At 39.6% G+C, this 251,903-nt stretch overlaps 9 protein-coding genes across 23 annotated transcripts; 6 read left to right on the plus strand and 3 right to left on the minus strand.

Annotated features, from left to right (window-relative positions):
* Window positions 1-10,104: 10,104 nt before the first annotated feature.
* Window positions 10,105-15,558, minus strand: itpa (inosine triphosphatase (nucleoside triphosphate pyrophosphatase)). 2 transcript variants are annotated; one of them, XM_053489351.1, is made up of 9 exons: window positions 15,414-15,557; window positions 15,187-15,244; window positions 14,614-14,678; window positions 14,453-14,526; window positions 14,324-14,355; window positions 14,131-14,243; window positions 12,187-12,263; window positions 11,733-11,868; window positions 10,105-11,127 (listed from the first exon to the last, which is right to left on the minus strand). In XM_053489351.1, exons 1-8 carry the CDS (start codon window positions 15,474-15,476, stop codon window positions 11,739-11,741), a joined length of 612 nt encoding a protein of 203 aa, XP_053345326.1. In that variant the 5' UTR covers window positions 15,477-15,557; the 3' UTR covers window positions 10,105-11,127; window positions 11,733-11,738. The 2 variants fall into 2 exon arrangements, with proteins under 2 accessions (XP_053345326.1, XP_053345327.1); XM_053489352.1 differs by lacking the exon at window positions 10,105-11,127 and having other exon boundaries at window positions 11,187-11,868; window positions 15,414-15,558.
* Window positions 15,559-15,663: 105 nt separating this feature from the next.
* mettl13 (methyltransferase 13, eEF1A lysine and N-terminal methyltransferase) lies at window positions 15,664-20,907 on the plus strand. Of its 2 annotated transcripts, none has more exons than XM_053489349.1 (8): window positions 15,664-16,041; window positions 16,625-17,369; window positions 17,443-17,642; window positions 18,090-18,279; window positions 18,373-18,555; window positions 19,626-19,838; window positions 20,170-20,301; window positions 20,461-20,907. In XM_053489349.1, the coding sequence occupies exons 1-8, from the start codon at window positions 15,889-15,891 to the stop codon at window positions 20,751-20,753; spliced, it is 2,109 nt and encodes a 702-aa protein (XP_053345324.1). In that variant the 5' UTR covers window positions 15,664-15,888; the 3' UTR covers window positions 20,754-20,907. The 2 variants fall into 2 exon arrangements, with proteins under 2 accessions (XP_053345324.1, XP_053345325.1); XM_053489350.1 differs by having other exon boundaries at window positions 19,626-19,832.
* Window positions 20,908-22,991: 2,084 nt separating this feature from the next.
* On the plus strand, window positions 22,992-71,829 carry dnm3a (dynamin 3a). Of its 5 annotated transcripts, none has more exons than XR_008356557.1 (23): window positions 22,992-23,230; window positions 23,379-23,588; window positions 27,973-28,046; window positions 28,319-28,468; window positions 28,557-28,760; window positions 28,858-28,956; window positions 31,468-31,628; window positions 32,494-32,636; window positions 34,022-34,157; window positions 39,932-39,999; window positions 40,132-40,270; window positions 40,354-40,440; window positions 40,521-40,591; window positions 40,688-40,739; window positions 42,650-42,679; window positions 44,523-44,636; window positions 50,857-50,966; window positions 54,124-54,235; window positions 57,501-57,665; window positions 60,470-60,705; window positions 60,990-61,193; window positions 64,361-64,531; window positions 71,235-71,829. XR_008356557.1 is itself a non-coding variant. In XM_053488457.1 (23 exons), the coding sequence occupies exons 3-23, from the start codon at window positions 23,404-23,406 to the stop codon at window positions 71,317-71,319; spliced, it is 2,625 nt and encodes an 874-aa protein (XP_053344432.1). In that variant the 5' UTR covers window positions 23,014-23,080; window positions 23,162-23,230; window positions 23,379-23,403; the 3' UTR covers window positions 71,320-71,828. The 5 variants fall into 5 exon arrangements, 3 of the variants coding, with proteins under 3 accessions (XP_053344433.1, XP_053344434.1, XP_053344432.1); XR_008356558.1 differs by lacking the exon at window positions 71,235-71,829 and adding an exon at window positions 64,869-64,887; XM_053488457.1 differs by lacking the exon at window positions 64,361-64,531 and having other exon boundaries at window positions 23,014-23,080; window positions 23,162-23,230; window positions 71,235-71,828.
* Window positions 71,830-74,707: 2,878 nt separating this feature from the next.
* Window positions 74,708-76,821, minus strand: pigc (phosphatidylinositol glycan anchor biosynthesis, class C). 2 transcript variants are annotated; one of them, XM_053489195.1, is made up of 3 exons: window positions 76,752-76,792; window positions 76,498-76,562; window positions 74,711-76,165 (listed from the first exon to the last, which is right to left on the minus strand). In XM_053489195.1, exon 3 carries the CDS (start codon window positions 76,160-76,162, stop codon window positions 75,281-75,283), a length of 882 nt encoding a protein of 293 aa, XP_053345170.1. In that variant the 5' UTR covers window positions 76,163-76,165; window positions 76,498-76,562; window positions 76,752-76,792; the 3' UTR covers window positions 74,711-75,280. The 2 variants fall into 2 exon arrangements, with proteins under 2 accessions (XP_053345171.1, XP_053345170.1); XM_053489196.1 differs by lacking the exon at window positions 76,498-76,562 and having other exon boundaries at window positions 74,708-76,165; window positions 76,752-76,821.
* A 1,733-nt stretch (window positions 76,822-78,554) lies between these two features.
* On the minus strand, window positions 78,555-86,397 carry tmed5 (transmembrane p24 trafficking protein 5). The gene is made up of 4 exons (XM_053488423.1): window positions 86,088-86,397; window positions 84,497-84,594; window positions 84,211-84,391; window positions 78,555-80,239 (listed from the first exon to the last, which is right to left on the minus strand). Exons 1-4 carry the CDS (start codon window positions 86,271-86,273, stop codon window positions 80,021-80,023), a joined length of 684 nt encoding a protein of 227 aa, XP_053344398.1. The 5' UTR covers window positions 86,274-86,397; the 3' UTR covers window positions 78,555-80,020.
* Window positions 86,398-91,440: 5,043 nt separating this feature from the next.
* suco (SUN domain containing ossification factor) lies at window positions 91,441-140,695 on the plus strand. Of its 8 annotated transcripts, none has more exons than XM_053488800.1 (24): window positions 91,441-91,687; window positions 114,655-114,763; window positions 117,227-117,346; window positions 117,798-118,156; window positions 118,732-118,848; window positions 119,123-119,261; window positions 120,350-120,455; window positions 122,503-122,630; window positions 122,825-122,892; window positions 123,491-123,598; window positions 125,436-125,541; window positions 126,419-126,439; window positions 126,691-126,746; window positions 127,629-127,720; window positions 127,843-127,923; window positions 129,070-129,153; window positions 130,084-130,171; window positions 130,349-131,488; window positions 132,682-132,769; window positions 132,883-132,987; window positions 133,093-133,238; window positions 134,132-134,223; window positions 135,506-135,561; window positions 137,519-140,695. In XM_053488800.1, the coding sequence occupies exons 1-24, from the start codon at window positions 91,635-91,637 to the stop codon at window positions 138,020-138,022; spliced, it is 3,966 nt and encodes a 1,321-aa protein (XP_053344775.1). In that variant the 5' UTR covers window positions 91,441-91,634; the 3' UTR covers window positions 138,023-140,695. The 8 variants fall into 8 exon arrangements, with proteins under 8 accessions (XP_053344775.1, XP_053344776.1, XP_053344777.1 ...); XM_053488801.1 differs by having other exon boundaries at window positions 135,509-135,561; XM_053488802.1 differs by having other exon boundaries at window positions 127,858-127,923.
* Window positions 140,696-145,080: 4,385 nt separating this feature from the next.
* scrn2 (secernin 2) lies at window positions 145,081-153,688 on the plus strand. Its single transcript, XM_053488537.1, has 9 exons — window positions 145,081-145,314; window positions 148,224-148,386; window positions 148,735-148,916; window positions 150,020-150,219; window positions 151,178-151,393; window positions 151,620-151,785; window positions 152,528-152,699; window positions 152,883-153,045; window positions 153,293-153,688. The coding sequence occupies exons 2-8, from the start codon at window positions 148,225-148,227 to the stop codon at window positions 153,033-153,035; spliced, it is 1,251 nt and encodes a 416-aa protein (XP_053344512.1). The 5' UTR covers window positions 145,081-145,314; window position 148,224; the 3' UTR covers window positions 153,036-153,045; window positions 153,293-153,688.
* Window positions 153,689-155,063: 1,375 nt separating this feature from the next.
* mysm1 (Myb-like, SWIRM and MPN domains 1) lies at window positions 155,064-168,960 on the plus strand. Its single transcript, XM_053489120.1, has 20 exons — window positions 155,064-155,130; window positions 155,537-155,609; window positions 156,451-156,521; window positions 156,613-156,678; window positions 156,788-156,860; window positions 156,945-157,043; window positions 158,335-158,779; window positions 158,886-159,081; window positions 159,168-159,298; window positions 159,701-159,804; window positions 159,972-160,049; window positions 160,255-160,337; window positions 160,420-160,474; window positions 160,562-160,612; window positions 163,226-163,300; window positions 163,728-163,916; window positions 166,084-166,216; window positions 166,395-166,500; window positions 168,239-168,296; window positions 168,385-168,960. The coding sequence occupies exons 1-20, from the start codon at window positions 155,072-155,074 to the stop codon at window positions 168,763-168,765; spliced, it is 2,526 nt and encodes an 841-aa protein (XP_053345095.1). The 5' UTR covers window positions 155,064-155,071; the 3' UTR covers window positions 168,766-168,960.
* A 2,274-nt stretch (window positions 168,961-171,234) lies between these two features.
* On the plus strand, window positions 171,235-193,537 carry oma1 (OMA1 zinc metallopeptidase). Its single transcript, XM_053489121.1, has 8 exons — window positions 171,235-171,922; window positions 174,456-174,684; window positions 177,976-178,149; window positions 179,584-179,691; window positions 182,513-182,641; window positions 183,515-183,589; window positions 185,807-185,956; window positions 191,677-193,537. Exons 1-8 carry the CDS (start codon window positions 171,570-171,572, stop codon window positions 191,944-191,946), a joined length of 1,488 nt encoding a protein of 495 aa, XP_053345096.1. The 5' UTR covers window positions 171,235-171,569; the 3' UTR covers window positions 191,947-193,537.
* Window positions 193,538-251,903: the final 58,366 nt, after the last annotated feature.

The raw sequence follows: 251,903 nt of genomic DNA on the forward strand, positions 1-251,903 counted from the left end.
GACTAAATCTTTAACAGGAATGTACATACGGGAATGTACATACGAATGTACATACGGGTGTGGTGTTCAGGTGACAACAACCTTTTAACCATATAGTGTGTCTAATAATAGATAAACCTATAAGGGTTGGGTGATGTGTCATCGCTGGCATAATAAGAAGGATGTGGCAGCAGCTATTGTAATTACCCCACTAATGGTACTGTTCTATTTTTTGTCCCTTTGTGTCATTTGTACACACGCTATCTCCTTTTAGTTCATTAATCTTTAGTAGCTGCTTTATTCTGGTCAGGGTTGTGGTGGATCCAGATTACTGGGCACAAGATGGGAGAATTCTCCTCAGACTCCTAGACACCAGACTACTGAATTGAACCATATGTGCACACAGACCTAGAGCAAATTAGCTTAAAAGTTCTTAACATAGGGGTTGCAACATAGTAGAGGCTCATAGGAGTGGAACTAAAATAGATAAACAATGTAATAGTGTTCCCAAGGTCTGAAAGAAGATTAATGACGGAAGGTTAATGACGTCTATGTTGATCATCAGCAGCAGTTGTACCACATTAAAGTATGAGGCCGTTCACGGTAACATACTGAGTCACATTTATACCAATCAGCCATAGCATTAAAACCATTTACATTAAAATCACCTAGGTTTTGGATTCCCTTTGTGCTGGCTGGGTATCTCTGGCCCCTAAGGACATGAGTCCCTAAGACCTTTGAGGTGTCCTGGGACACCAGGACGTTCACAGAGGATTCATTGGGAGCAGTGGATTGCTGGGTGGGACTTCAGTAAATTTGATTTGATTATCTAGTGCATCCCATTGATTGGGATCTACGAAGTTTGGAGACAGAGTTGGCGGCTTTTGGCTCTTTGCCTGCACGGTGGGCAGTGGGTGATCTGAAGCCTTTCGATTGTAGAAAACAGATAAATAGAAAACCTTTTCAGCAATTTGTGCTGCATCAAATTTTCTGTAAAATCAGACCAGATAGGCTTGGGGGCCCATGATCCTGTAACCAGTTTGCTGGTGTATAGTTGATAATCAGTGTTAATGTGCTAATGTTATGGGTGATCAGGTTGGTTATACTGGAAAAAGCGTAAGTAGCCAATTAGCTCCCCTGCATGTCTGTTGTAAGAACTGGATAACCCAGAGGAAACCCATATTATCACTCAAGGGCTTCAAACCAGGAACTCTGGAACTATAGGACAGCACCGTTACCTGCTAACCAAAACACTTTGGTTTCAAAGTTTGATCATCATCAAACACAGGATGGTGTACATAACCTTACCTCACTTGTACCTCCTCTGTCACTGCTGCTGACTTACGAATTAAAAGTACAATTACAATTTTATAATTTTATACTTGTGAAATAGATCTGCAATGCCTGGATAAATCTCAGAATTTTGACTTTTTCTTAGGATAATTTTTTTCCCTGGATTAATTCTCAAAAGTAAGCTGCAAAAATATTAGAGAACCTCGTCTTTTGAAGAATTATGTCATAAAGAAGCAAATGTGTGGGATGTGAACCAGTCCAAAGTATCATGTCTCTGTTTCCTCCAATCAGAGACCGGTTTGAGTGATGATTCTAAATTTGTGCTCACTTTCAAAATAATCTGGTAAATCATTAAAGGAACCTACCTGAATTAAATTCCATTTTCATGAAACAAAAATGTCAATGATAATATCATGTCAAGAAAACAACCCAAGAAGTGACGAAGCAGCTCTTTGTGGGTGTGGTTACTGAGCAAGCATGGAGTAGTTTTCATATCCTACATGGTGATTACTTCAGCAGATGAGACTGAGTGTCTCTCCTGAGAGGGTAAAGCGCTCAGCCAAGTGCAATGATGAGGTTCTGATTTCTCAAAAATCAACTGGACGAAGCTGGGGAACTGTTCACTTCTACCAGTAAACTCTTTCAAGGGGGATGTGTTTTAAAATAAAAATGTATTGTAAGTAACTGGTAGTCATATAATACATTATCAGCTTTTAGTCATTTTAAAACCCAGCCTTATAACTAGTACCAGTTACTCAATATTATTGTATACTGTTCATAAAAGATTCACACAAATTGTCATTTAATTTACTTGTTTAATGTCCTTGGAAGTACAAAGCTGGAGAGAGTAAAGCTTTTTAAAATGTGTCCTGAAATGTCTCCTTTGTGTATACACAGTTGGCTTGGAATGTTTTGAGAGAGAGAGAGAGAGAGAGAGAGAGAGATTTCCCCTATGGGAACATTTTATGGAAATTCAACCACATTTTAATCAACTCTAAGCCTTTGTTTCATAGCCATTTTTAAATTATTGCTTATTTGTGATTTCCAAGTTGCAGGCAGAAGGACACAAAATTAGAGACTCAAGGAGGCATCAAAAAAAGTTTTATATTGATCGATATAATGAAAAGAACGTCTTGCTTTAGTGGCTGGGTGCTTTAATGTGTGCAGCACTACACATGCCAATACAAGTCCTATATCCATTCGTTTCTTTCAGAATTCCCTAAAAGTTAATGTCACTCACAATTTCTTTCATTATAATAAATGTTCTGGCTTCATAGGCAAAAATTAATTTCATGCATACTTATCAGGAAATGCTCAAATTGACAGCCTCTGACTCAAAAAAAAAAACTTTGAACATTTCTAAATGTATCGGAACAGATGATGTTTCATGCAGAGATGATTTCCTTTTTTTAGTGCAGCAATTTTACAATTTCCCTTTGGGATCTATAAAGTACTCTGTCTATCTGTCTGTCTATCTGTTTTTCTGTTTGTGGTTTTGGGATTCTTATCACTGACTGCAGAATTCAGGTAAGCCTAAAGAAATGAGTTAAGTGATGTTACAGTAGGTCTGGATGTATTTGAGCTCCAATCCCATCTTGGGTCTGAAATTTAAAGACATGTATAAAAATCCATATATGCATTGGTGGCTCGGTTTTAGGCTTTTCATCTAACATGCAGTAATTGGATCGCCAACCAATGTCCATAAACCCAACCACTGCCTTAATAATCATAATATTCAGTTATTTGTCACTTGTACTTTACAGTATAATAAAAAATATTTTTTCGCATATCCCAGTCCAAGCTGCCAGGATACAGCGCCCCTAGAGCAGATAGGGTTAAGGCCCTTGCTTAACAGTGGCAACTTCCGATCAGTAACCCAATAACTCACCGCCTTATCCGATTGAGCCACCACTGCCCAGTCCTAGTCCATGGACAGAAAGCACCTTAAAAAGAACATCATGGGACTAAAACATCATGAACAGATTTTTAAGAAAAGCTTGTGAGAGTCAGAACTGGCCTTTAAATGCACACTTTATTCATATAAATTCATCAGACAATTTTTCAAAGTTTAATTCGTTGCTGAATTTGTGCTGCATGTTTTTTTTTTTTGATTGGCTAAATGCATGAATGTGCATGTGTTTCTAATAAAGTGGCCATCAACCTTATAATGTAGTAGATTTTTAATGATTATCTAAGCAGAGCTCCTAAGATAACAGCACTCTAAACAAAGGGAACGTGGAATGTAGAAGAAAGGATGTGACTGAATGATTGACGTCTTTTCTCAGTTCCCCAAGGCTAAGAGTATTTTCTTCACGGAAATGAGAGCATAAGGGAGTAGGAGATGGCTGGTGGTGAGAGAAAAGAAAAAATTACAGGTTAAGTATAAAATAACAAAGTGAGTGGTCGTAGGGAGGCGTGTGTGTGTGTGTGTGTGTGTGTCCAGGTTTGTGTCAGACAAAAAACATACAAACTGATGAGTGATAAATTTTGGATGCACCAATTCTTATAATCCCAAGAGCATCTGGAGGAGGGAAGGTCATCCATCACACATACACAAACACACACATTACACACACAGTGAATCTGTCAGGAACTCTGGGAGTGAATACACACTGGATGTGACACAGACCCAGATGAATATAAAGTTGCCAATTCACCTTCCAGCATGTTTTAGGAGGTGGGAGGCAGCAAAAAGAAAAACGTCAACTCAACAACAGACAGCAGGACAAGCTTTGGATCAGCCTGGGATGATCGAGCTGTGAAGCAGCAACACTGTCTGCTTTAAAGTTATATATATAAAATAATATAAAAAATTTAAACACCAAAAATGCCAAATATATCAACATTTGGATTTAAACATCCTTTGGTTGGATAATTACTGCAGTGATTAATATGGTTCAGTCCAACAATGCAACAATGCTGTTAACCCTAACTGATGCAGTGAGTACCTTCTTATTATATAAGAATTATTATATTATTAATCATAATAAAAATAATAATCATATAATCATGTCAGAAAACATATCCTGTGGTCATGGTATAGATGTTACTCTGTTTGAGAAGAGTCAAATTATTGGCCTGCATTAAGCAAAGAAAACCAGGGAGAATGTTGAAACTGAAATTGCATTAAGAACTGTAAAACTCATTATTAAAATCTGGAAGGACAGTGATCATCATCATCATCATCATCATCATAGGAGATTACTTAAATGTTTGTTGAAATTAGATCATAGAAAAACAACAGTAGAAGTCAAGGCCACATTTAATAATGAAAGTAAAAACATTTTTACACTCTCTTTGTGAAGATAACTTGAGAGATTGGGACTAAACAGCTGTGTGGCCTTAGGAAAACCACTTATCATCTTGTGGTTTTCGTAAGGCTTTTATCATTCAGGCTTATCAGAAAAAGGCATCAGTTTGAGATTTAAAGATTGGACTGATTGCAAAGATTGGAGCATTGGAAAAAGTGATGATGTGGTGTTGCTTGTGTTAGTCAGGTCTATGTTCAGCAATGCTACTGTATGTGGCCAAAAAATTAGGTCATCCGATGTACTGAATGACCAATTACAGTGTACCAGGGTAACAAACCTAATGCTGAACCCCTGAAGCTTCATATTCTTTATTATGTTACTAAAAGAAAAAACGGAAATATTTAAATTAGGCAAAATCTGCAACTACTTGTTAAAAAAAATAAGGGCTTTAGATCAATATTTTGAAAATATATAAACTACTGTAAAATGTTTCGGGCCAAGTAAAAACTCACATAGCATTTCTTTAGAGATTTCTATTTAGGTGAGAATTTTACTCTCTAGAACAGTATTTTTGGCACAGATTTGCCATTGAGGGAATATAAAAGAATATCAGTAGTCAGATGTAATTTCTTCTCATCCCTTTTTCAAATCAGAATTCAGCTGTCGAATCATCTATCTGTGGAACCTGATTTTTTAATGGAATTAGTCCACAAGAACGCTTTCATGATCGCTACGGGAAAATATAGTCAGACTATTAAATCAAGCTAAACTAAAAAAGGATTTTGAATGCTGGTTTATTTTGTTTAAAGCAATCAATTTATCCCTGATTGTTTCATTTTATTTATTTATTGTCATACAGACTTCACTTGTCACGTTAGCGCTTTCAACTGTTGATGACTCATTTGAAAAAGTGTTGAGTTTGTGTATAGAGAAGAGAGCAAATGAGAGGAAAAAGAGATTTTGTTCCAGTCAGAACAGGCAGATAATGAAGCTGTTTATGCCTTTTGACCTGAGTTCATCAAAGATTGGAGTGGAAAGTAATGAAGTAAATGTATCATCCTGAGAGGATTTGAGTAATTGGTTCATTGTAACAGTACAGTTATGTAATTAAGTATAATTAAATCATAGAAACTTGATTTTCTTCCTGCAATGTCTTAGATAAGCATCTCTCTTCCAATTTCTCATTTATCATCTGTTTAATTGCTTCAAACGGAAACGGCATAATAATGATCTGCAAATTATGCAACCCTATGTTGACGCATTTCTGTGGAAACCAAAGACAGTTGGAGAAAACGTTTATGATTTCACCTTCTACTATGACTTCTGAGGAGAGATTTTAAAACTTAACTGTGAGAGGTCTGATTGTCCCCATCTTTGCTTTAGCTTAGCTAAAATGCTAAGGTGGCTAACTATGGATTTACATTTACGTGACATTCGGCAGACTGATTTGATTCAACTCAGTCATTCAAACCCTACACATCATCCCATCCCAACAATACCAGTTAGCTCATTAGATAAAGTGATGCACAGCTGACAAATAATGATTTGACACCTGCATTGCAACTGTCACTCAAATCAGCCACGCCTATAATTTTGTTCTCTAATATGGTTTTAACTGACGAGTAACCTAAAAACTCACCTCTGTATAAATTGGAACCTAGCTAATGTTTACTTCTGTTGCAAAGTTGGATATTTTAACATGGGGCTCTATTGGGATTGTCTCACTTTTAAAGCCTAGTGGTCATTCGAGGAACTGCAGGGTTAGGGTTAGGGTTAGGTACAGTACTGTATATGTAAGCCATTTGCTAGCTCAGTTAGGTAGATAAGCTTACCAGTGTGTTTTCACAGTACAAAAACTCTGTGTTAAAGTTAAGAAGTTACTACTACGAGGGTCAAAAATTATCTGCACTCTGGCTGTAAAATTTTATTTTAATTAACTTTTACAAAAGACAATTTAAAAAAAAAAAATAATCTTACTTTTTCAATCTGTAAACAAGCTTTCATATTCCCTCATAAAAAAATGTTTAGGATCACAATGCCCTTGGATAGCGATCTTCTTTGACGAACACTGTTGATTGGTGAACTGGGGAGACACTAGGGAGACTTAAAGAGAAACACTGATAAGACGGTGTGACCAGCAGAATTTTTTATTCGGATCATTTTTGATTCGCCCTCGCATTTTTCCTCAATTGAGATACTCATACATTAGCAGGAGTTTTAAGCATCAGTGTGTTTTATACATCTTCCACCACAGAACCCAGCTCAATACGACTTGTCCATGTCGCCTAATATACTCTCACAGATGCTTTAGTGGAAGGGCTCAAAGGCTGAGTAAATGCATTAAATAAAGAACTAGAGCAAACCACAGGATCTAACTGCCTGGATAGTTCATCATTTTGTATTTATATTGGCATGACATTTTGCATCATAAAAAACGGGCAGGAGATTTTACTAGGGGCAGTCACGATTTAAGATTTGGTCACGGGTTAAGAAACCGAGGTGGGGAGAACCAGCCAGACACATGTTGACCACCTGTTTAAAAGGATGCACCACTTCTTACATTGCTTAACCAAAGAGGAAAGCCTTCAAAGCAACTTGCCATTATGATAAATAATAGATCATGAGCACAGGAAATGGCTGAATGACCAAGAAGATTTATTCCAGTGGATCTTCAAAGAACCATAAGAGTTTAATGAGTCTTTTTGCTAGACAACGTGGCAATTAACAATCTGCAAGGTTTGAAATGTCCACTAATACACCAACAGAAGGTCATAATCAATATGTCTGACTGGCAGATAAAAGTATGCTTTTTACATTACATGAAAGACGATGCCAATCCTTTTCAAAAATCTGATTCAACTGATTAGATTTAATATTGGAATCATAGCAGACTATGTAATTGTGTTTACATTGAGGTAAAAGCTGGCAGGTATTCAATAAATAGCATGCGAGCGAATGATACATCATGCTGTGTATCCAGGTATACTGTCTGAAAACATTGTTTGGGACAACCAACATGCAGACATGCAACATATCATGAGTTCCCTTCAGGCCGAGGAATGTTGTTGTATTTAATTAAATCTTGAAGGAAAGAACAATCATTATAAGCTAAGGCTCATAAGCCCAGCAGGAACCGGGACAGAGACGCGACTTTAGGTTTTGATGTGGCTCTGATAGGGACAGTCAACAGGAGCTCTTAAATGCCAAGAATGTATTGCCCGGGCATTTGCCCCTGTGCTTTGTCTAATTATTATTGTTGTTAGTGTGCCAGGCCTCATAGATTTCATGCCAAGCATGCAAGCCTGAGGCATTTCTTTTCACATTCTCTTCCATACCCATCTAGAAGACATTTTACCACTTTATAGGTACTGTGTTAGCCCAATGAAATCTGTACCATGATACTTTTGGTACTGTACTGTACTGTAGTATGGTACATGGTTCTACCAAGTGTGATAAATATGATTTGCAAGTTGTGTCTAGAATGGTAATATTTATATATTAGGGTACCATTGTATTTACAGTATGTAGGCTAATATTGATGAAATAACACAGTGAATGTTGATACTCTTAATCTTGCATACAATAAATTCAAATTTATATTTTTTCACATACACAGTCATACACAGTACTGTATGATATGCAGTAAACAACTTATACAACCGCTGATGACCTAATTTAACAATACTGTAGAGTTTTCAAATACAGAATATAAATACTGTAAGCTGCAAAAATTTACATTATCTACAAATAATAAAATAGAATTGAAATGGAATGGAATTGGGATATAGAAAACATGTCCAGTCATGAAAAAAGACAATGCGCAGGATAATGTGCAAAATCAAAGTTCAAAGTTTCATGGTGTTTAAAATTTGCAAATGTGTGTTAATGTGTAATGCGCATCGTGGCAAGTAGTTCTCCTTAGTCTCTCTCTGTGTTGGCCTTCAGGGAGCGGAATTGCTTTCCTGACCACAACAGAAAGAACAGTCCATTGTTGAAGTCCTCCAACATTTTCCTAGCCTCTTTCTCCTGCATGATGTGAACACCAAGTTATCTGAAGCTGTCCACACTGGGCTCTTGTTGATCACAGGGGTAGTACTGTATCTTGTCTGCTTTGTACTGACGTCCACTATCAGCTCCCTTGTCTTGCTGAAGTTAAGGAGGAGGTTATTCCTCTGGCATCAGTTCTCCATATTTCTAATCTCTTCCAGGTGGGCCATCTCATCGTTTGTCGGATATAAGGCCCACCACGACAGTGTTGTTAGCAAACTTGATGATGGTGGAGGGATTGGTAGTGGCCACGCAGTCATAGGTGTATAGAGAGTACAGCAGGGGGCTCAGAAAACCACTCTGAGAGGTTCAGTGCTGAGGATAAGGGATTTTGAGCCCATCCTTACTGCTTGTGTTCAGCAAGTTGTGGTACTGTCTGTACTATACCATATCAAAAGTAGGCCTATGTACTAACATATCTAATATGGTACAGTATGTACTAACATAGCTTATTAAATACATGTTGCACTTCAGTGGCCACTGTGATACCTAATAAAAGGTCCCCAATGTACAGTAGATACATACACTTATACCACCAGGGTACTCACTAAAGTGCCATAGTACTTCACCTGATAAGTCCTATTGTGCTTACCATGTTAATGCCTAAAGTACCACAGTAATACTAAAGTATATTATGGTATAATACTTTTAGTATCTGCCATTTCTTTGACAATTATTTACAGGGTTGGGTTGCCAGCGCCCGATTGTATCTGAGCACTTAGGAGTGAAGGACCTTGCTCAACCGTCCAACAGTGGCAACCCGACAGTGTCTGGGCTCGAACCAGTGACCTTAACCACTGAGCCCCCCCACCATATTACATACTGTAGTAAAATTTCTCTTGGTGTGAACTCTTGGAGCATTCAATAAACAATTTTGTATTTAAATTAGAAATTTTTATGTTTCAGATAGTGTTATGTTTGACTCATAAAACCACAGTTTGAACTCAAGACATCCAATATTTAAATGATTAGAGTAGAATTTACCTAAAGAAACTGTGACCTTCAGCAGCAAGCTAACAGAGCTAGTATTCATGATAGAGAATAAAGTAACTGTTTTGTCAATTTTGACAGACATGGCCACTGATCAATAAATCAGTAAGATGAATGTACAACCCTTTATAGTCGCATTAACTATTGCAGCTGTGTAACAGCTGTGTTTCCATATATACTGTATGTCTTCTGAATCTGTCCCAAGGAGAGATGACGTACATTACTAATTTTAACGCAAGGACATTATATGCAGACCAGACTCTTTTAACCCTGATAGTAAATGTTCACAGAAATTTGGTGTACCATCTTGTCAATGGATTCATCATAGTTTTGCATCAAAGTACACGAATCTTTGTGGGAAACATTACAATATTATTATACACTCACTCATACTAAATTTCTTGGGAACACTTGTACACCTGCACATTTATGCACATTGATTATCCAATCATCCAAACACATGGGAACAAAGCAATCAGAAAAAAAATCATGCAGATAAAGGTCAAAAGCTTTATATGAACCATCAGGAACTCACTTTTTAAAACAGCAGAAAAGCATATCAGAAGAGCACAACCCTGTGTAGGACCAGGGATCTGAGGATACAGTGGAGACTAACTCACCAAAGGTGCAAATTTTTAACACAAGTAATTACTTTACTTCCTAAACTTCAGGAATTTCCTGAAAAGGGTGGCAAGGAAACGCAGAAGAGGTATGCATCCCAGAACCAGAAGTGATAAAACAGTTTCCAAATGGTTACCGTAATGACCAACATAAGTAGCGAATGCTTTGAGTGCAATAACACGTCTGGCTAGAGTCGTCTGAGCAAACAAGGACTGCCGCAGTAACACAATGAAGATTCATGGCCAATGCTGATTATCTAAGCAGGGTTGGCTGCTGGTTAGTTTTATGGGAAGGGACACATAGGTAGCAAAGGTAATATATTAATACGAGGGCTGTATAAAAAATTATGCAATAAATGGTTGGTGGTGTGCTCATGTTATTTACTGACACGTATTTCAATAAATCCATGAAAGACCATAAAACCTTGGATTGAGAGTAACTTGGTCAGTGAGTGTTTTGCAAGACAAGCAAAAACTTTGAATACAATTTTTGTATGATAAATGAGCGAAGTCATGCAATATGAACACTAAGTCTTAACTTTTCACCATCACTGTGCCACATTGACTTCCTAAAAAATATAGGAAGACAAATTTTTATTTTATATATATTTAAAAAATAAATATTTTATAATTAAATAGATAACTTTTGTGGTTTCATTCACTTATTTCTTTAATCAAAAAACAAATCTCAAATCTAATTAAAAGGCAAAAATAGAAACAAAAGGCAGCATGGTGGGTAATACTGTAGCCTCGCACCACCTTTTCATGTTTTCCCCGTGCTTGGTGGGTCTCATCCAAAAGTCCAAAGACATGCAGGCAATTGGCGTTCCCAAATTGCCCATCGTGTGTGTGTGTGGGGATTTTCTGCGATGGATTGGCACCATGGCCTGGGTGTACCCAGCCTTTCGCCCAAATTCTCCTGAGATATGCTCCAGGCCCCTGCAACCCTGTACAGAATAGGCAGTATAGAAGGTGAAATGAAAAAAAAAAAAAAGTACAGTAACTTGAAACTTTATTTCAATTATTCAAAAATCTCCCTCAACAAATTATTGACAGATTAATCCGATGTGATATCCAGTACATTTTGTAATAATAATCTAAGTTAAATAGTTTTAGCTCTTGCTGATCAACAGAACATCGCAAAAGTCTCTATACATAAGGGAAAACAATTTAAGAGTAATACTTCTTAAATTTATATACAGATCACCAGGATGCAAGGAGAAAAATAAGGTTTTTCTTACAAAACGGCAGCCCCCAGACCCCAATTTGGAATGGGAAAATCTGTTTTTGAGCTCTAAAGGTTGGCACATATGAAATGATTCCCGGGACATCCATATATTTAAAATGTTCTTAAGAATGAAACTGCTGATAATTTTAAAGAGAAGCACACCAAAAACAGACAAATATCAAAGTAGAACTATACACAATGTTTGTTTTATTGATTTATTGTAAAACCGTTTTAGCACTCTCCTGTTAATAGATGTAACACATCACGCTGGCCGAATGCCCCGATATTGACGAGAGAAGCCGTCTTCTGATTGGTCAGACCTACTTGTGATTAGTCACCGGCTTTGATGCGTTTGGTCTCTGGACCGTCATTCGGTTTGGAGAAGTGTTCCGACATGGCTGCCAGGGCGCGGTACCGGTGAGAGATGGTGTTCTTGACTTCTTTAGGGAGTTCTGCATAACTGATCAGACAAAGCAAAGACAACAGGATTTGAGAGACAGACCAGCTCAATGTCACGATCATGAAACACTTAGAACTAATCATTCAAATTAATCACGATGATGGCACCTGGTCGACTTTTGGAAAGTTTTTAAATTCTGCATGGACACTTTATAGTGTGGATGTTCCATAAAGTCTCATATTATAGTTTTGGACAGACTTGAAATAAGGCTGTATTGCATCTCTATAATCCACAAGATTCTTAGGGTTAGGGACGAGTTGTGAAACGCCGCCATCTTTTGGTGAAATGCCGAAGTTTCTCCATAGGAGATTGACTCACGTTTTATCGTAGCCATCAGGCTGGAAACAGGGATCCCATCCAAAGTCTCTTGGGCCTCTGGGCTCGACAATCCTGCCCTGTGTAACAGGAAAACATGTTTAATTGTTTTGAATAATTATTTAACATTTACACACCCTTTGGTGAAGAGCGAATGAAGCCTTTTTCAGATTTGCATCCAAAATGATTCAAAGCCTTGAAGCGTTAATCTCAAGGAGACACAGAGACATCTGATGAGTTGCGGAAATGTAAGTACCATCATGCTTCACTCATTTAATATGAGGAGAGTTTAAGTCAAACTAGAACTTGTGATGAATTTCTCCTAAAACCGATTGACACTTACAGAAGACTTCAAGCACAGTACGGTGTTGAGACTCTTAGTCGTGGTAAAAAAAGTTTAATGGTGCAAATATTTTAAAGCTGGCTGTACGTCAGGGAATGATGATCCTGGCCGAAGCGACTTGGACTTCCCTTGAACATTCAGCAACTGGAACACCTGTCCTTAAAAAGTGACAAATAACTTGTCGGCAAGTTGCAGTAGAGACACATCTGTCTGTGGGAACTTTACACACAATCATTCATCCCATGACTTGGCTAGGAGTTATTGCCACATCCCCCGTACAGTCCTGTCCTCGCTCCAAGCCATTTCCACATGTTTGGGCTATTAAAAGAGTTCCTGGGAGGCCAGCGTTTCAGCCGTCAAGAAGGAAGTCTGATCATGGCTCTGGCACACTGAGAAACCTTTATAACGTGACGATATCCAAGCACTAGTGAAACGCTGGGATAAGTGTGTTAATGTAGCAGGGGATTACATAAATAAAGGGAGCTTTTAGTCTCAAACTGTTTTCTGTTATGCTGCATGATCAAAAGTCCTGGTTTGACTTGAACAACTTTCATTGTTTACATTACTTAAATGACTACAGTAAAATGCATAAAAAACATTTAGTTTGTGTTTATATAAAAATATTTGTCATTTACACTTGCGCAGTAAAAACCAGAGCTGTGTTTAATAAAGAAAGTAAGAGCACAATGTGATGAGAAGTCACAGGATTATGACTAAACCCTCTGATGAACTCATTCTTGATCCTATCTATCCTTGTCACTCCCAAGGAGAACCTCAACATCTTCAGCTCTGCCTCCTGTCTTTTCTTTAGTGCCACTGTCTCTAAGCTGTAGAGCATCGCTGGTCTCACCACTGTCCTGAACACCTTTTCTTTGACTCGCGCTGATAATCTTTTGTCACGTAACACACCCAACACTTCTCTCCACCCATTCCAACCTGCCTGTACCCGCCTCTTCACCTCCTTTCCCAGACTGAGGTGGTTTGGACATGTTTAGAGAAGAGACTGTGAATATATCGGTAGAAGGATGCTGAGGTTGGAACTGCCAGGCAGGAGGTCTAGAGGAAGACCAAAGAGGAGATTTATGGATGCAGTGAGAGAGGACATGAAGTTAGTTGGTGTGAGAGAAGAGCATGCAGAGGATAGGGTTAGATGGAGGCAGATGATTCGCTGTTGCGACCCCTGAAAGGGAACAGCCGAAAGACAGAGAAGATGATGACTAAACAGCTGTGTGGCTATAAGAAAACTTCACTAACAACAACAAAACTTTACTAATGCATGTGCCATCTTCCCTGATGGCACAGGCATATCCCAGGACTAAAATAACCACTCTTCTGCAAATCAACAGTTGGTGGTAGCTTATGGGTGCAATGTAGTGATGGCCAGATGAAGTCTCATATAGATGTCATATACAGCCAATAGTTTCACCAAAAGGTTTATTCAAGAGCTCATTGTACTGCTTTATGAGTAGCAACTAGATCGTAACATTGCAAGCAGCACAATTAATATGTACATGCAGCTGCACTGGTCAAGGAAATGTTTATGCACATAATCAACATGTATAGTATAAGTTTTACTGTTTTGTGTCTGTGGAACATGTACTAACCTCAATGATTCCTCTGAAGAGTTCAACATTCTCACCTTTGCCAGGAGAATAAGCAAACGTGCATAAAGCCCAGGCTGATTTATCTTCAAAACCTGCTAAAAGCTTGTACAGTCCTGAAAACAGCGAAACCAAAAATCAATGCTTACTCCTAAAAGGATGAATTCATATACCAATAACAACAACACACTCTTACCCTCTGGCTTCAGTTTATCCAGAAACCATTTTCTATAAGAAACACCAAGAAAAAGTGTTGCTTATTTAAAGACTGGTCTAATATCACGACGTCTACTGATAAACACGTGAAAGTCATGCCTTGGCTTACATGTATGGTCCTGGTAGACCTCCTAGTGCCTTAAAACACAGGCAGGTGTCCTCTACGATCACTGGCCCGTCCACCTTTACAAGAGCACAAAGTTAAGCCAACATCTGCAAGTATTCTACAGCTACAGTACCATTGAAATAGCTACAGTTTCGTTCTCAAACCTCTCTCGCTGCCTCCTTGCATTTCTGTATTGAGATCTCATCAGGTTCTCCTTGGTATTCAGGCACTGTAAATCAAAACATACACTCAGAACACATTATATGGAAAATAATCTGCAGGCACCTGACCATCACACACAAGAATAAGGCTTCTTGTCAAATTGGTAGAAGCAGAGGAATTATGATACGATAAAAGGCGTGGCCAAAGCCATGTTGTCTTGGGTGGGTGTGATGGTCTTTTTTTTTGGGGGGGGGGGGGGGGGGTTTCCCCGATTTTCTCCCTAATTTAGTCGTGGCCGATTCCTCCCCGTTAATAAACTTTTTTCATACTCATCGCCGTGAACTTTCAGAATCATGTCAAACATCTCTGTGGCAGGTTTGTCCAGTTTAACACAGAAATTCAGGTGAATGCCTTTTGGCACACTGACTTATGAAGGTCGGGGCTCTGTGACTGTGCGTGCAGCCTTATGCTGCCATCTGGTGGTGAGTCACAAAACTCTCGCCAACTAGTAAACTTTTAATACCACCTCGTACTGACACAGATTGCTGCATTAGTGCATTTCAGTGCATACTTACGATCGATCTTTTTAGAGATGAGTTTGTAGGGGAATTTGTCACCAAGGATTTGAACAACCTGAACACACACACAATAATAATAATAATAATAAGAAGAAGCATGAATAGAGTCTGAATCTGGACAGATCACATTTTAAATTCACAGAGCTTTAAAAAACCAAAGTGAATGCACTGCATATAGTATACATGCACATAACAAATATAATTGTTGATTTTTCATTTCCCACCTCTTCTAATTTTTTCACGTTTCCCGTTACAAATACCACGGATCTTCCAGCCTGTACCGCCATGTTTATTAAACCGGCTCTCCTAGCTGCACCGCCATCTGCCTCATTGACACACGATTAACCAATCAGGATCACTCGATTCAACTTTTCTCCAATAAAACGCTTCAACCGCTCAGCATTCTGTCCCGCCTTCTCAAACCGCCCAATCAGTGCCCAGCATTCTCGCGCGTGCGTCAATGAAATGTATCCGGGTTGTTGAAGCGAAATTCTAAACCACGTGGGTTACGACTTGTTTCAGCGTTATACTTAAAAAATATATTTTTTCAATTGTTGTAATTTTCTATCACGTGCATCACGTGTAGAGTGCGGTATCTTGTGCAATGCAGGTTAAAGGGTATTTGTAATCAGCATTCAAAAAAAACAAAGAAGACTTGATATATATATTTTTTTTATCTAGTAACGACTTAAACGAGACATGAGTTTGTTACCGAGGACAGCGGAGGAGTTCAGCTCTGCGGAATACTGGGAACGATTTTTCCGCAAACGAGGAGAAAAAGCTTTTGAGTGGTATGGGGATTACACGTCTCTATGTGGAGTGCTGCACAAGTACATTAAACCACGTGACAAGGTAATGACAGGATTAGGACCAGAAGTTTGTGGACACCTGAACATCACATCCTTATGAGATCCTTCCCTAAACTGTTGCCGTGGAGTTGTCTCCATTGTATGTCCGCATCCTCGGTATGAACTGGAAGACTGACGTCACCTCAGAGCTCCTCATACCCTCACTCAGTGACGCACGTGAACACAAATCCCCACAGAGACACCTCGGATTTGAGTGATAAGCCTTCCCAGATGTATGGAAGGTATTATAACAGCAAGGTGGTGTGAATAAATCTGTGAAGTTAAGATGTTCAGAAAGCACATATGGCTGGCTGTAATGGTCAGGTGTCCACAAACCTTTGATCATTAATCATCCATCTAGGAATCTCTGTTGTCCAACTAGGGACTGTGGAGTCCAGTGGTGATTACCATCATTTAAAACCTTTATTTTGTATTTACTTGGGTTATCTTTTTGTAATATTGAAGTTTGACAAGTATGTAAATTATTACTATTCCATAAATATGTACTATACAGTATAATAGTGCTAACACCAATGGTGTTGCCATCATGAGTCTTGAATTCCGACGCATGTCTTTTTCTGTATCAGGTTCTAGTTGTAGGTTGTGGGAACTCCGAGCTAAGTGAGCAGCTTTACGATGTCGGCTACCGCAACTTAACCAACATTGACATCAGCGAGACAGTCGTTGCGCACATGAACCAGCGAAACGTGCAGCGCCGTCCCGACCTCCTCTTCCGTCAGGTAGATGCCACACAGACAGGATATGAATACGGCAGCTTCCATGCTGTTCTAGATAAGGGAACATTAGATGCCATGGCTTCGGAGGAGGAGGGTGTTGTGGCGAGCAAAATGCTCGCTGAGGCGGCCCGGGTTCTGGCTGTTGGCGGCCGCTACGTCTGTGTGACCCTCGCCCAGGAGCATGTGATAAAGCTGGCAGTGGAGCATTTTGCTGAAGCCGGCTTTGCTATACGTATCCACTGCCTGAGCCAGCAGGACACGGACTCGGAGTCCTCCTCGTTCGCTCTTCCTGTGTTTGTTCTGGTCTGCACCAAGTTCCGCCAGCCACCGCCATTCAAACTACTGGAGATGTGCCAGGGGGAGGACGGTGCCCCGTGTAGACTGGTGTCGGTTCCGGAGCTATTAGCTGCGGTAAAGGAAAGCCAGGCGTATGCAGTCATGCTACAGAAACTTAGAAGTGCCACGGACTCTGCTAGCACGCCTTCCCTCACGCTGTGCCACGCTGCCACCGGCCGTCCCCGATACACGCTTACGGTGCAGGACAGCCCACCTTCTGTCAAAGTACCCCGTACCAACCACTTTGCCATCTTTATTGGTAGGAGACATTTCTCAAGTTAATGTGTGCGCTTTTCTTTTATAAATGCATTGCTGATTGTTTATTTGTAAAGTTCCTCAGGGTCGAGAGTCCGATTGGTTATACGGTTCTGCCGAAGGTCGCACTCAGCTCGCCGCCAGCGCAAACTTCCGCCGGTTGATCGTTGTCGCAATGCATCGAGAACAGGAATATAAAGACATGCAAGCGGTCCAGTCCGAGCTGTCTCCCATGGTGATGGAACTAGCTCCTCCTGGAATGCCAGCCAATCAACAGGTTAAAAAGGAGACCATTTTAAAAAATGTATTTATTATGATAATTATAAATAGAGATTGTGGGGAAAATGGATTTAGTAAAGTATCGACCCATTGACTCAAATCAATTTATTTAATTATTATTTTTTATTTATACATAAATGCGTTTGAGGTGGTGATACTGTATGTTGCAGTTCCTCTTGAATCCTACAGGTGGTTCATTCTGAACTATTCACACATTGGCAAGCAGCACAGCAAATTGTTCGCTGAGTTTGTATGGAATTGGACCAAAATTAAAAATATATTTATAAATCTGGATACTTGCGGAGTCAAAATCGAATCAGCACCTAGGTATCATTAAAATATCGTATTGGCTGGTCCCTGGTGATTCCCATCCCTAATAATTTGTAATATCAGAACTGTGTTTTCTTTGTTAGCTTGACTCTTGTCTCTCACGCTTCTGGTTTAGGTGCCATTCCTTTCTGTAGGAGGTGACCTGGGCTGGAGGGAGGTGGTGGGCCGGGGCATCAGTGGCCTGACAGGCGAGTATTCAGTTGAAGATGTTCGAGGAGAGGACGGTCATCTCTACCGTAGGTTAATCTTCATGAGCAACACTCAGTTGGTGCAATCTGAAAGCCGCCTGCGATCCACCGCTACAAGTTAGTGACTTATTCCCAGAGAAAATGTTCATTATTCCAGTATAACCTGATGCTTTTTTTTTTTAATATCCTGTCATTATACTGGTTTTTTAGCTGGTCCAGCTGGATCTGCTCAAAAAAAGAAAAGCAGGAAGAAATCGAAAGCCCCTGCTGCTGAAACTCCAGCTTCTGCTCACAAAAACCACACTGTAGATCGAGGGTTCCTTTGTTGTACTCATCATGAGGTGATGATCGCAGGCCTTGCCATGCTTGGAAAGGAGGCCATCAGTAATAAAGGTATGCATATATAAAGGAACCCCTCTGTAAGGCTTTGAGTTTCAGCAGCAGGAAGCCGTACAGGAACTAAACTGTGACGCATATGCATTATAACAAGATGATTAACGGGAATTCATCTTAAAGGGCTAAATGTGTTATCTGATTTTACACAGCAAAGAGAATCATGAACGGAATGAAAGATGTAAGGTCAATGAAGTTAAGGACTAGGAAGCAAACCAGAGGTCACAGTGTCAAACGTCCTGAGGCGACTTGAGGAAAAGACCACATTTCTCTAGCTGTACGCTCTAGTCAACAAGTGCATTTGTGTCAACAGGAGCTTATGATCATCTCATGAGGATGAGCATCATAGTAATTTCTATTACATAGTTATTACAGTTTTAACTTAAAGGCCATCAAAGCAAACTGAAGTTTAGTGACTGTTTAATGATGCTTAAGTGCAAAACTGTTCCTACTTATCGTTATCCTAAGGCTGTTCAATGAAGAACATCTGGAGCCATGATTATGGTTTTATGTCGAACCATGCACAGTAATCTCAAGATGATCTTTTGGGTGTCCATGTGGGGCCATTCTCAACAGCAGCAAGTACTGTTCTAGTGATAAAAACTCCAAAATGAAGTAGGGCATTAAGAGTCGGGATAAATTGGTAACTTGAAATGTTTAAAGGCAAAAGTAAGCGATGCACCCATCATGCATAGTGGCCATTGTACAAGCCTCTGGAGGCGTGTTAGGATCTGGAGTTGCTTCAGTCTAGGCTCTGCATTGTTATGCAGCAATAAAATGAAATCACCTGATGACCTGAATGAACTAAATGATTAGGTTATCACATCTATGGAATGTTTTCCCCTGATGGCACAAGCACATTCTAGCACTCGGACTGTGAAAGAGTGGTACTAAGAGCATGAGGAATCATTTTCACACATAAACTACCCTCCAGTTTGTGTGCTGTAATCAAAGCTAAAGGTGACCGAATGAATCTTAGAATCTGACTTTTTATGGCCTGACATTTTTTTTTGTTTGTTTTCAAGTTTGTTTTAAATTGCTTGATATTTTCTGTCTGCTCTGTTGCACAGATGGTCAGGTGTCGGTGTTAGTGGTGGGGCTGGGCGGTGGAGGGCTGCCTCAGTTCATACGCGATTTTGTGCCAGGTGTGCACGTGAAGGTTGTGGAACTCGACCCGGCTGTACTGGAGGTTGCAAAGACCTGGTTTGGGTTCCAGCCTGATGACAGACTGGAGGTGATCCTGGGAGATGGTCTAGAGCACATCAGCACGCTGGAGAGTAAGGGTAAGATTTTTTACACTGTATATGGTAACATGCTCTTAAACGTTTTTGGAAATATTTTAAATATGTATGTTCTTAAAAAAAATTCACAAATGTATTATGTTGATTCTTTAAGCTAATATGTTCAGAGCACTATGAGCTATGAAAACTGTTGATTTAAATTCTAAGAATGTGAATCAGATTAAATGTTCCTAAAATAATAGATATTTACATGACAAAAGTGATGTAGATGCATTTTCCGTTTTTGTTGTACTCTTATGAAATGCCTGGTACTGGTTGCCAGGCAAACCACCCAACTCTGAATTCACACTCCTCATTCTTTCCCTATTTATAGGGGGACATTCCTATGATGTCATCATGTTCGATGTTGACAGCAAGGACCGCTCCCTGGGTATGAGTTGCCCTCCTCCCGCTTTTGTAGAAAAATCCTTACTGGGGAAAGTCTGCAAGTTGTTAACTCCTCGAGGTAACTTTACCTTACATGACTTCCTTGTTTTTTGTCATTACAAGGCTAATGTAGTTGACTGATGAGTTGTGTTGCATGGTGATTACACATTATTATATGCTATCATTATACTAAAAATCTCCTCTTTCTCTGTCTCTCTCTCTCCCCCCTCCCACTCAGGACTGTTTATGTTAAACTTGGTGTGTCGTGACTCAGCTCTAAGACAGTCAGTGTTGGAGCGTTTGCAGGCCGTGTTCCCAACCGTGCTCTCTCGCCCTATCGAGGGCGAAGTGAACGAGGTGCTGCTGTGTTCCCAAGGTGGAGGTGAACAGGATAAACCAAACCCCATCCCAAAAGAGCTGCAGCAAGCTGCCAAAATCCTACAGGGGGCGATGCAGAGCAACAATCAGAAGACTCAATTTAACCCTCAAATAGACATTAGTGCAATGCTGAGAGACCTGCGAGTAGCTTGAACTTACTGTCTGGACATGGTTCAGAAGGAAAAACAGTATATTATAGTATTAAAGTATAATATGTAATATAATCTTTTTAAATGTTATTGAAAGGCTTGCTGTAAATCCAGAGCCGTATGATATTTGGTTGTCATAAACAACATTGACTTCATCTGGCTTTGCTCCATGATTTGTTTCCATTCTTTATTCATCAGTGCAGTTTGTCATGTTTAGTTTGAACATGTTAAAACCTATAATTGTGTTATAAATGCGCTTCTTCTATAATATTAAAAGAAATCTCAAGCACTGCACCAGATAAAATATCTGCTCAGTGCCTACCCCCCTTTTCGCTTTGCAAAGTAGTTCATGAATTGTTTGCTGTTTCAGAGGAAAAGACCATTTAGGAAAAGATCCTGGATTTTTTTTTTGTGCAGTTTTCATCAAAACTGTCATTATCATTTGACATGGTTTAAAGCCTAAGCTTTTATGTTATTGCTGTGCTTAACACAGGGCTCATGCCTAAGTTTAGTGTTACATTTACAGCATTTAGCAGATGCCCTTATCTGACCAGGGTATCTTCCAGAAGCGCATTGTTTACTATTACTGCTGAAAAAATGGCATCCAGCTGACTTACAGGAATAAGGCATTAAGCGGCAATTGTGGCTTAGCGGCTACAGCTTTGTCCAGTAATCTTATTGAGTTTTGCGTTTGAACCCAGGATTGTTGTAAGTGAAATAAGGGTACTATGTACTATTTAAATTAGTTTATGTAATATTGTAAGAATTTTCATAACCTCATTAAACCCCAACAGGAATTAGTGCTTTAAACTGAAACGTTATTTGTGACTGAATGTAAATGTGAGTATAGGCCTGCATTACACCTTTTTTAATTTAAATTTCTTCCTCTGACCGATGCCTTTATTGGAATACTATGTACAGTTGAGCTGTACCGATGGGGGATTTGCTGAAAGCCCCAACAGAAAAAAAGCATTTCTGAAAGTCTGAAATCAGACTTTTCCTCCATTCTGAACTTTGATGTGAACATTTACTGAACAGCTTGACCTTTATCTTTATGACCTGCTCTCCCATGATATACCTGGAAGGGTCATTCAAGTCAATCTGGGACTGTTAATTGTGCAGAATAAGATTATATACGCTTATTAGGATAAAGACTCCCTTTTTTTTCTTTATATAATTCCCTGCTACACTAATATACTTACCCCAGCATTTCACTAGTGCTTGAATAATGCCAAAAAATTTTCAGTATGCCGGAGCCATGATCAGATTGCATGCCTCATGTCTGAAACACTGGCCTCCCAGGAACTCCTTTAATGACCCAAACCTGTGTAATGGCTTGTAGCGAGGCCAGGACTGTATGAGGCATGTTCCTGTAGACAGACATTTCTCTTCTGCAAAGAATATTGCGACAAAATATCTGACGACTATTATAGATCAGGTGTTCCACTCGCTGAATGTTAAGGGGAACCAATACAGTGGGCTCCAAGCCACCCTCTCATTTATGGATGTATTGTTTAATTTTTTGGGGGGTGGGGTGGTATCCCACATGCCGTCTGGGACATTGGGCAATAGATGCTTACCACCCGTCATTTCTTTGGCGGTTATGTAAGCGGTCAGGTTGCCAACTTGACGCCGGATTGTCATTCACACACTGGCCAAGTTTGCAATGCCAATTAGCCTAATCTGCTCATTGTCTTTGGACTGTGGGAGGAAACCGGTGCACTCAGAGGAAACCCACCAAGCACGGGGAGAACATGCAAACTCCATGCACACAGACCTGAGGCGGGAATCAAACCTGGACCCTGGAGGTATGAGGCCACAGGGTTACGGATGTATGACCTTTCAAACTTTTGCACTAGTCAAATGTTTACTCATTCGCAAGTCCCAGTATGTTCATTTGTAAAAAAAAAAAAAAAAAAAAAAAATGAAGGGAAACATGACAAAATTCACAGCATCCCTCAGAGTCTAGTCTTATTATTGTCACTGTAAGCACTCAGCCTATTGTATCCTGCACAATGTCACTGAAGGGAAGGCGGTCTCCTGCTTGTGTGCCTCATTTTCATGTTATAAAAATATATTTAAGAGTTTTAATCACCCACCCGAAACATTAAAGCTTATAAATGGTGTATAAAGGTTTATAAAACAGGTCAGAAAGAGAGTGTTTTACGTGTAGTAGTAGTGAATTAGCGCGTGTCTATTGGAAGAGGGTTGACGTGATCTGCGCATGCGCGAGAACGGACGGTTAACTGTCAACCTTCCAGCTGAGACCGAGAGAAGGCAGAGAAACGAGCCGAGCCGAACCGAGTTGTGCCGAACGTTGGAGTTTTACCGGTGTTGAATTTATTTTAACTTCTTCATGGAGTAAAAAATAAAGTCAAAGAGCTGAAGGATAGCTAACTTTTTCCGTTTAAGCGTGTAGAACCGGATCCGGAGCCTGAACAGTCAGTGACAGCAGGCAGGACAAGACAAAACGAGGACCTGGTAAGCTAACAAGTCTTTGAAATAAATATAACCAAAGCTGTGATATTGTAATAAACCTACTAACTTTGTAAGTGTAAGATTTACCACTCATCCATGATCAGCTAGCCTGCACACCCCTTTTAACCTCTAAGTGACAAACTTTCCCCAGATTTCCACTTCCACTCTCTGCCTGGATGAGAGGTAGTTGCTGTGGAATTATGGGAAACCAGGGTATGGAGGAGCTCATCCCGCTGGTCAACAGACTGCATGAGGCGTTCAGTGTCCTGGGGCAGACCTGCAGTCTGGACCTACCCCAGATCGCTGTGGTGGGAGGACAGAGTGCGGGCAAGTCCTCTGTCCTGGAGAATTTCGTAGGCAGGTAGGTTATCACATGTCTCACTGTACAAAACTGGATGTCTCGGGGATGAGGAACATCTTTGGTGTGGAAGAGCATGGTGCAGGATGCGCTGTCTGGTAGCAACAGGTGCAGAGGGTCCTGCGCTCATCTGTAGTCCGCAGACGTGCCGTCCTCTTTTGCTCCTGCCAAGGGCCACGATCAGGAGCCAAGAACATGTTCGTGCAAAGCGATCAAGACTCTTATTAATACTGACGTTTAGGATGTAGTTGCAGGGATTTTATATTTTATAAAATTTTTAAAAAATGATATCTGGTAGGCATTATACATGACATGCATTAAATAGACATTTCTGACAAACACACAAACGGATGGGAAACAACAATGAGGTATTATTCTGCAAGATGTTGTCATAATGGATTGTGTCATCATAATTAATTTATAGTAAATAATTTCTACTATACTGTAGATAATTTCTACTATACTGTACACCTGAGTATAACATTCATATGTTGTCTGAACATACAGTTTCCTTTCACTGGAACATTAGTGCAGGAGTTTACTAAAGCTCGTGTGATCACAAATCCCCAGAGCCATGCTTTAAAATTTAGAGGAAACCCTTCCCAGAAGACTGGAAGGGCTAATTCTGGATGAGGATGTCTAACAAGGACATAAGTACAGTATATGTGTGATGTATTTATATAATGCAGTCTACTAGACATTAAATGATCTGTTTGTATACATTTTAACAAAGGTTATCTATATGTTGCTTGCATATCACTGGACTTCACTTTTGAGTCCAGCCGCTCTACGGAAGATGCTCTCTTGCCAAGACAGTTTCCTTGACGATGTTTTGGGCCTGTCCACAGGAAACGGGAATTGTTTCTGAGAACCAGCCCATTGTTTGTCCTGTTTGATTTGAACTAGTAGGGAAGCGAGGTGAAGGTTAGCTGTTTGAGATGACTCTTTCTGACACGGAGCAGGAGCTAAAGTCTTATCTCTGACTCGAGTAGGTCCTGAAATGTGTGTGCATGTGCGTGCCATATCAGTGATACTCATCACCTCTGACCACGTCTAAAAGCTAAGTGTGAGCCTGGGCTGACCCATATACAGTAAGAAATAAGGACACTCAAAGCTTTCTTTTATGGCAGCAAAATGGGGTTAAGTTTTTCATTAATCATTTTACAGATTGCGCTTCTTCGTCCTTTCAGATTCTTTGTCTGTAGGATTATTGCGCTGACATCAGCAATGCTACAAACCTTTTCCAGTTTTTCTGTAAATTACTTATAGGTCTGGAGTGAGTGTATGTCCCATCCTTAAAGCCGGTGTTCCTGAACAGGCTAAGAAACCACTAATCATCCAAATGGATTGAATATTAGATGATTTTTTTTTCATGATTATATATATATATATATACAGGAGAAAACCACAGGCTAAATATATAGACCTATAGCCTATAGCCTGTGGTTTTCTCCTGCATTACTCACACTGTTTTATGAGCGTTTGTTTGTTAAGAGTATATTATTTCAAGATGTAGCCATGGCGATGGAAAAAATCATTGTGCATCAGCACCATAAGCCATCTGTCCTTGCGTACTGTTCATCAAGGCCTGCGGATATGAGCGTCGCCTACAACCTCGCTAAAGGAGATGAGGAGAGAGGGACAGCAGAGAAGGAACAAATTGCTCAGGGGAACATGCGAGTAAGCAACAAGCAGAAAGCTTTAGTAGCTCGAACTTCGCCAGCTTTAAGATTTTAGATTGGGTATGGACGCTGGGAGAGGGAGTAGAGAGAGATAGGAAGAAAAAGAGAGTTGCAGCAGTCTGAATGAAAGCATTGTTACGGACCGAACGTGGAGGTCAGGGCCAAGTGGTAAGAATGAATGGAGTTTAGGGTAATTATATGATTATGGAGGAGGAATGCGTCTGAATCGGATTTGCGTCCTGACTAAAGGGGGAAAGGAGTCCAAAAGTGTTTTAGACTCTCTCTCTTGACTGTTACAATTTTAGGTTGTAACGACAAAATGCTGTGTTGTATTCACTGTATGTTTCACAGTGAATGAGTAATCTAACAAGGAAGCTTTTACCTGCTTTCTCTCTCCCTCTATCTCTCTCTGTCACGTCTATAACTGGGTCTGCCGCTGAGGGACGTCCCTCACTATTTCGGATTGTGTTTCTGATTTAACTTCACACACCCTGATCCCTGCCGTATCGCCTTATTTTTGCAGCAGAGCCATACATCTCTTTCTTTGTGCTTCCATACACTTACAGACTACAGTACCTACTTATGAAAAATAAATACATAAATAGTCAAAAAGTCTGGTGTTTGTTTGCTTCTGATGGAGCAACATAAAACAAATTCATGCCAAGGGCATTTTCTTTTTTTAAACAAAGCTCAGAAATAGTTTGCATATTTTTTATTTTTTTATTTTTTATTTTTTTTTCCATTTTAAATGTCTTACTGCTAGTTTCAGGAGCAACACAATGCATGAGTTAACAATTTGTCCAAACTGTAGATGTTGTTTCATTTGAAAACTGGAGTTTTCCCTAAGACATTGAAAGCAGAGCTTGATGCCATCTTAGGTCAATGCAATATGTCATGGAAAATAAATAAATAAATAAATAAATAAATAAATAATAATATATATATATATATATATATATACATATACACGTATGTGTATATATAGATCAAGCCGCTAAAGCTGTGATGTCATGACCAATTCACCTGCATTAATTAGACTGAAATTAACATGCATTTATTTTTTGCGTTTACGCAAATGCTACGATGTGTCAGCACACCCACAGAAAACATGTCTAAAACCTATAAACCTGTATAAGATTAGTCAAATGCTCATAAAACACCCACCTTGGGTTTGTTTCAGAGATTGTTTTTTGTATCACAGGCTTTTGTGATACCATAATTCCCAAGGCCGGTTAAGTAATAACCATAAACCAATCACGTACTGTGTATTGAATGGCGTAGTCATTCGCCCCACTTCGCCCCATTTTGTCATAAGAAAATGCAATGAATATGTTTATTTTTTGTAATACTTAGTTGTTGTTGTTTTTTTTACTAGATTAGTGATGTTGTTGCTAATTTTAGTTATTTTTTAATTGTTTAATTAATTTAAGGTTGTCTTTATTAATTCTTTTTTTTCCCTACCTCTCCCAGTGCCTTGATGGTTAAAAATACACAGCAGAGACACCCTCTAGGATGATCTTACTAAAGATAAAATTGCCCCTATGTATGAGAAAAATAATTCCCTTTTGGGTCGCTCTGTCAGTGAAGAATTCATGAAGCAGTGCCCTGTAGGTTTGCCATACAGGAAACATGGCAGTGTGCTCTTTAGGCTCTTCTCCCAGTTGAAGAACATGCCCCAAGGTGCCGTAGTACTTATAAGAGTTGCCTTTCTTAATTTTTTCACCCCCCATCCCTCAGACAACCCGTATCCAACCTTGTCTTTGTGTGTGATCAGAGTGGAGAATGTTAGCTGTATTCTGCCACCAGTCATTCCCTTTTTCACTGTTACTCCAGCATTCACTCTTGGATGTGTTCTACTTTTGTCCCTATTATATAATTAGTAGAGGATAAAAGCGTGTATTATTATTATTGCACTTTTTAGCCCCAAATCTTTTACCAGTGGAATCATTGGGCCACAAAGCTCGCTCGCTCCTCCCCCGGCAATGTCTTGCCCTTAATTTTCTAAGGAATGAGTCCAACCGTTTTCCCTAAATTCCAGTTTTCTCAGTTCGGACTAGACAGCTATATCGACTCTTGATATTCCATGCATACCCTTTACCTACACTCACTGGACTGACAGCCAATATAAATGCTTATATCTGGAAAACCGTGCGGGATACAAATGAGCTGTTTTCACTGGTGTGCGGTGCACCAGCATTTGGCCCCTACTTCAGAATTCCTCCAGGAATTGTCTATAGTTTTGTTTCTGATTTTGCTGAATTTCCTCTTTCAATAAAGATGGTAGTAGTAACAACTTTCAGCTTGGATTACAAAAATAGTTTGTCCTGTATTTTACACACACACACACACACACACACTCTCTCTCTCTCTCTCTCTCTCTCTCTCTCTCTCTCTCTCTCTATCACACACTCTGTATGCTAATAAATGTTACATTATTATTTCTCTCAAATTGTGTTTCCTGCTGCACTGCTCTATCTTCACCACTGCACCCTGTACTAATGCTTTACACCCTGTCCTATATATGGAGTCAGGAGGGTAATAAGAGAGGAGTGAGAATTATTGGGGTTACAGTTTCACCACATCCCTCACTCATTGCTGGGGTTGTCTGGGAATGTTTTTTTTTCTGGATCCATTCCAGAGGTATGTATGGTTAAAATTACTCTCATTTCATTTATTATTATTTTTATCTTTGTTTGTTCTTAAAGGGATTTCTTACCACGAGGCTCAGGGATCGTCACTCGAAGACCACTTGTATTACAGCTAATCAGCTCCAGCACAGGTAGACACACAGATACTGTATGTTTCAGATTACATAGTCAATAAAAGTAGATGAGAACCGTGTGCATTTGTTTGATTACATGCATGATTTATTTTTAACCACTGGAGGTCAGTGTGTTCACATCATCAACTGTCTTTTAATGGCTAAGTTTAAAAAGTTAAATTATCATCAAAATTTTTGTCCCATGTACTTTTTTTGTACAATTTTGTCAATTTTGTTCACCTTTTCCATCTTTTTTTTCACCTTACCATCTCCCTTCTTTCTTCTTCCAGAGTATGCTGAATTTCTGCACTGTAAAGGGAAGAAGTTTAGAAACTTCGATGAAGTTCGGCAAGAGATTGAATCAGAGACTGACAGAGTTACAGGAGCAAATAAAAGAATTTCCCCCATTCCCATCAACCTACGTGTTTACTCACCAAACGGTACAATTGTCACCTTGACGCTAATCATTCACTTTACATACAGTAATACGTATGTAATGTGTGTGTTCTAATTGTCTTTTTCACTCAGTGCTTGACCTGACTCTAGTAGACTTGCCTGGCATCACTAAGGTTCCAGTAGGAGATCAGCCTCCAGACATCGAATACCAGATCAGAGATATGATCATGCAATACATTTGTCGAGAAAACTGCCTCATCCTGGCTGTTACACCTGCGAACATGGACCTGGCCAACTCAGACGCCCTTAAACTGGCCAAAGATGTCGACCCACAGGGTGATGATAAACAGAGCATTACTGAATTAACAACGCTGATCTCAGATATCTCTAGAACTTTGTTTCTTGTCTTGTATTTCTTTCCTTCGGTTCTCAGGCCAGAGGACTATCGGCGTCATCACTAAACTGGATTTGATGGACGAGGGAACAGATGCCAGAGATGTGCTGGAGAACAGGGTACTGCCCTTACGCAGAGGTATACTGGTCTTGATTGGTCTGTAGTTCGGTGTAGAATAATCTTTTACTAAAGCTATTAGTGCTAGAATACAATCAGTGTGGCTTCCAGTTAAGGTTACTGGCACTATCGATGTACAGCCACCATGTTTAGAGGAAGTTCAACCAGGTTTTTTAACTTTCGCAAATAAACAAATCACCGATATGACACAACATTTTTGTATGCATTTTTAATGAACCGAATCTACTTCAGTCTAATTAAGTAAAAATATTTAATTAATATTTTTACAGGCAAATTAGGGGGAAAATATGGAATTTAATGTTAAAGGAATATATAAAACAATGATCAGATTTGTTTGCAGTTCATGTTTAAAGATGGTGCTTACAGACCTTAACAAGTTTAATGGACTCATTCTGGTTAATTACATGGAGGTATAGATCCAACAAGAGAGTTATCAATCGAAACAGTGGAAACTATTAGAAAACTTGGAAATCCAACATGGAGTTTGGGAAATTGTGTAGGCTGTTCCCAGTTGGCTATGTTTAAACCTTTGTGCAGGTTAAAAAAAATGAAATCATGGACTGTATGTCACCTGTAGGTCTTTCGAAGAAGCTGTGGAAGCTCCGCTTGTTGTCAGCCTTGCAGGAGATGACTCCACCTGATCTCCAGGTTAATCCAAAATGGGCAAATGGGCGAAACAAACAGATCCTGGCTGTTGGTTGAAACACGCCTACTTACCTCAGTTACCACAAACTAGCTAGCTTAGCTTTAGGTAATCGAAAATGCCAGACGGCTTAGGTTAATTTACATGCTAACATTACTTTGCATCCATACCCTAGCCGTGTCAACTCCTACATTTCTTGTGGGAAGTTAAACTACAACTGGTACACAATAAAGCTGTCACTCAAATCAGCCACGGACTCTAATTGTACAAATTTCTGTGTTTTTTAACTGGTGACTTACAGTCATAAAGTTTACCTCTTGCTTTGAACTATGAAATAATACTATGTATTGTTTTAACTAATCTAGCTATGAAGACCAAAACTGTTTTCTGTAACAGGCTGTACACATGTTTATTTCTGCTGGGCATTTTAAAACATGGGGATTGGCCCACTTGTGGAGCCCGCTACCTAGTGATCCTTTAAGGAACTGTACATTTTGGCATCATTTTTTCAAAACCGGAGCTCAAAAAGCATCAGTGTGGCTTGAAACTAGAAAGAGCACAACAGTACAAAAAAGGACAATAAAAATGATGGAAAAAAGGAATCAATGTTGGTGATAAGTGTAAGAAATCAGTGGAATGAAATGGGATTTACTGTACATAGGGGAAAAAAGCCTCATGAAAAACAAGACGAATACCTAAACAAAAGTATTCATAAGAGATTAAAGAGAAGTGATCACAGATATTCAGTGATTAATCATGAATCCGCTCAGGCATCAGTAAGGATTTGATTTGAGAATTTGGTCTAAATAATCAGATTTCTTCACTAATTTATGATCTAAGGTTACAGCTCAGGTAGAAGATCTAGGGACGTGGTAGTCATTACCTCAACATCAGTGCACAGGTGTACAGTAAAAATTTGGAAATCTTTTTCATTCTGTTGAAAATATGTTTGATTTTCAGGATGGTAAGATTTACTTGAGAGAAGAAGGATCAATGTGTGGTGGAATTTTCAGAAATTGTTTTTTTCCTCTCTACTTTATCTGTTAAAGGATGACATTAATTACAGATACAGAATGTTCAGCTCCTCACTTACTCATTCTCCATAGCACTTTAGGGTGGCGGGAAGCCTGGAGCCTATCCCAGGGAACTCGAGGCACAAGGCAGGATACACCCTGAATGGGATGCCAATCCATCACAGGGAACACAAGCACACACTTGTTCACAGACTATGGGCGATTTTGGAAACAGGATTTAGCCTAATCTGCAGGTCTTTGCACTGTGGGAGGAACCTGCACCGGGAGAACATGCAAACTTAATGCAAGAATACCTGAGGCAGGAATCGAACCCGGACCATGGAGGTCATGTCTATAAATTTGTTTATTTGCTGTGAAGTAGAAAAAAAAAAACCTGGGTGAACATCTTCTCAATGTAGTTCTCTTTTTACTTTTTCCAGAAGTCCTATGGACATGTGTGGACATATGCTGTGTGTGTAAAGCTTTTTAACTGCAAGCAAATATGTATGAGGTCATTGTGTTGATATGAGACAAGTTTCCCAAGTTCCCTTCCTGTAGTCTCACTGCCACAGGGTTTCAGTTACAGCCAGAGCTGAGCTATAAGATCTGCAACAGCTAAAGCAAGGCCAGGTGCTGGGCCTTCATGCTTCATGCTTGCACTTTAATGCATTAGACACACACACACACTATTCATTCTTTTTTTATTATTTATTTTTTTATTTCCCATGCAGATTACTGTAGAACACTGTCGTTAAACACACTTCAGTTTTACAACATTGTATTGACATTTAATACATCATGCAAAACTATTTTATTATCTCTTGCTTTGTACGCTTGTATCTGAAATTGGTGTAGGTTACATTGGGGTGGTGAATCGCAGTCAGAAGGATATCGAGGGGAAGAAGGACATCAGCGCGGCTATCGCTGCAGAGCGAGTATTTTTCCTGTCCCATCCAGCTTACAAGCATATGGCCGACAACATGGGCACACCGTACCTGCAGCGGGTCCTCAACCAAGTAAGCCACAGTGAAAGAGAGTGATGTATAGCATGAGACTGGGATAGGGTATGAGTAGCATAAACAAATGAGCACACAGACAACAGAGGGTCTCTAAACGATTTGCCATAACATTATAACCATCTGCTTAATATTGGGAAGCTCCCCATTTTGCAGCCAAAACAGCTCTGAACTCATCGAGCCGGGGACTCCACTAGACCTCTGAAGGTGTGCTGTTGTATCTCTTACCAAGTCATCAGTAGCAGATCCTTTAAGTCTTTTAAGTAAATTGTGAGGCCTTCATGGATTGGAAATGTTTGGTTTTTCCAGAATATTCACAGATACTTTAGAGGCACCACCTAGAACTTGTTTCTGTGCTCCTTAAACAATTCTTGAATCTATGCAGAGCTCATTTACCCCACTGCCATCAGGGAATATTGGTTTCGTGAAGGGGTGTACTTGGTCAGCAATAACGTTTAGGTGGGTAGTACGATTAAAATTCACAATTCATAATGGTTATGCGGCAGGACTTTGGGTTTCCCAGCAGAACATTGCCCACACACGCACACACGCACACACACAGCCATCCATATGTGGTAAAACAGAACATGATTCCACAGACCAGGCCACCTTCTTCAATTGATTTTTGATCCAGTTCTCATGTACACATGCCCATTGTAGGTGCTTTTGGTGGTGGACAAGGGTCAGCACCCTGATCGGTCTGAGGCTACGCAGTTCCATACGCAACAAACTATGATGTGATTTGTTCAAGTTAGAGTGCAAGATTATCGGTTTTGTTTACTTCACCTATCAGTGGTCATAATGAGAAATGATAAGTGTAAAATCCTCATAGCACTAAATTGTATGGTCTCTCTTGTGTCCATAGCAACTGACCAATCACATCCGTGACACTCTTCCAACGTTCCGTCACTCTCTACAGTCTCAGCTGTTTTCTCTGGATAAAGAGGCTGAGGAATACAGGCACATGAACCCGAACGACCAGTCACGCAAGACCAAAGCACTGATGCAGTAAGTCACTACATGCAGACAGAATTTGATATGATACACACAAGTCCAACACAAGTCCAACACAAGTCTAAACAGAATTATAGTCAGAGGGGAAAGTCATAAACTAGGCAGGCCAAGTGCAACAAGTTTAAAACTAGGGAAGCAACCAGCGACTTTTTTGATCATTATTAATTTATAGATAAATAAATGATTATTTGACTAATCAGATTTTAAATGGAAGTATTACTCAATAGCTCTTATTAAGTGATCAGCTTTTACATTTGGCTTGAGGTTGTTTTGTGCCAGCGATAACTAACAATTTAAGATTATTAAGATGAAAATTTACTTAAAAATGTCTTTTAATAAACTTTTCTGATGAAACAAAATCTAAAGCCGAAGAAAAGAAAATGAGCTGCAATAAAATCTAAGTTGATTAAAGTTTAAAAATGACAGGTGCCAATTATGGGAGTTAAGTTAAAATGTTAGAAAAACAGATTAAATGTGTGGTCAAGCAAAGGGAAGTGTGAAGGACTCGAAAGTAAAGTATGTGGGAAAAGGACACACACCTGAGGAGAATATGGCTAATTAGGGTGTGTTTCTGTGAGTTGAAAAAAAGTGAAAAGTGTAAGAATGTGAGAGAGTGCAAGTACACATTCAGAGCTCATAGACTAGCAATATGCCATGTGTTCAGTTAAAAAGGTTCATTGACGAGAACCGGAAATTAACACTCCCAGCAACAGCAACACCCAGTCATTAATTATCCACGTTCACGTTCGGTGTGAATCCTTTCCCACTTACCCGGCTCTCACGTCCTTCACAAAGAGGCGCTTGGCCACGCCCTCACCAGAACACAGTCTTTCCCTTCGATTCTAGCGGCTGTTTTGCTTGACTTAAGAGTGAAATGCTCCCACACTTAGGAGATTTTTGGCTTGTGATTGTGTTTTTCCACACGCTATTACTCACTTCACTCCAGGAACACTTACACGTCAGAGCGTTCAGATTTCACGTGAGAATCAAGCGCAATCACGTCATTTAATGAATCGAGAATCAAATTATTATTTATTTTATTAGACAACATTATTACAATTATTTGTTGCACCCCTAATCAAAACCATGAGATAACGTGACTGTGGAACCAATAGTCCATTTATACTGTGAGTGTGAGTGCATGTGAGTGCGATTAGAACCAGGTGTTCTCAATCAGCTGTCGGGTGTACGTGAACGTGAGTCAGTCAGTGATGGCGGCCAAGTCTGTAGGCCTTGCTATATTCTGGGAAATCTAGACTAACGGTTTCTAATGTAGACCTGACAACCCACATATTCCACAAAATCAATCGTTTAGGATTGCTCCCTAATAAAGTCTCCTCTTGTCTTTCCCGCCAAATTTTTGTCTTTCTGTCATCCAGGCTAATCCAGCATTTTGGACTTGACTTTGAGAAGATGATTGAGGGCTCTGGAGACCAAGTCGACACGGTTAGGCTCTCAGGAGGCGCCAAAATCAATCGCATCTTTCATGAGCGGTTTCCCTTGGAGCTAGTCAAGGTGTGTGTTGGTCACCACTGATTAAACCGAATGGTTATGACTATAACCTCTGTTCCCTGAAGGAGAGGAACGAGGTACAACACATATAGTATGGGATATCACGCCCTCTCGTGTCCTGGCTGAAGCCACCTTTATTCACGCCGTAAAGGCAGGCAAACCTGTGGTGACGTAGGTGTAGCCCCGCCTACACCTATAAACCCTCGTCGCCACGGTTGACCCTCAGTTCGATAGCCGCTCTTCGCCGAGCGTAACTATGAGGCGGGGCAGCAATGTGTTGTACCTCGTTCCTCTCCTTCAGGGAACAGAGGTTATAGTCATAACCATTCGTTCCCTTTCAGTCGATTCACTCGGTACAACACATATAGTATGGGACATATATTCACGCCCCGCCGAGTATCTATCAAAGTTAGTCACAAGAACCCTGACAGCTACTCTACTGCATTATGGACCCCGCAGAGAGGACACAATGAGCCACCGAGGGGGCCGTTATATCAAGTCGGTAGAACCGGACAAAAGTGTGTGGTGAGGACCAACTGGCTGCCGCGCAAATCTCGCCCACAGACATTCCTTTGAACAGAGCCCATGATGTTGCCATAGCTCTCGTTGAATGTGCTTTCACACCCAGAGGCAATGGGACACTCTTGCTACTATAAGCTAGTGTAATAGCCTCCACAATCCAATGGGAAAGCCGCTGTTTAGACAGCGCTTTACCCTTTACTGGACTGGCAAAGCAGATAAACAGTTGATCACATAAGCGGATATCTACTGTACGGTCCATGTACACTCGTAGTGCACGTACGGGGCACAAATTATGCAATTTTCTCTGCTCATCAGAAGCAAAAGGAGGAGGAAAAAAGCTATAAAGGTCAAAGACCATAGAGCTATAATCAGTGGAGACGACCTTCGGTACATAGGCCGCGTTCGGCCGTAGAGTAACCTTTAACCCATTAGCAGCAAACTGCGTACAGGATGGATGCACGGACAAAGCGTGGAGATCGCCCACTCGTTTAGCAGATGCTAAAGCAAGAAGAAGTGCCGTCTTATATGAAAGAATTTTCATATCTATAGACTCAACTGGCTCAAAAGGAGGACCACAGAGGGCCTCAAGCACTAACAATAAATCCCAAGACGGAACACTGGACCTCGTAGTGGGTCGCAGACGTCGCACTCCCTTTAAAAACCGTACTGCCAGCGGATGAGCCCCTGGTGACACTCCGTCAAAACCAACATGACAGGCTGATATAGCCGCCAAGTACACTTTAATAGTAGAGAAGGAAAGGCCTTTCTCTAATAGTTCTTGTAGAAAAGACAAAATCTCCACCATGGAGCACTGAAATGGAAGAACATTATGTTCTTGACACCATTGCTCAAATGCTCGCCACTTGTAAGCATATAAACCTCTAGTAGACGAGGCCCGAGCACTTTGGATTGTCTCAATCACATTCGGGGGAAGCCCTTTTGCTAACAAATTGGACCTTTCAACAGGTAAGCGTGCAAGTTCCACAGCTCGGGACGCGGGTGCACTACCTCTCCCCCTGCCTGAGACAGAAGGTCCCTGAGGAGAGGAAGTTTCCATGGTTCTGCTGCTAGCAGGCTGACTATCTCTGCGTACCACAACTTCGCCGGCCAATGAGGTGCCACCAGGATTAGTGACAGGCCCTGCTGACGTACCCTCTCTGTGACAGGCAGAATCAGTTCTACCGGAGGGAAAGCATACAATAGAGCTGGGGGCCATGAGTGTGCCAGCGCATCGATCCCCAGTGGGGCATTGCGATCCGTTATGGAGAAGAATAGTGGGCAGTGAGCATTTTCTTTGGATGCAAAAAGATCCACTGCTGCCCTGCCGAAGCGCTCCCAGATCTGAGCTACCACCCATGGGTGTAATCTCCATTCCCTCACAAGCGGGCCCCCTCTGGATAGAAGGTCCGCCCCCAAATTCAGGTGCCCTGGAATGTGAGTGGCCCTGAGTGACAGAAGATGAACACTGGACCATAGCAATAGAGAATGAGATAGTTTCAGCAGGGGAAGTGAACGAGTCCCCCCTTGTCTGTTTATATACGACACCACTGTTGTATTGTCTGTCCTGATCAGAACATGATGGCCTGTTAAAGCCAGACGAAAATGTCTCAGGGCTAAGAACACTGCTAACAGCTCCAAATAGTTGATGTGAAGCCTGCGTTGTTCCTGTGACCACGCCCCCCTGATCGCGGAGCCGTCGCACAGAGCGCCCCAGCCGCTGAGGGAGGCATCTGTTGACACCACTTTGCGAAACGATACCCTGCCTATCGGAGAGCCCTGACGTAATAGCCTGGGTTCCCTCCAGGGCAGAAGGGCTGACATGCATGACGGTGTCACCGTCAGCCTCCTGTTGAGGTGGCGCGCCGCACATAGGCGGTGAGAGCGCACCCAGCGCTGAAACGCACGCATGTTCAACAGCCCGAGAGGCACCACAGTGATCATAGACGCCATCATTCCCATTAGTTGTAAAAACACCCGGAAACGAAGTTTGTGTTGCAACTGAAACAGAGCAAGGCAGCGCTGAAACGCGGCTATTCTGTGCTCTGAGAGACGTGCTCGGCTGGTAACGGAGCATATCTCCAGACCCAGGAATGAACACTGTTGACTCGGAATCAGTGAGCTTTTCTGCATATTTACTGAGAACCCTAAAGTCTGAATGTGAGACAGAACTAGTGCTGTCTGTTTCTCTGCCTGCTCGCTTGAGCTCGCTATCAGTGCCCAGTCGTCTAAATAGGCTAATATGCGAATGCCTTTCTCCCGAAGAGGAGACAGCGCCGCCTCGGCGCACTTCGTGAACGTTCGGGGAGCTAGTGACAGGCCGAACGGCAGCACTAGGTACTCGTAGGCCACGCCCTCGAATGCAAACCTCAGAAACTTTCTGTGGCGCGGAAAGATCGCTATATGAAAATAAGCATCTGTGAGATCGATCGTAGTGAACCAATCTCCCGGGCCTATTGCATTTAGCAGTTGCCTCAGAGTAAGCATTTTGAACTTGTACGTTCTTAGAAACGTGTTCAATATTCTCAGATCCAAAATAGGACGCAGTCCTCCCCCCCTCTTCGGAACGACAAAATACCGGCTGTACCAACCTGAGTTCGCTTCCGAAGGAGGCACCACGTGAATCGCCCTTTTGCTCAGAAGAGAATTTATCTCTTCCCGAAGCACCGCTGCGGCATCGTCCGACACCTCGGTGTTGATTATGGAAGAGAAGCGCGGTGGCTTTACGCGAAACTGTAGTCGGTATCCCATAGCGACTGTGTTTTGCACCCATGTCGAGACTGCGCATGCGCGCCACTCGAGAACGTGGGACGCCAACCGGCCCGCATTGGTTTCTGAAAGGGGTCTGCTGCCCCCTGGCGTTTCGCCAGAGTGCAGCCTCATCGATGGCACTGGGCTTTTTTGTTTTGCAACATTGTAAACAGGAAAATTCTTTATTGGTTTTAATAATGTAACATTCACATGATTTACAAAATGCACCATTTTTGGGGCAATCACACTGCAAACATCGAGGGTACTTGCTGTAAGTCCCTGAGAACTTTTTAACACGCCCCAACTGGGGTTCATAACTCGAACATAAGCACTTGTGTGTGAGGGGGGGGGATTGTGCTTGGGAGACTGTGTTAGGGAAGTGCAGCGCCGTTTGGGACTGATTTCCTGAACATAACGTAGCGGCCTCTTGGGCGGCATTGAGAGAGGAGAAACAGTGTCTCCCTGCTGCCAGAGCTCCTCTCTCTTTAAAATCCGAGCTAGGAGGAGTGAGGATTCTTCCTCCTAGTCGCTGAATCCTTTCGGACGCCCGGTGGGGGGCCCATACCCCAGGCCGACTGCCGTGGGTTTTGCCTGGGAGGCTGTTGTTTCACCGGTCGAGAGCTCGAGCTAGCTGCCGGCGGTGGTCTCTTATGAGGTGGTCGCGGAGTGTTCATACTTCGAGCCTGTTTGGGCTTCACCTCTCGTCGCGGAATAATGTCTCGCAACGCTTCGGCCTGTTTCCTTCTGAAGTCAAACTTTGCCTGAATGGCATCGAGTGACTGGCCGAACAAACCCTCAGCAGACAGCGGTTCGTCCAAGTAGACAGCCCTGTCTCTATCAGGAATGTCAGAGAGCGTGAGCCATAAATGCCTCTGTGCTACCACTGCGCTCGCCATCCCTCTCCCGAGGGAAAGAGCCGCACAACGAGACATGCGCAAAATGTAGTCTGTCGCTGTCCTGACCTCGTTAAGCAGCGCACAGAACGGGCTCTCCTGAGGCACCAGTGAGCCGAGCTCTGCCAAACACATTGCCTGATATGTTTGAAGCAGCGTAGCGGAGTTGAGCGCACGAGCAGTGCCCGCTTGAGCGCGGTAAATCTTCTCCAGCTGGGCAGAGGAGAATCTACAATGTTTAGACGGAAGGAGAGTAGGTCCAGACACTCCATGATTGTGCGAGGGTGCCAAATAAGCAGCCAAAGATGGCTCCATTGGCGGTGGGCTAACTAGCCCTGCCTTCTCAGCTCCGTCTAATTCCAAATATTGTCCGTAACCGGGCACTGATACACGGGTCGACAGCGGCTTGCTCCATGACGACGTTAACTCGCCGACAAAGTCGGGAAACATGGGCAAGCAGTTCTTAACTGTTGTCGGTTCCGGAGGAAGAAAAAATCCCGCGAACCTTGACGGTTTTTGAGCCGGCTGCGGGGAGGGCCACTCCACCTCCAGCTTCTCGGCCGCTCGGCGGTAGAGAGCAAAAAATGAAGTGTCGTCCCGAGCGGTTAACGCAGTAGCAGCGGAGCTCTGAGCAGGCGGCACAATTTCATGCTCGTCCTCCGACAAGCCATGCATTTCTAGGCCGATGTCGAGCACGTCATCGTCCTCGAAAGCATGCTGCTCGGTGCCTGGCTGCTGGCCAGCGCTGTAGGAGAGCCCACGGTTCTCCGAACCCTCGAGATACTCCATCTGGTCCGCCCAGCTAGGTGCGGGGACTTCTGACGAAAATTCCTCGTCAGCAGACACAGGCGAAGCTGGGACTGCTGATTCGGAAAGGAGGGGGTCCTGCTGAGCGACTGTATTTCTCCCCAGGGTCCTTTCCACGAACGTGACCCGTCTTTCCAGCGTTGAACGCCGGAGCTGGCGACAGAGCTCACATGACTCTGGCTCAGCTAGAGCTCTCCTAGCATGGAGAATCCCCAGACAGACGGGGCACGCTTCGTGCTGGTCCTTTTCGTGCAAGGAGAAACCGCACTCCTGAGGACAGGGGCGAACAGCGGACCTCTTCTTAACTACATTAGCTTGCATGCTCATCTTAGCCAGCGCTGTTAGCACAGCTAAACAGAAGCCAACTAACTGAGATGTCGCTAATGTTCTGACTGTCAGAGAACTTAAAAGTCAGCGCCCCGCGGGTAGACGACTCACCAAAATGAGGCTGTTGTCGCTAACGCCAACAAGAGCAGTTAAGCTGATTTTAAGCGCAGTCTTTCAACGTAAAACGTAGAGTTTACTAGCAGCACCTAGAAAACTTCTACGGAAAAGGTGTTCACAGCGAGGTGAAGAGCGTAAGAACTGAGGGTCAACCGTGGCGACGAGGGTTTATAGGTGTAGGCGGGGCTACACCTACGTCACCACAGGTTTGCCTGCCTTTACGGCGTGAATAAAGGTGGCTTCAGCCAGGACACGAGAGGGCGTGATATCCCATACTATATGTGTTGTACCGAGTGAATCGACTGAAAGGGAACACACCTCGTAACACCTCACACTCACCCTCGTTTTACGTTCGCTCCTTAGATGGAGTTTGACGAAAAAGAGCTGCGGCGTGAGATAAGCTACGCCATCAAGAACATTCATGGGATCAGGTCTGGCTTTTGAACACCACACTTGTATTCCACCTTTAGTCTGAGTGGGTATTCTTTTCTCAGCTCATAGATGCATATGCCATCTGTTGTTGGTGGTCTGTTGTTTTTCTGTTTGTTTGTTTGTTTGTCTAGGACAGGCTTGTTCACTCCTGATCTGGCATTTGAAGCTATCGTTAAGAAGGAGATAGTGAAGCTGAAAGGCCCGTGTATTAAATGTGTCGATATGGTCATCCAGGAGCTCTTAGCCGCAGTGAGGCAGTGCATGAACAAGGTATTATTTGTGTATAGTACTAGTAATAACACTGAAATTAAGCATGCATAAAGCTAAACGTGCGACTGCGGGTCTTTTTCCAGTTAGGGACCTTTCCGAAGCTGCAGGAAGAGGCCGAGAGAATAGTGACCATACACATTCGGGAGCAAGAGAGTCAAACCAAGGACCAGGTGAGAAATAAAATTTATTCTTCAGCATGAGTTCATGTCTTATGTCATCTCAATTAAAATTCCATTATCTCTTTTGACAGATTTGCCTTTCCATAGATATTCAGCTTTCCTACATCAACACTAATCATGAAGACTTCATCGGTTTCGCCAAGTGAGTTCTCGTACCCGCACCCAAGCACGAACGCTTATTCAGCAAAGGTTATGATGTATGATGAAAAGGCATGCTGTTCTCTTTCTGTATTTCAAGTGCACAACAGAGAAATATTCAGATTACTAGGAAGGCTTCCACATGGAATCAGGTGAGTCGGTGTCGGGTAAATACGAGTCTGAGGGTGTGATATAGAGCTGTGCACAGGACTGCGGTTTTAAAAATGGCTTCTCCAGATCGCATCTCATCACGATTAATCCAGATCACCTTGCAGTTTATTTAGTTTGTTGACTGTGTCTTCACTATACAGTATTAGCTATTATGTTAGTTTCTTTTTCCTCAATATGTAGAGGAGAATTTCCTGTCCTGACCTATACATTTTTATTTCTGTAGGCAGAACTGTTGTCTTGTTGCAAGATTATATTTTTTAAAAGTAAAACTTTTAGAAAGGACAAATACAAGATTTTTTTATACAATCTTCTTACTTTGTCTGTCTGTTAACAAACTTATTCCGTCTTTTAAAAATGTTTTAACCTGAGCTGCTGTCCATGAATGCACTGCTGTCTTCACTTCTTCATCAGAAGTGCATCCTCATCCTCATAGGACTGCTTTCAGGGAAGCAAACAGCTTCAGGACTTTAGTTAGGATACTTTAACACAACAGAAAAAAGTTTTTGCAGAGTTTTGACAGTGAAACGTGTGCGGACGTGCATCGTCATGCAAGATCACAGCGCCCTCGCAATGCTCCGTGTTTAATCCGAAGTTCAGCTCTTCAATAAGTATCTTGTTGTAAAAAGCAACCTTTTTTCCTGATAATGTTCCAATACTTGGTCCACGATTGAGCATGTTTCTGTTTCATACTCTACCGTTTACTCTCAGGTTCATAGTGATGAATCCATGTCTCATCACCAGCCCTACGAGGATAAAGATTCACTTCTGCTGAAGAAGTGAAGACAGCGGTGCATTCGTGGCTCACAGCTCAGGCTAAAGACACATGCATCTATTGTAATATATAACTTACTGTATTAGTTAATTAAACCTGATGTGTTGATTCTAGCTGTTACAAAGAGAATCTGAGAACAGATATATACTGTATATAAAATATATATATTTTTGATTATTTATTTTTTCAATTGACAAGTCGGGAGCATTCAAAGCAAACACAAATGTCGAGGAATTTGCCTGGAGAAAAACAATTGATTCAGTTCAGAAGCACAGAAAACAAAATAACAGATGGTACAGTAAATTGGTACCGTTTGCTTGCTTTGAATTTCCCCTGTGATCTTCCTTTCTGAGCCGCACAAGAGGAAAAACATGCGAGCGTTTCTAAAATCTTAGTCCTGATGCACATCCCTAGTGTGAAGCCATAACTGTAGAGCTGGACTAGTCAAAGACCTGAAAAGTCATGAAACATTTTTGTTATATTGTTCCTAACATGCTATTTCTGTCTTGTCTGTGCTTTGTGTTTCTTTCATTTTGTTATCTTATAGATTTGCACTTATTCATCACTAACGTCTAACACATTGAGCTTAGTTTGCATGTGCTGTTTGTTTCCTGCTAATAAATAAATAGTTTGTTTATTCTTTGCCCCTACCTGCTTCTATATATTCTCTTGTCACTCTTATTCATTTCTATTATCAAAAAAACATAAAAGGGAATGAGAGCACTATTTCAAACTCATCCTTCACCTGTCTTCCATTTTAATTCCATCTTAATTGGGTCCATGCATACTTCCCCTCCCTTCCGTTCCCTGCTCGTCCCTTCCACTTTCCATGTTGCATTTATGCACTACTCAGCCTGTTCTGCAGGGGGCATGGTGAGTAACTTATGCACACACTGCATGAAGCCTCTGTGCTTTCATGATCACTTATTAACCATCCAGAAAAGGCATTTTATTTTATTGCAGAATGTATCCATGTAAAGGTTTATGTTTGTGTACTATTTTTTTTTATTGATGCAAGAGCTAAGATGTTATAATGATGTACTGTATTGTGTAAAGTAAAGGATGCCCGCAAGTCCTATTGTAATTGCGTTATTCTTTCTGCTGATTTTTTTTTTTTAGGGTTCTGCACCTTCACCTCCCAGTCAAATTGTACGAGTCCTACGTGTCTGTAAGCTTTAGTGTCTGCCGTCTGTCGCCTATCTACCGACTGGCTTCCACTTCCTTCTCGTTCGGCAATTTAATGAACCGTCTTTAAATCCGCACAGCTTATTAGGGTTATGTTTGAACCTGAACACGTTTCTTTCATCCTGAAACCTTGATTTCTTTGACACGCTGTAAATCCCAACAAACACGCTCCTGTTTGTCTTCGAACAATCCACTAACACCTTCAACCTGCTTTTGCTTAATCTTGTTTAATCCTCGAAAAGCACATGTATGCTTCGTCACTTTGTGTCTTGTGGATATTATACATTATGTGTGTGTGAGAGCTGCTCCTGTGGAATCTCCAGACGTGTAGGTTTATAGCGTCTGATCTCAGTCCATCCAGTGTGTATATGTGTGAGTGTGTGTGTTTGTGTTTATACAATGTAGTGTATTGAAATCACACATTGTTGGTAGGTGAGTTTTTCTCTCTCTATTCAGAGCACTGGCAAAATGTGAGTGTATTGTATTGGAATGTGACCACTGGTATTATACTGTACTATGACATGACCTTGGTGTACCCAATCCACACAGATCTTTTTTTTTTTTTTTTTTTTGATTTCCACAGACTGAAATTAGCGTTTGGAAAGGTTTTTTTAAGGTTTTTTTTAATGAACCTAGTGGAAATGCTTTTTGGCTTTGTGCACGTTATAATTCACTTTTGCTCAATTCTGATTACTTTGGTGTGATTGGATTTAAAGGTCATAACAATTTACATTCATAATTACAATCTAACCATTGCTCACATTGTCTGGGGTAAATACCCCAGTATGAGCACTCATTCATTTCAAACAATGGTTGGGATTTTAGCAAAAAGTATGCTTGGGGTTTTGCTCTGGAGGACGGCAAGCAGTTAGAAAGGAAGAAAGTCAGACACCTCTTTTTATCTTTAGCAGCTGGTACTATCACTGCTATGAAATGACTCTGATGTCGTTAGCGTGGGACCCACATATGCGCAGAGACATCCCCATTCTCATTAAAGTCGCATGAGCGCGTATTAGATATTTATATTCGATCTAGGACCACATATGGAAGTGACTCAGATCTGATGTGAAAAACATCAGATTTTTGCATTCAGACAGAACTAAAAAACAATCTGGTCTGTGTCACGAGTTGAGTCACTTCAGGTTGGTAATGTGAACTGAGAACTGAACCCTTTTTTTTTGTGCATTTTTCCCCCAAAAAAACTATTACATACTATAGAAGTATGACGTAGAACCTGTTACTTATACTGTATGTACTTGATGTAGGTGTATTCTGTTTACTCTCCATAATTGAGAGAACCCCAGTGGTCACATTTTGTACATGAGCTACACTTGAACAGAAGGTCTGCCTCCTCTTCCGGTCTCTTTTTTTTCTTTGTCTCGCTCTCTCTCTACGTGTGTGTGTCTTGCTTCACTTTCTATTCGCCAGCTGGACTTTGAGCTTCCCTTCCTTTCATCACCCCGACCGCCTCATCCCTCCGTTCTTTAGCTCATTCCCTGCCTGCATCACTCTTATTTTAGTCTCCCCTTCCTTTACGTTCTTCCACCAGTCTTTTCCTTTTCCTCTGCCGCTCAGTGCGCATCCTCCAGCCACACTGCCTGTTCTGTGGCTTAAATAATAAAAAAACAACACTTTTTAATGCAGACACGTATTCAGTCACAAAGCCATTTTTATTTAATTAACACCTCTCTTCCTCTTTTATTCGTTTATTTTTTTGTTGTTGTTCCCAAGGACTGGTGAACTCTTCTTTCCGGCTCTCCGTGGATCACGTGAACATTTGAGTCCTGACCTCTGCCTTGCTTTGCAGGTGATCCAGAAAGGCTGGCTGACCATCAACAACCTGAGTTTGATGAAGGGAGGTGCCAGAGAATACTGGTTCCTGCTGACGGCAGACAGCCTCTCCTGGTTTAAAGATGATGAGGTGAGGGCTGGCCTGCTCTCTCACTTTCTAACATGTCTTGTTTCCTCCGTTCAAATCAGGTTTTTTTCATGGATCGGTCTAGAAAGCGATCGCACTACCACCGGGATTCGGGCGAGCCGAGATGGGCCGTCCGACGTGTCCCTCGTGCCGTGTGGCCTGCCAGGTGGGCTGCCATCTGTCTGCCTGTCTGTGCCTGCTGTACAGGTGCAGGAAGTTCTGCACAGCAAGTGTAGACAGGCAGACAGACAACGCTCTCAGCCAATGGCAGCACGCTGTGGCGCTGGGAAAGGAGGAATTGATCGACACACATCATGTAACACAAGTTTGCTCTTTTGGTAAAACAGTGTGAAGGAATAACATCAGGATAACTACACCTGGCTCTGAACGTGACATAACCGGGATCTTAATGAGTTTAGATATGGGAACACCAGACCCGAACAAAATATGTTGTATTTTATTTATTGTTTTTTTTTTTTTTTTGCACTTTTTATTTTTCTTCCTATCTTACTCTCTCTAACTTCCTTTTCTCTTTCGCACTTATACTTTCTTTCTCGCTCTTTCTCTCTCTCTCTCTCTGCTGGGAATTGAGGCATTTGGATCAGATCACCCTGACACAGCTGGATTCCCCCCAAGCCAAACACACACACACACTCACACAAACACGGCCCAAATACAAATGGTCTGATGAATAAACACGCAGTAACACAAACAGTCGATGATATAAAAGCATACACAGGACACATCATGTAATCAGAGGCACACACGCACAAAAGTTCTGTAGAAATACATCTACGCTTAAAGACTTCCCCGCATGACGACACAGACACTAGTGCAACAGTCAAAATGACAGCCGTATTAACATACACGGGTTCGCACAGATTAAACTAATGCATTGCATGCGGTTAATAGACAAATTTGCTGATGGTCTCATGTGTTTGTGGTAAAATAGCAAATGTAGTAAAAGATAGATAGAATTGTGAGCTGTTTTTTAAATCAGTTTGACCTACCGCACTAAAGCTAATTATAATTTAGAAACCATCACTGTGAAATATTCATAAATATAGCAAAATGTTACAAAGAAATGTAAAAAAGAGAGAATAAATGAATTAATAATTGGGATATGTCTGCAGAACATATTCCTAAAATTCTGCTTTGTCCATTATCCTGTGTGTGGCAGAGAATAACCTGCTTTTCCAAATCTTAAGTTTATCTCCAAAACTGGATTTTTGTTATTGTTGTTATTATTATTATTATTATTATTATTTTATTTTGTTTTATCAATTTTCAGAAAATATTTTCATCAGATCCATCAGAAAACATCCTCAGATCCCTCTTTACTCTGCAGTTATTCTAAAGCTACACAAATAATGTCTTTTTGGAACGTTGTCTCTTCGTTAACGACTGTTCCTTTAAGTCTGTTCCTCTTTTTCTTTCTTTCTTTTTTTCTCAATGTGACTTATTGTTTTTTTTTTATACATTCATTTTTATTTCACACTTCATTCGTCTTGTGCCTTAAATCTCGCTCTCTCTCTCTCGCGCTCTTTTTCTCCCTCTCTGTGGCTGGCAGTCTCTCGGGGAACATACACATTCCTGGCTGGAAAATTGTAAGGCTTTGTTCAAACACCAGCCTCCAAGGAAGAAGGCGAGAGAGAGAGAGAGAGATTTAAGGCACAAGACGTCTTCACTCCTGCAACCCTTCACCTCACACAGCCCATCACATAGCCCGAGTTTTCTCTTTCTCTCTCTCTCTCTCGTTCCTTCTCTTTCTATCACATTCTCACTATCCTTTCTTTTGTCATTAGCTTAATAATTCAGCTACATGCAGCCGCCGTTATTCTTCCTGGTATTTCTGGTGTTGCTGCTTAGGGTAAACCGTCCCAACATTAAACAGACACACATTCCTTCAGTCTCTCTCTCTCTCTCTCACACATAGACACACACCACACACACTTGCACTTCAGCTCTGCGTCTCACACTTATGCTGCATGAAGGAAAACAGATGACTCTTACTTACTAAGTCTCTCCTACATCGCCACGCTCGCTCTAAATGTGTGTGTGTGTGTGTGTGTGTGTGTTTAAGAGAACAATCAGGTTGTACCAGCAGACCGGTTTTTCATGCATGCAGTGGTGAGTTCATTGAGAGCTCATTAAACACCTAAACAGGAAACAGCTGAAACTAAAAGCTTTTTTAAAGCTAGCATTGACGAGGTGAAGTCAGAGTTACACCACATCTGCTCACATCTGCATGAGCGATTTAATCTATAAACACTAAAACACATCAAAATTTACACCAGCAAGTCCAACATAACTCTTGGCCATTAATGTGCCAGTGACATTCAACAGTACACGTCTTAATTTTCAACAGAACGGAAATGTAAAAAAGCGCAAGTTGATGCTTTGCATTTCTTGGATCATCTGTCTGAGCAGGCGTCTAGCGCAGATGATCGCAGCCAATCCATGCACAGTCTAACCAATGTGCAGACTACTGTACACCAGTATGATCCTGAACAGGTAGTCTGAACACTGGGATGACGGAGCAGGAGATCAGAGTTCCATCCCTTCCTGTGACTTTCTCTCTCTCTCTCTACCTCATTTCTCTCTATCTACTCTATCGCTCAGCCCATCCTTGCTGGCTCAGGCTTTCTCAGGAGGAGGTGGAAGATAAAAAATAAACAAGATAGAAATAGTCTCCTTCTTCTCTTTCTCTCTCACTCTCTCCCCATCTCTCAGTGGCTTTCCGGCGTGAGGGGAAACAGACAGGGCAGAGAGAGAGAGACGCGCTCCGGAGCTCCGTCTGCAGTTTTGTCCCGTTCCCGGAGATGCCTCAGTCGGTCGTGGAGTTGCGGCGCTTTTTCCTCGTCGCTTGGGTCGAGCATCTAGTCTTGACGTGGCACATTTCACTCCTGTAGCCGGCAGTCTGGCAGCAAGTTAAGGGAAGGCATGGTGAAGAAAGAGGAAGAGAAGAACGAGGGAGAGCGGGCGGAGAGAGAGGGAGAGAGAGAGAGAGAGAGGGAGGAACCGACTGGCCATATAAGGGTTGATAGGACCCATTGGGGAATTGATTTTTTGGATCGTCTCTTGCTATCAGTTTTTTTTTTTTTTTTTTTTTCGGAGCTTGAATTCTGCGCTGCGATGCTCTACTGTCCACACCTCCGTCAGCAGTTCTCTGGTTCTTTCCTCTCCTCCCATATCTATCTTCTTTCTGTACTATAAGTACTTTTCTGCACTTTTCCTGCTCTATCTCTTTCTCTCTCCCTCCCCCCTTTCTCCCTCTCTCTCTCTCTGTTTCTATTCCTCTCTCTCTCTTTCTCTCTCTCTCTCTCTTTCTCTCTCTCTCTCTCTCTCACTCTAAAGCGGTACCAGATGTTGTAGTCTTAACGCCAGCCTGTCATTTTTGACCTTTTTTTTTTTTCAACCTCTAAAAAACTCCGACAGGAAGTGGGCCTCAGAAAGGGAAAAAAGAGAAAGTTAAAAAAAAAGAGAGAGAGGAATACAGACTAGGAGGGGTGCAGGGAGTGAGTGAAAGTGGAAAAGAGCATGCAAAAAGAAGATGAGTATAAGGGGTTACAAGGAAAAGGGAACAGGATGTGACTAATTCTTAGATGATGTCTTTTTTTCTTCCTTTAATCTATATGATGTATATGTCACCATCTTTGGTCCTTGTCGTTCTGTCCATCTCTGCAACTCCTCCGCGTCGCCGGTATGCACAGTGTAACCCAAGACGTTTCCTGAGACCCCAGCCCCTCCTGGACTGAAGGGGGGGGCGGGGGGCAAGAGAGAGGGAAAAGCTGCCCCCACTTTTTTTTTTGGAGAAATGTTGTGTTTTAGAGGCTCATGCCGAATAATGACTTCCACATGTGGGCCTTCTCGCTCTATCTTTCAATCCCCCTTTCATACTTGTTTCTCTTCTTCCTAAGCCTTTTGCCACTCACTGAAAATCTTCCCTATGTTATGTGCTCAGTTTTTCACTAAACTCCCCTCTGGCTGTGCTAACTCTGATTACACAGATATAGATCACACTAGCTCTGGGACTCTTTAGGAGCAGCACGGCACAGTGTCAGGGCTGTTAATAGAGCCGATTGGTGTTAAACATAAAATTGCGGCATCTGTTAAACGATCTCACATAATTCCCCTGGATTCAGGTTGTGTTATTCGGGCGTTTCGGGGTTCTGGTTTACAAAAGCAGAAATAATCAAAGAGAATTCCATTGACAAATTCCAGTGGCTGTGTGACCTCGACCTCCATGGTCGTACACGACTTCTCTCGTTTAAAAACCTCTGGCAGCAATTATAGTCAGTGAGATTTTTTCTTGACTGAACTCTTTATATTTTAATCTTTTTTTTGTACGCTTTTGATTATACTGTCAGTTTCATTTCTTTAATGAAAACCCTACTTTTTGCGACATGATTATTTCCAGATTTTAAGGGGGGAAAAACATCTCGTTTGCACACAAAAAAATGTACAAAGACGTAGTTTTCTTAAAATGAATATAATCAAATATTTTATAGCTTTTTTTAAAGTAAAGATTGTAAAGTATTTGTTGTGGAAACAAAAAGAAAGAACTTTTTTTTCACATTAAGGTCCTTCACAGCTTTATTCAGACACACCCACAATTTTTGTCAATCTGTTCACAAGCTTTTCTTGGGCTAGTCGTACTTCCCATCTTTTTTTTTTTTTTTTCATTTTCGGACTAATCCTATCTTTTGTCTTAATTCAGTTTCATCTGATTGGAAAGATCGTCGCTGACCACAAAATAAGAGCCAAAAAAGCAGGAATTAAACTAGCTTGGGAGTAGGTTACAGTAGGGGTTGCCAGATCACATTGACCAAATCCTCTGTTGCAATCCCTAAACCGAGGCATGTTTTGTGTGTTTTTACATAAATAAATTGGGGACATTTTTTTTACCGTGACAGGCTGCAAAGTGCCTAACGATACAATTGGTTGTTTTTGTAACGACCTCAACATCAACCTCATTTCCCTTCTCGTCTGTTCCAGCCACTTAGCATTCAGCATTGCCAGTACACTAATCACCAACTTTATCATCTGTCATCATCTGCACCTGTTTCTTACTGGTTCATGCCTTAGGTTAGATGCTTTTTTAATGCGTGAATGATTCATAGGTCACTGTGTGGCTTAACAAACAAAAACATTTCTCTGAAACTGCTCAGGTACAGGGAGTGGACTGAAAATTAGAGAGTCCTTTAAGAAGCTTGGGGAACTATTTCTCAAGACGACATTAAAAAAATACAAGAAAGTCTGGTTCTTTGAAAGCAAAATATAATAAAATGAGGACTGGCTCAAGACTTTTGCACAGTGCCTGCACACGACACAATTTTCCATCCCTAGATGACAAGAACTAGCGCAACTGGTTGGAAAACTGCACAATCTGGCAACACTGACTCACAGCTTTTTAAACCATCACCTCCTAGATCAACGTGATTCATAGACCCACTGACTTCAAAATCAACTTTCTCGAATATTTGATTTAATTTATATGTTTGCATTTGAGTTTTAAAATATTGCAGTCCTGCTATTATCCTGCAGATGGCACACTCCAAAGTATTCACACATTGGAAGGCAGCACAGTCATGTGTGGTAGGAGCAAATTATTTGCTAAGTTTGTTTAGAAGTGTAAAAAAGTCTAATATTTATATATGGAAAACGGATATCAAGTCTTGATACGAACAGAATCGCAAGACATATCATGATATTGTATCGGACATCCCCTGGTGATTCTCCATATTCTCCATCTCTATTATTTAGACATAAAGTGTCCAAATGCTGTCGGGTCGTTTATGTCAAAGCTACCAATTCACATGACCAACAATATCTAAACTTCTGTTAGGAAAAAGCACCTTTTAAAAAGGAGAAAGACATTACGATGCTAATATAACCACGACCACAGAGGTTAACCACTGACGCGTTAGCTTAGTGAGTAAGCATAGCTGCTGAATAAATGTTCACGCATCATATTTTCAATCTTTAGACCCGGAAGACACTTTGTTATCAATAATATCAAGGAGGAACTACTCACATCTGATTTTCTTTTCATATCAAATGATGGATTTTTTCACCGAGCACCTCTGGACACATACATCAGTTATAGTTAAACAGTTTAACAAGTTCAGGTGGCCTCCTGTTTGGGGAAAAAGGGGCTTCGCGTATGACTTCTGCCCTTTGTCTGACCCCCTCTCTACTTGCCCCCTCACCCTTTCCTCAGGAGAAGGAAAAGAAGTACATGCTGCCTCTGGACAACCTGAGAGTGCGCTATGTGGAGAAGACCTTCATGTCCAGCAAGCATGCCTTTTCCATCTTTAACACAGAGCAGAGGTCAGTTGTGTATACACGCACACGCACGAACGCACACACACATACACATCAAGGGGCGTGGTTTGTGTAGGGGGGGGTGGGGTTTACATTTGTGTGGTTGTCAGAAATGATCAGGGTGCAGACTGGGAAATGGAGACACAGCTAGTTACAGGCAAACCACATTTTAGTGACTCACAGCTCAGGACTGACTTACAGACCAGCATGTGTGTGTGTGTGTGTGTGTGTGTGTGTTGCCACTAATAAGAGGTCATGACACTCGCTCACAGCTGTTGATTTATCACAGGCGGTTATAAAACAGATTCTAATGCATAGGAAGGCTCGTAAAACACGCTTTGACAAACGCTCCACCCCGTTCCGAAACGCCTCGATTGTTACCAGTCGCCTTAGTCTGTCTGTCTGTCTGTCTCTCTCGCTCTTGTTCTCTTTCTTTCTCTCTCCATCTCTCCCTTTCTCTCTCTGAGTGTGTCTGCGGTCCTGCGCTCACTGCCACGCTCTCTGCTCTTGCTGGTGGAATTTGTGCTCCGTCCTCCTGGCTGCTCTCTGCTTGGGAGTTTCCCAGACATTTATTACGCTAGACACAAACTGGGAACGCAGTAGATTTAAAAGTGATGGACACAGCAATATAAATATATAAATACACACACATACACATTTAAACACACTCGCACACACACTCATGTCACCATTCACATAGGCCAAATAGTCTGCTTTTAGCTTCACATTAACATGTGGGAATTACACAAGTGCAAAAGCAAAGCGCTCGCATGCTACACACTTCCTCTCACACACATGCATGCACTCACGCACACACGCGTTCACATTCACACATGGGCAGTGCTGTAGGACCCGCTGACGCATTCCTGGCTAGCGTCAATCCCCCTTTTCCCTCTCCCTCTCCGAGATTCTTTCCTAAGAAGCGCGGCACGGTTTTCTGATTGTGGGTGTGGCTGGGAATAATTAGGGACTTAATTAGAAGGGGTTGCTGTGTAAGCAAATGAGGGAAAAAAAAAAAGTTTGACTCTTAGGAACGACGCTGATCTCTTTCTGTCAATGAAACGTGATGCCTGGACTCCCCAGAACACCCCTGTGTGTACCCCTGAGCCAAAGGTGAAGTCTGGGGGGTGCGGACGCCACTCCGCAAGGAGGTCTTTTGAAATTTTGGGACACAGAAAAGCACAATAGGATACATAGTGACTTCCACAGCCACAGTCTCACATTGAAACAATGTAATAATGTTTTGACAAGGAATAAACATAAGCTATATTTGAAATGTTCAGTATTAAGCTCTATTATTACACCACTGATGTGAGAGAGAGAGAGAGTGTGTATGGTGAGTGCTGCATGTCAGAAACGGCTCGGCTTCAGAGCAATCAGCGCGCTCTGCAAATGGTGCAGAACATTTTCTTTGGCTAATCAAGGGTGGTTTTGTTTGATTTTGTCCACATTTTTGGACGCATTCTGAACTCAACCCCAGCAGTGTGTGACAATACGGTGTGTAACCGTGCACAGCTATCTCAGTCACAGTCAAATGCGTATGATAAAGACTGTTGTTGAAGCCATACAACTTAAGTAATAGCCAATTACATGTAATAGCACTTGTGCTTGCCAGAACAATGGTTTGTAGCGAACATCATGAGTTATGAGAAAATGTGGCTTTCTGATGTGCGGGTTTTTTTTGTTGTTTTTTGTTTTTTGCAGAATACTTTTTGTTGGAAAAAAAGACAGAATTGTGTTGTATGTTGGGATACAAGTATTGACTAGAGAACATGGAGGAGGAGGAGGAGGCAGTGGTGGCTTAAACCAGAGTGGTGGTTAAGGTTCGGGGTTGCTGATTGAGGGTCATGGGTTTGTGCCCTACCACTGTTCATTCCTTGAGCAAGAGCATTAATTCTACACCCCATACAACCCAGCACTGCCGATCCCAGGACGGGCTAGGAAGGGCATCTGGCATAAAAACCTGTGCCAGATCAATTCATTACTTAATCTAAAATTCAGGTTTGAAATTTCAACACATGTCAGGGACCTTCCTTCATCTTTTTCATAGTCAAGTTACATTTATAGTTTACTCTTACCTTTTATTTGATCATGGGTATGGAATTTTTCCCTTTTTTCCCCACTTTTTACTCTTTTTTTTCCGTTTCCAAGCAGACTTTGATCTGATTGTTTTTCTTGTTTCTTTCTATCCTTTTTCTTTGTCCTCTTCTTTTTTTCCCCTTCTTTAATTATACCTGGTGTCTAGCCGTGTACATTGTACAGATACCATTTCTTAGATATTTCTTTGGCTAGAAGTGGGGGAAGGGTGGGATGGGATCATTGGTAGGGGTGTGTGTAAAGGGTTTATAAGTTAAGATTGTGAAGTGTGCCTATTCTGTATTGGTACCGATATATGAAATTTAAAATGCACACTACATGTGCATAATATAATAAAATGATATAATTGAAAAGAAACATGCGTTGGGTTCTCATGACTCTAAGGAAGCGCGTGTTCGTTATCATTCTCCGCTGTTGGGATTTGAGCTAAAAGATGGAAATGTGGAAATTCTCAGGTAACGAAAAGATAACACGAATGCATGGTTTGATGCATGATAGGATGTGAGAGACGTGTGCGCGCGCATGTGTGTGGTAGCTCATGCCCAGGCTTTGTGTGTTTTGTGATACTGGTTTGAGGTGCAGTCACAAACAGACTCATGTTGCCGGAGCGGCCTGACAGCCTCTCACACCACAGGCACAACAAAGCTGTACAACAGGCTGTGCAAACAGGGAGTTCTGGTGAGGGGATGAGGAGGGGGCTGAAGAGGGGGGTGGGGGTTTTAGGGTTCACAAAAGAGGAAGAAACAACACAGTTATTAGGTGGAATGTGAAACACATGGAGGGACCTGGACTCCAGATTACTGCCTTTTTGCCTTAGCTATGCCTTAAGAGAGAGGGGGAGAGAGAGAGAGAGAGAGTCTCAGGAGGTGATGGAGTGTAAGGAGCGTAGATGGGAAAAGGGTACTGCCAAAAGGAATTTCAAATTATCATCATGAAGACGGGTCAGATAAATTCTTAAAACATGACAGTCCTTCTAAGTTGGATGTGTGTTTGAAAGGGCATAGTTATGACCATTTTGTGTGTGTTTGTGTGTGTGTGCGTGCGTGCATGATTGTTGCTGCCATAGGAACATATATAAAGACTACCGGCACCTGGAGCTCGCCTGTGATACGCAGGAGGAGGCAGAAAGCTGGAAGGCCTCACTGCTGCGTGCTGGAGTCTATCCTGAGAAAACAAGAGTAAGACAACAGTACTCTCAAACTGTACTGCATTACCACACTCACCTGTAAGTGTAATACACTCTGCTGCCCAGATGGAAAACAGAATTATTTGGTTTTAGGTTTGTGACACTGCCTTTATGCCAGAAAATAAATACAGTGCAGAATATTTATCCTTGTATATTCAGCACATCTACAGTACACCATACCGATTAGTCGACCACAAAACCACAGACAGGTGAAGTGACTATACAGTACTGATTCTCTCGTCACAATGACACTTATCTTTTTCTTGCTCCAAGAAATGACTGTTAACTTGCTGCCTAATATATCCAACAGTATATTAGGTAGCAAGTTAAGTGATTTCTTGAAGAAAGAAAAATGGGCAAGCGTAACGACCTGAGAATCTTCGACAAAGGCTAAATTGTGATGGCTAGACAACTAGGTCAGAGCAACCACAAATCAGCAGGTCTTGTGGGATGTTCCTGGTCTGGGGTCGTCAGAATCTACCAAAACTGGTCCAAGGAAGGACAACCAGTGAACTAGCAACAGGGTCATGGGCATCAAAGGCTTATTGATATGCAATCAGAGCAAGGGCTAGCAGCCTGTCTGGTCTGATCCCACACAAGAGTGACTGAAATACAAACTGTTAAAAAATGTAATGTTTGCACTGATAAAAAGTCTGCACAGACACTTGCAGACTGGTCAGGGTGTCCATACAGCCCGCTCTCTATAGCGGCAAAAAGCTCCAGAAAGCACCTAGAATGGGTATATGAGCATCAGAACTGGAACATGGAGCTGGCCTGGTGTGATAAATCACGTTTTCTTATACACCATGTGGACGACTCAGTATGTGTGCATCACTTGTCAGGATGCACTATTGGTTAAAGTGAATGTTTTGCTGGGAAACCTCGGGTCCTGGCATTCATGTGGATGTTAATTTGACACGTACCACCTACCTAAACATTGCTGCAGACCAAGTACAGCCCTTCAAGGGAGCGGTATTCCCTGATGGAAGCCGACTCATTCAGCAATATAATGAATCCTGACACATTGCAAACATGGTTCAAGAATGTTTGAGGAACACGACAACGAGTTCAAGGTGTTGACATGTCCTCTAAATTCTTTAGGTCTAAATGCGACTGAGCTTCCATGGGGTGTGCTGGACAAACAAATCTAATCCATGCTGGCCCCCACATCACAACTTACAGGACGTAAAGAATCTTGATGCCAGATATCACAGCACACTTTCAGTGGTCTTGTGGAGACCTTGCTTTAATGTGTTAGAACAGGCTTTTTTTGCTTTTTCTTTTTTTTTTAAAGCAGAAGGCGGATATACTCAATATTAGGCAGGTGGTTTTACGACCTAATGGTGCATGAGGGTGAGTCAGAAATGATCCGCACACTGGCTGTAGAATTTAATTTAATGAACTTTGAGAAAAGACAAATACAAATTTTTTTTACATATTTTTCTTGGTTTTCGAATACACTTTGTCAAGCTTTCGTATTCCCCCTTAAAAATGTTTTGGACTGAGCTGCAAGCCACAAATGCACAATTACGGCTGGTTTCAAGAGACCAAACAGGTGAAAGTCTGATGGAGCAAGATTAGGACTACAGAGAGGAGACCCTAAATCCTTTCTGCAGAGTGTCGACAGTGAGGGTGGAGGTGTGCAGGATGTGCATCGTTGTGCAAGACCTCAATGCCCTTTAATCTAAAGTTTAGGCTTCAGCTCTTCAATAAGCATTTTAATTTAACGAGCCCTTTTGGTTGTTGAACCTTTTTCCTGATAATGTTCCATTACTGGCTCTTAAGAATCCAGAAAACATTAACTTTTCAGCTGATGGTTGACTTTTTTAACTTTTTCTTGATCGGCGATTGAGGATGTTTCCGTTCTATACTCTGCCGTTTGCTCTCGGGCTTGTAGTGATGAATCCATGTCTCATCACCAATAACGAATCTCTTTAGGAAACGTTCACCTTCCTAAGAGTATCTGTCCAAATTTAGTTTGCAGATATCAAAATGCTTCTGTTCATGCATTTCCATGAATTGTTTCAGCCAGAGGTAACCTCAGCCCACAAAAAAATTGATCACTGCACACTGCTTTTTTCGTGCAAATCACAAGTGGGGCATCCGTTTTTTCTCACATCGCAGTTACAAATTAATCGATGTAACACGTTCACACCTGCACAGCAATGACTAGGAAGACACTAGCCTCGAACAGAAAGCACTGGTAAGGCAGTGGTCAGAGGAAGTTTTAAAAGAACTGAAGTGTGGATAATTTTTGACTCACCCTCGTATATATATCCACTACTAACCTGATTGCCTTCAGCTACACTTTTAAAGCATGTGACTTAACCCTTGATACCAAATATTCATCAAAGCAGTGATGCAATTTATTTTTGAATTCAAGTTTTATTATTTTCGATTAACAGTATGTATCTGAGCACAGTTGAGCAACTCGAATGTTTTTTTGCATTGAGATTTGACAGGATCCAGTAAGGCCTCTAGTTTGGGACTTAACTGTTTTCCCAGAGTGTTTCTGAGCATGTGTTTTCTTTCAGAGCATTCCCCCCACCCCCCAGAACATTTGTACTTTTTCACTTTCTCAGTCCTCTCTCCGAATCTGTGTATAAGTCTGTCACCTGTCTGAGATTGGTCATGTCTCAGGGCACGAGTCATTTTCCCTAAATGTGACCTACCTGAATGTGCATGAGACTCTTCAAAAGTATGTCTATGTGTCCTGTTTGTGAGCGTGTAGTGCTTGCTCTGCCACTTGGCCAGCAGTCTTCAGGCTCTGTACCGGCTGCTCCACCATCAGCAGGCCGCCTGCATTCCTCAGCTCTTGTGTCACTGTGTTGAGGAGAAGAGAGGGGAAAGAGGGGCGTTAATGTCTGTTTCTAATCAACCCCCTCTTTTTTTGTACCCTTTTTCTCCATCTCGGTCTCCATCTCCACGTCTCTCCAGTTCTTATTAGAACTCTTTCTCCTCTGATATGGAACTTGCTGAATGACATTAGAGTTCTGTCAAAGTTCTGCATAACATGTTTTGACACAAATCTATAGAACGAACCCCTCCCTGTCCCTGGATGTATTATTTCCTTCTGTATTCTTTTCCTTCATTCCTCTACTCTCGCTTTCTCTCTGTCTTTCTCTCTCTCATAATCTCCAACAACCTTGTGGATAATGTCTTGTACCCTGTATTATAACTATGATTCATTCATTTTTTACATCTTTTCAACATCTCTCTCTCTCTCTCTGCCTCTCTGTCTTCCACTTGTTTATCAGGCGGATGGTGACAGCTCAGTGGTGGACGAGAACTTATCCATGGACCCGCAGCTGGAGAGGCAGGTGGAGACCATCCGCAACCTGGTGGACTCTTACATGAGCATTGTTTACAAGACCATCCGAGACCTGATACCCAAAACCATCATGCACCTGATGATCAACAATGTCAGTCCCGGTCATACGTTTTCCTCCTCTCAATCCAAAAACAACCATTTGCTGTTAAACTAACTAGGACAAGCAAATCACTGAACTCTACAGTGTAAATCGTATTCACTGATGTCTATGAAGGAGCGTTCTAAGGCAATGATTCTTATACTGCGCAAGTGTGTTCAAATTCTTTCTTTGCCTATGTCAGCTTGAGGGCTGGGGTTAGCCATGATACAGGGCACCTGGAGCAGACAGGATTAACAGCCCACAATGGCACCCTGATAGACTGGAAGTTTGACCTCAGCATGAAACTAATGGAAAATGCACTATTCTGTTTTAGCCCGATATATACACTGCATTACAGAGCGCCAAAAATCATATTACCACCACAAAAGTAATATAAATTTGGTGCTTGTAGGACCATGTTTTGACTCACAGCAGCACTCTAGGTTTAGAATAGAATCTGATAGCATGTCAAGTGAACATTTCTGATATTTCTGGAACATTCTCTGCAAAAAATGTTGAGAATTTTTGAAGGACAAATACATTTCTAAAGGATTCTGTAGAAACAAATAGATATACAGTAATTAAAAGGTAATACTGTACTATATTTCTTACAGTGCTACCACCATTTAAAACTAGAGGTAAGGGATATTAAGAAACTAGTACGGACTGGTGTAATTATAAAATTTTGTTAACGGTAAAAAATTCTGATGGGGTAGAAAAAAAATTATAGAACACTATCACTAAGAGAGCAGCGACTTCCTTGACATGAACTCGAACCCAGGCTACAGTATCAAAAGCTTTAAATGCTAACCCCTTGTGCACCAGGGAACCTATTTTGTCCTCGCTAATCCACACCATTAAATATGTATTGACTTTTGCTGGTTCTTCTGCTCAAACTTTGCTTTTAATTTTATAATCTCTAATTTATAATGATTTTTATAATCCCTTAATGATCCAGAATGTCCACAAAACAACTTACAACTGCTATAAAGAGTCAGTTCCTTTGCAGCCACTTATTTTCCAACATGAAAAGCTACAACTTCTAAAGAGAAGATTATAAAGCATTGACACTGGAGACTCCTATTCACTCCAAAATTCTAAATATACAGCTCTTCTCCTTGGAGAAAAAAAATCACCAAATTAACCATATCTTTGATTACAGATTATACATTATTTATGTAAATATAATATATAGTATAATGAGCACAGTTAACAATTAAATACATACACTCACCGGCCACTTCATTAGGTACACCTTGTTAATACTTGGTTGAGTTCAGAACTGCCTTAATTCTTCATAATATAGATTTAACAGGCGCTGAAAACATTCCTCACATATTTTGGTCCATATTAACATATGCAGTTGGTGCAGATTTGTTGGCTGCACATCCATCCTGCAAATCTCCCATTCCACACCTTCCAAAGCTGGTCTATTGGATTGAGATCTGGGGACTGTGGAGGTCATTTGAGTACAGTGAACTCATTGTCATGTTTAAAAACCAGTTTGAGATGATTTTAGCTTTGTGACATGGTCATAACGAGATGGACATGATCAGCAACAGTTCTTAGGTAGGACCAAATGTGCCCAAATTGTGGCAGGAAAATCCCCCCACACCATTACACCACCAGCAGCAGCCTGAACTGTTAATACATATAAACTAATATCCCAAATAATAATTTGGGAATTTTGGAATTGTAGCCTCAGTTTCTTAACTGACAGGAGTGGCACTTGGTGTGGTCTTCTGTGTTCAAAAATGTGCTTCAGCATACCTTGGTTGTAACAAAAAAAATTTACAGTGTGAACAAAGTAAAAAAATTATTAATTGGCTTTTTATTGTTAACAAATTCATATTAATTTCATGTTAAAAAAAAGTCCACATAAGTTACAGCGTGTTTCTACGTTAGCGGTGATAGATAAATTACAGCTGCAGTCAAACGTGTCTTTATTAGTGGAAAACCCCAAGAATCAGGTGCAAAAGGTTTAATTTTTCGCTGATATTCTGGAAAAATTACCTAAACCTCCATGGACAGGAACACAAGACTTATTTCATCGCTACTGACGATTCTTGAAATCAACTGATTCCTCCTTATTTCATTCTGCTTCCTCCTTATTTCATTCTAAAACGAGCGTTTAAATATTTGAATGATTACACAGATAAGCCGTAACCTCACAACTCAAAACATTAAGCATAGTATTGTGTCAGTTCACCTTGTCGTGGCTCCACAAGAACTCAGGAGGTGGACACTGGATTTGGACACTGGGTGCTGTGGGTTGCAGGGTGGAGCCTCCCTGGAGCTTGGACATGTTTGTCCAGCACATTGCATGTGTGTATGACTCAGAAGCTGCGTCAGTAACCTTAAACTCTTTACCTGCTGGTCTGGGTGTGCGCTAGGATATGGTGCACCGATTATTCTGGTGGCTTTCTATTGTCGCTCGTTTTTTTTGTTTTTTTTTGCCGAATTTTGCTGCATTGGCTTTTCTGTGAAGGATTGGACTGGACAGACTGGCTTTTGGTCCTCACAGACATAAAAGGGCCTTGGGTGCCTAGATCCTGTCACTAGTTTACTGGTATACAATTGATACTGTGTTACTTTTTATGTGGTATTAATGTTATATGGATTGAAATATGTGGAATTATCATTGTTGCAGATTAGCTGATTAGACAGTGGATTAAAGGGTCATCATCAGGATCAAAAAATTGTTTATCTTCAATAGCTTACATCAAATTTGAAGAATAATTGAAGGGTAAATCTGCTTTACAGATTAGTAACAAATATGATTAGACATGTTGTTTATCTCTTTTTTTCCTCCACAGTTAAAGGAGTTTATTCACTCAGACCTGCTGGCTCAGCTCTACTCTGCAGGAGACCACGGGACCCTAATGAGCGAGTCTCCTGAGCAGGTTGCACACAGAGAGCATGTGTTGCGGACTCATTCAGCTCTGAAGGAGGCCTTGTCCATCCTCAGTGAGATCTCTACCTCTACTCTGTCCACCTTGCTCTCAGCTCCTGTAGAAGGTTCCAGAATAAAATCCAGCATCATTAAACACAGGTAAGAGATCAAGAGGTTTAGGCGGTTTGTTTAAATCATTCAATTCTATTAAATTTTATTTATATAGCGCTTTTAACAATAGTCATTGTCTCAAAGCAGCTTCACAAAAATGAAATAATTTGGTAGATTAGAGTCTACCTAAAGTGGACAGTGTGGGTGATTACTGTCAGTCGGAATGGTGAAGCTTGGTCGAGATAACAAAACAAAACTTCATGGACATTCCCAAGTTAAGACATCTTATGCACTCGGTTTTGAAGCATCCCTTTTATTTATTTCTCTCTTAGATCTCCATCAAACCCCTGCTCTTCTAAGGAGAATTCATCTTGTTCTGGTGCTAAGACTCGTGGTCCAGCCCCTCCTGCCACACCTGCCCCTCCTGCTCTGCTTATCCCATCCCGTTCTGCTCCTTCTGTCCCCAAAGGCCTAAAGAAAAAGGACTCTCCTAAGACACTCACGCGCCCTACCCGATCTGCTCCCAGCATTCCCAGGTAACGAATCAGGACAATCACTTTTTACATTTTTAAAGCTAGGTTTTGACTGTAGTAAACGAAAAGCCCCTCTGCTCTAGACTTTTTGCATCTTGCATAATTCTGGTCCTGCCTAATTCTGGACAGTAAAAAGGACCTTGCTTGCCGGAAGCCAGTGCAAAACAAATACGTCCACGAATTCCCCAAAGTCGTTTCTGTGATCTAGGTTTGTATTCATACATGGTTATCTTCTATTGTGCATTGCAGTGTATTAACAGGCAAAGCATGGATAATATAACCTTCTATCATACATCAAAAGACATGGAAAGAAGGCAGATATACCACATAATGATATAAACCATATGGTATAAAATTTAGTAGGCTTTAACATAAACATACCTGGAGGCATGGCTTGGATTTTTACAATTCTGTTTTAAATCAAAATTGAAGTGCATGTACCTTGCCTGATCAAAACGGTCACTGTTTCAGAAGAGGCAAATTATTGGGCTACATCAAGCAAAGAAATCGACTAAGGAGATTTTAGATTACTGGGCCTGGGTTAAGAACCCTTTATCAAAATTTAATCTAAACCTGTAAGGATAGTGCTGAACTGCCACTTTTGTGGAAGAAATGTGGTCGGAAGAAAATCAAGACATCAAAACAGCTGTGTGTCCATATAAAAACCACTTGTTAGTAAGACTCATAAAAAAAGTCTTCTATTTAGAGCATAAAGATTGTGTTGGAGCAATTGAAAAAGGTCATGTGGTCTGGCGAGTCCAGAATGACCCTATTCCAGAGCAATTGGTATGTCAGGGTAAGAAGAGAAGCACTTGAAACGATGCACCCATCATGCATAGTGGCCCTTGTACAAGTCTCTGGAGGCAGTGTTATGATCTGGGGTTGCTTCAGTTGGTCAGGTCTAGGCTCAGCAATGTTATGTGGCAATAAAATTAAGTCAGCTGACGACCTAAATTCTTCCCTGTTAACACGGGCGTATTTCATGACTCAGATTGTTAAAGGGTGGTTGGTAAGGAATCATTTTTAAACATGAACTGGCCACCATATTGTATTCCGTAATCAAAGCTAAAGATGATTGAACAAAATCTTGTTTTTTAGTTTTGGTTTTTGGTCCAGGCAGTGTAATTAGATTACAATACCAATTGTGAAGTTTGCAGTGTGAAAAATCAATTTCAAATTCCACAACCTTCGTTCTGTGCAGAAATGCATTCCAAAGTTCAGCTGAGACTCAAGTCAAGCTTCTGCAATCCTACTCAGGCTAAACCAAAGTTGGTATCTTTTAAAGTTACGGTGTATTTAGTACAAATTTAATTATTTTCTTTGACTGCAAAATACTTCTGTGGTGTTGTGCCAAAAAGTGTATTGTGCCAAAATCTGATTAGCCTCTGCGGGAGTCCAATCAGACCAAGCTCACAATCAGATTTTGGCACACATTAAACCGCGCACTTTAAAAATACTTCAGCATAACAAATTAATGTACAACAATTCCCACAGTTAAGCAATTGTTTTAAAACTACAGCTATTAAGGCAGTGGTGTAGGAGATGCCCAGGTGCAAGACAGTCTCTGGAGTTAACATAAATGAATGTAGTTATTGAAGACAGTTCGTCAGGAATGGGAAGATGGCTTTATACTTGACATAACATGGCTTGTTAATAAAAGGAGGCAATAAAATCTGATTAAAAACTAATGGTTGAAAGATGACCGCACAAAGAAGGATGCGCGTAAAGTTCGAAACACAGAGTTTGTTGTGCGGGAATTTGTTATGTTGAAAGAAAGCCACATCTTTATTAGAGATTTGTAAAAATCTATTCAGTTTTTTTCATGATTATCATGATTCCTTTGTGCTGTGTACTGCCACGCTGACAAAAATCGATTTGACACATTGGCAGGCAGAACAGCATCCAAATTAGTTGGCAAGTTTGTTTAAAATTCTAACAACTGAAACTTAAAAGAATGTTAATATAGAATTGGATATTTATAAAATCGAGATACTTACAGAATTGCAATTCAAATAGAATCGGTGCCGAGGTATTGTAATAATATCGTATCAGGTAGCCCGTGGTGATTTTTATACTTGATATTTATAGTTGTGTAATGGTTAAGTATTAAAAGGTAACTATCGGACACAATTTCACAGTGTTAAAGCCCAGGTTTAACTGACGATTTTTGACACAGATCATTGCGATTTCAAAACGCTGGACTACCTTGACTCTGACACGGTCATACATTATTAGCTACGGCATAGCAACCAAGTGCTTTATAATGGCACAGAAAAGCTATGGATTTGTTACAGTAAGGCCAATTATAATGACAATTATAAAAAAAAAAAGATCTACGTTGTGAGTCTCCTACAGTAATCAATATAGTGCTACAGGTGGTATTATATACTGTACATACATATTACATGAAACTCTTTCACTTAATTTACATTAACCCTACGGTTCTTTAACTTTTGAATGACACTGATTTGATTTTGACATGCACTGTTTCTCACAGTATACCATCCTCATTGGTAAATTCCTTGCTTTTATATGACACGTGTCTCCCCATCATGTAACACGCCACCATTGATTACAGAAGTACACAAATGATCATGGAGAGTCCTGCAGAATATACAGAGGATCGACAGCAGACCTACAGGTCGTTAAAAAGCCATAGGGTCACTCTGACATGCCCCCAGTAAGCCAGGCTCTCGATTACCCTCTGCTCATCCTAATTCATGAATCATAGCGCAGGGGTGGTTACGATGTTGCACTACTGATAGAAAGGTCACACGTTCTAACTCAATCATCAACACGTAGTAGATCATGTTTCTACTACACATTATGTGTATAAATATAAGTTGCTGAATAAGGGAGTCTGTCACATGCTGTAAATGCAATTATATGATACTGTAGTTAATTTTGTAGTTAACAGACCTGGACGTCTATTGGTAGCACTGGGAGGATTCCCCATGGCCTGGCGACTGATTTGGCCTCGTATCAGTTAAACATATTGTTTTTTTCTATACAAATTTATATAGTATATCATTTTTTTATTATTGCTTACCCAATGTACTAAAGGTATGATTTCCGGCGTTCAATTAGTTGGTGTTCAAATAATAATAATAACAATTAATTTGTTCATTAATCCGATTTGATTAGCTTTGACTTTATTGGTCGTTACACAGTGTTAGCTCCACACCTCCACAAAGCGGCAAAGTGTTTAAACAGACATGCTAGGATGGAGAGAAAGCGGCCAAGAGGAGCAGAAAGGCAAAGGGCATGCAAGAAGAAAGCACTTCAAGGAGAAGCAGCGAAATGTCGCAAAATTTCCGATCTATTCAGGGCTTCAAGTGCAGGTCAGTTTCTTCTGTATATTACTGTCGTTTTTTTTCTCTTAAAGTAGTTAAATATTAAATGTAGCACCCTACATCGTCACTTAAAATACTAAAAATTAAAAGACATTAATATTATTTATTATAAAGTTACATGAGTATTTTAGCTGACAAAAGAATTCACATGCTTTTACATACGTAGTAAGGGACATGTACAAAGATGAGTCATAAAGCCTGATATTCCTCTCTGATTTTTATACAAATATTTTGTCATAATGTCAAATTTTTAATTTTAGAAACTCATATCTGCCCATTTGTGAGGTTTAAAACTTTTTTTTCTTCTTCTTTTTCTTAAATGAAGGTGGAGACATCACCCTATCACTAGCTCTGGTGCAGTGATCACAGACTGAGACAGGTGGAGGGAAAATAAGAAAAAAATATTTTAACAGAATTGAACAAAGACATTTTAAGATTTATTTATTTATTTATTTATCAGATTTATTTAGATTCTGAACAATCTAATTACAATGAGGTGGTTGTCTTGCACCAAGCTCGAGACAGTTCTGTTTTTAACATGAGAGAAGCAGAAGTTTATTTCACTTATTTTCACAAGACACTGACAGGACTAGAACAATAAGGCCTCACTCCGCGTCCCAGGTGTTTTAATAATTGTTAATATTACTTATTATGGTTTACAGCTTTGATAAAAACAGGTTGCAGTACAGAGCAGAGAGCAGCTGCTTGCCAAAACCGACTTTCATAACCAGTCACAGAAGCAGTTTGAGGAAGAAAACACACCTGTCACCACACACGTCATCTTAAATAACCCTGTCTCCTTAGTAACTGCTTCTAAGTCTGTCGAGATTGCCTCCGAGTTTTATTATTTACACCTAAGGCTATCTACAATGCTCACTAGCTTCTAACACAAGGCTGAATTCAAAATCCCTCTCTAACCCCTAATCAAGGGCTCTATTTGGTGTGTAACAGATGGATTGTATACCCTACATAGCACACTAGCTTTGTATTCAACGCTATTTGAGATTCAACTTCAGAACCTGGAGGTCAATTGAGCTGATATTCTATAGTGTTTGAGGAAAAATATAAAGAGAAACCTAAGGACTGTTCACCACCTCCATGATTTATTCTCCCCACTTTTTGGCTACATGGTACCAGTAAGAATTCAAAGCAACATTCACCCCTGTTAATTACACTGAATGTCGGTTGCCAGTTCCGCCAGGCATAGAAGAATATGTGTTGGCAGAGCAAAATAACTGGTTAAGTAAAGAAACAAATCATAATCTGTTAATAATAAATGTTGTTTAAAGGAAATGTTGTATAAAAGCAATATCACACCTGAGGCCGTGCTGTGGAGTTGTATATCAGCACAGCCGTGATGCTGTTGTTGGCTGATATTCATCACAACACCACAACCTTGAGTGAGATATTGCTTAAATTAATTTCTAGAGGGTGGCATGGTGATATAGTGGTTAGCACTGTCGCCGTGCACCTCCAGGGTCTGTGTTCAATTCCCGTCTCTGTGTGCATGGAGTCTGCATGTTCTCCCCCTGCTTGGTGGGTTTCCTCCAGGTACTCTGGTGTTCTCCCACTGAATACAGGATAAAGTGGTATAGAGGATGAGTGAGTGATTTGTAGGGATCCATAGAAAAGCATGTACTGGGGAACTGGGCTTTAGTTCCCTGGACCTTTACAAGCTGGGAATTTTATATAGCATTTTCTTTATTTGTTTATTTTTATTATGAGTGTACTCAGTACTCCACTTGACTTAAAATGATTAACGTTCCTCTGCACAGACACTTGGTTACGGGTCTTACTCTCAACTTCAAAACATGGACATAAAAATTATATAGTCCAAGCAAATGTTTGAGAACTCTTTATGCTCACTCTTTCTTCCCATCTGCAGTCTGAAATAATATCCATCATCTATGATGGCTAGCTCTTTGGGATATGTTTGTGTTTTCTGAGAACCAGCTCCAGCCAACAGCACATGGACTCCATCCTTCTGCACTACACCTGAATAAACTAATCAAGGTCTGATGGCAGTCTACACGGTAACGGCAAGGGCCCCATAACTAAACCCTGGCAGAGTCCCAAACTGCCCCCTGTACGATACACATTCATTCTACACGATCATTCTACAAAGCACAAGCTACCGACTTTTAGAGCGATGGAGGTGCATGCATGAGAGCTGTGCTTCAGAAGTCGGTAATATTTAACGTCCCTGCCAAGCGTTCAAATAAAAATGGCGGCATGGACAAATTGTTGCTTCTTTTCCATATTTTGAGAAAAGCAGAGCACAGTGTTTCTTGGATGAAGGTTCAGAATTATGCTCAGAGGACAACGAGAGTGAAACATGAGGCTAGATGTCTGCACGTTTAAAAAGTTCTACCGTACAGTTAGCTGTAACACTGACTCTAAGACATGGGTTGCGCCGTAAAAACTCTTTAGGTCTGTATCAGAAAAAAAAACAAAGATAAAGAATGCACACCCACAGTAATATTATTATCTTATTATCCTTGTGAGACTCTCTTATTGACAGCTTACTACTCCTCCTATCCGAGTACAAAAAAAAGGAAAAAAAAAATTGGGTCTTTTAGGAATATCTGGTCTCCATAAAGATATAAAAAAGCGCGCGAACACACACGCACACGAATTAAGATGCCGGCACAGTGAGGACAGAGGTTACTTGAGCTGGGTGGGGGTCTACTGGAAAATGTGTTTTTCATATTTTCTTTCTTTTTCCTTTTTATTTTTTCCTCCAACATTCAGTACAGACTGCATCCATCCCCTTCCCCCTCTCACATTCGCTGGATGGCTGAGTCCACTCAGCACCCGCTGTAAATAAACACCTCTCATGTTTCACATACTCATTAAACCCTATTATGTGGCTTTTTGAAGTGTTTTGCGATTAGTTAAGAAGCCAGTAAAGTTGTGTAGTCGTGGCTCGTTCACACATTCGAGTGTAAGGAATGCTCGCTGCCGTCTACATGGCAGTGATGTCCGCTCTCCAGTTTGGGTGTCGCCTGGTTGCGTTCACTTGCTCTCTCTTTCTGCTACCCCGTTTCCCTTTTTTACTTTTCTCAGTTTCTTTTTTGCATTAATTACCTCCATGTTCCGAAAAAGGTCGATTTTGGACCTCCACCCTTTTTCAAACTGCTTTTTTTTTCAGCCACCCTAATCCCCTTTTTCGTTCTCTCTTCTCAGTTTTTCCTTACTCCATCATACATTCCAGCTCTCAAAATTCTCGCTCTCTCTCACCCCCACCCTTATGTGCCCTCATTTTGCTCTCTTGATTCTTGTTTTTTTTGCAGCAGTTCTAGGGTATATACAAATCACACACTCTGTGCACTGTGGCTCCTCGGCACTTTACTGCTTGATGAGGTTTTTAATGGCGTTCTCAGTTGAGAACGTAAGTTAAGATGTATTTAAGTAGGAACAATCAAATTAGCTGAGCCTACAGTATATAAGACTATTGTATAAGGTTCATTCATATGCACAGACTTGAATCTTATTTCGTGTGTACCATTAAACAAAATTCCAATCTTTAATGTTGCCTGTAATCAAATTCCAGTTTACACAATTACCTCGACTCCACTATATAATACGCATAAGTGTAATGAATTTATAATCACACTAGCACGTCGGTGTTCCCCAAATGAGAACAGGTTTTCTTTTGAGGCTGGTTTCACTTATGTTTTTTTTTCCTCTCATGTCATCTCAAGGAGTTTTTCCTCTCCATCACCACTTCTGGCGTATACAGAGCCCTAAAAGGGACATAAAAAATACATAGGAAAAAAAAAAGAAAATAAAACGTTCCTTAAAAATTTAGTAGAAAATAGAATGGTACTTTTATTGCAAGATCTCACAAAACCCAGAGTGACTCATATACTTATATGTCATATACAAGCATGAACTCTTGAAACCAATCAGAAAGCTGGAGGTGGGATTTCTTAAGCTCACGCAAGCTTGCTTACGGAAACTGTCTAAAAGTTTTGCAATCGTTCTTTTCTATTATTTCAATAATCATCATCATTTAGAATGACACTGATATTTAATTATTAACAAATATTATGCTAAACTGGGATAAAAACACAAGAATTTAAGTCCTGCTTTCATGCTTCAGGTTTCTAATCAATCATAGGTGGGACAGAATTCTCAATCAGAACTCAGGCAGGGGGATTTCAGAAGGTGGGATTTCTTAACCAGACACAGAGGCTTTTTTATTTCAATGATTCTTTACATATTTGAATAAAAAGAACTAAGCTTTCTTATTTAGCACTGCCTATTCTTACATTGACCCCCTATTCTTAAATACTCCCACCCATCTCAGTTTTTGTTTCTTCACTATACATCACCCATTACATTATGAACACCTGGTTAATATTGATAAGGTCCCCCCTTTATCACCAAAACTGCAATACAATGTGTTTTCTGACCACTTTTTCACTATGAGAACCAGCATCAACCTTTTCAGCAATTTGTGCCCTCCTATTGGATCAGACTAAACGCATCAGCCTTCACTCCGCATGTTCATCAGTGAGCGTTGGCCACCCATCACTCTGTCACCGGTTCATAGGCTTGAATCACGTTTCGTAAAACCTAACCACTGCAGTCCAGGAACATCCCACAAGAGCTGCAGTTTTGGAGTTGCTCTGTTCTAGTTGTCTAGACATCACAATTTGGCACTTGTAAAAGTTGCTCAAATCCTTACGCTTGCCCATTTTTTCTGCTTCCAAGACATCAACGTCTGGAAAAAAGGTTCACTTGCTACCTAATATATCACACCTACTTCCAGGCGCCAAGATTATTGTAACTGTAGCTACTGTGACAAGTGGCAACTGTGCATTACTGTTTTGGTGGCAAAAAGGGGACATGACTCAATATTAAACTGACCAGAGTATATTATGTCTTCTGTTACGTCTCCTTCATATTTTTTTTCCTTCAATGTCCACCAAGACTCTCAGTATGCCTCGCTCTACACGGCGAACTAAAAAAATATCAGTCTGCTTTATGGATTTCTGTAAAGCTGCTTTGCGACAACGTCTGCAGTTAAACTGAATTGAATAACACAATAAGAGATACTATATAATAACCCTTGTATCATATCTCCCTTCCAAAATAAACCTCTGGTATTTCCAGGCTGTTAAATCTGTTTGCTCAGTTTAAACCTTGTTTTGCTTTCTTTTTTCAATCATCTCCATCTTTTTTCTCGATTGTCCTGGGCTCGCTGCAAATTCGGGAAAAAAAAAAAAACAAAAGCCACTCGCTCTTCATTCCCATCTCGAAAAAACATCTCCCTCTGCCAGCTCCATTAGAGAGTGAGATTCCTGAACCTCCACAGGGATTTTTCCTGGATTTGCCGTGCAAGAATGCTGCACACACACATATACATACACAGCTTCTCTCTCGCACCCTCACTGACATCCTCAGACACTTACAGCAGCTCGTGCCAGTTTAGTGTCACGGCCCTGACTGAGAAATTATTAAGGGTTACCATATTATTTAAACAGTCCTTTTTTTGTTTCCATACACTTCGTACATACCAAAAGCATCCACAGAAGGAAAGAATTGAGGAACAGCAAATATATAAGCATTGGTAGTCAAATTATATGTTTTTCCACTAATAATAGGAATTCTCAGTGGACAGATTTGTCATTAGCTACTTCCATGTTGAGCAGCTAATCAGAAGTCAGTATCTAATAATACCTCAGCTCTTACAGAGAGAATCTGTTCATGTTAACATATCAGATTTGGATTTGGCATTCATTTGTTATTTTGTAACTTGTGTACGAGGGGCGTTCAAGTCAAACCAGGACTTGTGATTTAATTTCTCATGATTGAAGCCGTAAAAGCGATACAGAAGATTTCAAGCACAGTACGTTGATGAGAGTCTTAGCTGCAGTAAAATATTTTAATGGTGCAAATGTTTTAAAGGACGGACGTCCGAGAATGATTATCCCAGGCGAGGTGGTTTCGAGTCTACTGAAGTCTTCCTGTGAGCATTCAGCGAGTGGAAGTTACTTGTCACTAACTTGCAGAAAAGATGCATCTGTCTGTGAGAACTGTACACACCATCATTCACCAACACCACTTGCACATCATAGGAACTTGGCTGGGAGTTATTGCATACAGTCCTGACTTCGCTTCGAGCCATTTACACACGTTAGAGCAATTAGGCAGTTCGATCATGGCTCCGGCATACTGAGGAAACTTCCTAGCTTGATGGTTTTAGGCTCTAGTGAATAAGTGCATTAGTGTCGCAGGGGATTATATAGTCTCGTTAGTCAGCATAATCAAAACTCCCAGTGTGACTTGAATGGCCCTTGTTAATCTTATAGCAGTTATTTTATCTTTGGGAATTTAACAAAGATTATCAAACAAGAATCATTCAGAATCATTTTGGCAGATATGCTTTGAAAACTTCAGTCAAATAAAAACGCGTTTACTGAGAACGCCTTCATGTTTGTGTAATAACAGGAACATGATTGACAGGCTAGTGGAGACGCCTCCCTGTCCTGATTGGTCAGTGCATGGAGCAGGCGATTTATTGTTTTGTTTTATTTTTTTTCATTCCACAATGAAATATTATAATCTAAATAAAAAAGGAGCTATTATTATTATTATCATTATTAATTTTAATATTATTATTATAAAATGTTACACTGAGCCCAATAACAATAATTTCTGTCGCTGTGTTTGTATGTTTCAGGAGACAGCCACCGGCAGTGCCTTCCCAAAAGTCACACGAGCCACACGAGAGAATCCCCAACCCAAAAGGGACAAGGACTGAGTGAGAACCGAATCACTTCTGCCAAGAAAAGTTCTGAGCCTTTGGTCCAAATTGTTCTCGGCTTACTTTTAACAAGGGTTTAGAGGTGGTCTGCTTGGGCTGTATCCCACAAACCACTTTCTTATGAAATTAATATTCTGTAAAAATAGCAGTAATGGCGCACAGCTGGGTTTCACAACACTAGTCGTATGTCAGGATGCGTTTTTCTGCTGTAGCCTGAATTCCACCACCTCTAACTCCACACACTTACACTAGAAGCTAGCACGCTTCTTATACGAGCTGACATGAACTACAGACGAACCGAACACTGCACACTCAGACCAGTAACTCTGACGCCTCACTGGTGAGAAATACTCTGCAATATGTTTTATTCACTACGTTGTTAAATATTCTGTACTTGCAATCAGATTTGATCCTGTTCTACATAAAAGTCTTCATCTGTTTGCTTTTGTGTGTTGAACAACAGAGAGAGAGAGTGTGTGTGTGTGTGTGTGTAAGAGCGCTCTTTTTTTTTTGTAAATAGTTCCAGAGTTTATCTTATTAAAACAGAACAAATTATACATACACGTTGATCGATTTTTTATTTCTGAAAAAGTTTTTACATCTTTAGTGAATGCTTGATCCTGGTCAGAGTTTTGCTGAACCTGGCGGCGATCCTGGTAACACTGTATTCGAATATGCTTATGAGATGCCAGTTCATCACAGGACCTTGGGTTAACATGTGACCCTGGACCCTTTTATCCATCAACGGGAAGATCAGGACCTCCTTACAGGTCCACCAGGAAAGCCATACCTAAAGGCCCCACATAAGCATCTTAATGACTGATCGTTCTCTCTCTCTCTCTTTCTTCCCACTACTGGTCTTTTTAACAACTCTCTCCCTCCTATTTTTACCAGGGGAAACCTAGAGGATACAAATATGTAAAATCCTACTAACTTCCCTCAGACTGAAGAAGCAAATTGGATGAGTAGTGAATCGTTTCATCCTAAAAAAAAAGAAGTCCATGTGGGAACTGACACGCTGCACAACCAGAATGGTTCCTCCCGAATTAACCGCAACACAATTTATCATTGTTAATATTTATGTTGTTTGACTGACTCTTTTTCTTCTTTGTCTCCTGAGTGATGGTTTGATATGACATTGTAGAAATTATTGTGTTAAATAGCACCACAGCACACCTGAAGGTGCTACTGCCCTCTAGTGGGCTTTAGAACCAAGGACAAGTTCATTAAGTTCACTTCTGTCCAGCTAAAAACAACTATATTATTAAGATGAAAACTTTATATACACAGGCTCTCCCTTATGCAGTCTATCATAAAACAGCTATTGATAAAGAAGGCTGAAGTACACACATATTGATGTTTGAGTGATTTAGCATTGCCAATGTGCTACCTGCATGTTTTGTTGGACAATAGGTGGAAAAAGGTTAACCCTAAAAACAAATGCATCTGTACAAAGAAAGAACAGGACAGCACAACCCCGGATAAAACTCAGCATCAACAGTGCTGTGATGATATAAGTTTAAATGCATTAAAAAAAAATAATAATAATTGTTCATTATAGTAGACAAATAACTTTTCAGTTATTTAGCTATTTTTTCACAAACCCAGAAAAAAACAAAATACTAGGTGTAAATTTTATTAAGTGAGTTATTGTAATCACATTTATGTTATGATGACATTGCTTTCCTGATGTCAGATGGACAAACCACAAGACGAGTGCTCCCTTTCATCTCAGTCACGTTCTTTGGCATTTGAGGTCACCAGAGCTCAGTTGAATTGAATACCTGTGGGTGATTTCGGATCGAGGTATTAAGACGGCACCACCAGACATCTCCAGACAGTTAGATAACAGTCACTTGCCCACCCTAATATTCCATTCAACTGCTTTTAGCTTTGATTATGTGGTAGCCGATTCATGTGCAATGATTTCTTGGTCTAGTCCTGACCAACTGAAGTGACCCCCGTTTATAACGCTGTTTCCAGAGGCTTGTACAGTAGACACTATTCATGCGCTTCCCTTCTTACCTTTTAAGGCACCCACCGTTCTCAAACAGTGCCAATCTGGCCTCATCAGACCACATGACCTTTCTCGAGTACTCCAAAGTTCAATATTTATGCTCCCTCGGAAACTAAAGCCTTTTGGACCGATTAGTCTAACTAACAAGTGGTTTTCTTTTGGTCACACAACTGTTTTTTTTTTTTATTGCCTATTTTTGTGATGAACTTCTACGGTTTAATAATGCATTGGCCTGTTCATAACCCAATTCCAGGCATTTCAGCAGTCTCCTTAGTTGCTTTCTTTGCTTAATGCAGGCCCTTTTGAAACAGCGACTTTTTTGGGGGGGGGGTCAGGCATGTCAGGGTATATTGTAAATGTCTGAGGCCCTCTAGTGGCTAGCTAGCTGCTGTACAACTTCTAACCCGGTTCATTCTCACGTTTTTGAAAAGAAAACAAACCTCAGAAGCTTCCTTAGAAAAAAAAAAAAAATAGTATAACTGACTTTGTCTTTTTTATCTGATAAGTCAATTTTATTAGCGATACCATGCAGGCGCTTTATGACCCACACTTCATGAGAGTACAGCCAAGTGAACTTGATATCTTTGCATTAAAGATTTGCAGCCACGTGAAGGGACAGAAAATGAACTCTCTAGCTTAAATGATGTAATCGTACATTAGTCATATGATCACATGATATTGAAATAAATTAATCAATTATCCAATTATATTTAGGTAGCTAATGTAGGTGTTTCTAAATGCACATTTAAATGCAGTTGTCATTTAGACAAGTAACTTTGGACATGGAGGGTTAAAGATAATTTATTACAGTCTTATAATACCCAGGTGTTCATTCGTTTTGTATTGCAATTAATTTAATATCACAATTTTATAAATATCCCGATTCAATTTTTTTTTTTAATATTGTAACAATTCTTCAAACTTAGCAAATAATTCGCTCCTTCCACACAGGATGCTGTTCTGCTTGCTAATGTGTGAATAATTAAAAAGAGCACCATCTGTAGGATTATAGAGGAACTGCAACATTTCACCACCTCCAATAAAAACTAAAGCTCGTACCTAGATTACAGCTTAAGTGTTTTCATTCTAAACAAATTTAAGCTTCAAAAGGATTCACTAATATTAAAAGACCACATTTCTGTTTGTATAGAGTGATCCCTAGCTGAGCTATATGGTCTCTGTATACTGACATTTTTTCATTAATTTTATTTCTCCATCAGAAGCTAAAAGCTAGGTGTGGTTTCTCAGGTGACGCTGAGGTGAGTTATTATGCTCGGTACAGCACCCGAGTGGAGTTTTTACTAAATGATCACTTTCTACATTGTTGTATGCATGGTGTGCAACAGTAATCTGAAAATAACTTGGATCCAAAGTATATACTATTATAAAATAACTCCTCTCCCAAAGCTGCTGTCCTTTCTTTCATTCTTCCATCATGAGCAGTGCAGGTTCTTCTCAAGTTCAGCCCTGCAATCCCTCGGGCTGGGGAATCTTTGACTGTTCAGGTAGAAAAAATCTTTGTGTCCTCAGTTGTACATACACATTTTTTTTCTTCTTTCCAAGTTACATTTTAATGTTCTTGAAAACTACTCACTTTGTTTTGTCATTGAATATATAATCTTTATTACATGTTCAATAAATAAAGCATTTCCAGATTTTTTATTATATTAATGAATTCTATTTCCAAGTATTTTAGTAGTTATATTTTAATAACACATTTTCAGAAATACTGCTCCAGTTATAAGTTATCAGTTGCACTTTGTGTTGTTTAAAACTTTCAGGAACAAACAACAAAACAAGGGCAGATTGTTCCTGAAGTAGTTCTTCCCCTGAGATTTGATGTAAAACTCCCAGTATAATAATCAGTACCAACATTACGCAGTATGCGATTCAAAAGACATGTTTACAGCAGACGTTTAGTCTCCACACCGTGACATCGACACCATCAGCTCAGAAAGCGGGACAGGTCCTCTCTGATCTCAGCCTCGTCCCACGGACCGTGTATGTTGTCCTTGTGTCTCTGAAGACGCACCAGCAGCAGCGGACACACCAACGTTAGCACTACTAAAGACAGAAACAGGAGAAGAGCTCCGGCGGGCCACAAAGTGCCAACACTTACAACTCCACACACGCACACTGTGCCGGCTGCCCACGGCAATGTCCACTTGGCGGCGTGTCTAAGTTGCTGCAGCAGGCTCGGCCAGAGTGCAAAGATGATCAGGGCGCAGCTCAGCATAGCGAACGTGTGCAGGGTCCCAGGCAGGCGCGATGCCAAGCAAACAGACGCGAAGAGCGCTGCATTGAGGGAAAGGCTGCCTGGCAGGCTCGGCTGTGTGTATGGGAAAAACACCAGGTGTGTCATGAGCATGCCAGCGGACATGGCGTACACCGTATCCGTGCTCACAGACTCGGTCAACGTCTTGAGCACTGGCGAGAACCCGAAGATAAACGCCATGAACACCGCAGCACTCTGCAAGTCGGCGCAGCGGTTCCGCTCTCGTCTGCTTGCTCCCCCCAGAGCCTCGTACAGCGCGTATCCCAACACCGAGCATCCCAGGCCGTTCCAGAGCAGCGTCGAAGGACTTACGTTTCCCTGCTCCATGTAGGACCACAGCGTGAGGAACAGCGCCACGCACGAGAGCTGCTGAGAGACGAGACCGGCTTCTCGAACCACCGCCCAGTAGCTGTACTGATGCACTCGAATGTTGCGCCGAAGCTCCTCGAGGAAGCGCTGGTCCACATAGTTGTCCGGAAATGGCTGGCGCTCATACAGCACTTTACGCCATGGCACAGGTGGAGTAGCACCCGCATCGCTGTCTGCGCCCATCGCCTGCACAAGAGACATACGAGATGAACAAGATGATCTCTCATATCTCTTAAAGTTTATTCAAATAACCTTCTATACATCTATTTTTATTTTAGAGATTCTAAGGTTTTTAGCAATTCAAAATGTATGGAAGAAAGAGCTTTCTTTCACCAACCATCAACTAAACAATGAAAAGTTTAACATTACATTTGTAGTAGTGAACCTTAGGCTTGTACAGAATATTATGAGTAACATCTCCTACCACACCCATTTTATTTACATTATTTAAGAAGACATTTGGGTATAAGGGTTCGGCAGAATCCGGAAGTGGTACTGTTAATACTGGTTATCTGTACCTGTGAGGTGGATTAATGATGGTTTACTGTGTTCTCCCTTTACACTGAAGCATGTTGTTGGGGTCCTGGGTGAGGAACAGGCGCGTGACAGAAAAACAGGTTTTATATCCAGCTTTCGCTTTCGATACACACGTTAATAACTCCTAGGCTCATTTACAGAAGACGTAAAAATACCGTAGAATAAAGAATATAGAATACACATTATAAAACACTAACGCCTATTAAATGTATTATTTACACGCAGCGCTCAGTACCGGTTCGGGTACAGCTCCGGTTCTCCATCAACTCGTCTATAGGAATTCCCGGAAGTGACGACGATTGAAAAGCAGGAAGTGCGCGCATGCGCAATGGAGCACGTTCTAGTTGAGCGCCCCTACCTGAATGAATGCGGTACTACAGTACATCCCAATTTGAAGGCGTTAGGGAATTAGTGCAGTTAGTCTTTGTAGTGTTTATCAAAATGAAATAATTTAAATAGTTTATTGAGAATAACCAGACTTGCTGTACCCTTAACGTAGACAGAGTTGGCATTAAACTTGAAAGTGGTCCATTACACACTTCTGTAAGAGAAAAGCATGAGCTGATGTCAGGAGGTTGGGAGAGAGAGCGAGCTTCATCCTGTACACAGGGTCTTTGGCTCTGGAGCCTATTAGTGATGGGAAGTTTGGATTATTGAATCACTCAGTTCTTTAAATAAAAAATGAACGAGTCATTTAGTTCATTTCGTTGTTTTGATCAGAAATAAAATAAAGTTCCAGTAATGAAAATACATTACAATGCAGCTAAGGGCGTGTTATTAAACACAGAATGAGCAGCTCACCTCTCATATCTTCTGGTCCAAATTGTTCGTTCTTTTACTCTATTAGCATCTATGAGAGTCATGTAAAAAAAATTTAAAAAAAGAATAAACTTTTCGAACCAGAAGACTCATTGAGAGGAACCGCTTAATTCTGTTTCCTGTGTACTGCACTGCATAGTGTCTATGGGAGTCACGTAAGAAAAGAAAGATTCGGACCAAGACCCGAAATGAGTCATTCCTGTTTTTTGTACATAACCTTTTGCGATGCATGCGCCCAGTAGAAAACGATCAAATCACTCTCTGTGACTTCTGAGCCATGTTAAAGGTGTCTTCATTAGAACGTATCCCAGAAGATTTAGGGCATGAGGCAGGGTACACCTGTTTAAATGATTTACTAAGGTTCAATGTCTCATCACCGCACTGTGTTTATTAATGAGAAATTTAATGACAAATTCTGGTTCAAAGACTTGAACCTGGGGGTTTAAGTCCTTGAATCCCCCTCATACATAATTTGTAGAAATTTGTGCATTTTGTGAGCAGTAAACCTGTCTCAGTGTGTTAATGAATCTGCTTTTAAGCTTAGCTAGAATAGAACACAACAGATGAGCGTTATTGTCCAGCATGGCTTGTAGTCTCTTAAGTGTAATGTACTGTATTAACTTAAACCTTCTATACATACATACACACACACACACACACACACACACATATATATATATATATATATATATATATATAGCATTTCAAAAGGATTTGAAGAAAGTCCTTGCTTTAACCAACCATGAACCAAAAAATGAAAAGTCTAACATTATATTTGTAGTAGTGAAACGTCGTCACTAAACTGAAATTATATATTGCTTCTTTTAAAAAATCCTAATAATTAATAATCCCAATCATTTTTTTTGCAGTGTAATGTTAACAGAATTTAGTTTAATTTAAAAAACAAGGCAAAATATTGATAACCTGCCAGACCTAATCCTACTAGAGATGTCTTCCATTAGTCTTCATCCTCCTTATTTGCGCAATTAGGCGAGTTGCTGCTCTTAGAGGAAAGTCAACAAAGTACTTATAATGTGATAACAGCCAAACCTTACTTATTCAAAAATGTAACACTTGTTTACTTCTCCAGTGACTGTAGAGGCTCATAGTGTGTATTGGGAACTGAAACAGGAGATCACTTACTGACATGTAGGTCTAATGTAATAAATGCCAGTATTTATATGAAACCATAATGCAATCACTGTAAATACAAACAGTATAGTTTTAAAAAGGGATTTTATTATTAATTTGAAATACACATTAAAATATTTGTGTTATGAATTAGATTTCCTGAGGATTCCAAAAATGTTGATAAAGAGCTAAAGTAAATGTATAGACTCACCAGATATCTGCGTTCTATTGGTAGGTATGAAACAGCTCATAATATACTATATATTTTTAAAAACAACCTCCCCCCACCCTAACAAAAAAATAATAATTTACAGTACTGTGCAAAAGTCTTGAGCCTCCTTCATTTCTTTATATTTTTCTTTCAAAAAGCCTGACTTTCTTGTATTTTAATGTACTTTTAAAGAATAGTTTCCCAGGTGTCCTGAAGGACTTTTTTTGCGTCTCATTTTCTGTCCAGTCACTGTACCTGACTAATCCTTACATAAACATAAAATTTTAAATGGTATCTTTAAGCACTGTGCAGCCTGTCGCAGTAAATATTTGTTTCCATTTCTTTCATTTAATCTATTCACTTATTTAAGGGGTGGCTCAAGATCTTTGCACAATACTGTACATACGCTGAAGGTGGCAGTGTAGAGATTAGATGAAATACGATTTGACATGGGCTTGATAAAATGTGATGTAAATTACTTTACTTGTTAATGAAAACATTTGGTGTAGATTCGCCACAGAAGGACATTAATCAGTACGCCATTCAAGCTCAACATCAGCTCATACATCCTGCAAACTAATCATAAAGTCTGAAGGGTCTGTCTAAAAATCACTCCAGGTCACTTAGGGATCAACTGTCTGCTCTACAGCAACGAACTGTAAGTCATGTGACTTCGTCTGGACCGAGTGATTTATAGACCCAGGATTGCTTTCCCATTATTGTACCCTAAGTTGATTTTAGGCCAGATGGCATTGTTCATGAGGGGTGATGAAGGAAGAAGACGCAGTGCTGTCAATAGGTCCAAAATCACAGCCTTGCATATGTTTTGTTTTCTGTTACTTCTGAGCAACACTGTGATATCTATCGTCTTCTGATCATATAGAGCGCACCTACACCAGACGTTTCATTTTTTTTTATAATAACGTAGCTTGTTCCACCAGGAGCCAACAAAAAAGTACAATATTTCACAATATAAAAAAGAAAAACAATAATCAATTAGGCAGTAAAGAGGTGTATCAGTGCATCAGTGGTGTCCTACAGTCAGTGTTATTATCAAGTTGATACAAATAACTTTTAAAATGATGAAGTTAATTCTTTAAGTTAAAAGACATGAAGCGTGCTCCTTTTCTTGTAAGACCTGTCACCTATAGCAGCTTAGAGATCCCTTATTTTACAAAATGAGAAAACAAACCAGAGTAATCTTGGCTCAGCTTGATTTAAAAAGTTGCGGTGAGGAGAGTTAGGCAGAATATTGCTTGCTGATGGAGAGAAAATGAGAAATAAAAGTCTCTTTTCAGTCCCCGGATGTCTTCTCCTCGTCCTCGCAGGCGTTTCGGTGGAGGTTACGTGCGTGTTTTTCTCTTGTCGTCGAATAGGCTGCGCAGCAGGTACACCTGTATGCAGGACACCACCATCATCACCACCAAGTTAGTGAAGGACCAGATGTTGACACGATCGTAGTTGCTCTCCTGCAGGTTGCGGTCACGCGCCTCAAACGCCCGTAGGACCGTCTGAATCTGAAGACTCTTCCCTAATCGCGCCTTCACGCTGTTTATCGTGTCCTGGAGAGAGAAGAGAGGAGTGCCAAGCTTAAACCAGGTACAAAGGGTAAACATGGTGAAAGAAGCCTAGGGTTTTTACAAAGCTTTAGCTACTGAATCCAAAATAAATTAAGTGCTTAATAAAAAATTATACCCTATTCATGATGTAACCAGGTGAACTTATATAGCCATCTGATTTATCTGATTTAAACTGGAGCCGTGGGTACATGCAACTCAGTGAGCTGTGCTTTTGCTGTGAAGTCTGTCTGATTATCTAATAATGTCTAAATAGAGGATGAGTGCAGCTGAGAGACTCTGTCTCTGTATCAATGCCATCTGGTGTAGAAGAGGCAGAGCTTGGACATCAGGGAGTGAGAAAAAGTCAGTCAATTTTTAATTGGGCCGTTTAGTTTTCATGAAAATGACTCTTGACTAATGTTAGCACGCCACTGAGTGAGTTTCAAAAGCTACCAAGAATTTTAAAAACATTTAAGGGATTGAAACTGAAAGCAAATCAAAAGTTAAATTAATCTCTTTTGTTTTGCAAATTCACTTCACCCGCTGTTGGTGACTCGTGCATCCAAGTCTGCTCACTGTGGAGCGAGGACGAGAGCACAGGAGTGTATGTGTGTGAGACAGCACATTAGAACTGTGTTCAGTGTTCAATAACGAGACTGCTTGTAAGGTGTTATAATCTAATCAAATGTAGTATGTTTGTGAGCGCTCTCGTTATGGAATGCAGTGTACTCTGCTGTACTATAACACACTCATGTTGGGCAGCAGACAAAGCAGAGGAGAGAGTCTATCAGAGTTTGAAAGATCACTGCAGGTTTTTTGGGGGGCAACAGTCTGGATAAAACTATATTCGAAATAAAAACATGAGATTCTGTGGCTCCATCATTCTTAAACATTTTATAGGTTTTAGTGTTGATTGTTTTCTCTCTTACAGAGTGATAATCTGTCTTCCAGTTCAGTAGGGGACAGTATTGCATTAACCTGCTTTTAAACTCAAAAGAACAGGAAGAAAACACTCGCAAAACTCGCAAATGTTTTGTATGCAAATGTTCTGCAAAAGCTGTGGCATATTTTTAAGAAATTTGTCCATTTTAAACGGTTTAACATTTGAAAGTTAGTCTAAATAATTCTAGTTCTAAGTGTGAATCGATTATGAATGTAAATTAAATCGATCAACAAAAGATCGGCTGAATTGTGTACTTGATTAAATCAAACAGCAGACACACGCACAGTGATGAGAACTAAACATAAGATTGGAATTAAACGTAAGAAATCCATTTGACTGAACAAAATATTAGTGTGTGCGACCTTTCTGTTGTATTCTTTGGTGCATGACTTTGTTTTTCTTCAGAAACACTTTCTTTACAGCTGCAGATTTAATCTTGAACTTCCTGAATCTAATATTGTGACCCAGAGTCTATTTATATCGTGTAGGCGGAAGGCAAACGCAGAAGAGATGTGGAAGAAAGGTCAGATCAGGAACATTCTACAGTCACTGCATCCTGTAAAATGTTTTATTCTAACACTGACTTACAGAGCTGAAGCGCTCAGTTGCCTACTTACACCCAAGGCGTAACAAGCTAAAGCGCTAACTTGTTACACAATTTATTCAACTCTAGCTGTGTCTGTTTTCATTCTTTTTTTTGTTTGACTAAACTTGAGTCACTGAGTTACTATTTGCCTCAAAACCAGAACCAACCCAGAAGAAACCACACCTGATTCCACCTGTTTAATGAGTCAATCTTGGCTTTCAATAGTCTATCAGGTTGGGCATTGCAGCATTTAATTTTAGAAAAGGAGGAAATTTTCATGTTTAGATCTCCAAAAAGCCCCAGATATCAACACAGAAAATCATTAGAAGGATCACACAGTGGCAATCGTATGAATTCCCTAGGAAGAATATCAAATTCCTTTGGATGCGGTTCGCAAATGACTGGGGTTTAGACTCTCAGACATCCTAATTCACCATAATTTTTATTTCTAAACTAACTCATCAAATTATTTACTCCTACCACAAGGGATGCCAATGTGTGAATAGTTCATTCGGATTGTACACAGTGTACAGCCTTGAGCACATGTTGAGCAGTAGTGTGGGTTGCAGTTCACAGCTTCTAACAATCGTTTTGGGACTAATTAGTGCACGTGGTGTTTTTATGGTGCAAGCATAATGTAACACCATAAAACATGCATTTGTCGTCCCACTCAAAAAGTTGTGCACTGGGCACAGACTCCATTATGTTCAGTGTGATCGGTCCCTGGCTGATCAAGCTGAAAACCAGCCAATTCCAGTCACTGGCAGATCAACCAGTACAACTCTATTATAATAGAGACTCCATACAGGGGTTAAACAATAAAACTGAAACACTGGCCAATTTAATGTTGGAGGTTTCATGGCTAAATTTGGCCAGCCTGGTGGCCAATCTTCATTGACTGCACATTCCGCCAGTAAGAGCAGAGTCTGAAGTTACCCGGATTGTATCCAAAAAACATAAAACCACAGCTGCCCAACTCATTGCAGAATTAAATGTGCACCTCAACTTTGCTTTTTCCACCAAAACTGTTCTTTGGGAGCTCCACAGGGTCAATGTACATGTCCAGGCTGCTATAGCCAAACCTTTGGTCACTCATGCCAATGCCATACGTCGCTTTCAATAGTGCCAGCAAGGAAAATCTTGGGCTGTGGACAGATCTTGGGCTGTTGCATGCCCAGAGTGAAGCATGGGGGTGGATCAGTGATGGTTTGGGCTGCAATATCATGGCATACCCTAGGCCCGTTACTTGTACTAGATGGTGTGTCACTGTCAAGGACTTCTGAACCATTCTGGAGGACCATGTGCACCCAATGTTTTAAACATTGTATCCTGAAGGCGGTGCCATGTATCAGGGTGATAATGCACCCACACCGCAAGACTGGTGACAGAGTGGTTTGATGAACATGAAAGTGAAGTTAAACATCTCCCATGGCCTGCACAGTTACCAGATCTACACATTATTAAGCCACTTTGGGGTGTTTCAGAGGAGAGCGTCAGGAAACGTTTTCCTTCAACAGCAACACGCGGTGACCTGCCCACTATTCTGCAAGAAGAATAGCTCAAAATCTCTCTGGTCACTGTGCAGGACTTTTTACCTGAACAACATCAAATAAGTAGGGATGCACCGAAATGAAAATTCTGGGCCGAAAACGAAACCGAAATTTTTGGATGCACTTGGCCGAAAACCGATACCGAAACCGAAAATGGCTTCATTAAAAACATGTTTAAAATATTTTCTTTTTGTTTGTATTAAAAAAACTACAAATTAATTAAGCAATCAAACTTTTATTGATAATAAATAACAGTAATAAGGCTGTTTAACAATAACAAAACTTGCTTCCAAGTGCTTCCAAATCGCCGACATACTCTGTGTTTGATGCGTAATGACAGCGCGAACGAGACGGGAGGATGGGAGAGGCGTGGCGACAATTTCGGCTTTTATTTTCGGCGCTTTCTTACGCTTCGGCCGAAACCGATAATGCTATTTCGGCCGAAAATTTTCGGCGGCCGAAATTTCGGTGCATCCCTACAAATAAGCATTAAATTCCCAAGACAAACTGATGCTGTACTGGCCGCAAAAGGAGGGCCTACACCATACTAATGAATTATTGTGGTCTAAACCTTTATTAAATAATTTTAATATATGATTTTTTTTTTTATATAAAATTAATTTTTGGAGTCAGTCTGATGATACATGAAATGGCACACAAAAGAATCGTGATTCAGAACTGAATACATTTTTCTCCCGTCTCTACCATCAGGCGATTGGTAGGAATGAAAGCCTGCACTCAAAAGCCATCACACTTTAAACTGACTTGGAGTTGCACCACTTACCTAATATGATCTAGGAGCATTCTTTCATGGCTAGAAATCCTTCTGGTAAAAGAGCCATTTCTAACGCTTAGGTGTATGTTGTGTTAGTCTGTTGTGTGCGTGTTCCCTCACCATTATGTCCTCCAGCTTCATGTCCAGCAGATCGGTGCCTTGCACGTACTCCTTCCAGTTCTCAGGGTCTTCTCCGTCGTCCATGTTGTCCAAAATGAGCTCGAAAAATATGATCTTTTCAGACACAGTGCTAAAGGAGTTGTCGAAGCAGAACATGTAGTCTCCGTCACCTGTCTCCACTCTGAGGAAGAATGCCATTACGGACATCATTACGGAATATTATCTGATGTAAATACATAAATAAATAAGTCGAGATGAATGAGAAGAACGTGCAAGTTAAACCTACGTATGAACTCCGTCAGACTTCCTCATGTCAGATGCCACAATCTCACCATGTGGAGAGGACAGGTAGAAATCAACGTCCAGCCCCGCACCGTCTAGGACCTGCAGATTTAAAACACACGATCAGGACATCTTTAACCCTGGTCTTAGTCGTGACAGATCTTTAATCCAGGCGCAAATCCCAGGAGACTCTGAGAGAGACAGCGACATGCAACAACGACCCTTTGCCTCAACTCTGGCTATAGATACGGCTTTCAAAATACTGTGCCACAGGTCTGCGCTTTAATGATGTGGAAACTGGCCTTGCACACTGCCTGGCCACTTTATTAGAAACACCTACACAGCAGCTAAAGATCAGAAAAATATCAGATAAAATTTTTACAATTTAGGGCAGTTTTGGTGACTCTGTGCCCACTGCAGCCGCAGTACCGAATGTTAAAGCTGAGTACACTGATTATAAGAGTCTTGATATCAGAATCACATGAGATAAAATGAGAGGAGATTACATGAAGTTTGATGTGCACTGATTATAATAATGGCAGAAGTGTGATTGTGTAAGTAAGTGATTTATTTATTCATTCATTCATTCATTCATTCATTCAATTTTGGAAGTTCGTGGCACTGTGTCAGCACTTGTGGCCTCACACTTCCAGGGTCAAGGGCTCGATTCCCATCTGTGTGTGAAGTGCTTTCTCCCCATTCTTGCCGAGTTCCCTCTGAGTACATTGGTTTCCTCCCGCAGTCCACACAAACACTGAACATCCACGACATTAAACTACCTAGGATTTGGGTTCCCCTTTAGCTACTGGGGTGGCTCTGACCTCTCAAGGCCTGGCTTCGCAAAATTTCTAAGGAATGCTGTGGTGTCCCACATCAGGATGTTAGTGGTGGATGTGTCCTCCGAGGATTGGACTTGTTTGTCCAGTGCATCCCATGGGTGCTCTACTGGATTGGAACCTGTGGAGTTTGGAGGCGGGGCCGGAAGACTTTTGCTATTTGCCTACTGAGCCACGTGTATGGTGGGCGGTGATGCACCGATTGTTCTGGTGCCTTTCTATCATAGCCAACATTGTGATTTGTGCTTCTGCATTGGCTTTTCTAAAGGGATTGGATTAGACGGGGTGGCCCTTGGGTGGGCCACGGCTAGGGGGGCCCTTGGGTGGGCCACGGCTAGGGGGGCCCTTGGGTGGGCCACGGCTAGGGGGGCCCTTGGGTGGGCCACGGCTAGGGGGGCCCTTGGGTGGGCCACGGCTAGGGGGGCCCTTGGGTGGGCCACGGCTAGGGGGGCCCTTGGGTGGGCCACGGCTAGGGGGGCCCTTGGGTGGGCCACGGCTAGGGGGGCCCTTGGGTGGGCCACGGCTAGGGGGGCCCTTGGGTGGGCATGATGATATCAACAAGTTATTGGTGTTGTATTTTGAGATCAGTGTTGTTCAGTTTGTCTGGTGTTAGTGGTGATATTATAGCTGTTTTAGAGCATAAAGGCCCTAACCTGACCAGCCCCCATTGCCACCCCATGTTTAAAAACTGGACACGCCCCCCTTCCCCCCTTCGAAGCCAAGCTAAAAGTGTGAACAGGAAAAAAAAGGTGACTTTACCTGATACTCGATTTCCAGAGAGGCGTCTTTCTTCATGGTTTGGTAGAAACACTCCTTGTGTCCAGGAGGCAGTGTGAAGGTAAAGTCGCTGTCCAGAGACTGTGTAAAAGCGCCTGTGGCTGCTCTCCACTCACACACACACAGCCAGGACAACACTGCTGACACTAAGCCCAACCTCAACCGCATCCTGCCTCCAACAACAGCCAGTCTCTGTGTGAAAACTCGACCTTCTGTCTAAAAGAACAACTTGTTCTTGTTTCAACTTTCCTGTTAAACTTCTCTCCGTGTCTACGGACACCTGGACTTACCTAAGGACCCCGCCGCCATAAAAAAGAAAAAACCCTTAAACAAGAAAGAAAAGAAAATGGCTCCATTTATTATTTTACTCATTAAAATAAATTCTAACATTTTTTTTACGAAAGTAATTCATTCCCAACGTAAATATATAAATAAGAATTAATCCGAGCAGGCGAAAATGACAGACAGCACTAACAAGTTGCATCATGGGAAATTGAGTCATAGCTTTTGTTAATTACGTTTTGACTGAAAAATCTCAATAAATGTGTGTAATAATTTTAACACGTGAACAATTCCTGAAAAATATTTGATTAAACAATTCGCATAAAAAATAAATTCGCGTAAATTAAAAAAAAAAGCGACAGGTTGTGAAAGAGCCTACTAAGTCACGTGATCTATAGTGTTTGACGAAGAAACAGCTAATGCTAAGTTAAAAAGAAAAAATGCAAGGGTTTTGCATGGGTTCAACAAAGAATATATGTTTATTATTATTATTATTATTATTATTATTATATTATTATTTAAAAACGATCACGTTATTTCACGCTTGTCTGGTATTACTTCCGGTTTTAAACGAAAAGCCCGGAAGTCATGTCAAGTTAAAAAAATTACAATCATTTTGTTATTATTATTATTATAAATGAAGATTTAACATTATTTACACTACAACATAACTTAAGATTATTATGAAACATATTTCACACCATGCTAAAGTAGTTCTGGCTGCAGCACGATGATATTAAGATAAGATAAGATAAGATAATATAAAAGGAACTTTATTTATCCCGTGGGAAATTCTTTTGTCATTCAATAATAAAAATTAAAATAAAAACAGTATACATAAGCACAGTAAATAGTAATAACAACAGTGGAATAGTGGAAATAGATAAAAATAAAATATAATAAAATACAGTAATACAGTAATATAACTATTGGTATATTTATTGCCAATATTTATGAGCGCATTAATATATTAATGAGCTCATTCTCATATATTGCTGTTTCTGTAGTAACAGTTCATACACAGCATGCACAGTGAGTTGGTACTACTGTCAAAACATTTCGAGATTAGCTCTGTTTACAAGCTTTGTTTTTTCACCGCACATCCTTCCTCAGACACCTTAAAGCCTGGCAGTAGAATTCGCTACTGACGGTCTGGTCTGGTCCCTAAATTCTTAATGCACAACGCCGAAAAAATACGATGAGCATACACTTGGTCGACCTGCAGACCTGTCTCGTCTTTGTTTGTTCTGGAGATGGTCGTACCCATACAACCAACTTTCATCATAAAAAATGATCCTCGACATGAAGGACGGGTCATCCATGGCACGCTGATGGTGTTCTTGACAGATTTCAGTGCAATGTTCTTGGGTCAGCAACCTGGGGTTGAACTTGGCAGCAAAGTGTCACTGTTCTGTATGACACACAGATAATGACAGCAGGGTTGTGGGTTTTGTGCTGATCATCATGCACAAGTTGCCGAATGATTTTAATATTTTCGGGGGTTAAGTCATCCTGATCTCTCATCAACTTCCGGTGATGTTCTTCCTCTTAAGCTTAAAGCATGCATGCCACTTAATACACCTCAAATGACTTTTTGCAGCATCACAGTAAACTTGCTGAATCATGTCAAATGTTTCTGTGGCAGATTTGTCCATTTTCAGAATTTCATGTTCGCTCTTTGTTCTTACTTGCTGTCCATGATGAAATCGCTGACGTTATAAGGCATGTGCACGCTTTTTACGTACACAGCTTTTTACGTACACAGCTTTTTACGTACACAGGACAATGTCTTTTGGCACACTGACTTATAAAGGTTGGTGCTCCCTGTGTCTCTGCGTGCACCCCTGTGCTGGTATCTGTTACAAACTAGTTTTGAAAATTTTTGATACCACCTCATGAAATTGACAAACTCTCCATTATGTAGTGTACTCTTGGATCTCTAGAACTAACAGGTAGAACTAAACTTTCCTGTATACGATTTAAGACTGATCACCAGGTGCACAGGTCTGGGCTGATGATGCATCCATGCTGTCACATTTGGTCTCAGTATCAGTGTCAGTAATCTTCCAGTCATGATACTAAATGATCTGTCAAAACTAAATATGATTAGTTTTCTAAAAAGTAGATTCATACCTTTATAGATGTGGCATATCTGGAATGGTCAACTAAAGTAATTGACATTGCAAAATTACATTTACATTTAGGCATTTGGCAGACGCTCTTATCCAGAGCAACTTACAAAAGTGCTTTGTAGTGTCCATCATTGGATAGATCCCTACATTGGGTTACTAGATTAATTTTAAATTGATTGCCCAGGAGTTAGCACTCCAGGGTTTCCTCCAAATACTCAGTTTTTCCCACAGTCCAGTGACATGCAGATTATGCTAAAAAGCATTCCCATATTTGTTCATAGTGTGTGAATAAGCATATGATTGTTTGTATGTGTGTAGGTGTGTATCACCTGTGATGGATTGGCACTCTGTCCCAGGTGTACAATGCTTTGTGCTCCAGACCCCCTCTTGATACTGGATAACGCAGTATAGATGATGAGTAACGTGTTTCTCAATAAACATTTGATCATGAAAAGAGTGCAGTTAGTTGGTGAATGTTTTGGGGGAAACTGAAATAGGGCAATTATTAATTAATTTAATCATAATATTTATTAAGTCATCTTCTATACCGCTTATCATGTACAAGGTCATTAGGGGACTGGAGCCTATCCCAGTGGGCTCAAAAAGGGGTACACCCTGGACACTGTGCCAATCCATCACGGGGGCATACAAACACACACACTTAGCCAGTTAGCCTAATCTGCATGTCTTTGGGCTATGAGAGGAAACCCACCAAGCAAGGGGAGAACATGCAAACTTGACGCAAACAGACCTGAGGCAGGGATCGAAGCTGTGACCCTTTTGGGTTTGAGGCCAGAATGCTAAACAATACTGTGTCGTCTGGCAGGGCAATTAATCTAAAATTAATTGAATTTAAAACTACTAATTAATGTAATCTTGCAATGTTAATTATTTGCTTTTTAAATTATTATTTTGTTAAAACTTTCCTCACTGTGTTTGTTTTCGTATAATTTCCCCTTAAAACATATTATCACATGTGGTCACAAAATGACATGGAAGAAACATGGAGAAGTCCATTTAATAAAAAGAACAAAATTCCAGCTTTAATAGTTGAGGATATTTACCATACAAACCATATCGTGCAGCACTAAGTAGAAAAAATTTATTTGAGAGAGACAGACAGAGAAAGAGAGAGAGAGAGAGAGAGAAGAAACCTCAAAAGGAATCAGTCTTTAGTCCTGGACTATTGAGTGACTGCAGTCACAAGCCATCATAGAACAGCTGTTTGCAACATCCTAAACTGCTGCATTGAGTCCAAAACCATCTTCATGGTCGTGTAGAACCATCTGCAGTCACCACACCCATCCCGAGCAGACCAGATGGGCATCCACATGACTAGATCTACAGCCGAAGGAGTGTAATTGCAGGATGAGTTAGACAGGTCCGGATAGTAGAAGGCAGATCCTGACACCTGCATGCTACCATTACCTGCGAATGGAGTGTGCAGTCAACTTTCTGCTATTTCTCATGATGCTCCAATGTTTCAGCAGCTCTTAGCCCTTACCTCTTTGCTGCGGTATGCGCCTTCACTGTAGACGCTCTGCAGTATGATCCTGTGTTTTAGTAGGTATGGGCTTGGCCTGGCGTACCCATTTTCGCTCGGTTGGCGACCTGTGAATGGGGTGCATGCCATTCATTATTGCTCCTCCGGTTCCCCCAATGTTTTGGCATCCGTCACTTGACATAAACGTTGTTGATGACGATGCCTACCATGACATTCAATAGGGTAAAAGCTGATAATCCTGTGACACGCACACAGCATAATGTAAAAGCAGATAATTGGCTGACACATCCACAGTATGAAGTAAAAACTGATAATCACCTGTGACACGCCCACAGTATGACATAAAAGCTAATAATTACCTGTGGAACGGCCCCAATATAATGTAAAAGCCCACAGTTTAGCATAAAGACTGATAATCACCTGTGATATGCCCCCAATATAACATAAAAAATGATAATCGTGATATACCCCCATATGACATAAAAGCTGATAAACACCTGTGACACGCCCACATTATGACGTAAAAGCTGATTATCACCTGTGACACGCCCATAGTATGACATAATACTACCGGTGCAAACACCGGCCAGCCACTGGCCAAGCACCGTCTGCCGCCCACCGCCCAAACAAACAGACAAATAGAATTTTTATATAGATAATAAAAGATTGTTTTAATGTTATTTCCGAATTTGGATAAAACAGGAGGTTGTGTGGGGATCCCTTGATGGGAACAGCCGACATACTAACAATAACCTCTCTATGTTATTGATTTAATTTCTTATTTGAATTTTGGGTAACAGGCGGTGTAGCGGTTATCACTGTGACATTGCACCTCCCGGGTCTGGGACTGATTCTGTGTTCTTTCTGTGCTTGGTGGGTTTCCTCCGGGTACTGCGGTTTCCTCCGTTTTTAAATTGCCCATAGTGTATGAATAAGGACGTGAGTGTGTGTGTGTATGTGTATATGTGTGCCCTACGATGGACTGGCACCCCATCCAGAGTGTACCCTATGTCTCCTGTGATAAGCTCCAGGTTTACACAGGATCAGCTGTGTAGTGAGTCTGTGTATGATGGGGTATGTGAGCCCATCCACCTTGCCCTATACACTGAGGAAAAAGAATGACTGAGGTCATCTCCATGACTTGAAGTTTACTAGGGAAAGGAGTCTCAAACTCTTACATCACTCAGTATCCTCCACTCTTAGATGTACGCGTTACAATCACCATTACTCAATCAGACCCCCTCACGTGTCCTAAAGCCGCTTATCGGAGTGATGACGCGGCCGGTGACACAGCTTCCAACTCATCTTGAAAACTCTGGCACTTGGGCGGGACTAACAGTATGTGCGACCCCTATTGGTGCGCACGCTGTAAAGGGGGCGTGGCCTGAGAGGCCTAGCGACGGCAGGGGGACCAGAATCAGCCGAGCAACAGCCGGAGACGGGTCTGCCGTAAAGAGAGGGAGCTGTAAAGAGTCCTGGCGTCAAACACAGACTCACACGCGTCATTACATACATCTTCGAGTTGATTTTAAGAAACATATTTGTCTTGTTTCTGGTTTGAGCGCAAACACAGAGGACAGAAGCGAGGATGTTGGTCCCTGCGGGGAGATAATGAACAGGCTGTGTGTGTTGTTGCTGTGCCTCGTTGTAGCTCTCCTGTGCTGGTGAGTTCACTTAACACTTTATCTTTTCATCACGACTATTATCAGTATTAATCTAACACCTATATTATAAATTCTATTTCAAAACCAGAGCTACAGTTTTTAATTTTTTTCTTTCTTTTTTATCAAACCTGTTTTTATCAGCTTAGCTTGTTGGCCTGGGAGCAGCACGCGCAGCTAGCAAGGAAATATTATAAAAATGTTTAAAAAAAAATTATATTATGTATATTGATATTTTTGGTTTGTTTTGTATGTCTGCTGTTTACGTGATAAAAGTCTAAAAAACAAACCTGAAATTCAACATTCTGCTCAACATTCATGGCTAATGTACAGCTAGCTATAGGAGACAGTAGGTATGGTATAGAGACACACAGGGGGTGGGGTCACAGTGTAGAAAGAAAAAACAATCAAACCCTGTTACCATTCTGATTTTAGCTGTCAGACTACACTGTGGTTAATCCATTGCTTAAAGTCGAGCTTGGATTGGGATGTCGAATCAGGTGTTGAGGTTTAACCATTCCACAACTGGCATTATAAAATTTAATTTGAAAAAAAAAAAAAGACACTCTTCTGATCTCAGATATCTTATATATGCATGTGTTATTAAATCCTTTTATCCTGTTATTTTTTGACATAATGCCATTTTCTAAAAAATTGCAGCTTTTGGAAAACTTTTGGACTTGGACGCGCCGTCTAATTCCGTAGTCTTTCTATTCTTTTTTTTTTTCTTTTCTATTTCTACGTTGTAAAACAATGCTTCTAAAATATGGACTAATCTCCTTTGTAGTTCATATTGTGATGTCTGCTACTTATGAAGACTTTGTAAAGCCTTCATAAGTAGCAGACATCACAAGCCGTACCCTGCTGCTTTTCTAATTAATGAGAATAATTAATATAACGGTAATCTAGCTCTTTTTACCTCAAGGTGGGTGTGGCTATATGCATCACTCAACAGAGCCAATCAGCGCAATAGTTTACTGTGAACAGACAGTGTGCGTGGAAGAAAAGTAAATGAAAGCATTGACACAGCATGGCTTACTCCAAGAAAAGAAAAGTAGACTATAAAAACTGAACCTTCAAAGATGAATGGACAGATCAATATGTGTTTGTTCTTCCTCCGGGAATGTGAAACCAGTTTTCCGAAACCGGCATTAATAACAAGCAGTTATGTAAAGCTTCTCTATGAGACAGAACCCGGGCTGTTTGAGAAAACATATCCGTAGCAGTCTGAGGTGAGGCACAGAGCTACCAGAGTTAAGAATCCTTTTACATTCGTTCACATCACAGCAGCCTGCAAATGAGGATTCACGAAAGATCCACTAAATATTGATTAAATTCCATACAAATTCAAGGAAATGTACAAGGCCATTGAAGATAAACATGTCCACATGTTTAAAGTATTTACAGACAATTGACAAATATTATTGAATGCTATCAACGTTTTAAATTGCTTATTTTTTATAGACTTACAATGACTGATTGAAGGATATGAATCCTAACACAAAGTTAAAATTTGGACCTCGACTTGAAGCGCTTGTAAAAAAGTTTGTAAAAAAATGCGGCTCTGATCTGAGATGCTGTTAATTTGTGATTACTGAGGCTGGCAAATTTAAATGAATACGTTTTTGGTTTTGCTAGTTTCATCAGGGTGCTTGATGCGTTTTGCAAATTTATTTGACAATACTTTTCTTACAAAAACTGTTCGAGAACAACTGACTCTTGTTATTACTTAGTTACCTAATGCCATATGTGTTATTTCTTAGTTTTCAAAAAATTTCAGCATCGTTCTAGAACGTAGAAAATAAATCAAAACTTATAGACAAACATAGTTTTAAGCGCATTCACATATGCAAAATCATATGAACCACTTGAACCAGCCTGGATGATTTCCTTACTTGTGGCTGTTCCAACTATTCAAATATTAACCACATTATGTAAACATATATCATCAGATTTACTCATTGCATCCATTGCTTTACGATGTCTTTTTTAAACTAAAATTGTATTTGGATACTCCATGTATATGTATACCCCCCGTATACATATAGTGCAAATTACTGCATCGATGCCGCATGGCGTGAGAAGATCAGCTGTCATGCCTGAGGTATTATTGAAGACCAGGTTGCTTTGATAGCAGTTGTCTGTATAGTTGGGTTGGATGTTTCTCCGCTTCCTCTTGACAATGCACCATAGATTCAAGAGGTGGGGGGAAATTTTTGATTTTATTGAGTAGTGATTCTTTTCTGTGGCGATTCATCAATTACCACACAGACTCCAAAATAATAAAAAAAAAATATATAGATAAATTATTTAAAATATAGACTCCCCGATCGATCAGCCAGTGACTGGGATTGGCTGGTTTTTAGCATGAATGGCCATGACCGGTGTAGGGTTGGGTCGATAGACGATGCCATTGCCGATGGCCGATAGACATCACAATGCTGAGCCGGCATCGCAATCCTCCGTTCCACCCCCGCCGCAGCAGCAACCACTTCGCGAAAAACACACTTAATCACACTATATAGCCAAATGAAATGCATGCTTTTAATTTCCGCATCTTTACTTATTTTATTATTATTATTATGAGGAAATAATAACAAGGAGGTTGTTAGCGATCACAATACAAATTACAGTGATCTCCAAATGAATTACACGAACTAGTTTGTTTACATTAATAAATGAGGCATACAAAAAAAGCAGAAAAAAAATCAATAATTTTTATTAAATTAGATTAAATAAATGACATCAAATATGGCTTTTTCATGGTTTTACTATAACGAACAGAGCTTTAACAAACAAAGTTTAATTATAAAGGTTTCTGAATGGAAATACTAACGTTCACTTTTTCTGGTTTTAATAAGCTGCGAAGTAGAGTAACATTACCCGCTGTGCTGAACACACGTTCAGACGAAGCACTGGTTTGGTTGTGCGTGATGACATTGGCAATGAGCTGTATTCCGCGGGATGGTGAACACGCAAATGGTCATGTAAATTTGGCGTCTGCGCGTCTTCTGCGCGGACAACCCTACCGCAAATCCTTCACACCACTTTAGACGTACCTCGTGGCTGTCCTCTTTCATTCGGTCTAAAGCCAAAGTATTGCCAGATAGGTAAATTTGCACCTTTTTTACCAACCAAGTTTGTCTACGCCATTATAACGACACAGATTACTGTGCCTATTCATGTCAGAGTCCTGCGGAAAAAGTGATTGACAGGTGGTAATTTGTGTGTAACTTATGTTTATTTATTTATGGTTTGGTTATGGGTAAAACAAGGACCATATGCGGGTCAGGTAGTAGAAACGGTAGGCTAAAATTAATTAATTCGTTATGAATTAATATAAATAAATTGTACTGCTTACAAAATTGCAATTGAACCTAGTTATCGCAATACATCATATTGGGTGGTGACTCCCATCCCTAATGGATTTTCTATGAGGTTCAGGTCACAGTAATATGACAGTTGGTAGTAGTTGTGGCACAGTGGGCAGGTGCTAAGTCCTAGTCTCTCTTACACTTTAACTAGTGGTTCCTCTGTATTGAGGCAAGCTATAATTTGTGATGTGTGCTTTTGTGTAGAAACCTTTTTATATCTTAAGCTGGAGTGAATGAAGTACTGCTTTGAGATACGTTGGTCTTTCTGCGTCCTGCTGGTATGGCATGAGAATGGCAGATGGCAGATTAATGCCCCTTATTGCTTTATTAATTTGAGTAATGCACAACAAGCAGAACGAGCTGGAGGAACTTGAGGAAGAGGAAGTCTTTTAAGGGTAAAAGTCTCGTACAGACAGGATAGTCTTTTACATGGACATTAGTTTCTTTGTTATAGCCATATCTGTCATTTAAGTTTATTTAGAAATCTGCATGAATTTGGCGTGTACAGTATGTCCATGCATTCCATGCACGAAATTGGCCTATTAATAAAGGGTTCCTTCATGGCTCTCCGATTATAATGTGTGTTATTGTGAGTATTGGTTCTGCTTGGAGAAGCTTTACTGCCTGATGTGGATGTATAAAACAACACAGAGCATAAATATCCTTGGAGAATTGACAAAAAAGTAAACTGACACGTTTAAGTACTGAAAAAGGGTGCTGTTTCTCACAGCTCAGTTTCAGTGGCATTATTTAGAGTTGCAACTCTCTCACTATTCATCTAAAGTATAGAAGGCAGAGCTGCACAGCGTTTCTAGTTTAAGGACCTGTTTTGTTATGGTTTTGCATTACTTTAAAGAAAGAAACCGATATGAAAGTGTACAGGAACTACTTTTTCAGCAGTAACTACTCAAACGCTTTAATAAAAAACTTAAAGTAAGTAGAACGACTGCACAGTCATAATCTTTTATGTTTCACAGTTCAACATCAGAGTTGGTTCTGTGGCATTTGCTCTCAGTCATCATATCACCTGAGTTTCTTAAACAACTACTAGTATTGATTGATTGACATGCAGTAAACAAATGAGTCAGCTCTGAACATGTCAGGCTCTTGTGCATGACACGTTACAGATACAGAAAGTTTATCAAACCCAGTTTTTCACCTACAAATGGCTTTCTGAAGTAAAACAGAAGCGATGATTACACTACAGGTTTCTTTTCACCTTTGAGAGGATACACTGCACTCTTGACATCTTCACATGCTTCTACTACACAACTCCTTTTTTTCCCTTAGAATTTAGTAGAGATGGGTGGGGGGAATTCTGTTTAGTTCTGTATCGGGATTGTTTTTTTTTTTTTTTAAATAATACATCACCACGTTGATTTATTACATTTATAATAGAGATGCAGTGGTCGATCAGCCACTGAACAGAATTGGCTGTTTTTCAGCTTGATCAGCAGCGATCAATCACATTGGACATAAAGGAGTTTGTGCTGAGTGCATGACACTGTGAGGGTGCAACAGAAACTCATTTTTATCTTGCTATGTTATCAAAAATTGCACGCATAAAAAAAATCTCTGATCTGCCTTTTTTTAAACTGTGTGAGAGAATTAGTCTCAGAACCCAATACTTACACACACTTACACCAGTCTCAAAACAATGTTTAAAAATAATAATGATGGTGGATGATAGAATTAAATTCGACAGAAGACTAAAGGTTTACTTAGCACGTACCTCTAAGTTAAACGATAAACTCTTGTATTTAGAGTTGGTTTGTTTTGTTTAAATGCTGAGCTTGGTTTTTAAGTAAGAACTAATGTTATAAGGAACAGGCTAAATTTAATTACTCGTGTTTAATTGTGAAGCTGTTAAATAAAGATAAGGTAGAAAATGTTAAAGTTGACAATTTTTTAAAATGGTTCAAGACCTTAAAAATGTGATTAAATTGGGAAAAAATTAAGATTTTTTAATCTATTTTACTCATCTAATATTTCAAATAAAATGTTAAAAAATGAAGAAATAAATATGAATTTACACACTTGGACTGTTGTAAGGACAGCTCTTATGGGTCACAATCATTTGCTAGTCTTAATTAGCTTAATGGGTTTGGCAACACTTTAACTATAAAATAAAATGATACAATTATACAAATCACATAGAACAAAATTGAGATTTTTATGATATGCCTTGATGCGTCTCTTCAAGTTTGTGGTATTTTTCCCAGCAATTGTGTGCCCTCACTGTTTCCCCACCGATATTACTACACATCAGCTTTTTCTCTCCAGGTTCAATATAAGAAAATGGGTCAGAATATCAGCTCTTCTCTTTGGATCGGGTAATACGGCTGTCATGACGAAGAGTTAAAGATGACTGAGCTTGTAACATCTTGTCACTGCGCATGGCAACTACTCCTGATATGCCACACGCCGTGACCCAGGAAATACTGCTGCTTATGCCATAATGAATGAACACCGTATTGCACCGAATTGTGATGGAAATTACATGTAAAGACCAATGTTTTATTAGTTAAAAAAAATTTTAAACTACATTTTAGTCTCTCCTTTTAGTCGTCATCAATATTGCATGCTGATTTCGTCACTGTTTATCGATATCCGTGTTGTCTCATCGTCTCGTCTTAGTCACTTTGCAAAAGGTGACTACGGTAAATATTTTTATTTTATTATTTTCGTTGACGAAATTAACACTAGAATCAGGTAGCGATGACTCCTCTCTCTACGATTTTCTGTTACAGCGACGCCGGCGTATCGCTGTTATCTGTAAGCTCCTGTGAAAAAGGAAGTAAATGAAAGTCAGAAACCCTCTACGTAAAGCTCAGTGTCTGGTATTGTTTGTAAAGCGTTCAGCAATTTTACAGATTTATTTTGTAGAATCCCTTCTGACTTGTTACAGCATGCCTTTACAATATAAATACAGTGTCACATGATAACCCGCAGTACGTTTATCTTAGGGTGGTTTCACACAGTCCAGTTCTTGTTGAAGTGTGACATGGTGTGAACACTGTAATCACACTCGGATGCAGAACAAAGCAAGCGCATCAAGATCCCCAAAAAGAGGTGATCTCGTTCCGAATCGTACATACCTGATAGATCTTTGGGAATATCATCAGCTGATGAGCATCTGACAGTTCAGTAGAATTAATGCAAGCTGTATTGTCTTGATGTACATCTTTGATGACTTGGGTGCTGAGTTGTTTTTCAGCTGTAGCTAAGATTGTGTACCGACACCCCGCGCTGATAATGGCACCGGTATGTATTAGAACCGGATCAGAGTAGAGATTGGTGCCACTGCCCATGAAGTGAAACGATTCCTTGAGTAAGTCGATACAAAAAATTATTAACAAATGAGAAAACAATTATTTGTTTGGCGGGACACAGCTCGCTTCCACTTGCAAGCCGCCAGTAAATACCGACGAAGAAGCAGTGTTTGCTTACATCACCCACAAAGCGGAAGGAGACGCAAACAGTTAGCTGTGTATTGATTTGAGGGAGCGTTCTGTTGCGGGATGCGAAATAGAAGGGAGAAATAAAATTATTTTAAATTTTATTTTAATGTATGCCTTAGTTTTTTTGATACTTAATCATTTGAAATACTTTTTTTTAGTTTTTGCATCTGAAAACAGGCTTTATAGAATGTATAAGAATACATTTTATCCGATTACTTAAATAATCGATAAAATTTTTGTTGGAATACTTGATTACTAAAATATTCGATAGCTACAGCCCTAATCTAAACTGAGAAAATGCAGGTGAATGTGAGTTGAAAAGCTCTAATAATGCAAATTTCTAACTAATCTTTGTAGTAACGCGAGTATCCATGGGTGCTGCATGTTTACAAGCTTAAGTGATTCGAACCAATGCAAATGAACTAGGGTGTGAAAGAACTGTTAGGCAGGACAGTACTGATTTAGTCTCTAATCAGTCATCCTTGACTATTTTTATATCATTGGTTATTATTTTGTGTACAGTTTGATGGATTTCTGGCATGTCAGGAATTTTGGTCAGATGTCTTGCAGAAGATCAGGTCCATGGTCTAATTTTGAGCTTACCTTAGTGTCTCGGTACACATCTCTCCAGTTCTCACTGCAAAACAGAGTGACCATGCTCCCCGTGTCTTTAAAACCATTTTAAAATAAATTTCTTTAGTCTTTGTAAAACAGAGTAGCACTGCGATCAAAAATTAATTAAAAAAAATATATAAAAAATTTTTACTCATCGAGCCTGGTTGTTCTAATGTGAGCAGAGAGGTCACAGGTTCAGGCAGTGGGTGTGTAGTGCTAGTCACAAAGTGTCTACTTGGCTTTATCAAGACTTTCAGAAGTTACGGAATCTTTTGACAATGTGTTACACAACTGTAGCAGACCTGTAGGCTCTAATTCATTTCAGCTTCAAAGCTACGCCTCATCATTATCATAAATTCTACAAGCTTTATCTTGTGTATCTCCATTTCACAAAATTATTGTATTTATTTGAAAACCTTTAATTCACACACCGATTCTCGACTTGGTTCATGATTGCAAGGTTAAATCAATGCACACTTTGTTTCCGAGTTTATTACACTGTATTAGCAAAACTTTCACACCCATAATATATATGGTCCTTTACCCCAATGATTAAATCATTTAGTTATGCAGAATGTGTGTGCTGAAGCATTATAGTTTCCTTCCATTCGAAATGCACAAGCAAGCTCCATGAAGACATGATTGGACCAGAAGTACTCCAGTTTCCTGACTTTCCCCGGAACCACTGGGATGAACCGGAACCCCAATTGCACCTTCGGCCTCAGGTGCCTGTCCTCAGTAATGTGCTTGTAGCTAACTGAACACACACCTCCACATGCACGTGGCAAAATCTGGTGGAAAGCAGTTAAAAATGAGCAGAGATTGTTGTATTGTATGTGAAATAGAATGTCCACATACTTTTGGGCATACATTGGATGGATTTCAAGTGGATTGCATTGCTGGATACATTTAGTGAAATTCTAACACGCATTTGACTCGGAGTACCTAAAATTCCTGATCCGAATCTCACATGATCGTTATTTTTAGAGTGATGAGAAGGCGGTCGGCATAAATCGAGCCCTCCTTACTTCGGCTCAAAGCTAGGCTTTGTTCTGAGCTCGCATGATCGTCAGCACGGTCTCTAAGCCAAACCTCCTACCTCTCCATCACGAGCCGCCGTTCCTAGAGCTCCAAACGGCTTATGACATTCTCTCCGTCATATCTGTGAGGCTTTAATTTTTCACAGCTGATCTGTGTGTTCAGTTCTAATGCTGAAGGGAGACAAAAGCTGAGTCAGGCAAATGCACAGAGAGGGGTTTTGCTTTGGCACGAATCTTAGCTCTTAGCTTGTTCTGACTGAAGGCCTTCGCTCTCTTTGTCTCTGTCCTTGTAGTAGATCACACATTTCTTACATTTCTTGTGTGTTCACTGGTTCAGACCTTCATTTAATCTTACTGGCCATGAGTGAAGCATGTGAGTATCTGCGTTTTGTCATCCTGCGTTCAGCCCTTTTCTCCACTGTGGTCTAAGACTGAAAGTACAAATTCTCAGGAAAGGTCTGTTCAAGCTACATCAGAAGTGGGAAGTTAAAATATTCATTGGCTCACATTGATGTCATTTTGAGCCACTAAACAAATCCATGCCTCCATCTTCTGTGAGCAGCCAAGATGATCTGATGTCACTTGCTGAAGTCAGACTTGAGTTTTAAACTTGTATAAAGGTTTTTTTTTATTTTTTTATTTTTTTTGTGGTTAACACTTGCCTTGTACCTCCAGGGCCGAGGGTTCGATTTCAGATCATGAAAGTGGTATAGTGAATGAGTTAAGAGTGTTTTATTTCTTAAATACTTTTGAGGTAATGAAATAAATGTTGGCAAACATTTTATTTTAATGAAATAATTCATGGTTTGGACAGATAATTATTTGTCTACTGAATGGTACATTTTAATAGTGACTGATTTTAAACAGAGAGATGTGGTTTTATTTTATTGTTTTATACTTTATCTTTTCTTTTTGCCATCTAATGTTAGCACTTTGAGATTTAATGAATGGAAAGTGTGTGTTACAAATAAAATGTATTATTATTATTGTTCGTATTATGTGTCAATAACTGTCAAGATGACAAACGATCAGGAAGAAACCTTTTTTTTATTAAACTGCATATGAAAAGATTTTTTTTTTTCACACAGCCACATAATGGATGGTGTGTGTGTGTGTTTTGCCATCATTACATAATAAATAGTCAGATCGCCATGTGCTAGTCCCTGCCCTTGGCCTGATACTCATCTGCTGTTACTGTGTGTAACTTGTTTCACATGCTGTACTCTCAATAATGTAAAAAGTTTTACCCTCACACAAACATTTTTGGCAGCCTGTGGTGTTTGACCCTTTCCACTTCTCTTTTTGTAGACATTTCTTGTAGCTATTTCACTCACAGTGCATCTCGAAAAATCAAGTTTTTTTTAATTTTTTTATATCATTTAATTTAAAAAGTGAAACTGTTATTTCGGGTTCATTGCATAAAAAGTTAAATATTTCAAGCTTTTTTTGTTTTTATTTTGATGATTGTGGCTTGCAAGTCCTAAAAAATGGAAAACTATCACCACCTGGTTTGCTAAACTGTGTTATTACTCACCTGATCTTAAACCCATAGAGAAAATCTATGCTTACAGATTATAGTCAAATATGGGACCTTAATCAAAGTACATTATACTTTATGGTTATATTTGGAAGTGCTATTACAACTACCTAAGATTTTAAATAAGGAATAGAAATCAGCAGGGGGAGTTGAAAAATATTCCATGATGTGGTGGATGGAAGCCAACACAAAGTGGCTGTTTGTCTATAAGTACAAACCGGTACAAGTTATTGTTCTAGAAGCATTAAGATTAGTTGTGAATGTTGTGATGATGATGAGCAATGTGATTTGCTTTATAGCTGAAAAGTCATCCCGGGGGGAAAAAGAAGGGCAGCGTGTGTAGTGTAAACACACTGATCTAATAACCTTTGCAAATATCAATTTGGTTGAACAGGTAGCAGTGGGGGGGGTTGATTTAGTGCAAAAGGTGACATCCACCTTTCTGTGGCTTTCTGTTTTAGAAATGAAGTTAGTAATTTGCACTTGTCATTTGTGCCTGTTGAGTAATACAGCACTGCACCTTGCAATAAAAGCTTAGTATTATCACATGTACAAAAGTACACAAAGAGACTTCAGAGGCTGGTGCAGTGGGCCCTGTGCATGATGCTTCTTACCCTGAGGAGCTCATCACTCTGGACATTGCTCCAAATCCAATCCTTATTTTCCCTAGCAAACTCATGACTTTTTTTTTATTTTTTTTTAGTAGTGTCATTAACTGTTTTTTTTTATTCATACAGCTGTTTTGTGCACATCATGTGAGTTTTCGTCACATTGCGTATGGAAATACGCTTAATTTGACTATTAAACATAGTTGTGCTTGCTAATGTTCTTTTTTTTAATTTATTTATTTATTTTTTTTTTTTTAATGATCCAACTTTAAGTGTTTTTCGACAAAACTGATGGTTTAGCATTATTCTTCCAGGTTTTGATAATGTGTTGCAGGGTTCTTAACCCAGTTCGAGTAATTGCAAATCTCTGTAGTTGTTGTCTTTGCTTGATTTAGCCCAATAACTCGACCATTTTGACATGTTGACTTTCTTTGGGCCGGGCAGTGTATATTTATATTACAAAGTTTGTACGATAATGTCCTCTAATAATCACAAAGAGGGCAGAGACGATAGTGAATTGGCTTACTTGTGTACATGCATTGAGCTGTTTATAACCACCTAATGCTGTTAGCTCTGAAACTTTGATACCAGGTGTACGTGACAGAGTGATGTGGTTAAAAGTTTGGATTTTTATTTAGAACTGACATGCAGTAAGATAAAGGTTATCTAACACGCATCAGTTTTCTAATTGTGTCCTTAAGCGAGGTCTTTTAAAATTAATTTGAATTAAAAGCAGTAGATCATTTAAAAAATTGTTTAAGATGAGCCAAATGCATCTTTAATTATGTAACTTTTATTTGTATGTGTGGCTCTCTTTTTGTTTTGTAGAGCACACACATACACACACACACACACACACACAAGTGAACTGCTGTCACTTCACACTCTGTTCAGTTCCTCCTAACACTCGTTGTCTTCACACAAGTAAATGAACAACAACGGTATGTGGGCTTTTGCAGCCATCAGGCCCAGACCTGTCTCCTCTTATGTCTTTACGTTCTCTAATCCTATTTCAGCGATAAACGCACAGACCTATTTGCTTATTGGAGTGATCCAAAAACTAGCGCTGGAGTTATTGATTTGATTAAAAGACCTCACAAAACAGAAACTGGTGTTTTGCATATGTTGTTTGAAATGGAGAAGGACGATAGAGTGAAAAGGAAAGAAGACCTTGTGAGCAAAACTCATGATGGTTTAATTTGAGTTTTTCTTTTTGTAGATAGATAATATTGTTACTATTACACCAGAGATCCCAATATGCTTTTCTACAAGGTTGTGGTTCATGATGTATATCTACTCCTAATAATAAATATTTTAATTAAGAACAATAAAAAAAAGATATGTACTTGAAATAACTCGAATGTCCTTTGATAGTTTCATAAATTATGTTAAAACCCAGTGCAACTTAACACATTTGCATTTTACACCATGTGTATGTGAATCTTTGCGATTAAAACGGTGTTTGCAGTGAAGCAGTATCGTGTGCATTATGACACCTCATGCTTTTTTATCACTGAACTGTGTTTTATTTCCAGCTGCCTCGATATAATCATGTATGGGCTGATTTTAAAAGTCCCAGAAGAACATCACAGTTTCGATTCGAGACTGAGATAAACCAAAGAACTTGTGAGTAAAATAAAGACTGGAGAAAAATAAGCAATTTAAATTACAGTAACTGACACAGAATGACACAAAATGATCAGGAAGATATTACTTGACTTAAAAGTAAAATATAAAATGATAAATTTTTGCTTTTAAATTGTCCTAAAACTACTTTTATACTGGCAGTTTTAAAATGCTTCAGCATGTAGCCTGCTGGTTTCCAGTCTGTTCATTATTTCGTATGAGTAGCTTCATCTCCTCTTGTGTACTCCAGATGTATCCCCTATTCTTCTATGTGAAGTGAGATTAACTATGAGCCTGTCGTATGTGTGCTTAGTTTAAACCTTCCCTGTGACCACGGATGGGTAGATCCGGATAGTTCCGGACTTTTTAACGTAATCAGCAGGTGGAAATTATTCATAATGACACGGCAGGGCAGGTTGATTACATAATCCGGCTTTTACCCTTTCAGAGCTTTGAGGCAGTAGTTAGTCCTAGTGTAAACATCCTGGGCTGAAAATAAAAGAATTAAAACCAGGTGATGGCATTGGTTTAGACTGCCGTAGGTATAAATATGCAGCAGGGTCTTTTGGCCTACATCTGGAATTTTGTAGATACAGATGTGACATAGATAAAGATGTCGGTGTGCAGTTGTTGTTTTGCTTTTTGTGTAGTATATCTGTGTCTTCTCAAAGCCCTGTTCAGGTCTGACTTGTTTCATATTTAACCCAATAAATAATTGTCTAATTACTTAATGTGATTTTCTCAGTATCTTTGCAGTTTTCTAAGTAATTTTATCTCACACACTGACATATAAAGCTAGCCAGCTGCAACTTTTCTCTATGGTGTCCAGTGTATTTCACCGGTCTGAAATGTACTTGTGATTATTGCCAGCAGAACATGTCAGCATTACCTACCAGCACAGACGTGATCTGTTACATACAAATAACAACACATACAAATGACCTTTTAACAAAATATTTTGATTTATTTCACATTTCAGAGATCAATCGGCAGGATGTCTGTATAACCAGCTTTAATTTTTTTTTATTTAATTATTTTTATCTGTCATTGACCAATGTTGTGATGGAGCTTGAGTTGTAGGGTTTTTTAAAAAAGATTGTCATCACCATGCGAGACAGTGCTTCGCAGCAGAGCGTATGCGACCCTAAGTATGCCCTTCTTCTTTTTTTTTTTTTTGGGTACCTGGCAAATGCTGTATTTATTGCGGCGAGTGGCAGAATAAACAGATACAGGAACGGAAGTGCGATTGCAAATGATATCGTTCTTTTTGACTGATTTTTTTAAAAAGCCTGTGCAAATACCCTTGTAAATCCTTATAAATCCCAGCTACAATGTCATCTGTTGCATACCATCACTTGATGCTAGAATGAGCCCAGTGCTGTCCAAAAATTAAAGCACGGCCCTGCTAATCAGGCACAATCTCAGCTGATCCTTCAGTTATCTTGGGCTCCAGGCCACAAATTGCTGTGGTATCATTTGGGTTTAAACTGATAATCTCTGGAGGACAGAGTGACTGCTTTTCTGGCACACCTTGTCTGAATGCTCAATAACCCCCCAACCCCGGTCCCCCTAAGAGCGTGCACACAAACACACACACACACACACACACACACACACACACACACACACACACACACAACAATTGTCCTTTATGTAAATAGGACTGTTTTTGTATCCAATGGCAACGGTTGAAAGTGTCACACACTTTGAAAGCATTTAGGAATAGTGGTTGGTATGGCAACCGAAAGGACTGATCAGTCCAAGGCCATGTTGTTTCTTCAAGTTGGTGTATAGACAGCCTGGGGTTTCTTTTAGATGTCCAGTGTGCTTCCTTAAACACTACTTGATTAGGAAGTCAGATAAGCGTATGAGTCAGTCTGAGCACTAGCTCTTAAACCGACTCGTCCCACTGAGCTCGAGGTCTGAAGTTTTCCCCCTTCAAACCTTTCACCCAAAGAGGTCAGCTCTGTCATGAGAACAGATATCTAAACTAAAGGGCTTTTTCTTGGTGTAAAAAAAAAAAAATTAACTTACAGACAAAACGCTCAGGTTGTTCATTCGTTTACCTTCAACTCTTGTGTTTTGTGCCCATTACATGCAGTCAGAAAATGTGGTTAGAAGTTGAGTTGTTTTTGTTTCTTTTCTAGTTCAAGATTTAGTTTGGAATTATGAAGTACAACCTCTAGTAAGGTGCAGCGTAAGTCATATTTATGATGCCTTCGAATTTGGATCTGTGAACATCATGAATGTTCATTTGACACACTGTGGTTCTGTTGTATTCCTGGATTTGACTCTGTTCAGCCACAGGGATGCTGAGAGAGGGGATGGATTATGTTGAAAGTGGCATGAGCCACGTCCGTTTGTTTCTTTCGTCAGAGAGGATTTAGCTTTTTCCCTCTATCCGCTTGACAGTGTTTTAATTTTCCTCCGGCCGTGGCCGTGGCCTACTTTCCAGCACCAGGTTTGTTGCGTCACACACAGCTTGTCTGTTCCTCTGTTTGTCTCCCAGCCACGTGGCTCTGTACACACTCCAGATCCGCTCACAATCTCCGTTTCAGTCACTTTAGGTGTACAGTGTAGTGTTACTGTTTAATGAACCGCATCCAAAGGCTGAAAAGTAGAGCTTGAATCAAAACTTACATATAAAATGTACGAAATGACCAGTTAAGCTTCACACCAGGGCTGCTGTACGAGAGAGTACCGCTTCCTTGTGTCATAAGTAAAGAGCAGGCTGCTGACTGAGCTTCAGTGAAACTGCAGTGTTTTGGAGTTGGTGTGTGTGGGAGGCCATGCAGGTGTCGTGTGCTTTATTCTTCCTGTTTGTTTGCATGCATGAAGGACCTGCAAGGATTAAATCAAGGGAGATTCAGTGAAAAAAACAAAAAAAAAAAAACAAAAAAAAACCATCTCCCTCCAGGATGAAGTCCAAGTTCAGTGCTACTGTCCGTATTCCTGCCTGGACGTGTCCTTTACTTATTCAGCAGCATCTGTTGGCTTACACTTCATCACTAAAGCATTAAAGGAGACTCCTGTGCTATAAATTACCCAGACACCCTGTTCACACCTGTTATTAATATGGGAGTAGAATGAGCTGGTAACAGAAGGACAGCCGGAAACGCGTCACTTTAAGCACCTGGCATTAATGTACGTCTCCAGTGGCAACTTGCAAAAAGAATTTCATTCACCATTTCCACTGCTTTCGATATTCATCAGTGAACAGGAAATGAGCTGCTTTGCTGTCTTTATCCAATAGCCTAGTGGTGATCACCTCGAGCATTATAATCTCGTAACAATTATTATAATTATTATAATTATTTTTTTACGCAGTCATAGTCAGTTAAGTCGGCCATTGTTTCTGTTTTGGATGCACTGAACCGCTTATGTGTTCACATTACAAATGTTATGTAGTCATGTACGCAGAGGTGTCTCTGAGATACATGTTACTCATTCATCTGTCTCAAATGCTTTCCGTTTAGCATTAAAGGTGTGAACAGCTTCTTACAGAGAGAGAAAGTAGGTGCACTAACTGAGATACGCTTTTTCCAGTTCAAGTAAGACTGAAGTTTTTCTGTAGATCCTTAAGGTCTGCATCTAGATCTTATAGTTCAGGTGCAAATCCAGTTCTGGAAAGCCAGGCTCCACCACGGTTTGTTCTTTTCCAACACACCTACAAACCTTGGCAGTTAACAGAATGGGTGAATCAGCTGGGCTTGAGCTGAAAAATCAGCTCGTCCTGAAGTACTGGGTTTGAACACACTTGCTTTAGGCAGTCAAGTTATTTTCATCCATATTAACTTTTTTGTTTGTTTTAAAGAGGGCCTACTATACAAAAATCACTTTTTCATCATGTTCATATTGGTGTGTGTGTGTATGTGTATATGTGTTTGTGTGTACAAAATATGTGAGACGGCAAGAAGACAAAAAGAAGATTTTTATCGGTTTGTATTGGCCAGGGTTTAAACAAGCCAATTAGGGACAGTTTCATATAAAGGGCCCTTGGATTGTTTTCGAGTAATACTTGGCCAGTCTGGAGTGGGGGTGGGAAAGCAGTTGTTCCTGGGCACAGTACATATTTAAAGGTACATGGGAACAACGGGAACATGCCGTAGATCCTCCTCCAAGTGATGGTGTATAAGAAAAGCCCCTCCCCCACCTTGTTGCCCAGCAGTGGCAGCTCATTTACATAGACACTGAAACGGTGTGTTTGGAAGAGAAGTGAAACAGAGGGAATTTTATGTATAAAAACTTATTCTATTAGGAGTGTCTCAGCAGCGATAAGTGTCCCTTAGTTTTGAAGACCCATCACAATGTTTATTCTAATGTTCAAAGACAACATGTTGATTATTTTGTTAGAATGTGAAATTGCCCTGCCGTTGAAAGCTAAGAAGTGCCTCTCCCTATTGGTCTCGTCATTTTATTATTATTTTTTTTTTAAGTTAAAGCTGCTTGTTCCAATATTTTGTCAATTGTGTTGTGATAGTTTATAACCAGTGATTTATACAGAGAAGATTTCTGTCTATATAAGATGTTTATTTGACGTTTATGTAAGGAGTCTCTAGTGTCAACACTTTCCCATGGTGGAAAACCTTTCTGACGATTATAAAGTCTTCAAGATGTTTTTAAAAAATAACACCACCATATTTCTGTTGAATTATTTTTCTATAACATCATGTCCATGTTTTCATTTTATACACCATGTGTTACAATTTCATAGCACATTTTTAAACTTTTACTTTTAGGTTTATGGTCCATTCTGTGGAACCCAGGTGGACTTGTCTGTCTAGTTCAGTTGTGGGTTTAAACAACTGAAACAAAGCAAAAGCTAACATGAAATATCTGAGGGATTTTGCAGTATGTGTGGCTTTCCTGAATCTATTCAAGCAGAATAAACCCTGGCACAGAACCCAGAGATCTGCCACATCAAATGCACAAGCGGCTAATGGATCTTGAGCGTTTATTGTGTGGCACTCGGTCATCTCGTCTCTGTCTCACTGCCCATGTCAGGACTCGGCCTAGTCGTCTGGCTTATAGAAGTTTTTTTTTGGAGTGTGAATGACACTGGTAAAAGTTAAACTGTTTACATATTTAAAGAAGAGATTGACGAATGTGTCTGTGGTGTTTCTAACCCATGGTGTTTTCTGACTCAAAACAATCAACATATGATTCTTCAATAATTCTTTTGATTGTGTAAAGCTGCTTTGTGACAATGTCAATTGTTAAAAGCGTTATACAAATAAAATTGAATTAAATAATTCTATGACCACATCAGGAAAGAGACCTTTTCAGGTTGTTTGCATACTAGACCCGATCTGCTCGATTATTTATTTATTTATTTTTTTTTTTTATGAGATCAGAGTGTGCAGTACGTACATGCGCATCCTGTAAACTTCTCTTTGGAAAACCTTTTTCAGGTTTGACATGTGGACAGGAAGCACATATTTGACTTGTAAGAGCATGCACCGCGTGAGCTGTACCTCCTGTGGTTGTTGGTTGAGTGTGACGTACTTGGCGACAACATTTTTCAGGCTTCTAATCAGACAACTTGGCTTGTATGGTTAAGGTTATGTAGCTGCCTATTTTCATGGGGACTATTTTTGTTTTGTAAGAAGGAATGGTGGTTGGGGGGGGGTAAAAATTATGTGTGCTTGAGTTTCAAAACTCAAAATTTAATCTGTGAATCGATTATAATTAAATCCTCCCATATTTCATATGCATGTATCAGGAGGTGTATTTCAAAAGTATTAACTAGTTATGAAAGTAATCAAGGATTACTTGATACAACTTTGCAAATTGCCACACAACAGAATCAGGGTAGATCACTGGATCAATTTTTTTTTCTCATCTCTACTATTAACCCAGGAAAATAAGCCAAATCCACACCTGAAAAATGTGACTTGTTTATAATTTTTCATGACAGTGAGTGATTTTTCACCCTTTGTGTAAATGATGAGCTTCTAGCAGCGATAGTAGTCTTAATGAAATTTTAATAAACCCAAGATGAAACATTTTTGTACTTTACATAGATCATAAACCCTTAAATAAACAAAAGCAATTAATTGAAATAATTTTAGAAATGTAAACCTTATGGTATTTTTTTTATAAATATTTATAAATTTTTATATATATATATATATATATATATATATATATATATATATATATATATATATATATATATAAAGTTTACAGGCCAGAGACTAGTATGTGCATGCAGTGTTTTGGGATTAGTGCACTCATGTTTATTGCGCGAGTTTTAGGATTGAATCGCTTTCATATATTTAAGAAAAATCTGGTCATTTTCAAACGGGCAATTTTTGTTAGTAATGTAATGACATGTACAGCACCTGGAGTTGAGGTCACAGGCATTTTTGCTGACTTTGGAGCTCAATTGCCTGTTAAAATGACACCTCAGTCTGTCACAGAGTTGGTTTATACAATAAAGCTTTTGGCAGAATTTGAATGAATATTTATTTTTTTTAATATATGGTGAACCTGTGGTACATTTTTGTTGTAAAGTATTAAACTTTTCCTCATAGCAATTATTATTGATTAAAATGCATATTGTTTGGAATTGTTTGTGAAAAATCGAAAATGTAAAAAGGTCTGTTTGAGCTCATAGTTCTCTGGGGTTTGTGAAATTTTAGGAGGCTGTAGATCCATTGGACTGGTGGAGTGTTAAAGTAAGCCCATGCTGTCTGTTTAGCCTGGCTTCATTAAAGACCATGTTCTAACCTCCAAGTTACAGGAGGTTTCTTATACTTAACCTATAGTATTGAAGTTTTATTTGGAATCGTATCTAACCTTTCGTCCAGAAAACCAGATAAACCAGTAATAATAGTCCTCCCATCTGAGAGCTGAATAGTTATGGAATCAGATATGCGTTTCTTAACAGGTGAACTTGGCCATGCTTACGCAGGAGAAGGAAGATAGTTGGCTTTTGCCCCAGTCCAGCTACTTCCTAATGGACCAGCTGGAATAAACATTGCTGTACTGAATGATGATGCTTAGTCAAACAGAACTGGGTGATGTATGACAATGTAAATGTCATATTGTGATATTTGTTTTAAATAATTGTGAACTGATGAGATGCAGCAGATCAAGGTGAGCCATTCAAATGAACACCCTGCTGTCTGACAGCACTAAGCTTGCTTGTTTCACCAGGATGACCTGGAAATGTGTCACCTTGCTGGAAGATGCATAAGAGAAGATCGCAAACATTTGCCAAGCATTTCATAAGGAGCTAGTTGCTGTCATAAAAAGTCATGTTGCAAGAACCAGAAGTTCGAGCATGCTTTTCTTTTTAAAATCAGTTTAATCTCTGTTGAACTAGGTCTTACTTTGGCAAAAGAAATGCTTAGTATTTACAGTGACTGAGTGACATTTACTGTTAGTTATTTAACATGCCTCCTGATCTGGGCAGGCTGGTTCAGTAAGTCTCTCTCTCTTTTTTTTTTTTTGGTGCCTCACCTTTTCGAAGAACTATTACTAAAATGTCATAGAACTTAATTGCATCAGCAACTTGCTCATGATTAATGCCGTGAAGGAATGTAGAGTGCAAATTGTGCGTTTTCGTCAGACCCTGAACCCGAGGTGTGTACCAGTCAAAAAATTTGGACGCACCTTATAATTCCATTTACAATGCTGAAGACATCTAAAACATGCAATCATTTTATTTGAACAGTTAATATTGGTATGTCTCTGCTACTTGTAGTCTGTAAAGACTGTATAAGAATAACTAAAGAAGAATGTTTATGTACTTTTGGTTAATATTTATTAAACTAATAATATTTTCCTTGAATACCACCTGCCATGTTCCAGGATAATTAGCCAAATGTAGTCATGTATTTTCTGGTGGAAAGCTACTCGTTACTAGTAGCACAGAGATGTTGATGAGAGAGCTGCTAAAGTTGCTCACTGGAGGATAAAGTAGATCAGGATTTGTAATATAATATGTTATATTTTCTCTAATCGTTTTCAGTGGAACTGTATTTCATGGCAGTGTAATGGTTTGTGCCATAAACGACACGAGTGTTATGAGTGCATTCCAGCTGAAATGCACAAGCTAGTTATTTACTCCACCAGTCCAATGGATCTACAGCCTCCTAAAATTTCACAAACCCCAGAGAACTATGAGCTCATAAACAGACCTTTTTACATTTTCGATTTTTCACAAACCACATTCACCTTATCACATGCAGCACAAGTGCACCATGAGCTTTGTTTTTGGTACATGTTGTAAATGTGTTTTGTTACAAGTTAGAGTACTCTGATTATGGGTGAGTGATGAAGACAAATAAATCGATAATGACATTTATTTTTCTTTAGATAAATTGTATCGACAACTATAATAAACTAAAAAAACTTTTAAGTTAAACACCCAAAAAGTATTTAAGCTGAAAAAGATAAAAATTAATTCCAAACATTTTATATTAAAAAACATTAGAAATAAAAAAAAAAACTTGTAGTAACAACATATAAATGAAAACATTTGGAGTTTTTTTCTTACTAGAAAATTTTTTTTAGCTTATAATGAGAATAGACAAGAGCTTTTGCTGTACTGAGCCCTGGGTTGGTCCCGTCTTATTATTTCTAGTTTGTAAAAACCCAAAATTCTTCTGTTACACAATGTTATGCAGCGTTCTATCTCTTGTGCATGATTTAACCAAAACATGGGTATGATTTGTATCTTATGCTAAACAATGACATTCTAATTACTTGATGTAAAACGTAGCTATATTTATTTATTTATTTTCTTTGTACCCAACACTCATGAGATATTTTCTTTGACCGTCACTTCTGGCATCGGCTTCTATTAATATCCTGTCAGATCCTCAGGAGTTCAGTAAAGCTTCAATAAGCTTAAGTGCATTTTAAAAAGATCCTTTAAATATTTCATTGTGGTATACAGATTGCATTTTCATACTTGTCTTGCTCCCTGTGTTCATTCTAGTTGAATTACTTATTTTATTGCTTAAAGTGTTGGACAAGGCTTGTTGTCTTCTTTCTCTTTGTTTCTTCAGCATTTTCCGGTTTCCTTTTTTTATATTGCTACTTTAGACAGATTGAACTTAAATAAGATATAAGACAGCCAAATTTGAAACTGAAAACCTGTAGCACTAACTAGCACAGTGTGACGGGAACTCACAGGATGGGAACTAAACATTTTTTTTTTGTGGCCAAAAGAAAACTACTCGTTAGTGAGAATTATCAGGGGGAAAAAGCCCTCAGTTTGCTAAAAAGCAAAAAAGATTGGACTTTGAAAGTAAAGAAAAAGGTCAGATTGACCAGAGTCCAGATTGACCTTATTTCAGAGCATTGTGCACATCAGGGTCAGCAGATAAGTGCATTACTACTTGATTACTAACATTGACGGTTTATTTACTTGTCATGAGCACTGTGCATAGATGTTCTTGCATTTCTCCGAGGTCACAGCATCAAGCAGCCAGGCATCCAACACATGAAATCTAAAAATGGAGATCTTCTTTAGCATTTAAAGCTTAGTATACCACAAGCACAGAACATGACCATGGTCTCTCTCTCTCTCTCTCTCTCTCTCTCTCTTGCTCTCTCTCTCATGTCTTTAGTTCTTAGAAGGACATCACTGTCAACATTTCTCTCTCCAAATAATTTTGAAGCATCAGTGTAAGAAGGCACCTCGTATAGTCTGCAGCACTGACAGCACAGTAACGTATGCCTCCATGTGTGCAGATTAGAGGCCAGTTTTCAAGGTGACGTTCTAGAGTAACCCTGCGTTGTGTATCAGGTGACCGTCAGAAGTCCCAGCTGTTCTTCACACTCCTATGACATTTCTATATTCTAAAGGTGTGACAGAGCGGGTCCCTGGTGAAGGAGTGGCGTTTTACTCCTGAGATCACGTACAGACGGGGTAGATGAAAATAGGGTGGAGGGTTAACTAGGTTAAATAGGAGTGCACGTGAGACGAGTTTGTGTGCCGGTCATATAATCGCGTCTTGAAAATAATCCTAATGATTTGCATGAATATGGGTGACGTAGTTCTGGTTTGACAAGCAAATTTAACGGGATTTAAAAGGGCTTGTAAGCTTTGGAGTGCTCGGCTAGAGTGCTGACACGCACTCACACGGTTACACACGGGTGAATATGTGAGAGTTTCAAATTTAAAGTTGCAGGAAAGTAGATTCTTTTCTGTGTGAAGCGAATGCTACGAGAATAAGAAGTTGTATTTAAAACATTTAGTGTGGGATCTTTTAGCTTTCTAAAGCACATAGCCGTTGTGAGCTTTCATTTAATGCTGAAAAAGCAGATTCAGCCTGCTTGGAAGGTCCATTAGGTAAGCTTAGTCAGTGGATGTAGAGTATGTTTAAAAAAAAAAAAAAAAAAAAAAAAACAGCTAATGGGAGACCCATCCAAACACACGCAGTCAAGTTGGTATTTCTATTTAGTTGGTGATTTATATCACTTTTGTCAGTGGGAGAGATTGAGCATGGACATATTGCAAAACATATAATCTTAAAAGAGCTGTAGCTGGGCCTCCGAGTGGCGCAGTATTTATATATATATATATATATATATATATATATATATAAATAAAAGAGCTGTAGCTCCCAGAAGGCAATTCATTGTCTTTCTGAGAAAACAGTGTTTGTCTCCGCAGATTTTTATCTCCTCCTGTATGTGTACTTTTAAAGGTGTTTATTCGATTTGTGAATCTGATGTTTTTGTTTTTGCAGGTTTCCCAGGCGTCATGTCCAATGTTCAGAACAGCTATCTTCAGGCTCAGAGCTCGCTGCACAGGACGGTAGCCCGCACGCGACACAGGAGAACAGGGCTAATGATAAGGTAACTTCTTTAATCAACCTTGAGTTTTGAGATTAGTGCACATCAACGCCTCATTGACTTTAAGTTTTATTTAAATTTTTTGGAATTTTACTTTGACTATAAAGACTGAAAAGATACTACTATTGCTTACCAGGTGAGGAGAAACAATTAGACAATCCAGTCAGGAGAACTTCAAATGGAATTTTAGCACTAAAAGGGTGAAAGGTACCGGTTAAATGTGGATCCAGTTAATGTTAGTTAGAAACACCTTCCATTTCAGTGGTTACTTATCCCATGTGGCATTCATTTTTTTTTTTTGAGCTATTATGCGTAATCTGTCTGAGCTGCTTCTACTGAAATTCTAGATATTTATCGACATTAACTGGAAATTGGGGATCCACTAAGAAGACTAAAAGCAACCAGTTTAATTTATAAAGACATTTAGAATGATGGTGTAATGGTTAGCACCGTGGCCTCGCAACGTCAGGGTCAAGGGTTTGATTTCTGCCTCGTGTCTGCGCGCATAGAACTTGCCTGATCTCCCTGTGCTTGGTGGGTTTCCTCTGAGTACTTCGGACATGCAACTGTTGTTCCCAAATTTCCCTCCTGTGTGAACGAGTATGTGAGTGCATGGTGTGTGCATTTGTGCCCAGTGATGGATTGGCACCCTGTTCAGGCTTCCTGTGTCCATGTAAAGCGGTATTGAAGATTTAAGCAGTAGTTCTGGCATGTTCTGTGGTCGCTTCTCTCAATGGAATGAGTAAAGTTTTCCTTTTCTTTTTACCTCATCTGTGTTTTTCTTTTAATCTTCCTGCTCACTGAGTTTGTTTGCTGATGACCAGTTTTGATGGTGCTTCAATGGGTCTGCTGTAGTACCTAATAAGTCATGTTTGTCAAGAAAGTTTGCTGTTCTTCATCTGGGTCTGTTTGCTATGTTTGGTGAGATCATTTAAAACATTATTGGGAGTTTATTAAGGTTTCTGATAAACCTTTTTTCAGATATTGCTTGTATGAGGTCATAATGACTGATATACTGTAATCTAAGCCTTTAAGCACCAGAAAAACCCACGTTTTTGTTCCATGTAGTCATTTCACAAGAACTTGCCCCTGTCACTTGATAGCTAGGAACTACAGAGGAAGTCTAAACTTTCTTTTGAAGCATCACTTCATGGCCAGTGTTCAAATGGCATGTTTGCTGAATAAACTAAACTAAACCTACATGGCTGCTGTTTGCCTTAAAACACCATCTCTATTACCTCCTAAAACAAACGCGTCTCAACAAAGCGTAATGCATTATTTTAGATTTATTTTTATTCTTTTTTTTTTTTTGTGCCTTGAAGTTACTTACTGTGTTTTCAGAATTACAGTAAGTGCTGTTTCGGTTCATGTGACATGTATATAAATGACAGAGAAGTTATGAGAGATATTAATTATATTATTTGTGTCCTGAGTTGCCGATCTGCTCAACATGGTTGAAGAGACTGGCTGTTTGAGTTACATTGGGCTTCCTGTAGGCTGGAAACTGCCTGGCCATTTCGCTCTGACCTTCATCATGAACAGTCTAGAGCTAATGGATTTTAATTCGAAGTGAGAGCGGCCTATGAAATGTTTTTCTACACACACAGTTACACAGTTCCTGAAAGATCCTCAATGACCACATGTTTTTTTTTAAAAAATTTAGACCCTGACCAGGCAGTTACTAAGAATGTACATATCCCACCATGAGTTTGCTCCCACTGTTCTTCAATGTCATTTACTCTTTCGTGTCAATGAATTTGATCTGGCTAGGACTTCTGCTAGTGAAATAGATTTATTCTCCGTCAGTAAATGGGGGACCGCAGTCTTAACGTGATGGTTTTCTGGTAAATAAGAATAATTAATATACCAGTACTCTAGGGTGTTTTTCTCCCTTAATGTGGGCGTGGCTATACAAGTCTGGACCCACAACACAGCAAATCAATGTGATGGTTTACCATGTATGAAAAGATTGTGTGGAAAAACAGAAAGGAAAGCACTACACAGCATGGCTTACTCCAAAACAATTAATGTAGACCATGAACAACTGAGCCCTCAAAGAGGAATGGACAGATCAATGTATGTTTATTCTTCCTGCAGGAAGTTTAGAGTCTCATATGTTCTGAAACCATGGTGAGCCGAGAGTCCAGTATCACAGCTGAGCTGCGTCCAAATTAAGATTTCATAAAGGTTTTATGTATTCGATATTGTATATTCAAATATACAAAGTTCAAATTGTCCACATGCTCAACATACTGAATGAAAATTAACAAATATTATTGAAGTAGAAGTATAGAAGTTTTAAATTATATATATGCAGTCATTTTAAAACAGAAATCTGAATCTAACACAAACATGAAATCTTCTTAAATTTTATTTCAGTCCCTCAATGTTGTATTGATTGTGGAGTTTTGGGAATGTTTTGATATTGACGGGGCTTTTTTTTTTATTTTATAATTGTCCTGCCAGGTTGAAGAGGAATGGGAATCACAGTCATCGTACAGCGTGGGTTTGGAGACGGAGAGGGCTGCACTAGAGGAACAGCTCAGACAAGAATCAGCTCAGACAGAAGAAGACAAACCTGAAAAGGTTCCTGAACCAACAGTTCCTATTCTGGCAAATGTTTTGTTTTGTGTAAAAGACTTGACTTCAATGTGCAGTTTTATCCTCATCTTGGAGGTTAATTCCAATTTTATGAAGTATGATTGAGCTTAAAAGGTTATTTTCAATAATTTATTCTTTAACCTAGCTAAGTTCTTAGATGCTTGGTTGTTTGGTGCTTCTTTTATATGATTGTTTTCTTCAGAAGAGTTGTGTGTAAAGTTCACATCATATATGAATGTTTGTTCTCATGGTCATTTTAAATGCCTCAAATTAAAACTTTAGATCATGAGATGGAATTTAGATTCCTGGGTTTATATTTAAGGTTAACTGCAAGTGAGAAATCACTCTGACATTTCTAAAGACGCAGCTTATTGTTATTTTTTTTTTTTGTCTTAAATGTTTAAATGTCTTTTTTGCTGCTTCTTCTCCTTTCAAGGCTGTGAATGTATTTGAGCAGGTGGTAGTAGAGGAAAACATTGCGTCGGAAGCACAGCGGTCAGAAGCAGATCCCATCTCTGACCAACGAGAGCCGGCTCACACAACACAACCTCCACCATCCTCATTACCATCACCTCCATCACATCAGGTGGAGACAGAGCTCCCTAAGGCCCCACCCACTCCCGAACCCGCTGCTGCTAATGATGATAATTCTTCTCCTCCACCTCTTCCTCTGGCTGAACCTACCACGGATCTCCAAATAGACCCAAACACTAACGCGGACATCAGCGCTGAGTCCGGGAATGCACTCGAGCCAGCGTCGTCTACCTCACAGCCCACTCTGGAAAGCCCCTCCAGGTGAGTGCAGCCATATGCTGAATTGAAGGAACACATAAAGACTTTTTCAAATAGTTTTTTTCAAATTTCACTTTTATTAATAAAATTACCTGTATGGGAATGCATTGTGATTATACATCTTTGCTTTAAAAATCGCTTTTAATCTTTTTATTTCTTTGACCAACACTTGGCCCAAAGCAGCAATATTGAGTGTTGTCTATTGACTGTTGTACCTGGATTTCCTAATGGCTGGAGCATTTAAAGTGCTTTCAAGTTCTTGTTTCTAATGGACCACCCAGGATTTCAGGAACGTTCTGTTGTAGTAGGCAGTGATGAGGATTTGCGTTCTTATGCTGGCTTTTTGCTCAGTCGGTATCCTTACTCCAGTAAATTCAAATGGATCCAGGCAAAATCACCTCTCCACCGTTCTCAGAAAGTCAATTCCTAGTCCATCCTGAAGCCACCATCGACCTTGGAAATATATCTCCTGAGTTGGCTTCTCTCTCTTTGTTATTCCGTTATCATCTTCTTTTTTTTCTACTCTCTCTGTCTATCTGTCCATCCTTGGTAAACAGCATATGATTTTTCCCCCTCAGTGCACTAGAGATTGCCAGTGCTGGTGCCCCACTAAAGAACTCTAGTGCCAGTCAGTGTGAGCTGGGCTCTGTGGCCCACTCCAACCAGCTCCTTGCTTCTGACTCCACACTCAGCAGGTGAGTACTAAGCACCTGCCAGCTCCTCAGCGTATAACTGCTTATAACAGGAGTATTGTGGTTAGAGCTGGATAAGAGGAAAAGGAAGAACTGGAGGCACACCATTTTTCATCCGGCTATTCTCTCCTCTTTTTGTTTAGCGATGCTGATACTTTGTTTTATAATTTGGATGTGGCAGCATTTTCTAAAAAGATGCAATATTAAATAGGGGTTTCCTTTTTTTCTTTAATTTTTTTTAAATCCCTTTCTCCTTTCTTCATCTGTTTCTCTGCAGTGTATCAGTGGAATCAGTGGAGAATCAGGATCCAGGGACCAATGCTGACCTGACTGCCCCTCTGGATTCGGCTGAGCCGGAACTCACAGAGCTGGAGTACACAGTCAATGCTTCGTACCCTCCAGAGGACCAGGAAGTGGTAAATACACATGACCAAAATTACAATAGACTGTTTCACATCCAAGACAACAGAGTTTCACATCCAGCCTGTTGTGACACGAGTGGTCGGGCTTCCCCCACCCCAAGTGTTAAATGTCAGTCAGTGGTGAAGTGGTGTTTGAATAGTTATCAAGAATATTAAAGTCATGCAGGATGACTTTAGAGGTTTGGTGTTGTTGGTACCGTCATGTTTACAGAGGATGGAGTTTCTTATTCTGAACAGATACAAGGGGTGCTTAAGTCAAACCTTAAAGTCTCCTGGTGAATGAAAGTTTAAAACTTATTTACAGAAGACTTTGAGCACAGTACAGTGATGAGACTTTTACCCGTAACAAACACTAAATGGTTGCAAATGTTTTAAGCACAGCCATGTTGGCTCAAAGTGAGTGAAATGCCTGATCTTTTTGCTACCTTGCGGAGAGACTCACCTGTCTGTGGAAACTGTACACACAATCATTCACCAACGCTTCTTGCGCATTACAGGGACTCGACTGGGAGTCATTGCCAAATTTCTTCTACAGTCCTGACCTTGCTCCAAGCCATTTTCACATGTTCGCCCCGTTAAAGGAATTCTTGTGGGGCCAGCGTTTATAAATGCATTAGTGTAGTAGGGGGGAATATATAGAGGGTTTTATGTGTTATTTCGCACAATCAAAAGTCCCGGTTTACCTCAAACACCTATTTTTTACAGTCACCTGTATTCAAATAGAACTTTGCTAAAAGTTTTAAAACTAAAAAAGATTGAACTCTTCTCTCCTTAATGCAGTCCAACTATGTGTGTAAGTCCCCCTGTCAGTGTGTACTATTTTTACTGTAATACATTTTGATGGGTCACATTCTTCGGAGTGGAAACTCTTAGTGCTCCTTCATAATGCACTTATGTAAGACTGTCGCTCTCACTTCCCTGTGCTTCGTGCGTCCGTGCAAATTAATACACAAGGCTTTGCCATGCAGAAACGGGAGCTGGTGTATTCACAGCACTGGAATCTGTCATGGCTTTGTCAGTGTATAAGCTTGTCCTGCTTTTATTTTTGTAAGTGTTGCTTGAAAGTTGTCCTCTATGTGTAGGTGGCTGAACATGAGGGTGGAACTGATCCCCCTGTCCCTGGTAAAGAGGACATTCCCACATTTGATGAGTGGAAGAAGAAAGTCATGGAGGTGGAAGAGAAGAAAAGTAAGAAAATAACCTACACACACTGCTCATTCAGGAGTCATTAAACAGTGTAGTGTTTACAGTAGTTTATGTGTACATGAATTCAGTGATGCAACCTGCTTTAAAAAAAAAAAAAAAATATATATATATATATATATATATATATATATATATATATTATTTACCCATCTTTAAAAACCTTGAATGCTAAAATTGCCAAACGAGTGCGTCACTGCAGGATGGACGGAAATCCATCAACATCCACATAGACAGTGATAATGGAGTTGGGTTACTGTGCATCGTCACAGCATTTTAATGTAAGGGTGCTCCGATCAAAGTCGGACGAAAATCACTTAATTTTTACAGTTTGGTTGCCCCTTAAGTGGCCGATTACATAAACCGATCCTATTGTGAAGACACAAAATGCATGAGTCGACAGCCACATCGATATTCCTTTGCCAGTCTGGGAACATTACAAAGTCATTTTAAAAGATGTCAAATTTGCAACATACAAAGTCTAAAGTTCTAAAGCAAAACTATGAAGGACATTTGCCGAAAATGTAACATAATTAATCTTATTTGCCAGTTAAAAACAATGCAGTGTGAATAATTTGAGTATGAAAATTTATTTGTGAAGCAGCAGCTAAATCTTATAATTCAATTCTCAATCTACCACCTATCAAAAATAAAAAATCTCGAGCCGTCCTCTGCAGAGAGTAAAAAGCCGTTAAACTCTTATCACAAAAGCCTTCTGACAGTGATCAACTGTCCAGCCAATCTGCTCTGTTACTTCTTTCCCAACTATGAATAGCTGTCGGTTCAATCAGGAATCAAACTCATGATCGCTGGATGATGCCGCCAGGTCCTGATTTGAGTGACAGAACCTTTAGTGAAGTCACCAACCCAAATTAACACTTTTGTGAGGAGTGAGTGTTGGGTTTCTTCTTAACCAATTTGACATCTTTTAAAAATCTTTTGATTTTTAAAAGATGTGTTAGTCACTAGTCTTTAGCGTGCACTAAAACACTACACTGTTCTTTTCTGTCTAATCAACTTAAAACATGATGTTAAAATTGGAAATTTTCAAACAATTTATTTATACTACTTTTGTTAGTTTCTGCCATCATTCAGTTTGTGACTAAGTAATATGTTATAGCGCAGATATTGCATAGCGCAGTAAATGAACATAACCTCATGTACACACAATCTCATCATAAGTCCTCATACTCACTGAAGCAGAGGCAAGTCTACACTTAGTTATTTAGTCAATGAAAAAAAAATTCTCTTGAAATTTCTTTACTGCTTTTATACTCCTAATATAGTATTACATTTTTGCACCTTTAAAAGAAGTGCTTGGTTTTTACCGCACATTTAAGAGCTTGTTTGTAGTTAATAACATGTCAATGGCTTGCTCTTCCTTAAGCACTAGTTCATGGCTAATTTAGAATCTTGGAAAAATAGAGAACAGGCAGCACAAGCCTGTTACTAAAGTTAACGTAAAGCTATGACGCTCACGCACTGCTCCAAAGGTGGGTCACCGGGCAGTGATAATGATTACATCATCCCTTACATTCTACATTTAAGATAAGTTGTCCTGCACAAACCAGGGTCGGGGTCTGGTTAATGTGTGCTATATTTAGTACTGTTCTTACTTCGATTTATTGGTATTTTTCTTTAATTTGTTTTATTTTTTAATTTTCTAATCTAATTTTTTCCTTTCTTCACGGTAAATTAATCAAAGCAACTGTATAACCAAGAACTAAGCAATTTCCCTCTGGGATTAATAAAGTTCTTTGAATCTTGAATGAATCTTGAATCGTTGAGACACTTGGTTACACACACAGATTATCTTCAAGCTGTCATGGTTCTAGATCTTAGCTTTGTGTTGTATGCAGGATATACAACTTGATTAAAATATGTTATTTAAATAAGTAATAAACTACAACATCTGTAGGTGTACTTAAATTTATTAAATTTATCTGAATGTTTTCCATTTTCACTCTTATTTTTTTATCATGGCTGTGATTCTGCAAGTAAATATGTTCAAATCAACTGATTCTTGCTGTAGGTCAGTCTTTGCACACTTCATCTAACGGCAGCCCCCATCCAGTAAAAAAGATCCAAAAGAACTTTAAGAATAACTACGCCTCTGTGGAGTGCGGGGCCAAGATTCTCTCAGCCAACAGTGAGGCCAAGGTAATGCACGGCTGGGGCCAGCACACATTTTTTAAGTGAAACTAACCTTTGCTGAAAAGTAGGTGAACTGTATAGTAACTACATCATGGTGCTGATGGAATGATCTAAAATGTAATTATGTGCATGCGTAGATACTGAAAATCATCTGCAGTGGTCTAGTATGAATGTGTGTTCTTTCTCCCTTTTTCCTCCAGAGCACTTCTGCTATTCTAATGGAGAATATGGATCTTTACATGCTCAACCCATGCAGTAATAAGATCTGGTGAGTCAGTCTGGGAGAGGAAGCTGGAGTGCTGTAGCTACACTGAGGAAGGGAATGAGATTTGGGTTTAGAGCTTTCACACCTCTCCTGCTTTTTAGAGGTCAGGTTCAGATCTTCAGTTAAGGAGCTTTTAACTGAAGAGAGGGAAGTAAAAGCATAAGTTGTAGACACAGTGTTTGTTGCTATGTAGTAGGACTGCATGTGTCTTCCATCTCTCTCTCTCTTTCACTCACACACACACACACACACACACACACACACACACACACACACACACACACACACACACACACACACACACACACCCACACATTAATTAAACCTTTCCATTGAATGCTTTTGATATTAGCTTCAATGTAATACTATCAAAAACTTTAAGATACTGTTAATTCTACTAATTTCTATAGTTAATAAAGCTGTAGTGTGTGATCTATTCTTGCTTAATTTAATTCAGTGAATCAACGGGTCAGAATTTGACTCAATCAATTCACACCTGATCAAGTTATTTAGGTTAACTTACATAGACCGGTGTCTTAGTGGTTAGCAGGGTTTTGTATATGCTGTATAACTCTAATTCTGTTTCTTTTCCTGCGTTTAGGTTTGTTATTGAGCTCTGTGAGCCGATCCAGGTAAAGCAGCTGGACATTGCGAATTTTGAACTCTTCTCGTCCACTCCAAAAGATTTTCTGGTGTCAATAAGTGACCGGTAAGCCCTTATCATTTTAACCAGACTCTCTGTCTGTTTTACACCGCATGTATTCAAACAGAACTTACAATCCATTGCGAAGCCACTTTTAAGATAATATGAAACCAATGGCAGAGAATAAATAGGTAATGATCATCTTGCGTAAAAAACAACAATGCTTTCATCCCTAACTGTTGCTGTTGAGGTCTAAAATCACTAAAATCAACCTGCACTACAGTTTGCTTAAAGCTGCCATAAGTTTATTACTCAGATATTCTTAAATTAATTGTTGTTTGCCACACTGAAGAATGATTCTTGTTTGTCATAAATAAAACTCCACCAAGGGAATACACTCGTGTTGGATTCAGACACTAAATATCAGTGTAGCTAGTAAGCTGTTAAGATGTACCTCACCTGAAAAAGACATTTCAGTGTGAAAAGAGGTATTGAGTCAGAACAAGATCTTGCTTTAAGTTGTGCTGTGCTGCGTGTCAGATTCCAAACTCGTGAACACTGCATTATTTGTTTTCATCAGAGATTTGGCCATATGTCCAATCCCTAAAGTCACTTTACTTCATGGAGCAATAGCTTGAGATTCAGGTCCTTGTTTGCTTGTAGTCAGGAAATAGAACTTCTGAGGGAAACCATTGTCGGGGGTCGTAACCCCCACAATCCAATTTTTATTTTTCGCTTTTCAAAATGTAAATCAGCATGACATTGTACTCTGTTTCTCTGGCGTGCCTTTTTAAAAATGAGACCAGTGCTCAAAATATATCATCCATACAGTTCTTTAACCCAAAATAGTCTTATCACATAACTTCCCTGGCTACTTCATTAGTTGCATCTTGCTAGTACTGGGTTGGACCCACTTTTGCCTTCAGAACTGCCTTAGTTCGTCGTGATTTACATTCAATAAGGTGCTTGAAGCATTTCTCAGAGATTTTGGTTTATATTGACATGACACCATAAGGGAGATTTGGTGACTTTGGAAGTAATTGGAGTACAGTGAACTAATTGTCATGTTTAAGAAACCAGCTTGAGATGATTTTAGCTTATCCTGTGGTAATAAAAATACTTATGTAGACTATGGCATTTAAACTGTGTACAGTTGGTACATAGGTGACCAAAGTGTATCTTCTTCACACTATTACACCATTATTACCAGCCTGAACCATTGATGCATAGCAGGATCGATCCATACCTTCATGATTTTTACACCATTTTGCACCGTCAGATCAGGCAATGTTATTCCAATCTTCTGTTGTCTAATTTTGGGCGTAGCCTGCTGCTGCTGCAGTAAATCAACTGCATCCATTCAAGATGCTGTTCAGCATGCCTTGGTTGTAACAAAATGTTATTTGAGTTGCCTTTCTATTAGCTTGAACATGTCTAGCCATTCTCCACTGACTTCTGGCATCAACGAGGGATTTTTTCAATAATGAGGCGTTTTGGAAATAGTGGCACCACAACAGTTATTCCACATTCAAAGTCACTTAAATCACCTTTCTTCTCCATTCTGATTCTCAGTTTGATCTTAGGCAGATTGTCTCGACCATATCTACCTGCCTAAATGTATTGAGTTGCTGCCATGTGATTGGCTGATTAGACATTTGCTTTTACAAGCCTTCGAAAAACTGTACCTAATGAAGCGGCCAGTAATCGTAGTGTACTAAATAAAACATATAAGGAGAAGTCAATCAGTTTAGTTAGTTTAGTAATGAAAAGAGCAAATGTTAAAAGAGGAACTAGGGCCGTCTGTCACCTGCTTTCTTTTGTTATTCGCACAAGCAGTTCAGACCTCTTCACCATCACGATGATGTCATGACTGTATAACTCCTTTTTACCCCCCCCCCAACAGATACCCGACGAATAAGTGGATCAAACTCGGCACCTTTCATGCGCGTGATGAGCGCACGGTGCAGAGCTTCCCCCTGGATGAACAGCTGTATGCCAAATATGTGAAGGTAAGTGGTAGAGTTTTGCACTGGGGTCCTTGCGCCCATTGTTACTTACCTGCCCCTGCTACTCTCTCACTGCTGGCCAAGGTGTCATGTAGCAGTGGCTCAGTACCGTTTTAGATATGGTATTTGATACACTGGATGTCTTTGAATAGACACTAGTTTCCGTGTGGTATAAAATAGGGCTCTGTAAACAGAGGAGTCATTTGGGACACGGCATTGTCTCTTTGTCACCCAAGGACCTCGTTCTGATTGAATGGTTTGTCCACCGTTTACCAAAGAGGCAACAGATAATCTTTTTCTTTTTGGTTGAAATGAAGCGAGATAAACCCTCTTTTATCAGAATCTCAGATGACAAAAAAAAACCTTTTAAGCTTAGCAAGGGTTTTGTGTCGTTCAGCACTGCAGAACATGACTTAAACCCTGTGTTTCATTCTCTCTTCCCTGTTACATTTCTTTCTGTTTTGCTTGAAGCTGTTTCTTTGAATGCAACTGGCTTGGTGCTTTGTCATCTCTTTGGAAGTTTCTTGCGTTGTAAAAATGATTAAAAACCAGTTAAGCAAAGGTGGATCTCATTTTGTTCTACACACATGCATACGTTTAGGCTTGTGCTGTCATGTTCTGATTTGGACTTTAAAACGGTGTATAGCAGGTATACATGTGAATTTTCCCAAGCTACTTGTTTTGCTCTTGCATTCTGCATTTTCATTTTTCATGCAGGTTTATAGCTCTGATGAGGAAAGAGCTTATATTCTTGTATGGAAAATTTTCCACCAAAAAATACAAAAATAGACTTGTTTGTGGCATGAATCTGGTCTCTTTACTGATTATTCTCTTGTTTCTTTTTTCTTCTCTCCACTCCTTCTCCTCCGCCTTGCCTCAGATGTTCATCAAGTACATAAAGGTTAGCATTCTCATGCTTAGACGTTTTGAATGCACAATAATGGGATCTTTGGTGGTAGGGCCTGAGTGTGAGCATGCTCTGGTAGACACTTGCACACTAATCTATTTATTTTTGATGATCACAAACATCACAATAAATGTGCACATGCTTTGCATGTCCTTATGTTGTTTTTGGCTGTGATTGAGATGTAAACATGTTTCCACACTGTGTGAAGTCTTGCTTTCTAACAGATTTTCTTTTACTCCATTTAGGTTGAGCTGCTCTCCCATTTTGGTTCTGAACATTTTTGCCCTCTTAGTCTAATAAGGTAAGGTCTGTCTGTCTGTCTGTTTCACTTGTAACCTTTGATTTGTTATATTTTTAATGAGGTACATGTTTAAAGTGACCTCCAGGTTCCATGATGTCTTTGAGAACTATTAAAGTGAGTCATTTTGCCCTGGCAGAGTGTGTTAGGGGCCTGTAAAGGGGATAAGCCTATGGCAGAGCAAGAGAAACACACACCCCTTTCTATAAGGCAGTTTCTATGCTCGCTGTGAGCAGGGTGCTTTTGACAGTCATTCTGATAGAGAAGTATGATGGCTTAACAAATCCGTGTGCAGAAACTCTACAGTTCCATTCTCTTCTTATGCAGTCAGGCTAGTTAAAGCTGGTTTCTAAATTTGAAATAACAATAAAAAAAACAAAAACATTTATTTCTTAAAGTATACACTTTTTGTTCCAGTTGCAGATTTTTTTCTCAGATCCATGAAAGCTTATTTATTTTATTTTATTTTATTTTTTATTTTATTTTTTTATAAAAATTGATAGATGTCCAAGTCAAATTTGGACCTATTGATTATGCAGAATACGAGAATTGCACGATGTCCAATGACGCACATGCAGACAGACACAAAGAGCAGGCTGATACAGAGCGAGAAAATATATCCTTTAACCTCTCTAATGAGACTTTCTTTTGCTTTACACGCGCGCTGTACGGACACAAAATAAAATATGTCCTATGCACACACGTGGTCCCAGTGTTATAGTAAACAGTAGACGCGTGCACGGATGTTGATTATACCAGTGAGAGACGCGCACTAAGATCCAGCAGGGGAGTCGATAACCCACAATTCTGCAGCGCAAGAAAGAGAAAAACCGCTGTGACGCTTGGTGTCAAAACAAGATGCATGTTTTTCTTTCCATTTCTTAGGGTGTTTGGTACCAGTATGGTGGAGGAATATGATGAGATTGCTGACTCTCAATATCCCTCAGAGAGGGTAGAGTACTTGGATGAGGATTATGGTGAGAATTTTTTTTTCATATTTAATAACCAGAACGTGATGCTCGTTTTCTGTGTTTACACGTTCTGACGTCAGACGTTATGTATGACTGTTCATGTACTTAAAATGTTCTCTTAACTCCAGAACTTCATTTCTTAGATTATCCCCCAGGATACCTTCCATCTGAGGACAAGGCATCGAAGAACCTCCTGGGTTCTGCTACAAGTAAGTATGCGAGCACTTCTTGTCATTTCTCGATGCCTCACAGCCTCTGTGGACTTGTAATTCATTTGCTGATAAACAGTATTGCGTGAATTAAAATGTTTGTTCCAAAGCAAAATGGACTACCACGCTATGTAACTACTTGAGGTAAATGAGATCACGCAAGGATGTGAAATTATCTTAAATGCAAAAATTCCCAGCAACTTCTTTAATAACTCCCAGAATTCCTGTAGTGTGCAAGTGGTGTTGGTGAATGATTGTCTGTACAGTTCACATAGACGGATACATTTCTTCTGCAAGTTCCGAGCCACCTCGGCCAGGATTGTCATTCATGGGCATACGTCCTTCTTTAAAACGTTTGTACTGTGTTTCATCACCATACTGTGCTTAAAGTCTTCTGTAAATGAATTCTGTAAATCGGTCAGTTTTACTTCTTTATTCACCAGAAATTCCATCACAAGTCCCGGTTTTACTTAAATGCCCTTATTTATTTCGGGGGTTTTTAACATACTGACTTACTGTAAATGTTTTGCATTTTTTTTTACTTAGACAGGACTAAAAACGTGGCTGTGATCCTAGGAATATAAAATGCACAACTTGCTGTCAGTTCCGTCTGTGTACTTTGGTTGCTCTGTATCCCCTTTTTCACACTGCATTCACAGAATCTGTACTGACGTAAAAAACAAACAAAGAACCCTGCTCTCACCAGCGCGCAAGCACACATTTCTACTTTTTTAAACGCGTTGACATGAGAGTGAGTGTTAGGGGCTGCTCTGTGCAAAATAGTGCTCGAGCCTCGATGGAGAAGAGGTTCTAGATTAGAAATAAAGGAGACATTCTACATCAGAAATGTTTTGCAGTGCCACTGATGAACCTTGGTATACATCACAAAACATTCAAATATTCTGTCTAAACACGTATGTTTTTAGGCCAATAATAAAAATGGTCAAATAAAACCTTCAGGCTTATGAATATATATAGGGACATAGACTCAGAAAACACCCTTATACACCTCTTTATCATGTGTTTAGAGGGTTAGCAACAATTGCAACATGCATGCATTACGGTGGAATTTAAACTATTGATCAGAAAGTGAATACCAGTTTTCTACTAGTATTTTAAGCATGCATTTTCTGTTTTTCTTCCCAGATGCGATCCTAACCATGGTTAACAACATTGCTGCGAATGTGCTCGGGGGAAAGCCAGAGCTTGAAGATGGAGCTCAGATGGAAGGTGTGCACATGTATTTTTTTGGATTTTCTGTAAACCACGGTCTAATGAATTACACACGCGCTCTCACGCACACACACTGTTTTAGCGATAATGCTTAATGAGGATGGTCAATGTGTTTGTGGAACATGGGGGGGAAAAAAGCTACGGTTCCCTGATCGCTCTGAATAGAGATTTATATACAAGTAATTTTTGTATTAAAAACCTGGTTTACTCCATGCTGCATGCTGTCATAATGTCCAGATCTAGGCACTGTAACTGCGCTTCAGTTAAAAGTTGGTGTTTAAAAATGCAGAGCAGCTCCTCCTTTGCTTTTATACCAATGGAGTCCAGAATAAACAAACCTGCCCAGTGTGGTTACTTTAGAAATTTACTCTGGTGAAAGCATTTTTGTAAAGCTGGCCAAGCATGATTTGCCTGTTTCACTCGTTAAAATTAGTTCACGCTAAGCAAATAAGGGATTTTCTTTGCTTTGTTTCTTAAAAATTTTTTTTTATGACATCTGTGCTCTAAAAGGATAAAGCTCTCATTGATGTGTTTGTCAGCCGAATGCCTCCCAAACTCCTATCGCCTGTCTTTGTAAACCTCATTATGTAGTTTGGGGGTATGTCTCCTGCTGTGTCTTGTGTGAGAGCCAGATGTGTTTCCTGTTAAAAGTAAATCCTGTATATGTGTATGACTCGTGCCCGGAGAAGAAGGCTATATTTCTTGATGAACAATGAGTTCCTTTGTGCGAGAGGGAGAGCTGAGGGAGGATGGGGGTCTTCACTCAGCTGGGGGACGAACCTCTGACGCACACGTGCTCTTTCCTCTCTGGTGGACCTCTCCGACTGCTTTTTTCTTCATTCTCTTTTCTAATTTTGGTTACATCGTTACTTGCTTTTCTGTGTTCCTGTTTTGTTTCTGTTTTTTATGGTCCTTCTCTTCCTGTAGGTAATATCTCTTCAGGGACCGAGAACTTGACAGAAGTCACAGAAACTATGCTCACACCAACCCCGACACTCACGCAGCAACAAGAAGTGTATGTTTTCCATTTATACACACCTCTCTCCCATACATTTTATAACATATACAGTACATACACTGAATTACCGCACTTTCTTTCAGCTTTCGTCACTCCCTGAAATAGAAAATAATCTTCTTATTGGTGCGCATGTATTTGTGTTCATTTGTTGTCATGATTTCTCTGCTTTCCCAGGATGCCCACTCCAGAACCTGATTCCACATTGGTAAATCCGGATCCAGAAGTAACCCTTCCCGAGTCTGCCTCTACTCCTTCACCTGAAGAGAGTCGCATTGTTATCCTCATCGAGGATGAAGAGGAAGAGCAATCTGCACCCACAGTAACCCTACTAGAGGAGGAACGTGATGAAGAGAGGAGGCGTGAGGAGGCGCGCCTCAGAGAGAGCGACTTTTACTGCTCACAGCTTTCCACTTTGTCCTGCATCGCCAGCCTCCACGAGCATCTTCACCTCTGCTGTTCCGCCGCTCTGGCTCTGCAGCGGCTACGCCGAGAGCGCCACGTGCCCGCCAACGCAGATGCACGATCCTCAACACAACTCCTAGACCCCAGTCCAACTCAGACCCCCTTGTCTCCCTCTGAAAAAGCTTCAGATTTAGAACCAACACAAAGCAAAGAGCCCACGCCTACCGATACACTTCCTGTTCCTTTGGATCTGTTCACTGATCCGCCAATTTTATTAGAACCAAGCTATACCTCCTCTCTTCCCCATCACAGCTTCTCTGAGGCTTCGCTCTCCAAAGCCACGCCCACTGAGGGCATTCCTGACTCTCTGCCCACAGACGAGCCCAAAGATTCGATACCACGGTACATGGAACGCGTACCTGAAACACAGACTCTGAGTCTTCCTGGCACCTCTCTCACCTCCACCGTCACCTCCACCACAGCCATTATTGCTGCAACAACTGCTTCAGTTTTAATCCCTGAGACGACCGAGCCCCCTGCACCCACCAAAGAGCAGCCCGTCCATTCCATCCCCACGCACGTCCAGCCTTCAGAAATCTCACCTTCCACAGAACTCCCCGTGTCTGTCCCAGAGCTTTCTGCAGGTGTCGACGATGTCCAGCCCGATATTGCTCATGTGAGTTCTCAAGAAGAGTCTATAGAGGAGGTGCAGAGCACGCTACAGCGCACCGCCACAGACTTCTATGCTGAACTGCAGAACTCGAGCGAACCCAGTTATGCGAACGGCAACGGGAACCACGTGCATGGTTCTAACCAGAAAGAGTCCGTGTTCATGAGGCTTAACAATAGGATCAAAGCCCTTGAGATGAACATGTCACTCAGCAGCAGATACTTGGAAGAACTTAGCCAGAGGTAACACACACACACACACACACTTCAACACTTGCTTATGTGCATTTTTAGAACATAATCCATGTTTAGTACATGTTGTCATTTTAAAAAGCTTTTTGTAATTCACTTTTCCTGACTTTATTAATTAGTCGATCACACTGAGCGCTTTATTAGGAACAACCGCGCACCTTCCAGTTTATTCATCTCTCCATCCATCCACCGTCAATGCTTATCACTTACCCTAGGGAGCGGTCTTTGTGACATCCTTACCAGATGCCCGAACCACCTCAACGGACTCCTTTCCACACAAAGGAGCAACAGTTCTACTTTAAGTCTCTAGCAGATGACTGAGCTTCTCATCCTGTCTCTAAGGAAGATGCCAGCTACCCTTCTCAGAAAAACCCATTTCGGCCCCGTCCATCCACAATCTTGTCCTTTCGGTCATAACTCAGGGCTCATGCCCATAGGTAAAGGTATGAATGAAGATTGACCAGCAGATCGAGAACTTTTCCTTTTGGTTCAACTCTCTTTTTGTCACGATGGTGCTGCAAAGCAGATGCAATACCGCCTCTGCTGCTCCAAATCTCCGGCCCATCTCGCACTCTTATGTCCCTTTACTCGAAGACTCTGAACCAAGACCCTAAGATTGAACTTGAACATGCTGCATTTTATTCCTGTCTGCCAATAACAGAAAGCTGAATCTGCAGTGGACACTGCAAGAACGTAACCAGGCTTGTGTGAGAACAGACCCCATTTGCCACGTTAGAACCAATCAGTCATCATTTAAATGGCAGAGCCTATTTGAGTATTGTTTTTGACCATGTTCACCCTTCATGGTCACAATTTACCTCCTGATAATGGCTTTCTCCGTTCCGTTCTGCACAATGTTATTATAGTGTTCCTTGCACAGAGTGTATACGGTACTGTGAAGAAGTCTGTCACATGCAGATAACTGCTGTAGAGCATGGATGCCTTTAAAAAAAAGTTTCCACATAAAAACTAACACAAAGCAGTTAACAGTAACGAATAAAATAAAAAGTCAATAATTGTTGTAATGACACTTTGCTTAAAACTATCTTCTCACATATAGTTTGTGCAGTTTTGTAAGAAAATTAGCTGCTTAGTTTTACTGAAGGTACAGTAGGTAATGTAATGTAAATGTGGTATATTATTTACACACTGGTGTTTCGTGTTCTGTCTGATCACTCACACAGGTATCGTAAGCAGATGGAGGAGATGCAGCGGGCATTCAATAAGACCATCATTAAACTGCAGAACACTTCCAGAATCGCAGAAGAGCAGGTCAGTAGCATGTTATATCTCCATATAAATGGCGTACACCATGAAGTTTAGGTTTTGGCAGGTATGCCAGATCAGATAAGTTTTCGAGTGATAATGTTTGTTTGTTCATGAAGGATCTGAAGCAGACCGAGGCCATCCAGACGTTGCAGAATCAGCTGGAGAACATCACCAAGCTCATGCTCAACCTATCAGTAACTGTGGGCCAGTTACAAAGAGAGGTACACACTACACTACACTACACTACACTACACTACACTACACCTTTGCCATGTTTGTGCACTGTTTGTTGTGATTTGTGAGTTTAGATGTGACGTGTGTTGCAGGTGTCAGACAGGCAGAGTTACTTGGTGGTGTCTCTGGTGTTGTGTCTAGCTCTGGGTCTGCTGTTGTGTATGCAGTGCTGCTGCACCTCCTCCAATAATAGAAGCTCTCCAATCCCTGTGAGCAACCACTACCCCAGTCCCAAGAGGTACACACACACACATATATATATACACATATTCACATGCAAGACTAATGAAAAGTACATAGAGTACACATAGAGTCTTAACCTGGTGAGATCTTTCAAACAGAACAGGTGTTATGGAGTAAGAAAGACTCACTGGATTAAGTTCATACACTTCCTGAACATGTCCTTTTAATTTTTGTAACCAAACTGTAAACAGTGTTGGGTTTAAAATGGAATAAAGGAAGAGTTATTACTTGGTTCGTCTACTGCACCTCGATATGCTTACCGGCTGGGCCTGAAACAGAGATGAGGGAAAAACACACGCATGTATCATGTGTCTAAAGTTCTGTGTTAATTATCAGCAAAAAAAGCATATTTAGGCTTTTGGGCAGGTGTCTTGTCACGTACATCTCGTACTTCAAAGGAACAAAAGTCTCTCATAGAAAGACTCTTAGACCGATTAGTAGTTTGTTTGTCTGGATATGGGCTATAGGAAGCGTTAGAATATAAGGTAAGAGGAAGTTTAATGAGGCTGTGTTTTAAAGACATAAAGGCATGAGAAAGTTCACACACTATCAGAAAACCTCAACCACGTGATATCAGCCAACTGCATCTTTTCGAACTGCGTAGGGAGTGACTCTGAGATACCCCTATCTGTTCCTTCCGCTCGGATGAGCTTACAGACGAGCACGTTTGGCTAGCATTTCAAACATTGATGAGTATGTGCTAGTATGCCACCCATCCCTCCTATATGAAAGTATGTCTCTTGCTCATCACATACACTGATTTTAAAATTTAGTAAAATATGACTAATATTAATTATCGAGAAAAATGTGCTGCCAAGTTTTGCCAGTGAATACTTTTAACTGTTAATGACATGTGCTTTTTTCCTTATCTTGCTCTCTCACTCCCAGGTGTTTCTCCTCTTATGATGACATGAGTCTGAAGCGGAAAGCTCCCTGCCCTCTGATACGGTCCAAGTCATTTCAGCTGCCCCCTTCAGATGGTAAGAGCTTTCTTTTTAAACCCAAACACAAGGATGTTGCTTTCTCTCTTTATCTGAAGGTTGTTTCTGTTCTGTTGTTTCTGCTCCCTTCCCCTTATACTCCTATCTATTTTCTTTCTCTCAATATCATCCTGCTTTCTCAAAACTCATCAACTCATATATGTCATATACGCTTAGCCTGTCGTGTTGCACCACATTCATCTCTCGATGCAACATAAAGTCCTTGGTGATGACGGCCCCGAAGAAACATGTCTTGGTTCATCATAGTTCAGGATTCTGTGTGGCTTTAAAAAAAAAAAATAGCGAACTGCTAAACATGCAAAGCATGGCTTATCTCCTTTTACTGCCTGCAACATGGACCTGCAGAACAAGTCATTTGCAAGTAAAAAAAAAAATAAAAAATCCATGTAAAGGGATAAAGATCACTTCTGATCACATGTGTAACTGTCTAAGGTGAGATTTCCATAGTGTGTACACGCAACTTTGGTCATTTGTCTCCAAAGTTGCAAACGGTGTCTCTTCTGCTACGTTCACATTACTAGCTTGAAGTGAGTCAACTACGTTTCTCCCTTAATGTGACACAGATATGATATTTTTTTATTTAATTTTACACAAAGCAGATTTAAAAAAAAAAAAAAATCACTTTTTTCACTTTTGTATGTGGTTCAAAATTGGATGCATATCCAATATGCGGTCATGTGACTTAAATTGAGCAGGTCATAATTTGCACAACCTTTTGCCTCTGTACATGTGTCTCTGACGTTAGTCAGCACTGGCAGCGTGTGTATTTTTTAACAGTGCTGGCAGTAGCTGCTAAAACGGCTAAAGCGAGGCAAGTCTGACTTTGTTCCTTCTTCTGAACCTTAACAAATACAACCGACTAACTGCTTACTGTCCCCCAGAGCAAAATACCAGTTGCATAGATGTATTGAAGGGCACTTGTAATGATAAATGTGAACCATCATAACACCATGCAAATCCAATCAGACCAAAACAATCTGGATTGAACACTCTGGCTTGTAATGTGAACGTAGCCTTGTTTCTTATTTTTAAAGCTTGGTGTCGGCCCACATGGAACATTTGCAAGTAGTAAATTCTGACAATTCAGATTTGCTTTTAGTAATTAAGAAAATGGTTTCTGTACAAAATACTATCATGTTGTGAGGATTTTAATCATTTGTCATGTCTCAAGTCCTACTACTTGCAAGTAAAGTCATGCCTGTACATGTTCATAGTTGCCATATCATTCCTTTAACCTGCCCCCCCTCTCTCCCTTCTTTAGTAGGTCCTGATGACTTGTACATTGTAGAACCTCTAAGGTTTTCTCCAGAGAAAAAGGTACAGTGTTCGTTTTCGGCTGCGGTGGTAGGCTGCTGTGCACTGCTGTGCCGAGGGGCTGTGTTATGAAATCCCTCACTTGTTCGGTTCAGGAATACAATGATTTTTAGAACACAGAAACAACAGAGTAAGAAAGTAATCCATGTTTTTACATAATGTAGGAATTGTTTTATTTGGTGCACACATCTGTATAAGAACAAGTAAGTGTTTTAGAACACAGCCCCCGCAGTTTTTCATACTGGTCCAATTGAACCACATCTCTCCTGACTGAAATTTATTTGACAGTGTACAGATCTAATACTTTCTCGCTTCTTATCTTTGTTTTTAACTTGTTTTGGTGTCGGTCATTTAAGGAAAAATGTAGTTGTTGTGTTTTATGTCAACTCCTCAATTACTGGCATCTTTTAAAAAGACATGTATACATGACTGGCTTTTATACAGTGAGTCACATTTTACCTCAAGCTGTACCAGGATAATTAACTCTAGTCTCAGCCTTGGAGAGATCATAAGACTTGACTATAATAATGCTTAAAACAAGATAATGTCTCCAAATAACCTCCCAAAGAATGCAAAGGTTTCTTATAGGATTCATCTACAAGAACGAAAGCATATTCAAAAAATATTAGTCAGACTTGCATAGAAAAGTATAGGTGTGTATAGACCTTTTGGACGGGACATCACAACGGAAATGGGCGGCCAAAGGGGCATTACTTACCATGTGCCAGTGTTAAAACCCACATTCAAACTGGTCAAATACCAGTCACAGAAGCACTTTGGGAAGAAGACACATCTGATAATGTTATGCTATCTTAAACAACACTTTGTCTTCTTAGTAACTGCTTCCTATGTCGTTTTTACATTTGGACCTGAGATTGTATCCGGAAACACTTTTGCTCTACGCTCGGGTACCGCTGGAAAGGTGGTTTTGAGAATTACATTTTTGGGTCATGCAAGGTTCGAATAAGATATGAAATCCAATCGTGCCTGGCAAATCGCTGTATAGATGCAAAGTCGTCAGTGCCGTTGGTCTCCTCCAAACATTATTACTCACATGCATTTCTCTCGCGTTTCTCTTTTAAATAAGTTCCGAACTTCACCACAATATACTGCATGTGAAAATAATCAGCAGAGCAGAAGCTATCAATTGTTCGTTTATACTTCTTAAGTTATTAGGTAATCATCAGTTAATCGTTAGTTTTATTTTTCTGTTGTATCAACGAAAATACATATTGGTGCTTCTGCCGTCCACTGTTGTCGAACATAAGCTAATCAGCTAACAAACTAATCTATTTAGTCCAAATCCTGTTTTGTTTGATGCAGGTCAGTAAATTAGATTTTTTTTGGACAGGCATTTTGTCAGGTTGTTTTTTAATTGCATGATCAATTTGAAAAAAAGCCAGTTAGGCTCCTGTTATTTGAAGGGGCAGTTCAGAATTTTAGACTTTCTTAAACCAAAATTAGGGCTTGTATACTGTAAGTACAATACAGTAGGTGTAAATTGCCCTACTCTGCACATTGACTGTGAAGTTTGTCACCGGAAACACAAGTACTGTGTAAATAAGTATTTGGAGCCTCATTCCATGCAAAAATGCCTTCCAAAGCTCAGCTGAGATTCTGCAGTCCCACTGAGCTAAATTAAGCTGGTTTATTTCAAAGTTACAGTGCATTTAGCACAAATGTAACTCTTTTCCTTCGTGCTCCTGCAAGAGTCCAGTTGGGTTTTAGCAGCCATTTATTCCACTGTCTCTTCAGTTTGTAAATTCATTTTTATATGGGGTGCCAATAATTTTGAAGTTGATGCGGTGGTTTTCTTTCTGTTTGTATCGTTTAACCTGTAGCACTCTAGTACTTTTCTGTCTTCATTCTTTTCATGAAGGTGCTTTTTCTACTACTTAAAGTTTTATGTACGTTCTGTTGCACGTCATGAAATGTTTTCTTTTTGTCATTATTCTGCTAGAAAAAGCGCTGCAAAGTGAAAGGAGAGAAAGCGTCAATGACGGTTGCTAACTACAGCCCTGAACGTGAGAGTGCGAGTGTGCCTCAATTCTTGCCGAGTACCTGTGATGGCGATGGGTCTACCTGGTCATCCAGAGAGGCTGTGGCCGAGGGGGGCTCTGAAGGCTCATCTTCATCTTCCTCCTTCTCCTCCTCCTCATCTACAGCATCGGATGAGTCCAGCTCCAGCATCCCTCCCGTTAACGGCCACTGTGTGGGTCTTAATAATGGCCAGCTCTCATCGGCCAATAACAAGACGGAGAAGAGGTCTTTTAAACGCCGCCGCTCAAAGGTGGCTGAACAGCAACAACAGCCCCAATCGCACGGGCACTACGGGGCAGGGTTACTGCACGGCCCTATTCCAATGGCAACCTGCGTCATGCCGACGCTTCAGCAGCTGATTAGGGGAAAACAGGAACTCGGAATGGGGACTTTTGGAGTAACGGCGGTGACTGGTCATGTCTGAGAACGCTTTCTTCAGCACCGTATCTCTTACAGCTTTATAGACTGAAAAAGGTGATCTGCCAGTTAGGAGGAAGCAGGCGACCATTGTTGTGTTGTTGTTTTTTTCTCGCTGTTTCTCACTCACTTTCTTTCTCTTTCTTTTCTCACTCTATCTATCAAGCCAGACTTTGCTACATACGTTGAAGCACAGAAAGAAATTCAGTCTCTCATGATTGTAACACGTTCTTGCAAACAATTTAATCCTTTTCTTCTGAAGTTCTTTCTTCTTTAATGTGCCTTTATTTGTTCATTAACAAACTGAAAATAGACCACGCATCAAGGTGAAGACTCCTTAGTTTGTTTTCTTTCGTTTATGGAGAGAAATTATTATTTTGTTTCTAAACGGATTTGGGATACAAAAATACTAACTTTTCAGAAGTATGACTGAGTCTACTTTTTTTCCCCCCTTCTTTTAAGTGGACCAGCAGGACAGGGGACAATGGAAGGCCAGAAGTGGACTCTGTTTAAGGAAGACTAACCTTCTTCCTCCACACTACCCCAGATCTCTTCCTGGTCCCCACTCCTTTCCTTTCACACTCACACTGATTTAATTTTTTTGATTTTCAGTCCTCTCAGTGTTAGCATCACTCAAGTGTTCACACTTTCTCCTCCGTTGTTGGGAAACAGGTTTATTATGATTATTATTATATATAATTTTTTTTTTATATAAAACTTGCACACTCCTTCTTGTAGGCTCTTTCTTCTGTATGGGTGTACAAGTATGTGTATGTGTGGTCATGTCATGTTGTGTAGTGGGACCAGTGTGTGTAACGTGTAGGTGAGGTGTGTGTGGAAAACCCGAACAAGGGACTCTGTAGCACTTTACCATCTATCAGGTCCAGTGAGCAGAACTGAATGAAGAACAGATCCAGATATTTTCCCTTCACTTTATTCTCTTTCTCTCGCAGTTTCTAACTTTGGGAGTTGAAGTGTTCATTTAACAAGTTGAGGCAGGGCCTGAACTTTGCAATCTTACAGTACACACACACGCACGCACACACACCTAGAGACCTTATTAAATTCATTCCGGCATTTTCAGACTCCAATTTGTTTCCTTACAAAATTCTTGTTTTTACAAAAATGAGCTACGTTTATTCCTTATTTTATTCCAAATGATCAGTTACATATACCTGTTACAAGTACAAATAAATCTTATATAAATTATTTTTCCTAATGCCTCCTGCACCGTGGGCACGCTGTCTGCTGGTTTATTTATATATTTATTTATTACAGCGTCAGTCTTTTTGAGAAGTCAAGGTCGTGGTTTAAAAAAGAGGGAAAAAAACGTTTTAGCTTTTACAGTGTCCTTGTCAGGTGTTTTTAATATTTATTGAAAATCAATACAAACACCTGTTTGTGAAACATGCAACGGTACGCCTGTGGCTCCATTTTTCTTTTGCTTTTCTCTTTATTTAATATGAAAAAGCTAAAGTCTTAGCGCGAGCCAAATGCCCTCTAGTAAAACATCATCACGACCACCGCTGCCGTACAGCGACCTGTTAAAATTTCACCATCCGTAATTCTCAAAGTTTTGTAATGTGACAAGCCGGACGTTAGACACTGGTACAAATATGTGCGTCTGGCTTTAAATGCAAGTGAAGGTTGTTATGGGTGTTTGGATCTGTTTTGATGAGTTCTTCAATGTATTGGTTACAGTTTTTTTTTGTGTGTGTGTGTGTGTATGGAAAGCTGCTCTTTTGTTCCTGATATCTAAATCTGCATTTTGTTATATTTGTGAAAAATTTTGCATCTTTCTCATTCCTACTGTACATGAAGCCACCTTGTTAATAGTGTCTTTTTAGTGTGTTTCTAAATTTGTTGTTTTATTTATGTCTATCACTCATCTTTGTGTGTGGGTGTGTATACAGTACATATATTTGTGTGTATGTCCCTTATTTGAATTGCTCACTGGACCACTCAACAGCCCACTCTATTCTAGATTTATATAATTAAAATTGTGCCCAGTGTCTTTAACCCAAAGTCATGCAGGTGTTTTTTTTTTTTTTTTTGGGAGGGGGGGGGACCGTTTGTGACCTCGTCATCAGTGCTCTCTAAGGAATGTGAACTTGATCTGAATGGTAATAAAGGGACAGGAAAAGATGGTGTTTGCAATTCTAACACACTGTCTGAATAATATTTCAAACTTATTCAACCTTCAGAGGGATTTTTTCCCCATTTCTTTCCCTGTTTAATCATGTTCTCTGTTCTGTATTGTTTGAATGTATTTGAAAATGTACTTGTTTGTCATTTGTTCAGAGTCTGTATGGGTGTTTTAAACAGTGTGGAGGAAAAAGAATAATTAAACATTAAATAAAGCCCAGTGATTAGAGCCCTGTTTCTCAGGCGCTCACTCGTTCTGCACTTTGGTGAACTTCTCATGCCTTTATTTTTCTTTTTTTTTTTCTTCCCACACTAGCCCTGTGCTTTCCATGGTGTCCTCTAGTGGCCATTTGATAGGCCAGTAGAAGACTCTAAGTTCTCCAATTAGATAATGTATAAGGACAGGAGGCACAGTATTTATTTATTTTCTTTCTTTCTTTTTTTTTTTTTTGGAAACAGGTGTAATTCTAACTACAGTGATGTAGTGCCAATAGAAACTGTGAATTTCTAAATAAAGACACTTTTTTTTCTTTCATTGTCTGCTTTGTTTTATGTCCAAGAATATGGCCCACTTTAAATTAAACACCAAGGTAGAAATTGTATTGAAATATACTTGAAATATTATTATTTGTCATGCAACATTTATGGCTTGTGTGTGCTTCACATCTTGCCACTGTCTTTGTACAGGATGATTAAGGTTTGTATAAAGTGCGTGTTGAGTGTGAACAGCTGAGCTCCAATGCGTCAGCATGTTTTACTCCATCGATGAAATGGAAGATGTCTACAAGCCGTCCCTTTTGTATCGAAGGTTGGAAATGTGGATTTGTTCAGGATGCCTGAGCCAGTAGTCTGCTCTCAAGTATTAAAAAGGATTCCAAGGACAAAGCCGGACTTTGTTTTGTTGATTTCTTTGTGACTGGTACAGGACAGCAGAGAAGATGGCACTTGGTAACACTGACAGTCTAATGGAAATCTGGAGATCATTCAAAAAAAATTCCAAACATGTCCATATTAAAGAACTTGTAATTCTACCTATGAGCAATTGTGTTGAAATAATGTGTTGTTCCATGGATGCAGTATACACTGATCAGCCATGACAAAAAAAATTTTTAGGCTTTGGGTTCCCTTGTGCCATATGGGTCACACAGGGCCTCTGCTCTGATGTGGATTTCAGAGTTGGGTTTCTGTGGACTGTGGAAAATGACATAACATGGCTGACTGTAACTTCAATAACCAATCAGAAAAGCATCTCCGAATGCACGTCATGATGAAATTGGAGGCAGGCCAGGATAATAGGCTATTCCGAATTGTCTGTCCTGATTTTATTACAATTCTAAACAAACTTTGCAATTAATTTGCTTCTACCACACAGGATGCTGTGTGGCCTGTGTAGGCAAATAGTTTGAGTGCACCACAGGTAAGATGATAGACTTTAAATACAACAGCGGTCACTCTCACATCGTCTATACCACTTTATCCTGTATTCAGGGTAACGTGAGGCCTGGAGCCTATCCCAGGCGACTTAGGCGGGGTACATCCTGGACAGGGTGCCAAGCCATCGCAGGGTGCACACTCACATTGGGAACGCCAATTAGCCTAATCCGCAGGTCTTTGGACTGTGGGAGGAAACCCACTAAGCATGGGAGAACATGCAAACTCCATGCACGCAGAGACGGGAATCGAACCCGGTTTCTGGAAGTGCAAGGCGACAGTGATAACCACTAAGCCAAATAGTAACAGGTTAAAGTATGACGGATCACAATTCAATTTTATTTGTATAGCGCTTTTAACAATTGTCATTGTCGCAAAAGAGCTTTACACAATCAAAATAATTATTTGGATTTTTATTATTATTTTTATTATTTGGATAAGTCTGTATGCAATGTAAGTGTGCATGAAGCAAAATGGTCAGTTTGTCCCTGGTAAGCAAGCCACGGGCGACAGTGGCAAGGAAAAACTTCCTGAGATGGTAAAAGGAAGAAACCTTGTGAGGAACCAGACTCAATAGGGAACCCATCCTCATCTGGGTGAAACAGAAAGCAGGAAATGATCTGCATTTATACTGTGTTTTAGTTGGTAGCCAGTTCAGCATAACAGTTGATGTTAATGTGGAGTCCAGGTAGTTATGGAGACAATTGCAGTCTTAAACTATCGAGCAAATGCAGCCAAGTCAAGTCCTCAGAGAAACAGCTGTCAACACCAGTCGAGGCCAGAACCGTCTTTATGGTAAAGTGAAATCATCTCCAGACACCAGACGCATTCCAAAGAGTTCCAGCCAGAAGCGGGGCACCAGGATGGGTCAGACAGGTTCGGAGGGCAGAAGGAGTCTGGATCACTGGCAGCTCAGGAACGACATGTGTAGCTCGACAGAGAGAGGGCAGAAGAGGAGAGATAACAGTTAGATACGGTCGCAGTCACATAATGTATAATGTGAATGTATATTTACTGTAGAGTGCAAGCAGAGACTCCGGCAGGACTAACTATAACAGCATAACTGTTAGGAGGAGCCAGAAGGAAACACAGACATGAGGGCTCCCTGATGTAAAGCAACCAATCACCTCACCGTCAGCAAACCTGAGTAATCAATGAGAGTGAGGAAGACAGCATCCAAACATACCAGTTCACCATAATACTCTACATCCATGAGTCCCCCAGATCTGCTCTTTTACCTAAGGCTAATCTATTTATAAAAATGCTTGATTAAATAAATAGGTTTTTAGCCTGGACTTAAACACTGAGACTGTGTTCAGAACACTATTTGGAAGACTATTTCATAACTTTGGGACTTTGTAAGAAAAAGCAAGTAGGCGTGGTGGATCGTAAGATACTAGCAGTTTACTCAGATACTGCGGCGCGGGACCATTTAATGGTTTATATGTCAAGAGTAGTATTTTAAAATCAATGCGAAATTTCACAGGGAGCCAATGAAGTGAAGATAAGATAGGTGTGATGTGCTCGTATCTTCTGGTTCTAGTGAGGACTCTCGCTGCTGCATTCTCGACTAACTGAAGCTTGTTTATGCATCTAGTTGAACAACCAGACAGTAAAGCATTACAGTAGTCCAATCTAGAGGTCATTGAAAGCATGAACTAGTTTTTCTGCATTGTTTAGCGACAATATATTTCTTATCTTGGCAATATTTCTGGGGTGAAAGAATGTTATCCTGGTAATATTATCTACATGAGTTTCAAATGAAAGGCTGGAATCTATAATCACACCGAGGTCTTTTACTGTTGCACTCGATGAAACAGAAAGGTCATCTGAAGTTACAGTGTGATCTAAAATCTTACTACTAGCTGTATGCGGTTCAATGACTAAACTTCTGTCTTATCAGGATTAAGCAGAAGGAAGTTAATTAGCATCCAATCTCTTATGTCCTGCACACATTGCTCAACTTTAGAAAGCTGGTCTTTCTCATTTGGTTTTGCTGAGACATATACTGTAACTGTGTGTTGTCAGCATAACAATAAAAACTAATACCATGTTTTACAGATTATGTTGCCAAGAGGAAGCATGTAAAGGGAAAAAAGCAGTGGACCTAAAACTGAACCTTGTGGAACACCAAACTCCACTAGAGAACATGCAGAATAATCACTATTTTAAGTCTACATACTGATAACGATTGGTCAAATAGGATCTGAGCCAGGAGAATAGCCTTAATTCCTACTACATTTTCTAATCTGTGAAGAAGACTCCCATGATCAATGGTGTCAAACGCTGCACTGAGGTCGAGTAACACAAGCATAGTGACGCAACCCTGATCATAGGCCAATAGGAGGTAATTTACTACTTTAACGAGTGCTGTCTCTGTGCTGTGATGAGGCCTAAATCCTGACTGATACAGTTCATGTATGACATTTCTATGTAGATATGAGCACAGCTGCTCCGCTACTATCTTTTCCAGAATCTTAGAAATAAAGGGGAGGTTTGATATTGGCCTGTAATTGGACAGCTGACAGGGGTCGAGGTCAGGTTTCTTAATAATCGGTTTAATAGCTGCTAATTTAAAAGATTTTGGAACATACCCAATGCTGAGTGAAGAATTAATTGCTGATTAATTATTCTCAACAGAGGTTCTGTTATTGCTGGTACTATCTGTTTAAGAAAATGTGTCGGTGTAGAATCTAATATACAGGTTGATGAAATTGCAGAAGAGATGAGTGAAATTAGTTCATTCTCTTCGAAGGGGAGTAAAGTATTCTAGGTTCCGATCTGACATAGTTAGTTTAACATCTGCATCGATTGCATTGTTCGGTTTCGAAGCCTCGATTTTATGCCTGGTTTATGCACAAAGGGTCACTTTAGCTTCGTTCAAACTGGAGGCAAATAAATTTTTCCACAAATCAGATTTTTAGGACCGGCTGTCTACTCTGAGGCCAAAACAAACACATTGTCGACCTATCTGCATTACTGTGGTATAGACAGCGAAGGCGCGGGTACACTGTAGGACATGTGATGTCACATAGGACATGAATGTTATTGCTGGTAACTTAAAACATCAAACAGATAATACGAAGACATCTTACTTCATTTTCAAGCAAAAAATAAATAAAAATAAACGATGGACAAGACAAAAACACAGCGATTCCGACAAACTCCAAGCATTGATTATAGAAGAGTGGGCTGCCATCAGTCAGGATGTGGCCCAGATGTTGATCGGACAGCATGACAGGGAGAATCTTGAAAAAGAAGGGTGGAAATACTGCAAATACTGACTCTTTGCATAAAGTCGTTCAAATGTAATTGCCAATAAAAGCCTTGGACACTTATGACGAATTTCACTGTGCAGTAATGTACAGTAGGCGATATGTGACGAATAACGGCTGAACTTAATGTTATACTGTAAATGTGCTGCTCGCTATACTAAATCTGTCCACTAGACGGCAGCATAACGGGTTCTTAAATGACGCGTCATGAAATGAAGCTTTTGGTGAAACTATTGGCTGGGAGTCTCAACGGTCCGGGGCTTCATTTCAGTCTCACGAACACACTGATTATTATTTCATTATTCCAGCACAACACTCATTTCCTCAGACTACAGTCTTTAACCAGCTCGTCATTGAAGCGGCTTTTATTTTGACACGGCAGGTTGGACTGAGCGCTGCTTCTCTGTGCTTTAATCCCGGATCAGGAGAGTTTATTTGGAAGAAGGAGGTAAGCTGTTTATCGTTTATTTAAAGTGTAATGTTAGGGAAATGAACCGAAAAGAGCGCGCGCAGGTGCTGTAGGAGTGCTGTGTGTGTGTGTGTGTGTGTGTGTTTGGCAGGAGGAGGAGGAGGAGGATGCAGCTGCATGACAGGGCCATTTAATAACACCTCAAAAACACACTGGTCTGAGTGCTGGCTCAGAGAGCTGTGTGTGTGTAAGTGTGTGTGAGTGTGTGTGGTTATAAAGGAGAGTAGAATGGGAGATAACCCTGGTGTCTAATCTGTCACATCCCTGTGTGTCAGACAGAAATAATCCCATTTCCTCCATGAACACCTGCATGCTTTTCCCTATGCATGCTGAAACAAGGTAGAAAACAGCACATGAAGAGGTTTGTTATATAAGAAACCCTCTGTTTGTTTGCTTTTTTCATTTATAACTAAAACAATCAGAGTGAGAGAATAAAGGAATGATTCTGAAAGTCCAAAGTCTGGAAGTCCAAAGTCTCTAAGCCTTACCCAGTAAGTGATGTTTGTGCAATCTTAGAGATTTATCCCAATCCGTCTAATGATTTTCTCGGTGCTAAATAGTGATCCAGACCATCTAGCCAATGGTTTTTGTACAGTTTTACTGTACATTAAGCATCACACTCATTTTAAACTGCTTCTTAGATTATACTGTGTATATATATATATACAGTATATATTCATAATATGTACAGTCGTAGATAAAAGCTTTAAAAATGACGCAAATATTAATTTTTTTTGTCCGAATAATTACAAGCATTTCATAAGTGTCAAAGGCTTTTAATACGAATGACATTAAGTTTATGCAAAGAGTCAGTATTTCCATTGTTGACCCTCCTTTTTCAAGACCTCTGCAATTCTCCCTGTCATGCTGCCTAATCAACATCTGGGCCACATCCTGACTGATGGCAGCCCATTCTTCTATAATCAATGCTTTTTTTTTTTTTTTTTTTTCTCGATGAGATTAGGTCTGGCGTGTTTCCTGGCCATGGACCCAATATTCATTGTTGTTTAAGATGAGATAATTATGATGATATGATGTAACCAGATGTGTTATCCATTTGAAAGTATTTCTTTAACTGGTTTTGAATGCAAAGTGCTTCATTATGCTGGAAAAGGCATTGTTCTTCACCAAAATTGTTCTTCAATGGTTGGGACTAGTTGCTCTTGGAGAATGTTTTTGTAGCATTAATTACTGTTATTCCTGGCTGTGTTCTTAGACAAAATTGAGAATAATCCCACTCTCTTTGCTGAGAAGCAAGGGACAATTGTCAATAAAAGCCTTTGACACTTAAAGAATTCTTGTAATTATACTTCAGTATACCATAGTAACATCTGACAAAAATGTGTTACTCACTCACTCACTTATCATCTAGAACGCTTTATTCTGTATATCCTGGAGACTTGAGGCTGGATACACTCTGGATCCATCGCAGGGCGCACACACACACACTCTCATGCTTATTCACTCACTATGGGCAATTTGAGAATTAACTTAATCTCCATGTTGGACTGAAGAAGGAAACGTTGCACATAGAGGAAACCCATTAAGCACAGGGAGAACATGCAAACTTCATGCACACAAACCTGAGGTGGGACTTGAACCCTCGCCCCTTAAGGTGTGAGGTAACAATACTAACCACTAAGCCACCATGCTGCCATAATATGTATTATTAATTGAATAATTATTCTGCAGCCGCTTTTTGCTAGATTTCGGAGCGTGGTTCGGGGGATTTCTGATCATTCAGCCCCAAGAGCATTTGTGAGGTCATATGAGGAAGCCTGGGAAGCAGCAAATCTTCCCCAAGATGTTCATTAGGGTTGAGGTCAGGGCAGTGACAGTCCTTCCACTCCATCTTTGGCTAAGTGTGTCTTTATTGAGCTCGCTTTTTGCACAGTCATCGTGGAACAGGGTTGAGACCCTGACTTGAAGTGAAGGGAAATGTTAGGGTTTTTAGACGTAATCTCTATCTCTTCCTTGTTTGTATCCAGACAAACAGCTATACACTTTCCACTGTTTGTTCTCCACAATTTTATGCTCTAACATATGTACACGTCTCTTTGTACGAGTCTACAAACTTTTGGCTGTATAGTGTATTATAAAGGCTAGTAGAATACTACGTGAATTAGTAAATCATTTATGCTAGAGTACAAGTGTGAACTCTAAATTGTGGGAATTGGTTAGTAGTTGGTGTTTATTAAAAACCACCCACTTCTATTCCTAGTAAGTTCTACTGAACCGATACTGGCTTCTCCCCATTTACGCTCGAGCCATCATGGACGTGTGCAGATGGCCCCATCCCCTGGGCGCGTTATGCCACTCCAGACGGAAAAAGATGCGTTAGTCTGGTGTCACATGGCTCGGAGGAAACACTTTGTCCTCCCTGATTGGTAGTTGTAGCTTTGATAGGGGAGTGGCCTAATGAGGGATGGGGATTGGCAAAAAAAACATATTAGCATTTTGTATAATACGTGCCATTTAAACAATCAACAACACAAGCAACGCATCATTTGAACGCTTATACTTTATGTGGGTTATAATACTTGAAAACCTGTAAGGAATATCAATACTTTAGACAAATCAGTGCTATCAAATCGAATTGAGTCGAAGGCTCAGTCGCTCTGTGATTTTACAGCTCTACTAATATCCTAAAAGAGCTTAACAGCAGTTTCTGGTCAACTAACTAGAATCATTACCATCCGTAGTCTTTTTGTTTACTTATTAAATCCAGGATTGCCTGATTTAATACCACAGACCTCAGTTATGTGATGCCTGAACAGGGTTTAAATTGTGCCAGGTTGTGGTGGGTGTGACTTAATAAACTTCATTGTGTAGTAGATGTAATTTCCATGGATTTAGATGTTTCTGTTTACTCTGTCGATTTGTTTCAGGATGGCCGAACCACCCCAGTCATGTGACTGTTTTGTGTCTTTGCCACCCGGTTCTAAATACGACCATGTGATCTTTGGTAAGAATTCAGATCGACCGAGGGACGAGGTGCAGGAAGTCGTTTACTTCCCCGCTGCCTCCCATGGCCCCGGGGCCACAGTGGAGGTAACCAAATCCCTTTTCCTCTTCGCATGCCAATGATAACACCTGTTCATTATTGAAAGATGAAGGATTAAGGTTAACACACGCTTCCTAGACACTCCTTTTCTTCTTTCTTACTGTTACTCATACAGTGAAATAAAATAGCTGAACAGACTGTAGGGACATCACTAAGCACTATGGGGAACTATTTACTATATATTGGTACTGCCGGGAAATTGCAATATATTGTACATTAACTCAGGGTTAAATATTTATTTGCACAGTGTTATGCTACACACAGTATGTGCAATGTGAGGACAAAACAGAGATTCTCTACGTACTAAAATATATGTCATTACATTTTCCCTCCAGTGCACGTACATCTCAATCCCGCAAGCGGAGCACACATATGCGGTGGTGCTGAGCAGACCTGCCTGGCTGTGGGGTGCTGAGATGGGAGCCAACGAGCATGGTGTGTGTGTAGGAAACGAAGCCGTGTGGACTCGTGAACCTGTAAGTCCAGAGGAAGCGCTGCTTGGCATGGACCTGGTTCGGTGAGTCTTGCCATGTTTTGTGTGTCATCCTAATGGGAAATGCATTTATAAAATAGTTAGTTCTGACCGAGTTATCTGATTGGACGAGAGGCATTTCCCGAGTGCTGATATAGAGCATAACAGAGCAGCAGGGGAGAGCAGCTTCCTCACAGTCAAAACCAGTTACAGAAATACTTTCAAAAGGAAAACTGGTTACATCGTAATATGATAATTATTTTATCTTAAACAACAATTTTGTCTATCTTAGAAATCGTTCCTTCTGAACCGTCCCTGTTGTTATGGCTAACGCGAGCTACAAGGCTAAGTTCCAAATCCCTCTCTAATCCAGATCAAGGTCAGTTAATATTGAAACATAAAAATCGAAGGACCTACAGTAAAGGCTGTTATTCTCGGTATTGTTGTTTGGTGCCGGGGTGGTTCGAGTTTTTCAGAAACTGCTGATCTCCTGGGATTTTTATGCACCGTCTCTAGCAGAGGTATTCAAACTGTAAAAATAAATAAATTAACCAGACTTTTCAGACCTGCTGACACATTTTGCGTAGGAGTATTGTGCTTTAACTATGGAATTCAACAATATGCCGAAAGAGCAGTCTTCTATTATTTTCCCTTATGAAAAACAGGCTGCAGAGTCATTCAGTATGATTGACAGTTGCACGGTTATTTTAAGCTCTCAGCTTGAAAGTTGCACTTTTGCATCATCTATGCCTTTTGTCATGGTACAACATACTGTACAGTAAAGATATTTTTCCTTGAAAGTGAAACAGCCTGTAAATAAGTATTTTAAGTCAAAAGGGGAAAACAAGTTTTTGAATTGGGAAAAAACAAACATTTCAGATGGTCCACAATGAAATTAACTTTTTTTCCTAAATTATAATTGAAGAATGATTTAAAAATCCTGTTTGTTTATTTATAGTCTCAGGAAAGATGTTAAACAATTAGTGATTTCCTTTATTGTATTGTTTCCCCCCCTGTTTATAATATACAATAATATCCAAGTTTTTTATTCTAGATGGGGATTGAGGAAGGTTGTGGCAACCTAAATACCCACCTAAATAACCGGGAACAGTTTATAACGTTTGCATACTGTGTGTGTGTGTGTTCAGTTTGGCTCTGGAGCGCGGTGACAGTGCGTGGGCCGCTCTGCGTGTCATCACGGAGCTGCTGGAGCTGCACCGTCAGGGTGGAGCGTGCAGAGAGGATCCTGAACACTTCAGCTACCAGAATACCTTCCTACTGGCCGACCGCCAAGAAGCCTGGGTCCTGGAGACTGCTGGGAAACTCTGGGCTGCTCAGAAAATCACAGGTCTAAGATCAAGCACTGTTTTATTAGACCTGAACTATTATATTTCTCTGTTAAGTGACTCTCAGTCAGAGAGATTGAATCGGGAAGTACCTGTACCTAGAAGACGAAATACTCTGAACGTGAAAAGCATCAATTCTCGAAACATTTGTTACGTTTAGTAACAGTGAAGGAAACGGCTTGTATTTTGTTCTCTGGGATTTTTTTTTTTTGTCACAGAGGGCGTTCTATAGCTCAGAGTTATTGATGCTCAGCACCACCAGTATCCTCTCATTCAGTGAAGAACACAAAAGCTATTTAAGTGCTAATCGCTCGTCCTTATTGAGACACTTTAGCCTGCTAAACATGAGCCGGTTACAAATTACAAACCAGGTGGCTCATTCATCAGCCACACATGAGAAGAGTCTCCCTGCAAGGAATGTGATTTATAGTTAAGTTATTTTTATGTGTGAAGATGTGTGTAAATTTTTAACTATTTGTGTCTATGTGTATGCAGAAAGTGCTGGTGGTGAAGAAACATGATTGCACTTAATAATGTCAGTGTAATTAATATTAATCGCTAAATATGTGAAGCTCACAACAAAATGCAGACAAAATATCTTTAAAATAGTCTAATTGGTCTAATATGTCCTATTATATAATTAAAATGTAGCAGATATACGAGTTTATTTTAAATTATATGAATATTATATTATTATAATATAGATCATATTTTTTTCCTGAAGTGTGTTTACATTTTTTTGGCTCATATATATAATTTAACTTAATTAGTCAGGATCAAACGTTGCATAGAAAAAGGACATTTAATTTGTATAGAATTTAATTTCACTTATTTTGTCATTGATTATCATCGTCATCATAAAAGTCAATAGATATCAGACAAACATCTGGATCGCGGTAGAGTAACACAGCTGTACTCTCTTGTGTAAAAACAGATATTCTTTCATTTTTGCTCTGCCAGAGGGGGTAAAGAACATCTCTAACCAGCTGACGATAGGCACTGAGATCTCTGCTGAGCACCCGGAGCTGCGCAGTAGTGCTCAATCTCAGGGCTGGTGGAACGGAGAGGATGAGTTTAGCTTCACGGCGGCTTTTAGCCCAGACAACCCTCCCGCTAGAATGGAACTGGCCAAGCAGCGTTATAAAGGAGGCACTGCGCTGCTTCAAGGACATGATGGTTCGTGTACACAAAACCTATTACTGTACATAACGCTAAAATAACATCCTGGTGTCATTCCAGCTTAAAGTCAAACAGACTTCCTATATAATTTGTATTGTAATATATTACATCAATACAAAGATCTAAAAAGTTGCATTAAATTAAGTGACATCTCTCTCTTTCTCTCTCTTTTTCTTTCTATCTTTCTGTGTGTGTGTGTGTGTGTGTGTGTGTGTGTCTGTAGGCTCTGTAACAGCTGAGGTGATGATGAGCATCCTGAGGGACAAGCCCAGCGGGATCTGCATGGATTCGGCAGGTTTCCGCACCACAGGCAGCATGGTCTCCATCCTCCCACGAGATCCCGGCATGCCTTGCGTTCACTTCTTCACTGCCACTCCGGATCCCTCCAGGTTCCTTTCCCACACCATACTTTGCCTGTCATACTTTCTAACAATAGCATTTGTCTTGCAGTGCGCACTTTTAATAGCGACATTACTCATATACATATAGTAATTATATACATACATCATAACCAGTGTTGGGGGACATTACTTTTTAAAGTAACTAATCACATTACAAAATTACAGTCTTTAAAAAGTAATCAGTTACATTACAGCGTTACTTTCTGACAAAAGTAACTAGTTAGAGTACTTTTTCATTGCAGAAAATGAAAACTCCTTTGTGATTCCTCTACCATTATCACTCAGGCCCATAATCTGTTAATACTACTAATACCCCTATCTCACGCGGTGGCCGTAAGTACGGTTCATCATAATTCATCGCTAAATCAGCTGAGTAACAGCTGAGGTGCGCCGTGATTAGGTTTCCATCGCATAGTCAAACCACATAGATGAGATAGGGGTATAACGGCAGGAATAACAGAGGGGCTTGTAAGGACGACTTTCACACACACTAACGGATTGTAAATGACTGCTGTCTGGCTCACGGATTACATTAATTGTCTAAATAACGGATTACATTTTTAAAGAAGTACCTAAATAACTGAGCACTTAAATGGCGTACCTAACGCGTTAGATTACTCATTACATCAAAAAGTAATCCAAATACTCTTGTAACGCGCTACACCCAACACTGTGGATGTCGATTTATCCCTTTGAATGCTGTTTCACTGCTGCATTTATAACTCTACAGGTCTGTCTTCAAGCCATTCATCTTCACGGAGAGTGTCCGCCCTGTTACTATGGTGATGTCTCCCCAATATGGCTCAGAAGATCCTGTGAAGACTCAGCCTCGATTCCAGCATCAGGTGGACAGGAAGCATGAGCTTTACCGAGCTCACCAGGCTGCCATGGAGGGGAATCCGGTGAGAAGTCATTGTCATCATCGCGTCACCCGTTTCTGATTCCTCAGAGATGTGGTTTATGAGAGTGTGATGAAGCAGAGAATTATGCCGTGTATAGATGGTATTTGCTTGCTTTTGATTTTGCTTTTGTCATTAAGTGTGTGTGTGTGTGTGTGTGTGTGTGTGCGCATTGGTGATATTTAGGATGCCCGAGGATCTCTACAGGAGACTATGTGCTATTTAGAGTCACAGTGTCTGCAGGAGATTGAAGCCATGCTTAGGGGCGAGGTGGAGGGCCAGGAGCTCGGCGATTTGTTCTTCGACTGCGTGGACACAGAGATCAAGTTCTACCAGTGAGACCAAGCAGGTGAAAATATAGAGCATATTACAAACTGACCATCAACATTTTGCAAAACTTGACCTGTTTGGATGGATGAGAGTATAAGCAGGAATCTCTGCTTTCACTCAAGTACAGGATTTGTGCACTTTGCCCACCTCTGGCCATGACCGCTCAGAGCTATTTCACAACCAAGACCTAAGTATGAATTGCGATAGGTTTGCAATGAATAAACAGCTTCCACTCTGAACCTGCTACTGTTTCTGTTCTTCTGCAGTTGTCTTGTGATTGTCGCTAGTGCTTGCTGATCTGCTCCTGAGTGGGACGGGACGAACCGGGCCTGGCCTGTCTGCTCCGATCCACCTCTCTTAGCCTCCCCTGATGCAACGCAACACATCGTGATGTCCATTAACTTGCCTCACTAAGTGTAACTGTACAAAACAGGTACTAGATGTTCATGCGCCATAATCATGTGTAAATGTCGCGACAGGCGGTCATATGCGCACCACATTAATGAGTAAGCGATAGATTACTAAAGTGCGTGTGTGTAGATAATAGAGGATGTAAGAAAATTGTAGCAGAGACATACTCTGGTCATTCCTGTGTACGTTCATGAGGATTCGGTTACCTGGCCGGTCCTCAGAGCAGAATGTGAATAAAGGTGACTACTTTACACTGTATTGTATCGCGTCTGGATTCCTGCTGCTTTGCTTATTTAGCAGCATAGTGGCTATCAGCAATCACTAACACTTTCCTTTGAGCTCAGTTCCTGCAGGATTCAGTTCTGAGTTTGTGATCACTGCAGTATGTATTCATGGAAATGTATATAATATTTCAGACATATACAGTACTATATGCACTAGTGCAGACTGAGTCAGGGTAAATCACAACACTGGGGATTCCCATCAGCTACATAGCAAGCTGCTTAATATCATAAGAGAGCCCTAGTCAAATGCAACATGATATAACATACTTTACTTGTAAGAAATAAACCACAGCAACTCTAGCAAGTGTAATGGTTGAAGGTGTTTTATCTCTAAGAAACAATACTAATACCAAAAACAATATAAAAAAAACACACAATAATAATGACACATTATCCTTTTTATTTGTGGGCAGTTACGGTTGTTGCGGTTGGGGAACGCTTCTATTTTCTGTTATTCCTTGTGCTTTGGGAGGTGTAAACATTTGTTTGTTACCATGTTTTCTTTCCAAAAAAAAAAAAAAAAAGACTGGGTTGGATAGCTCCACATCAGACTGTTACAGGAAAAAAAGCAGACCCAAGAGACTTCCAAAGCATACTATATAATAAATTACTGATTATAAACAACAATAATAACATAATAGCATCAACACCAGCATCAGGAACACCACCATTACCAGCAAACAACTGTAACCGTGGCAACTTTTATAACAACAATAACAACGATAGTAATAACAACAGAACAAAAGCAGTAATGAAAGGTAAAACAATTGTAAGAGCAACAACGGTATATATACTGTAATGTATGTGTGTGTTTTCTCTTTCTCACTCATCATCTATACCACTTTATCCTGTATACGGGGTTGCGGGAGTGGTGTTGGTTGGGAGTCGCTGGAGTCTATCCCAAGAAACTTAGGGCATGAGGGGGAAGTACATACACACACTCACGCACTCATTCACACACCATGGGCAATTTGGGAACACCAGTTAGCTCAATTCACATGTCTTTGGACAGTGGGCAGAAACTGGAGTACCCGGAGGAAAACCCACCAAGCACGGTGAGAACATGCAAACTCCATGCACACACACGCACACACACACACACACACATACAGTCCCGAGGCGGGAATCGAACCCAGAGCCTGGAGGGGCAAGGTCACAGTGCTAACCACTAACCAGGAAATCAATAGATTAATTTAAACTTAATGTCAGGAGGATGTCTGATTTAGGGGACACCTGTATACTGTAGTTTGTAGGGTGCAGTACTTTCTCCAGGCCACGCGGTGTCGCTATGAGAAAAGAAACCCGGAAGGAAGCCGGTCTCTGCCGCTTTTAAATCTCTCGAGCAGTGTCATGGCGGACGAGGTGGATGTTGTTGATATTGAAGGAGACGAATGTGATGCAGACGATGGGTAAACACGCCTTTTAAATACATCACTGAGCTTTTCTAAACATTGTCATGAACAATACGTTTATTCCAGGATTCAGTAATGAGACCCGAGTGAGGCTGTGTTCCCACTCACTATCTAGTGCACTTGAAAGGGTGTTAAAACATAAAGTTTATGCTCTAATGACTGCACGCACTATAAAGGGACTGGCTGATATTAATGCATAAGGTTTTATTGATTATGGGGAAATTGTTAGTACTTTTCCTTCAAGCAGAAGAATGAGTTATTGTTTAGTGATTGTTTTATTTTCATCATGGGAATATTTTTTCCCTTAGACCCTGCCAAAAAAAAAAAAAAATTAACCCTGGTGATGTTACTACTCCTTATCAGTGTCATAAAGATCTCACCTTTTTGAAATTGTATTTTCCAGTGATGTTACAAGAGCAGTGATCCTACAGGATCAGTATTTACAGTCGGCATGGAAGACTGACCCTGCTGTGCTGGTAAGAGAAAGCTTGATAAATCAGTGCGTAAACATTGTCTGTGCACATCGCTCTTGTCTGTGGTGTCTGTAAACTCTGTCATCATTCTGAATAGCCATACCATTATGACCAATATTGCCTAATATTGGTAGGTTAATTTGCCACCAAAATATTGAGCCATGGCTTCTCATGATCCTGACCACTGCAGACCGGGAACGTCCCACAAGAGCTGCAGTTTTGGAGTCGCTCAGATCCAGTCGGCTAGACATCACAATTAAACCCTTGACACAGTAGCTACAATTACAATATCTCATTACTGTGGCATATATATACAATTAAATAAGTAAATAAATAAGTTTTGTCTCGCTTTCTTTTTTGGCCTACAGATACTTTTTGCAGGAATACTAATGTTTGTAAAAATTAATTTTTTGAAAGGTACCTTAATAATTATGAAGCCATAAATACTTTTGCACAGTACTGTATATGATATGCTCTAATTACTGTTGCAGGATCTTATAAAAAAAAAAAATGTTTACATTTTGCTTGCGATTTACACTGCGAAATAGGATTATCAAACCCATCATTTTGTATTTAAAAGTATTTATCAAGGCAAATAACGGTACAATTAAATAATTCAACAAGTCCATATTCTAAGTTTGTTGTTTTAATTACATATAAAAATGACACGGGGTATACATCATTTGGCTTGGTTTTATTATTTCTGTTTACTTTTCATAAATATAATACATATAATTTACATATTAAATCTTAAATATTTAATAGTGACATCAAACTTTATTTATTTGTAGTTATTTTGATCATCTATGTGGACTTTTCATGTTGTCTTGTTTGGTTCTTTCAGCCCTGGATGCTGGACAACTCGATCAGCGATGAGAACAGAGAGATCATCGAGAGCATGCTGCTGGAAGAACAATATCCTTATTTAAAGTCACTTCCTTTTTAGTACACTTTGAATCATCTGTGTTTTCTAAAAGCGTAGGTTAACATCCCTAACTTAGTTTACGTATTATTTTGCTGGAAAGAAGGTTCCCAAAGTGCCATGGACTGATGAAAAGCCTAAAGTTAAAAAGTGAGTAAAAATACGAGCTGTATTCTTTGAGCTGATCGAAGTGATATTACATGAATAAATCTAATCCGTTGACTGAAAATGAGTGTATACCGTGTGTGAATCTGCGCAGGTCACCAGTGAAGAGCTCCGGAGGATCTGCTCGTTGGGCACAAGATGAGAAAGATCTCTTTGAGAAGGGACTAGTGAGTTCTTATTTTGTCTTTGATTACAGCTGGCATGTAATCGTGTTAAAAATGTACACTAACACTGCTGTGATTTTGATCTAGGCTCAGTTTGGTCGGAGGTGGACTAAAATCGCCAAGCTGATTGGCACTAGGACTGTCCTTCAGGTGAAGAGCTATGCCAGGCAGTACTTTAAGAACAAGGTACGGCATAACGTAACAGACTTTGTATCTGCCTGCCATATTAATTCCACATCTATGCCTTTAGAAGTTCCTGAGGTGCCCAGAAAGTGAGGATTGATGTGTGGACGGTGCTGTGTACACATCAGCTCATGGACGCTTTAAATATATTATGTACTGATGCTTTCTTTATAAGTGTATCTATATCTGAAATTTGTGCACAATTTCAATAATGCTTCAGTAAATAGTTTTGCATAATTAATGCTAATTTTAGCCTATAAGAATTACACTGCCTGGCCAAAAAAGTCACCATTTTAGAAGGGAAACAACTGGGTTTAGAGCCCTTCAACACATTATCAAAACCTGGAAGGATAGTGCTAAACTGTCAACTGTGTTCGGAAAAGATCATGACTGGAGATCACTTAAACACTTTGTGTAGTTGCATAAGGAAAAAAGCAACATTGAATCCCATAGCAATGTTTAATACTGAAAGTAAGAGCATTTCCATACACACAATAATAATGAGGACTCCTTGTATTGGGACTTAACAGCAGCGTGTCTATAAGAGAGTCACTTGCCCGTGAGACAGTTTGCTAGAGAGCGTCAAGATTGGACTTTGGAGCAATGGAAAAAGGTCATGTGGTCTCATGAGTTCAGATTGATTTTATTTCATAGAGATGGGTGCTTCAGGGAAGGGTAAGAAGGGAAGCGTATGAAGCACCCATCATGCACACTGTACAAGCCTCTGGAGGCAGTGTTATGATCTGGGGTTGCTTTAGTTGGTCATGTCTCAGCAACGTTATGTACAGTAGCAATAAAAAAATCAGCTGACCGCCTTGAGTGTCCGTAATGACAAGTTATCATGTCTATGGAGGTTTCTTCTCTGAATATGAATTAAAGGCATATTCTAGGAGTCAGATTTTAAAAGTGTGGTTTGGGGCATGACAAATTATTTTTATAATACTAAAAATTATTATACTATAATTTTAAAATTTCACCACATCGTGTGCTATAATCAAAGCTAAAGATGATTGAAAGAAATGTGAGTTTTGTTTGTTTTAGCCAGGCAGTGTACTGCGTAATACTGCACTGAGTTATGTATAATTATGTAAGGTTTCTTTGAGGCACCTTTTATTATCCGGTTTGACTTCTGACAGATCAATTACAGTTCCTTTAATAACTAATTTAAGTCCACAACAAACCCTGATCAGCTCAGTTATCCTAGTTATTATTTCATTCTCTTCTTACTTGACTCTACACTAATGAATCACAAGAATTTACAGAATTGATCTTTGGTTTGTCTTTTACCCTAAAGGCTAAAGCTAAAAGTCATGCTGAAGTGTCTTCCACTAAGCCCCAGAGTTCACTGCTTCATGCACTACCATCTGGATCCATCCCGCCATCTGTCCCTCCTCAGACTGCAGCTCTGGCCAACGCTGTACGCATCGAAAGGCTGTCTGACGACGAAGATGTGGATATCACCGATGACCTGAGCGATGACACGAGTCAGCCTGAGAACCAGTTAGACTTCAGGGACGAGCCTCAAGACCAGAGAGGTGAAATTCAGACAGCTTTCTCTACGGGAGAACCAGAGAGACAGGTGGAGATGTCTGCTACATCTGCTGAGGTCGTCACCGAAGGGAACAGCAGCAGCTGCTGTCAGACTGTGACCGAGCCAGAACCTGGAGATCATAGAGAGTCTTGGTGTACAAAGGCACAGTGCCAGCATGACGAGGAGGAGGAGGAGGAGGGTGTTGAAGGTAGTTCTTAAGTAATAGCTGTAAATTTACTTAAACAGCAATTATATTCTTACTCTGCATTAAAAACTAGCATTGTTGACATTGGTGTTTGTTCTTTGATAAAAAGCCGAGAAGAGTCCACTAGAGGACACAGATGACCAGGACGAAGAGGAGGAGCTGAAGCCCCCTGAACAGGAAGTAACACTAGACACAAGCACCATCACAGAGGAAGAAAAGCAGGCCATCCCAGAATTCTTTGAGGGTCGCTTGTCAAAGACACCAGAACGATATCTGAAAATCCGCAACTACATACTGGACCAGTGGTGAGTACAGACTGGATCCTTATGGGTTTATGAGGCTCAATCGACTGTCATGTCATGTCATATGTGTGTATGTTTGTGTGTGTTAGGGAGAAGAGCAAACCCAAGTACTTGAATAAGACGTCAGTGCGTCCGGGCTTGAAGAACTGCGGAGATGTGAACTGCATTGGCCGAATACACACCTACCTGGAGCTCATCGGGGCGATCAACTTCAACTGTGGTAATACTCCTGATGCCGGGCTAGTTTGTCTACCAGTTGTTTTTGTGTCAAGGTGTGTGTAGTTACATTTGAAAAAAGCATAATTTATTAAGCACAGAATGCAGTCTTTCCTGTGAATATTGGGATAAGTTACTGTGAAACGCTGGGATAAGTGTATTAGTGTAGCAGAGGATTATTTCGAGAAAGAAATGGAGTTTTTACTTTTTTAACTGTGTTCTGTTATTCAAACCAGGACTTTATTAAGTCCTGGTTTGATTTAAACACTCCTTGTGGCTCTGCATCTCAGGCTGTACCACACCACACAATCAAGTCTTATTATTCTGTAACATTAAGCCCTGGAATATGTGGTATTATTTGTATTTTGATTATGATATAAGTATGTTCCTTCTTCCCACTCCACAGAGCAGGCTATCTATAACCGTCCTCGGCCGGTGGACCGCTCGCGTCTGAAGGAAAGCAGAGACAGTCTGGAGGCCTATCAGCTGGCTCAGAGACTACAGTCCATGGTGACTATCAATGTAGAAACACAGTCTGTGTTCATTTCTATAGCATCCCAAATCAGATCACTGACTCTGTATTCTCTCACCTCATGTTAGTAAATACACTGAGATACACTAGATTTGTGCCTGCTGTGCCTTTTTGGGTTATATTTATTTGTCTGTTTGTCTTGTAGCGCACGAGGAAACGACGAGTCCGAGATGCCTTTGGGAACTGGCGCCATCCCAAAGACCTGGAGGGACAGACGTATGAGGTAAAGAAATGACATGAAGTACTCAGTATTTTATACTGACAAAATTTGTGTAGGAAATAATCTTCCTGTAAGGTTGTTCATATTTTGCCAACCAGTCACAGGTTTAATGCATGAATTTATTGTCAGTCCACTACTTATTGTGTTTGGAAAGTGATTTACAGATTATGTCTAAAAGTTTTAATTAGTAGTCCTTTGTACCTGTTAGCATCTAAGTGCAGAGGAAATGGCCCTTAGGAGAGAGGAGATGAGAAAGAGGCAGCCAAAACCCAGCAAACTCCCTAAACGAGGGTGAGTGTGTATCTGTATCACTCTGTCAGCTCATGTGTTTTAGGACAAGATTTGTAGAAATAAAGTTATTTTGGCTCCGCAGCTCTTTCGATCCTTTCCAGCTCATCCAGTGTAAAACCTTCGGAGAGGAGAGACAGGTAAAGCTCCTGCAGTTACACTGGTTGCACAGTATATCTGCGTGAAGTGTATAATTATGTAAACTGTATCTTTTCTATGATCCTCAGGAACCGTTCCGAGTCATAGTGTGTGCAGAAGCCCTGGTCGTCATGGATGTGGTATGTTCACAGTGCTTGATTATGAAATAAAGAAACGGAATAAATAAGAATAGCAGCTGTACAGCACCACAATACACACACTGGAGTCACTTTAGTGAGAGATCAAATTCTATTCATTCATCCATCCATCTTTAACCGCTTATCCAAAGTTGTGTAGCAGGGGTAGCAACAGGGAACCCCAAACTTCCCTTTCCCCAGCCACCTTAGCTAACTCTGACTGGGGAATACCGAGGCATTTCGGAGATATAATCTTTCCATCTAGTCCTTGGTCTGCCCCATGGTCTCCTTCCAGCTGGACGTGCCAAGAACACCTCCCTAGGGAGGCGTCCTGGTGACATCCTTACTAGATGCCCGAACCACCTCAACTGACTCCTTTCTATGCAAAGGAGCTCTACTCTGAGTTTCTCACGAATGACTGAGCTTTCATTTTATCTCTAAGCGAAAAGCCAGCTACCCATTTCACCTACTTGTATTCGCGATCTTGTCCTTGTCATGACCCAACGCTCATGACTATAGGTGGGGGATTGAAACAAAGATCGACCGGTAGATTGGGAGCTTTGCCTTTTGGCTCAGCTCTCTTTTTGTCAAAACAGTGTGGTAAAGCGAGGGCAATACTGCCCCCTTTGCTCCGATTCTCCGGCCAACCTCTGGTCCGCTGTTCCACGACCATGACGGAATCCACATTGTTCCTCTTCAATACTGTATGTGTTTCGACAGTTGGCCGAACTCTTCTTTCCAGCACCTTAGAGTACACTTTTCCAGAGAGGCTGAGTAGTGTAATGCCCCTATAGTTGGCACACACCCTCTTGTCCCCCTTTTTGAAAAGTGGAACCACCACCCCAGTCTGCCACTCCTTATGCATTGTCCCGGACTTCCACGCAATGTTGAAGAGGCGTGTCAAACAAGACAGTCCCCCAACACCCAGAGCCTTCAGCATTTCCAGACGGATCTCGTCAATTGCCGGGGCTTTGCCCCAGTAAAGTTGTTTGACTACCTCAGTGACCTCGCCCAGGGCGATCAACGCCGACCCCCTGTCGTCCTCCTGCTCTGTCTCTTCAACAGAGGGTGAATTAGTCAGGTTCAGAAGGTTCCGCAAAGTGCTTTTTCCACCGCCTGATTACCTCCTCAGTTGAGGTCAGCAGTGTCCCATTCTTGCTGTACACAGCTTGGGTGGTTCCCCGTTTCCCCCTGAAACGTTCCCCCCGTTGCCAGATGGTTTTTCAGAAGCACCTTGGTGCCACCCGAAAGTCCTTCTCCATGGATTCTTCGAGCTCCTCCCACACCCACTGCTTTGCATCTGCTGCTGCTGCTGTCCTTCTTGCCCCAAGATACCTTGCAACTGCTTCTTGAGTCCCCCAGGATAACATATTCCTGAAGGACTCCTTTTTTAGTCAGACAGCTCCCTAACCACAGGTGTCCACCATGCTGTTCAAGAGTTACTGTCCCTTGAGGCACCCAGAACCTTAAGACCACAGCTCACAGCTGCAGCTTCAGCAATAGAAGCTTTGAACATTGATTTAATGTACCCAGCTCCTACATGAATGCTGAAAAAGCTCTGCTGGAGGTGGGAATTGGTCCCAATTTACCCACACTACTCCATTGAGCTTACCAGGTCTGTCCAGTGGGTTCCCCTGCCAACTGACCCATCTCACCACCAGATGGTGATCAGTTGACAGCTCCACCCCTCTCTTTACTCGAGTGTCCAAGACATATGGCTTCAGGTCAGATGATACGATCACAAAATCGATCAGGGTCACTTTACTTTCTCCTCATTTTTTCATGGGGTTATTTAAACCATATTTAGTCTGGCTCCTCGTCTAAAACCACTTTGCCTTAGGAGACCCTATCAGGAGCACATGGCTCCAGACAACACTGCTCCCAGGTTCATGAAGGCATGCAAACCTCTCCACCACGATAAGGTGAAGAAGAGCATTTCAGACACACGTACAGTAATGTGATGCAATGTCACAGGATTGGGACTAAACAGCCATTAGTCCATATAAAAAACACTTGTTATTGAGACAAAGGCGAAGGAAAAGGCTTAAGCTTTGCCAGAGAGCATGACAATTGGACTTTAAAATAATGGAAAAAAGTTATATGGTCTGATTAGTCCAGATTGACCCTATACCGGAGTGATGCACCCATCATGCCTGCACTGTACAATCCTCTGGAGGCAGTGTTATAACTTGGGGTTGCTTCAGTTGGTCAGGTTGGTCAAAAACTGTTGCTTCAGTTGGTCAGGTTGGTCAAAAAAATGAAGTCAGCTGACAACCTGAATGTACTGAATAACCAGTTTATCACATCTGTGGAGTTTTTCTTCCCTGATGGTACAGGCATATTCTGAATACTGAAGAGGTAGATAAATGAAAACGAAAAATGCTTTGGCCATGCACTGTATCATACAGACATTTAGAGCACTAAAACATGTGTGTGTGTGTCATATACATGTACTACATTTCATGACTTGTATGCAATCTTTGGCTGTCTAAATTACCATAATTTTTAATCCTGTTTATTTTTCCATATATAATCAAAAGTATCTCCAGATGATCTCGTGCTTTTTATTTAACACAAGGCTGCTTTGTAAAAAATGGTTTCTCTGTCATGTGCCAGCATGCCCATGTCTCTATGGGAGAGGTGATCGGACTCCTGGGTGGATCATACAACCATGAGGACAAAGTATTAAGAGTAAGAGTAATGTCTACAGAAATTTGAAAGATTCATCATGAAATGGTATTAAATGATAGCTGTGAAAGTGTTATTGTTAGTAATACGGACAGGAGTTTGTGGACACCTGACTATTACAGTCGTATGTGGTTTTTTTTTTTTTTTTTTTGAACGTTTACTCCAGAATTTGTAGTGTTGAAGTGTTTAGTTAGTGCTCTGCACAGGACACTTGAGTTCTTCCACTCCAGCCTTAACACACCATGTCTTCATGGAGCTGGCTTTATGCACATGGGCATTGTCCTGCTGGAACAGGAAAAACAGCTGCTTACAAAGACACTTTGTACAGTTATGTACATTTTCTGGAAAAACAGCTATGGGTGTAATGGTCAGGTATCCACATAAATTTACAGTGTATGTATCTGATGTGTGTGCTTATGTGTGTGTATAGATTTGCACAGCAGAACCATGTAACAGTCTCAGCACTGGAATGCAGTGTGAAATGGATCCAGTCTCGCAGACTCAAGCATCTGAGATGCTTGGGCTTAAAGGTCACAGTGTGGTTGGCTGGTATCACTCGCATCCAGCTTTTGACCCAAACCCTTCCCTCAGAGATATTGACACTCAGGCCAAGTACCAGGTATAAATGTTGCTTAAAGTATAAGGAGTTTGGTTTCTTGATATTTTTTATTTATATTGTACTTTAAGCTTAGGGTTTTTTTATTATTATTTTTTTTTAGTTCTAATAAACTCTTAGGAAACGCTAACTCATTCCACAGGGCTAATCTCCACCACTAGTAGTTGGGTATCGTTTGGGTTTTTTGCCAAATCGATACTTTTAAAACGGTACCGGTGCCAAAACGGTGCCTGAACCGATACTTTACAAAAGGCACAAAATGATGGTGGATGACTCAAGAATACATTTTTATTGAACAAAAAATTGAATGCTTAAAATTGAACAATATATTAAAAGTTTAAAGTAAATATGAATACATAAGTAAATACAAAAAAACTAAACAAACATAAGCCACCTTATGTCACTGCTGTAGTACTAGCAGAAAAGCCATTTTTATAGACAGTGTAAATATGTATTTTACAAATCGTTTGACCATTGGTTAGCATGAATGCAAGATTTGCATTTTGTAATTAACATTACATTAGCCTACTACTAACCTGCGGAAAGGCTGCTGTCGTCATCATAATCATGGACTCCTTTTTGCTACGGTTGGTATGACTGGGGCTGGGGTCGCCCACACCAATAATGCCAGCTGTTTCCGCAGGCTGGTAAACACGGTGCCTCCCTCTGCTTTTAACCTTATTTTGTGCCCTCATATGTTTTCTTTTAAGCAGTTTCATTAAAACACCAGTGAATCAGACGTTTTAAGTGCAGGAGGAAAAGGCAGAGAATATTCTGTAAAGAAAGCCTCAGAATGGGGAGATCACTTATGACGCAGAGAGGGGTATGTGGGTGGAATCCAGTGAATCAGAAGGTGGAGTGCGAGAGGAACCCCTGGCTTGAGTGGCAAAGTGGCACATTTGCCAGCCCAGAGTTGATCTGCTTCGCGAACAGAGGATGCGAGTGCACAGATTTATTCTCCAGTGCTCCATAGTCACCTCATGCATTCACACCTGACACCAATTATCCTAATTAGGAGGCCCAATTATCCTAAATTAGAAAAGGACAAAAGCGTTGTAGTTGTTAGCACTGTCGCCTTGCACTTCCTGGGTCCGGATTTCCGTCTCTGTGTGCATGGAGGTTGCATGTTCCCTCAGTGCTTGGTGGGTTTCCTCTGGGTACTCCGGTTTCCTCCCACAGTCCAAAGATATGCAGGTTAGGCTAATTGGCGTTCCTAAATTTCCCGTAGTGTGTGAATGAGTGTGTGTATGTGTGTGTGCCCTGCGATGGATTGGCACCTTGTGCCCTGCCTCGTGCCCTCGCCTCCTCCGATAGGCTCCAGGTCCCCGCGACCCTGAATACAGGATAAAGTGGTATAGAAGATGAGTAAGTAAGTGAGAGAAAAAGACAAACTTTTGCTTAAATGACATTCTGTGGCATCTGTATAAAAATCTTAGGATGATTTTAAAACTGTAACTTGACATGCAGACAGTTTTTTGTTATTGGCACCCTTTGGGCCACCTTGCATGAATGAGGGGTGTTTAAGTCAAACCGGGACTTGTAATTAAATTTTTCGTGATTGAATGCGTAAAACCATTTGACATTTACAGAAGACTTTAAGTACAGTTATGAGACTCTTAGCTTCAGTAAAGAGAAGAAGGCCATATTTTCTATGTCTGAGATCCCCGTCGAGGTGGCTTGGCGCCCACTGCAATCGTTCCCATGAACATTTAGTGAGTGGAATGCCTGATCTCTGAAAATGAACGGATAACTTGTTGCCAACTTGGTGAAGAGATGGATCTGTCACACAATCATTCATGAACACCACTTGTGAGGAACTTGGCTGATAATTATTGCGACATCCCCAGTACAATCCTGACCTCGCTCCAAGCCATTTTAATGTTTGGGCTGTTAAAGAAGCTCTTGGGAGGCCAGCGTTTAAGACGTAAAGCATTTCTGCTTTAATGGTATTCAAGTGATAGTGTAATACTGGGATAAGTGCATTAGTGTAACAGGGGATTATAGCGAGAAATAAAGGGAGTGTTAGTCTCATAACTGCGTTCTTTTATTCTGCACAATCAAAAGTCCCAGCACACCGGAGATCAGCACACCTGGGAATGCCCATGTCTACATCTAGAGCAGTAATGAACAACTCTCTCTCTCTCTAACGTCTGTTTTCTCTGACCTTCAGAATTATTTCTCTCGAGGAGGAGCTCCCTTTATAGGCATGATTGTGAGCCCGTACAACCCCAGCAACTCGTCCCCTGTGTCTCAGAATACGTGTCTGTTGGTGCAGGAAGAGATCGGATCTGCTGGCACTCAGAGTGTGTACTTAACTTCTTTTTAACTTAAAGTGCAAACTATACACAATACATAGTTTTGGAGACTTTATTTCCCCAGGTGTAATTATATAGAAGTAGTAGTTCTTGAAGACTTTTAAAGACCTTCAGTATACATTTTTGTGTAAAATATAATATTCTGTGCTGTATGCGTTTGTCTTAGAGCTTCCGTACAAGTTTGAGTATAAAGTCTCCAGTGAGCCTCCAGATGTGTCTGAAGTGATGAGAAGAGCAGAATGGGTGGTGTTCAAGTACAGGCAGTCGTATGGGTTAGTATATTTCTGTCCTTCACGACAACCACCTTTTTAAATATTACCACATATGCATTGAAAATGTTAACACATTACTCCTGCATGCTTTCAACTTATCCTATTGTATCTAATTGATAGATTTTGTGAATTTTAAAATCAGTATGTGTATGAGACCGATAGGAGTCTTACAGATGCCATTCAAAAATTTTAATTCACTGTTCTTAGATTCTCAAGGAAATATGATAAATAACTCATATTTTGTTGCATCCATGAGCAATCAGAATTATTTAAATCTAGTGCCAGTTAATCAGTACGAATGTGATGCGGCTGTAGACATGGGGGCGCAGGCCAAGTGCCGAAGGCATCAAAGCTGTGCTGATATTCAGTTCAACAGCATGACCTTGATGAGTGTGATATTGCTTTTAAACAAAAGTTTCACAAACACCATTTATTATTAACAGATTATGATTTGTTCAGCCAGTTATTTAACCAACACATACCCTTCTGCGCCGGGAGAAACTAACTAATGTGGCTGATGGAGCCGGCGACCGACAATTACCGTAATTAACAAGGGTGAAAGTAGTTGTAAGTCCTTACTGGATTTATCCAGTATTTATTTACTGGATACTAAATTGATGTAAACTTTAAAGCACTTTTTGTAAGTTGCTCTGGATAAAAGCATCTGCCAAATGCCCAAATGTAAATGTAGCTAAAAGGTGAGGAGAATAAACCATGGCGTGTTGTACAGTCATGTAAATCTCTTAAGTTTCTCTGTATATTTTCACATAGTGTGCTATGTATGGTATACACTCTCTTTGTCTCACACTCACACTCACACACACACACACACACACACACACACACACACACACACACACACACACACACACACACACACACACACCAAGTAGTGCCCTTGATCAGGGGTTGAAGAGTGATTTGGCATTCAGCCTTGTGTTAAAAAATGGTTAGCTTTGTAGCCGTAAAAATAATAGTTCAGTGGTGTTTCGTATCTACTTTGAAGCAATTATTAAGGAGGTCAAGTGTTGCTGGGATTTGGCAGTCAGTACTACAGTCTATACAGGTACAGACCTACTTTCACCCATGCTGGTGACCAAGAGTTAGTGTGATTAGTGGTTATTAGAGCACCGGTGACATGGAGTGATGGATAGAGTTAAACGTCCTGGTGCTGTTACCGTCTATTATCACTGCTCATGGAAACCCTCTCGTCCAATCAGATAACTCGTTTGAAACTAACTGTTGTATGATGCATAATCAGAAATTTTTCTTTCAGGTAAACGCAGTACCTCTCTGAAAACATTTCAAGTTTATTTCCACTGTCATAGATTGAAGAATTCAGTTTATTTTATGTAAAAACACTTTTTGTTTTGACAGGCACTTTGATTAGGAACATCTATACACTTGCATATTCATGTACTTATTTAACGAAACAATCCGGTTGTGGGAGTGCAAAAAAAACAAAAAAAACAAAAACATCCTGGTCATGAGCTTTAGTAAACCTTTAGAAATTATGTCAAATCCCAGATCAGCACATGACATTTTCTTTATTCTGATATATGATGTGAACACAATTTAAAGCTCTTGACCTGTGGCTGCATGATTTTTTTTGGACTGCCACATGATTGGCTAATCAGATAACTAAAAGTGTTCCTAATACAGACAGCATGTGTACATTCAGTAAAAGTGTTTATTGATTTGTTCTAAAGCAGTTTGAGCAAATGTTGTTCTCCTGCAGGTCTGTGCCTATGAAAAGACTCTACCGCAGAGATTCCTCACTCACATGTCTTGAAAAGGTAATGACCTACAGTACAGTAAGGACAAGCTTTTATTCACATTCCCTTCAAATATGTGGTGTTTAAGTGAACTATAATTGTTCCACAGATGCTCACGTCACTTAGGAAGATTCTTACAGAGATCCCTGAGGCTGAGACGCTTCTGGTCCAGATTGAAGCCTTGTTCATTACACATTTCATAGATAAGGGAAAGATCGAGCAAGCTTCTGGCTCCACGACGAACTTTCACGATGAGTTTAAACACACATTCAGCACCTCCGAGCTGATGGACAGTAGTGAGGTCTTGTACTACGAGGATCTGGGTTCTGCAGACGAGCAGCCCATCATTAAAGCTAGCAGTTCTGATAAAGGTTTTAATGGCTCAAGTTCTGCGAACCAAGTAATAGTTGGTGAAGAAGTAAATATTAAAGTTGTAGCATCAACAGAACATGAGTATTCACATTCATCTGATCTGATAAGCAGTGATTAATTTATTAAGGAACATTCCTGTTACTGCAGATGCTAATATACTGTAGTTCATCTGTATTTTGTAGACCAAATCATTTGCTGCCTAGTGTACCTCATGTTAATGCAATTACATCTCATTGTAGCACCACAGTTGTATTGAAAGCTAGTCAGTGCTAACCAAGTGTACTGTTATGTAGCTTAAAAGTTTTGTATGAGTTTTGTTTCTCTCTCTCTCTCTTTCCCTCTTTCCCTCTCCATTATCTGTCAATTGTTCACTTTTATTAAATGTTAAAAATGTCTCCCATTTAGCTGGTTCCAAAAAAAGCAAAAACGAATTAATTAGGATCTCTTTAATATTTCTGAATCCTACAGTGTTGTGTATATGTATGTATATATAAATCAAATCTGGACTCACTAGACTCACCTCATTTGAAACACTATCACAATAGAGGGTCAGGCTTGACTTTACTCTCAAAACAGCTTCAATCCTGCATGTCATGGATTTTACCATTTTTCAGGTGTAGGTTCATGCTGTTCATTTCTGAATCATCAGAACTGGATTTAGCTGTCCAGTTTCCTGTGCCCAATGCAGCCTGAGCTTTCTATTCTTGGCTGAAAGAAGTGGAACCTCACTTTGTCTTCTGCTGTTGTAGCCCATGCGGTTATCTTGAGTTATTGCCATCTTAAACCAGTCTGTCAGTTTTCTGTTGACCCCTCAACTTCTGCAGAACTGTTGCCCATTAATGTTTTTTTCCGCTTTATTTGGACTATTCTGAGTAAACTCGAGATAATTTTGGGTGCAAGGGGCAAGAGACTAGAAGTAGGCACTCCATCTGTCACTTACATTCACTCTATGGTTAAAATCCCTGACGGAACATACAGTACACTGCCTGGCCAAAAAGCGAAATTGCACATTTCAAGATTTCATTGACCATCGATGCATTGATTCCAGCATGGAGTGTTGGCAAATTCATGTGTGAAAATTATTCCTAATGCTCCCAGAAACTCACTTTCACAGTTTGAATCCTGGAATATTCCTGTGCCATCAGGAATGAAAAACTCAATTTATGTGATAACATGGTCATTCGGTACATTCGGGTCATTAGCTGATTTCATTTAATTGCCACATAATAGGTCTCGACCTGACCAACTGAAGCAACTTCACAACACTGATTCCAGAGGCATATACAATAAGATATGTATGAAGATTGCATCACTTCCTGTGCTTCCCTTCTTACCCTGATGCGACTGTCACTCTGAAATAGGGTCAATTTGGATTCCTCTAAACACATGACCTTTTCCCATTGCTCCAAAGTTCAAGATTTATTCTCCCTAGAAAACCAAAGCAAAGAGACTGATGTGTCTCACTAATAAGTGGTTTTCTTTAGACCACACAGCTGTTTAGTCCCAATCCTAGGAGTTCTCGTCACATCGTCCATTTGGAAATGCGGTCACTTTCGATATTTAACATAACTCAGATTTGTACTGTCTTTATCTTTTACCATGCATTTTTACTAAGCATTTAAATAATCTCCATTCTTCCACAAAGTCGATGGTTCAGTACCGTCCTGAGCAGGTATTAATAATGTGCTGAAGCTTTACTAACCCGATGATATTTTCCCCATTCTGATAGTTGATGTGAAAATTACATTCCATTGCTGTATCTACTGCGCACAATGTTATGACTAGGGTGTACAGACGTTCTCTTTAAAGTGCTTGAGAAAGTCCAACTTTCTGTAACATAGTTAGCATTAGTGATGTCAAAAGGAATTCTAAACCTGTCATCTTATGATGTTTGAAGGGCTTAGGGCTCTGGGTGTAAGGATTAATAATTGGTTTTGATTATATAATTTTAGTTACTCACTCACACATCATCTATACTGCTTTATCCTGTGTACTGGGTCACTATGCCTAAATGGGGTGCCAATCCATTGCAGGGCAACACAAATACCATGGGCAACTTGGGAATGCCAGCTAGCCTAATCTGCATGTCTTTGGTCTGTGAGAGGAAACCAGAGTACCCGGAGGAAACCCATCAAGCATAGGGAGAGATCCCCGAGGCGGGAATCGAACCCAGACCCTGGAGATGCCAGGCGACAGTGCTAACCGCTATGCCACATATTTTGCAGTTATTCAATTATTTTCTTAGGCTGAATATCTAACGGCCACAAACAAAAACAAGATGTACAAATAGTTGTATTTCTATATATATATATATATATATATATATATATATATATATATATATATATATAAATATATAAATAATTATTTTTTGATTAACAGACAAGTGTTCGTGTATGTTGGGAATTTATATAATTAGCTGTTTATTAAAATAATTTATTTATTAATTATTCAGACAGCTATATTTATACAGTAATAAACTATAAGAATAAATGTATAAATGTACTGTAGACTTCCCCAGGTGGGAACCATATTCATGTGCGCTGTTTAAGACCGGACAGGTTTTGAAGTGACACTCGACCTCCACTGTGCGTTTAAACATACAACCGGCACTCGAGTGAAAGAGGTCAAGTTAAATAAAGTGTGTTTTATGGATGAAACTCTGATAAACTTGAGATGTGCGGGATTTTTGTACAGTTAATCGAGTTTAATCCCAGTGTGTGTCCTCTATTAACTGGCTACAACGTTAACAACAGCAACAACAACAACACTAGCAAACCGAGAAGTTTCAGCTCCTGTGTAACTTTAGAGGAAACTGTGGAAATAACATCGCGTTCCGTCTCTAACTACCGACAGCACTGTTACACCCAAGTGCTGATGTTTTCTCCCATCTACTGCTACTGTTAATGAACAGCTTCAACAATGGCTTGGATTTGGTTTCGCTTTTGTAAAACTTCATCATCTTCAGTCTTCACCCGACTTCACCCAGAGCTTCAGACTCTTCCTGGCTGGAGATGGAGGAATCCAGCAGCACGGCTCTTCTCACCTGATTTAAATCGAACCCCGAGCAGTTCATCTCATCATCACACAGCTCACGTTGTGAGACCCCTTGTCCCTGCTCCAGTGTGTGTCCATCAGCTTCCTGTCCGCTTGCCTGCTCTCTCTGGTCCTGGGAAGGGGTTTCACACCTCGGCTGGACTTCATGCAGCGCCGCCTGTGGTGCTCTGGTTGCTGATCAAACCTCTGCAGAAGGTCACAGCCATCATCCTGGGCAGGTGAGCACCTTACAGGCCAGGCCAGACCACCACCACCATGGCAAAGGGTTAAAAGACTGCGGAGGCTTCACCATCGTGGAGGAAATGTCGTAGGAACTGTGGAGATCACTTAAACGCTTAGTAAAGATGCATGGTAGAAAAATAAAAAATAAAAATCTGACCTTACATTTAGGCATTTGGCAGACGCTCTTATCCAGAGCGACTTACATTTTTATCTCATTACACATCTGAGCAGTTGAGGGTTAAGGGCCTTGCTCAAGGGCCCAACAGTGGCAACTTGGTGGTTGTGGGGTTTGAACCTGGAATCTTCCGAACCGTAGTCCAATGCCTTAACCACTAAGCAAGTGTGCTCCACTTGTTAGTGAGACCAATCAGAAAGAAAAAAAAAAAAAAACACTAGAAAGCATAAACATTGGACTTTGGAGCAATAGAAAAAGGTCCTGTGGTCTGGTGAGTCCAGATTGCCCCTGTTCCAGAGTGATGGGCACGTCAGGGTAAGAAGGGCAGCACATAAAGCGATGCACCAATTATTCTCATTGGCCACTGTACAAGTCTCTAGAGGCAGTGTTATGATCCAAGCTGGTCAGGTCTAGCCTCAGAAACGTTACCTGGCAATAAAATGACGTCAGCTGACGACCTGAATGTACCACAATGCAGACTTTCTTTCGTGCTTCCAGGTTATCACATCCATGGAGTTTTTTCATCCCTGATGGCACAGGCTTATTCCAGGGCTAAAATTGGGAAAGAGTGGTTCTGTGATATTGAGGAATCATTTTCATTCACAAATTCACAGTCTGCAGTAAACAACACTAAATGCCTTCTTTTAGTGCCTTCCTGAGGTGGGTGTGGACCCTATGTTGGGGACCATGGCCTTAGAGACCCTTATGTGTACAAAAATTTGCTTATTTTAGTGGTTGTGGCCGTAACTCGTACCATGATATGCAGAGATCAGTTTAGTGACAGCAGTTTCTACTGAATTAGAGCTTGCTGCTATTTAGCTGAAACCACAATCACACTTATAGTTCTGAACATAAACTTATATAAACAAAGCTGTATAAAATCAGCCGTATAACAGCGTTGCATGCACTGGGGGATAGAACATATTTTCCTGGATAGATAGTTAAATAAAAGGGACTTGTGAAAACCAAGAAAGATCACAATGTTTAATTCATAAAATCACTATTTAATATTTATGTTAATAATTGGTTCACTTTGACGTATAACTATTAAACAGAAAATAATTGAATGAATCATTTATAGCAATTTTTGCAAGTTTTTGTTTGTAAATTGCGAATTTGTCAGTTATATTAATTTTATTCAAGGAATTCAGTCTTAACCAGTTTGCTCACCCTGATGTATTAAATGTTTGATTTTACACTTGCACAAAATCTATACTTTCTATTTATTTTTTTTAATTGGTGTTCTGTATTAAGTTTGCGTTTTCTATTCTAATCTTTTTCTTCTGTTAGCTGCATCAAAGTGAACTAGGGAGGAGTGAGGGATATATATTCTGTACAGGGTGTATATACAAGTGAGTCAAAAAATATCTGCACTCTGGCTGTAGAATTTATTTTAATTAACTTAATCGCAAGCGGGGCATCCATTATTGCTCGCACCGCAGTTATAAACAAAAATGTTTACGTTCACACCTGCACAGCAGTGACTGGGAAGACAGTAGCTTTAAATGAAAAGCGCTGATAAGACATAGTGCGGCCAACAGAAGTTTTAATATAACCAGAACGAATTTTTTTTCTTCACACTCGTATAATGCCTTGCCATGGGACACTGTGTTTCTCAGCAGCTCTGTGGAAGTGACAAGTAATAAAGAACTGTAAGAAGGCTATAGAACAAAAGAACACTTCTGGTTTCCTAAAGTACTTGAATTTAATCATTTTAATAAGAGAAACTGAAAAATCAATTTAGTGCCGCCAACAGAAGTTAAATATAACCGGAGTGCAGATCATTTTGTCTCAGGCTCGTATAAAATTCTACCCACTGTAGCTGTAACACAATAGTCCACCTGACATCTTGGATGGAATGCGTTTTCCTCAGCTTAAGGGGGCTTAATTAGATTTGCCGTAAAACGTAGACAAATCTTGGCATTTGGAGGTGGAACCCACCTTTCTCACCAAGCCACAGGAGATGCTGAGTGCTGCTCTGGCTAGTCAGATTATCCGTATATTGACTTACAATAGCACAAATATTAAAACAGTATTAGTACATCCCTGAATATGCCATTAATTTATCACAGACGTACATTAAATCATTACAAATGTCAAACGCTTTAACCAAGATCCAATCCTTGGTACAAGCTAGCATTAGCACTAGAGTTATATGTAAGCAAACAGATTTAGAACAAGAGACACTTTCTAGACCTGGAACAGGCATCATGTTAATAACAACTTATGCATTTTAGCCAAGCATTTAAAAAAGAAAAACAACCCAAACTAACTAAATATTTATAAGTACTGTGGTTATAATAAGTGATCAGTCACATCTGTGTCTCCTGACTGTGGTCTCTGTCGTCTTGTAGAGGTGTCAGGAGATGGTGGAAGGCTTTGCCACCCAATAAGAAGCAGGTCATTCGTGAGTGGACGTGGCAGCGGCGCTGGCGTCTGACAGGAGTTGGCACGGGAGTGCTGCTCTTCATCTCGCTTTTCTTCCTCACCTATATGGAAGAGAGTCCTGTGACTGGCAGGAGCAGATTACTGTTTTTTAGCAAGGAGGACTTTATTAAGCTGACCGAACAAGTCGCAGAAATGGTAGGTGTTTTCTCTACTAATACTACTAAAACCTATTCTGCTTCTTACTACTTCTATACTCCTATCATACTGCTACTATCACTACTACTATCACTACTACTATACTGCTGCCATTACTACTAGAGTGCTACTGTTAATTATACTATACTGCTACTATACTGCTTCCATTACTAGTACCACACTCTGAGTGTTACTGCTAGACTGCTACTATTACTGCTACTACACTCTAAAAAGAAATGTTTAGACTTAACAAAAAAATTAACGCAACGTTTTGCATTAGTCTTTTTGAGTTATGACAACTTCATTTGAAATTATTTTGAACCAACAAGCTTCTTTGCGTTGGGGGAATTAGCTTTTCCTCTTCAGTTAAAGATTATTTTAATTACCCCTAACTTATTAACTGTTAGACAAAAGGCAAGTTTTTAAGTTGATAACTCGTATAAATTATGTTGTTACAAATGGCTTTACCATATTGTTTTAAAGCAATTTTATATGTTGTTTAATTACTATAATAATTTATACAAAATTTCAAATAGCAACCATTTAAAAAATTAAGTGACTCCAAATAGATTTTTTTTTTTTCAGGTTTCTTTTTATGTAGGGTTTTTTGTTTTTTGTTAATGTAGTAGATAAAAAAAAAGACATTAGTTCAACCATTATTTTTGTGCAATTAGCTTTTATTTTCAACTGCAGTTTAGTATGTGAACAAATTCTATATAAATCTTGCACAAAATGCAAATAAAAAACTCAAAATTCAACTGGTCTTCATTGAGAATAACTAAGCATAATAAATTATGCTATCACAAAAAAGTTAGGCAAATCTCTATAAATATAACAGTCAAAAGCCAAGTAGCATGTCATAGAACATTCCAAAAGACTAAGCTCTGAATGACATCAGTCATTTCCAATGAGAGAGATAAATTTACAGTTTGCACTCACAGCCCATTTTTTAAAACAATATTGACAAACTTAACAACACACTAATCTAATTAGGTTGATAATGTCTATTGAATAACTATTGATGCAAAATATTAATTTCAGGTGGACACATACACCTCAGTGATACTGTCAGAATCACAATGCCAACATTTGACATACCCTTTAATGTTATGAAAAATATTAACTTTGAATTGTATTACAAAAGTAACTAAAATACAAGCAAACTAAAATAAAAGAAACACTCTGCTTTTACTTCTTTGCTACTACAATTTGCCTACAGTGGAAGCACACAGCCATCTATGTGAATGAGACTGAGTGCAAAAGACTTTTAAAAACTGTGGCTGTGACTGAAATTAGTTAACATTATGTAACGTACAGTCAAATGGTCAAATTAGCAAAACTTGAATAATGTTTTTCCGATCAGCTCTCTTGCTGAGCAGATATCTCAATGAAACAAGTGCAAATTCATTACTTTAGTAGAATTATTAGATGTAAATTGAAGTGTTACTCACCATGAAATTTTGTTTATATTGAGTTTGGTTAGCCTATAAGTCTGCTAACACACAATCATACCACTGGAACACGTCCAGGCATAGGGGGTAGGATATAACTTAAAAAAATTAACTTATTATGCCAACTTTTTAAAGTTAAGACAACTTAAATTTTGTTTTCAACCCATTAACAATGAAATTTAAGTTTAAATTACATGCAAAATTAAGTAAATATAATTACCAGCATTATTATTTGATCACAACTTATAAAAATAAAGTTTGCAACTTAGAAAGTTCATCCAAATCAATTAATTAGAATGTTTAACTTGCATCCATGTATTAAATCAAGTAGTGGTAAAAGGTCCTCTGAGTTAGTTTTTAGAGTGTACCACTAAAACTTCTACACTGCTAATGTTACTACTACACTGCTACTATTACTACTACTACCACAGTGGTACTGTTACTACTAATATACTACCACTACTCTAATGCTACTAAAACTAATACTGCTTCAAGTACTGATTCCATTACTACTACACTGCTACTATTACTACTACTATACTTTTATTATAATGCTACCATAAATACTACCACACTACTAGTATTAATACTTTACTGCTACTACTCCTGCTAACATTACTGAAACTAATACTGCTTCCATTACTATTTGTGTCCTACTACAATACTGCTGCCATATCTGCTACTACGCTGCTACTGTTACTCCCACTATGCAGCTACTGTCCTACTTAGTGGTACTACCACTGTTACTACTACTAGACTACTACCACACTGCTACGTATATACAGCTACTATTTATACTACTGTCTTGCTACTGTTATTACTAATTACTAATACTTTCTCTGCTACCACAAATATTACTTTTTACTGATTACTCTGCTATTAATTCTACTATTACTCTGCTGTCATACTGCACCTGTTACAATACTGCAATCCCAACTATGAATAGTGTATACTGCTACTGTTCTGTCACCATAACTACTGCTATACTGTTACTGTTATTACTATACTACCCCTACACAGCTACTATACTGCTACTGGAACCTTTGCTGTTACTACAACAAAACTTCCACCCTTTACTACTACTACTACAGTACGTTAGTAGAAATTGTGGTAGTAAGGTAGTAGTGAAACTACAGTATATACTGCTTCACTACTACTACAACAATTATAGTTAACTTAGTAAGTTTAGAGCACGCAGCTACGTAGCAGTTGTTAATTATGATAGTTGTTTATATATTGCTACAATAATGCATGAAAGTCTGTCGAATGTTTTCTGGATTTGGTTATGTAGCCTGTCAGTTTAAAATAAAAACATTACATCCTTGTTGGCCAAGTGCTGCTTGCAGCATTGCTGTCACTATGGTTACTCTGCGAGAGGGACAAGTGATTTTTGTGGAAAAGCCTGAAAGCTTTTGTGGTTTTCCATCATCCAAGTGAATAGCTATTGTCAATCAAGCCTACTTGAAAACTTGAGTATGGGTATGAGCAGCTTTTATCTAGACGACACAAGTGTGTCTTACTCTGTCCAGTGTTAATAATATTAAAAATAGCAGTGTGTGTTTTTTCATGCTAGGCCCAAATACTCGAATTGATACCCACAATTATTTCTGGGCGGATCATCACCATAAGTGCCACAAACATCATCAGTTCTTAACCTTAGGTTTTCTAACTCTTACCCTACACAGTAAACAATGTTTTTTAAAAAGTAGATTGAAATATTTTGAAAGTAAGTTTTGTAGTCCTTTAAGTGTTTTCTGATCATTAGATCACCACAAGCTTATTATAAACCAACTTTTGTCATGTTTGCATTATATTAACATATTTTTATACCTCCAACCAGTATGTAGAAGAATATGGAAACTCGTTCATCTCAGAGTCGGACCCCAGACATCTTGTGGTTAAGCAATTGGTCCAACATTTGGTGGATAGAAACAAGGATATCGAAGGGATGAATGATTTACCCTGGACTGTCCATGTGGTGGAAGAGCCCATTGTCAACGCTTACGTCGTCCCTGTGAGTAACATCTGGCTGTAAAGTGGCGGGCAAATATGTTTACATTCTCATATTTTTTAAATAATGATGATCAATATTGTATGCATAATGTGTTATTTTCCACAATGAATACTATACAACAATAAATTATTAGTATGAAGTCACTTTGTGTCTGCTTGATTGCTTCCTTTAGATCATGTACATAAGACAGTTTCTTGACTGTTACTGCTTTCTTCCTCATTGTTAAAGAGTTTTTTTATGGGTTTAGGTCTGAAGCTGAACCCAGGCCATAAAGCTTTCGAAACTAAACACCATTGTCACATAGCCAGGTTTTCATTACCTTCTCTGTGTGATATTACAACTCTTTAGCCAGAACTAGGCTAGAAATTTTGTTTTAATTATCTGCTATATGCACAGGGATGAACTATATTACACGGGATATGTTGTCTTAATATTTTTGACCACCACCATATGTTTACATATAGACTAATAGAGCCTATTAGTCCGTCTTACTCTCTCCTGTATGAAGTAGCCATTTGATAGACCAGACAGATATTTCTTATAATATATATATATATATATATATATATATATATATATATATATATATATATTTCAAATAAGGTTTGATGTGAGATGACCGCAAAATTAGTTAAACAGCAGACACAGACCAATAGGCAACACATTATCAACAGTGTGGTTAGGTATGGCTGAATAATAAACACTGAGACATTGGAAAATTGTAAATAAAACATTGCATAATGCTTATAGACTTTTTACACTGTTAAGAGATAGAAGCCTTACTGTTTGACGAAGGTCTAGTCCACATGTACGTGAATCACAGACCTTTTGGAAAACTCTTTCCTGTGTGAAAATATTTAGAAGATTCCTTTTTGATGTTGATGTGTGGACAAGGAAAACAGGGTTTTTAGTTGGTAAAAGTGCGCATCACATGAGCCGTATCTCCTGTGTTAGACGTCAGAGCATGATTTACTTAGTGAGACTTTTTTTCAGGTTTCCTGTTTGGCCAGCATGGCTGTACTGTACCTTGGGTCTGGCGTGTTTTTACGTTTTCATGTAGTTAAAGATCTTTTTTGGTGAAGAAAAAAAATACCCATGTTCATGCGGAATAGGCCAAATAAATCTAAAGGTGTTCACATCCAATGAAACATGGTTACAAATTGTGACATGATTGTGTTCCATGTGAGTGGTTTCGTGTGTGTGAATCTGTATGTGTCTTGGTGTGGACTACTGTATTTATGTGACAGTTTTGACTTTGTTCAGGAAAACTACAGTATCAGTCAAAAGTATAGACATTATGAAGGCTTTACAGAGCAAAAGTAGCAGAAATAACATTTTAGCTGTAAGTAGTCATATGATTAAATATATCAATGGAAAAAACAGGAAGAGTAAATTGTTTGTGTGTGTGTGTGTTTCTGTGTGTGTGTGAGACAGAATGGCATGATATTTATCTTTACAGGAATGCTGGAAGCTGTCGAAGACATCCATCAGCTGGCTTTTGTCCTGGGGCACGAGATGGCCCATGCTCTGCTCGGTCATGCCGTAAGTGCCACACCTTTTTGTTTTCTGCAGGCTGATTTAGAGCAATCCTTTTGATTGAAGTGTTTCAGGAGACACATTAACATCTTACCATCCTTCTTTATCAAAAGGAACACCCTGCATTGAGTTTAAACTGCCTGTTTGTTTCTCTTTTGCTTGCACCATGGTTTGCTTTCATCTCCACCTCGTTGTTGAATTGAAACGAATTGAGCGTTCTTACTAAAATGCTAAAAGGCCCAAGTGTCTTTAGGGTTGCAGTTATAACATCAGTGTACTGTTTCAGCGCTGTTGCATCATGCGTTGTGGTGAGACTGGAGGCAGAACCTTGCTGATGAACGGCTTATGCTGTGGATTTAAATAATGGATAACGCTAAGCCTGTCTACATCACTCCGATAATCAAAGATGGCATAACAGGAATTCATTTGCACAGCTGTCTTTACGGATTTTTCGGAGTTTCTTCTAACCTCTTATTAAATTAGAGACAGGAATCAGCAAGGACCAGCTGATACGATTTTATTACAGATTTTTCTTTTTCTGTAAATTTCACAAATTTACACTATCGACACACAAAAACTGTTTTGTGGTGTTAAAGCATCCTCCCTGTGGTCCTGATCTTGCTTGATTAGACTTTCACCCATTCTGTCCCCTGAAAGCAGCCCTACAAGGACAAAGATTTACTTTTGATGAGAAATTGAAGACAACAATGAATGTGTAGCTCGCAAATCAACCTAAAACTTTTTTTTTAAAGAGGGAATACGAAAGCGTATTGACGGACAAAGTGTATTGAAAAGCAATGAGATTATGTCAAAAAATTATGTATTTGCCTTTTCTAAATGTTAATTAAAAAGAGTGCAGATAATTCTTGACTAATCCTATGTAGGCTACAAAAAGCTAAGTAAAATCCTTTTTTTTTTTAAATCCAATTTTTATTTGTTATTTCAGCAACGAGTTTCAGTGTTTTATAGCCTTGTCGGTCATATGGAGACTCCAGATCTTTATCTGTCTCTATTAAATGTTTCCCTCCAGGCTGTGTGTGTGTGTGTGTGTGTGTGTGTGTGTGATAGAGAGAGATGTGTGTCATGTTTATCTACACTGAGACACAGTTGAGAGTAAATGAATGCATTTTAAGTACTGCTGGCTGATGTTAGAGAGAAAGGGAAGAGTTCTCTCTCTGATGCGTCTGGCTGTTGGTCCGGAATGGTTCTGATGACTCCTGCAGGTGATATAAAGTTCTGATGCCATCTGCATTGCGGCATGTTTCTCTAACGCAGCTCGCCAGGGCGCTGCGTGGAGAAGAGTCTGATTGTTTGCTGTTACATTCATTTCATTTGCCTAATTGAGTTGTAATTCTGTAATAGGGAATTCTGATTCATCTTGTGAAGGAATTAACGTGTGCAGGTCTGATTGCGTTTTTGATTTTGCACATAACTGACTTAAAGAAATAAAGAATAATGATGTGCATTATAATCTCTTATTCACTCTCTCTCTCTTTTACTCTCTCGCTTTGTTTTTTGCTTTCTCTCTCTCTGTCTCTTTCTCTCACTCGCTCTTTCTCTCTTTCTTTTCTCGTTCTCTGTTTTTCTCTTAAGTTCAGCAGAGATTTATCATAAATGTTAAAAAATGACATTGATGTCAAAGCAATTATAGACAGTTAGCATTATAAATAACATACATCTACATCTTACATATATAACCATTATAAACATATTAAATATGAAAGAAAAACATAGTAGGTTAATAATAAGAACAGCAACAAAAAAAGCATCAATATTAGCAACAACGACAAAGACTATCAGTAATTGAACAGTGGTGAGGGTAAATTGTGATTTGTTGGGTTTAGGGATATTCAGGATGTGTGCAGGCTGTTTCTGACGCTTTATCTCGCGTTGTCTCATGCTATGTTTTACGCTGTGTCTCACTGTCTTTCAGGCTCTCACACATATTTTGCAGAAAAGGCAGCAGTGGGGCCTTTTCCTAAAATAATTCTCATTTGTTCAACATCTATCAATTTGGGAAAAAAATAATTTTTTCCATCTCTTTGTCTGTATCTGTATTTCTCTTTCAGTCTCTCTCACTCTCTGTCTTTCTCTCTGTCTCTCTCTCTGATTCCCTCTTTCTTTCTCTTCCTCTCTTTCTGTCAAGATTTAAGATTCAAAGGTGCTTTTTTGGCATGAGAAATATTTACATTCGTGTTGCTAAGGCTTAGAAATAAGTCAGAAGAAACTAACAGGAATAGAGAGATCAAAAACAACAACAGTGTCCATGTCTCTTTCTATGTTTAAGTTTATATATACATTTAGTCATTTAATTTTTTTTTTAATTAATTAAGCCATCTGTCCATCCATCCATGCATGCATCTATCTGTCTACCTAATTACCCAAGTGGGTATTTAAAATGCTGCTATGGTGCACAAAAAAAGTGTTAAAATTAAGAACTGTTGAAGGTAAACAAAACGAAAATCTCTCTCTCCTCTCTCTGTCACTTAATCTGTCTCTTGCTTCCTGTCTTTATTTCTTTCTGTCTTTCTCACTTTCTGTCCCTCATTCTCATTCTGGGCCAAAATATTCAGTAAGACAATAACACACTCTGGTCCTGCTAAACTTTCTGTCTGGCCTCGTGGCTAAAGGACTCCCTACACGCTGTAGTGGCGAAACTGCCCTATGTGCACATGAGGAATGAATGAAGTGCAATTTTCCTGTTTGTTTATAACCCTCTTCTATAGTAAATCTTTAATTTATATTGTATGATAATATATGACTAACTCATTTGACTAAAACTCTCTCTCTCTCTCTCTCTCTCTCTCTCTGTCTCTCTCTGTCTCAGGCGGAGGAGGCCACTTTGTCTCATGTTCTGGATGTGTTATCTATGCTCCTGTTGACAATGATCTGGGCGATTTGTCCTCTAGACAGTCTGTCTTTGTTGGGTCAGTGGATTCAAGGCAAACTAATCGAGGTGAGTCTGTCTTGTACTGTAATGTACCACATCCATGTAACCCAGGATCTGATTATAAAGCATGATCTAATTTAATGTTCAATTAAAGTCAGTCTTAGAAATATTAGGGTGTTACTAGAATGCGAACACACTGCATATTGATTCTGGACTTTTCTCCATTAAAGTTATAAGGAATTAGCAGCAGGGACTTTTCTTCAGCACAACACGCTCTGCATTTTATACAAGTAAGCCTAAAGTAAAGCTCTCCGTTTTTGAATCTAAACGTGGCCAGAGGATTGCACTACAGTAATAACAGTATATCATGGCCTGTTTTAATTGAAGTTTAAATTGCAAGTTCAGTCACTTTAGGCTGTTAATGAACCCCTTTGTTCTGCTTAACAATATACTAGCTCTTCTGTTGACGGCTTTGTTGAGTTCTTTTACTTTCTTGTTTCTTTATGACTGTAATTTCCCTTAAAATTTGCTTTTCTCTTGTCTTTAAATAAACAGTCCAACAATCCACAAGGAACGCTGCTGTTTAATTAGATTTACATCTCTACTAAGAAACATATAAAGAAATATCTTATTATTGATGGCTGAGGGTGAGATCAGTATCATGTAGAGCACTACGATAATTTGAACCATAATCTACAGTACATGACATCATAAAAAAGGAAAGGAACTGGGGTGCAAATAGGTTGTTTATAATTCCTGAATACTATTAATTAAAAAGAAAAAAAGAAAATTAAATTGAAATGTCATTCTGAATAAATAATCTATCTATCTATCTATCTATCTATCTATCTATCTATCTATCTATCTATCTATAGATAATATTGTAAATAACGTAGTATTTTAATTTTAAATGTAAATTGAGTTCATGCTCTGTTTTAGATGTTGTTTCAAAGGCCTTACAGTCGGAATCTGGAAACAGAGGCTGATGAGGTTGGACTGCAGCTTGTTGCTAAGGTACTTTACCTCTCATCCCTGAATAATTCTCATTTAGCATTAATTTATACCATGTTCATAACTTAATTTAACAAATTTAGAAAAAGTCTGGTTGCATCATAATACAGAAAACAATACATTACTATACCTCTTATTACTATGAACAGTAGTTTTATAATGAAAATCCTAACCACAGTCAGCATTAGATGGCAGTGTTCACACACACAAACACATCTACTAATGTACACCGTCACGCACACGCTGGTTTGGCAGAGCAGTGTATCCTGTAGTATACCATCTGAAGGCCAGCCCTCAGCACAGAAGTGCCTAGCTTGTTTCTATTATTTTTCTAACAAAAGGCTAGAGAGTGTGTTCGGAGATGTGTGAATTGAAGTGACTAAAGGAAAGCAGACTTGCACACTTAAGTGTGAAGATCAAAACAGTCTGCACACAGTCTGAGTGTTTGACTGTATACTCTCTCTCTCTCACACACACACACACACACACACACACACACACATACAGAGGGAGGCGTCACCGATCACACTCACAAAACACATTTTTTATCTGTGTTTTAAAGAGTCATTGTGTCTGAATGTCCTGGTAAAACATTTGCAAATTTACAATACCGTACAAAAGTCTTCACCCCTGCCCCCTCCCCACTTTTCATTTCTTCTTTTTATATTTTACTTCCAACAAACTAGAATTTCTTGTTGGTTTTAATGTAGTCTTGAGGAATAGTTTTCCAGGCTTCCAGGAGGATGTTCACGTCTCTTGTTTTCAGTCCAGTTCCTGTACCTGAGCAGTGTCAAACAAATCGTTTATTTAGACAGACAGTGACCTGGGAATCATTCAAGCATAAAAAACTAAACATCTAACTTAAGGCATTAACCAGTCAGGAACAGGTCAAGATGTTGACATGATCAGGCCGGTGATTAGTATACTGGTGATGCTAAATGCTGAGTGGTTGGAATATACAAGAGGGGAAATTAAAGATAAGAAATTAGGTAAAGCCTTTACCACGTTGCACTGTATCCATTCAAGAGCTGGACTCGGACTCGATCACTTGTGCATCCCATCCTCATCACCACATAATAGTCGTGGAAGATTCTGTTGATCGATAAACAAATCAGGAGTCCTTACCAGTGCCATTTTTTCCAGAAAGAAGGAAGTTTAGTTACACTCCAGAAAGGTTCAATTCATTCAACACATACACAGGATAATAATAATTCACTGCACTTACAAAGACACACAAGGAGCCTTTTACATTTTACTCTCACATTTGTCTTTTTTTTTTTTTTTTTTTTTTATAAATTTAGTCCTGTCCAATTCTTTTTTTCCCCGATTTTCTCCCCAATCTAGTCGTGGCCAATTACTCCCCGTCGCTAGGAGGCTCCCACACACATCAAGGCTACTACAACCACTCAGTCGGGAGGACGAACCGCATCTTTTCGAACTGCTCGCTCACGCACCGTTAGGGGCGGAGTAACACACTCGGAGGAAAGCGCTAGCCGCTCCTTCCGTGTGCGCGAGCTCCCAGACGCCCCTGATTGGCTGTAAAGCCGTGACTAATGTGGGAGCACAAGTACCTCTCATCCCTCCCCCCTGAGAGAGCTCGGCCAATCAGCTCTCTCTGTGCCTCCGGCTGTGAGAGGAAAACAGCATCACCCGGGGTTCGAACCAACATTTGTCTAACCCTGATTAATAATATTACAATACAAGAAATCAGATCTTTCATTTTACTCGACAATTTGTGCATTTTCAATAATAAGTAATAATGCCAGTTAATGTCACTTATATTACTGTCATGGATTTATGAAAATAAATGTGTGTGAATATCACCTGAGCACACCACTATCCACCTTTACAGGGGCTAAAGTCTTTTTCAGAGATCAGACGTGCAAATGTCACATGGTGTGTCATGGTGTGGCTATCTTTTTAAAAACCCTTTAGACAGCACCAACCACATGGGGAGAGGTGATAAAAAAACATTCGGGAAGAGTGTAGGTAAGTGAGTGTAGGTTTGGGGGTGTGTCCAATATTCATATTCATAGAAATTCCTTATTCATTACAGAAAATACACAACCTCTGAAATATGCTGTAAAGCTTCTTGTTGGAAATGGCTCTATGGGATTAAACAGTGTTTGAAAGCAATTATTTTTTTCTCCCTCTCTCCCTCTCTCTCTCTCTCTCTCTCTTTTTCTCTCTCTCACACACACACACACACACACATCTTAGGCGTGTGTGGATGTGAGAGCCAGCCCTGTGTTTTGGCAAAAGATGGAGTTAAACAACCAATTAACAGAAGAGCCAACTGTGCCCGAGTGGTTTTCCACTCACCCCTCCCACCGAAGTCGCGTCACACACCTTGACCGCCTCATCCCAGAGGTAACACCACACAAAACCCACATCACGAACATTCACGCCTTCCCAGCATAAATTTCTTTTTCATTACTCCCAATTCCCTTATTGGTTAAATCAATGCTTTATGGCGGTCTGAGAAGCGTAGACAAGATTTTGTGATTTATTTATTTATTAATTTTCGATAGTGATGGAACTCACAACCCACAGCTATGGCTCCAAGCACCAGAGTCAGCTCACACCTGATGTGGTGTCCTGGTGCTCAGGAATAGAACGATTTATGGCTGAAATAGTGTTCATGAAAGGTCTAAGTAAATTTTGAAAGATTTTTGCTCGAATATCAGGTTTCCTTGATTTTCCCTGATTTTTATTTCTTTCTACACTGTAAAACAATGCTGAAGACAACCAAAATGTGCAATAATCTCCATTGAACAGTTGATATTAAGATGTGTCTGCTACGTATGCTCAGTAAAGCCTTTATAAACGGCTCTAATCTGAAGTGCTGTTAATTGGTGATTTTTGAGGCTGGTGATTCTAAATAATTGTCTCCTCTGCAGCAGAGGTAAGTTTTGGTCTTATTTTCCTGGGATGACCTTCATGAGAGCCAGTTTCATCATGGTGTTTAATGGGTTTTGGAAACCCATCACCTGACAATACAGTTCTTGTAAGAACTATTCCAGAACAGCTGACCTTCATGTCTTAAACTGTTGTTGTTAGTTAATTACCTAATTCCATATGTGTTATTTCATAGTTTTGAAAAAATCCAGTACAAGTCTAGAAGGTAGAAAATTAATCCAAAACTGGTGTGCCCAAACTTTTTACTGATGTGTACATTGCAACGCTCTCTCCTGCTTTCCTTCAGCTACTCTCAGGACTCTTTTTCTTTAAAGATGACAAAAATTTGTCCTATCGAATGCCATTTTATTTTGGTATGCCATTTGTATAACTGGTGGATCCACTTGAGCCAACTCGTAAGTTATGCTTTTGCCATGATCTTTGGGAAATCATGTTTTATGTATAATAACAATGCGACCTAACTTTGAGACATGTTGATTCGAGTCGGAATTGGGAAGTGCAGTGCTTCCAGGCCTGTCTGAGATTTCCAGACTAACAAGATGCCTGGAGGTCCATTAGTGCACGGCAAAATGCTTTGTTTAAGGTTAAATGATTGAATCAGAGTTTGCGTGAGACTTCCTGAGAAATTTATTTCATGACACATGAGAGCGGCTCAGCCGAGGTGCTCTCCGATTGACTGGTGTAACAAGTCAAGAACAAGACATGATGAGATTATAATTCAACCATTCCATTACTGTAATTGTAGTCAATTAAAAAATAAAAAAAACATTAAAACAATGCCTAATAAATATCAAAGTGTTTTGAGATCTCTAGCCCGACTTTCACACACAATCAACTCTTTGCTATATAAAAAAAAAAAATCAACTTGGATGGAAAATTTTGGGCATCATAGCGCCTCAGGGTCTGTAAACAGGATAAAAAGTTCTTAACATTCAGCCAATTAGGATAAACTTGCTTATCTGTCAGTCATACAAACTCACTAACTTTTAGTCTTATCTTACAGCACACACGTTATTATAAGTTAAAGTTAAGCCTTTATTTGTCACATATGCATTACAGCACAGTGAAATTCCTTCTTCGCATATCCCAGCGTAACTGGGGTCAGAGCGCAGGGTTAGCCATGATACAGCACCCCTGGAGCAGATAGGGTTAAGGGCCTTGCTCAAGGGCCTAACAGTGGCAACCTGGTGGAGCTGGGGATCGAACCGCCGATCTTCCGATCAGTAACTCAGTGCTTTAGCCCTCTGAGCCACCACTGCCCTAATTAGTAAGCTAACTGTATATTAGTGATCTGTGAAATCTTTAGCTTGTGTGATGTTCTCAGTTTAGCAGTGACAGCAGGTTTTAAGACACTATTTATAATCATAGGATTTATTTATTAGCATAACTTAATGCATGGCTTAAACATGCAATACATAAAACTTGCGCTTACTTGACATCCAACCAACTCATGGTCTCATGATGATAAATAACACTTCACCTTTTGCTGAGAAAGCTAATAGCAAGCTATGCATATTTAATAAACATTTCAGGTCTGCTTTATGAATATTCATGATTGGTGGGGTGTGTCAAAGAAAACCAACAGTGAGTTAGAGTGGCAGGAAAGGGCGCGCTACACCTACAGTTTATAGGCATGGCCGAGTCATACATTTATTAGCTAGCCCTCCAGGGAAGTGCGTTTTGGATCTGTGGAGACAGAACATCATTATGTATGCACTTAAACAAAAATTCAGCAAGAGTTTGGTCAGCGTTTTGGGTATGAGACAAGGTGCTGTGTGTATACATCGCGCACAAAGGATATGATTCTCTTCTGGAAAAAAGCCTTGGCTAGAAATGTATGCAGAGATGAGAAATTAACTTTATTTTGCTCATTTTTATAAGACTTTTAATGTACAAAAAAATAAATGCATGCTATTTTAATAGTTAACTTCTGTTTGTCAATTAGGCAACTGTGTAAATAAATAAATTAACTTAATAAACAACCCAGGGAGCTAGTGAGTGATACGTCTATACCTGATTTCACAAATTTCCTGAGTATTAATCACATTGTGTTTAAAAAATACGAGGGATGGTCAAGTCAAACCGGGACTTGTGATTAGGTTTCTGGTGAATGAAGGCATAAAATATGATCGACATTTACAGAAGACTTCAAGCACAGCATGGTGGTGAGACTCAGCTGCAGTAAAACAACTTAACATTGCAAACGTTTTAGAAATGGTCATGGACGATCTCGCCTAAGATAGCTCGGAGCCCACTGCAGTGATTCCTGTGAACGTTCAATGAGTGGAACACCTGATCTTTACACCTGAATATTGACAGATCACGTGTCACCAACTCGGCTGATTGCCGCATCCCCTGTACAGTCCTGACCTACAATACAAGTCATTTTCACATGTTTGGAGTTAAAGAAGTTTCCGGGAGGCCAGCGTTTCAGATGTGAAGCAGGCATATTGCGAGATCTTTCTACCTTAATGGTATTCTAGCACCATTTGTACCATGCGCCACTCTCCCACGATGGGCAGCTTTCACATTAGTAATATTGTTGTCTTACCAGGACACACTCATCTATTTATACTCATCGATACAGCATGTGACTGTATGCACCTAGTTGGTTTGTGAGACACCAATGAACACAAAAAGGAGGAGTGCACAAGGAAGTCAACCTTTGCACCTGTGCATGACCCTGCCTTCCTGCTTGATCAGCTGTTAGTGTGTAGGTCAGAAGAAGAGATTAGTGTGTGCTGCGCACTCACAGAGATTTCAGATTAGACAGACAGCGTTGGTGATCTCACATCCTAAACAGCCCACTTCCTTGCTCAGGAATGATTGGCTTTCATACCTGACTCAAACCGTGCCTGAGGATGCTGTACACTGATCCGTGCCCGGGCAAAAATTTACCAAACTTTGGTACCAGGTACCAGAATTCGGGTACACAGGTGCACACGCATCTCATCTCAGTCTAAAATCCCAACCAACACCTTTCCTTTTGCTGTTGATGAATCTATATGTATGTGTGTGTAGAGGAAGAGCCACAGTTTGTCACAGAAAGAATGTGTATGCGTGAGTGAGTGTAGGCATGAGTGAGTGTATGAGTGAGTGAGTGTATGAGTGAGTGAGGACACTCATTTACAGAAACATGCACAGCTATTTCTCTCGTCACAAGCCACTGGCTCCACCAAATGGCTCTTTAATATACGATGCAAATTGGTTGAGGTGGCTGGGAAATGTGTGTGTGTGTGTACTAGTCACACACAGGGGCTTACTTAACCTTCAGTGTGAACCTGAAGCAGTGAGTGAAAGGATCCTGCCTGTATACTGGCACTGAGGTGCCTCAAACACAGGGGGAACAGATGGTGAAGATGTTAATCGTCCATCAAGCTGGTGTGTGTGTGTACGCGTGCGTGTCCTTTCACACTCCTAGTCCTGTAAGAGACCCCACTCTCTCTTCATTCATTTTCCCTTTAATGAAAGAGACACATCCACCATGTGCTATTTAATTACCAGTACCACAGTTAACAGTCAGTCCAGTTGCTCCACTGTTGCTCGTTACACGGTTCTTACTCCTTTGGTAAAAAAAAAAAAAAAAAAAAAAAGCAGTTTCTCAACCCTGTGGAAACTGGGGGGAGTGTGAATGGTGTTCATACTTTCAAAGCAGCACTGCGGCACTGAATGACAGCATCCACTTACCTGTAGTGGAGTAATAGGAGCGAGACATCTTGGTAAAATATTCCCATATATATTTTAGGAATTTTTAAAGTGCTTATCCTCTTTTATGATTTATTATTTTTATTATTAAAAATTTATTTATTATTATTTATTATTTTCCTCTATTCCTCTCTTTCTTTGAATATTATTGATTATCGATTATAGAGTAACTTTATTGTCAAGTACATTTGAAGTTACTTTTGTACAATAGCAGATGCTCTTATACAACATCACTTACATCATGTGCATTTACAGGGTGTTCAAATCAATCCGGGACTTATGATGAAAAATCTCTGAATTAGGTGTAAAATCAATTGATATTTACAGGTGAATTAAAGTAAAGTATATTTATGAGACTCTTAGTCACCGTAGAACATATGAATGGTTAAAATGTTTTAATGAAGCTCATATATCTGTGTGAATGCAATCCTGGCCAAGGTGACTCGAAGCCCACTGCATTCCTCGCTGTGAATATTTAGGAAAAAATGGCCTGAAAAAACCAAGCCCATACTGGCTACCGCACACTTGCACATTACAGGAAGGTTATTGCCATATCCCCATACAGTCCTGACCTTGCTCCAACACATTTCCACATGCTTGGGCAATTAAAGGAGTTCCTGGGAGGCCAGTGTTTCAGACCTAAAGCAGGCAGTCTGATCATGGTTCTGACAAAACTTTTTCAACATTGGTAAAATGCTGAAATAAGTGTATTAGTGTAGCAGGGGATTATTTAAAAATTTGAAGTTTTTACTCTCATAACTGTGTTTTGTTATTCCAAAATAATGATATTATGTAATGGCCTGTATTTGCAGTTTTCTTTCCCAAGGAGGAACAAAAATACTGCCCTTAAATTATGTTCTTTCTGTTCAAACTGTTATATCCTTACCCAAAAGGAACCACAGAATGATGTCCTCCTCTAATCTCTAATGTGCTCCTTTGGCTAAATGTTACCCAATAAGCTTTGGACAAGCACTCTATCATCAATTGCCTTGAGTTGCTTTTAATGGCCTGATCTTCAAACATCTCTGAGCTCCTTAAATCTGTCTCCTTGCCTGGCTAATGAAAAGAGTTTGCTGGAGAGCCGCCTCTGATATTCGATCTCACAGAGGAATAAAGATTTGACCTACGAAAGCATTTAGCTGTGCTTTATTAAGCATTTAGCTGTGCTTATTGTTCTTCTAGTGCTGTCACGGTCTTACAGCTTTGGTCGCATACCATTATTATGTCCTGTAGCTCTTGTATGCTAGCTTTTGTCCAATGACCAAGAGGAAGGTAAGAGATCAATCCACAGTAGAGTGGTTTGCATGGAGTGAATATAAACGTTATATCCTTAACCCTGTGTACGTTTTGTCTGATTTATACTTGTATGAATCTGAAACATCTGACCATCCACCTTCTAGAAGCTGTGTAATCGTTGACTGTAAGATCAAAAGTCATGTGTGTTCTGTGTATCCACTTGTTTTCAGGCTATAGAGCTCCGTGCGAGATGCGGCTGCCCTGCTCTTACTGACCCAGATCCCCGTGTTGTCTTTTCCAAGAGTGTGCAACTGTTGCTTGAGGATGTCGAGAAAAAAACAAAAAAAAGGAAAAAACTGACGGAGAAAGAAAAAGCAGCAGGAACACAGCAGGGACTCAAGTCTCCGTTAGGGGCAGCGTTGGCGATATCAGCGCAACAGCAGCCTCTGCTCAGGAAAGAAGGCTTAACTGAAATCAACCTGCTGCGTAAAGAGGTTTAACCAATAATGAAGGTTATTTTATATGATATGATTATATTATATTATATGATTTATAAACTTACTTTATTCATTTTTCATTTCTCTGTATGGTCAGGATAAACTGTGTGTCAGTCTGGTAGTAATATGTAATATGGGGATAAAAAAAAATTAGGAAGGGGCGAATACTTTTTCACAGCAATGTAGGTCCATTTTTTCCATACTGACCGTCACATGAAATTTTTCTACTGTATATGTATATTTCACTATAAGGAGTATGGGCAGATATGAAAATGCAAAATATGTCAGCTGCTACTTTACCTATGAATGTGAAAATCATATGAACAAGGCAGTGGACTGTATCATAAATGTACAGATTAGCTTAATGTCCTCAGTCAAATGAAGCTAACTTTTATATATTTTTTTTTACAAACGCCCAAAATCAGCCTGTGTACCATGCTTGGTGTGAGTACAGACCTCTTCTTGATTGGTACTGAATGTATCCTAAGAAAATGTTATAATTTACGAAATACAAGGAACAGCTACTGCACAAGTTCCTGTTTACAGTTGTATGCAACTGTATTAAAATATAATAATGAATAACATAATTATTAGTTGTAGCTAAAAATAAATATGTATTTAATATTAATGTATATAATATTTACTTGTTGTTGCAGGGCTGGTATGAGTGTATATGTTTGCAACAATATTTACTATACTGTATTTAGGAATTTAAATTAAAAAGTAGGACCACAATAGGGCATGTCGAGCCTATACTGACCTTTCAGAACATTAGCAAGTTCACTGACAGGTATATTCGTTTCTCAGTAATGTCTGTCATTGATACTGCACCTTGCCAATGTTAAATTCTCAGAAGGTTCACAATCACAGGGATGAGAAACCTCAGTGATACGTAGGCAACCATGTTCCATGACCACAATTCCAGAAATGTTAGAGACTTAATGGAAATTGGCAACTAAACAAAAAAGCAGTCATCTGTAGTCGCATCACACTGTACTATATTGAAAACTTTTATGGCAACTCATTATTTTATGAATTACCATGTGAATTTAATTGTTTCTTGAAAATATACACTCTTCTCAAATCTTCAACATCCTGTAAAAAGCTTGGGACAGTTGACTGTTTATGCATTTCCCCCTATTCTTCCAGTATGCATTATGCTTGATTGTACACATACTTTGTTCCCGTATTATGCACTTCATTATGTATCAGACATTTTCATTTGGAGCAGGCAGGCCAGTCTAGCACCTAGCAGCCCTGCATGTGTAATCTGAGCAGAATGCATTTAAGCATTGTCCTGCTGGAAAATGCAGGGATGTTGCTGAAAAAATGGTGTTTGGATGGCAGCATATGTTGCTCCAAAAAGAACAGATTTTACTGCATTAATGGTGCCCTCACAGATATGCAGTTTACCCATGCCACAGGCACTGGCACACTCCCATACCATGACTGATGCTGGCTTTTGGACCTGACGCTGATAACAGCTTGGGTGATGCTTTTCCTTTTTGACCCAGAGAACATGACAGCTGTTGTTTGCAAAAACTATTTGAAATGTTGCCTCATCGAGTCACAAAACACATTTCAAGTGTGCCACCTATTCTTGAACGAGACTTAAAATGGTCCTGTCGCTGTACTTTTTTCGAGGAGCTTGCAAATAATTATGAGGGTGAGTCAAAAGTGATTTGCACTCTGGCTGTACAAATTATTTAAATAAAATTTTAGAAGAGAAAGATACATCATGAGAATAATACATCTCCTTAATCTCCTTGCTTTTTTATACACTTTGTCCATTTGTCAACAAGCTTTCATATCAGAGATCTTTGTCCTCGTAGGGCTGGTTTCAGGAAACCAAACCGGTCAATGTCCGAATGAGCAATGTCAGGACTACAGGGAGGATACTTTAACACCTCAAAATGAAATTTGTGCAGAGTGTGGGCAGAAGTGTGTGAACATGCATTGTCATGCAAGATCACAACGCACATGGATATCAGTCCTCTGTGTTTAATCCAAAGTTTAGGCTTTAGCTCTTCAATAAGCATCTCACTGTAATGAGCACTGTTGATTGTAGAACCTTTTTTATGATGATGTTCCAGTACTGGCCCTTGGGAATCCCAGTAAACTATAAACATCAAATTTCCAGCTGATGGTTGACTTTTTAACTTTTTCTTGCTCAGCAGTTTACGACGTCTCTATTCTGTACTCTTTCATTTACTGTGTCTTAGTTATAAATCCATGTCTCGTCACCAAGAATGATTATCTTTTTTCACCTTCCTAAGTATCAGTCCAAATTTTGTTTGCAGATATAAATAATAAAGAAATAATTAAAACTCTGATGATTTGATACCCAACCCAAAAATATTCATATAAATATAATTAATACAAAATATAAAGTACAAATGAAACTAATTAACCTGCACTTTACTTTTGAAAAGAGTCTTGACAGAGCAGTGTTTTCGTTTGTGTGTATTTGTGCGTGCCACAATTTAAAAAAAAATATTGGTGTCTGTGTGTGTGTGTGTGTGTTTATGATGCTCGGAAGACAAAGTGCATGGTATTAAGACCCCACTAGTTTATTAAGTAAAATTTCATTAAAAACGTGCTCGTTTTGCAAAATGCTCACCGATCAAGTTACTCGGAATCCAAGGTTCCACTGTAATAAAGTGCTAAAATAGTTTAAAATAAATAATAATAAAATTTCATATGGCTTGTGGTTGCAGAAAATGGATTAAGTTGGTCACAGTAGGTTGACAGGTAAATGTTTTGCTCCGTTAGTTTCTCATCTTTTTTTTTTTAGTTTCAGCTTATTGAAAATTATTTTATTCAGCCACAACAGAACCGATGGACTTTTTTTCTCTCTCTTTTTTCAAAATGTGAAAATTTTAGACACTTTTCTTAAGTGATTTCTATAAGAATAATGCCAAAGAATAAAGCAATAAACATATTTATCATTGCTGTTTTAGGTTGAGTGTGGTTATTAAAGTTGATGTTCTTCTTCCCTGGTATTTTGTTAGACAGGTGTGTGTCAGCAGGGACTCCAAGGAGATTTTCAGTGCCTGTCAACATCCGGCTGCTAACACAGTGCCAGTATCTGATCAGTGTGTTTGAGTGAAAATTGGTAGCGTGGTCTAAGTGCTTCCTTTGCTTTTCGAACACACCATGTTCCTTGGGCTGGCTGGTCCCACGGGAGAGCCGAAGCAGAAACTCATTACTAGCTGTAAAATTGCGTAAAGAACATCAAGCTGCTCGCTGTCACCGACCAAGTCAATTAGAACGAGGAGAGGAGAAGAGAGGCCTGGAGGGAGTGAGAGGAAATGTGAGAAAGCTGAAAATAGAGGTGTGTGTTTTTAGACATAGAAGAGAGTTGGGAAGATGCACCTACTTTATTATATACATACAGTAGATCATAGTTGCCAGGACATTACAAAAGGTTTAATGGCACGTACTGGCTACAGAAAAAAAAGCAATCAGGCTTGCTTGATTGCTAAATGGTCTAGAAGTGCCAGTGTGTGGTGGCCTGATGACTTAGTGGTTAGCACTGTCACCTCACCCCTCCGTGGTTGGGGTCCGAATATTGCCTTCTCTGTTAACTTTTTGTCAGATTCAGTACAAGTATTTTAATTCGGGTATTTGCCGATACTGAGTACATAAACAAAACAACAGAATGCCCTACATCTGAAGCAGATTCATTCAGAAAATCATTGATTTTCTACTGCATGGACCCTAAAAACTGCTCTGCGTATAGAGCAACTCTTTACTGCGTAAAATGCTCATCAATCTACTGCAGTTAAACGCATGAGATAAACAGAGCTGACACTGCTGGTCACATGCACATACATTACTGTGCAAAAGTTTTGAGCTGCTGCTCATTTCTCTAGTTTTGCTTTCAAAGAGCTAGACTTTTTTGCATGTTTTAATGAAGGACTTAATGAAGGACTTTTTTGCCTCTCATTTTTGGCAAATTTTTGCCCCTCATTTTCAGTCTAGTCTAGTTTTTATGTTTATATTATTTTATTCTTATTATTTTAATTTTTATTACTTTATTGTTTTATTTTTATTTAAATCTTCTCTACCATCTTTATATGTCTGCCTAAATCTTTATTTTCATCAGGAGTTTGTTTTGTAATGAAAGAGAATTTCCCCACGGGGATCAATAAAGTAATTCTGATTCTGATTCTGAATCAAACCTGCACCCTGGAGGTGCTAGGCAACAGTGCTAACCACTACACCATCGTGCTACCCACCTATGAATCATTCAAACATACAAAACATCTAACTTATGGCTTGAACCAGTGAGAAACAGGTGCAGATGATGACAGATGATCAGGTTGGTGATGACTACACTGGTGATGCTGAATGCTGAGTGGTTGGAACAGATGAGAGGGGAAATGAGGTTGCTGCTTAGGTTCTTACATACACCAATTTTCTTACTGACATTAAACTTAGGGGGAAGAAAACAGCTTCAACAAGTAACTCCTGCCACATATTTGTTCCATCCATTAACTACACCAGCTGATTTTAATTAGCTCAACTCTTCAGCTAGATAGACAAGAACTGATTAGTGAATGCACCTGTTTTGTGCTGGTTTAGTGAGGAGTGGATGGATTAAATATGTGGTAGGATTCTTACCTTCTGAAGCTTTGATTGCGACATTTGGTTGGCACCTCCATCCTGTGTTGTTCCCTTACAGTAGCTTCCTGGGACATGCTGCATGCTCCCTGCGACTCTCCAGGATAAGTGGTACATACTGTACGATAGATAGATGGATTGAAATAAGGTAAGTAGGAGTAACTACTATAAATAGTAACTATAAATGTAATGTAAAGTCAATGTTCACCTGGTGCGTTTTTACTTGGTGTGAAAAAATGACTATGATTATCCAGTGTAAGAGATCCTTACTAAAAAATTGCTCTGTTGATGTGAACATCTTGAATTATTTACCAAAAACATCACCTGTTTTGCTTCTTATTCACAACATTTAACCAAAAAAAAAAAAAAAAAGCAAATACAACTTTTCAACCTGTGACTCTGATGCCGTGCATACGGTTGGATGAAGTAAATGTGTGTGTTCTTTCTGATACTGCTGGTTTTTATCAGACACACATGCACAATGATGCCGAGGCTGACCGTCTGGTCACACATGCATGACCAGGCCTGGCTTTGAGTGATGAATGTAAATCAGCAATGCAGTATGAGGAATGATTTCTCTGGTTGTGCTCTCTCAGACTTGATGCTGGCTGTGGAAAAGGATCCGAATGAGAAATGAGGCTGAATGAGCAGAGAGCGGTGAGGGATTTCCGATGTCTAGTCTTAGCACTTTAAGTCAGAATAAAGAAGCCTGTGGGCAAGCAGATGTAGGTTTCCCAGTGTGTAGGTGTCCAGATAGTTTCCCATAATGCTCTTTAAGTTGAACTACAACCCCTTTTATAGGTTGCTTTTCAGAACCTCACCCACACACCTGCTGTTTGTCGGAATAAAAGGTCAATGCAGAGACTAGCACCCTGTCCGGTGCTGCTGTGCTTTCAGCTACAATTTCTTTCAGTGCTTTAAACGTCTTTTCAGCGCTAGATGTCAACAGATTGATGTCTATTCCTTGGTTTCTTATAGAGAAATTGACAGCAATGCTCCTTATTTTGTTTTTTTGTTTTTTCGTCTCACATAAGCCGGTACTTGTACATGACCTACATTCAATTATTATTGCCGCTGTTGAAAATCTACCCAGTTATTTCTATTCTCTTGTCAAAAAAGGTTCTCCAGTATCTCAATTCAACCATTCCAAAATAACAAAATGTTCTGGTCCTGGGTCAGACTCCAGAATAAACATGTGTGGACTTAAAGGCGCTTAAAGGAATGTGGGGCAGCCACTGGATCTTTTTTCTTTTTTTTTTCCCAGTGGCACTTGGCAGCTGGTCATCGCAATGTATGAAATTTAATGTCTTATGTCTTTTATTGGGAAGGAGAAAAGCGTTCTTTTATGCTTTAAGCTCTGTACCTATGGAATTGGTCTCCCCCTATTGCCTCGGGTACAAAATCCTGACCCAGTTAATAAAAATAGAGACCGTTTTCTCTAGAAGGTTCCTCTGTGAAGGTGCTGAAAAGTGTGTCTGTGTAATTTAAGGCACTGTTGCTATGGTTCTCAGACCCTACCCAGCAACTGAGAGGAAACTGCTGTCTAGACTCCTGGGAGAACTAATGAGCAAGACAAACATTTTAATATGAATTCTACAAAGAACGGGGGGCGTTTAAGTCAGGCCAGTACTTTCAATTGTACAGAATAACAGAGCACAGTTATGTGAGTGAATATTCTATATTTCTATATACTGTAATCCCCTGCTACACTAACAAACTTATTCCAGCATTTTATTCCAGCTTGGATACCATCAAGGTAGAAAGTTTTTACAGTACACTCATGATTGGAGCCATGATTGGCACGTGTGAAACGCTGGCCTCCCAGGAACTCCTTTAATGGACCAAACATGTGGAAATGGCTTGGAGCGAGGTTAGGACTATACCGATGATCTGGTACTAACTCTCATCTGAGCTCCTAAAATGTGCAAGTGTTTACCCAGAAGTGGGTGACAAGTTACACTATTTGTTAGTTTTTTTTAAGGATCTGGCATTCCAAATACTCAATGTTCACTGGAATAACTGTAGTGTGCTCCGAGTCCCCTTGGGGGCAAACATTTTAAAAGGGCTGTACCATCGGTATTTACAGAAGCCCTTTTTAACATGTTTGCACCATTTAACTGTTTTATTTCGGCTGAGAGTCTTACCACTATACTATGCTTGAAATCAATCAGTTTTGCACCTCCTTGTCTATATTTAACACTGGCTGTTTGTAAGCATCCCATGTTCAGATCTAGTTTCATATCTTGAGGAAGTACTGATGATTTAAATAGCTTTCACCACTAGGTGGCACCATTTTAAAGCAGCCAGCGTGTAGAGGGGTGTAATGCAGTTTTACTGGCTGTGTATGTGTGGTTTTATTGCTCTAAATTTTCGGATCCTTATAGATGAAATAGAATTATAATCTAGTTTACCTAGGTGTAGACAAAACCATATTATGTTTTTACGACCCCTTTAAATCAGTCACGTAGTTTACCCTCAGTTCATACTGCTTTATCCTAGTCAGGGTCCTTCTAAATGCAGTCACCCTGGTAGGGATGCAGCACCTTGTCTGTTTTTAAATGGTAGAAGGAAGAACCTGAGAGGACATAAGTGGACATAAGTGAAAGCATGTGAAACTCCACACAGTGAGTAAGCTGAGTTCAGGATCAAACCATGGATCATTTGCGTCTATTTTTTGCCATAATTTTATTAGTACCCTCTGTGTGATATCAGGCAGCCAGAGTTCCTTACTGTGTTTTTTCTTTAGACCTTATTGAGATTTTCTCATGTCAGAAAAAAGTGCATTTAATTCCTCTGGCAGACATAAAAGTGAACTACTAAAATAACATCACACATTCATCTACGCAACCAGCTGGTTCAAGGCTTTAGATTCATTTTATATTGGTCCTTGTGCTCCTGGCACAACATAAAATCTTTTCGTTTCTGTTTCAAGAGCTTTATTGCTGCTGCTGCTACTGCAAATCCATATCTACTATTTTCATTTACTTTTCATGCTCTCAGATTTATTCACTATCAATGGGATCTGTTTAGATTCGAGTTTCTGACTAGCATTCAGTACTAGCAAGTACAGTGAAACCTCGGATTGCGAGTAACAATGTTTGCAAGACGAGCAAGGATTTTTAATACATTTTGACTTGAAATATGAGCATGTCCTGGTTTACGATTACAAAGTATCATGTATCATGCATGCGCTCCTTGTTTTAACGCTGAACGTCACGTGATCACAACTGAGCCAACGGTTTTTCTCTCTCTTGCGCTCGGAATTGCAGGTAATCGTCTTTCCTGCTGGGTCTTAGTGCGCGTCTCTTACTGGTATAATCAACATCCGTGCACGCGTGTACTGTTTACTATAACACCGTGACCACGTGTATGCACGTGAAACATATTTTATTTAGTGTTTGTAAGCGCGTGTACAGCTTCTTATAACACGTGTGCGCGCATGTAAAGCAAAAGTAAGTCTCATTAGAGAGGTTAAAGATCCATTTTCTCCCTGTCTGTAGTTTCTGTATGTGTGCACGTGCGCAATTTGACACCGTGCCCGTGCACACACTTTCAAATTCAAATAAGAGAGGAGAAAGGTTTACTGTGTAAGATGAGAACTTACTTTATATTTTGTATTAATTATTTTTATGTATTTATTCTTTTGGGTTGTGGAATGAATAATTTGAGTTTCCAGTATTTCTTATGGGAACATTTGCTTTGATTTACAAGTGTTTTGGAATAACACACGCACTGAGCATGAGAGACGACTACTCACAATCCCACAGCGTGTGCGCATGAGAAAAGAACCACAGCATCACATGTGATCATGTGACGCTTGGCAGATAAAGCGCATGTGTACTACCCGTACATCAAGACCTCACTTGTTTATTTAGCTAAAATTTCTTTTTTAATTTTGCTCGTTTTGCAGCAATCCAAGGTTCCACTTTATTTTTTAATTTTGCTCGTTTTGCAGCAATCCAAGGTTCCACTTTATTTTGGGATTCAAATGTTCAAATGATATTGTGCTGCATTTTTTTATTAAAATAATATAAAAACAGTTAAAGATAAATAAAATATAAAATGGAAGACCATACTAATTTGTATTAGAAGTTCAAGGACCAAGAAAGGATGGAAACTTCTGCCATGGAATCCTGCCATCTTTTCCTCATGTTTTATTTTTATTCTTTTTTGCACATCTAGAGGTGGCAGAGAAATACTGAGGAATTTGCCAACACCCTCTGACATGCTGTCCATCTCAGGCAGATGCGGCTATGCTCCTGTAGTTATCGCGATGGAAGTGCTGAGAGCAGACAGCAGGGTGATGCAGGGCTAATGAATGGTTAGCTGGTTATTTCATGATAGGTGGAATTTGTTCTACTTCTCCATTCTTTTTCACAAACACACATTTGGCTTCTGAAAATCTTTTCTTGATTCATCAAACGAGTCTTTCCTACTTTTGAATAACACCAGCAGTGCCTTACTAAACACTTTTATTCCTCTAAATGTTCATCTCCATTTTTTTTCTTTGTGAAAAATCTGAGCCAAATAATCAGAGCGCGAACTGATGTATTACTCCAGTCACAAGGATCTGGACACGCCAGCGTTCACGGCTGTCGACAATCTGGGGATGAAAGATTAGCATATGAATACATTTGAATAATTTCACATTAACCTTCCAAACTCTTGTGCGTCCATTGTTTTAGGACACATTGTAGTAGTGACAAGTCAGAAAGCCCTGTACAACGCAAACAGCGTGTTGTATTGATGTATCCTGCCCTTACACATGTCCTTTTTCATTCGTCAAATGACTTAAAAATGAGCCACCAAAATGCTGCTGCATGGCCCTGTGGTATAGTTTAGAAAGTGCCATAAGACAGTTTACCTAGGATGTGACTGTCATGCGGTGGAGTTGGAAATGGATGCAAATGCATTTAGACATATAACACTGGCAACAAGATCAAAACTAGTTACAGAATGCAAGACTTGGGTAAGTTTAGCTATGAGCACAATGAACATAACTATGCAAAATCAAGTTGAGTGTAATTAAGAATAAGAGAGGTTGGGGATCGGGGGTCTGTTTGTAGACTGTTGTGTAATCTGAAGAGTGAAGTTTCTGGTGGATTCCAACATTTGCACAATGATGACCAAGGATGTAGCCATTGTTGTGACCAAAGGAGAGCACACACACATGCAATTTCACACATGTACAGTACAGTCTACTCCAGAATTTTTGCCTCCATTTCTAACAGGAATTGGCAAAATAGTTATATAAAAATTATGATTAAAGATCTCATAATGAACCTCTGCAGCAGAGGTACGTTTTGGTGTTGCTTTCCTTGGAAGGTCTTCATGAGAGACAGTTTCTTTATGGTGCTTGGTGGGTTATGGGAATGCACTTGACAATACTTTTCTTTCAGGTACTATTTCAGAACATCTGACCTTCATGTCTTTAAAAAACAACTGACTGTGGTTGTTGTTGTTACTTAATTACCTAATTCCATATTTGGCCTGTCGTCTTGCACCTCCAGGGTCTTGGTTCGATTCCTGGCTAGACTCGATCTCTGTTTCTGTGTGCATGGAGTTTGCATGTTCTTCACGTACTTAGTGGGTTTTCTCTTCGTATTCCGGTTTCTTCCCACAGTCCAAAGACCTGCAGATTAGGCTGAATCGGTGTTCCAAAATTAGCTGTAGTGTGTGAATGAGTGTATGAGTGTGTGTACTGAATGTGATTGTGCCCTGCAATGGATTGGCACCCTGTCCAGGGTGTACCTCGCCTCTTTCCCTAGGTTTGTGTGTGCAGAATAAAGTGGTATAGATGATCTGTAAGTGAGTTTTGAAAAGTCCTGCACTATTTGTAGGTCCCTATTATAATGGTGTGATAGTGAAGTGTGTGATCAGACAACAATTTGATGGATTTGATCTAAAACAGATCATAAGATTTCACACAAGCCTGTGATGTTCATGCCAGCTTGAGTGCGTGCTGTCATTAAAGCAAAAAAAATGGACGTACTAAACACCAAAAAACATTGAAATGTATGTAAATATTAAAAGTTGTTGTCAAAAATATTATGTTTTAATATGTTTATATGAAATATATTAAATAAAAAAAGAATGCAAAATCTAAATATTTTCATTAGTACTCCTAAGAAATCTATAAATTGCTAAAAATAAACTAATAACATAGAATTTAAAAAAAAGCAAAGCAAAGCAGGAGAATTCACACAGAACGTGTACCAGTCCAGTACATCTACACATCTCCTTGCATAGTTACACAAATCCAGCAGCTACTGTACTAGATCTACTACTGAGACTAATAGCTTTAACTCATTACTGTTTTACTTTGCAATGTCGATTTACATTATTGTCACTTACTACAGTTTTAATAAGAAAAGAATGTATCCTCCAATTGAAGGCACATTTTCTCCTAGAAGCTCCCAATTAGGTAGTGCTTGTGTATGCATATATATATATATATATATATATATGTATATGTATATGTATGTGTGTGTGTGTACAACTTTTACAGACCAATAAAACAATTAGTATACAGTAATTTCATATACTCTACTGTATATCAAAACTTGTGTTTGTGAAGCTAACCTTGTCTAAAAGCCCTCCATGAGCACTGACTCACTATTTTATTACTAGCTCCTATTTCAATCCGGCACGTCCCACCTCCCCGAGTTTTTAAACCCCAGTCACCCTACGCAAGTCCTTGTGACCTCTGTGTGACCAAATTGTTTCACCCTGTAATGAGAAAATGCTGTGTTGGTGGTTCAGGTCTTGGATTTAGGCCAAAGCAGGCCAAGGAAGGTACCATGTCTGCTTGCTTGCTTCCATTGATTCCTCCTGATTGTCTTGCCCACACCATGATGGCAGGACAATTGTTTTTCATTACGGCCAGTCAGAGAAGACCAAGGGTCAAAAACTTCCTATAACCCTCCTCAGCATCATTTTTGGGTCAGACCTGTACACTAGCAGAAGGGAGGAAACTGTTGCTATGGATGGAGTAGAATTTTAGATGTATGGAAGGGCTAGACAGGGATCAGGATTTTTCAATAGATTTTTAGTTTGGCACTAGTTAATAAAGACTATTAAACATGTATGAGCAATGAGTATTACGCTTCCAATTATACAGCAGTTGTTTTGCAATGCATACAGTAAATCTTTAAGGCAACAATGTCAGTCCTTAAAACACTATTGTTTCCATTGTTTGCCATGCCACTGATCTGCAACGTGTGGTAGAAGAAGAAAAGAAGTGACCCGCTGTGGCTGCAATTCTGCTTCTCTGTGTCTGTTTTTTATCGGATCAATAAGCAGGACATCACTTCCTCTCTATCACTCCCTTTTCTTTTAAATTCCTTCTTAAATTTAGAAAATCTGAAATGTGATTGTGTTATCTTTATCCTTCAATTGAACACTGAGCTGAATGGAGGTGGACACACGTGTGCGCTATCACTCTTAAGCTAACAACTAAGTTTAAACATTGTGATATTTCTGTTTCTGCTTTTATGCTTCCGAAGTAATAACTCATTCGAGCATCAAGCATAGAAAAGTAGGTTTATCTATATACAGTAAATTAAGGCCTTGGAACCTGTATTACCCAGTAACTCTGAGCTTGGCAGCCCAAACTGATAAAAGAAAGAACATTAGACTAGTCCATGTGGCTGCTAGTTTGTATAAAATAAGTGGACTTCTTAAGGTGCAAATCCTATATGCTGCAGTTATCTCCATGGAAAAAGGGCTTCACTGGCCCTGTGCACATGCTGTCAGGAATTATTTTTAAAACCCCAGAATGCATTTCTCTAAGCCATTTTACACAGTCCATATTCAGCAACGATACACATCAGGCTAAACCTCCCCCCTCCCCCGACATCATGGTGATTCTCCAGCTGAGGGGCAGAACCCGAGGCCGCAATCCCTTTTACGGCACACATCAGCTACATTGTGAGGTTCTTACTGAAGTCTTTTCAACTTTTAATAACACCAGCTTAATAACTTCCACAGATTACGTCAGTCAGTGGTGTACTTTTAGCGGCACGCTCGTTAAGCTTGACCTCATACGCTCGCTCCGTTTCCTTCCCTCTTTTTTTTTTTTTTTTTTACTCTGCTCAGACAGAAGCCTAAAATTAACTGCCAGGGGTGAGGACACCATCACTAATCCTTGTTAGCAACTTAGTGGAAGCTAGTATTTTTAATTAGCATTTTAGCTCATCCTCTTCTGCCCCTGTTCAGTGGAAAAATAAGACCAAAGCGGAAATGCCAAATGTGCAGTTCCTCAAATGACCTCTAGGACCCCAAAAGTGAGTCCATCCCCATAGACCCCCCATGTTAAAATGTCAAACTTTACAACAGAAATAAATGTTATCATGGGTGATCTTGGTCTTCATAACTAGATTTCCTTAGATAATTAGATCTTTAAATTGTACGGCAGTGGTATATTTTTATGTAACTCATCAGTTAAAATTATATTAAGCCATAGAATTATGAATAATTAGAGCACGGCCGATTTGAATGACGGCTACATTGCACGTATCAAACCGATAGCTGTTTGCTACGCATCACATTAGCTAACAAGCTACCTGGAATCATTGTAGTTTTACTTTTCACTAGAAATTTTACTAATACGTGTAGACACAAGACCGCATGTAGGGTATGGGCGAAGTTCAATCAAATGCCACGTAACAGCGTATAAATTAACATTAGCCACCTTAGCATAGTAGAACGATAAAGACAGCTAGCTTGTCGTAGGTGTGTTCCAACCAACAGCCAGGCTTCATTTTCTTTCCTCATTTGCTCATTTATAGATTAACCTGGGGTTTAGTTAAAGTCAGCTCCTGCCAAGATGGCGACAACCAGAGCTTTTACAGGTGAGTTTCAAAACCTTGGTTTATATCACTTTATACAGTCTATGAGTTTGAAATTAACAATGGAAATATCTCTGGGTTAACCTGTTAAATACATTTAAGATGTAAGATTTAACTAATTCAGGTTTCAAATTCCCTATCAAACATGCATATATTATAAATTCATTAACTATATCTACATTATGTTAGTATTCTGTAAACATTGCTAGTTTTTATAATTTTTCTTTTTAATTTTTAATTTTTACTACAACCGATTTAGGATATAGTCATATTGCCTTATAGGAATGTTTTGGATTTGACTGTCCACAGTAGCTAAAGTAATAGTAGTTTAAAAAGTAAGAACCCTTTATGTTAGAAAGCTGACAGTTACTGATGTGACCCAAAGTTTGTCTCATGTGGAACCATCATGAGTGTTGCTTTTGTGTTTGCGTTGTCCTGCTTTATATGGGTTAAATAAGAATGATTATCTAGTTCCCTGCCGAGATTTACTCTACCTCTAGAGGTCTACCAACAATGTGAACAAAATGTTCTATGTATAGGGCTAATATTTGTTTATACATATTATATCTACTTGCTATTGATATGGATATGTTATTTTGTTGCTAATATAATGTTAATGTTAAACTGCCTTTAAAGTTAAATTGAAAGTTTCTGTCTTGACTATTTGTACAGTGGGTCAACATCAGAGCCAGATCATGCAGAGTTGGACAGCAGACATGCCTCTTGTCCACACATATCGTTTGGTATAAAACGGCTGTTAATTAGCTGCTTTGTTAAATCAGGTGTGCTGGGGGCAGGGAAAACACTAAAATGTGCAGTGTATAGGGGTCCTATAGGGGATCAGGGTGGAAAACCATGATGTACTCTCTTCTTCATGGCTAGAAAGTCCATGTGAAATGATATTACCAGAATTGCAACTTAAGATGCACGGTCAGTGCAGTGTTATTAATTTTGACTTAAAATTCTAAATTGCAGCCATATAATTTGCAGGAAAATGTTTTAGAAGTTTGAGAACCACTATTTGCTACCTAGCAATACTTTAAGTACTGTATAGTATAAGTAATGTAAAGTAGACAATATTTACACTCAACACAAGAACGTAATCACTGCTCTGAATAATTTTCATCTATTTCTGACACTTACAGTAAGTAAGTTATCTGTGCTCCTTTATGCTTCACTTGCTCTGAGTTTATTTTAAAAGAAGTGATTAGGCCATGTTTACCCAAGGCTCAGTTATGTGTGGAGACCAAAGGCCAGCCTGACTGGTCCAAACCCACAGAAAAGCCAATCCAGAACAAATTTGCTTGCTGTGTATGGGACTGAGCAGGAGTTCAAACACCTTAAGGTTGTTGATTCAGCCAATTGAGCATCCATGAGACATGCTGGACAAACAAGTCTACCCTACCTTCCACCATGCAGCACTTGAAGTCACTAACATCCTGGCACCAGACATCAGAGCACACCCTCAGACGTCTTGTGGTGCCATGCCCCGAGAGGTTAGAGTTGCCACAAGAGGAACCTAAACAATATTGGTCATAATGTTTAAATGTTATGGCTGATTGGTGTATTGCTCCTATGAAATGCATTTATCATAAGGTCAACTGAAATGTTCAGGACAAATTTTGTTGGGTTTTAGCTTTTAATGTAAGTTTAGTCTATTTAATAGTATATGGATGGGCCAGCTAACAGAAGGCCTCATATACACTGTGGTTTCACCTTTTCACCCATCTACACTATACATCTATACAGTCACAGGTTTGGAGTATCTTCCCGGGTCTCTGTTCACAAATGACATCTTGGTAATCCTATACGGATAAAACAAATCAGTTCAGTGAGACAAGTAGTCTGAAGCATGTTCCCCTTTTTAACAACCGTCAACAACAAGAGTGCAGCTCAGAAGTTACAGGAAGGTGTTCTAAATATTCCAACACTCTTGTACTAATTTTAGCGTAACCCCGATTTTGTTAAAGTCAGCTCAGAGAGTACAGTAGTGAATAGAGAGATCTGAGCAGCATGTCTTTCTAAGATAAGATTAGGATTTGTATCACCCTGGTCATGCAGTGACGTTAAGACTAAACGAGGCTGAAGTCTGTTTTTGTTCTTTCCTCCGGCACACAGGCGGTCCCGGTTCTCTCTGCTGCGTGTTTTCCTTTGTGTCTCTTTGGCCTACTTAGACACAGTGTAAGTAGCACATCGCTCTCTCTCTCTCTCTCTCTCTCTCTCTCTGTGTGTGGAGGAGCTGAATAATTGACTGAGAGCAGTGGTTGGTAATATCCTCATGGACAATGGCGCCTGCCTGCTACCGGTAATGACGCTCATTATTCCTGTGCTTGGGGAAGGACAGAGCCAAGGGGAGAGAGAGAACAAATGTCTCTGTGGACGAATGGAGGGAAGGAAAGACACCCAGATTGTGAATTCTCTGCTTTCTGTACAGGGGGGAAAAAATGCTGCTTGTATCCTGGTTCCTCCAAGGGCAAGTACAGTCTCGTCGTGTCAAGTGCTTTGACAAGAGAGATCCATATTATGAAGTAGAAGAAAGAGAGTGCGAGTGAGTGTGTGCGCGTTTAAGAAAGGGGGAAAGACAATGTAGAATATCCAAAGCTAACGGCCTACAGCAGCAGACTGCTGTCTGCTGAGCTCTGAACACAGTATTAAGCACCACATGACTACTGCAGTGGGGTTGCTTGACTTCATCGTGTAACAGCACAGCTCACAGTAGTGTACATAACTTAGGCAGGCATGACTCAGAATCTACAATACACCAGCTCTGATTAGCATCTCGCTCTGACTTTGTAAGTCTCAGTAGGGAGTGTAAAGTCACAAAGAACAAGAGCAGTGGATTTGTTATGGCCGAAGTCATTGTTTGGTTCTTGGCTTGTCTTGTGTATTTAAAGTCTGTATGAATTCTTAACATAACCCACTGCTGTTCTATCTTTAAGCATCGTCTTTTGTCCCTTTTTCTCTCTAGGGATTTTCTGTTTTTATTGTTTCTTGTTCTATTCCTCCTCTATGGCACAGAAGACTTGCCTTTGTTTCTAGAAAAGATAACAGAGGTAGAACAAGTTAATGCTTGGCAAATAGCAGTACTTGTAGATGAGGCAGGAGAATTCAAAAGCTTAACAAGAATGAGGGATAGTAAGAGGCAATCAGTGCATGATGGGAATCAAGCTTGCTCGACTATTACTACACCGGCGAAAACGTTTCATCCTGTTGTATTGTTTTAATTCTTTCATCCTGGCCAAGTCTTAAAGTCTGAACGTCCTGGTGTCCATTTAACGTCCTGTGGATTGACATTTATGGGACAGATCCCTTGTGTATCAGAGCTTTATAAATTATTTGCTGGTATCTCATTGATATAAAAGGGGTGTTTAAATCAAACTGGGGCTTTTAAACACATTTATGAACGGTACAAACTCCCTTTATTGCTTTTTATAATTCCCTGCTACAATAATGCACTTATCACAGAATTTTACTACTTTGGCTGAATAGCTTCAGTGTAGAAGGTTTGGCCCAAAACTTGTGGGAATGGTTGTTTGTGAATGATTTTGTGTACGGTTCCCACAAACAGATGATCTCTTCCGGAAGTTGATAAATTTTATTGATTTTTAAGGTTACTAACTAAGTACCATCAGTCAAACACTGTTGGGAAGGGTTTTCTGATTATTTGTTATTAATGAATATTGAAGAAAAAGATAGATCTTTAGTAGTTGCTAAAAATTGACAGACGCAGCTGTATGGAAGTTCATTCTACCATCTACAATAGGTGCCAGAACAGAAAACAGTCGAGAGGCATGTGTTCCTTGATCTTTGAGAGATGGTGGGACCAGCTGAGCAGTGCTGGAGGATCGAAGGGAACGTGGCGCGGTGCTGGGTGTGATTAGAGCTAAGAGGTAAGTGGGTGCTGAGCCATGTTAGCTTTGTAGACAAGCATCAGTGTTTTATAGGAAGCCAGTGCAGGGGGCGGAGAAGTGGGGTATTGTCGGAGAAGGTTGAAAGTGAGACATGAGGCAGCATTCTGCATCAGCTGCAGAGGATGAAAGGTGGACGGAGAAGACCTGCCAGGAGCGAGTTGCAGTAGTCCAGTCTTGAAATACCAAGGGACTGAACAAGAACCTGAGTAGCCCTTGAAATGGGCAATATCTTCTGATGGTGTTAAGAAAAGAAATCTACTAGAGTGAGGAAGGTTAGCAATGTGTGGCGAAAATGTTGATCTGTGGGAGGAAAGGAGAAAATTAGTTGTGTGTCATCTGCATAACAATTATATGAAAAGTCGTGCGAGGATATGACCTTACCAGGAGACCGAATATAGAGGAAGAGTCAGCCTTTCTAGAATCGTTTTTGCAAGAACAGTATTGTCAAGTGCATTTGCAAAACCCATCAAGCATCATAAGGCTCTCATGACAACCCGTCCAGGAAGGCAAGACCAAAACTTACCTCTGCTGCAGAGAAGTAGTTCAGTAAAAGTTACCAGACTCAAAAATGATCAATTAACAGAACCTCGGATTAGAGCCATTACAAAGCTGACATGCACAGAAAGAACATGCAAACTCCACGCACACAGACCCAAGATGGGAATAGAACTGTAGACCCTGGAGGTCCGAGGCTATGGAATGATTATGCAACCATACACAAAGTGTTTCATCAGAATATATGTTTTATGGCATGCAAAAAGTGATTCTTCTGCCACAATTATACCAGAAGATGGGGAAGTGGTTCTCTCTACCTTTGAGGTTAGGTTAGGCTTTGTGTCTTTTTCTGTCAAAACCCACCTCCTGTGTTATGATTAGTTAAAGAACTCATCTGTGATGGTTTAGAGGCTTTACCATGTGGGAAATGGCGAGCTAGTCTGTGCCCCTGCCTCAGCCAGAGACCTAATGCATTATAGTTTTAAATGGAGAGAGAGTTGTTCTTGTAGAGTTTACTGATCGGAAACAGAAGCACAATTTTCCTTCCAAGAAACTTGTCAAGTTTTGTAAAGTTACACTCATGTGGGGCAAACATGCACAAAAACGATATATTTATTTAAAAAGGGATTCACAATTGTATCAACAATTTACATGAATAATATTTACCTATTAAAGAGATTATCAAAAGCTTACATTACTCTTCTTTTTCTGATTTATACTGATCAGGACGGATCGGGATTGTAAAAACCCCTAATGAGCCTCAGTGATGAGGGCAAACATTCTAAAAGAACGAGAAACCCTAAGTAATACCATGAAATTGTTTGTATTGTTGCATTGTAAACTCTTTTATTCTTTTACATCTCGCAGTTCTTGATATGTAACAGGACAATAACGTTTACTGAGGTTTTGCAAAAAGGAAACACGGCCCTAGATTAAAGTTGCTTCTTTCAGCGACTAGCCCAAAAGCACCCAATGTCCTTATTTAACCCTTGTTAACTCTCAGCAGCCCCCACTTCAAAATGTACACACACCCACAGAAAGCTGTCTAGTTGATAAATGTGGGCTCTGTGTGTGACGATCTTCATGACCTTCCTATTGCTTCCTGTTCTGCTCGCTAGCTCCTACTTCCTGCAATTCAGGTCACTGCACTTGACGAGTTTGTGTGTATGTGTGTGTGTGTGTGTGTGTGTGTGTGTGTGTGTGCACGCATGTACTGTATGCAGCTGCCTGTATCTGTCTCAGTGTTGGTTTGAACACTGTTGTGGTGGCAGATCATAGAATGCGAGTCAAATCTATTCAAACTCAAGAAGCATGAAAAGGTCAGCCCTATCAAACAGTACAGTTCAAACACATCAGAGAGACGGAGCAATCGAATGAAACGCCAGATAGAAATGAGGTTTATGTGCATTTTTTTGAGGTGTTGCTGGATAGGAAAACATGCTGCACTTGCTGATGTCAGATGTATATCAGAACATTTCTTTTTGCAGAAGAGCGTCTAAACTCTTGTAGGAACAAATCTTTCTGTCCACATCTTCCAGGGCACTCTGAGACATGTCACCTCATTTTGATAAACATTGTTCATGAATATAGAAAGAGATTCAAAGTCAAAACGGGACATTTGATTGCGCAAATTAACAGAATACAGTTATGAGAGTAAAAACTTCCTTTATTTCTCTATATAATCCCCTGCTACATAAATACTCTGATGCAATCGTTTCACTAGTGCTTATGCTGGTTCTTCTCAGTATCGTGGAGCCATGATCATACTGCCTGCTTCACAACTAAAACGCTGGCCTCCTAGGAACCCTTTAATTGACCAAACATGTGGAAGTGGCGAGATCAAGTGATCCATCGATTTGAAAGGATCAGGTGTTCCACTCTCTAAATGTTCATGGGAACGACTGCAGTGGGCTCAGAGTTACGGCCTTATTTAAAACGTCTGCACCAATGTCGATCGGTTTTACGCCTTCATTCACATGAAATTTCATTGCAAGTCCTGAATTGATATAAATGCTTTATGACTAATGAACTTTTTATAAGCATTAGATCATTCTTTAATTATGATATTGACTGAAATAACAATATTTCCTCTTTGCACATGTGTACACAAAATGAGTTTGTTCTAGTTTATGAAAAGATTAAAATTTAACCTTGACTTTGTTTCCGTGTGCTGCAACAGAAATGTGTTTGCCCCATCATCCAGAGACGTGAGTTAGATTCCCAGATGATACTACAGCAATCTGAGGCCAGGGGCCTAGGGAGGACATCTTGGGGGACATTGGGGTGGCACATTTGCACTAAAACATCAGTCATAGCGCCAATGGCCAACCATGGCTGTTTGTGAGCTTATTCAAGCAGAAGGAGCTGAATGGGGCTTTCCTCCCAGTTTTTGACGCTGTCCCCGAACGGTGTGTGAGCAGCAGTTTGAAAAGATAAATCAGTCAATTCCCTTCCTGGTTAGTAGCTGTTGCTGATAGGGGAGTGCCTTGAGTAGACACATGGAAATTGGCCATGACCAAATTAGGGGGAAAATCAAGGTATACAAATAAAAAATCTTCCACTTACAGTATAAAGTTATTAATGAGTAAACAAGTAATGCTGTGTCTACATAAATCGGACCCTAAGGTGAAACTTATTTCAGCAACAATCTTTTTTTCCATTTTTTTTTAGGTTTTTAAATAAAAATGTAAATAAATTTTATTTAAATAAAAAAGCAGAAAAACTCTTTCTCTTTTTGTCTCTTTTTTTTCTCTCTCCGGCGCTCTCTCTCTCTCTCTCTTACAGGTGCACACACAGATCCACACTGAATAATCCACATTGCACCATGTCCCAGTAATGTGTCAGTGTTTCTCGGGGTGATTGTGTTGTCTCGAGAAGTAGGACAGACATTCCTTTTGTCTTCCTCTAACCACATTCATGCTTTGTTTTTTATTCAGTTAAAAGCTCAAAAGAGAACATGACAGAATGATGCAAGCCATTTTCTTATGAATAATGAACTACATTCACAAGAAAAGGAAAAAAAAAATCATAAAATTCCTGGATCCATTCCTTGTCTCACAATAGACATAAATTAATACGCGTGTGAATCTTTCTAAAGGTTCAAAGGGAACATGTCTTTTTATCTAATAATAGATTGCACTTCTTTTTGAGTTAAAAAAAATGTAAATAAATTTGTGGATCACTTTTCTTTTATCTTGGGAAATTATTAGTTTTACCCCATCTCTTTGTCTCTCTCTCTCTCTCTTGCTGATTTACACGGGAGTACAGTATGCATGTCCCGCTTAGTGAAAGTGGGTTAGTTGGCTAAGGTGGCTGTGTGGAGTCTGGTGTGTCTGCAGGGACACTATGCTATATCTGGCCTCTCATTATACACACTGTCTGTCAGAGATTAATTAGAGTCAGGACATACTATGTCCTGAGATGAACCTCTTTAATCATTATGTATTGATCGTCCGGAATACCCGCTGTAGCTATTAGGAAAACATTCAGGCAAACATGTACTTGAGTTTATAGAGAGGGAATAGAATACACAACAGCACTCGTTTAACACCTTATCTTTTTGCTTTAAGCCTGTACCCGAGATTCTGTAATTAATGCTCAGAACTAGCAAAAAGCAGTTTGAGAGGGAGACTTTCTGTTTTTGTTTCCATAGTAACCTAGTCTTTTGAAGACAACTTAGTGAATGTCACGGGTATTAAGCGTGTTCCTGAAGGTCATAAGTCCGGTGATTTGTCAAAGTCACTGAGATGTTTCCACCAATTCATCCATTCATTCATCCATCCACCTCCTTTCCAAACATATCCAAACCTTTACAGATCCAACCAGGGACTTTATAGATTACTATCACTGCCACAGTTAGGGTTGTATTGTACGGAAGAGTACAGTATTATAGTATTAGCGCCCCATAAAAGATTATTTGCATTTTTCTTACTATTCTGGCTTTTTTCATCAGGACCTTAATCTAGAATTCAGGCTTTAATCAGAAAATTCTGACTTTTGGCTGAAAATTCAGGCTTTACTTTATCAGAATTGACTTTAATTTTAGATTCTTACTTTAATCTTAGAAATCTGACTAATTTGGGGTCGGAATTCTGAGAAAAATGTCAGAACTTAATTTTTTTAATGGTGGCCCTAATCATCATCATCATCATCATCATTATTATTATTATTATTTTGTATAGGGCATTAGTGGCTCAGTGGTAGGTTTCTCATCTGCCAAGCGGAAGGCCTGGGTTCGTTTCCCAGCCGATGCCCAAACCCCGGATGGTGGATGCAGTGCCGGTCCAAACCCTGATAAAAACGGGAGGGTTGCGTCAGGAAGGGTATTTGGATGGTCTGCTGTGGCAACACTTTGCCGAAAGACCAATAACAACATTTATATTAATTTTTTTTCATATTCATATTTTTCATATTTAAGCCACATGTACTGTAAAGTGTGTTTAAACGTTTACTCAACCCACGTTTAGCATCAACATAAATTAAGCATATTCACATTGTATTTAAAAATTATCCCCCCCATTTACATTATTATTATTATTATTCATGTTTAATTTATTACTCACAGATTTTCCAAGCCTCAAGCCAAATTTCTCCGCTCACAGTCTGTCCTGAATAATTGTTTAAGTGTTGCACTGCATAAGTGTTTTTTTTATTTTTTATTTTTTTTATTGCCCAACATGTGGTTTCACAAACATAATTATAGGGCAGGACAAGAAGGGGAATCCCAAAGCAAAAGGTCCGAATGTGTAGTACAGTATTTAGTAATATTTGTCACTTTTATTTTAAAACAATATACATTGTGTTCGTCATTCATACTGTGTAAAGTTGTGAAAGAAAATTAGCTGTGGCCAAATTACAGGCAATGAAAAAAAAAAGTTAAACTGTAAAAAACACAAAATTGGGATACAAATACAGATTTTTTTGAATACTTTATTTTGTCTCCAAAAGTTAAATGGGCTTTCACGAATTTATTACTTATCCTTTGGCGGTATTAACTTGCTGCTTTAGTTCCCAAAGTGAACTTTCAGGTTAAATAAATTATAGTCCTGGTTGCCAAACGGCGCACACAAAAATAAATCTTTAGATTTTGTGCAGTTTGGGGCAAAGATCCAAAAATGAATTATAAACAAACAAAATAAATAAATACACATGAGCAGCATGGTACCTCAAGGGTTGGGGGTTCGAATCTCGTCTCCAGTCTGTGTGTGTGTGGAGTCTGCTTATTCTCCTGTAGTATATGAGTGGCTGTGCTTATGTCCTGCAATGACCTGGCACCCCATTCAGGATGTACTGTACCTCACCTAGTGCCCCAAGTTTTAGTAGATAGACTCCAGGCCCACAGATACCCTACACCAGGGTAACCGGTGTAAATAATGTACTGTAGGGATGTATAAATATGAAGTGATGCATTGGGATCTGAGTACAGCTTAGTGTTATATTTTGTTTCTGTTTAAATAGGATTGAAGGGTAAAGCATCAGCCATAGCTCTACAGTATGTGTGAAGGCTAGTTAATGTGTTGTTTTATAGCCTCAGGCTTTCTTTTCTCCCAAGGACACGGGTTCAAGTACCACAAAGCCAGACAACCTTTAAAGCTACAGCCTGAATTATAGTGTGAGGAACTAAATCTCTAACTAGACACAAAAACACTTGCAGGCTGTAGTGTGACATCGGGCTCATGGGTGTATATTTCCACAGTTAACAAGTGATCATGACAGCGCTGTGTTTATTGAGACCAGCCACTCAGTGTGAATGCAAACACTAGAGAGGAATTTCTAAGAATTACTTTAATTTATTCCTATTGTATGATTATCATAGCAAACCCTGTTTATGCATAAAGATATGCATACATATACGTGTGACAGTTAAGCTCTGAAGCGATATATAAGTTGTCCTGTGTCATGCATTTCCTCACTTATTTTGCCATGTCTTTTTTGTTTTTTATTCATGCTGTATCATATCTTGTCATTGATGTGTCTGTCTATTTTTTTCTTTTACCTGTTCTCAGTTTGCCTTTGCATTTGGTCATTTTATTCAAGTCCTTGTGCTGCTTTGTTCTGGACACTATTAGTGTATTTTGGAATGGACTTTGATGCTCTGTTTGCTGATCGCCTGACTCACTGCCTGACCCTGTTTTTGACTTTGACTCCTGATTTGGATTTTTTTTTTTTGCCGTGCCAGTTTTATTAAAAACTCTAACCTGCATTTGCATTCCTCTCAGCCTGCCTGTCCTGAGAGATTACCTCACCTCACAAATGGAGGCAGCAGGTACACTGGAGTGGCAGAATGCCAGGATCACCCAAGCCAAGCTGATGCCACAGGCTGACAGGGGGCCATGGTCATGGTCAAGGTCATCTGTTACTAATACAGTCAACCTATACAGAAGTGCTATAATTACACGAGGATAAGTAAGAAATGACACATACTCTGGTTATATTAAAACTGCATCTGTTGGCCGTGCTATATCTGTGTTTACAGGTGTGAACGTGTTACATCAGTTTATTTGTAACTGCGGTGCGAGCAAAAATGGATGCCATACTTGTGATTTGCACAAAAGAAGAGCAGTGTGCATTGATTCGATTTTTGTGGTCTGAGGGTACACTATGTTCCGCTATTTATCGAATACTTTGTGCGCAGTATGCAGAAAGTGTTTTGTTGCAAACAAGTGTGTAGGAATTGATAGAGAAGTTCAAGAAAGGTAGCACAAGTGTTAGCCTTAAAGATGGAGCCAGACATCCTTTCAATGCTGATGACAACATTGCATCCTCCTAATAGTCTGGCTCTTGATCTGATGAAGAAGTTAAGGCAGCATTGCTTGTTGACAGATAGACAAATTGTATTAAAGCAAGAAGATTATATCAAAAAAAGCATGTATTTTTCTTTTCGAGAGTGTCTTTTTGAGACTCAGCTTCATAATTATTAATCACCGGATGAAACTGATGAAAACATTTAAGAAATTTAACTTTTAAAAAAAGACAATTATCATAAAAACAACTTTTAAAAAACATAAACAGCAGTGTTTACTGTATAATGTAATGTTCCAATAAAATAAGGTAGAGTAAACCTACTGTACATTTTATAAGTGGTTTTAATATATTAATTCCATCTTAAAACTTTTACTGTTCACATGTTTAGCACATACAGTATTACAAGGGCATTCAAGTCAAACTGTGACTCAGGATGAAATTTCTTGTGAATGAAAACATAAAAGTGATAAAGACGCAGAACGGTGAAGGAACTCATTTAAATATAGAATGGTTTAAACATTTTAATTTAATTCAATTTATTGGTATAGTGCCTGTACCAATGGTCATTGTCACAAATGCAAGAAATTTGTATGAAATGTGAGAAAATGTATACGAATCAAAGCAAAACAGGGATGTACAGCTGAGGTGGCTCAAAGCCCATTGCATTAATTCCCATGAACATTCAGTGAGTGGAACGCCTGATCCTGGAAAATCGACCGAGATCTTGTCATCAACTTGGAGAAGAGACAAATCTGTCTGTGTAAACTTTACACACAATCATTCACCAACGCCGCTTGCACGTTACAGGAATTCGCCTGGGAGTTAATGCCACACACCCCGAACAGTCCTGATCTCGCTCTAAGCCATTTGCACATTTTTGAGCCATTTAAGGTGGGAGGTTAGTGTTTCAGATGTTCTTCCAGAGTATTTGAGGACTCCCCAATACTGTTGATGCTTTTGGCTTGGAATAATTTGCAGCACTTTGAGATTTGTTTCAATGATGAAGTGCATTATCATATTTTTTTCCTATTATTATTGTAAAGTGAAGCAGACAGCGTGGTCATGGCTCCAGCGTACTGTGAAAACTTTCTACCTGATGGTACCCAAGCCTTGGTGAAAAGCAGAATGAGTGCATTAGTGTATCCAAGGATTATATAGCAAAATGAAGGTATACTTAACTGTGTTCTGTCACTCTGCACAATTTGAATGTCCCAGTTTGACTTGAATGCCTCTTGTGCATTAGATATTGAAATTATACAGTGGAAGCACGTAGAGACAAAGCTCTACAAGAAGTTATAGTTAGTTGAAGGCACAGAGAAAGTCTGGGTAATTTTGTCGTCTCACCGTCCCAATGTTAAGACATGAGTTATACGGTAAAACAACCAGTATTTATGTCAGTCTTATGCTGAGGTGTCCATACATGTACCAAAGGCCAAGAAAAGACAATTGTCTCCTCAATACCTGCCACTGTTGATAATAGTGTTGCTATTCCTTGCAAATGTGTAATAACTGGAAAGTGTGGGGATTGTAAAAAACAAGTAGTGTTAAAAAGTGTTTTACATCTGCACCCTGTGTACTGTATATCTGTGTTGTCACAATCTTATTAGAAAATGAGCGCCACTAATGAGTAAGATGGATTACACTCTACTGTAAGACATGGTGACATTTAAATGAGATCGAGCAAGTTTAATGTGATTAAAATCTGCACTTCAGTTTGAACTCTATCATGTACAATGATTTCTTTTCTTGTTATTTCTGTATGATCATAAAATGTTGCTTCGACAGCCACATTTTTGAAATGTCTACATGGATTTCCATGTTGTTTCATCATGCATTTATAACCTCCACCACTACAATATTATCTTCCCATTTTCCACTGGAGTAACCTTTTGCCTAAGCCTTAACTAAATGCCAAGAGCAAAATGAATGAAAGTGATAGATGTGCCCATCAAAGGGAAATGATCCAGTGATGTAATAAACACATAAACGTACACATACCTGTTTAGTGTAGCTTCAAATGTAATGTTCTAATTTTTTTTACTAAGGATGGAATTTTAAAGAACCTGCCAAAAGGTGACACTCTTAGGCTCTCACACAGATCTCAGCTAGAAGAGAAGTGTCTCTCCAGAAATACACCACTTCCTCTCTTAAACTACTTAAACTACTGCAGCATATACGTATAAAAACCACACCAAGTCATCCCATTTACTCAGAACTTTTATTGCCTATTATTGACTGGATAATAAAATAAAATAAAATGGAGTCACATGAAAAAAAAGAGTCGTATAATACAGCAGACCTGCCAACCTCTGAAGAAGAATAATGCCTAGTTTTGTATTATTACTGCGGTAACTGCTTGAACGTGCCTCAGTGCAAGACATGAAACAACAAACACTGTCGCATTGCACCTCCAGGGTCCAGGGTTTAAATCTATCCCGGGTCTGTGTGTGGGGAGTTTACATGTTCTTCCCGTGCTTTTTGTGTTTCCTCTGGGTATTCCGGTTCCCTCCTACAGTTCAAAGCAATGCACTGTAGGCTGATTAGCATTTCCAAATTGCCTGTAGTGTGTGTGTGTGTGTGTGTGTGTGTGTGTAAGTCTGCAGTAGGCCCACATTTTGTTCAGAATTTTTAGTATTGATCAAATTTTTATCGACTGCAAGGATGCTGCTTCATTACATCCTCCAAGTATTGTATCATAAATGGAGCTTGCAGATGTAAATGCAGAACCTCACTTTTAGATGTAAATGCGTGAACCTCACCTTTAAAAAAAACTAAACAAAACTTTAATAAGCGAAGAATTAAAGAGATGCAAGGCATACTGTAGAAGAAACTAAAATACAGTAATGGTTCTATATATACAGTCTATATAGCTACAGTGGTTACCTAATCGGAATGTTGGTTTTACCGTCACGGCGCTCGGCGCCGGCATTTGGCTTTGTGCGTTTGCTGGCTTTTACCGCTGAGTGGCGCTATATAACTATAGACTGACGCCTCATGCGTCAGACGTTCATTCTCTGCAGGATTAATGAGCAGCAGCTCCTTTAGAGCGGCACGTACTGTATTAGCGGATAAAATCAAGTAAAACATTGTAGTTAAACAAATTCATAATCACAGTACTAAAATTACAGTACAAATGTAGAATTCAAATTAAATTAAATCTTATTAGGATCAAATTTAAATCCACCACATCTTCCTTCACCATGTCCTCCTTCACCAAATCCATAAACCTCCTCTTGGACCTCCCTCTTCTCCTCCTGCCTGGCAGCTTCATCTCTAACATTCTCCTCCCGATATACCCTTCATCCCTCCTCTGCAAATGGTCCAACCCATCTTAATCTGGCTTCCTAAACCATCCTACCTGCACTGTCCCCCTAATATAATCATTCCTAATCCTGTCTATTGTTGTCACTCCCAAAGCAAATAGCAGCTTCTTCAGCTCTGGCACCTTCTGCTCTGCTTCCTGTCTTTTTGTCATTGCTTTGGACAGTTGACTCTAAATATTTAAAGTCCTCTACCTTTTCCTTGCAACTGCACTTTTACCTCTATTATTATTAGTGGAAATGAGGGAAAGGAGGACAGGCTTCCCAGTTAAAAACTAGTTTATAAGTGCTTGCTCAAATGTTGCCTCGTTCATCTGTTTTTGTTCTTATAACATAGAGGTATTTTGAAAAAAAAAATTTTTTTTTTAATTACCAGGGTACATCAATGCTCTTATTCAAAACTATGCAAAATGTGTAAAGATTGTCAGTTACAGTATTTATTAAGCCCCACTAGGCAGGCACACACCACACTTGGAATCTCTCAGGGTTGATGTTATTTATTTATATATTTAATTTTATTAAAATGGCTTTTTCACTGCTGAATTTTCATCCACAGATCCGCTCTCCATTTACATGCTGTTGTTTAATTCAAACAGAAAGCCGTATATATTCTTGTAAGACAGTGAGAGTCAAAAAGTCAAAATGTGCCGCATTTTTTTTTTCTTTCTTTTTTTAAACTTTTTTCTAATACGTGTACAAATTTACTTGGACCAGATGCTCAGATTTCCGAGGCCACTGGTGAGCACAAAAATCCATGCTGTTAATTTTAACATGGAGAAGCAAGAGTAGTCCAGGGAGGAGGCTTTGCAGGCTGCCATCCAGCGTTCTTCTCTAATGACTAGAATACTAATTCAGTAAATTACAAGCTTTCACATTCAATTAAATAAAAAAAAAAGTAAGTTTATTATCTTCTTTATTTTATATCAACACTTGCGTACTTTGCTTTCTGGACTTGCTGGTCACAAATATTTGGACCAAGTTCAAATGATACAGTACGCTTATGCGCACGCACTCTTTGAAATTTAGAAAAAAAATAAGGAGTATTGATAAATGAGTCCAATGATAACTATGTGGTACAGTAAGTGTAGGCATATTGTAAATGTGTGTTCAAATGTATTTGGGTTTGTGCATAGTTAATTGTCTTTCTTCAGTTGAAGCTGGCCTGTTGGAGGACAGAGGCTTTCAGATGTAGGGAACAATGAGCTCACTGAGTGAAGGCTCTGGCAGTTGCTCACTGTCAAGTCAATATCATGGATAAATATTGCAAAGGCCTATTTTCCCAGCTCTATGAATAATTAATATCATCATTTTGGCCCTCAGTGTGTCTGTTGTTTGGGCAAATGTATAAAATCTCTCTCTCTCTCTCTCTCTCTCTCTCTCATCTCTTCATCTCATAAACTCTCATAAACTTCTTATTATGAACTGACCGGGTTTAGAGGCAGGGCTCAAACCCCCACGGTATATGGAAAATTAGCAATATCTTACTCGATGAAAATATGCAGCTGAACTAGTTGGAAACTGAAATATAATCACTTGTAAATGTTCTGGACTGGATCTCTCCAGACGCTAAGATTATTTTAGGAGAATGGATAGTGAAGAATAAATCAGCAGTCATTCTTTGCATGTTGTCATCTCCATGGCATACTTCAAAAGCACAAAGGTCTATGTGTGCATCTATTAAGGAGAGTTTTATTCACATTTTTTCACTAAGGTTTTCTAACATTGTGTAAACTTTTGCAAATTCTGCAATTGAATTTATTAATTTGGTCATTCCCACCAGCTAGTGAACCCACCCTATCAGTGAAGGCTATGTGATGGCTAAGGTGTGCTTTCTTAAAGATTCTTAGATGACTGCGCTGTCTGCACTTTTCTGCATAGTATATGAACTCATAGGTGCCTGTGATTTACTAGTGCTGATTGACAAGAAAGAGAGCGTACTGTATGTCATCCAATCAGGGCTGTTGCAGCACCCAGTACGCTGAGAACCCTTTCATTTCTATACCAATGTAGCCATTGTCACAAAGAGGTTTCATGATAATTTAATTCAGATTTTTTTTTTTAAATGATATTTTCAAGAATGATCTCCCACCCTCACTGATGACCTGTGTGTCTTTGGTCAGCGCTCTAGTCTGACAGTCTCAAAGCTTGATTATGGACTACAGCCCTATATTACCATATTTTCTCTCATTCCTTCACTAAATTTGCAGCGAAGATGGAAAAAGCTGCCTGCAATCTTCACCGCTAATGAAAGAAAAGGAAATAAAGAAAGGGAGACTAGCTCATGCCATGGCTCAGGACATTGTCTTTTAATACCAGTGAAATGTTTTTTGCACTGCTGTTTAATTCTCAAAGGATGCTGAAAATGAGCTTTCTTTCCCTGTTGCTAGCCTGGTACACCAGACAATCCATGCGTGCATGGCATACAGTCTCAGCATTAAGCTTTTTTTTGTCTTTCTGAACCATATTACTAAATAAAATGGGATTTTTTTGCAAGCTTATTTGTATATTTGGCCTGGTTTGTGCTAAAAAAAACAAACATCGAAGCTCAGTGTCAAGCGGTGAGCATAATAAGGCTCGAAAAGGACAGAAAGGATGTCACATCGACCAGGAAAAGGTGCTTCACTATCTACTGTATACTACTTTATTACTTGCTTTGTATTTTAAGACTGGATGAAGTGTAATTCCACTGGAGTGATGTGTTTTTCTTAGGATAAGAAAAATCACTCAAGTGTGGTGTTCCTGGTGTTATGAAAGACCTAAACTAACCCCTTTTGTATTAACAATCACATAAAATGTGGCTAAAACTAATGTGACTAGAAATAAAAGACTATACTAAAACTAAATCAAAATAAGCTGCTGAGTTTGACACTGCATTAGTAGGATTAAGAACGAGATGTGGGTCAGAAACGTTCCTGGGTTTTGTGGATTTCCTCTGGATAATCCAGTTTTATCAGACATGAAGTGGAGGTTAATTGGCGAAATGTGAGTGTGAGTGTGTGTTTGTAACCTGCACTGGGTTGCCACCCCATCCAGGGTGTACACCACCTTGTGCCCTTGTGTTTCCTAGGACAGGCTCTGGGTCCCGCGCAACCCTACACAGGATAAGTGATAAAGATTATAGATAGATGATACAGTATGCACAGGGTTGGTCTTTATATGACCATGAGAAGGAAAAAGGGTCCAAATTTATCAGGGTGAACTTCTTAAAACTAGATATTTAAAAACCTTTTCTTAAAACTTATTATTTTGTCTGTACTAATACTTGCTCATAAAAGTTGAATAAATTGTGTGTTGTATTTACTGTATAGATTTGTTTTTTTATAGAGGCATGGAGCTTTAATGATCATTAACTGAGTGTTCACAGGCCTGTTGTGATCAAAAACATTATGAATCACCATTTGAATACAATTCAATGCATTCCAGTGCAAATAAGTAAATAATGCATGCTAATTTAATTTAGAAAAATACATAAATTACTCTAAAAGTGTTGAAAAACATAACAAATGAAACACAACAACTAACCGGCAAGACGAGAATAATAAACCGGCTGTAAAAATCTCTAACAGTCAGCAGGTCTATTTTCTTCAACAAAAACGCAAAGTCACATATGAAGGGGCGTTTAAATCAAACCAAGACTTGTGATGTAATTTTCTATGAACTACAGCATAAAACTGATTGAGGTTTAGAGTACAGTGATGAGACCCTTAGCCGCAGTAAAACATTTAAATGGCACAAACTCTTTAAAGTCTGTACAGTATGTTTGAATGCCGATTCCCCATACAGTCTTGTCCTCACTCCAAGACTTTTTCACATGTTTTTTCCATATGGTGAGTAAAGGGGTTCCTGGAAGGCCAGCATTTCAGCGTTTCAGCTCGTCCCAAGTGACAAGAGATAATGAAGGTCAGCGTTTGGTCTCATAGATCCATTATTATAATCTATCCAGTGGGCTGTTCGCCAGGGCTTATCTGAGCAATTGCGTCTTTCTGTAATAATGTTGCAATCTTGTTGGCTAAATTTTTGCCTGGATTGGGTCCTTGACTATGGTCATGTGGACTCTTAAAAAAATAGGAGGACGCCGCTGGAACTGTATCCTGTATCCGTTCTTGACGATACCTAGGACCCAGGGATCTGATGTGCACTTTTCCCAGCTGTCCAGGCAAAGCTGGGAGCATGCTCCGGCCGCTCCAAGACCATTATGCAGGTCCTCCCCGGGGTTTGGAGCCCCTGGGGGTGCGCCTTCTTGGGAATCCTCCACGTGCTGGAGGCTGATCTAGCTGGGGAGTATGGTAGAATGGTTTGGTGCTCTTTTCATGGGGCTGGTAACCATTAGTTTGTCTTCTATCATGCCCCCAATGATCCAAACGGTCGGAGTGTGGGGGGCGAAAGAGCGGAGCACCTCTATGGTCAAGTCTAGTGAATGCCATATGACCAAATGTTTGCAGGACAGACTCCATTCTGTGCCTTGCCAGGTCAGTTGTGTCCAACGGACTAAGAGTCAGAGTAAAAAACCCTCTCGCAGGAATCACCAGCATATTGGTTAATTCTTTTCTAATGGTTTTAGGCAAGGATGTCTGAGCCAACCAAATCTGCCTTCAGGCCATGATCACTAAAGACCTGGATTTGCCAATATCCCTGGTAAGTTGTGAATGTGTGATAATTGCCACATCAACCAGATTCACAACATCGCGATCTTCTAAGCTGATCACTTTTCTCAGGACTGCCAAGACTATTGCCAGAGCATTTCCCAATCAGGATGCCCGAGTCGCTGCATTGTATGTCTGGCACATTAGTCGATCTGTCTTCTGACATTCTCTACCAGGACACCTAGGGTTATCAGTGACCTGGTCAGGCCCTAAAGTAGTTAATGCTGCAATCTCTCTTTCCACTGGAGGCATGTTACCCATGCCACTCTCAGGAGCATAATTTATTTTGGCGAATCACCTGCATCCTGCATTAAACTGGGGTGCTGCTTTTGGATTATTCCATGTTTTTCTCAACATCTGAGAATAATCATCAGCCACAGAGATAGACACAGGGGGCTGAACACAGGAAATACTTGCCCATACACCTTGCTGTGAGATTGGGACACTAACGTCTTCTTTAGTACCAAGACCCAATATTTTTGCAGCACTCAAAATGCGAGAAAGGATGTCAGAGTGTGGGCTTTTTTCCTTAGAAGCACCAAACCTGGATTCATCCTCGTCATCCTCTCTAGCGTTTCCCTTGCTACCATAAAGTGAGTCATTTGCATGCAGTGAAATAATATCTACTGAATCATCTGTCCCCTCCTGGTGTGATTGCTCATCACCCAAGGAGGGTGTAGCTGTATGTGTTTCAAATTTATCAGCTAAATCACGTAAAGCTGCTAAAATTTGTAACTGGGTATCCTTCTCGGGTTTCTGATTTATTATGCTCCTGCCACGTTTAGCCTGCAATGCATCAGAACATGAGGACATAGAGTTATCGGAGGTGCAATCCCGTTTGCGCTTACAAGGGTGTTCCCCTACGAAGGATGCCTCAGTCGTAGCATCCTTCTTGTTACCATTTGAGTGCCTGGCTCTCTGCCCTCTTTCCTGAAACGTTAACTCTACTGCTGCTGAACAGGGATGCTCAGTATTATCAAGCAAATGCGGCATACTCAAACAGGATGGGCATTCTCTATGTCCATCCTGTGGATGCAGGCTGCGCTAGTACTCAGCAAAGAATCAAACGCATGTAATTGATAATTACATGAACCGTGTTGAATCACTGTTTATTAATAAGTGCTCAGTATCTGCAAACAGTACTTCTACAATCAACACTCACTAATCGTTAGCCGAATGACAGAACTTTGCGGACAGAACTTTTCGAAGGCAAAGATCATGTAAACAAACCAAACAAGTATACAGATATCCGTCACCCTACGTACGTACATGTACTGTAGTTATCGGGATAAAATCATGTCCGAAATATAGGGGAAGAAATCCAACTTTTAATCTCTCCCGAGTAATTTTTTTATTTAATTTAATTTAATTTAATTTTAGAGCAATTAACCGATCCAGTCCCAGGTGAGGCGAGAAAGGCAAAGAGGAAGTAGTTGGTCTAACCGTCACCTGACGTTGTTGGTATTAGTTCAGAATGAGACCGTGGTGACGGTCTGAGTGAGGTTGAGATAGATCTGTTTTCTGTACAATCAAAAGTCCCAGTTTCACTTGAACATCCCTCTTAGAACATACAGTATACCATAGATTTTTGTACAAGATTTGTCCTTAAGACGAGTATCATAAAGAAAGGAAGGGGAGGGGCAGGGATTTCCGCGCTTAGAACTCAAAAGTTTCAAGTTCTAAGTTCTAACTTTCGAAACTGATTTGATCCAGTGCGTCTAAAAGCTCTTTCTGGAGCATACCGACATCACCCACATAGGCAGGAGCTATCTCATCTCACAGATCAGTCTGTGTCCTTGAGTTGAGGGTAACTTTGCAAGTCTGGAACACTGGGGCGAGGGGTTGTAGGGTTTTAGGGTTGCGAGGAAACAGCAGGGCAGAGAAGCCGCGCGATTACCTGATATTCTGGTTTGGACCTGTGCTACTGCGAGTCTGGCAGGGAAATAGATGGCTTTTGTGGCACTGAGAGTGCTCACTATCCGGAAAGGCAGGTGTGACCTTGAGGGACACAGAATTAGAGAGTGTTTCAGGAAGACATGAGTTAGTAGCAGTCGGACATATGCTTGGCAGAACCATCTATTCTGTGGGAAAAGAGACAGCGGGGGATGGCAGATAAATAACACAGGAAAGAGAAAGAAGGATTGTATGAAGTGGAAAAAAGAGAGGTAAATGGTTCTGTGGCAGGAGCAGTGTCGAGAGCATAGTGATATTCCTCTGGGCTGTGTGGTGATTCATCAGGTGAGCAAGGGAACCCGAGCAGGTTTTCCTCTCTGCCATGTACTGACACCGATACTGAACCCTCTCATTATGTGACTACAAGGATACATGTGCTCTTTCTGCTAGCATGGCACTGAATATCGCTCTGCGAGTGTATTGACTGATAATGTGTGTTCTCATGTGCTTCATTAGGCTAAGCTTTATTTGAAGCACAATGGGTTGTCGTGTGTGTGTGTGTGTGTGTGTGTGTGTGCGCCTTCCTGTACATGTGTTTTTAGCATGTCAGCAAAGCTACTGCTAGTCCCACAGGGACACAGCTGTGATCAAGATAGCTTACATAATCCCTCAATGAGCTCTCAAAGGGTTCCAATTGAAGGCTAGTCTTTTTTATTTATTTATTTATTTAAACATCCATTCTAGTGTCCAGTACAGAATAGAAAAAAAATAAGGAAAAGGTAGAGTTAAAAGAATATTTTCCCCTGTCGGTCTTACTAGGCCTAATAGATTACATATTGTATGATACGCTAATATAGTTTTTACACTAATGAATGTTTTTAATCTTTTAAGTCATTTAAGAAGAATTTACTTCGGATTATCTCAGATAAAAATATATGTGCTTAGCTCCCATTTATCTAGTCTTTGAACTGTATCTAAAACTACAGTACCAGTCCAAAGTTTGGACTCACCTTCTTATTCAATGTTTTTTTTGTTTTGTTACTTATTATCTATGTTCTATAACAAAACTGAAATATTGAAGTTTTCAAACTATAAAATAACACAGGAATAGTTCTTACAAGAACAGTATTGTCAGGTGATGGGTTTCCAAAACCCATTAAGCACCATGATGAAACTCATGATGAAACATGGCTCTCATGAAGATCATCCAAGCAAGACCAAAACATACCTCTGCTGCAGAGGAGACCAGCCTCAAAAATCACCTATTAACAGCATCTCAGATTAAAGACATTATGAAGGCTTTACTAAGCCTAAGTGTGTCCAAATCTTTGACTAGTAGTATATTTGCAAACTGGGTAATGCAGTTTTTGACAGCCTATACAGCAGACCTGGCAGCACAGGGGTTTAGTGGTACTGGTGCCTCACATCTCCATGTTTGCATGTTTGAATCTCTGTGTACACAGGTGCTTTGGTGTTCTCATTGTGCTTGGAGAGCTTTACCTACTGTAGCTGCATGCGCTGTAGACTGATTGGTATTTTCAAATGTCCTGTAATGTATTGTTGTGTTTGTGTCCTGCAATGGCTAAGCACCTATGGCATCTGCTGTGACTGTAGATGGAATGGAAAATGTTGTGTAGTAGGTACTACAGACTGCTTTAATATTAATATGCCCATGTTATAATATTATCTCCTAACACCTTTCCAATTAAAAGTAAATTAGATTTTTACATGCTTGGTGATATTTACTGATCACGATGACTATGACTGCAGAATTCATCACATGGTTACTTTATGGCTTTGTTTCAGCTTGCAAGAAAGTGCCCAGTGTACATAGAAGTAGAGTTGCATTTTGAAATTTTAATCTTATGGAAGATTTCAAAGTTCATATAAGGTGCGTTAAAGTTAAACCGGGACTTGTGATGAAATTTCAAATTAAAATCGAATAAAATGTTTATGTGTCACATACACAGCCATACACAGTATAATATTAAGTGAAATGCTTATGTGACTGACCTCACTCCAAGTAATTTCCACCTGTCTGGGCCATAAAAGGACCAGAGAAGCAGGCAGTCCGATCATGACTCCAGCGTACTGAGAAATCTTTCTACATTGTTGGTATCCAAGCACTAGTGAAACACTAGGATAAGTGTATTAGTGTAGCAGGGGATTAAACAGAGAAACAAAGAGTTTTTTCTTTATAACTGTGTTCTGTTAGCCTGCACAATCAAAAGTCCCAGTTTGATACGAACACTCCCTTCGTATTAATAAACTGGATGGCTATGTTTTTTTTTTCTCTCTAATGAATATTATTAAAATACTGACATCACATTGGGGTATTCTGTTGAGAAATGTATATTATAACTGTAACTTAATGTGTCTACATTAATAATCCAACTTATATAATAACTGTCCAATCCAACCAAAATAACTGAATTGAATTGAGAGTGAGATACAGAGCAAGAGAGAGAGAATCTAATCTAGGTTGAACTCACAGAGATGCGCTGATTTATCGCTGGTGACCTTGGATGTCTGAGTCACTGTACAGTGATGTGAAAAGTGCTGGTGTGTGTGTGTGTGGGCATCAGTGATGAAGTAGATGCTAGTTGGGGATCAAATGCAGTAAATAGGAAAATTAAATGTATTTAGTAGATTATTATTTGGACAGGTGACATTATGGGACACCTCATTGGTAAACAATTTTTAATTCAAGTTGCCAGATGCCATCTTACTGTCTATTCAACACCTTCTCTATAACCCTTTTGACATCCTCACAACTGCAACTGTCCCTTCGTTGTCTTTCGCCTTGTTAGAATACCACGAAGGAGTGACATGGGGCCGAACATGGGAAATGTCTCATTAAAGGTTATCTGTAAATTAACACAACAAGTAAGGGGCACTAGCTTGGTGCGAAGAGGCAGGCTTCTTATCACGTGGGCTTTAACCTTTTCAACAGCCTCTCACTCCACACCTTCCACTGTCGCCTCCTGTACGGTACACAAACCGTGAGCATGATCTCTCAGGAAATGTGTTCCTATGAATGACATGCCATTAACATGAGAAGCTATAGAGAAGTGGTTGTGAAGTGGCCATTTGGGGATTTGTGTAGGATAGATAATTTCCTGCCGGGAGTTCAGGAGAAAATTTGGTTTGGGATTCCCCATTGCAGAGGTATTCAGTGATACCATGCACCAGTAACACTCTGCATTACTGTATGTGTTTTTTGTCTTGTGTCAGAGAAGCCTGTGGTGAGCCAGTAAGCAGTACAGTATGCATTATTTAGCCGAATAACGCTGACTTGTAAATGCAGATTATACATTGCATGAGTCAAGGTTATTATCTTGCATTCAACTACAGTTTGTCATTCTGAACATCCAGCCAGGAAATATCTATTGTGGAATTCCAACTTGAAAGCTTGGAAGCTTTGTATGGTTTTATTAACTCGACAAATATGTACTACTTATGTTTAAATCAAAGTTACTGAAAAGCAAAGTTTAACTTTACAGTCAGGTGTAAAAGTTAGTTTTTTAATTCTACTTGTTTTTGTGTAAAAACATGGTTTTAACATTCGACAAATACAACATCAGATAAAGCCAAAAAGAAAAAAACTTTGGGCAATACGTTACAATATCTTGTCCCCTTCAGCAGCAATAACCATGAGTAATTGTTTTCTGGATCACTTTATCAGCCTCAATTTTTTGGGTGCTTGGTTACGCACAGCTCTCTTAAAGTCCATCCACAACATTTCGATTGGGTTGAGGTCTGGACTGTGACTAAACCATTCTAAACCCTGATTCTTTTTATTTTTCAGCCATGCTGAAGTAGATTTACTGGTGTGCTTCAGATCATTGTCCTTTTCCATGACCCAATTTATACCAAGCTTTACCTGTTGGATAGATGGCCTCAAATTTGGCTCTGGTGTACAGATGTGTTCATGTCTCATCTGTCCATAGGACATTGTTTCAGAAGCCTTGTGGTTTGTTCAAATTCGGTTTTTGAAACCTCAGTTGTACTTCTATTTTCTTTTTAAGCAGAAGAGGCCTTCTCCTGGCAACCCTTCAAATCAGCAAATTAGCAAATCATACTTGTTCAGTCTTTTTCTAATTGTGCTATCATGGACTTTAACATTTAACATGCTCAGTGAGGCCTGTAGGGTTTAAAATACAGTTCATGGTTTTTTTTTGTATTTCTCTGAGCATTGCACAGATAACAATGGAACAACATTTAGGCATCCCTGTTATTTTTCCTTTAATTTTGTATCACAAATGCATGCAGGTTGACAATTCATTTATTTTGAGCTTTCACAAGTTGAACGAAGCATCAGCTACATCAGCTACAAAATCAAAAAAATTCACGCTAAAGTTATAGTCAAGGAACCGAGAACAGCAAATCTCTGAATGCATTTATCTTTAGGGAGTTATGCCAACCAAAGCTGATTAACATCCACTAATATCCATTAAATACCACTAATGTACCACACTTCTCACAAAAAGCTGCACACTTTAATAATTAATTTGATGGTCATTAGTTTTAATTAAAGTGTGCACCAGAGACAAAACTTTAAAAATACAAATAGGTTAAGTATTCTAAAAAAGTAACAATGAAAACATTATTTGATTTCAGTAAACAACAATCCAATGGGGTGTGTCTTTGTGTGTGAGAAAGAGAGAGAGAGAGAATTGATAGCATTTTTTTTATATTACAGATTATTTAAAATAATGAATAAATTAATTTATTGAAAAAGGAGGGGGTGCCTGAACATCCATGCACCCATGGAATCAGACAATCACGTGGCTGAAGCATCATGCACAGAACCACTTGGATGGATCCCAGAAACCGCCTACACTTTGGCCTCTCACACATCTCATGAGCGGAGGGTCTGAAGGCTAAAATACCCAGCATTACAAATCAAAAGATAGTCACCATACAGGTCCAGGCTGACAGTTCGACTGAGCACTCTCGCACAACAGCAGAGAACAAATCAGGCTGCAGAAGAGCAGCTCCCAAAACACCCAAACCACTCCATTCGGCATCTGCACCAACACCACAGAGTACACCTCCCACCCCACCACTGGATCTGCATGACCTCCACACCACATCACCACCACGTGACCAACCTATTTGAACACAAATTCACAGGCAATTCTCCTTTAAAAAGAAGGAAATGGAAAAGAGAAGAGAAAAAAAACAGTAGCAATTTTATCTGCTAATTGATTTTATATACGTATTTGTTTGGAGACATGAGAGATGAGTTGGTAAGATGAATGAAACAGACGAGTGCTATAAGTATTGTGGGTAATATAAACATCATTAAATGTTTTATGGAGTGAAATGTGCGTGGCCTCAGCCCCAAATGTCTGATATAAACCTAAATGAATTAGGAATGGGCTGGATGTAATTTTCTCGAATGTAATGAGTTCTTTTAGAACGTTAGTCCAGTGATTTGTATGTAAATGATTGTTTGTAGATTTCTAGTTTAAAAGTGCTGTTTCCCTGGCAATCATAAGAGACAAAAAGATGAGTAGATATTCATGTTTAAACTGAGGAGTGTCAACTTCTATGATATCATCAAGCAAACAGAGTGATGGAGATGGGGGACTCTACAGCTTAATATAATGAAGAGGTTCTCAAAATAGGTGGACGGGTGGGCATGCCCAAATGACTTGGACGTAATCACCAGTGTTACACAAGGTACATTGTGAACAGGTCTCTGTATCAATAAAACATTTCACTCTGGATGATGTGGGTCTCTCTTTCACAATTTAAGTCAAGGATTATGGACATGACATACAGTACAGTAAGGGAAGAAAGACTCCATAGATGAGACAACCTGGTCACTCAGTACTGTACATTCAGGTCATTCAGCTGATTTAACTTATTGCCACATAACGTTTCTGAGTCTAGACCTGACCAAGTGAAGCAACCCCAGGCCATAAGACTGCCTTTGGAGGCTTGTACAGTGGCCAGTATGCATGATGGGTGCATCACTTCATACAGTATGCTTATCCAGATGCATCCATCACTCTGGAATAGGTCGATCTCATCGGACAAGGTGACTTTTTCTATTGGTCCAAAGTCCAATCTTTCCGCTCCCTAGCAAATTGATGCCTTTTTCTGAAAATCCTCACAAGTGGTTTTCTTAAAGACACAGCTGTTTAGTCCCAATCCTGTCAGTTCTTGTAACAATGTGTGTTGAAATGCTCTTTCTTTCATTTGTCAACATACAGTAGCTGCATTTTCTTTATGATACAACCTAACCAAGCGTTTAAGTAATGCGTGATTTTCTGACTACATTTTTTCAGCCCAATCTTCCAGGTTTTCACAACGCATTAGACAATTCTCAACCTAATTCCAGTAATTTATTGTTTGTCTCTGGCTAATAATCCGACCCCTCTAAAACACCGACCTTGTTTTTACCCAGGCGTGATAGACAGTCCAGTTTAAATTGCTGAGTTCCACCAGGAGAAAGATTTCACCAGTCTGAGGAGAAAAAAAAACAGATGTAATAACTAAACAAAAACATTGTCCAATTAGTAAATAATACGCTAAGGACATCGCCCCTGCTGTTGACACAATATTAAGCGGTAAGAGTGAGGCTTTTATCTAAATTAGCTTAAAGTCTGCTTATTTGTCTGACACAGTAAAACACATTATTACTTAATTATAAAGAAAGCAGAATTATTATAGTCTTTCTCTCTGTCTCTTACTCTTACACTCTCTCTGTCTTTCTTCACTTCTTTTAGGCAAGCATTCTAAGATGTTAATGCATCAGAAAAGAGCTCATTTACTCTGACATGATGATACAGAAAACTATCAGCCTGTCTTGACTGAGTAGCTGAGAACAAGTTCGGCTCCATCTTATTGTCCACATCAAAGAAATCACAGCACTGAAGAAAATGACAAAGCGCGTGGCACAGCGTACCCTGAGAAGAATGAGGGCAGCTACAACGTGGCCCATAGAGGCATTAAAGAGACGATGAATAACAGGCAAGATGAAGAAGTTCAAAGGTGGACAGACACAACAAAAGGGATTTGTTTAAATTGATTAGCGTGCACAGAGACATAACAGGGATCAGAGGTTGTGTTAGTTGGCTTTAAAAATATGTTTGAGCAGCAATGTTACAGTAAGTGTTTGAGTAAGTGTGAGGGAAAGAAAGAGAGAGAGAGGGAGAGAGAGAGAGAGTACAAGGAATGGTGAAGCATTTTGATCCATGGTGGTGTCGGCGTGTGCTGAGGCAGCAGAAAGTAGACATATTTACAAATCACTCACTGCTAATGTACTCCACGCCATTAAACCGCCGCCTCTAGAGCAAGCTCAGCTGATTCCCATGAGACCGTTGTGCAACAACATGCTCACTTTTTAAGCACTACTAGTATACAGAACTGTGCACACAAACATGAGGCACTTAAGTGGTCACACGTCACTGAAGCATGACTTACTGGTTACGTCAAAAATGTGACATAACCGTGCTACATAACTTTTTTTATAATCTGGTTTGGGACAGAAAGCGTTGAGCACTGACATCAGGATTCCATACCAAAGGTAGGGTCAGAGATTCATAAAAGTTTTTCAGTTTTTCATAAAAAAAAAAGCTTGACAAATACTTTCAATAGTGTTGTTCAATAGTTTTGGAATGGTATCAGTTATTGTTTAAATAAATATTCAATATTTAATGTCCACAGTGTGAAGTTTCCATAGCAGCCACCGCGACAGGTATCCGAGGTGCTTATGTTACCATGGTAACACATGAAAGAAGTGACGTCTGTGCATGTGACAACGCGGAGTGTTTCTAACGGTGAAAATGTGTGTCCAGGAAATTTCACTTAAACAATATTCAAGTAAAAAAGTGTTGAACAGACAGGGTTTGGGAATGTTAGCGTGGCACTTTTTGGTTTGATAATACACATCAATCATTTCCACAATGAGTGCCGCAGTCTATATGAGTATTTATACTGAAAATAACGGTACATTATTACTGTTAATGCTCTGTTACTGTTCCTACTAATTATAACACTAGCACATTACACTCTCAGTTCTTGCCTGTTAGACAGCCATGTTTATGAATAACTGAACTGCTGCAGGCAAGCAGCTACAGACAAAGGCCACGACGCTGAAAGGCAAACATCACCTTTTCTCTGTTTGGTCCTCCTTCACATGGCTTTCATCCTCACATCACTTTTGTGATCTCTAGAGCTATCTGAAGTGGCAGCCAAAATTGCATTTGGCCGTAAATAATTAATTCACCTTTTCTACTTTGTGTAAGTATAGAAATGAGACAAAACTATATGATTTAGGAAAATAAACTATTATTCTTTATTACTATTACGCACAATGGTCTGATGTTTGTAACATATCTGGATATTATGTGCTTTGTTTTATGCTACATAGTAAAAAATCCAGGAATGCCTACATATAGTACATACAAACAAATGAAGATTAGGGAGACATTGAAATGTATGAAATATTCAAAACTAATATTAAATAACTCTATGGACATAAATCGAACAACTACAGAACACTGAGATTCAGGAAAATATAATTGAACCAGGCAAGAACTCCGAACAGAATATAGAAAAGCAAAAAGCAATTGGAAAACTGAACAAAGATGGACTGACTGCATGAACATTTTAAACACTCCTTGATAAGTTGGAAGCTAGCTGGCTCTGGGAGCAGCTGAAAATAGGGCTGTATATATATAAAAAAAAAAAAAGAAATGCACTTACTACAACCCTGAAGAGATAATAGAAGACTTTGGCAGCTCTGGAACAAAAAGTACCTGCAGCAAAAAGTAACTGGAGTCTTAAATAAGAAGCGGTACAGTAAGGGAGATTTGTATGAAAAACGTATTTGTATCCAATGCTCCATCGTATAATCAGTTTGTCACATGATTGTTGGCATTATATGGGATGTTATTATATTACATTACATGAATATTATTATAACTGCTGATGTCCTGGGATCTTCACTCATGACAGTCTCTAGAGTTTATTCAGAATGGTTCAATAACAAAAAGCACTCGGTAAGCAGCAGGTCTGTGGTTGGAAACGCCTTGTTGATGAGAGATGATTGATTAGTCTATGGAGACTGTTTCAAACTGACAGAAAGGCTACAGTAACTCAGGGTGCGTTCCGATCAGACTGAAGTACCCTGCTAACCACTAAGCCACTGTGCTTCCCTCTTGTAAATTAATCAAATAATTTATTTACACGTTATACATGTTTTAATGATATATTTAAGAATGGTATCAGTTTTCGTTTTAACCAATATTCCATATTTTATGTCTGCAATGTGAAGTTTGAGCATCAGCAGCGACAGGTATCCGAGGTGTTTATGTTACCATGGTAACACATGAAAATGACATCTGCACGGGTGACGTTGCAGGGTTTTAAATGGTGAAACAACATTTAGGGTTTTAGACAGACAGGGTGTGGGAATGTCAGCTTGGCACAATTTGGTTTGATAATACACATCAATCATTTCCACAATGAGTGCCACAGTCTATATGAGTATTTGTACTGAACATGGACATACTGTACCTTCATGGCCACAATTGAACATCTCCTGATGACTTCATTTTTCTTAGAACACTTTTCTTTTAATCCAGCGGACTCAATCTCTGTGACTGTGAACATTAGAAGTGTGTACATACCTGCGATCCTTCGCAGTGATGGTCCATGGTACGCATTTAAAAAAAAAATACATTGATTGTACATATTGACAGGATTCAGGGTAGATGATTTTAGAATTATGTCATTCTGGTTGTTGGTCCAGTGGTGAGTCACCATGACCGAATTTTGGATAACTTTAAAAAACGGTTTGTTTTTTTTCCCGGCTCAATAACAGACATTTTTCTGGGTAAAGATTGGGTGATTGTTAGGTTGGTGTTCATTTTTAAAACACATTTTTAGTATTTTGAAAAAATATTATGGAATAACAGCTGGAAAGAGAAACTTGGTGAACTCTTGCTCCAGAATTTAGCTGGTGAATATTACCAAGCTTTTTGTTTTAGTGTTTGTATCATTTTTTTGTTATTGACGGGTAATTAATCTGTGGTTTCCAAAATTTCTAACTTCCATTGTATTTATAAGTATGACCTAGGTCTCAGTGATAATAAATTAGTACACTGCCTGGCCAAAAAATGAACGTTTCAGAGGGGTCAAATTATTGGGCTGCATCAAGCAAAGAGAACAACTAAGGAGGACGAACTAGAACTGGGTTAAGAGCCCTTCAATACGTGGAAAGAATAGTGCTGAACTGTCAACTTTATAAAAGAAATGTGCTCAGAAAAAATTATGAACGAGAGTATAAAGATAGGACTTTGGAGCAGAGGAAAAAGGTCATGTAGTCTGATGAGTTCATAATGACTTGTTCATAATGCTTTTTGGCCAGACAGTGTGTGTACCATTTAAGTCCCTTTCTGTCTCGAAATCATTTAGCTTTTTTTTTCCATCCGCTCACTGATAGCTTACCTGATTTTCTCCAAACCATAAAGACTTTGAGTTCTGTATCCCTGCCTTTTTCCTGTCTCTTAAAAACCTTATTAACTTGCGCTTTAAGATCCAGCCTCCTTTCACCCTTTTGTCTTAAACCAGGCCAGTGGGACACCAATGTCAAGTTCATATAACCCCAAAACTGCTGATCACTCTCTTTTAAGATGACTTAAATGTCTTTCTCTCTGTCTCTACTCGCCAGACTCACTGCTTGTATCCATGAACTGACCTACAAGCAGTGAATTCTAATGCCCCTCTGTCCAAGCTTCGGGCTCTGCAGGACGAGAGGAGAATATGTAATATCAATGCGCTGCTTCTTCTCAGAAGCAGACCCTTACTTCCCCTGCCAATCTCTCTGATATCTCCCGCTGAGATGTTAAAAAGATGAGAAGAATAGAGAGAATCTTTTCTGCATGCTGTACCTGTTTCATGCTCACACTGGTCCAGGTGGTTTTTGACGCTTTGTCTTGCAGCTAGAGAAGCCTGTGTGTGGCTCACATGGAGCCGCTATTTCACAAAATGGCCTGGTGTATTCACTGACATAATAGACACGATAGGTTGTGCGAGTGTGTGTTTCTTAGCCTGTTAGACAGAGACAGAGTGTGTGTTTTCTCTGCTCTATTGTGTAAAAGATTTTTGTTGAACCACAGAAATTAGGAAATAAAGCAGTGTTAACTAGGATCAAAGATTTTTTTATCCCATTAAAAAAAAAAATCAATAAAGTCAATGCAATTGAATTTGAAAATTTTTTCAATGCAAATATCGGTGATCACAGTGTTGGTCCCACCTCGCGTCTGTGCGCATGAAGTTTGCGTGTTCTCCGTGTGCTCTCCTTGTGGGTGTGCTTGTATGCCTTGTGATGGATTTACCTGAATGTAAAACCTAAAACTTTACACACTACATTTCTAATTGTGTAGTTCAATATAAAGAATTTCTGAGAATGAAGTCTGTTGCATACTGTATTTTACTGTATTGTCCATCACATAAGTTCATTAACAGCATCAGCAATTGTTATGTACTGTATTTTTCTACCTCCTTCATTTACTTAATAGTCTTTGCTCTTAGAAATAAATAGAATATGAGTGTTATACATGGAGCAGAAGTTGCATTCAGATCCCTGACTTAGCACTTAGTTATACTGTAGCTCTGAGCTGCCTCGAGCAAGCTGAAAGACCGTTTAGGACAACTCCTACTCACCTTGGCACATGTGGTAAATCTCTTATGTGGTTAAAAGTTTTTCTGCATGAGTTGCAATTAAATCAGCTCCTTGACTTGCCTCTGTTAACATCAAAAGCTGAATTGTGTATATATTTATATATACCGTACATGGCTTAAAAAAATCATTTGCCATCCTTTTATTCTTTAATTGATGTATAGGAATGCAAAAAAAAAAACATCTATGGAAATCTTTTCTTACCATCTGCTTGTTTGTTTGCATGGATAATGAGACATGAGTTCAACTCTAAGCTGTGTTTATGAGGCAGCATGATAGAGAGGATCTGCTGCACTGCTGATCTTGTTGAATGTGTATTGTATGTAGAAAAATACGAGGGCGCTTAGATTTAAGAAACACTATAGCACATATGGTTAACAGAAAAACCTTTTCAGTTCTTATCAAAACATGATTGCCCGATGAATAACCTTAATTTATAATTACTATCTGAGTGAAGGCAATCAATTCAAAAGCAGTAACATGGCTGTCACAGAACGCCAGTTTCATTGTCAGCTTCACTGAGTGTACATGGCTGGATTTTATTTAGGGCTTTGAAAGTACATGATCACATCATTTATGATGTAAAACTTATAAATCCATAAATCATTTTACTATAGTATGTACTATAATGTACTATGGTAAACTCCATTGCATACCATAATAAACCATAGTATTATCATGGTACTTCAGACATCACCAAGGTAGGCACCATAGGAATTTACAGAGTACCAGGGTAGGTACTACTGCACTTCAGTGGGACCTGTGGTAGTACTACGGTGTGTACTATATTAGATATGTTAGTACATATGGTATGCTATACTGTAGTAAAGGCAGTTCTGTATTACTCTATGTGATATTAAGAGTTTCAAAATACGCTCTTGTATTTAATGAATGTTGCATGCATACAGTGGAACTCTACTATATAAAGGGGGCTTACACAGGGTATACAAATTATGTACCATGGTAGAACCTATAGTTTGGTGCATATACTATATACTGTGATAAATGGACTACCACGGTACATATATAATGATAAAATTTTTTGTGCGACGACTTGTGTGAATGTAACTTGATTCAGTCATGTGGAACCATTGTACACATTTAAATTAAGTTTAATTAACTTTTCTTCAGCCTTGTCAGGTCTGTTATTGGAGGCAATCAGTTGTAATTATTTAAATAGATTTTTTAAATGCCCTGCAAAGGAATGTTATTTCGTTCATTAGAAGGAAGAATAAGATTTCATTAAACTAATTAAGTCATGGGGGAAAATATCAGAAACTTTGCTTAGGGTTCTTTTTTTTTAAATGCCAGTGAGTCATCTGGGAACTGAAAGAGTTGAGTATTATTGGTAAATTGAGCCAAATAATCTGACTTGCTGAATGAAAAGAGCCAGAATACACATCACTAGTTCCCAGAGCTCTCTCTGTATCTAATGATATAGACATATCTCTATATATAAATATTAGAGAGAGTGAGCGAGTGTATCGTTCTTGGTACGTACTGTATATGTCAGAAGTGGCAAACCCGCTGCTCTTTCACTCCTCTTCTGCGGCTCTTCAATCTATCCACATGTTCTGTGTTTACAATCGCAATTCATTATTAAAATGTCAGAACATCTTCTTCTTTGTCTTTCTGCTGTTCCCTTCCAGGGGTCGCCACAGCGAATCATCTGCCTCCATCTAACCCTATCCTCTGCATCCTCGTCTCTCACACCAACTAACTTCATGTCCTCTCTCACTGCATCCATAAATCTCCTCTTTGGTCTTCCTCTAGACCTCCTGCCTGGCAGGTCGAACCTCAGCATCCTTCTACTGATATATTCACAATCTCTCCTCTGAACATGTCCAAACCACCTCAATCTGGCCTCTCTGACTTTATCTCCAAACATCTAACGTGGGTTGTCCCTCTGATGATCAAAATGTCAAAACATAATTTTGCAATAAAGGGGTATGTATTAAATGCTATTGCCGAATCTTATTTGAATTTATAATACATATTATTTTTAAAATTATATATATATTTTTTTACACAACCTCTCGCACGATTTAACATACTGTACGTTAGCCAGTCGACTAACAGGATTGACGTGAAGCACATGTTTATCCGAATGGAAGAATTTCTATTTTTTTTGTTGAAAGCAGTGAACTTCATAAACACAATGTAAAGATACTGAAATGTCAGTCAGAAGAGCAAACTCAGCTTTTCCAAAAATTTATCAAGCATTCAGAGACATAATAGGAGGTAGGGCTGATTAAATCAGTAAAAACTCATTATGGCAAACAGGTTCGCCACCCCTGGTATATGTACTAATATACTACACATGGAGAAAATATGCCTTATCTTATTAACTACTACTGTGAGCCTCTATAATATTCAGCCATGAAAACATTCCAAATAATATATGACAATGTACAGAATATGTCAGACTGTGCAACCGCCCAGTCCTGGATTTAAGAAGCTTTCAGGAGGTGATAAAACATAGAGAATAGCGATTTTATCCCGTCCTTGTGAGGTTAATTTGGTAGTAAAATGTTTGGATTGATTTGTGTTAAGAATGCACATATTTTCCATGCATGCTTTAGAGGTTATTATAGGTTTATTGAGTAAGGCATGAAAGCAAGGAGATGCCTTGTGAAAAAGAAAAATGAAAAAAGATAAATAGAAAGGAAAAACAATTTATTTGCAATTCATGTCCCTTAAAGTGTCTAACTATCTATTTCACTTTAGCAGAATAAATCCGAAGTCAGAGTGCTGCAAGGGAAATAGTTTTAAGCAACATTCAGTTGTAGCCCACCATCATGAACACAAATCAACTGGTTTAAAATCAACTGTACAGCCCGGTACCAGCCACTATCCACCAAAGACAGTTAATAAGCTTACACCAATTAGCCATAACATTAAAACTCTTAATATTAAAACCAACTAGATCCTGTCAAGTTTATTGATGTATAGCTTGTGATCAATGTTGTTCACTTTTACCTAGTGGTTGTGTTAATGTTATGACTGATCAGAGTATACTGTATAAGGTTCTGACATATAGGTGTCAACTGACATGTCTAAAAATTCCCTGAATAAGAGTCATCTGCCCCTTCTTTAGGACAATTTATTAGTTTTTGGAGAAACTTTCTTTTCTTGTCACCTGTATGCATTGGTGATGTTAGAACAAAGAGCAAACGTCAGCATTCAGGCACAAATTTAGAATTTACACTAAAGCACACCTCTGTGCCAGAGGTGCTGGCAACTCAACTCTCATTTTTCAACATCATATTGGGCATAAATATTTTTAGAGGGGACAGATTCCAAGGTAAGAATAGTGTCTATTTTTCTTGATAATATGCTGCAAACCCCTGAACACCATTCTTTTATCCCATTCATCCTTAGTAACCACTTTATCCTAGTCACTGTATTGGTGGATCTGCAGCCTATCCCGGTAACCCTGGCTCTGTGACAGAAGGATTTACCCCCAGATGGGACACCAGTCCATCACAAGGCACTCACATTTCACAGCAAAACTTTACTGTAGCTCATCCATCTATAGTACCTACATATATTTGGACAGTCTCAGAAGGTCAGAATGTGCAAAATTTAAAACAGCACTGACACTAAGGAAATGGACAGCCAGCAATACCTAGGCAATAACACACTCTCTCTAGAAACAGACAATGCATAATACTGTATCCTCATGGAAACAGGCCTTTGTCTCTGGCTGAGCTGCTCGTGTACTGGATTTCCATGAATCAAAGCTCCAGCCTGGAGGAGCAATGCTTCCCCACAGGGCTTAATCCTGCTGCTTCTGTTTGCCTTGAAGCCATGAAGGAGTTGGCTTAGTTGCTAGAGCCTGATTGTAGTGATATTGCGTTTGATTAAAAATCCATTTTTTCATATCCTGTGCATGTACGTTGTGGGACAGAATTTTATACTCACAGGACAAAAGTGCATTGTCCATTGCAAAACAGAGCCCTTTTGCACAACATTCCCAGAACACTACAGTACTTTGCACTATTGCCTGTCTTGAATGTCTGTGAGTACTGGAATATTTTACACAGTTACTGTAGATGTGATAACATGGACTGAACTTTATCACTACATTGAGGTCATCAGCTTACTTTATTTTATTTCCACATAATGTTGCAATGTCTCTTCTTTTCTTACCCTGAAGTGCCCATCACTCTGGAATAGGATCAGTCTGGACTCATGACCTACTAGACTACATTTCCATTGCTCCGAACTGAAAATTGAAATATGATATTGAAACCTTTTTTCTTGTTTGGTCTCATAAGCAATTGCTGTGAGTTCTTCTCACATTGTGTGTCTATGGAAATGCACTTACTTTCACTATTAAAAACAGCCCCTACTATGATAACTGTTGTTTATCGCACACTTTGGAGGAACTCTAAGATCTGTGTTAACTTAATAAGACATTCACAAATTACATCTACAGTATTTACCCAAAACTCTGCAGTCAATGCTTGCCTAAAGTCTGGAACTCAGGGACGTCACCGAATACTGAGTTTCCTCCCTTGAGATACGTCACCAGGTCTTTACTGCCCCACCTTCATTTGCTGCTTGTTTGTGGGTCTTTGTGCCTTAATTTTATCTCCAGTAAGTGAAAAGCAGCTTAATTAACTCTTAAAGAACATGTTACTTATTTGCATTAGGAAGCTCTTGGGGTTGCTTTTATGGTATTTGTGTCATAATCCATCTGTACAGTAAACTAAAAGTAAAACTTTATACACTTTAGATTTAATGCTACTTCTGTCAGCAGTCACATTATATATATAATTAATATTCGTCCAGTTCCTTTAGTATTTAAAAGATTTCTTTCAATTGATCTGGTACAAATTAATATTAGTTTCCTTTATCCAAAGAATCTTGTATTCGTAATGGGGAGACTTTTCATCTAGAGTTTAATCTGGCCTTCCGTTCCTGTTCCTCTATATTTACATTAATGAAGGCACCTCTTGCTTTACTTAGATAATGATATGCCTGCATCAAGAATGTTCTTTACTTGACTAAATATTGTGAAGGGTTTTTTTTTTTTTTTTTTTTTACCAAGGAAAGAATTCTGCAATCATCCACTTTAGCAGTCATTTACGATATTTAATGCATTTTGGTTTTGCTGAGTTCACCAGTGCCTCCTCCTTTCTCTACCTATGCCCTGTATGAATGTACCAGTCCAATATACTAGTTGATTTGGCCACTCCTTAGCTGTACTGTACCTCTGATAGGGCTGTGATTTTTAGGCTAATGATGGTCTCTTTCACTTGCATTGGCAGCACTTTAGACTGCATAATGAGAGTTCCCTCAAGGAGGTAATAAAATGCAAATTCAACACTTGGAATCAACTCCAAACCTTTTATCTTTTACCTTTTTTTTCCACCTTAATTTGTCATGAAATAACAAGAAAACAGGCCATTCTGATTGCTTATCAGTCAACTATCTAGAGCCCCTTGAATTAAAGCTGAAAGTCTACACTTCAATCATCTCTTGATTGCTTAACTTCAAAGCCATTGTGATAGTGTACTCTGGAAAAATCTGAAATAGTGCCATAGAAGAAATGTTTTTGAACATTGTACACATTACACAAAAACAACATTCTTGATTTTTCTTAGTTTTTGCTTTTTTTGTTGCAGTTTTGCATTCTTATACTAAGAATAAGTGAATAGCCTGAAAGAGGTTACTACAATCAGTTCAAAGATGTACAGTATGTTCGACAGTATGTACGATGGTAAAGCCCCAGTACTAGAAAAGTTGTTAGCTGGCTGCCGAGCTAGGCTAATTGGCATTTCCACATTCCGCATATAAAATGACAAATAGATAGTACATTTGAATATATAGTAACTGATGAGTATTTACTGAAACAGAGGTGAAACAGATTTTCACTACCTAAACCTAAGGTTTCTAACCAAGTGTTGGAATTAGCCCCACCTATTATATAGAAAAATAAATTAATAAAAGGGAACATTTTTAACACATGCACAAACACCAGCAGCTCTCATCACATACAGTATGTAGAAAACACGCCTCTTCCATTCAGCATAATAGGGTTCCTTTGCACCTCATTCTTATGATGTCTGAATTGAGACAGCTGTACTCCAGCTGTATTGTCTGCAAAAGAGCTCTCTGTTGTCTCCTTTTGTGTATAAACCCTTCAATATGTTTCTTGTCAGATAAGAGATGAATAGTCCTACAGTATAAGACTATTTATACTGGTGAGTGCACTTTTCTATAAAAGCGAATTAAAACTGAGTTCGTGCGACATATGGAGCCCTTCAGACTCATATTCGGCTGTCAGTTTTTTTTTTCACCTATAGCTGAATGACAGAAAGCCATTGTTTTTTTTTTTTTTATGTTCCTTATCTACCATATGATTCTCCCCTTTCTATATTAAAGTAAATACTTTTGTATTTACATCTTTCCCCCACATCTTCTTACCTGTATGGACATTTTGCATCTGATAATGCAAAACACATTTCACAATGTTATGTCATCATAAACAGCACTACTGTATATGTATATAGTCATTCCGAGTTGTTTGCTTCACCCTGCATACTGTAGCAAAGTGCATAAACACTCATACAGGGTGAGGTCTCCATATGTGGTGGAATTCTTACTGGAAGTGTTTTCACTCATCTGTATTCACAGAAATATGAGATGCATTTATACTAAAACAGTCAATTATGGAATTTGTTCTTATTTTTCCTTATTAAGTTGTTGTGGCTTTTTTTGGCGGTCTGTTAGAAGAAAGAGAACGTGCTGTAATATTACATTATTCTGCAGGATTACACTGGCCATTATAATGAACCATAGGTGTAATGAACCCGTACCCTGTGTTTTCATGTTTATAGTGTACTGTATATTCTTCTTTTAGTTATAATCACCTGGTTTGTGTCTTTTGTTCTAAACTTCTGTTTATGTCACTAATAACATAGGGGCCTACAAAGCTTATTAGAGGCTATTATGCCTTAAAAGCTTATTAAGCCTTGACTGTGTAACTGCCTAATGCTGCTGCTGATAAAATTCTGTAAAAGCAAAAAAACAGGGAACTTAACTCAACATTATTAAAACTTGGGATCTCTATAAATGTTTTTTTAAATGTTTTAATGGCCTAGGAAGATAATAAAAACAACAACTTTAGTGAACTGAATTGGGTGAATTTCTTCAGTCATGTTAGCCTGATCAGTAATCAGTTGAAGAGCGAGAGGGAAGGACGGATATGGTTAACTTCCAAACATAAAACTGAACTGTAATTCTTTAAAATCTGGCAATAATACTAGAAGTTGTATTCAAGTCAAAACAGGACTACGGAATAACAAAACAGTTATGATAGTAATATCTCTCTGTATAATCCTCTGCTAAACAAAAGCACTTTAACAGCGGTACACTAGTGGTTGGATACCAAGTACATGATTGGATTTCTTGCGTCACGCTTCCCAGGAACTCCTTTAATGGACCAATTAAATGGCTTTGACTGAGGTCAGGACTGTACAGGGATGTGGAAATAACTCCCAGCCAAGTGAGATCCTGTGGTGTGAGTTAATGATTGTGTGTACAGTTCTCACAGACAGATGTGTCTCTTTTGCAAGTTGGTGACAAGTTATCCATTGATTTGCAGGATCAAGCGTTCGACTTACTAAATGCTCACGGGAACCAATGCCGTGGGCTCCAAGCCTGCGTCAGCCATGGACGTACGGCCTTCCTTTAAAATGTTTGCATCATTCAAATGTTTTACTGCGGCTAAGAGTCTTATAAAAGTCTTCTGTATGAAATCTTCTGTAAATGTCAGTCGTTTTCACACCTTCGTTTACAAGAAATTTGATCTCAAGTCCCAGTTTCATTTGAACGCCCCAAGCATTTTTCCATAATAAAAAGCTGGAATATTAGGGTATGTGTGTGTATCTTAAACACTCCATAGTATTTTTGCTTATGCTAGACAATACACTATAAAATATGGCATTTTTTTGAACACCTACAGTATATTTCTAAACCTAAATTTAGCATGTCTGCTGTAATGCACAGGAGACTATGGGATGCTTTGCCCCGGTCCTTCTCTTGCAGTGTGATAAGGTAATGGATGCAGTAGGTCTTTTCTCCAGGCTGCTGCCTCAATCTCATTTTCTGATTAGAAGCTCCTTCTTTCCTCTATCTGTCTACTGCATGGCTTGGAGCCTAATTTATGAGTGTGTACTGCCAGCCAGAATGGGACAGACCAGGCTTTGGGGAGAATGGCAATTTGTATTGATTTGGCTTTTGGATGGAGAGATGGCGGATGAAAAGGGAGGAAAAGACGAATGAAAGATGGCTATGCTCAATGATGAAAAACCCATCGGTCTTTGTTGGAGGAGGCACCATGAAAGATCAGATCAGACGTAGAGATTGTGAAAATGGTGTAGGCTTGTGTCTGTGTATGAGTGTGTAATGTATATCTCAGGAGAATTTAGATGAATAGAAAAAGGGATGACTTTATGCATTTGGGATTTAGTTAACACCGAAGCAAGCATCTCACCTGTTTCTAACAGATGTGTACACTTGCATAGAAATACAGGGTATGAAAAGTGAACTAAAAATCTGCAACTGCATTGTTTTTCATTTAGAACTGGAAATGAACAGAAACTTTCTTGAAGCAAAAGAAAGAAAATTTCTTTTTTAATATCTTTTATATGTAGTATTCAAGATCCTGCACTATTTCTAGGTTTTAAACTAAAACCAACTGGATGATTATGAAATGTCTTGTACAAAAGCTCAGACATTCCTCACGTCTAATTCTAATCGAATCATTTGTTTTGATCAAACTAAGGTTTTGCACAAACATATGAAGTTCATAATCAAAGCAAAAAATGGGCATCTGAAATATTAGGAAACTTAACAAAAGTTAACATGAATATTTTTATATTCTACTTTGTCAGAATGTATTGGTGGCCAAAAGGTATTGAGACAAAAGGGAAATTTAATGTTTTAATGACATTCCTTTTTTTTTTTTTTTAATTATGACAATAAGACTAGTTTGTTATTTTATGCAATGAAATTGCAATACAACAATCGATATTGTGTATGAACTCATTTATACTTCTAAATCTGCTGATTCCGGCTGGGCAGTACTCTGGTGTCACTCGCTCAATCCATGCCTGCTTGATTGCTTCCTGAAGCTCATAAACAGAAGACTAATACTGACTTCTTTGCCATTGTCCAATAGCAAAGTATTCTATTCCATGAATAATAATAATAATAATAATAATAATAATAATATGTTTAATTTTTATAGTGCCTTTCAAGAACCCAAGGTCACTTTTACAAAAGAATACAAGCAATGACAATTGACTAACAAGATACATCAGAAAAAACAGAGGGGACATTTAGTCAAGCAAGTGTTGACAACAAGGAACCATTGATAATAACATCAGAAGGTCTAGCAACTTTGTGAGAGAGGAGGAAGAGAGGGGAAAAGTTATTTAGATGTAGTGAATAGATGAGTTTTAGGTTGAGATTTAAAGATATTATATATATATAAGAATATTATGGGGCAGCTTATTCCACAGCTTGGGGCCTATAATACAAAAGGCCCTACCGCCCACTGTAGAGAGCTTATATAATTGGGCACAACAAGCAAATTGTCACTGCTAGATCTAAGAGTCCGTACCGGAGTGTATGGTTGCACTAATTCTGCAAGTTATTGAGGTGCAAGTCTATGATAGGCCTTATAAACTAAGATTAAGAGTTTGCACTGGATACGTTTGGATACAGGAAGCCAGTGAAGTTGGTGGAGGATGGATACCTGAATACCTGAAGACCATTGTCACATAGCCAGTTTTCCACTAGTTTTTCGGTTAATTGGCACAGCTCTTCAGCCAGACATAGTACAGTAGGTTAGAACTAATTAGTATAAATTAATAACATTACCTGTATTGCGTGCAGAGAGAACCATAATACATGCCACATGCTGTCTTCATACTTCATATTATCACTAAACACTATATACCTACAAGTTGTATGTGTGTGCGCATGAGTGTGTTTAGGTATAAACTACACTTACTCACACATGATCCTACAGTGGCTGAGCCTGATTCCTACAGTGGCTGAGAGTTTTGCAGAGATAAGGGCTCTCATGTACCAAAGAAATGGTTTTCAGTTCGTGTGTACTCCATACTGTACCTCCGACTCCAAGATGATACCATTACATACTAAAACTACTACTACTGCTTCTTTAAACCAGGCTGCAGACATTCAATTCGGCCCTAATCAGCAGAAATGGCCGACACTGTTTAACCTCCAAAACCCATGGTCGCTTTTCCTTGACAGCCTCATCCCTAAAACGCTGCTGCAAGCTTTCTCTCTACCTCTCTCTCTCTCTCACACATAGTGTATGAATATCACAATACACTAAGCATATGCTGCACCTCCTATGCAATAAAACATACACACACCTTATATGCACACACACACACACACACACACACACACACACTAGGCAGCCTTTTTCAATTACCGTAGCAATTTCCCATCATCCGACTGCCAGCTAACCTGTAGTAATTAATGAGCCTTTATATTCCATAATCTGATCTCAGATCAGAATTGGACACATTTGATAAGTGGAATGAAATGTGTGAAAGCTCATTTTGACTGGAAATGTAATTACCTCTGAGTGCACACATACACAGGCAGTCAGATGGCACGGGTCCCAGTGTGCACTCAGGTTAAACGGGTTCATCATCAAGTCCAAATAAAGCCTCACAAACCTCTACCCGACAGACCTATTTGTTTAAGCACATCCCAGCTGCTGAGGTTCTCCTTTATTTAGTTTTTGCTGACAAGTTTTCAAAGCGCAATGTTTTAGGTTAATGTTCTAGAAAAATGCATCTAATAAACCTCAACATGTTGGAGTAACTGTCACTTTAAAGACTCTTAGAGTAAGAAACGATCATTCATTTACATGCACGGTCATCTATAAAACTTTGTGCTTCTTGTTAAATTTGTGTTTTTGTGTAATAGAAATAATCTGATTCTAGATGATCTTAGTATTCAGCAAATACTGTACAACCACACATAACTAAAATATAAATCTCTTCACCGTTCTATTATTTATTTAACAAAAATGAGGGCTAAAAAAATATGTGGGCAATACTAATACCCTTACTGCTTTAAGATTTAAATGGTTAAGTTGCCGTCAGGTTCTGTTAATCAACAGTCCTTGATTAATTTACTAATTGATCATCAGCAGGTGTGAAGACCTCTATAAAAACTTTCTCTGGTCTAAAGCATCCAGGTGTGTGTTAACACAATGCCAAGAGGGACAGACATAGGCAGTGGTTTTAGAGAAGCAATTGTCATTGCACATCAATCTGCAAAAAGCTATAAATCCATTTCTGAACAATTTAGAGTTTAACATTCAACGTGAGAAAGATTATTCACAAGTCGAACGAATTTGACCGTTAAGACCATCTTCCCAGGAGGAGACGTCCCAGCACATTCACCCCAAGAACATGCAATGCCCAGAGAAATACAAAAAACTCAAGAGCTACAACTTAGATGCTACAGGACTCACAATGTTACAGTATATGACTGCACAATTAGAAGAAGACCAAACAAGTAGGGTTTGCTTGAAATAGTGACTAGGAGAATGCATCTTCTGTCTATAAGGAACATGGAAGCAGGACTGAGGTTTGCAATACTGCTGAACCAACAACGTACGTATGGACTGATGAGACCGAAGTGAAGTTGCCTCAATGCCCATTGCCATGTTTGGCAAAAAGCAAACAGCATTACAGTAGAAAAACACCTTTTACCTATTGCCAAGCACGAAGGTGGAGGGGTGATGGTTTGGGCTAATTTTTGCAGCCACAGGACACTCAGGTAATCACCTGTCATTACAGTATCTGTCATCATCTGCACCTGTCTATCTGGTTCATGCCTTAGATTAGATGTCTTTATTGCTTTAATGATTCCTAGGTCACTGTGTGGTGTTAACTAACAAAAGCATTCCTCTGAAACTGGTCAGCTACAGGGACTGATAATAAGAGACAAAAACAGTATAGTACTGTACACCTCTATCCTCTCCCGAAACAAACTTCAGACACAGAGACTTTGTGCCATATTGGTGGACAAATGATCTTTGTGGTGTTGCTGTACCACTTCGGGCAAGCTGCTTCATGTCTGCTCTTATTACTCCTCCAACAGCTTTTGTCGTGTGTCACATTGCCACACAATTTCCCAATCATGCCAGTCAGTGTTTTCACCATAGCTTCTGACAGTGCCCACTATACTGATCGTTCTTTATTATTTTACTTTTCATATTCTTGTTCTTTCTAAGCCTCACTCTTCTCATGCTTCTGAGCCCAGTATAATCACCTTTATAAAGACTAACAAAGATTCTCTATAGACTGACAAAAATTCCACCTCATTCTCACTCATCACTCACTCACTCACTCACTCACTCACTTACCCACTCACTCACTTACTCACTCACTCACTCATCATCTATACCGCTGTATCCTGTATTTAGGGTCGCGGGGGGCCTGGAGCCTATCCCAGGAGGCTTAGGGCATGAGGCAGGGTACACCCTGGTTAGGGTGCCAATCCATCACAGGGCACACACACACATACTGTACATTCACACACATTCCAAATGGTGGCCATTTTGAAGTCGGCCATTTTGGATCCAACTTTTGTTTTTTTAATAGGAAGAGGGTCATGTGACACATTAAACTTATTGGGAATTTCACAAGAAAAACAATTGGTTTTAACGTAACTTTATTCTTTCATGAGTTATTTACAAGTTTCTGACCACAAAGCAGTTATTAGCAGTTTGCTAACTGTAGCATGGGAGATGGGTGGTCTCGTAGGGTGTCTTGCATTGAAATCTGTCCCGGTTGCATTGAAATCAATGACCCGGTTACCTCGTTCACCAGACATTAACACACAATTTCTATCCACTCCTCACGTGTCATTAGTATGTAAACTGCTAATAACTGCTTTATAAGTGGTCAGAAACTTGTAAATAACTCATGAAAGAATAAAGTTATGAATAATCTCATGAAAGAATAAAGTTGGTTAAAGCCAAGCACACCTGATATAGGCTATATATATATAGCATTTAATACAGTATATTTATATAACAAAGTACCCGAATCTTTCTGATGGCGTTAGGCTACACAATGCACCATGCTTTTGAGATTTTGTGGTCGGGTTTCAAGCATGATGCCCAATTGAATCTGAGCCAGTTGAGGACAAAGTGACAGGTTGGTGGCAGGTTAAGTCCTTAACCACCGTGCTACCCCTATCTGGCTCATTCTGGTATACGTCCCATGACAGTGTTTGCCTCATACAGCTGGCAAGGGCCTTAAATTTCTTATTACCCGTAAGGCTCAGAAAAAAAAGGCTCAGGGTAATGCAAAAATAGAAAAAATCTTCTTATTTTTATACAGAATAAAAAAAAAAAGAGTGACAGAAGAAGTATCCCATTGTCTAATTTTGGTTTCACATAGTCCTTTACACACTCCTTGTCATAAATGATACAGTTTGGGAGCGATTGTTCCTTATTTTCTTTTTTTCTTTTTATTTCTATACCACACTTATCTGGTACAAAAAAAAATCTGTCTGATATCAGATCGGATGTCAAAAAATAAATTAATCTGATGTAACCCTGGAACAAATAGAAAAGATGGAATGGAATTCAAGAAGGTTCTTTTTTTTATTATAATTTCATTTTGTTATTATCAGCAAATCTTTTTTAGCATTATTATTATTATTATTATTATTTTTATTATAGTTGGGGGAAAAATACG

The sequence above is a fragment of the Clarias gariepinus genome, chromosome 27, assembly GCF_024256425.1.
Source record: "Clarias gariepinus isolate MV-2021 ecotype Netherlands chromosome 27, CGAR_prim_01v2, whole genome shotgun sequence".
NCBI classification, from domain to species: Eukaryota; Metazoa; Chordata; class Actinopteri; order Siluriformes; family Clariidae; genus Clarias; species Clarias gariepinus.

Excerpts from the sequence above, each read along its gene's own strand:
- itpa (XM_053489351.1), bottom strand. The coding sequence starts at position 15,476 with ATGGCGGTACAGGCTGGAAGATCCGTGGTATTTGTAACGGGAAACGTG. Across the intron at positions 14,527-14,613 it reads GCAAGGAGGCAGCGAGAGAG|GTGGACGGGCCAGTGATCGT; the intron begins GTTTGAGAACGA and ends GCTCTTGTAAAG. Across the intron at positions 14,356-14,452 it reads GGTCTACCAGGACCATACAT|AAAATGGTTTCTGGATAAAC; the intron begins GTAAGCCAAGGC and ends TGTTTCTTATAG.
- mettl13 (XM_053489349.1), top strand. The coding sequence starts at position 15,889 with ATGAGTTTGTTACCGAGGACAGCGGAGGAGTTCAGCTCTGCGGAATAC. Across the intron at positions 18,556-19,625 it reads GGAGGCCATCAGTAATAAAG|ATGGTCAGGTGTCGGTGTTA; the intron begins GTATGCATATAT and ends TCTGTTGCACAG. Across the intron at positions 19,839-20,169 it reads CAGCACGCTGGAGAGTAAGG|GGGGACATTCCTATGATGTC; the intron begins GTAAGATTTTTT and ends CCCTATTTATAG.
- dnm3a (XM_053488457.1), top strand. The coding sequence starts at position 23,404 with ATGAGAGGTAGTTGCTGTGGAATTATGGGAAACCAGGGTATGGAGGAG. Across the intron at positions 28,469-28,556 it reads ACGTGTTTACTCACCAAACG|TGCTTGACCTGACTCTAGTA; the intron begins GTACAATTGTCA and ends TTTTTCACTCAG. Across the intron at positions 42,680-44,522 it reads CTTCACCTCCCAGTCAAATT|GTGATCCAGAAAGGCTGGCT; the intron begins GTACGAGTCCTA and ends CTTGCTTTGCAG.
- pigc (XM_053489196.1), bottom strand. The coding sequence starts at position 76,162 with ATGGGCGCAGACAGCGATGCGGGTGCTACTCCACCTGTGCCATGGCGT.
- tmed5 (XM_053488423.1), bottom strand. The coding sequence starts at position 86,273 with ATGCGGTTGAGGTTGGGCTTAGTGTCAGCAGTGTTGTCCTGGCTGTGT. Across the intron at positions 84,392-84,496 it reads AAGTCTGACGGAGTTCATAC|AGTGGAGACAGGTGACGGAG; the intron begins GTAGGTTTAACT and ends ATTCTTCCTCAG. Across the intron at positions 80,240-84,210 it reads TGAAGCTGGAGGACATAATG|GACACGATAAACAGCGTGAA; the intron begins GTGAGGGAACAC and ends TTCTCTCTCCAG.
- suco (XM_053488800.1), top strand. The coding sequence starts at position 91,635 with ATGAACAGGCTGTGTGTGTTGTTGCTGTGCCTCGTTGTAGCTCTCCTG. Across the intron at positions 118,849-119,122 it reads TCTGACTCCACACTCAGCAG|TGTATCAGTGGAATCAGTGG; the intron begins GTGAGTACTAAG and ends GTTTCTCTGCAG. Across the intron at positions 127,924-129,069 it reads CCTCCTGGGTTCTGCTACAA|ATGCGATCCTAACCATGGTT; the intron begins GTAAGTATGCGA and ends TTTTCTTCCCAG.
- scrn2 (XM_053488537.1), top strand. The coding sequence starts at position 148,225 with ATGGCCGAACCACCCCAGTCATGTGACTGTTTTGTGTCTTTGCCACCC. Across the intron at positions 148,917-150,019 it reads CTTGGCATGGACCTGGTTCG|TTTGGCTCTGGAGCGCGGTG; the intron begins GTGAGTCTTGCC and ends GTGTGTGTTCAG. Across the intron at positions 152,700-152,882 it reads CTGCCATGGAGGGGAATCCG|GATGCCCGAGGATCTCTACA; the intron begins GTGAGAAGTCAT and ends GGTGATATTTAG.
- mysm1 (XM_053489120.1), top strand. The coding sequence starts at position 155,072 with ATGGCGGACGAGGTGGATGTTGTTGATATTGAAGGAGACGAATGTGAT. Across the intron at positions 155,610-156,450 it reads AGACTGACCCTGCTGTGCTG|CCCTGGATGCTGGACAACTC; the intron begins GTAAGAGAAAGC and ends TGGTTCTTTCAG. Across the intron at positions 163,301-163,727 it reads ATGAGGACAAAGTATTAAGA|ATTTGCACAGCAGAACCATG; the intron begins GTAAGAGTAATG and ends GTGTGTGTATAG.
- oma1 (XM_053489121.1), top strand. The coding sequence starts at position 171,570 with ATGGCTTGGATTTGGTTTCGCTTTTGTAAAACTTCATCATCTTCAGTC. Across the intron at positions 178,150-179,583 it reads TCAACGCTTACGTCGTCCCT|AATGGCATGATATTTATCTT; the intron begins GTGAGTAACATC and ends TGTGTGAGACAG. Across the intron at positions 183,590-185,806 it reads GACTGCAGCTTGTTGCTAAG|GCGTGTGTGGATGTGAGAGC; the intron begins GTACTTTACCTC and ends CACACATCTTAG.